The sequence below is a fragment of the Crinia signifera genome, chromosome 5 (genome assembly GCF_055691185.1).
Source record: "Crinia signifera chromosome 5, ASM5569118v1, whole genome shotgun sequence".
In the NCBI taxonomy this organism is placed as follows: Eukaryota; Metazoa; Chordata; class Amphibia; order Anura; family Myobatrachidae; genus Crinia; species Crinia signifera.
The window spans coordinates 228610586-228866720 of NC_139221.1; the positions used below are offsets into that span (position 1 = coordinate 228610586).

The 256135-nt window shown below is 43.3% G+C and overlaps 1 protein-coding gene across 1 annotated transcript; it reads right to left on the reverse strand.

Annotated features, from left to right (window-relative positions):
- Positions 1-25062: 25062 nt before the first annotated feature.
- Positions 25063-237291, reverse strand: LOC146080913 (collagen alpha-4(VI) chain-like). The gene is made up of 42 exons (XM_083188615.1): positions 237188-237291; positions 201414-201502; positions 183721-184329; positions 178854-179441; positions 175535-176131; positions 172204-172821; positions 168658-169218; positions 162399-162956; positions 159353-159928; positions 157662-158237; positions 150840-151189; positions 147829-147907; positions 145783-145928; positions 144825-144917; positions 141701-141754; positions 139565-139636; positions 138592-138618; positions 135962-136006; positions 133904-133957; positions 131338-131400; positions 110980-111045; positions 109590-109643; positions 104805-104840; positions 100257-100319; positions 92595-92657; positions 91473-91535; positions 80511-80573; positions 79250-79300; positions 77356-77391; positions 75681-75743; positions 70401-70463; positions 70265-70300; positions 67808-67844; positions 67710-67721; positions 67131-67624; positions 64416-64506; positions 62943-63614; positions 60816-60897; positions 59219-59379; positions 35198-35374; positions 27042-27080; positions 25063-26316 (listed from the first exon to the last, which is right to left on the reverse strand). Exons 2-42 carry the CDS (start codon positions 201487-201489, stop codon positions 26144-26146), a joined length of 8337 nt encoding a protein of 2778 aa, XP_083044741.1. The 5' UTR covers positions 201490-201502; positions 237188-237291; the 3' UTR covers positions 25063-26143.
- Between the last annotated feature and the right edge of the window lie 18844 nt (positions 237292-256135).

The following is a 256135-nucleotide window of genomic DNA, read 5'->3' on the forward strand; positions in this document are numbered from 1 at the left end:
GGGGGGGGGAACAATATTGAACAAAACTTCAATTAATTGACTTGGCTGTATTTGTATTTATTTATACTAAACGAACAGTCGCTATGAGCGATACTGGCTTTTAAGTGGATATTTTGTCGCTCGCTCACAGCAACCGTGGTACTTAAAGGGTGAACAAAAAAACACAAACATCTTTAAATAAAATTACCACATAGGCTTATTGGTAATAACAGCTTGCAATATTGGTTCACTTTCTTAGAATTTTTCTTCTCAATACAGCAACATAACAAGTTACTAAAAAGACAATTACATGGAGTAGCATCTTATTTTTCCTTGTGATGTTAAGCTGGCCGTACATTAGGTGATTTACATACAATTTGTGCTGTTTTCATGAGATAGCGGCAATCAATCACATAAAAAGCATCCAAATTGCCATGTTATTAACAGCAGGTCTGATGCGATGCATGGTCCCATGGGCAACGCACCATAGCCTGGGAGTTACAGTGGCTGCAGGAGCGATCTTTTGGATTGCATCTGAGACAGGCAGGCTTAGCTGGGATCGCATACGATATAACGTATGCCAAAGGACTGCATATGATATATTGCATGTGTCCTGCCCCCTGGGAAGGTCCCAGATGGCTCAAGGATGGGGGGGAGGGAGGTTGCGTTTGACTTCTCCGAGAGAAGTCGCACAAGTGTATAAAGGCCTTAAAAGTTCTTTAGAAAATCTTTATTCAAAGGAATCATCAATGACAGCAGCATTGATGTCCTGAAACAGGGCAGTTGAGTTTATTGATAAGGCTGATGGGGTGGAAATACTATGTATGGGTGACTTCAATAATGTCCTAGACCCTAGTATAGATAGATGGAATAGAGGTGGAACACAGAGAATATTAGGAAACAGAGGTATTGATAAATTCTTTCAGGATATAGGGTGGAAGGATTGTTGGAGGGAGAGGAACCCTGGGATACAGGCATTTTCTTGTTATTCAAATTCATGTGAATCTTCATCTCGGATTGATATGGCATTGGTGGATGAGAAATGATTCAACCTTTTCTATTCTGGGTGATACAAGAAAAGAGAGAAAAAAGTATGTCCCTTGATATGGTGCACCTGAATTTTATTAAAATTTTAATTTTATTAGATAACGGTAAAATAGGCTGCGAAATATAAAAAGAAGAAAACACATGCAACATCAAGTGAAATAAAGACAAGGACAATAAAGTGTTTAAAATAAGGTGGCAAGCAGGTGGCACACTGTGATAACCACTTTTTATTTTCAATGATTTTAATCAGTTGTGAGTATGCTTAACTGTGATGTATATACAACTTTGTTCAGACGTATTCCCTTTAATAAAGGCTACATAGCCTGCGATTTGTCTGCAATACTTCGAAGCATTTTATTTCATATTTGGAGATTTGTAACAATTTGTTGGAGGTGCTAGATTGCGAGAATGTCTGTTCAATTAGGTTAATAATGGAATTGTCTCCAACTTTTGCTTAAATTGGTGAGAGGTGGACTGGTTATAACATATGGGGTTCCCCTTCACCCACTAGCTTCACCCACAAACTACACTTACAGTACTGCCGTGTGAAATGCAGCTATTATACCGGCTTATAGTATGTGCTGTGGATAATAGTGAGTTTTTAAACCTGAAGCCAAAGCTGCTACATATCACAGTTTGCAGCCAAAATAATTATGGGCATCCCATTCAATAATGGGTCCCTATTATGGTAGTGTTAGCCATTTACTACTGTTTATTACAGGGATTTATAGGGATTTTTACCACCAAACAGTGGCAGGCAAATGGCAAACGGCACTTAATCAGTGCAGATCTGTCCTTGTATTAGTTATATGCTACAGTATGTCGCCCTGGTCGGTTCAGTATGACCAAATCACTCTCAGTATACTAGAGCCGGGATAGTTGCAAGCCGCAGTAGTTTACACGGTCTTGCCGCCGGTGAATGTGTACAGACACACTGTGTTGGGAACACAGCTCTCCACGCTGTCCGCACACTATCTATCACACTATATGCAAGCACGGTGCTGAACACTTGCACTAGATGCAGCTTTCGCCACTCAGGTCACGTGCCTGTCTCCTCTGAAGTATTCTGTCACAGATAACGCAATTTATCACAACATTTAACACATTTAACACATAAATAGGTTTACAGTGTCCACCCTGCAAGCACACTGCTAGCCGGCGTACGCTTAGCAGAGTAGCTTTTTCAAAGGCCTTTGAAAAAGCGACTCTGCGAAGCGTATGCTGGCTAGCGGTGTGCTTCCCCGCTCAAAAGGAGGAAGGTTTCAACCATCTGAAATGGTTGAAACCAGATGTAGCAGTGCTACAAGAAACGCATTGGCGGGAAAGCGATATTAGCACTTTAAGGGATAACTGGTTTATGGAATTCTATGCAGCCTCCTACTCAAATAATCAAAGAGGAGTCCTAATTATTATTATTAATAAATCCTTAAGATACGAGGTGATGGATACCTTAAAGGATCCTGAAGGGCGTTACCTATTTTTAAAACTTAAACTAGGTGGTGAGCTATTTACGCTCGCAACACTGTATGCTCCTAATCAGGGGCGGGCTGGGCCGGGGGGCAGGGTGCCATGTGCCCCCCGGGCCGCTCTATCAAGTACTGTGCGGGCCGCCCGGTGGACCAGCTTATTGTTCAATCACCTCCTCCTCCTCCTGGCTCCTGTAGGTGGCATCGGCCGCGGCTTTCAGTATATGGGACTACAAGAATATGGCCGCCGTCCTCCTGCATGAGGACATGTCCAGGGACCGGGTAAATATGGGAGGGCCTCCTGGCAGTGACTATCTGATGCCGCATGAAGTGGCGTGGGGGAAGAGCCGGCGAGCGGAGGAGGGAGCATGCCGCTGTTATATGTCTTCCGGCCCCTCAGGCACAGTTCTGCTTCTGACGCAAGCAGCTGCCAGCAGCACAAGCTCAGTGTGTAGAGAGTGGGATGCACCGCAGGGCATGCTGTGCGCCGGAGCTTCCACCCACCTGACTGCGTGCTGAAAGAGCAGCCGCGAGACGAGCACCACAGGCACCGGACCTGTCATCAATCCAGCAACTGTAAGTAGTTGTTCAGAGTAGTGGGTGGGTGGAGGCTCCGGCACACAGCAAGCCCTGCAGTGCTTTCCTCTATCTACACTAAGCTTGTGCTGGCAGTGGCTTGCGTGCAGCAGCAGCACTGCCTGAGGAGCCGGAAGTCACATAACAGTGGCACTGCAGCACCAGAAGGAACATAATTCCCTAGAGTAACCCCCAAGCTTACATATCTTACCTCCCTATATTTAACATGTTGGCATAAAATATAGGGAGGTGGGCAGAAATTATATAGGGAGGGGGTGGGGTCAAGTGTGATGGGCATAATATATAGACGGAGTGAGGGTGTTGATGGGCACACATGTAGGGGGTAGTGAAGGTGATGATATAAATGCATAAAGGTTGGGGGTGATAAAATATAAAAGGGGTCTACACAGCGGCGGGAGCATCACTTCAAAATAAAAAAAAAAGCCCATAGAAATGAATAGGAAGCCATTATTGGCTGAGAACTCTCTCAGCCAATCGATGGCTTCCTATTAGTTTTGTATGGGCTTTTTTATTTATTGAAGTGCTCTGCTCTCGCTGCCGCGTCTTCTCCTTCCCGGCTCCCTGCGTCGCCACCCCCCCCCCCCTGCTGACAGCAGCGGCTTACTCCTGCCCGGCTCCCTGCTGTCCCCCCTGCTTCCTCCTGGTAGGTTCCCGGCCAGCTGCAGTCCCCCGCACGGCTCCAAGCAGCACATAAGATTTAGCAAATCTTATGTGCAGCCTGTCCTTCTGACTCCGATCCGATGTGCACGGGACCGTGCATCGGGTCGGAGGGGATGTCAACATATGCGATTTAGGCCAATTTCATGGCCCGACTCGGGTGAATCGTGCCCAAATCGCACAGTGTATGGTGGCCTTATCATAGACATGAAACTTGCTTGAGCGAGTGACAGCTGAGCTCAATCAAGTATCTATGGTATAATCAACTCCAGGCCTAATCTTTTTTTTTTAATATTACATATTTATTAAACAAAAAAACCTTCATTTAACGATGCGCTGTTACTTATGGGCCAGTGCTCTGGACTTGCCCTCCAGGCTAAAAGTTGCCAGCCAGCCCCTGCTCCTAATGGCCCTAACACTACATTCTTTACAGATCTGTTTGTGCAACTACAAAGTTGGGCAGAGGGCCATGTAGTCCTGGGTGGTGATTTTAATGCAACCCAAAAACAGTCTCTGGATAGAAGTAATAATGCAAACAGAGACACGCCACCTCCTGCCCTGGGCTTACTGATAAGCTCTTTAGGCCTTTCAGGTCCCTGGCGTCACATGCACCCGGTTGAGAGGGATTACACCTTTTACTCCCACCCCCATCACACCTCATCGAGGATAGATTTTCGGCTTCTCCCCCGCAATTACCTAACAGAGTCAAAAGGCCAAAAATTGAATCCATAATGATTTCGGACCATGCTCCCACATGGTTCGAGCTAGCACTGCCCATTCCCCTGCAACATTCATATAATTGGAGGTTTCCATCCTACCTAGCAGACTCCCCAGACTTTCATCTAGAATTAAAACAGCACTTTTTAAATTATGTCGATGATAACTTTCAGCATATAGACAATATTAACTTATTTTGGGCCGCATCCAAACCTGTCGTGCGTGGACACGTAATCGCATACACCGTGACGAAAAAGATGAATTCACGGTTTCTAGAACTAAGCGTGGCAGTCTCAGACTCCTATGCAGCCATGCTAAGAAATGATACCCCCAACTACTAGACAATGCTACTTGGATACTAAAGCATTGATGATACTCTATGCACAGAAAAAGCGCAATGTTCTATAGATTTTCAAAAACAACGATACTTTAAGTGGGGAAATAAATCCGGAAAATTGTTAGCCTCCATTGCCCGAGGGCAATGCCCACAACCTCATGTAAATAGGATAATTGTAGACCAGGAACAACGCACTACTACGGCAGACATTGCCGATTCCTTTCTAAGTTATTACACATACCTTTATTCCTCTCCTCATGACAACCCAGCATTGGGGATGGAGTTTCTCCGGCGAGCTGCACTCTCCACAATAACTCAATCAGAAAGAGAAGCTTTAACTACGCCCAACAGAGTCAGAACTAAAGCTAGCTGTAAAAGGCCTCCCTAAAGGAAAATCACCGGGGCCAGATGGACTAGGGGCAGATTATTATAAAATATTATTGCCACACCTTAAATTGCATTTACTGTCTCTATATAACTTCATCCTTGCTGGTAATGCTTCACCCCCCCCCCCGATTTCAACCATGCCAGGATCATAATACTACCAAAACCAGGCAAGGATCCTAATTTGGTTAGCTCCTACCGTCCAATTTCCTTGTTAAACCGAGACCTAAAAATACCAACCACTATAATAGCCCATAGATTACAAGTACAGTGGTATTGCCAAAATCATCCATCCATCTCAGACTGGCTTTGTAAAAGGCAGGTCCTCGGTGCATAATATTAGACAAGTGGTAGCAGCTATAACTAAGTCTCTGTCATTGAAAAATGGGAATTCCTTATTAGTGAGCTGTGACGCCGAAAAGGCTTTTGATAGGGTGTCCTGGTCTCACCTCTTACGGGTATTAAACACTCAACAATTTGGGGTAGGATTCATTACTCTTTTTCGCAGACTCTATGATAGTCCTACAGCAATCCTTACTATAAATGGCCTAAACACCACCAGCTTTGCACTGGCTCGAGGCACCAGACAGGGATGCCCACTTTCCCCATTACTGTTCGACTTGGCCATTGACCCATTGATTAGATTATTCCACATGCAGGGAGACTGGCATGGAATACAATATGGAGAGACAGAGCTAAAGGTCTCGGCGTATGCTGACGACTTGTTACTCTACTTTACCAACCCACAGGAAGCATTTCCTGGCTTCCTAAATACGTTACAAGAATTTGAAGACATATCAGGTTTTTTGATAAATAAATTAAAAACCAAAGCCTTGGCACTACACAGAGGGGCTGCGACTGGATGGCATGCAGGGTTCCCATTTATATGGGCAATTGGCTCTGTGACATACTTGGGCCTTACAATACCAGTAGATCCGACCCAATTGTATGCAGTGAACTACCCACCACTAATAGCAAAATTGCTGGCAGATCTTCGCTCGTGGCGATCCCTACCTCTGTCATATCTGGGAGGATGTCACATGATCAAAATGATCTCCTTCCCACGAATATTGTATGCCATCCAGATGGTCCCTCTTTTAATAGCTGAAACTGACCTGCGCACTATGAATACAGCACTTAGCAAATTTATATGGGATGGGAAGAAACCCAGGATTTCCATGTTTAAATTGTCACAACACCAACACTGGGAGGTATCAACCTACCATGCATCAAGAGCTATATGTTAGCGGCTAATTTCCGATACGCGATTGATTGGATACATTCCACCAACTATTATGCTAACACAGTGCTTGAGCAAGCAACATGCCCGGGTGTCCCATTATCGAGTCTCCTTCATATAAGGCCAATGGACTATCCCCCTGAAGTTGCAGGGAATTTATGAATAACTACGACGTGCAAAGCATGGCAGATAACACGTTCTAGACTTAAATTATCCACACATGATGCGTTATTCAGTTCAATTCATTATAATACTAACACTAATGGGCAGATAATCCAAAATAACAGATTGATCAAGCACTGTGAAGCAAAGGGTCTTAGATTGCTGCACCATTTCATGGGTGATGGAAACAATCCAATATTGTCTTATCAACAGATCTGTGATATGTACCCAGATGTGAATATACCCATATATGTGTATTATCAACTGAAAAGCTATGTATCCAGTCAGATTAAACAGATTCCGGTAGCTGATATGTCTGCAGGCATGGATGTCATGATCAAACATGCTCAGAATAGACTGTGTACTACCTCCCTACTATCCCTACACATAAAGAGACGTATTGACATAGACACCTTAGACTCTGGTATGGCAAAGTGGACCGTGGACCTGCCCAATATATCATTACCTTCTTTTTTATCGGCTTTTGTACGATTGAACAAAACAATGATATCTGCCTCATATATGGAAATGCAGTACAAACTGTTACATCGAACATACTATACCCCGAAAAGAATGTTACTTATTGGTACTGCTGAAGATTCTTGCTCTTTTAAATGCAAGGCACCTGATGCAGATATACTGCACTGTATGTGGAGCTGTCCAGAGGTAAAGGCCTTCTGGGATATAATGTGTACCTATGTTAAATCGCAATATAACATCACATTCACTGCCACTCCTGAGTGGGCATTATGGGATATATACCCAAACCCTAACACGATTCGTCAATCAGCAGGGCAAAGAATATTTCTGTCAAAAATAGCTGCTGCGACACGAAAAACCACTTTATCACAATGGATAAAGTCCAACACATTGTCTATTTCTTTATTAATACCCTGGGTTTCACATCTCTTCCAAATGGACTGGCTGGAGATGTCACTTAATAAAGATGCAAAGGCAAAAAAGTTTTTTGCAATCTGGCTACCATATGTGAAGTCCCTGCCAGAATCCACAAAAACTAACCTTAGAAAGGCTGTCCAGCTAACGTCCTGTTATAACCTAATGCTTTTGCAGAATAATACACCCCCCTTTTGACGGAAACCCTCAATTACTTGCCAGAATGTGTATCTAAGTGTTCATATAATTGTAATCTTGTTTAAGAAAACATGTGACACGACCCACTATAAAGAGTATTATCTGTGTTATAATAAGAATCAATTGCTAATTTTTGAAATTTTTTATTAATCACCTTTTTGTTTCATGTATAATGAGTACAAAGTTGATTTATGTACAACTAGATACTACAGATACTGTATGTCTTGAGTTTTGTATTGTACAGTTCTTCAATAAAAGTTATAAAAAAAAAGAAGGTTCAATGGGAATATCCAAAATGTACAAGAAACAGAGGATAGGGCTGCTGTTGCATCATTAGATGCAGCCAAAGCATACGAATGGATGTATTTGTGGACAGTACTAAGTAAATTTGGGTTTGGACCCCAGTTTATAAAGTGGATTCAAATGTTATATCATGCCCCTAGAGATACATGTGAAGGGATATACCACAGCAGCATTTGAGTTGGCAAGGGGAACAAGGCAGGGATGCCCGCTGTCCCCTGCCTTGTTTAGCCTCGCAATAGAACCGCTTGCATGTATCCTGAGGGCATGTAAGGGACTTTGGGCCAGATTCTCTAAGCTTCAAAAGTGATAAAATGGAGAGTGATAAACAGCCAGCCAATCAGCTCCTACCTGCCATGTCACAGACTGTGTTTGAAAAATGTCAGACAGGAGCTGATTGGCTGGCTGTTTATCACTCTCTATTTTATCACTTATAAAGCTTAGAGAATCTGTCCCTTAGGGAGATAGGCCAGGTAAATAGTAATAAACAATTAATATCCATGTATGCTGATATACTTGGCAGATTATGAAGAGGAACTTCCAAGAATGTGGCAATTATAGAATAATTTGGAAGCCATTCGGGGGAAAATTAAATATTATAAAGGCAAGAGGGAAGTGTCCCAGTAACAGGGATAATGAAGTAGTATTGAAATGGGTGGATAACATGAAGTATTTCAGTGGCAAACGCAGGATTTTCAGAAGGGGGTTTCCAGAGGGGCGGAGCAAAGCACGGAGATGGACACTTAGGTGACCTAGTATATGCCGTGTCAGTTAAAGTATTATAGATAGACCAAATGTATATAAATAATAAAATATATATATATATACACACACATATATATATATATATATACATATATACATACATACATACATATACATACAGGGGCGTCAACAGCAGTGTAGACCCCTGGGCATAACACTGTATTGGGACATCTACCGATCCTCCAGCAGTAGGGGTGGGGGAAGCTTTGATGTCCCGCAGGTGGTAGGGGCTATTATATCAACCGCTCAACATGTGGGGCCTGGATCAGTAATTTCCACTAATTACACCTTTACTGCACAGATGCTGGGAGATGGGGTGGGAGAAGGGGGCATTGAGCTGAATGAAGGGGCCCTGATACATAACTTCCAGGGTGGTAGAGGATGTTTAATATGCAGAGGAGGGGTGTATAGTGGAGTGGGCTTATTATTCATCATTTTCCGGTGGGAGGACAGCTTGCTTGACTGCAGATATCTCCAGTTCCCAGAAATAGATTTCTTAGATTTTAATGGAATTAAAAACTAGAGAGTCCCACCTACCAAATGGTATTGGGGACTAGGGGATCAGAGTTCAGGAGGCAGAGCAATCTGCCAAGGAGTATATAAAAGTACATACCAGGTGTGTGGAGCTGGAGCAGTAACCAGCTGCTGGAAGGCTGATATCTCTGGTTCTGGGAAATGTAGAGACAAGCTACTAGTGTCTATCAAAGGGGGAGAATCTCAGCTTTTATAATATACCCTCAGAAAAACTCTAAGTCAGACAGAACCTGAAATATCTGACTGGAAAAAGCAATTAACAGGCTTGGATGGGGACCACTGCTTTGAAGTCAGATATCTCCGGTTCCCAAGGGCCGATTTTTAAAATTCTTGTACCCATGGAAAGAGAGGATCCTCAGCTTTCAGCCTATGGCCTTTATACTCCTGGGGGGTTTCTGGGTACTCAGAAACCCCCCCTGCGTGCGCTACTGTATTTAGGGATAAAGATTTCAAACCAGCCCAGTGAGTTTATAAAATTAAATATAGAACCCTTAATAAAGTTATATCAGGACAAAAACTAAAACCTGGATAAAATTCCCACTAACAGTCACGGGAAGAATTAATCTAATAAAAATGGTTATCCTTCCAAAATTTTTGTATGCTTTTCATCAATCTCCTATGTATATTCCAAATAGGATCTTTAAAAAAAAATAGATGGCAAAAAGCCCATTAATTAAACAAATTCAAAACATATGGGGTAACGCAAACCAAGTAATGGAATACAAAGGAGTGGACCCAGAAACTCCCATATGGGTAACATCTAATAAAAAAAGAAAAGAAAGACAGGAAGGGTAAATATAAAGAAATAAAGTCAACTTGGGGAAGGTTCGGTATTGAAAATATAGGACAAATATATGCAGAGGGAAATTTAAAAACTTTCGGGCAGTTAGAGGGTGAATATGGGATACCAAGAACAATGTTTTTCCAATATTTGCAATCAAGAAGTGGCCTCAATGAAACACATGGGCAAAATGATGTGAACATACTGTTGAAGAATCCCCATTGAAACAAATTCTGGGAGTAGACGGGAGGGTATCCAGTATTTATAAAGCATTGATGGGAGAATTAAAATACCCACAGATAAATAAGATTAAAGATAAGTGGATGCAAGATGTGGGGGAGATATCCGATCAGGGATGGAAAAGGGCAATTGCATACCCATCCAGAGCAACGCATGCTATAAGATACCAACAAATACAACTGTATATACTACATAGAGTGTATGTAACACCAGAAAAATTACGTAAATTTGACAAAAATAAAAACGACTTGTGCCCAAATTGTAGTATGACCCAAGGTACCTATATCCACATGATATGGCAATGTTATAAAATAAAAAAGTTGTGGGGTAAGATTGGTAAAGTGATAAGAGAAATGGGGTTGAGAGTAAATATAGATGGGAAAATGTGCCTGCTGGGAATCATGCCCTATGGAGAAGCAAATAAATATGATATATGTCTGTTGCAGAACCTGGTAACAATGGCTAAAGTAATTATAGTAAGAAAGTGGCTGGCACACAAAAGCCCAGACATAAAACAGTGGACTAATCAATAAAACACGAAAGATATATGTATAGTAAACACCAAAATATGAGTAAATTTCACCAGATATGGAAAAAATGGATGGAATCCAAGAATTCTGAGTGTGAAAGGACATAGGACATAGGAGAAGATAGGGAGGCACTGAATAAAAAGTAAGGAAAGGAAAAATAATAGACACTAAGATAAAATAGCACAGAATAAAAAAGTAGGATAAGCACAAACAAGCACAGACAAGCACAGAAAGAATGAGTCACACAAGCATAGAAAGCACAGTCCATTAGGGGCAGGTGGAAAGGATTGAAAAAAACAACAACAAAGAAAGGATAGGAATAAACCTTAAAGAGAGTAATAACAGTATACCTTGGGGTGGGGAGGGTGGGCAGGGGGGAGGGGGGTCAGGGATGGAGTGAAATAGATATAAATATGAATATATGTGTTGCACTATGAATTAAGTTGTAATAGGCACAATATGAAATATTTAGAAAGGGAAGGGGGATGGATGGAAACCCGCGCACAAGTTTAACCACTTGGATAAAGGATGATAAGCTTTAAATATAAGTATACAGTCTAGTATCCACAATATGAAAAATTGATGGTAAAGTAACTCTTGTGGAGGTGCACCCCTGAGAGTAAAAAACGTACAAATTCAGGAAAAAAGTGAAAAAAGAGAAAAGAGAAAAGAGAAAAAAGTACTCTCCTAGGAGAGTACTTTTTTCTCTTTTTTCCTGAATTTGTACAATATGAAATATGTAAGTGTAAAAAAACTGTTTTTTGATATGAATAAAAAAAGGACTGAATAAAAAAAAATGACAGCAGCAATGGACATTATTTTTATACTAACTCACACTGACGAAGCCAACAGGCGAAATGGTCCGTCTTTCGGAGTCCCTGCTGTGCACGGCAGGGCTTCTTATTCCACCCTACCACACTCCTACCGTGGGAATTGATTACTATCAGGTACACCTTATCCATTTTTCTCCTTCTGGCCCTCTTATTTATCTATCCCAATCTATACCTGCATTTCAGAGTGATACCAGGGTTAGGGGGGTATCGCTCACTTCCCATCAATTTTATAATAACATATGAGGGACAGCAGCATACACTCCCAATATATCTGACACTCAATAATTATATATTCTATTTTCTATACTCACCCCTCAGGATACTCTCATCCTACTGGAGCCCACACTGAGATATTCCTGCAATTGTAAGCCTACAAACAGGAACTAAGGTGTGGGGGACCAGGACAGCAGATGGGTGTGGTATATTTGCCCGACAGTCGGGATTCCGACAGTCATTAGTCAGACGTCGGAATCCCGACTGCACAGCGTGGGGAGCACAATGAAGCCCCTTGCGGACTCGCTGCCACGCTGCGGGCACGGTGGCGAGCGCAGCTCGCCACCTATTTTATTCTCCCTCTATTGGGGTCATGGACCCCCACGAGGGAGCATTCGGGATTCCGACGTTGGAGGAATGACTGTCGGAATCCCGACTGTCGGGGAGCCGTCCGGCACCCCAGCAGATATCCTCTATGTCCACCATATAAACAGTGGATAGCTGAGCCACGCTCACTCCCCCAACAACATCCACCTATAGGTAAAACCATCACTCCATTGTGAGGTGCTGGGGAAGAAGCAGCTGCCTCACACATTGTTTGGTGACCTGCCACAGCTATCCTTATCTTATATTTGGTGTACTTGTATATCAAGCACACCTGTGCTCAATCCTTACTTAAAGGGATACTCACTATATACATCCAACACTACTTACATTCTCCAATATTTCTCAATATCTTCAAGTAGGTAGTGATATATAAATATAATTGTGTTATTAAAACCAATATAGGATGATGTAACCTATGTCAGTTATTAGGAGATAATTGTTGCAAGAATTCATTGTATATACCTATTGTGAATCCTATAAATTATTGATGCATATTTTTCACAGGCTTCTAATTATTGTGGCATTAATCAATTTCCCAATATTAAATTAAATGGAAACTATTATACACATGGGCCTTTTCCCATATACTGTATATATTGAATGTCAATTTATGTATGTGTCTGTCTGTTTGGTATGGTTTTTCAGGTTTTCAATGTATAATATATAAAAATTAGTTTTATATATATATGAGTGCCCCCCAAAAAATAGAGTGCCTTTCTATCTTATTTTTTTTTTTACTGTAGCATTGATTTTTGAAAATAGTTATTGCAGGTCTGAGGGTAAGACTTAGGGGGATATTCAATCCTCCCGTAGCCATTCCCGATAGGTAAGATGGCTGCGGGGCCCTTTTCAATGCTGTCTTTCCCGACAGCATTGAACGGGGATCTCGGCAGAACGAGCCCGACTTCACAAGCAGTCTGTCTTGTTCTGCCGAGAACGGTCGGGAATTGACGAGCTCCCAGCCACAGCTTATGGCCACGCCCCCTTCTCGTCCCGCGGCAGGCAGGACATTGAATCCCACCTGCAAATCCCACCACGGCTGTCGGGCCAGCCTGACAGCCATGACCCAACACTGAATACCCCCTTAAAGATAGGCCTGCAGGAATGTGGGGGGTATTCAATGTCTGTCGAGCTCGTTATTTTTGGCGAGCTTTGCCGTTTTCTCGACGAGAGGTTGGTTTTTCATGGGGTTGGCTATTCATTACTAGCTTTCTCGACTGTCGAGTTAAACATTTCTTGAATTGTTGAGTTATTATGGGTAAAATCTGTCATTCCTGCAGCCTATTCAATGTCAAAGAGTACATCTGACCTTGACTGTTTGAAATCACTCTTCCCTCAATTTTAACTTGACAATTCTTTCTGTCGTGACAAGGGAGTTTCTGTGTGGAATTTTAATAAATCCTTTCTTCACTGAGGCTATGTGTTTAAAGAAACCGCTACTGTACTCGAGATTGAACAATAAAGTAAGTTATTTTTCTACTGATTCCGTTTGCTGACATTTCAATTGGGATTTTAAAGATACCTTTTGATGTATGCGAGTTAGAAAAATGAAGTAAGTGTTGGTCTTTTACTGATAAGCCCATCTGTTTTTTTTCACCAAGGATTTAAAGAAATTTCTATGTGTACGTGAGAGTGAACTAGAAAGTAAGTGTGGTTCCAATTACTTATCACCACATGTTTCACTACTCTGAATCACAAGCAAGTTTCAGAGCTGCGCTGGTTATTCCCCAAAAAAACCTGTGTTTCCAGTATTGTCTTTGTTCAGAGGTTAGATGGTCTCTGTGGGATTTACCAGCTGAAATTGTTTATTAGATTAAGCGCTTGTTATACAGTATATCAATTTCTCTGTGTATATCAAGTGTATATGCAGGATTCCCTAATGTTTGTAGTGCTTATCTTGACCTCTCTTTGTGATATTTTGCTATATATTCCTCTTTTGTTTAATTTTCCATTGGCTGCATGTTTATATGGTATGCTTTATTCCATTATTCCATTGTCAGCATCAGCTTTCAACAAGTATTATTATGCATTTGTTTACATTATTCTATTTGCCATATAAGAATTTTTCACTTTTGTTCACTGTGCTGGATTTTGCCCATTGAAAGTCTTCTTTATACATGTCTATTTGTGTCTACTTCTGGTTTGACCAAACACCTATGTTTAGGTCCCTTGTATCCATGCAGGGGCACAATTACCCAGAATTCAATGTTTGTTGTTGCCATTTTTTTTGTTTACTTCTCCCACAGTGCACTCTGTTTACCTCAGGGCTCTCACTCCTGTACTGAGACTTCAGGGAGATACAAGCATTGTGCAGTCTGCTGATTTGGAAATGGTTTTTATAGGAGAATTTGCATTTTTAACAAGATATCTACTTTCAAATCATTGACTACAAAAATGGAGCCTATCTCTGACACAATTGCCATTTTTTTTTAACTTCTTTGGTCAGACGTCGTCATCAACAATAGGGGAAAACTCGACTTGTCGAGCTAAATTTTCATTTCAAGCAAAATCAGAAAAACAAATGCTCAACAATTCTGACTGTTACTGGTGGGATTAAAATTACAGTTTGAATAGGCGAGAACTCGCCTTGTCAAGCTAAATTTTCATGTCAAGCAAAACGAGAAAAACAAATGCTCGACAATTCAGACTGTTACTGGATACCCCCCTGTGATGGCAAAAGTCATGCCAGGCTATGCAAACATGTGAAATTGAAAGAACAATTTATGACATGGATTAATCGCACGTTCGGGGCTTAATGCATGCTGCACTCCCTGTCACGAAAACATGTACCACTCCTCGCCCTGCCACTCGTTCGAATGCCGAATTGTGCACATGTACCGATCGCCGGAGCAATGTTGCCCACACATTAAAGCTACATTGTTCTATAATGTTCACCTTATTGTTTCAGGTGGTGCGTCATCGAGTTTCAGACAAATTTCCCCATAACTTGTAGCACTTTGAATCTTTTGCGCGCCATTGCTCCGAAACTACAAGTGCCATTGAATCTTTTGCGCGCCATTGCTCCGAAACTACAAGTGCCACGGATGCGAGTGATAGCTCATTCGAAAGGGCTTAAAAGGGTTCTCCCTTTAATGCAACACTATTGATCTACTTTGAAAATGTAAGAAGCAGCTGCACTTTGAACTCGTGAAACAGCGTCATGCCACAAAAGAAGAGCAAGGATCTGAGTCGAAATCCACCACAAAACCAACAGAAGAGTGTCCTAGTTTTGCGTGTACCTTCCAAATTATTAGATGGTTGGCAAAACATCCATTAGCAGCCATGCAGGGAACTCGGCTAGCAAGCGGGGGGTGGCTGTGCGAGCAGCGGCCAGCATTTAATCCACATGCAACGTTGCAAATTTTGCACCATTGCGTGTGGACCAGAATACGGTCCAAAGTGGGCTGGAATGGGATAGCCGGTGCGAATTTCGCACCATTGTGTGTAGACCGGAATAAGGTCCAAAGGGGCGGCAGGCGTTTAATCCTCACGCAACGCTGCAAATTTCGCAGCATTGCATGTGTACCAGAATAAGGACCCACAACTGGTGGAACTGCGTTCCGGCAGTTGTAATATGAGGCAGAACCAGTTCTGCCTCCGCCCATCCTCCTTGGCCAGCTGCAGAAGCTGCACCATGCACTGCTCATAGCCTGATCTGCAGGCTTCTCTATGATGGCTGCCCTGCCTCCATCTGCCCACCTTGTCTAATCGCTATTCCCTTAGCAGCGGTGGCTCAGCAGGCTCCTTCAACTTCCCGTACTTGTGCTGGGTGGGGCAGCTGTGATGAGTGACAGTCTGGCTTTGAGTCTTAATGATGGCTTCCTAGGTCTTGCTGTGTGCTGCTTATCACGATTGTGCACAGCGACAGGACAGAGTGACCTGGCCTTCCCTCCACCCAGCGCTCTTCTAGTTCCTCTCCACGGCAGGCAGCGGAGGCGGGATGAGCATACTGATGTCATTGCCCGCCTGTCTAATGCTGCAACCTGTATGTTTGAAGAGGAGCTTTCCAGAGGAGACTCACATTGACACAGATAAGAGAAACTTGCAGTGGGGCTGGAGGGAAGAAGGGGGGATTCAAGGGTGTGTGTATGTGTACTCTGTGAGGGGGGATGTGAACTGTGTGTGTGTGTGTGTGTGTGTGTGGGTGGGTGGGTGAGGAGGCACATGTACTGTGTGGGTGGGAAAATGGGGGGAATGTGTCCTGTTAATGAGGGTTTGTTAGGGGGTAAATGTGTACTGTGTTTCAGCAATGCACTGTGTTGTGGAAGACCTGCATGAGGGATAACATGAAATGGGAGGAGGGCTGTGTGAGCTGTAAACTGTGTAGGGGTAGAGCTATGTATAGGTGGCACTTCTTTGGGCATAACATGTAGGCAGCATTACAGTGGCATTAAGGGAAATTCAATTGTTAGCACCAACAGCTGCCACCCTCAGGCACCCAATGTAGCTTTTCAATTGTAGCTCCTGTCATGCACTATTGTCTGCTGGCACTAGCAATCCAGCTTGCCCCCCTGGCACTGTGCATGTAACCCCTGGCACTGAGCATGTAACCCATGGCACTGTGCCTGTAACCCATGGCACTGAGAATGTAACCCCTGGCACTGTGCCTGTAATCCCTGGCACTGAGCATGAAACCCTGGCATTGAGCATGTAGGTAAACAGCACTTATGTGGCATAATATGTAATGGGCATCACTATGTGTGGCACATTGTGTAATGGGCATTATGGTGTGTGGCATAACGTGTAATGGACATTACGGTGTGTGGCATAATGTGTATTGGGCATTACGGTTTGAATAATCCCCATCCCACAAAACCATGCCTCAAATTTGTGCTGCATGCCCTTGGTGCGTACTGTTCCTTTTTTTTAGGTGTTGGGTTGTTTTGCATCATTTGACTTATAGGTGGTTTTATGTGGGGGGAAGTCAGCTCCACCACCTCTCCAGGACCTGTTTAAACACTGGGTATATGTTGATAGCCGGGTAATGACAAATCAATAAAAAAGGTGAGATTAGCCCATTTTGTTTATCTGAAATATTGTTGCTAATACATGTGTCCTCATACATTGTTGCTGCTGAAGGCTGTGTACCGTGGAGTTGCCATGATGCATATACATAGTACAATCTCCTGCAACATGTTATTTCCCCAATTTAAAACACTGTTCACTGCCATTTATGTTTCCACAGTACAGGTACATGTGCAGGCTGACCGATGCCTAAAAATAAAGTTACGCGAATGCATGCAGGGGACACGTATATCGTATAAATGCTTCCTGCTGCATTTGAATTTGAACCGCACGGAATTGCAAAGACTCTTCCATGTGCATCTCCATGAATTAGGCCCTCTGCGCACTCTTTACATAAGACCTATATTTGATGCCAATTTCAGCGGAATAAAGTATTTTTCTTTGTCTGTAAAGCAGATTTTTTTCCAGTAGCGTGTTATAAAGTTCTATTAACACATTTGTTTAATTTTGGTTATACTTTAACAATTATAAAGTCATGATAACTTAGCGACCATTCCCAAGTTGTGTCTGTAGCATCTGTCTTCTATCTGCAGACACTTCACTGAATGAAAAGTTAAACCACTTTCAAGTTTTATCCTCAGATGTTCTCCAGGATATATAAATCTAAAAACAATTATGCCAAAATACTTTTTTTAAATCAAATTTTTCTTTATTGATGCATGACATATACTTATAAATCATCACTAATAGAAACGGTACTTGTTTCCTAGCACGGCCACAACGATTTGGATCTCGGGCATCACAAGTAAAAAAATCGCGTCGGTCGCATCGCATGCGTGCAAAAAATCGAATTCGATGCGACCGACGCGATGCCCGTGATTTTACATAGGGAACAATGTAAAATGCCTCAATTTACCCAAATAAACATAGGGAACAATGTTAAATGGCCCACAGACCCCCCAAAAAAACCCTGAAGTGTGTGTGAGGTGTGGCCCCCCCCAAAAATTGATAACGCCACCCCACGATCAACGTGAACCCGAAGCGTGGCGAGCGCAGCGAGGCCGCGAGGGGCGGCGGTATGCGTCCTCCGACCTTTTCATACCCCTACTATCCACGTCGGCGTGGAGTTGAGAATAGAAAGTGTGGCGAGCGCAGCGAGCCACCGAGCCCGAAGCGTGGCAAGCCCGAAGCGTGGCGAGCGCAGCGAGCCCCGCGAGGGGACGCGGATACCTGTGAAGCCCGCGAGGGGATGCGTATACCTGTGAAGGTATCCGCGTCCGCTCGCCACGCTTCGGGCTCGGTGGCTCGCTGCGCTCGCCACACTTTCTATTCTCAACTCCACGCCGACGTGGATAGTAGGGGTATGAAAAGGTCGGAGGACGCGTACCGCCGCCCCTCGCGGGCTCGCTGCACTCGCCACGCTTCGGGTTCACGTTGATCGTGGGGTGGTGTTATCAATTTTTGGGGGGGCCATTTCACACTTCAGGGATTTTTTTGGGGGTCTGTGGCCCATTTAACATTGTTCCTTATGTTTAATTGGGTCAATTGAGGCATTTTACATTGTTCCCTATGTAAAATCGCGGTCATCGCGTCGGTAGCATCACATGCTTTTTTTGGCCGCATGCGATGCGACCGACGCGATTCTAACATTTTCAATGGGAAATCGCGGGCATCGCGTCGGTCGCATCGCATACCATTAAAAATGACCCGCGATGCCCGCGATTGTGGCCGTGCTAGGAAACAAGTACCATAGAAACATTTCCACTTGTGTAATGGTGTGTACACACGGTGAGATTCCTTTGCTATTCGACTTGCTATACAATCTTTGCTAACTCATGTACTATTTACATACAATTCATGCTATCTGCTTTAGATTTGCACTATATAGTCATTGCTGCCCTGTCTATCTGGGTTTTGATTTGTGCTGTCACGGGAGCGCGCATCAGGATTGCAAGGTAAAAAACCTGTGCGATCTGCATGCGATCTGTATGCGATTTTGACTATATAGTCAAAATCTCATGCTGGATTGTACCGTGTGTACACACCATATGTTACATGACAGAATAAAAACATTTGTTCTATCAAAACAATGTTAGCGTATCATTATGTTCACATACTGATGTGAATCCGGATCTTCCAACCTCTGCCACTCTCCTTTTGGTGTGTATTTGTTTTATAGTAAAGAGAAAAGATTACATCCACCATATCACCCTTCTACTCTGATCTAATTCTCTTCAAAAGATTGGGGGTCTTAAGTACTGTACAGTATGTACTGGTTTAATTTTTAAAGCACTTCCAAACCTGTTCTTTAATGGGATGGGATAGGGTCTCTGTGTAGCTTTCCCATATTTAAAAAAAATTCTCAGTGTACTTCTACTTTTGTATTGATCCTGCCAACCATTCCATTCTAAAATGAGAAAACTGAGTAGAATGTATCCAGAGTTGCAGGATACATTTTTTAGCTGCTGCTGAAATGAAATATCAATAATTTCCATACCCCTTGTTGTCAGGGCTGCCAAGAGAAATCCTGTGCCCGGGTACAACAGTGTCACAGGGCCCCCATGGAGTGGCGAGCTACAGAAAAGAGGTGTGGCCATTCAAAGGATATAGGGGTGTGTACCACACCATATACCCTTTATGCAACACAATAGTAAACTCCTTATCCTCAGCCTCCCTGCCTGCCTCATTAGACGCATGCAGTGTCTAATTCCCGCAGGACCGTCCCAAAAAAAATGGGATGTCACACAAAAGTCGATACACACTGACTATGCCACACCACATTGCCCCCCACAGTAAGGCTTCTAATAAATTATAAATTATCTGCTAGTTGCCAAGGGGGTTAATGTCCGTTGCCAAGGGGGTTAATGTCCGTTGCCAAGGTGGTTAATGTCCGTTGCCAAGGGGGGTTAATGTCCGTTGCCAGGGGTTCTTGCTCGTTGCCAGCGGTTATTGCTTGTTGCCAACGGGTTTATATTTGTTCCCAGGGGTTAATGCTCATTGCCAAGGGGGTTTATTGTCCATTGCCAGGGGTTCTTGCTCATTGCCAAGGGGTTAATATGCGTTGCAAGGGGTTATTGGATGTTGCCAAGGGGTTAATATTTTTTGCCAGGGGTTAATGCTCGTTGCCAAGGGGGATTTCCGTTGCCAAGGGGGATTTCCGTTGCCAGGGGTTCTAGCTCGTTGCCAAGGGGTTAATATGTGCCCGTGTGTCCGGCCACCCACCCATCAGCTGCAGCTGCCCCTGCTTTATCCTGCCTTCCCCTGCGCACAGAGACAGATGCTAGAAGTCATTTTTCACTTCCAGCGTCTCTGACAGGGAGCACAGCCCGGCAGCGTTACCAGGAAGTGCAGAGCTGTGCTTCCTGTCAGACGCTAGAGCTGAACTATGACTTCTAGCGTCTGTCTCTCTGTGTGCAGGGGAAGGAGAGACAGGAGAAGGCAGGGGCAGCCGCAGCGGACGGGCGGGTGGCCGGACACATGGGCGGGTGGCCGGACACATGGGCGTGCGGGTCCTTGTCATCCCGGCGCACCCGCAGCCCAATAAATATTTTTTTTACAGTGTGTGTCCGCCGGACCCGGGCCCCCCTGGCAGGCCCGGGCCCAGGTAAAATGTACCCGCCCCCCCTGCCTCTCGGCGCCCCTGCTTGTTGTACTCGGGTACCTTCAGGGAGAATACCAACTATTGCTCATTCAGGGGTTAAAGGCAAACAATGAACTACTTAACGATTAGTCTAATTCCATACTTGAATCCAGAATCTCCTTATTATTGGGCACAACCACAAATGTTGCATCAAATCCGCAATTTGAGATCCACATCTAGGGCAAAAGTGATTATCCGTCTTCCCCATACAGTGTCTATGATGGGATGTCAGATACTGTATATCTTATGAGATATGTTCAAAAATAATTCTACGTAAGATGCTTCAGGTAATAGTTTAGAATTCCCCAGGGTTAAAATTGTGGCAAAATACTTTTATCAATGCAGCTATGTTATGTCATATTGGAATACGGATAGCTATAATGGATGTATGAGTGGCTATAGCGTTATCTCTGTAATCATGGTATACTGTCCATATAAGTAAGGTGGCTCAATATAAATTTAAATAAATAATGTACTGGGCATTGTGGAATATAATGTAAAATTAAATTTTGGTATGGTCACTTTCATTATATGCACTTGGATTGAAACCCATTGTATTCTATGGTTCTCTATATATTCATTCTAGCAGGTTTGTATTTCCTGATGTTGTCTAAGAAATTGTGTAATTTTCTATGGGTTTAGTATGATTTCCCGACATTCAAAACACAGACGGTCAGAATGCTGATAATTTAAATGTCATGGCGCTTGTGATTAAGGAATATGTACAAAAAACAACACTGATTGACTATAGAAGAGAACTAAATGTATCCACGCATGACATTTGCATCTAGCAAGGACACCTGGGGCAAAATGTAATAGGGTCCGATTTTTTAGACTTAAAAAAAATCGCACCAAATCGCACCTTTAAAAATCGCATTTTTTGCCGCGAATTCGCATATGTAATGAGATGCGAATTTGCGGCAAAAAATGCGATTTGCCGCGATTTCGGGCGATTTTTTGTCATGAAAATGTGCGCATTTTCATAAATGCGATTTTGTGCTAAAAAAAAAAAGTAAAAAAAAAAACGGCGTGGGGTCCCTCCTCCTAAGCATAACCAGCCCCGGGCTCATTGAGCCGGACCTGGTTCCAAAAATACGGGGGACAAAAAGCATAGGGGTCCCCCGTATTTCTGAAACCAGCCCCGGACTCTTGGACCGGTCCTGGTTCCAAAAATACGGGGGACAAAAAATCTGGGGGTCCCCCGTATTTTGAAACCAGCACCGGGCTCCAACAGCCCGCGATGTCATGCCACAGCCGGGTGACACTTTTTATACAAGGTCCGCCGGCCAAAACATGAGCACCGTGGCTGGTCAGCCTTGGATGGGGTACCTGGAGGAGTGGGGACCCCCCCAATAAAGGGGTCCCCCCCCAAGGCTTCACCCGTCCAGGGCTGAAGCCCGGGGCTGTCACCGGCGTCCGTGGCCAGTGGACGCCGACCTGATAGGGTTAAATCGATCATACGTTACATTGCTTTATACCGGAGAACTACAAGTGCCAGCAGACCTCCCCCGCATGCTGGGACTTGGAGAACCACAAGTCCCAGCATGCGGGGCATTAATGGGCCCGCTGGGACTTGTAGTCCACCTGTAAAAAGAATGTTTATAAAAAACACACACACAGAGAAGTAAAAGTTTATTACACACACACCTCACTTTTACACCAGCATTACTTACCATTCCTGGATCCAGCGCTGGTCTGGCTGCTTCACAGCCAGCTCCCCCCGCACTGACAGGACAGCGGGGAGAACTGGCTTTCTCCGTTGCCTCTAACAGCTTCTGTAGTGCTGTCCCAGTGCTACAGAGGCTGAGAGCGCGATTGGCTGAGCTATGCGTCTCCATGAAGACGCATAGCTCAGCCAATCAGGACTGAGCTATGCTACTGCGATTTTCAACCTATTAAATGTGCGATTTTCGGAAAATGTGCGATTTCGGACGTTTTTGACCAAAAATCGCACATGTCTAAAAATCGCACCCTATGACATTTCGCCCATGGTTTACATCCAAAACACGATTGTTTGTGTTGTCTACATTGTATGACACGCAGAAGCATGTGAGTGCAATAGCGCACGCACGGGGGAGGCGTTCTGATTTCCCAGAATCTCCCCTGACATGTAAAAACTGTTCTAGTATCACTAGTTTTTGCTATGGTGTTACAAAGAAGATTTTTTATCTAAAATGTTGTTTGGCTGTGGCTAGGAAAATATACCCAGGCCCCACCTGTGCTCCACAGGGGGCACCATTGTAATCCAGGAGGGGCAGAATGCGGGCATGTACCTTGCTTGCATGAAGTAGGTCCCTCCTCCTCGGTCAGTATAATCTTCCCGTGATATTTTGGAAGATGGCGCATTACACAAGAGACAACATCAAAACAAATAAATCACCGGGCCCAGGTGGGATTCATCCTAGGGTTTTAATGTAACTAACTGAGGAGATAGTAAAGCCACTACATTTTTATCTAATCAATTTCATCTGGTATGCTGCCAAGGGGCTGGAGATTAGCGGAAGTACAGTAGTACCAATATTCAAAAAAGGAAAAAAAGATGACCCAGCAAACTTTACACTGGTAAGCTTCACATTAATCGTGAAGAATTTATTTGAGAGATTTTAAGATATAAGATCCAGGACTATTTTGGAAAGGCATAGTATATTAAGTGGAAACCAGCATGCATTTGTGCTAATCCAACCTCATAAGCTTTTACAAGGAGGTCAGCAAGAATTTAGATATTGGGAATGCATTAGACATAGTCTTCCTGGATTTTGCTAAGGCCTTTGATACTGTACCATACAAGAACTTGTTTAATAAAATGGAGGCGGTGAGACTAGGGGTAATAATCTGTAGCTGGGTGAGGAGATAGCTGCAGGATAGCGAACAGAGAGCGGTGGTTAACGGATAGTTTTCCGTTTGGAAAAGTACTAAGTGCGTTACCAATGGAATCAGTGCTTGGGCCGCTTCTATTTAACTTATTAATTAATGATATAGAGGAGGGAATACTCGGCAACTTATCCATCTTTGCAGATGACACAAAACTGTGTTGGATAATTAGTATGGATAAAACTGTCTCCATGTTACAAAGGGATCTAAATAAACTAGATGAGTGGGCAAAAAAATGGAAAATGTGGTTCAATGTGGACTAATGTAAGGTTATGCATCTTAGGAGACATAACCAAGGTGCCATGTATAACTTTAACAGTGTGTAATTGGGTAAATCAGAATTGGAAAAGGACCTAGGATTCCAAAATGACAATAAACTGGGGTGCAGTACTCAGTGTCAGGTAGCAGCAAACAAAGCAGATAAAATACTAGCCTGTATAAAAAGGGGCACGGAATCTAGGGACATCAAAAAATACATTGTAGAACTGGAAAAAGTCCAGGAAAGGGCGACCAAACTGATAAAAGGGATGGAGAACTATGAGGAAAGACTAGCCAAATTGGGAATGTTCACAGTAGAAAAGAGATGCCCAAGGGGTGACATGCTTAACATGAACAAATATATTAAGGGCAATTACAATGATCTGTCAGGCAGCCTATTTACTTTCAAATCAGTTACTGCAATAGGACACGAGTGCATACACTTAGACTGGAGGAGAGAAGGTCTAGAACATGGGTCCTCAAACTGCGGCCCTCCAGATGTTGTGAAACTACAAATCCCAGCATGTCCTGCCACAGTTTTGCTATAAGGGAGTGTTAAAAGTATGGCAAGGCATTCTGGGATTTGTAGCTTCACAACATCTGGAGGGCCGCAGTTTGAGGACCCATGGTCTAGAACACTTAAAAGGAAGGGCTTTTTTTAAGGTCAGGGCAGTAAAATGATGGAACTCTCTTCCATGTGAGGTGGTGTCGGCTGACACAATAACATAATTTAAATTAAGGCTAGACACTCATTTATTACTACTATTACTATGTAACTATGTGCTCTAAACAGCAAAGGCTCTAGCACAGTGCCAGAGTCTTTGGTTTTAGTGTGCGGGCACCATATTTTCGAACATATGTACACTTAAATATATGTATATTCAGGGGAGGGGGGAAGATAGAGGTGCAGCCAGCCCCCTTCAGCAGCCCAGGCCCAGGTAATTAGTGCCAGCTCCCCTCCCACCTCTTGGTGCCACTGTCTGTGGCTTTGTAACTACAGTATGTGCTTTGCTGTGTGTTTTTTCCACCCTTTATGATAAATACTGTTTGATAAATGAATAAAAAAATCACATAATAGAATTTTATTCACGTCCGAATGAAGTAACAAATCTCAAATTTCCTGATTGTATGATATACAGTACACTTAGTAGTTTGGAGCACCAATGCTTGTAAGCCAAAAGAAAACTACAGTTTTTAACAGCACAAATACATTTCCCAAAATACCAGCTTAATTTAAATTTTTTTTGTCTTATGTACTTTAATATTTGGGAAGTAACTGTTAGAGCTTCTATATTGACAATGAGATTATAGTAGCAGAAAGAGGAACAAATACTTGCAATACTGATACTTCTTAAACTTTGTTTGCTCCATTGGGCTGACAGCTACAGACTTGTATCAGTCGCTGAGCTAAAATATGCTAATGTCACAGACGCTGGTGGTGTCTCTGAACCATCACTTGTGCACAGAGGTGCAACCAATGAACGTACATCAAGGTCAGACATCAACTTTCTTAGTGCAGCATAGCTGCCTTGTTAACTGCATACGGTTAGGGGATCAGTCACGGGCAGTTAAACTGGTTAAAATGGTCTCAAAACCCCTGTGCTTTAGTAGCCCCCCCCCCCTCGGCCCCATTACCACCGGGACAAGCAATGCCTGACTTTGCAAATTAATCCTCACTGGGACTGATATCACAGGACCATCATGGCAAAATAATCCCTGTGCTGCGTTCATCGACATTGCCTCCATCTTTGAATCAGGCCCTAAGTGTGGAAATATTATGCCTGTATTTTTGAATATTAAAACATTTTATTTCAAGCAACATATAAAAATTCCCATTTTAGTTTTCCTTGAACCTACAGACACTCTATGCTTTGAGAATAACACCTAATGTTTTGAGGTATCACAATAACAAATAAGTGCAGTTTAATACGACTCAAGTTTTCTCCAACTGCATAACTATAAAAACATTTAATAAAAAATGTTATCCAAAAATATGTAGATTTGGTATTTTTCTGAATAAATATTCTACAAAAGGTTCAAATTTCCTGTGAGTTTTTCAGCAGTGATTTAGGCTGGTTCTCCTAAGATTCTGAATATGATAGGTTGCCATGGCAGCTCTGATCCCATGGTTCACAGCAATCTAACCATTTAAGATGGGGACAGGCAGGTATCTTCACATTGTTCTTGAGTTCCAAACTGATTTTTATTTCCTCCGCAGCCACCATACCAGAACTGTACACATTCATTTTGATCTGCGTTGTACCACCACTTTAGTATGTAATCTTGACAAGCTCCTTCCTCTGGCTTCAATGTGCAGATATCTGGAAACAAGAACAGTCCACATGTTAAGTATTCCATAAATATGAACAGTTGAGGTCTAGTTTGCAAAGACCATGGTAACAGAAAGTGAAGGCTTTTATTTTTGCAATTCTGTTATTGTTCAAGTTTATTGTCATTCTTCCAATACATGGCCACAAGTTATAAATAAAGTAATGTAAGATGTATTGGATTTGAATTCTGGCTTTTGCTTTTTCAAATATTCACAGCTGGTTCCCATTCTTTAAAAGAAGAACCAGCGATCTGCGGTACTAGCTAATATGGTGATTTACCAGTTTTCAAATTGTTCTTTACAACTGAAATGTCAATAGTTATATTGTCTAGATCAGTGGTTCCCAAACGTCTTTCAATCACGGCACCCTTGAGTATCTGGATTGTTTTAATGGCACCCAGGTGAGAACACTCTTATAAAAAAAAAAAAATAGAAGCAAAATATAAAATTAAGTAAATTGTGTTTATATGTCAACATTAGGTTCAATTATGTAGTGTGGGATAGGATTCACTTATGTTTGTCTACATATTTTATAATTGATAGCCACCAGCACTGGTTTTGCCTATTATATTAAATGTAAACCATTTAAATTGGTCTTGGACCACCAATCCAATGCACCCCTTCAAGTGTTCAGAGGCACCCCACTCTTTTCCATCAATATGTTTAAGTAAAAGTTCCCCTTTCTACTGACATTTTAGTGCAAAAGTTCCAACGTACCTTTATTGAGAACTTGTGATCCCTCATTTGTACCTTGACCTGGTTATGGAAGAAAAAGTAGGTATCAGTACCACAGTCAGGCAATGAGATCCTGCACAACGGAGACATTATTCACATGCAAAAATCATTAATATTACATTATTAAACAATCTAACTGAAGCCACATAATATGCAATTGTATTAACGATCCTGAACTTCAAACTAAATAATCAAATGGGCAATATAATTAAATCAGTACAAATCGTCTTATGTAGGGCAAGGTATGATAAGGAATGCATTAAACAAAATCCCAGAGCAAATTCACCCAGTTTTAGATCCTGATTCAGGATTTGGCTGCAAAACTGTAAGTCCCAGTAGTAGTTTGTGGGGGGCTGCCAGCGCAGGGCAAGGCAGCACCACTCGCCAGGTCCCTCCTCATGTTGTGGCTGTAAAACTTTGCAGGCACCTTGCTAAAGTGCGACTACTTCACTCTACAGAGTAGAGCTTGCACATGACCGGCAGCCCCCTGGCTTCCAAGCCAGACACAGGATAACCATATGGGAGCCGGACGGCTCCCCGACAGTCGGGATTCCGACAGTCATTACTCCGACGTCGGAATCCCGACTGCTCCCTCATGGGGCTCCACGACCCCCATAGAGGGAGAATAAAATATGTGGCGAACGCAGCGAGCCCGCAAGTGGCTTCATTGCGCCCCCCCCCCTGTGCTGTCGGGATTCCGATGTCTGACTAATGACTGTCTGGGATTTATACCACACCCAACCATATATATCGGCATGGACACGCCTGTTGTTTTACAGGCTGCTCTGAGAAAATGTGCACATGCTGCGCCATGTCATCACCGCCACTGTAGGAATTTAAACTGTAACTGCGTGCGCACATGCACAGATGTCCGAAAATCAATATCTGCGTTTTTCGGACATCTGTGAATCAGGCCCTTAATGCAAACAGCATGGATTTGACTAGATCAAGTGTGCCTTGTTGTAATCATTTTTTTTTTAATGAAGGGAATAGGGAGGTGCATTGACAGACACTGCTTTGTGTGAAGACACATAGATTTTTTATCCCTGCAAAAATACCTGAATTCTCAAACATCTCATAAGTGCCATAGAATAGATCTTGGGGGTCATTCTAATGGATTCGCACCATGTGGTTTTATTTTGAGTTTCAGAAACAGTAACATTTTACCATCTATCAAGCAGTGCACAAAGGAAAGTACTGTACATATAGAGAGGTGGTGGGATAACTATTGGCAGCGGCTCTGTAACCCACAAATCTTGTTTTGTTGTATTGTCTTTGTTTGGGTCATTGGTGTAAACCCTAGTGTGTCACAGGCAGCAGCCGGAAGGTTGCGGAATTTTTTTTCACAAACTTAGAAAAAACATTTTGATCAGATTGATCATGCCAGTAATCGTGAGAGGAAGCTTCCCCCAAACAGCTATACGGGACTGCAAGTATTCCAGCTGAGGCATGATATTAAGACTGACATAGCGAGTTGGGTCATTGGAGGCCCAGATACCCAGATATTTAAAGGAATAAACCCACCATAATGGGAGCCTTATGTGGGGGCTGCACATGCACAGACCCCCCCACGGGGACAAAATCGCCCCTTTACGATTCCAGCTGATTCACCCCCCAAATGCACAATAGTATCATAACAACATATATCATAAATGTTAGCATCAATCCGGCAGACCATATGATATAGTCCTGATCTTAGATGAGAAAATAACCTCAGAGTAGGAATGATATCTTGCAACGTAGAAAAGGGAAAGTATAGTTACTCATCAGTGTCACCTGCCATAGCTTGTCTGGCCTGTCTGCTAGAATCCAGCCATGCAGTCGCCTCCCTAGGATTTGAGAAAATCTTGGTTTCCCCATCCACAACCACTCTAAGCCTAAAGGGGAAAAACATGGTGTAGGGCACATTCTATTCCCACAATTGACTTTTGTACTTCCATGGCGTAATCAGGGAACACTAAGATCTTAGAACCATTAAGCATCAGAGGCCCCTTTGTACAAGACAGGTGAAGAATAATATCTCTGTCAAGGTAGTTGAGGATTTTGGCTATGTAAGTGCAAGGTGGCACACCAGGGGGTATATGTCTTAAGGGAACCCAGTGTGCTCTCTCCACTGGAAAAGACAAGGAAAGGAATCCACACAGTATGAATCCAAAAGCCATTTTTCCAAGTATTTCTCAGAGTCAGAACCCTCCTCTCGCTCTGGCAAACCAACCATCCGTATATTGTTCCGTCACAAATGCCTATCCATATCTAACAGCTTACTCTGGGCAGCCATTAATGTAGCATCCATGGTATTCACTTTAACAGATAATGGGAAAATGTTGTCCCAGTGTCGATGTGCGTGTTTCCTCCTCTCCAACTCTCTCCCTGACTCTCTGAAGATCATTGCGGATGATTGACAAATGCGACTGCACTATACCAATCTCATTTGCGAGTTTAGATTCCCTCGCTGCCAATGCCTCCAGGACCTTTTGCAACATGGGATCAAGAGCTACAGCAGGAGCCAGGTCCAGGGTGAGAAAAGAGCACACTCAATATGCCGCAGAAAAATATTGCTCAATATGCAGCTTAGTGCCAGTAGTAATATTTATAAATAATATATAAGTAATGGGGGAAATTTACTAATATGAAAAACCTAGTTTTTCGTATTAGTATTTTCCCTACGACTGTTTCAGTCGTATGCAATGTCGTGTTCCGGAGGGGGATTTACAAAGCAGTCATATACGACTGCTTTGTAACCCTCCGATGTTGTAATGATTCGTATTAGCTGGCCATATATATGGCCACTAATACGAATTCCTACAGGCAGTCTGCACGGATCAGTCAGATCCGTGCAGGCTGCAAGGTGTAAAAAAAATTAGAAAAAATAAATAAATTAAAAAACGGCGTGGGGTCCCCCCCACAGCTGTAACCAGCACCAGGCTGAAAGAGCCGGGCCGGTAATTAAAAATCAGGGAACCCGACAAATAGGGGTTCCCCGATTTTTAACAACCAGCTCCAGGTCCAGGGCTGGTTCCCAAAATACAGGGGACAAAATGACTGGCTGGTTTGGCCTGGGGCTGGTTCTTAAAATACGGGGGACCCCTATTCATTTTGTCCACCATATTTTGGGAACCAGCCCCGGACCTGGAGCCTGGGGCTGGTTGTTAAAAATCGGGAAACCCCTATTTGTCGGGTTCCCTGATTTTTAATTACCGGCCCCGGCTCTTTCAGCCTGGTGCTGGTTATGGCTGTGGGGGGGACCCCACGCCGTTTTTATTTATTTATTGTTCTATTTTTTTACACTAAAGCCTGCACGGATCTGACTGATCCGTGCAGGCTTAAAGCAAATTATTTTCGTGCCTGTTTTACCAATTGCTTAGTAAATCAGGAACCAATAGAAAAAATACAGACACCTAGGTGTCTGTGTGGGGCGCCCGTATGGGTTGTTAGGCCTGCAGCAATCAATAACAGGGATTGTCAGTCCCTAAATGGCAAAAGAAGAGGTGAGGGGAGATTGCGCAATTGAAGACAGAACAAGGAATTATAAAAAAATGTAACAATAACAATTTATTTAAACATTTGATATGCTAAAAAATGGTGCAATGCATCAAAGTTAAAATCTGAATAATTGAAAAAGGGGGGGGCTGTATCCAGTGGTAAAAGGTGTCACCTTATTATCTGGCAGAAGGAATAAGGGAGAAGGGGACGGTGGGATTGTCCTCCAGACCTTTGGGCAGGGATTCCTTTACAGAGTGTCCTCCAAATCGGACTGTGGTGGTAATGTCCCAGATATGGATTCTCTGTATAATTGAATTTTCCACTTAGGACCGTGTGTGGGTACCTTAGATGGGTGGCGTTCCCTCAGATTGTGGTACCTGGAACAGTGGTTTGATGAATAAAGGTCCCGGTCTGGTTCTCCAGATATTGAATGTATTCCTGTAGGTGGCTTTGGCCAGGTAGGTGTCTGGAACAGCAGTATTACCAAAGGGGGTGGCTGGGTTGCCTGTGCCAACGCGTTTCACTGCTTAGGAGCAGCTTTTTCAAGGTAGCCTTGAAAAAGCTGCTCCTAAGCAGTGAAACGCGTTGGCACAGGCAACCCAGCCACCCCCTTTGGTAATACTGCTGTTCCAGACACCTACCTGGCCAAAGCCACCTACAGGAATACATTCAATATCTGGAGAACCAGACCGGGACCTTTATTCATCAAACCACTGTTCCAGGTACCACAATCTGAGGGAACGCCACCCATCTAAGGTACCCACACACGGTCCTAAGTGGAAAATTCAATTATACAGAGAATCCATATCTGGGACATTACCACCACAGTCCGATTTGGAGGACACTCTGTAAAGGAATCCCTGCCCAAAGGTCTGGAGGACAATCCCACCGTCCCCTTCTCCCTTATTCCTTCTGCCAGATAATAAGGTGACACCTTTTACCACTGGATACAGCCCCCCCCCCTTTTTCAATTATTCAGATTTTAACTTTGATGCATTGCACCATTTTTTAGCATATCAAATGTTTAAATAAATTGTTATTGTTACATTTTTTTATAATTCCTTGTTCTGTCTTCAATTGCGCAATCTCCCCTCACCTCTTCTTAAATCAGGAACCACCATTCTTTTGAATGGTGATTCCTGTCGTATCCTATCGATGGTGTAGACATTCGTATTTGTAAATACAAATACGAATGTCCCATCTTTAGGAATACAAATTGCTGTATTTTTGGGATAGTAAATCCCGAAAATACAAATGTGTATAAAATAGGTGTATTTCTGCCTACGAATACACCTATTTTTTACGAATTCATATTAGTAAATTTCCCCCAATATGTCAAGTGAGGACAGTGTGGTTGAAAGTAAGTATCTGGCACAGGCAACACTCAGCACTCAGCTACACAGTGCATACACTGCCCTGTAGTAGGAGGCAGGAAGTGAGTCTTAAAATGGTGGACCCTGACACTTGAAGATCGTCAGCTGTGTTTGTGCATCAGGCTGCTGAAATGGCACGATGCACCCTCAGATAAGCCTCCCCGGCTGTCAATGAAAGCTGAGCCATTCCAGCTGCCAAGAAGGAGAGAGAGGTGCCCGGAACAGCATACACAGAAGTGAGTCCTATGGCAGTGTTCCAAGTGGTCAACAGTTTCTTCACTCAATGATCAGCAGTCGCATGCCCACTCTCCCCGGAGGAAGCCTCAGTGGCAGGTACCCAGAACCGTCAGCTGCAGGTGCGTCAGTTTGTGGGCAGTGACAGGATGTATAATACATAGAGGGAAGCTCTGGCTACTCCATGTCTGTTGTTGCCTCGCCCCTGGATATGTATTTTTAGATGTATGTAACAAGATTTCCCTATAGACTGTGAGCAGGGCCCTCCTGCTCTATGTCAGTCTGTTATTACCCAATTTGGTTTATCACGGTTGTTTCCAATTGTAAAGTGTAACAGAATATCCTGTTCTATATAAGAAACTGTAAATAAATTATAATAAATACAGGATTTTGAAACTGATTAAATGTGGGGAACAAAAGGACACTTCAGAGTCAATGATGACAGACAGGCAGCAATCTTGCAGGATAGGATTGGTGGATGTGTTCTCAACAGTGATGGAGACATCAGGTTGGTAAGTGCTATTAGCTGGTGGAAATATAATTAATTAATTAATTCTGTTTTTTAAATATTCCGTTTTAGGTGCGGGAAGACATCCATAGTAAAACAGCAGAAAGGCATTCAGTGACACTGCCCAATACAGATGGTGATAATGTATGTGTGTGCAGGTTGGGTCGTAGTACTGGAATGACTAAAGGATGTTGGGAAGGGGGAATGGATGGTAAAGTGAGTTAATACTTCCTTTTTAATTGGATGATGTATTTCCTACTGGTGAGGCCTGAACAGGGAGTCGTTTCTCTTAGATGAGCCTTGTCTTGTTTCCGGTGTGTTGGTTCATATGAAAAGTTAAAAAGAAGGAAATACTATGTGTTTGTTTATGGACAAAGAATGGTTAAGTACGTCTACAATTAAGGCATACCTAAATCACATGAGTCGTGAATAAAAAAATTGTATAAAGGTTTCTTTTTGGGATATCAAAGTGGGTGGCATACCCGTACTCACGGTGTCATTAGTTGTGAGACTCTTATATTGATATCTTTGATCCCTCCCGATGTGGTCAGTTCATTGAAGTGGAGAAGGATTCTTTCACTCGTTTTCATAGAAAGGTTTTATATATGTGAAAACATTGTACAGAGACAATGTGTATATCTGTGTATCATGTCCAAAATGATGGTCAGGTACGTTTACTGACAAAACGTACCTAACTTATATTTCTGGGCATGTGCAGGGTGCGTGTGGCCAAGGCGAAAAGAGTGTTCACTGGGCGCACGCACCCAAGTGTGTGGGCGGGGGGCGGCAGGGCATTCTCGTGCAAATGCCCCGCTGATGCGGGTGCGTTAAGGGGCCAGCTGACATCACCGAATGACAGCTGCCCGCACACTTCCTCCAGAGCAGGGGTGTCAAACTCAAATTCATCGGGGGCCGCATCAGCAGTTTGGTCACCCTCAAAGGGACGGTTGTATCTGTAGGTCCCCCTGTATAATTATAATGCCATGACACCACAGGCTGCTCCCCCTGTATAATAATAATGCCACGACACCACAGACTGCTCCCCCTGTATAATATAATAAAAGTAATGCCATGACACATAAATGATTATACAGGAGGAGCAGCCTGTGGTGTCATGGCATTATTATTATTATACACGGGGACACCTCAGGAAACAGCAGATCTATATATATTTTTTATTGTGAGTGTGATCCTCATCCTCACTTACTGTTTCTCCGTCTGTCCTGCAGCTGCTGCGGCTTCCAGCTTTTCTTCACTGCTTGCTGCGGCCACACTGTCTCCGACTCCCGGTCCAGCTTCCCTGCCTGCTCCTACTTCTCTACAGACGCATGGGCGGGCGGCGTCATCGTCATGACGTCCCCACCCAGTGTCTGTCACTGCCGGGCATCAGAGGGAACAGGCGGCCGGGCCCTCCTCCACATAGCCGTCGAGGCCGGCGGCCATGTTTCTGTAGCCGCATACATATACAGGAACATGGCCGCCGACAGTGGAGGAACAGGTAAGGCGGCCGCGGACGTGGCCTGCAGCACTCCTGTTTTAGACACACTGCCCCTGCGTGCTATCTCCTCGCGCGGGCCACATGACGAGGTCTGGCGGGCCTTGTGTTTGACACCCGTGCTCCAGAGCATCCACGCATATGTCAGTGACTTGAGAATCACTTTTATATGCATGCACCTTCGCCATCAATCGATGGTCGCCCCCCATTGAGTTATGTGGTGGATCCCACTAGCCTGCAAATGGATGTTACTGTGTAACATCCATTTGCACTCCCTGCGAGGGAATCGCCCTTGCGAATGGGTGGCAGCCAGGCCACCATTCGCAAGGCAAGGCTTGGTGGATTCGCAAGGCTGCGAATTCGCAGCCTTGCGAATCAACTAGAATAACCCCCACTATCTCATAGTAGGTACCAGCTTAAGTCTGTGGACTGCCAGAGTTAATCTGCTATAGGTAGAAAAAGGATAATACTGTACTCCTTGATATACAATTAATGCCAGAAAAGATAGACTATATTTTACAAAGATCACAGGGAATATAAGACTCCACTTAAAGCACAAAGTGCTACACCACAAAAAACGCCAAACAAACAGACCTAAATAATTAAAAAGGTTTCCAAATGATCTAAACTTCAGAGAAAATGATGCAATTAAATACGGAAATCCAAATATTCAGCTGGAAAAAATGAACTTTCAATAAATTTTCCCCTTACAGAGATTACTTTTAGCCTGGCTTCAGTTGTTTTCCCTTCTCGGATTTGAACCTGGAGTTAGTTCAATGTGTTTTTGGCCCTATTTTCAACAGACCCTGATTTTTTCATGTATTATGCCTTTTTCCAAAGAAATCCAAAAGGCAATTTTTCTGTGGAATTATGAAACTTCTAAAAATCATATTCACAGAAGTGTATTTAGTATCTTTCTTACTAGTAACGCAGACTTCACAGTACAAATAACCTCACTCAATGGGAATAAAATACACATGATGCTCTACATGGTTTTCTAGGAATTTATTTAATGCCTTTTGCTTTGTGGCTAAAGAACACTTACGTTTGGAAGAGCAAGCTTGTAGACACTCATTCTCTGTAACAAATCTGTTTCCATTCCCATCACAACCTCCATACCAGAACTGGGAGCATGCATCAACCTCCTTAATATAGAACCACATGCGCTGGAAGTTCCCGCATGTTGTGCCATGGTTCACATCCAATAAGCACTTCTCTGCAACTAAAACAATTAGGATTACAAATAAATTCCCCTCTTTCTCTGTAGTGTGTCAACTTCAAAAGCATTAAATGAAGCAAAAGAATACACCAAACTTAATAACAGTAGTATTTAACATGTGGTCCCCTAGCTGCTGTGGAACTACACATCCCAGCATGGGTCGTGCCCATGGGAATGGCCAGCGTTTCATGGGTGTTCCCATGCTGATGGCGGAGTGTCGCGGGTGTCAGGGGTGGGCAGTGAACGTCACCGGATGTCAGTTGCCCGCCCTGTTCACGTAGGTGGGTGCCGCAAATCTGAGTCACCAGAGAGTGACTTAGATTTGCGAACACTTAAGAAATCATTAAATGGTCGGCAAAAATTGCCAGCTGTGAGAGTCAATTAGAATGACCCCCAAAATGTGTTGCAGATTAATAAATAAGCAACCTCAATTTTTCTCACAATTGATATTATGTAGTGGTGAAAAGCTTACATGTCAAAGCAATCAACAATAATTATATTGCAAGGAAAGAACAGCATCTTTAGATAATACAGCATAGGAAGTACTGGGGAAACAGGGTGGTTAGAGGTAATTTGTAATAAACACCTTTAAATTAAAATATACTATGCCAACACGTTATAACACATGATTCTAACAAAATGCTTGGTGTGCCGAGTTGTCACCTGTGATTAACAATATTCAGCAATAAGCACCAAAACAAATAAATAATCTCATAGAAACACAATCAGAACGTATTGAGTATATTTTACAGAAGCCACACTACAATTAACTGCATAGTGATAATATTATATTTACCACTTTCTAAGCTACGATGATGCCACTGACAATGTCTAGTGCTGGGATACCACAGCACTTCTGTCACCTACGATCCAAAGTCTTCATTGCTGCCTGGGATGCTGAGCACCACACCGGGCTGTGCTCTTTGTCCAATGGTCCTGGTCCCTGTGCGATGAATTAGTCGCCGCTGGGATCTTCACTGCTGTAGCCAGGTCTTCCTCACCTCTCAGCACCATCTGTCTTCTGTAGGGAGTCTCTGAGGGGTTCTTGCCAGGGTCTCCTTACTCTGGGTTTGCAATCGTTCTCAGTGGTGCCTGCTCCTACCGTCCTTTGTCATCCGCTGTAATTCCTCTGGCTCTCTCTCCTGAGTAATGCTGGTGCTCTAATCCAGCGATTCTCAAACTGTAGGTCCAGACCCCAAAGTGGGTCACAACCTTCTTAGCATATACCAATTTCCTCGTTAGGGGATATAACAAGCAGGACTTAATTAGAGCAAAATCCAAAGCATTTAATACACCAAGGGAACAGGCCCTGATATCCCACAATCGTGAACAAGCAGAGGATACTCAGAAAATCCCTCTTGTACAAAATTATAACTCCTGTAGCAATAAAGTTGTGAAAGCAGCAAGGAATTTATGGCCCATGATTCAATCCGAACCTAATTTAAAACCATTTACACATAGGGAAATTTTTACCAAGTTTCCATAGAAATCGCAATCTGATATTTCCTAACAAAAAAGCGTTATAAGTGTATCAATGGAGATGGGTTCTTTTTTTGCGCACCCCAATTTAGGGATAAAATTCCCCATTAGGCAAATTCTGACATGCACCAGCATGTACATTGTGTACATTATCCGCTGTCCCTGCAGTTTGGTTTATGTGGTTAAAACTTCACGTCATTTAAAGAACGGATGGGAGTACACCACTTTACCATTAGACAAGCCATTGAGGGAAAGATTGTTCCTAATGAATGTAGCGTCTGGGGAAGAGACCGCAGCCAGGGGAGTGAGGACGCAGGCCTGCGCAGACCCAAATGGGACACCACCCTAATTACTAACCGTGAATTAACTTTTAAACACAGCCACACTACAAGTGGGACGCCGCTATGGAACTTCTATTCTCCCATTAAGCACACAGCTGCTCACAGTGAACTTAGCAGAGTAAGGAGAGGACATAGACTGTATCTACAGCCTATGAGATTGTAAAGGGGTTCAATTAGAATCGCCTTAAGCCCAACAAACTCCCTCCTACTCTGCCACGTATAAAGACGAAACCTGCCCAATTGGACAATTTTCACTGCAAATCACCAAGGGAGACTGTGGGCCCCAAACAAAAGTGACCCACGGAGTGACCACAGGACCACCTGAACTACAGTCTGGGGATCTCCCTGAAGTGAAAATTCCCCACTGAGTGGGGACCCCAAATAGGTGTACAGAAACCCCAAGTAAGTCTTATATCCACCACAAGACAATCACCCAAGACTCAGACCCCAGTGGTCACTTACCGCTTACACTAACATTTTTTGTATTAATAAATCAAGATAAGCATTCACAATCTGTATCTTGACCTCATTTTTTCTATACTAATCATCCCCACTAATCACAACACCACACAGGCAGCACTTCAGCCCATCCCAGATTTTCCATATATGACTAACAGGGGGTTTGGGACACCCCTAAGGCTAAGCAGCGCCTAAAACCATACAGACAAGGTGAGCGCAGTATATCCACCTTTTACACATGCCAGCATGCCTGTATGTAATTTCTGTTCCTGTATGCTTTTATATTTATCTTTTTATGTTATTGCACTTAGTTGTTTAAGGGGTTGCCATGGGTGTAGTATCCTGTTGGTCAGGACCGGCCAGTGCTTGTCACTCTTACTATGACATCATTCTACAGTGACAGGAGATGTCAGCATGGCGGCCTCTTCACGGTGGTGTCTATATAGGTAAGTTCATGTTTTGTATGATTTGAGCCTGATGATGAGCAATTAAAGCTTGAAACATTGCTGCAAATAAGAGTTGTGTCCGTAATATTATTTCATTAATAAGTCTGTGGAATGCCTTTCCCTGAGCAGATATATATATATATATATATATATATATATTTATTTATATATATATATATATATATATATATATATATATATATATATATATTTTTTTTTTTTTTTTTTTTAAACATGTATTTATTGGGTTTTTTAGCAAGTATTACATAGATTTACTACGCACAAGGTGTCTATCTGGAATACATGACAATAACAACATCAGGATGAACAACGTCCTTAGAGACCATATCAATAATAATAATAACAAGACATAGTCAATGGTCTCCACTTAGAGAGAAAGCAGGAGGGGGTGGATATCTTCTGGGTCGCTCGTTCCCGACATCGTCCCGCCCGCACTCCAGTATCTTTATGAATCTGAACTTGCTTTTTCCTTAGCTTAACTTAACACATTAATTGACATGATATATCAATATGTAAATATATATGGGATGGGGGGAGGGCGGAGAGACAGAGGGTAAAAGGGGGGGGGGGGGGGGGAGGAGAACCTTCTTTTCTATTTGTCTATATTAGACAATTGATGTTGCAGGAATTGCACCTTATCTTGGTGCGGTATCCCTTCATGGTAGCAGGGTTAAAGAACTTGTTAGGAGGAATTACCAGGTTGGGAGTACTGTTACTTGTGGATAGTGTTACTAGGTGTTATCCATGCCCTTGTTATAACATTCAAACCGTGGTGTTTGGGGTTCCTTCAGCCGTCATCGCCTCCCAGAGTGGTCCCCATCTATTGGGTAGTGTAGGTCGTGTATCATTTTGTAATTGAGCGTCATATCTTTCATAGTTCATTGTGCGTGTTAGAAAAGTAGTAAGGGATTCTAGCGTAGGTGATGATTTGCTCAACCAGTTTTTCATTATAAGCTTTTTTGCAGCTGTGACTGTCAACGTCAAAAAGGGGATGAGTTTAGTATCTATGGTTTGCAGCTCCCATACTTCAAAGTTGGCAAACAATAAGGGAAATGGGTGAATGTATATTTTCGTGTTTAGTATCGATGAGACATAATTAATTACTTTGTGCCAAAACTTTTTTATCTTTCCACAGGCCCAGACATTGTGGAAGAAGGTGGCCGGAGACATTCCACATTTCTTGCAGGCTCCTGTCTCCTCAGGGGCGAAATGCTTCCTTTGGGCAGGAGATATATATGCTCTTTGCAGGATTTTCACATGTGTTTCCTGGAGTAAAGCTGATTTTAATATACGTAAAGTGGAGTTATAGTATTTAAAAAGCGTTTCGTATGACAATAAAAAGGGAATGTCTCCAAGCCACTGCCTCCTTGTCTTTTCTGCTATCTTGGGGGCTTGTATTTTTATGAGTTCTCTGTAAAGAGTTTTAATTTTGTAATTTGGCCTTTCAAATCTGAGTGTAAGTTGGTGTAATGTGTTGGTTTGCGGGGTTAGATAAGACCTATCTGGGAGGGATGTTGCGTAATGTGACAATTGGATTAGTGGGAATGTGCTGAATGTGGATAAATTATACTGTTGTCTTAACTGAGCTGAAGTGAGCTGTGTGCCTCCCGGGTCAAACACTTGTGACACTAGCTTCAGGCCTCTATTGAAGAAGTGTTTGAAAACTGGGTTATCCATACCGGGGGAAAACATAGGGTTTCCCCATATAGGCAGCCATTTAGATGTATGTGTGGGCGTTTTTAGGGATTTACAGATGGTTTTCCATGCCAAGTTGGTGTCTTTAAAGAGTAGGTGTTGAGCAATATTTTTGGGGATTTTAGTGGATGGTGTATGGAGGAGGGCTCCTGGGGAGAAAGGGTAGAATAAAGCACAGTCCAGCTCATATACAGTAAATTTGCTGGTCTCGTGAAGCCAATCCATGGCATATCTGGAATGAAGTGCTCTGGAGTATTGTGGCAGGTTAGGGAGACCCAGTCCGCCCTCCAATCTAGGTAGTTGTAATTTTGCCATTGATATTCTTGGCTTCCCCGATTTCCAGACAAACTTGGTACATGATTGCATGAATTGGTGAGTATCCTGGGTGGTAAGCTTCAGGGGTAGTAATTGCAGCATATATTGTAATCTGGGTAAAATGATGGTTTTGATTACTTCTATTCTTCCTAGAAAAGATAGGGGGAGATCATTCCATGTCTCTAATGTTTGTTTGGCTTTTTGAATGTTTGGGTGGATGTTCAGTTTATATAGCATGTGTGGAGTGTGGGGGATTTGTATGCCCAAGTATTTAATGTGTGAGTGTTGAAATTTGATAGTGTTTAAGTCTGGGTTTAAGGTAAAGGAGGGCTTTTTCCCTTTTAGCATAAGAAGTTCAGACTTTGTTACATTGACCCTATATCCTGAAAAGCTGCCAAATTGTTTTATAATGTTCATGGCTATTGGTAAGGAATGTTCTGGGTGTGACAGAAATAGCAGCATATCGTCTGCGAAGAGGGCTATTCTCAGGTCAATGCCTCTAATATTAATTCCTTGATAAAGGGGTGAATCGCGTAAAGTCACTGCCAGTGGTTCTAATGCAAGGGCAAATAGGAGTGGTGACATTGGACATCCCTGCCTCGTGCCTCGTAATATTGGAAAGGGATCTGATATATTACCATTACACAGAATCCTGGATGAGGAGTCAGCATAGAGTGTCCGTAGCCAGTCTACAAAGGTGGCTGGGAAGCCGAATTTTTCTAGTGTAAGGAAGAGGTGATCCCAATGCACCATGTCGAAGGCCTTTTCTGCGTCTAGTGATAAGATTGCTTTTGTGGTGTTCGACACAGTGCATTGGGAATCACAAATTGCTGCAAGCACTCTCCTAATATTTGTCACTGGCTGTCGTTCCATGACGAAGCCTGTCTGGTCCTTGTGTACCAGTTTAGGAACTATCAGTTTGAGTCTTTCAGCCAGGATCTTGGTAAGTAGTTTATAGTCTATATTTAAAAGGGATATGGGTCTGTAAGATGCGGGATCAGTTAAGTCTCTGCCTGGTTTGGGCAAGACTCTGATATTGGCTAGGTTGAAATATGGTGGAGTTGCAGGGGCGCGAAGTATTGAGTTGAACACTGACGTCAGACATGGGGCAATTTTGTTTTGCAACAATTTGTAGTATTCTGATGTGAGGCCATCAGGTCCCGGTGCTTTGTTGGGTTTTAAGGAAGAGATCGCCTCTTGTACCTCTTTTTGGGTAATGTCTGAGGTCAGTGTAGCCCCCATCTCTGTTTGTAGTTGGGGAAGATGTATGTCTTCCCAAAAAGTTTTTGATTGCTGTGCATCTGACATTGGTTGGGAGTATAGTTGTGAGTAAAATTTTTGCAGTTCTTGGGCTATTTCTGTATTTGATGAAGTCATAGTGCCATTTGATTTTTTAAGAGGATGAATAACCGCTGGGGGTCTTTGTCCTTTTAATAGATTGGAAAGAAGGCGGCTGGATTTATTTCCATATTTATGATAGCGTGCCTCTTTTTTGAAAGAATACCAAGCCTCTATTTGTGACACTATGGCTTCATGGTTGGTGCGGGCTTTAGTATACTGAGTTTTGGTCGTGGGGTTAGGAGATGTTGTGTAGTTTTGGTACGCTTCTGTAAGTAGTTGTTGTGATTTTACATAATTATTAGTGAGGCCCCGTTTTTGGGATAGGGAAAAGGAGATTATCTCACCTCTAATTGTGGCTTTTGATGCTTGCCAAAATAGCACTGGATCTATTGTAATAGTGGCTTTATTGTCATCGTGATAAGTGTCCCATGAGGCTATAATTTTTTCTTTTAATTTTGTAGAGGTGGAGAGGGCAGATGGGCATCGCCATGAGATGTACGTGGATTTTTCCTGTGTTAGTTTTAATGTGAAGCGTAGTACTGCATGGTCTGAGATCGTGATCGGTTCTATTTTAACATTTTCGACCCGTGGAAGGAGTGTATGTGACAACAAAATATAATCTATCCTAGACAGTTGTCCTGTGGAAGCAGATAAGCAGGTGAATTCCCTCTCTGTAGGGTTAAGGACTCTCCATAGGTCAATTAACTGTAGCTGAGTTGCTAAGGCCTGTACTCCCAACTTCGGCAGTTTTTGTCTGTTTTTATTGGGGATTTGTCTGTCTAACACTGGGGATGAAATGAGGTTTAGGTCCCCACCCAGTATCACTGATCCATTAAGGTAAGGTGTTAGCATTGAGATTATTTTTGTGAAGAATAGTTTAGAATATATGTTGGGTGCATATACATTCATGCATATAAAGGATTGGGAGCCCTGTTCCATTTTGCACATTAAGTATCGGCCTTCTGGATCTGCTATCACATTTGTTATTTGTATGGGTATATTAGCTTTAGCTAAGATTACCAAACCCCTAGCTTTTGATGTGTAGGGAGCTGCAGCCACCACTTTCCAGCCCATTGCGTTTAGTTTGAGAGTTTCTGATTCTGTCAGGTGGGTCTCTTGCAAAAGAGCTATATCTAAACGTAGTTTGTTTAAATAAACCAGTACATTTTTACGTTTTTTGGGGGAATTGATTCCCCCAATGTTCCAGCTACCTAAGGATAATGTCATCTGTCATGTCTGTATAGTCGTAGTCTGTCAACATGAAATGATAATCATAGTATACTATACCTCTTAAGTTCAAGCAGTTTCTATAACCTGTGGGTGCTTTTCCTGTATATAGGCTTAAAATAGGTTGGGGGGGTTTAGGTAAGGCAGAGGGTAAGGGGGGAGGGGGAGAAAAGAACAAATATAACAGTGATATTAACTTCCGAATTATAAAAATTCTGTTGGTAAACATAAAGTTTAGTCCTTATGGGAAAGGTCTGGCTCCTAGAGTCAGCCGCCCTTATATTACTATATAATGTAGTAGAAAGATAGTATACATCTAACAATGGTGCAGTTGCGAGCTCAGCTAACTCGCTTGGCATCAACTTAAACATAAACAAATGTAACACAATGCGAATATTATAAGGCAAACGGTGCTTATATATCTGTCCATTCCCTTATGGCTCTTCCCTTTTAACTTTCAGGTAATAGAGATAAAGATCCTAGCATCCCTATTTGCAGCCTTGGACCAGTCCTGGGGTCCAGCCCCGAGTTCTAGTAAAAGGGTGGGTTTGCTAGCGGTGCCATTTTAGGGATTAGTTGTTAGAGTTACTACTCTGGTTATCTTAATGGAATAAGGGAATGATGGTGGAGGGGGTCCCTCTTGTGGGGAAATCTTGAATTGCGAGGATCAGTCTCTATTCAGCATACACTGGTGGATAGAATAGAAAAAGCCCTGATATGGGCCATATCTAGTCACAATCTGACATATTTCTGGAGCTGTGCTGTTGGAAATTGGCTTCTTTCAGATACTCCTCGGCATCACCAACATTCATAAAGTCCTTATATGAGGAACCATCGAAAATTCTAAGGCGTGCTGGGTACAGTAGTGCAAATTTGCGGCCATCGCGGATCAGGGCAGAGCAGACTGGTGAGAAATCTTTTCTTGCCTTACTTAGCTCCGCTGAATAGTCCTGAAATAACAGGATTTTGTTTCCCTCCCATGTTATATCTTTAAGTTTGCGGGATGCTGACCAAAATAGTTCTTTGTGCAGATAATTTAATGTCTTAAAGATGACTGCGCGTGGTCTGGCTCCTTCTTGCTGTCTCTGAGGCCCCAGTCTATGTGCGCGCTCAATCACCAGGTCTCCACATCTATCATTGATTTTAAACATGGAAGGGAGTGTGAGCCTAATGAAATCGTATAGTTCCTGGCCTTTTACTGCTTCTGGAAGGCCTATTATGCGGAGGTTATTCCGACGCGACCTGTTTTCAAGGTCTTGGACCTTATTCTGTAATTGCTGGATGGTTTTTGTATGGTCTGCCGTTACTTGTTTTAGCTCACACACTTCCCCAAAGGTCTCCCCCGCCCTCTGCTCCGTTTCCAGCATTTTCTGCTGTAATTGGGCTAACTGCTTATTGATGTCTGCAGTTTGAGCTAATAATAGGGGCTTCATAGCTGTGCGCATTGCCTCCACTAATTCCCCGTATAGTACTGGGGCGTTGGGGTCTGGCGATTTGCGGGGTTTGGAAGTTTGAGTGAGGGGGGACCTAGAGCCTGGGGGTACCTGTGTGTCCTCGCCGGTGTCCTCGTCTGAGGCATATGTGCTGTGTGAGGGCGATTCTGGCAGGAGCACGCTGGAGTCTCCGGACGGCGCCATCTTGGACGCGCGGTCTCCTCTGCTTTTGTCCCGCTGGCTGCGTGGTTTAGCGCCGGGCATGTCGGGGCGCTTCGCTTCTCGCGGTCTGGGTATGCCGCTGAGGGTCTGCTGAGGTGCTGGGGTCTTTCTGTGAGGCTTGGTGCCTTGTAAAGGTGATAAGGGCGGATGATCGAGCGGAGCCAGCTCTCCTAGCTGCTGCTCATCAAGCCGCCGGAACCGGAAGTCGGGCATATATATATATATATATATATATAGTCCAAAAGAGGCTGGCACACAGGATTTAAGAGTGGATGCCCAGGGGTACTTGCTCTGGTGCTCTCACAAGAGGGGGTGGGTCCTCTGGGTATATGTAGAGTAGAAATAAGCGGCACTCGGAGGCTGGAGTAACAGGTGAATTAGCATGGAAATTTATTCCATGTGCAATAAGAAAACGTTTTGGAGCTCGGGGGCTCCGTCATCAGTTCAGGGAAAGCATATATATATATATATATATATATATATATATATATATATATATATATATATAGATGTATGGGACAGTGGCAAGCACTCGGATTTGCACATTTCGGAGTTTAATCCATTTAAAGGGTTCTCTCCTTGAAAACGGATTAAACTCCGAAACGTTGGATACTACTGCTGTAGCCTGACTGTGTTTGTGCAAATCCGAGTGCGTGCCACTGTCCCATACATCTATCTACTTTTCTGTGTGTGCACCCCGGTCATCATCTATGTTACATGGAATGCCATTCAATGTATATCTATCTATCTATCTATCTATCTATCTATCTATCTAGATAGAGATATATATATATATATATATATATATATATATATATATATACAGGAAGGTTCAGAGTGCGCTAGGAATCACACAACAATTAAAAAATTGACATTTAATTTAAGATATGTCTTAAAAAGACTTCAATGATAAAACATGACAGGTCATTTGATGGTTCCAATAAAGTTGCAGGCCCTGCAACTTCATTGGAACCATCAAATGACCTGTCATGTTTTATCATTGAAGACTTTTTAAGACATATCTTATATTAAATGTAAATTTTTTAATTGTTGTGTGATTCCTAGCGCACTCTGAACCTTCCTGTATTTCTATCCACATTTTCGGTCCCGGCTAACAGGGGACTATTAGAGTCGCTGCTATTCCTTTCTTAGGGTGCAGTTAGGTACTTTTTCTGTGTTTTCATATATATATATATATATATATATATTTCTGGAAAAATGAGACCGGGAGCTGATAGTGGATGAAACTGTTCAAAACAAGGATTTTATTCCAACATAAAAGCACAGAAAGATAGTGAATCACGTAACCACACTGGCGGCTGTAATCACTGCAGTAACACAGCGTAGTACTGGTGCCGAAGCACTGTGGTGTTGGTGCCGGTTACACTCTCTCCACGGTTCCCAGACCCTGGACGATGATCCTGATGCTAGGCCACACCCTACGCGTTTCGTAATCAACTTCATCAGTGAGCCCTCATCAAGTATCAATCTCCTAATATACTTTATTGCAAAAGACTCATATTGTGGCAATGAAAGAACTTTCACTTGGCTGATAAATATTGCACATTGCTTTGGATACAAGTCACTAATTATTGGCAGCTTATGCTAAGTTCTAATGAGTTGTGCTTTTGTATATGGACAGCTGCTGAAGGCAAAACTAACAGCAGTGCCTTCAGCAGCTATTAACCTGTCTTGTGCTGAAACTAATTAAGTAATTCATCGCACATGTGCACTAATTCGCACATTTTCAAGCAAGACTAAAATTTGTACTTTATCGCATCACATCGTATTTTTCATACCTCAATTCACGTTCCATTAAATTGTCAATTTCTTCAAAAAAATCCGCTATTTGAAAACATGCGATATGGTGCGATTTCAGAACCTTACTAAAAATCTCATCTTATTAAATGTCACCCCCAATATTAATTTCTCGTATAACAAATTTTTAAACTAGAAGAAACCGAACCCACTCCTCTTTCAGCTGGCCTGAAAATTTACAGCTGTGCGATCAGGTCTGGATTACCCCTATAGTTCAGACATAACCTTCGATTGAATAATGCAGAGCTAGGCTGCTCCGGAAATACTGGCATCATCCCAGCCATGTGGCTGCCTTGTTTGAGTGACACTGAAGCCTCTCCAGACCCACAACTTTCTACAAGTTCGCCCAGGGTCCAAATTATATGCTTCATTCTGTTTGAAGCCACAGGATCTAAATTCTGTCCATACCAAGCCAGTTTATGGCTGTTTGTCAGGAAGGATAGTGGCCTGGCCAGTAGCTCCTCTTGAAAATCTTATAACCTCTAGGCCCGGGTTCGCCAGGTGATTACCGGTAGCTCGGCTGAGCTCCGACATGTTTTCTGGCAGGAGCTCAAATGCGCGGCTATAGTGACCTCCTGCCACTTGCTTGGTGGCAGGAGGTCAAAGGCAATAAATAGAAAGTGACCTCCTGCCGCTCCGTCGTTGTGTAGCGGTTCTCGCTTGGCGGCAGGATGTCAACGCCGCAAGAAAGTGACCTCCGGCTGTAAAGTGACTCTCTTTGCATCCGGAGGTCACTTTCTTGCAGCGTGAGGTGACGTCCAGCACGAGATTTTGCGCCTTCTCATGCTGTGCTCCTTTGTCGCTGCTCCACTTGGGCCTGCCCTATGCCTATCCGGATCTGGTAAATGTGACTTTGCTTTTTTTTTAAAGCACTGTCTGGGTATGCTGGCTATTTGAGGCACAGGCTTTGTGCAGTGCGCATCCATACTTCAATATGAAGTATGGATGCGCACTGATATGCATATGTATAATGGAGCATCACGGTGTGGGCATATGTATACGTGTCGGGGCATTAATAATGCAGAACTAGGCTGCTCCGGAAAGAGGGAGGAAGATTCAGGGGAAATGTGAGGAAGAATTACTTCACAGAAAGAGTAGTAGATAAATGGAATAGCCTACCATCAGAGGTGGTAGACGCAAATACAGTAGTACAATTTAAACATGCTTGGGATAAGCATATTGATATCCTTACAAAAAAATAAGGATCAAATATGGTTGGAGGTAACATGTTTAAAAAAGGGGCAGACTAGATGGGCCAAGTGGTTCTTATCTGCCGTCAAATTCTATGTTTCTATTACAGTGTGTGGCATAATGTGTAAAGGGCATTATTTGGTTATTAGGCAGATTTTTTGTTTTAGTAGCTCTTCGGGTGGTTTATTTTTCCGCGAGTAGCTCACATCCCAAAAAAGGTTGGAGAGTCTCTAGGCCAATGGAGACCACTGCTCTAGGCAGATACAATGTATGAATACTAGGTACTTGGTACAAGAATAACCATTCACTTTATACACAATAACAGAGAAGAGTTGGGGCAATTACAGAATGGCATGCAATTTGAGAAATTACATCCTATAGAAAATAGAGTGGTACCACACACAATTTGAATAATAATGTAGTAATGTGCCCCTGTACTGGGACAGCATCCATGCTCCCAGCACTGGAGCACCAGCGGCAGACAGGGGAGATGGCGCTGACAGTCCAGGTGGGGGAGAGGCGGCTGTTTGTAATTGGCGCCTTTTTGGCCGCCAATGAAAGCTGCCGCCCCTGGCATTTGAACAATGGCGCCATTCGGGAGCCAATCACGGCTCCCGAATCTGCAGCCAATCGGAAACGGCCGCAATGAGCCATTCAGCGATCGCCGCTCCTTACTCCACCTCGGCGTCTGATGTCAGACGCCGCTGGGAGGCGAAAGAGGAAGAGGAGCCCATGCCGGAGGAGCGCAGGTGCGCGCCGGCTGAATAAAGCAGAGGACTCCGCTGGAGGAAGAAGACAGCGGCGAAGAGGAGAAGGACAGGCGAAGAAACAGGTGTGGACACTGGGATCAAGCAAGAAGATCTCTGGCATCATCTGGCTGCAGAGAAGAAGCGGCGCCGCCGCTGGCCAGGATGGGCCAGCGGCAGAAGTAAAGAAGATGGCGGGGGGAATGCAAAAGAGCTAACGAAGCTTTCCCCTGCAGCCTCTCCCAACACCCTCTGGCCACCAGGTGATCGGACACTAGGCCAGTGGGTACAGATCAGGCCCCTCTGGCCTGTGGGCATTTTAGTCTGGCCCTCTTGGCCCGTGGGCATATAGCTGTTGGGCCCTCCTGGCCCAGGGTTTTAGCTGTGGCCCCTACCACTAGGCATTAGGCCCTGTTATAGTTAATCGGGCCTTCATGGCCCCTGGTGTCCAGTATTAGTCGGGCATTAGGCCCGTGGGTGTTTTAAGTGGGCCCTCCAGACCCAAGGTTTCCCCTGAATTTGCTGGGCGCTAGGCCCGTGGCACAATAGCCGGGTGTGAGGCCCGAGGCCCAGTAGGACAGGCTCTAGGCCTGGGGGCTATTGATTCAGGCACTAGGCCTGTGGCCATTGAAAGGCATTAGGCCTTTGAGCAGCTAGGAGGGTGGTAAGTGACTCTGGCACTATGCCAGAGTCACTTGTGTAATTGATTAGTCAGGCTCTAGGCCTGCACAACCGCTAAAAAGGCCTGTCAGTCAATTTAGGCCTCTTGAAGGGAAGGGGTGATTTTCATCCTCTTCTGAGAGGTCCTGCCCCTGGGAACAGTGGACTCCACGGTGGATCTTCTTCCCAGGGCCCAGACCTAGTAAAGAAAGGGGGCTGTTCCCCTCACATCACCGCGAACGGCTGTTCATGAGTAGGGCCGGTTCTAGGTTCTAGGAAGGTGATAAGTAAATTCCCACTGATTGTATTCTCTGTTGCTTCATGTTATTGTATGTGTGTTTTTGACATGTACTGTTAGTTAATTGTTTGAGCGATTAGATACCTGCAGCTTTAATATAACATTGTTAAGGGAGCATAAGTCAGTTAGCCCTGTGTTAGGGAAAGTTATAGGATAGGGAGGTTGTGTTTCCCCTACAGGTGCTGGTGCCCGTCAAGGTGACAAGAGCCCTCGGAGTGAGTAGTCTTTATGTTTGTCTGTCTCCCCTTCCCTTACAGACCGGCTTGTGGACTGCACACGGACGTGTGAGTCCCTTAACTAAACACCTAGGTGCGTCAGTGCCAATAGGTGAAACTGGGTGACTGAGGCTCCGGCCAATAATGACCATTCACCCAGCTGGTGATGGTCGCGGCCACCCATAACTCCCTCCACATTCAACCCTCTGTGAGTTGAATTGTGGAGCCTTCTTAACCACCCTTTTGTTCCTGACGGAGAATACCGGGAGGGGAATCCATCGGGAGGAGTCTATCGTGTCCAGGACCGTGGTTTGGCACGGCCTGAAGGTAAGAGGGTGCGGCGCCAGGTAAGTGGTCCGAAGATACCTGCACGGCAGCAGGCACCACACCGCACCGCCCCAACACCCCTCTCACACTAACATTATTTGGGATTGGATCGTATGATGGGTCACAATACTGTGCATCACTTTTTCCTTGTAAATTAATTGACAGTTTCCAACAAAGGAAAACCACTACATGGACCGCAACCTTAAGAGTTGTCTTCATTTGCAGAGGCAAGGTCTGAACTTAAGGGAGCCATATAGTAAATAAAAATGCACCTTTTCTGGGCAGCAGAAGAGTGATGCTAAATATCCACTGGGAATATTTTTTTTTTTTGGTGGGGGGAGGGGGGGATACCTATCTTTGCTAGGAGCAATTAGCATCACCATGTAAGTGGGTGAAGGGTTGGAAGAGTGTAACTTCCATAATGGACTTTTTTCAAGATCCTGCTTTTTGCTGTAGAGAAGTTCAGTCTCTGATTGTAGACATTGAAACCAACCGGAGGTGGGATGCAGCCCCAATAAGAACCCTCAGTCTAGGAGATAAACATTAATGATGTAGCAAGTAATAGTATAGTAAAATGGCAAGTAATGGAATAGTAAAAGATCCTGGGAATCCAGTTTACTCAGGACTGTACTATGTAATCTAAAATAACATGTAAAAAAGGCAGCAGCCCATACAGCCGTCACCCCCATGTGGACTGTGACTGGCTCGAACAGCTTTGGTGAGTTACACACACGCCGGGCCATTTGCTGTAGGGAGGGAAGGCTGGGGGCAGACACAGGAGAAGGCCCGGTGTTTTATGGGCGTCCCTATAAAAACACTAGGCGTTCCCCTGGGGATGCCGGAAGGTCAATGCTTGCCGGGGGCTGACAATACAGCTCGTCAGCCGCATGCCCTGTCTATATCCTAGCGCTCGTAAATGAAAGTCAGTTCATTATTTGTGAAGGCAGGAGAAATCATTTGATGGTAGACGACCATCAAATGATTTCTCCTGCTAGCGGCTCCTGCTAATGCCGCCCACCACCTCGGTACCCTTGCAAGGTACCAAGGTGGTGGGCGGTGATGAGCAATAGCTTAGCAATCGGTAATGAATTACCCTGAATTACCCCCAATGTTTGTAATTCAGAATGTGTGCAAGGTAGTAATGCAGATGGATCTACAAACTGATATCATTAGTTACAGTGTGCTCCCTCATCTGTACATGTGCAGATGAAGTTCATTGATGGTGGGGTACACCCTGGGCGATATAACGAACAATATTGCTCAAAAGGACCAAAATGAGTGAACTCGCCCAGAAACCCTACTCTCCTACATATAATGCCCCTGTAATTCCTCGCACTTCCCGGGGATAGCACAGCTGAAAAATGATCCATTTCTGTGTTCAAATGGACTTTTCGCATGGTGCAAATTAGTTAAGTTGGGTTTAGCTTCTTTATGCATATAAACCTGTAGGAAGGAGGTCAGGGCAGAGACGTCACAAAATGCCAATTCAGGTTGCTGCACTGTGACATTACATGGCCACCGGGTGTCATAGAGGCTAGTGACACGTTTCCCTGGGTGGATCCCTCCGTCAACATCCTCACTGCGACACTGGCAGAGATGTGCACGCATGAATTTAGTCGGCTAGCTCCGGTGGGGTAACTATCGCTGCTCACAATATGGATAGGGAGACAGCTCCTTTTCAGAGTAACTGTCCCAGCACTGGAGCAATAATGCTCAGGTGCTTAGGCCACTGCTGTCAATGCTTGAAGCCCATACCAGCTATGCATCTACTGTCTATTCTTAGTTGTTAATGTTGAAAATGTATCTTTTCTTTGGGGGTTATTCTGGTTTACACGCTCACATACAAAATCACATACGAGCACGTTTGTCAAATGCACATTTCTGTGCATGTGCATGCGCCAGGCACACACACCCAAGACTGCGGGCGTTCAGCGGCAGCCCGGGGGATTAGCCCATGGGAACGCCCAGTGTGTCATGTGTATTCCCATGAAAATGCTGGGCGTTCGCATGGAAATCACCCGGTGATGCAGGTGCAGGGGCCGGGCAGCTGACATCCAGTGAGTGTGCATGCAAATCTAAGTTATTGACCTGAGAGTCACTTAGATATGCGTGCATCCTCCACATTATGTAACGGCCAATGACAAATTTAAAGATGGTCGCGGGAGGGCTGCTGCGCATGTGCGCCCGCATGCAGCTCCTCCCGCGGTTCAGTGCAGACTCAGATGTGGCCGGATCGTCCATCGCGGGTGACGTCACACCCGCACACCAGCCTGCGGCCACTATAAAAACACAGGCTGCGGCGTGGGAAGGCTGAGCGGCTGGCGACCAGACTTTAGAGAGGCATGAAAATGAAAGTTTATTTTGTGTTTAGTCGATATGGAGGTGGAAGGGGGTCTCTTCATTAGTTTACGTGCATGGAAGTTGCTTCCTGGGATGAAGTTTTGTGCCCCCCCCCCCCCCTTTAATGGGTATCATGGTGTGTGTGGTATATGTATAATTGGCATCACGGTGTGTGGCATACTGTATGTATAATGGGCATTATGGTGTGTGGCATATGTATAATGGGCATCACAGTGTGTGGCATATGTATAATGGGCATCACGGTGTGTGGCATATGTATAATGGGCATCACGGTGTGTGGCATATGTATAATGGGCATCACGGTGTGTGGCATATGTATAATGGTCATCACTGTCTGTCCTCCCTGCACCCTCCACCCCTCCTACCCTGCATCCTGTGCCACCATGCCCCCTCACACTCTGAATCCTGTGCCACCCTGCGTAAGTCCTCCCTTCATTCTCAGCCACCCTGCATCTCCCCTCCCAGCATTCTACGCCACCCTCCGTCCCCCCTCCCTCCCTGGATCCTTTTCCACCCTGTCACTCTACTCTCACCCCTTGTCACCCCCTTCTCACCCTTCATTACCAACCCCTCTCACCCTGCACCAACCCCCTCTCACTCTGGGGTAGATTTATTAAGCTCGGTGAAGTGATAATGTGTCTGGTTTTTATCACCGGCCAATCAGATCCTACCTGTTATTTTTCAAACCAGGCCTGTAACTACACAGGTAGGAGCTGATTGGCCGGTGATAAAAATCAGACACTTTATTACTTCACCTAGCTTAATAAATCATGAGAATCTTCTCATTCCGTTGCATAATGTGAACTTTAGCTTTTTTTTTAAACTCATTCTGTGTGGCATTTTGTGAATTTTGGATCATTCCATGTGTCATAATGTGAATATTGGCTCATACTGTGTGGCATAAGGTGTACAGGTTTTTCGATAGTAAAAAGGGCCCTCTTGTTATGGTGTATAATGTGTTCAAGGGAGGTGGCCCATACTCTCCCACGGCATGGGGGGGGGGGCAGTTGGGAGCCCCCCTGTCACCCCCCTGTCTCTATCTCCCCAACCCCACAGGCTGCAGAATAGACGCTGTATGCAGCCTGAGGGGCTGGGGACATAGCCAGCAGCTTAGAGAGCCACTAGTCTTGCCCCCACAGCGGCAAAAATTGGGCATGGCCTCGTTGAAATAGGCCACACACCCATATTGATAGTCCACGGCCCCCCCCAAAAAATCATGCAACAACACATATATATAAATATATATATACAGTGGTCGAAGTGGGCCGGTATGCGGTGGTATGGCATACTGGCACTTCTTCCCACTGACCCGGAAATAAGGCAGGGGACTGCATGCTGCTCTGCATATGCAGTCACAATGCAGGTGCTGGTACTCTCCCTGCCCAGCTCGCCTCTCATCCCTGCACCGCTGTCCTCTCCCTACCGTTGATCCCCTCCCCTCCAGGTTGATTCCCGCCACCACTTCCATCGCTGATGCACTCTCTGTGCCGGGCGCCTGCTTATCTTCTGTGAGCTGCTGGTCCTCTCCATACATGTGCCGGACGCACGGCTATCTTCTCTGCACGGCTATCTTCTCTGCACCGCTGGTTCCCTCTCTGCCTGTGCCGCTGGTCCTCTCATTTATAGGCAGCCACCAGCGCTACACTGCCAGCGGCTGTTACCGTAAGTAGGATTTGGGCAGACGGAAGACGATGGGCAGACTACAGTCTGTCTCTCTGCTTAACCCCCTCTTTCTACAAGACCCCCTCTCAACCCTGCACTGCTTGTCCTCTTCCTGCCTGTGCAGACTGCCCAGCTCTCATCTCTGCACCAGTGGACCTCACCCTACACTGATCCCCTCCAGTCAATATCGCTCCTCGACCAGTGATTTTTTTTCTTCTCTGCGGTGATGGCTGCAGCAGCCAGATGGGGAGCAGGCATCCCGGCGGCAGCGGCGAGCTGGAGAGGAGACCCGGCTGCGGTGTTGAATGGGGGAGCAGAAGTCCCGGCGGCAGCGGCCACTGTAGGGAGGTCACTGTACGGCCCGGGCATCAACATGTAGGTAAGCAGTACTTATGTGGCATAATATGTAATGGGCATCACAATGTGTGACACAATGTGTAATGGGAATCACGGTGTGTGGCACAATGTGTAATGGGCATCATGGTGTGTGGTGCAATGTGTAATGGGCATTATGGTGTGTGGCCTCGTGTAATGGGTTGTAATAGTGGTTGTAATAATATGTAATGGGCATTACAGCTTGCAGTATAATGTATAACATTCAATATATCATGTGGAATGGGCATTATGGCATGTGGAATGGGCATTACTGCATTTGGTATAATATGTAATGGGCATTACGGTGTGTTGCATCATGTGTAATGGGCATTCCGTTGTGTTCTATAATGTGTAATAGGAATTACGGTGTGTTGCGTCATGTGTAATTGGCATTACAGTGTGTGGTATAATATGTAATGGGCATTACGGTGTGTTGCGTCATGTATAGTGGGCATTCTGTTGTGTGGTATAATGTGTAATGGGCATCATGGTGTGTTGCGTCATGTGTAATGGGCATTATGGTGTGTGGCGTCATGTGTAATGGGCATTATGGTGTGTGGCATCATGTGCATCAGGTATTATAATATGTGGCATTCATGGCCACACCCCCATTGTGATGAAGCCACTCCTCTAGCTTTGTGTGACCACGCCCCTTTTACATGACCACGCCCCCTTTTCTGGAGCACGCTGAGCAACTTTCTTAATTTTTCCATTCCCCCCACTTTAAAATTTCCACTTCAACCACTGTGTATATATATATATATATATATATATATATATATATATATATATATATATATATATATATATATACATATGCAGAGAGAAGTGTAGGAACTCAGCGGACTTATAATGGAAGATAAATAAACTGACACTTATGTCATACAGTATATTCAGCAAAGTTTCGAGCATTTATCGCTCGTTATCAGGCTCAATCAGAATACATTACAGAACTTACTTATATACCACCCCCCACCACCGTGAAGGAGCTGCCATGCTGCTGGACTGTGTCACTGAAAAGTGACGTCATGGAATGTGCGACCCGCACCGGCCGGTGCCCCTGGGCCTAACATATGCTGTCATGGCAACTCCTGAAACATAAACAATGTGCACAAACAGTTAAACTAAGATAAAATACAAAGCGGCACCAAACAGTATTATATGGCTGCATGAATATCGGCAACAGTGTATGCCGGTATGCCTGTACTTAATGAATGACTTAATCAACATTATAAATATAACGGAAGTCATGTCGTGTTTAGTCGGTGTATCCACTTGATCTCCTTTTGTAATAGAAGTTTGTTACGATCTCCCCCTCTTATGTTGTCCGGGACTTGATCGATTATTTTATAGCGGAGGGTGGCTAACCCATGTCCTTTTTTCCTAAAGTGCCTAGGTACTGGTTGTTCATTTTGTACAATTTTGCCCTCTATGGCGTCTGATGGTAGAATGGTGGGTTGCCATCCGTTCTTTGAACGGACGTGTGGTTTTGCCCACATACAGCAAACCACATGGGCAACGAATAATGTAAATTACAAAGGAGCTAGTGCAAGTCAGGATTTGTCTGATTGGTATTTTAATGCCAGAGTGTGGATGAGAAAAATAGTTGCCAACTTCTAGATAGCTGCACGTTGTGCAATTTATACATCTATAGCAGCCAGGTTTTTTGTCAAAAATGTGTCAGTGTTAGTTTTGTTTTTACCAAAATTTGTTATACCATTCTTTACCAAAATGTCCTCGAGGTTACGTTTTCTACGGAAGCTTGGTAAGTTTGAGCTATGGGAGAAAGCTTTGAGGCTAGTATCGGTCTGTAACATTGGACACAAGTTCCTGGCTTCCCTCACAATCTCATTGCTGCATGGATTGAAATACTGAACAAAAGGGATTTTTTCTTTCATGGTACCCTCTTTAGCATTTTTAGGTACCAATGTTAGGGGCCTCGAGGTGGCCAGAGCTTTAATCTTGGCCTTTTCTAAGTCAATTTTGTTAGCTATAAAGTTATCTATCATGATGTCAATTTCCTTTACAGTCTCACTCTCATCTTCATATATCCTACTCACTCTCAGGAATTGGGAGAATGGTAATCCCTTCTTTGTGGATGTGGAATGTTGGCTGCTATAAAGTCCACTTACACAAGAAGAAATGATGGTACTAAGTAAAGGTTTAACCTTTGTGCCTTCATCGGAATTTGAAAACTTCCAGTGGCTGATGGATTCATACAAATTTAACTGAAAATTAAGATTAAAAGAACATTTTTCTAAGACTGAACCAATCATGCCCGAACATATCGATTTAAAACTTCCACTTAAATTTGAGTCAGCATATGATCCTCCAACGAATAACCTTTCATTAAAGTGCTTCAACAAAACGTTAGATCATAAAGCCATGATGTTGGGAAAGAGCATTAACAAAGGTTTCCCCAACCTGACACCAAATGACGATCAGCTATAAAAATCCTCAGCTCGGATGAATCGATAGTAATCAGAGCTGCAGATAATTGTGGGGGCATAGTTGTACAAGATCTGGACCAATATAAGAATGAACTTTACCGACAACTACAGGATTCTAAAGTTTACAGGCTGCTCCCCGGAGACCCGACTTCACGATTTAATCAAGAACTGCACAATTTGTTACAAAAAGCAGTAGACAATAACATCATTTCCCTTGATACTGCCAAACAACTTGATGAGCCCAATCCATTAGCTCCTGTTCTATACTTAATCCCTAATTTACATAGGATGCCGGGTTGGCGAATAAAATCGGCCAGAAATTCTGTGTACTATAAAATCTCCAAATATCTGGACTCATATTTCCAACCAGTAATACAGTCTCAGAAAAATTATCTTAAAGACTCTACATCTTTAATTTTGAAACTGCTATCTTTACCTGTATTACCGGACAATTGTATGATCTGCACACTAGATGTAGCCAGCCTCTACACCAGCATCCTGCAGATGGCTGGTGTGGAGGCGGCCCGCAGGTTACTTTCAACTAGTCCTTTGTACACTGGCCCGGAGGTATAATATTTTCTGGATTTGCTTACTTTAACATTAACCAATAACTATTTTCTTTTTGATGGCAGCTGGTAACTGCAGTGCCGGGGTTGCGCAATGGGATCTTTCGTAGCCCCGGCGTTTACTAAGTGCTTCATGTTTGAAATGTAAAATTATTTATTATTTGCTGATGTTGAGGTTGTGTCTATAATCCTGTTTTTTACAAGATACAGTATATAGATGACCTCCTGTTGGTCTGGACGGGCAAGAGAACAGAACTTGATGATTTGATGCAGCGCATCAATTCAGCAGATTGTACCATCAAATTTACTTATGAGGCAAGCACCTCTTCCATACATTACCTAGATGTCTTATTGACAATTGCCAATGGTAAAATTAAAACTGGTTTGTATAAGAAGCCCACAGACAGAAATACTGTTTTACATTACAGCAGCCAACATCCCACATCCACAAAGAAGGGATTATCATTCTCCCAATTCCTGAGAGTGCGTAGGATATGTGAAGATGAGAGTGAGACTGTAAAGGAAATTGACATCATGATAGATAACTTTATAGCTAGAGGTTACAACAAAATGACTTAGAAAAGGCCAAGTGTAAAGCTCTGGCCACCCCGAGGCCCCTAAAATTGGTACCTAAAAATGCTAAAGAGGGTACCATGAAAGAAAAAATCCCTTTCATTCAGGATTTCAATCCATGCAGCAATGAGATTGTGAGGGAAGCCAGGAACTTGTGTCCAATGTTACAGACCAATACTAGCCTCAAAGCTTTCTCCCATAGCTCAATATTACCCAGCTTCCATAGAAAACATAACCTCAAGGACATTTTGGTAAAGAATGATATACCAAATTTAGGTAAAAACAAAACTGACACATTTTTGACAAAAAAACCTGGCTGCTATAGATGTATAAATTGCACAACGTGCAGCTATCTAGAAGTTGGCAGCTATTTTTCACATCCACACTTTGGCATTAAAATACCGATCAGACAAATCCTGACTTGCACTAGCTCCTTTGTAATTTACATTATTCGTTGCCCCTGTGGTTTGCTGTATGTGGGCAAAACCACACGTCCGTTCAAAGAACGGATGGGAACCCACCGTTCTACCATCAGATGCCATAGAGGGCAAAATTGTACAAAATAAACAACCAGTACCTAGGCACTTTAGGGAAAAAAGACATGAGTTAGCCACCCTCCGCTATAAAATAATAGATCAAGTCCCGGCCAACATAAGAGGAGGAGATCGTAACAAACTTCTATTACAAAAGGAGACCAAGTGGATACACCGACTAAACACGGTGCATCCTTTTGGTCTATATAAACAGTGTAACTTTAACTGTTTTTTTGTAGTTGAGGTACAGCCTTTTCATGTAGAGTTATTCTCTGCACCATACCATATCTGGCTTGCCATTTTTTGTTGTTTGTGCCTAGGATGATATTTCTTTCAATATCTTAGGCAGTACTGCTTTATTCACTTGTTGTCATCCAGTATTTTTCCTATTATGATTGTACATGACTTCGTTATATTTATGTTGATGAAGTCATTCATTAAGCGCAGGCATACGGGCATACACTGTTGCCGATATTCATGCAGCAGTATCATACTGTTTGGTGCCACTTTGTATTTTATCTTAGTTTAACTGTTTGTGCACATTGTTTATGTTTCAGGAGTTGCCATGACAGCATATGTTACACCCAGGGGCACCGGCCGGTGTGGGTCACACATTCCATGACGTCACTTTTCAGTGACACAGTCCAGCAGCATGGCAGCTCCTTCACGGTGGTGAGGGTTGGTATATAAGTAAGTTCTGTAATGTATTCTGATTGAGCCTGATAACGAGCAATAAATGCTCGAAACGTTGCTGAATATATGACTTACAGTAAGTGTCAGTTTATTTATCTTCCATTATAAGTCCGCTGAGTGCCTATACTTCTCTCTGCATATAATAGTGGATGTCCTCCAAGGTACAGTGCACCACGGCTACAACTGAAATTGCTCACAGCACTCTGAGTGCCGATCTCTGGATACTATATATATATATATATATATATATATATATATATATATATATATCCAAAGAATGACCCCAAGTGCGCCCTTGTGGCAGTTTGCATTAGTGTAATCATAACATTGTCTAATGTATGTACATTGTATAATGTATGTACTTCTCAAAAATACCAAGAACAATATTTGAAATACATACCAGGCCCTACAATCTCAGCATTCTCATCAACAGCCTCCTCTGAAGTTTCCAGGTCACCATTTTCCTCTGTTTCTTCCTCATAGATGTATTCTTCCACCTCTCTTTCCACATACTCTGCATTTATATCTGTTGCTTCACCATCGGGGTTTTCATAAGTAACACTAACGGAAAATGAAATCACATAGATTCATTATTATTGCCAGGTTGTAACAATGAGAAAAAAAATCTCAAAATTTTGCCTAGCGCACAAACCCGAGAAAGGTGCCACTATATGATTTGGGCCATGTTTGTCCTATCTGAGATGAACTCTGAAACCAGGATACGGTCATTGTGTCGACAGTCATTAGGTCGACATGCATTTAGGTCAACATGAGTCTAGGTCGACATGCATGAAGGTCGACATGAGTCTAGGTTCATTAGGTCGACATGGGTTAGGTCAATGAAAGTACTGTCTGTCTAGAGAGGTGGTGGGATTACTATTGGCAGCGCCAATATAACACACACATTTTGTTTTTGTTGTATTGAGTTTGTTTTGGGTTATTGGTGTAAACCCTAGTGTGTTACGGGCAGAAGCCAGAAGGTTTGCGCAAAATCTTGTCACAAATCCAGAAATAACATAGCGAGGCACCGTGCCTGAAGCATGGCGAGCGCAGAGAGCCATGCCAGGGGAAGCGGTGTTATGTTTTAGTGTCCAAGTCAACTGTGCCAACATTCTGGACAAATTTTTTTTGAAAAAAACCCCTATGTCGACCCTTTGACTGTCGACCTACCCCCATTTTGACCTAATGACCCTGTCGACCTAATGACCCCGTCGACCTAACCCATGTCGACCTTCCTGCATGTGGACTTAGAGACTCATGTTGACCTAAATGCATGTCGACCTAATGACTGTCGACCAACATGCTGGTGACCTAATGATCCATTCCTGAGACCACTGAACCGTTTGTGATGCAGTTTCATTATTGTGTAGGTAATTTACACAGGGAGCCTTTAGGCTAAGTATCATCACAATTGACGATTTATACAATCCCATCACGGAGCCACAGCTGTATTACTCTACAACTGTAAACACTATCTTCTACCCCAGAGACACTACTCACAGAAAAGCAGCATATCCCTTCCTCACTGACAGCAGCACATCACTGTCTCACAGGCAGCAGCATATCCTTTTATTCTCCAACATTAAGGGGGTATTCAATGTTGGGTCACGGCTGTCGGGCTGTCTGCTCGACCGAGAATTTGCAGGTGGGATTCAAAGTCCCGCCTGCTGCGGGACAAGAAGGGGGTGTGGTCACGAGCTGTGGCCAGGAATCAGCGAGCTGCGGCCGGGAGCTTGTCAATTCCTGGCCGTTCTCGGCAGAATGAGACCTACTGCTTGTGAAGTCGGGCTCGATCTGCCAAGATCCCCTGGTCAATGCTGTCGGGGAAGACAGCATTGTATAGGGCCCCGCAGCCATCTCCCCTGTCGGGACTGCGCAGCCATCTCCCCCGTCGGGAATGGAGGATTTAATACCCCCTTCAGTATGTTATTCATAGAAGCGAATATAAACAGCACAACACAATATACTGATTCTATTAGTGTTACTGCACCACTGACCTTTCTCGGAAAGACACCAGAGAGTCCCCACGACCTTCACATTGTGCTTGCAAGGCTTGTGTTGGATAACTGTTAATATCATCTGGAAACAAGACTCACCGGTTAATAACAACAAACTAAAATGAACATTTGTTTGGCTGAAGGAGGAGTCACAATATATAATGAGATTAATAATTACTAGGACGTGCTGTACAGTCACTTCCTTCTGTGATTAAATCATTCAACTTAGAGCTAGCAGATATCTGCACTTATATTAAGCAGAGTTGTCTTATCTGCAATAACTCAATATGTAATATGGGCCTGGCATCACTCTGCTGCAACTAAACTAAGCACTGGGGCTTTACGTACATTAGCACATAGGGCCTTATTCTGGTTTACTACTTCTGGCAAATTCCTTCTTAGATGTACAAAACTATGTGCACTGCAGGGGAGCATATGTAAAATGTGCAGAGAGAATTAGATTTGGGTGAGTTATTTTGTTACTGTGCAGGGTAAATACTGGCTGCTTTATTTTTACACTGCAATATAGATCTCACTTTGAAGTAAAACGCCACCCAAATCTAATTCTCTCTGCACAAGTAACATCTACCCCACCTGCAGTGCACATGGTTTTGTCCATCTAAGAAGGAATTTGCCAGAAGGAGTGAACCAGAATAATGCCATAATGCTCTAAATACAGTATGTTAAAAATGTATTCATGGTTTACATGGCACTCTTTAGATTATTTTAATTTAGTCTACATAAAGTGCATTATCCAAATACAAGGATAGTAAACCCAGTACACTGCTACATCTCTATTTTACAGATAAGCAATAACAAAACAAACTCCCAAAAAATAGTGACCCAAAAAATCTTTGAAATTCATCATACAGGGATCATTACCTGTGATTTACTGACAGGTGTAAGTGTGGCTATATGCTGTACTAATAGTACTGCTTGAACTTGGGGATTTTTGCAGCCCCTTAGGCCAGGAATTAGTGCCAATGCCATTTCAAGATTTGACATGCCTTTTCTCCCATTTTACATGCATAGGGATACGGCTCATTGGACTGACCCCATTGTGGATCAATTAGAGGTTAGCACTTTTATAAAAACATAGAGAAAAGAGGCATTCATCAGTAGATGATAAAAAAAAGATCTATACAGTATATATATATATATATAATATATATATATATATATATATACACTGTATATATTATAATGAAGAATCATTTACAAAGAGAACAGTTGTTTAACAGTGTTGTTAGTAAATGAGCGTTGCATTTTCAGTATAAAAAAATTAAAACAAATTAATTGAATTAAAAAGACCGCTAGAGATGTGCAGGCTCTGATTTGCTCTGATTTACTCTGATTTCAAAGCAGGATCTTATTGGCTATCAACTGTCAACAACTGTCATGTGATTTGGGATAACTAATAAGATCCTGCTTTGAAATCAGAGTAAATCAGAGTCAATCAGAACCTGCACATCTCTAGTTTTGACTTTTAAATTACAAAGGGAATATTCACTCCTGATTGTAACATTGATTAAGCGATATGTATAGACAGATATGGTGTTATATAACATAGCTATTAATGATTCCATTTCTGTTGGAGAGATCACTTTGCAAACAGCTAATCAGGAGCAGATAGCTTTTATGGCAGATAATCCTGCATTATTGCAACTGCCCTCCAGCACTTGTAGGTGATATGGGGGCAGATGTACTAAGCCTGGTGAAAAGATAAAGTGGAGATAAAGTGGAAGGTGAAAACGCACCAGCCAATCAATGCCTAATGGTTATTTTTAAAACATAGCTGGTGCTTAATACATCTGCCCCATGATCCCTAAAGGTGTACGTATCTGCAGTTGCAGCCACAGCTAGTTATGTAGTGCTGTGCCCAATCTATGCTATACCTCCGCTTCCAACTCTTATTCATTCTCTTATGGCATGGCATGAGCTGCAAGTTAACAATATGGTAAAAAATATTCCTGCATGTGTGTGTGCATTTATGGTGTGTAGGTGTAGTACACAAATATGTATTTTACACCAGAAACAGGTGTACATACCCCATGCTCTCTGACAATCAATATACAGTAAGATCATAAGCCATCCATCTTCCTATAAAAGGATGCATTTACTACTTACTGTTTAAGAGACTTAGGAAGGCATGGATGAATCTCTCCGCATACACTACCTCGGATTCTGACACAGTGAGCAAATGTAGTGCATGCTGGCTTTGCGGAAGGCTAGAAAGTTCAAGCAACTCATTGTGGCTTATGTCTTTTCCGAAAGCCAAGACAAATAGTGTGAATTTCTCGCACTTAGCTTTTTGGGACACTTCCTTCAATTTTTCTCTGTCCCAGGAACTGGTTCTACTGCCGAGAATTGTGAAAATGACTTTGTGCTTCCTTGCACTAGGAGTTTTCCTGAATATATTTTCTATGGCCCACTGAAGAGAATATCCCAGTGCAGATGGCCCCTCCAGCTGTGTCACAGCTTCCTGGATGTGTCGTTTCATTACATTTCTGTCATTGTAAGCAACAAGGTCAAACTCTGTTTTAACAGGGCTTATATTTCTATTAGGCATGAACCTGGGAGAGGCCTGTTGGAGCAAAGCAACTCTGGCTCCCGCCTCCGATGTTCTTGGCTGCTCTGATATATAGACATGATCGAGAACTCTGCTGACAAAGTCTTTTGCTCGCACAAAGTCATCACTTCTCACATTGCGAGAACTATCCAGAATGAAGACAACGTCCATGTCTATCTCAGTGGGAGGAATGGGGTCCAGCTCACACTCTTCATCAGGTTTACACTTGTCTGAAACACATTTGTTGTGAGACACTCATTACTTTATTAGACTAGTATAAAATTGTTAAAACCATAAAACATAACCAAGAATATGTTTCTTTGAACTTCATAGTTCTGAAACGAACATCTATTATTTTCTTGAGAAGACTGGTGACATACTAGAACTATTCCAGAGCAACATTATCCAATCAGAAACAATCAGTACCTGAAACACAGAATTCTAAGGTTTTAGCACCACTAAAGCAGTGTTTGTGTAAAACAGATCTTTGCGATAACTATTGCATTTTGTCTATTTACTATTGTCATATCACCAAATGTCATTGGCTATAAAAAAATTGCTCCAATATGCAATTTTGACTCCAGTCTAAAAGAGTACTTTCCAATAATATTCTAAATGTTATTCGACCACAGCATGTGTGAGGATAACCAAAACTAATGCCATGGAATCAGAATGTGAACCACAACCTCTCATATATATATATATATATATATATATATATATATATATATATATATATATATATATATATATATATATATGAATGAATTATGCTGTACATAATAATGTTACATGAAGGTTGTGTTGGGATACAGTATAACACAAAAACATTTGAATAAGTCTTTAGCTTGCAATTTATTTCTTTAACTGACAGTTTGTTTTATTAAATCACTCATACTGTATTATTGTAAAAGTGATTTATTATATTTTAACATGAGAATATAATTATAATGTTATCTTAAGGGTTATTAATAATGATCTAATTATAAATATAAATGAATACATGTGTTTTCCATGGAAGTAACTCTTACCATAGCACAAAGTGCAGTGAGATAATATATTTAACTTCTGATCTTCTGGTGTCTTCCAAACAAACACTTGGAATACATTACTTTCATCCACCTAATTAACAACAGTATATAGAAGCTTTTATGATTTCAAGCAATTATTATTTGTAGTGCAATCATAAACAGGCCTAAAAGAACAATACATAGTAATCGAGAAACTTTCAGACAATAATTCATTCAAAAACATTTAAATAAGAATTTCCAAAAAGTTACAGGACATGCAATCTCTACAGCAGCCCTGGTAGATCATTTATTACCCAGGGGGTATTTAGAGCATGACACAGGGCATTCACATTGGTTTATCTACTCTTATTCTATATTGTTGTCTTGCTATCCCTGCATTTATAATGGATGCAGGGTGCATGGTGCACAAGGGGCCCATTCATCTGGGGGGGGGGGGGGGGGGCATACAGCACACTTCCCACCCGTATATAGTTTTACTTACCTTTCCTGCCATCAGAGCAGCAGAAACCATAGAGGAAATGTCAAGGCTGAGGGAACAAGGCACGGACACCATGTTCCTGAAAACCTGCACACATGCTGGTAGAGGAGAGGGGGCTTGCATGGACCCTGCCAAAGGACCCTCTCTTCTCTTAAACCAGCCCTGCTGCATCTTGCCTTTCATCCTGTCTTCCTTTTTATACATTCTTTTTATTCTAGCCTCAATGGGCTATTTACTTTTGCCTTTTTCACATATGCTTCTATACCTGAGTATCAGAAATGTTTTCTGATGGCACCCAGCCTTTATAGCTCTCTGCAAGCAGTAGAACAATATAGATAATTTTTGGAGCTAAATATGAGTTGGGGGAAAACACTAGTACTCGGTCTGCTTAAATGACCTTGGTTTTGACATCTTTCTTCAAGTATCCAAGTTATTACTATCACTGGATACTAGAAGGATTTTATAAACTAAACAATACACTAGTAATGGACTGGTTTAAGAGCAAGACTGATCACAAGTGGCGTCTCTTCCACTAACCTTGCCAGGCAGTGTAAGCGTAATTAAAATCATATAATTTCTCAGCTCCTATACTTTGGGGTGTATTCCATGGTGTATTCCATGCGGCCGGCGAAAACAAGCAATCCTTGCTGTTTAACCCCCCCACGCCGGCAGTTCACCCTATTCAATGTGGCAGGGAAATCCTCGCTGTCAGAGGACAGCGAGGATTCCCCCAAACAACGAGGCTCGCAGCTAATGCAGGGAGCCTGCTGCATTTAGCTGTGAGACACGCTGTTTTAGCAGCCGCACACACCCAAAAACCTAGTGGTAAGTGAAGGGGGACAGTTGAATACTGACTTTGCGAGCTGTGACAGTGAGCAGGCAGCCCTGCTCGCTGTCACAGCTCGCAGAAAGCATTGAATCACCCCTTTATATGCCCCTACCACCATTGGTTGACATATCTACTGATTTACCAAATATATTCTCTATTTGCTTTTTTATATTTATTTGTTCCCACCCAGCTTGTTTTAAACATGCATAGTTTGAGATCCAACTTAAACACCTGGCAACCATTGAAGGGAAGTAGTGTTTAGCACAGCCCTGCTGAGGAATGTACAGTGAATTGTATCTTTCTTCAAACACTTATAAGGGGTACCCATGGTGAGATATGCACTATTTTTCTATTTGATTTTGCTTATAGAAGCAAAATCGAATCAAAATCAAATGGTTTTTCCACATTCGATGCAGATTCGATCCCAATGCGCGTTCAAGTTTAGTGGAAATCAAAAAGAAAAATAGCCTTGCCACACAAGACTATATAGTAGAAATCGAATCGAAATCAAATCGAATGCCAGATTGAATCGAAACTGCATATCAAATCAAAGTAGAAATGAATTCAACATAGAACCATGTGTATCCACTATTAGTCAAATCATCTACTCTGGGCATTTCACCAACTCTACTCCTTAAACACAAGTCTTGAACACTGTTGGTGTCTTACACCACTGGTATTATCAAATCTTTGTTTACAAGATGATCAGTCAATGCCCTTTTTAATAGGCAATTAATGCAGTAGCCCTTTTCTTGCTATGCAAAACCTTACCCTTGTACTTAATTGCTTGTTTGTGCTTTTGTAGCTGAAAGAAAACCTAATAAAATATTAAGAGTTAAGGGCCCCATACATCAGCAATTAATTGTGACAATTTTCAGATATAGAGATGATTGCCACAATTAATTTGAGATGTGTGGGCTCCCCCTTTTGGCAATCCCAATCAGAATCGCCAATCGATTGCTTAATCAGGTTTTTAAACATGTTTAATAATCTGGTATTATCTGCAGATCTTTTTTAGATGTGTGGGCATTCCCAATTCCTCTTCTTCATCTATTTACATTATGAACAGCTGAAATGACAATCGATTGGGGCAATTTCCAGATATGAAGATGCAATCTTTAGATGGAAAAATCTGCCTATCACTGAAATAAATCTGTAATGTGTGGGCAAAGTCGGATAGATCTGAAAATCCATTTATCTGGCCAAAATATCCCAATGTCTGAAAATCCATAAATTGTGATTGCTGATGTATGGGGCCCATTAGCCAAACATGGGAACATAGTTAGGAAAGGAACAATATCATTAGTCAAATGAAAACAAAGAGGACACACATATAAGAAAGTACATCAGACAAGATGAGGCAGTAATAATACCAGGATGGGTGAAGACAGGACAAATTTTAACTCACCGCAAAAGCTTTCTCAACATTGGGGACATCACGGAAAGCGATGACTGCAGGTATAATTTTTGAAGCCCGTAATTCCAATACAGCTGTGTTAATGGAGGTGGCATCTTGGGATGGTCCATTTGCAAAAAAAACAGCAATATACCTCATGAGAACTCCATGACGTACACGCTTGAAGACATTTCTAGCCACAAACCTCATGGCTGCCCCAATGTTTCTTGAAGAGGTTCTTCTTTCAGATGAGATGTTTTGGATTGCTTCTAGTAGTAGATTCTTGTTCTTGTAGTCAGTGAAACGAATGAGGTACTTAACATTATTGCTGTACGTCACTACTGCTATCCGAGCCCCTCTGGGGCAATTACTGTCACTAATTTCCATTTGTTTCACAAGAGAGATGATAATGTCCTTCATTCTTTGAAAGGCAACTTGTGAAACGTCTTCTGATACATCAAGAGCAAACACGACTTCACTTGGATAAACTGGACATTTAGGAGCACCTGAAATGAAAAGATGAATGCCTTCAGATCTTATTCATTCTGATAATAATGATACTGTAAATATATAGTAACAATTTTTTTTTACCTGAGAAGCAAGCTGTAAATAAAGAAATATCAGTATGTTAAAATTATGTATTTGTTTTGGAAAGACAGATATTCTAGATGGAAAATGAATTTACTTACGGCAATTATCTCGAGTAAAATTTACAAGGTCACAAGTCTGTAAAAACATTGCAATAAACATATAATTATATAAAAAAGCTGTAGTCCAAGTATGTACCATATATACTCGAGTATAAGCCTACTTTTTCAGAACATTTTTTATGCTAAAAAGCCCCCCTCGGCTTATACTCGAGTGAGGGTCCCACTTGAGTCAATAAGTTCTCCCAGTTTTTTTTGTAAAATTAGGTGCCTCGGCTTATATTCGGGTCGACTTATACTCGAGTATATACGGTAAGTAGTATTGTCTAATTCATTTACATACAGTATAATACAATGTCTTGTAAATATTCTAACAGAGTTTAATTAATTATTTTGCCTATGTGCACATTGGCACATGCATGGAATAGATGTAGGCCAAGCCATATTTCCAAGCAGATCACTCATCCCGTAAAGATACAATGGTTATTTGGGGAATTCAGGGTGTGTGTGTATATATATATATATATATATATATATATATATGCAGTGAAATGGGGTCCCTTGGCGATGGGCTGCAAGCTTAAATGCATTGATCAATTCATGAACTAAAAGCCCATTATTTATTTGATTAATTATATACTAAGGTGAGTTAGTTCATTATGGAGAGTGTTGAGTCCCTGTATTTGTATTTATTAGAGCATGTGGTCACAGGCCACTTCACCCCAACCTGGGAATGGCGAGTGCTGCTGGCACCCCATTCGCAGGGATGGCGAGTGTTGTGGTACTCTGTATGTGTATATATGTGGGTTAATTTTTAATTAACCCTTGTTACTGTGATCATAGCTTTCTCTTTCACCCCAGATGAGCTAATTTATCTGTAACCTGTGACAGCTGCCCCTTTAATTCTAAGTCAGGTGTTGTGTTAGGTGACTGCCTCATCTTTAAAAGCCATAAGGCACTTGGCAGGTGAGCTTTAAACCAAGAAAAAACACATGTCCACTTTAGCTATGATGTGTCAGCAGTTGGCAGGCTCTTGAGAGACAATTGTTAGTGTAGGACTTGCAGTGAAATGGGGTCCCTTGGCGATGGGCTGCAAGCTTAAATGCATTGATCAATTCATGAACAAAAACCCCATTATTTATTTGATTAATTATATACTAAGGTGAGTTAGTTCATTATGGAGAGTGTTGAGTCCCTGTATTTGTATTTATTAGAGCATGTGGTCACAGGCCACTTCACCCCAACCTGGGAATGGCAAGTGCTGCTGGCACCCCATTCGCAGGGATGGCGAGTGTTGTGGTACTCTGTATGTGTATATATATATATATATATATATATGATTTGTTTCTGTCTATGCTGTTACGGGGATATCCTATGATCCCCAATGGCCCTTATCGGGCAAAAAATACATAAGATCATGAATGTGTCCCCAGTCCCATGTGTTATCGCAGGTCCCTGGTAGTTTTGGTGATTATGCTTTGCGTACCTCAGGCCTTCTGGAAATACTGTACTCTGAGACTAACACAAGTTCTATAGGAAAAACACTACGGTCGCATAGAACGGCAGTGGAATCTGAGATGCTGGTGTCATTTTTTCTACATTACAATATTCAGTATTCATGGACTACCTATGACGGTCAGGGGCTCTCCGTTTTTGCACTTTACTTCGGTACTTATGTAGTATCTGGGCTGCCGATTTCTAAATCGGGTACATCGCATCGCATCGCATGCGACCATCGGATGCGATGCGATGCGATGCGATGACCCGATTTTTCCATAGGAATCAATGTTAAAATGGACTGAGTCCATTTTAACATGGAATTCAATGGGAAAAAGGGGTCCTTTTCATACCCCTACTATCCAAGTGGGCATGGAGATGGATATAAACCTGTGGCGAGCGTAGCGAGCCACCGAGCCCGAAGCGTGGCGAGCGTAGCGAGCCCCGCGAGGGGACACAGAATACCGTCCCCTCGCGGGGCTCGCTTCGCTCGCCACGCTTCGGGCTCGGTGGCTCGCTGCGCTCGCCACAGGTTTATATCCAACTCCATGCCCACTTGGATAGTAGGGGTATGAAAAGGACCCCTTTTTCCCATTGAATTCCATGTTAAAATGGACTCAGTCCATTTTAACATTGATTCCTATGGAAAAATCGGGTCATCGCATCCGATGGTCGCATGCGATGCGATGCGATATCGCATCGCATCGCATCTGATTGTATGCCTTAACTTAAGGCATACAATCAAAAAATCGGCAGCCCAGATACTACATAAGTACCTTTACTTCTTTATAACCTTAATACCAATTAGGCTAGTTATCAGGAAGAGCCCAGTGCTACTCTGCTTTAAATTGACAGCATGCGGCTTGGGGTAGGTTGTCTGTGATGAATAAAATATCTGTTGTCTGTGAAGATTAAAGTGCTTACAAAAATATGCTGAATATCAGAAATAACATTTGAATTAAAGTTGTATGAAATAATGATAAATGAAAGTAGGTTTCCTACCGTGAAAGATGCTGCTCCCTGTGGCCCTTTTTTACCCTAAAGAAATAGAGAAAAATAGAGTTGAAATATTTGAAGGATAGAATATGTAAAAAAAAAACGTATTTTTTATTGTTGACCTAATTAACATGCTTCTTACCCTAGGACCAGGTGGTCCAATGTCTCCTGGGCCACCTTGTACTCCTGAAAGGCCAGGACTGGCCTGAAATAAAAATGTAAATATAAATATGTAAAAATATAGTATTCCATAAAACAATCAATGCATCAGTGAGCAATGCAGCCAAAATTACTTTAAAAGTTGCAAAAGCTGCGTACAGCATATGAATTCGAAGCAGAGCAAACAGGCCACTAGTTAAATAATTCTTCCACCTGACCAGTGAGTAAGGAACTGCTTATGTGCCTTATTTATTAACCTTGTTTTTTTCTCTCAAAAATGTACTAGCTAAATTACTGTGTACATGCCTACTTGTTTATAACTGTATATTTCTTTGCTTGTCATGCTAATTATTTCCTTGGACATTATTTTCCTCTGAAGAAACTGCATTAAGTGAAAGTGCAGCAATGCCTCAGACTTTATTGTTACCTGATGAAGTGATGGCCCACATATATAATCTGGATGTTATGGGCCAAATGTAATAAGGTGTGAGAATCAGAAAGTGAGTTTTCCCCCCTTTTTTTAAAGCAGCAATCCTTTACACTGAATAAACAGGTAGATTTTGCCATATAAATGATTGCCGTTTTAAAAAAAAAACGGCCAAACTCTCCCAAAATTCCTTTCTTTTTGATTCTCACACCATATTACATTTGTCCCAATATGTGCCTTACATTGGTGATCCTTCTATTCTGAAGTAATTATTGCCTTTATGAGCTCAGTATATACTATAGAAAGATCGGATTACATAGAAAGGAGTCCATTTAGTAAAATCAACTATTTACAGTGAACATTTTAGGCAATTTGAAACATTAGTTTTGTACCATATTTATATGAAACTACCAGTCTATGGAAAAAGATGTTTTTTCTTACATATAAATTGTGATCATGTAACCAAAGAGCTCACACCTGTTCATTAAAATGGCTCAAGATGAATGAAGCTTGGAGCTATAATTCTGAGAATCTAAAGTCCAGTGGATCCAGGGTTGGGTGCCCACTGGGTCCACTGCTTGGGTGCCCATCTCCTCTACAGATCGGATTCCAGACTATGCACTTGAATTATACATTATACATACTGCAGCTAGAAATGAAACTAGCAGTAGATACAATATATATTGATCAAGTTGCCCAGACCATGCACTCTGTAATGGTTAGCCAAATCTCTGTAGAAGCTGGCCACACCCATAAATATGGGCTCCTATCACTGCATTCCCCCAGTGAGACCTTTATCCTACCCACCAACATCTGAAGAGCAAAAACCAGTACAAATTCGTAAAGGGGCGTTGCCATGAGTAAAGGGGGTTGTAGATACGCCCCCATTCCTTTACTTACAATGGGCAGTTGGAGACCCAAAAAAAACCTATTCTATAATAGCAACACAGGTTCCGCAAACAACTTCATTTTAGAACTGACCTAAATTCTAATCTTCATTAATCAGTAAACATAGTCTATTTTGAATCTAATTTAAATGTGATCAAATGCATATATTGTATTTATAAATATAATTGCAGTCACTTGTGTGCACTCTTATTGAAGGGCAATTTCTCCACAGTAGGGAAAATAACCAGTAGACAAGGGTGTCTTGTCACTGATGCATCTTCATAAAGAAAGAAAAGGCCCATACACACTGGGTGAATTTGAAAAGCAGCTCAATTTTGTTGTTTGAACTGCTGTCAGCTCAAAAGCTGCCCAGTGTGTATGGACAGGCGATGAGCAATGATGTGCGCTTCCTCATCGTCGCCGGTGGCCACCATTCGTCTGTGGGTTTACCATAGCGTTCTGCCATGGAAAGCCTTCACAGTGGCGGAAATCGCTGGGCTGTTGAAAAATCGCGTACTGAGCGATTTACAGCCCAGTGATTTCAGCGATTATACACGCTGGACAAACATGTCCCGAGTGTGTGCACCTTAAGATTTATTCAACCAAGCGAAAGAGAACAAAGTTGCAAAACATCTATCTTTATATCCTTAAACTTAAACTTAGCATCCAGCCACCTCAGTCATTTCCTAATTCCCCAGAAATCCAAGTTTACTCAGTATTTAATGAAAATTCCAAATGATTATTTCACTGTCTACGTGTGTAAGGTGTGGCTGCTGTCATTTTGTCTAGCTGTCATGTAATTAGGAACACTGTTATTAGACACTGACAGTAACATTACATCACATTGAAAGAAAGGGTTCCTGATGTAAAAACAGAAAGGTAACATGTATTGCATGTGCTAGCATATTCATAAAGCTTTTTCAATATCTTGTATGCAGTGCGCCCCCCCCCCCCCCCCCCGCGCTACCACCGGACCCCTACACGGGGCCAGTGCATGTGCAGTAACTTCATACATACTGTGCATGCACTGGCCCAAGTCTCCATGGGCTGCTTTTGCAGCAGCCCCCTGTGGCTTAATCAGTTTCCCAGGGCCAGCGCATGCACAGTATCGTCCGCGGTGCTGTGCATGCGCAAAACCAGTTTTGGGGACTGCCCCGCATTTGCGCACAGAGAGGCATACTGGAGGGAGGGAACATCTCCCAATGGGACTGCCTAAAGTGACTGGCAGGTCAAATTCCAATAGGAAGTCACTGCCGGTCACATTGAAGCCAGAGCATTCTCACAGACTGCATCTGGCTTCACGGGCAGAGACAGTGGCAGATTTTGCCTGGGGGGGCTGCAGCCCTGCTTCCCATAGGTAAAAACCGACACTGCTTGTATGTCTTTAGTGTTCAATTTTACAGTAGCAAGTAAAATGCTGTATTTAGCCTGTAACAATAATTATAACTAGAAAGGTGCATTACCATTGTCTGTATACAGTCTAATAGTTCCTTCATTCAAGTTCTTTAGATCATGCTAAACTACTGGTACAATTTTATACTACTTATCGCCAGACCATCAAAATGCTAGAGCTGCTGGCTCTATCATGCTGAGGTGTGTAAGCGTAGGTTTGTGTGTATGTTTGTTACATAGAACATACTTTCCTACCCTCCTGGAATGGCCGGAAAGGTGGGCAAGCCTCCTGCATTCTCCTGGATCAACGCATCATCCCCTTGTAGCCCCCTCCTCTGCAGGTCAAATACCAGCATGCGTGGCTATTTGGGGAGGGAGCGAGGCTTAAATGATGCAAATCATATCATTTTGGTCCTACCCCCTTCCCGGAAGATCTGTGAATCACAACATTTTCTGTAATGGGGTGGGGCTTAATGATGTCAAGCTCCGTCCCCACCACTGGAAATGCTGTAGAGCAGTGGTGGCCAAGTCATGGCTCTGGCTCTTGAGCCGCATGTGGCTCTTTCTTTGTTATAATGCGGCTCTGACAGGTGCGCAGCGGTTCAGAGAAGGCTTCACTATCTGCTCCATGTGCAAGGTGATACCATGAGGTCACATTGCCTGATGAGAGGTGGCACTCAAGGCATCCACATGGAGGATGCGTTTGTGAATGCAGTCTCAATGTGTGAATTGCTTCTGCCGGAGAGGAGACTTAAAAAGTAGGCAAGTACAATATACAGTAGGATAATGTAAAAATATTTAGCTACTCTCTGTCTGAGATGATTTATGTATACTTACATGTTGTCTACTTATCACATTAAATTAATTAATTGCAGATTACACTGTTCATTTGACTCTGAACCAGAATACACAACTTTCAAAACTACTGGAATGAAGATGATTGAAGTTTTCCAACGAAGACTCCAAGTCAAAGGGAAAAAAATGACCTGTTGATTCTGGGATCCTTTGCAATAGGGCGTAAACCCCTCCATGTTAACTATGTGGAATTCAAGAATTGTTTATTTTACCACTTTCAGGCAGCCTAAAATTCTAACTTTAGGTCTATATTTCCATCACTGTTACACAATAAGGACAGCATTTAGTTTATATAACTGGTCAACATTTTCATATACCCTATTTTCTAAATGACATCAGCTGCAGCATGCCACATTATGATAAGCTACAGTTGTGCTTGTGCACAATATTAATATTCTTTATCAAATTGTATGTCTTTACAATTATCCTGAGGAAACAGCTGAACATTTGGAGTTGGAGAAACGCGTTGACAGAGATGTCTTGTGGACGTGGGTCTGGTTCCCTGCTTAACTAATTTGTGATCATCCTGTGGGCGGATCCAGATAAGGCAAAACACTGGAGTGCTGACCAGACCAAGCCAGGAACCCATTAAAGCCATTAACATCAGGTGGCCACCTGAACATCTTTTGTTCACATCTAGCTGAGGCCAATATTCAGAACTGTCACTGAGAATTGGTAACTATATCATATCATCCTTGTCAATCCATTGCTGCAATATTGCTGTAACCTCTTTACTAACAAATGCATCACTAACCTCTGCTTCTTAATGGGACTAATCAAATACACTAACCAAACTTATATAATTGAGACTTGTTATCCTATATGCTGGGAACTAACTCTAGATTCCTCAACTAATCAGGCTGAAATGTTCATAAAGTGTGTTGTCCATTAAGCTGTGTTTATGTTTTTTAATATTACGTTTGTTTCATTATTATTCATTTTCATTTTGATTGATAATTTAGTAAAGTTTTTTTCTATTTAAACGCAGTGTCTTTTGGCTATATATGTTTCTAGACAAAAACAGGGGGACCACTAGGAACTAGTGTTATATTAGGCGTTATATTATTTTTATATTATTAAAAATAATACTTAAACAGTGTATGTTTTTTTTTTTAAATCAAAAATGAACAGCAAACCTCTAGATGTGCAAGTGTATGCACAACAAGCTGTCCTTTACCTGAATCGCAATGAGCAGATTCAGGGTGGGAACAAACACAGACTGAAATTGACCAAGGGTGGAGACACTGCGCTAATTAATTGTATTTAAAGCACTATGGATGAATAAAATAGTATATTCAAAATTGTAGCATTCATTTCTGCAAAAGCAGATTAGGCTTTTCAATTAGCCGGGACTACAGATGCAAATCTGCATAGTCAAATCCTATTATTTCTGAATATTGGAAATAATCGGAAACATTGAATACCTCTATATGGTTAAATGTAACAGGAAGTGATTTTGAAAATAGTGTGAATTTTTGGGTTAAATTATCAGCCAATCGTATGTTTTTTTCACAAATCACGCAATTTGCTGTAAATATCGTTCGTTATGCCGTAACCAACATTGCACTTCAAAAATTGCATCCAGACGTTTTCACATACAAATGTAGTAGTGTGCAATTTTTTTAAATCGCACACCTAACATGACTAAAAAAACGCACCTTATTACATTTACCCCATAGTCAGTAACTAATATATTCTCACCTGTCTGCCTTTTACACCTTTAGGACCAACATCTCCAGACCCGCCAGGCTCTCCATCTTCTCCCTGTATTTTCAGATAGATATGAATGCATAGTTTAGATAGCTCAACAACCACAGGTCTTACATGATCAAAATTGAATCTTGGGCATATTGCTGTATTTGAAATCTTTGGAATTTAGGGACATTATTGAAATTGTTTTAAAAATAACTGTTTTACTTTTTTTAAATTATGATATACTGTACAGTATACAAGCATTGACTTGATGATTAACATCCTTAATCGTAATCCTTGTACTAATGTAGACATTTTCACTATGCTGACACGTGATATATCAGCATCATGTCTATATCTACATTTCCCATGCCTACATGCCAGCAAAAGTTAACAGATAAGGGGGCAGATGTATTAAGCCTTAACAAGAGATAAATGCAAGGGTGCTAAAGAGAGATAAACATCCAGCCAATCACATCTTAACTGCCATGTTACAGGCTGTGTTTGAAAAAAGTCAGTAAGGAGCTGATTGGCTGGACGTTTATCTCTCCTTATCACCCTTGCATTTATCTCTTGTTAAGGCTTAAAACATCTGCCCCATTGAATGGTGATGCAACAGTGTCCACTTTATGGGGTTGCCTAAGAAGGAGGATGTGAATCCTAAATGGTTTCTGGATCTTGGGTGTTGTCTATGTGTAGCAAAAACAAGTTCACTTCACAGTTTGCCCTCCAACCTAGGGCACCTCCATGGACTTTCATTGCCAAGGTTCGCCATTATAAGCATCATGAAGCTATTCTTCGGCTAGTCAGAACCACTGGAAAATAATGGTCAGATGGTTTTAGTTTTCCATAAGTGGAAAATAATGGTCAGATGGTTTCAGTTCTCCATAACTTTTCCACTGACATTAAGAAATCACTCTTCCACTTTCCACAAGTGAAAAGATGTATGTGGACCTCAACTACCAGTTTCTGTGTTATTTCCTTTACGTCTACTGGTGGTGGCCACTTATTTTGACTCATCTTAGGAGGCTGCAGTGTGGATTGACTTGCAGACACTGAATCACACTGCTCCACCCTAGTGGGCTCTGTTGTACTGTACTTGAGTATTGTGTTTCTATTTCTCTTGGTATCATATCACTGCTGTTTCTTTATATGTGATCATAATACTGTACTTGTATTCATACTGTACCTACAGTAGCTTTCCTATACCTCCATTGATTTTTTAAAGGTCCTGTTCTCCTTATATTATATTTTTTAGAGTTCTGAAATGGACTTGAATTGGATGCGTGAGGGTGTATTATTATTATTTTTTTTTTTCTATATTTCTCTTGTTTTTTTGTAAATTTTATATAAAAACACTTTTTTTAAAATAAAAAGACTGCTACATTTGTAAACAGTGAATTCAAAGCACACAAGAAAAGAGTAAAAAGAAAGAACTTTACTGTTATCCAGCCTGAAAGCTCAGTAAATGGAAAATGTAATAATTTTACATTAAGTTATATTTAAATATGTTCCTTTTCCACATTTATTCACTGTTTATTTTTTTGGGCCAGAACAGTAAACTGAAATTTCTAAACATTGGAATATATTTTGGAAATAGCATTGTATTTTTCTTTCTCTACTTTCACATACCTGCTAATCATTGTTGAAACAAAGAAGTTGTGAAACAGAATGTATTTCATACCTGAGGACCAGGATAGCCAGGGAACCCTGTATGACCCTGCAGCAGAAAGGGTTGGATTAGCAATAAAATATTAAAATATACTACTGCCTACTGTTGTACTGTTCTTTCCTTTCTATCAAAACAGAAAAAAATTGCGTCAACTACAATTAAAAATAAGCAAAAAACAAACACATCAACAAAATTAAAGGATTGTGTTGTGTGTTGTGTGTGTGTGTGTGTGTACTTGGTGTGTAGTGTAGTAACATACCTCCCACCTATTACATTTTTGGTGGGATAATTGGCTATACCTCCTCACATAATGTCCTGACTCCCCAACTTTTGTCTTGAACGGAAAAAAAATATCTTGTATATTTTGACACCAATCAAAATAATTTTCCTGTGCACTTTACAAAGAGTGATTTAGAAAGAATATTATGTGACTTAATTGTGCAATGGAAGCTTTAGGTATATTGTAATCTTTGTTCTGTGTGACTATGTATTTCCTTGAGCTCTGTCATGCCTTCAGCATCATTTATACATATTGTACACTTAAGTACGCTCCACCTAGTGGTGAGACTGATATAAACTTAGTTTGAACCTCATAGGCTTCCATCAAAGCTCACCAATGCACCCTAGGTACAGTATATGATAGCACAGACATAACATTTTACTTTATATACTTAATAAAACAGGTGCAACTGTATTCTCCCCTTTGTAACAGCAATGATGGTAGGACATTTCAGTTACATGTTCTAGCAGTAGATCTGCTGACAGCAGAACTATGGGCCTTATTCTAGTTCACTCTTTTTGAAAAAATCCTTCTTAGATGGACAAAACCATGTGCACTGCAGGGGGGAAGATGTAACTTGTGCAGAGGGAATTAGATTTAGTTGGGGTTTTACTTCAAAGCGAGATCTATATTGCAGTGTAAATATAAAGCGGCCAGTATTAACCCTGCGCAGAAACAAAATAACTCACCCAAATCTAATTCTCTCTGCACATTTTACATCTGCCCCCTGCAGTGCACATGGTTTTGTCCATCTAAGAAGGATTTTGTCAGAAAGAGTGAACTAGAATAAGGCCCTTAGTTTTGTCTGTGTGATAAGTCAGTACAAATATCATTACTACAATTAAACCCCATTCTTCAGACTTTCCCATCAATAAATGTGCCAACATACATCTATGAAATATAATTCTCGCTATACATAACGGTAGCTCACAGTGTAACTTAGCATTTTGTATGCCGATAAGGGGCAGTCACACAGAATATAGACATGTCGCAAATATTTTTAATCAGCAAAAGCTGTTTGTGCATCTTATTCACTCTGTTTTGCTATTTAATGGAAAAAGGACGCATTTCAAGGTGCGACTAGAAAGGCTTTTTAATGCAAAAGAAGACTAGATGTATGTGGACACATCTATTATTTGGATTTATTCAAAAGCAGGAGTGGCTATGCTGTCTGTCAACTTACACACAGGCCATAGGGAAGTTTATAGAAAAGACACCCAGCTCTTTATGGGACGCAAAAGGATGAGATTCAACAGAGATGAAACTTTAATGTTTAAAGCTATCGATTTGTTGACTCAAGTAATAAAATAACAGAGAGCTAAGCAGAAGCAAATGTAAAAATATCATCTAAATATAATTCATAACATTTTATATTATATAACAATGTAATAATGTGTAGAGGTGTTGGTGCTGAGATAATAGTCCATTATCAAACTCTAAATTGGTGTGAATATCTTAAATGAATTGCTCTCTGTTGCCGTAATAATTAAAGACAAATAATTGCAACACTGATATATAAAAATACTTAATATTGTACTGGTCAGCAGAAACACGTGTTAAAATTATTATATAAATATGATACAATAATTATTTATGACATTTTGATATTATATAACACATGTTTACCTTCTGTCCCTTTATACCTGTAGAGCCATAACCATCAGCACCATTTATACCCTGACAACGACAAAGCACATATTACTGATTACTTGATCCTAATTGCACTTTACGAATACCCCTTTTGCATCAAAATCCCAGATCCGACCAGGTATTTGGAACACGGTTCCAAGGCAGGTCAAATCTGGAATTTTGGTCCGTTTACAATGCGGTGCTGACCCGCAGTGTAAACAGGGGTGGCACATGGATATGACATCATCTCCAAGAGCCTGAACCGCTGATCGCTGGCTGGCTGGGGGCAAGCCCAGCACCAAGGTAAGCTGCCCCAGCCCCCGTGCACCCCCCCAGCCCCTGTCCGCGAGGTGAAGGTATGTGTCGCACACAGGTATCCGTTCACCTCCTCCCTGCCTCCGCTGCTGTCTGCACAGCACAGCAGGCAGCAGTGGAGGCTGTGTGCCCCCCCACCCAACCTCCATGTTGACTGCAGAATGCTGTGGTCTAGTGGTTGGGATTCCCCCATTGCAATAAATGGGAGCTGAGTCGGATAACCGGGCATATCTGTTTACACTGACCACACTACCTGTGTTCAAGACCTGGGTAGAAGTCCTGTGTAATGGGACACGGGTTAACACCTTTTACACTGCCACTAACCCGGGTCCAAGAGGGAAAAACACGGGTTTTCGTGTGGGTGTAAAAGGGGTATTATTGTCATAAATTTCTGAAGGAATTAGTCAAATTTTTGTCAGCCAATATACTTGAAAATGCTACTTTATTAGGAGCATATAAGATGGGATGATTCCACACATGATCTGAGTAAGATTGTAATACTATAAAAGCTATAGAAATTACAGACAATTGCCACAGAATCTGCCTCAATCATATCATAGGGGTTAGCAAAGTTTATCATTGTCTTATATATTTATGAAATCCCAAAAATGATGGCAATAATATGCATACTTCAATTTATTTCTCTTAAAAAAGTGATAAGGTGCCCATACAAGGTACAATTTAATGTGTGCGATGTACGTTCCCAGGCACATCACATCGCACAGTAACTGCACAAACTTTTTGTACTAGATCTCATTGCATTGCAAAACGTATGCAATGCGATCTAGTCCAAATTGCATACAATAATTGTACCATGTATGGGCACCTTTACACAATATGCAAACAAACATTTACAATCAAAAAAGACCCCTAAAATACATTAGACAAACAATTCAGAAACTGCAATATAAAAAGTAAAGGGAATGGGAATATTAATACGTACTGGCAAACCTCTACGTCCTGGAATTCCTGCCTCACCTTTCTCTCCAGAGTCTCCTGGTTCTCCCTACATTCAAAAGGCATAAACCGTCAGCAGAACATCAGTAAGAAAAAAATACAAAAACAAAGTAAACTTTAAAAAAAAAGTTGAGAAGAAATCAAAGTATCCTATAGTAAAAAATATTACACTGAAATGTAGCACCTGTGTCCAACAGAGCAAAGCATACACTTGTCTGCTAATATGCCTCATTGGTGATATTACGTGTCCTTTAACCACTAAACTGGGGGAGGGGGGGAATTCTTAAAAACTGCGCAGAAATGTAAACGAATAAAAAATTATAAAAAATAAATAAAATTATATATATATGGCCAATGGCCCACTGTCATGCACAAGAGCACTTTAATATTGGTTGGTATGGAGGATTGAATCCTTAAATACTTCTTTTTGCAAACAAGTCCAGTGAGTGACCTCATTTATTTCGCTGTATATATATATACTAGGTGATTCATCGCGCCCTACGGGCGCTCTTCACACCGGCGTAAGGGGCTACGCCCCTTAATTTGTGAACATTTGTATTGTGAGAAATATGGTTAGAATTGTATGAAAGATGCCCTGTATTGCAGCTTCTGGCAGTGGGTGAGGGTCCAGCGTGGCAGCACAGGAGTACCGGACGGTGGCCCTGAGTCAGTGTCTCCTCCTACTGGGAGGGAGTTAGGGTGCATGAGAGCAGGAGGCTGGGATATGAGGCATGATAGGGGTATGTGGGCAACACAGCGTCAGCGATTACCCAGTGGTGGAAGTTACGGTTCAGGAGAGCAGGAAGCTGGGTAGTGATAGGGGTGTGTGGGCATACGGGGGACTAAAGAGGGTGGTGGACACTGTGCAGCTTCTGCCAGTGGGTGAGGGTCCAGCGTGGCAGCACAGAAATACAGGAGTCAGTGTCTCCTCCGACTGGGTGGGAGTTAGGGTGCATGAGAGCAGGAGGCTGGGCGGTAAAGCATGATAGGGGAATGTGGGCAACACAGGGTGAGCGGGTCTCCACTGGCGGAAGTTACGGGGCAGGAGAACAGGAGGCAGGGCAGTGTCCTCCCACATTGATGGCAAAAGTATTTAACATCGGCCATAAACCATCGATTATTTGAAAATCATTGATGGTCGATGGGCATCCCTAGAACTGGAGGAGGGTGGGGGACAGTATGCAGCTCCCGGCAGTGGGTGAGCGTCTCCTCCCACTGGGAGGGAGTGAGCGTGCATGAGAGCAGGAGGCTGTATAATAGTGGTATATGGGCAAGACATTGATAAAAGTTGGGGCGCTGGTGCAGAGGGCAGTGGGGAAACCTGCAGTGCGGCAGACAGGGCCGGATTTCCCACCTAGGGGCGGTACCTGCTTGTGGTGGTACAGGATCCCCCATTGTCACGGGGTTACGTGAAATGCGGGAGCGGGGGCCGCGGTGGTCCGCTGGGGGGTGGAATTGCCGGAAGGGGGTCTGCAAATTGCGGGAGGGGGGGTGGTGTGTGGGGATCCGCGGTTAGCGGGAGGGGGCGGGGGTCCGCAAATCATGGGCGGGGGCGCGGGGGGGCTTGAAGGGGGGTCCGCAAATTGCGGGAGGGGGGTTGTCGGGGTTAGTGAATTGCGGGAGGGGGGGTTGCGGAGGTCCGTGAATTACGGGAGGGGCGCGTGGGGTGCCGTGAGTCAAGGGGGGGTGGTGCGGGGGTCCGTGAATCACGGGAGGGGTCATGAATCGCAGGAGGGGGGGGTCATGGGGGGGCTGCGAATCGCAGGAGGGGGGGTGTGGGGGGTTGCCGTGAATTGCATGAGGGGGGCGTGAATCAAGGGAGGGTGGGCGCAGGGGGTGGTGCGGGGGTCCGTGAATCACGGGAGGGGGCATGAATCGCGGGAGGGGGGGTCGTGGGGGGTTCCGAATCGCAGGAAGGGGGGTATGGGGGGTGCCGTGAATTGCGTGAGGGGGGCATGGGCCCTTTTAATGCCGGGAGGGGGGGTCGCAGGGGTCCTGCGAATCGCAGGAGGGGAGGATGCAGGGGTCCTGCGAATCGCGGGAGGGGTCTGGCGGGAGGGAGGGGTCGCTGGGGTCCCGCGATTTGCGGGAGGGTCGCGGGGGTCCCGCGTTTCGCGGGAGGGGGTGGTCGCGGAGGTCCAGCGAATCGCGGGAGGGGGTGGTCGGGTCTGGGACGGATATTAGACAGCCATTACATCGACACCATTAGTTCGACAGCTCAATAGGTCGACATGGTTTTAGGTCGACAAACCATTAGGTCGACATGTCATTATGTCGACAGCTCATTAGGTCGACAGCTCATTAGGTCGACAGCTCATTAGGTCGACATGTTTTTAGGTCGACACTGCCATTAGGTCGACAGAGTCTATGTCGACAGTCAAAAGGTCGACATGGGTTTTTTCACTGTTTTTTTTGGCCGAAATGTCGACACAGTCGACATGAACACAGTTTGAAGTGTACCGCAGCCGCTCGCTATGCTTCGGGCACGGTGCCTTGCTGCGCTCGGCACACTATTTTATTCTCCCACCACGCCCTAGTGGATAGTAGGGAAGGAAATACCACCTGTCGGCACATGTCGGCTCAATAAACAGTGAAAAAACCCATGTCGACCTTTTGACTGTCGACATAGACACTGTCGACCTAATGGCAGTGTCGACCTAAAAACATGTCGACCTAATGAGCTGTCGACCTAATGAGCTGTCGACCTAATGAGCTGTCGACCTAATGGTATGTCGACCTAAAACCATGTCGACCTATTGAGCTGTTGAACTAATGGTGTCGATGTAATGGCTGTCGATGTAAGTGCTGTCTATCAATAGTCCGGATACCGAGGTGGTCGCGGGGGTCCCGCGAATCGCGGGAGGGGGGTCGCGGGGGTCCCGCGAATCGCGGGAGGGGGGGTTTGCGGGGGTCCCACGAATCACGGGAGGGGGGGTCGCGGGGTTCCCGCGACTCGCGGGAGGGTGGAAAGCGGGGGTCCCGCGAATCGCGGGAGGGGGGGTGCGCGAATGGCGGGAGGGGGGGTCACGGGGGTTCCGCAAATGGCGGGAGGGGGGGTCACGGGGGTCCCGCAAATCGCGGGAGGGGGGGTCGCGGGGGTCCCGCGAATCGCGGGAGGGGGGTCGCGGGGGTCCCGCGATTCGCGGGAGGGGGGGCGGGGGTCCCGCGATTCGCGGGAGGGGGGGTCGCGGGGGTCCCGCGATTCGCGGGAGTCGCGGGGGTCCCGCGATTCGCGGGAGTCGCGGGGGGTCCCGCGAATCGCGGGAGGGGGGGTCGCGGGGGGTCCCGCGAATCGCTGGGAGGGGGGTCGCCGGGGTCCTGGCAGAGGGTAGGGATGTGCAGGAGTAATGGTGGATGGTGGCTGTGGAGTAATGGTGGATGGTGGGCGTGTACTGTAGCCCTGGCTGGGCGGGGGGAGGTGATGTCAAGGGGGTGGAACGTCAGACACATGAAAGTGAAACTGTTTTACACAGGAACGTTCTCCACAGGGGTTGAGTGACAGATCTGGCTAAATATATAAGAGATATATATATATATATATATATATTATACTAGCTGACCCGCCCGGCGTTGCCCGGGAAAACCTTGGGGTTTCTTTATTTCCAAAATTGCTGAAAAATGTCATTTTACAGTATGCTGTGACAAAGACCTAAGATTGTAATTTGTTATAGATTCCACCATAATGTTAGAATGTGTTTGCATTGATACTCAATGATGGCAATGAAATCAGGTGTGGTGTTGTTGTTTGAAACACAACGCTCCTGAGTTGAAAACTTGTATGTGTAGATGAATTCCACATCCACTCCTGAGATTTAGCAATGTACAATTTACTCAATAAATCGTGAAAAAAATAGAAGTACAATCAAGAAATAAAAGTAGGATTAAAAAATAATTTAATCTATAGGTGGGGGTATGGATATTGTGGGCATAATTGGTGTTTGTTACACCTACAGGGGGCCCTCAATTGATGGGATTTTCACTACAGTGTCACGGTCACAGTGTCACCATAGGGGGATTCCCAATTGGGGTCCAGGTGGTCTTTTAGGGACCCTTTACAATCCTGTAGGTCTCTTCTCCTTGAGCTTACAGTCTCCCTTAATGATATTCAATCACTGAGGGAGACCGTAGGCTCCAGGAGAAGAGACCAACAGGATTGTAAAGGGGTCCCTAAAAGACCACCTGAACCCCAATTGGAAATCCCCCTACGGTGACACTGTAGTGAGAATTTCTCATCAACTGGGGACCCCCTGTAGGTGTACCAAACACCAATTATGCCCACAATATCCATACCCCCTCCACCTATAGATTTGTTTCGCAACCCACCGCCATTCAAACAATTATCAGTTTGAATCAGAATTTATTTTTTAATCCTACTTTCATTTCTTGATTGTACTGTACTTCTATGTACGCATATTTTTTTCACGATTTATTGAGTAAATTGTACACTATAACGTGACAAATCTTCATCTCAGTCTTATTCTTCAACTTCTTACACTCATAACATTTAAACAAATGCATGCAGCGCTCATGCCCATCGACCAAACATTATCTATGAACCAAAAGAGTCTGGGAAACCCTTAAGGCAGAGCAGTGCCTGATATCCAACTGACTAACAGGGTGAGTGCAGTGTACCCACTTTGTATTGATCAATGGGTGCATTGGCCAGGACAAAGATTTCTCAGTGCAACTGGCCGGGGAGCGCAGTGACAGGCTCGAGGACTGGAGAGACGGATATGGGGAACAAAGTAGAAACGGTACATTAGGTACAGTTTTTATTTGCCGGTACAGACGGTTAAATAAACGGCAAATTATTTTTTCTGTGTTCTGTGTGTTTGTGTGTGTTGTACTGTTTTTGTGTGTGTGTTGTAGTGTATGTGGTTGTGTGTGTTGTAGTGTATGTATCTGTCCAATGCGTAAGTGTGTGAGGTGTGCTACGTATATACAGTCTGTGTGTGTTGTGTCTTTGTGTATCTGTGCAATGTTTAAGTGTGTGTTTTGTGTGTGTCGTACTGTTTTTTGGGTGTGTGTGGTGAATGTGGGTTTGTGTTGTGCTGTTAGAGGTATGTTATGTGTGTGTGTTGTGTGTATTTGTCCTATGTGTAAGTGCGTAAGGTGTGCTATGTATAAATCTGTGTGTGTGTAGTGTGCTGTGTGTATCTATGCAATGTTTAAGTGTGTGTTTTGTGTATTGTACTGTTTTTGGGTGTGTGTTGTAGCGAATGTGGGCGTGTGTTGTACTGTGAGTGTTGTGTTGTGTGTATCTGCCGAATGTGTAAGTTTGTGATGTGTGCTACGTATATATGTGTGTGTAGTGTGCTTTGCGTATCCTGGCAATGTTTAAGTGTGTGTGTTCTGTGTGTTTGTTGTACTGTTTTTGGGTGTGTGTTGTAGTGTGTATGGATTTGTATTGTACTGCATGTGGTGTGTTTTGTGTGTGTGTATCTGTCCAATGTGTAAGTGTGTGAGGTGCTCTACGTATAAATGTGTGTGTTGTGTGCTATGTGTGCGTATGTGGTGTTGTGTGTGTGTGTGTGTGTGCGTGTGTACAATGTGTATGTGTGTGTGTGTGTTGTGTGGTCTATGTATATCCTCAATTCTTTCCTAATTGTTTAAAGCCTTCACCATAATGTTAGAATGTGTCATTCATACTCAATGACAGCAATGAAATCAGTGTGGAGTTGTTCCTTCGCAAACGGTTTCCCAGATCATCAATCTTTTCCCCAGAACATGAATGAAGGAAAATTACAACTTGGTGTTTTTTAAATTTCTAAGTGAAATTTCCCAAAAACGGCTTAGAGGTGCACACCACCGGGTTCAGAGGTATCTTGTTGCTGAATTTGGTGTCTCTGAGTGCCACGGTGTGTCCGCAATGCGACGGACACGCACACACACACACACGCACACACACACGCACACAGACTCTTCAACTTATTATATAGATATACACACACTGGATGTGTCAGCCCGGCACTCCCGTAGTGCTGGTACAGCTGCCGTGGGCGCCGTCTGGAAGGGGGAAATGCAGGTCTCGGCTGTGGAACAATCGACGGCACTGACCGACGTTTCGGGGCTTACACTCCCCGTTTTCAAGGTTAGCCCCGAAAGGTTGGTCACCATTGTAAAACTTTCTGTCACAAGCCCATTGGAGTGCCGCTGATTGTTCCACAGCCGAGACCTATATATAAATATATATATATATTGGAGGAAAAGGGCCCTTTTCCTCCAATATATGCTTTGATGTTCAGTCATCTGTAGGAGCACCCCCCATTCAACCGGAAACCTACTAGAGTGCGGACTTTACATAAAAATTATATATAGATATAGATACATTTAACACTCAACATAGTATACAAACTCACCTTAATATACAAATAATGTATATACAGTGTATATGCAGTCTCCCTGAAGTATCCCCAATGTCTACTTGCTTGGTACTCCACATTAGACAATAACATCCTTGGAGGCTTTCACATACAGTACATAGAATTTACAAGCACAAACTTGGTGGCACTAGGTTTTGAATCAATACGTACATGACTACGAGTGCCACCAAGTTTGTGCTTGTAAATTCTATGTACTGTATGTGAAAGCCTCCAAGGATGTTATTGTCTAATGTGGAGTACCAAGCAAGTAGACATTGGGGAGACTACAGGGAGACAGAGGGTCCAGGAGGTCACTCTATGAATGGAGTCTGGTAGAAGATACTTTTCCGGCAGCCGGACTGGTCAAATTGTTTGCGACCGGATCAGATAACGCAATGTCTTGTCTGGTCGCAAACAGTACGACCATACCAGGCAAGTGGCTAATGGCAAATGCTGTCAACAAGCCTTAACCAAACAATTTGGGGCCTGCAGTGATACCAGGCAGCCGAACATATACTGCAGTTTGAATGGTCCAAAAAAGACCACATTAACAGTTATGTAAGTGGAGGGTGGATCCGCACAGACTATGGTTCATATCAAGTAATTATGTTAGACTAATTTGAAAGACCAATATTTGAAACTATTGACGAAAAATCTCCTAGTCATCAATTGGTGGTGCGCCCAAACATTCAGAGAATACAACTGAATAGAAGGGGATTGACTTGCAAAGACGCAGGTCACAAAAAAGCAAAATGTGCTTTTTGGGCGCACTCTTTGTATATGATTATGTAATGTAGTATTGATTCATTAAAACGTAACTTTTATTAAGACTTTACCTAAAAGAAGGATGACTATCTAACTCTTCTTTGAAAAGAAAAATTCTCACTTGAAAGAGAAAAAGATTAAAATGTCTGCAAATGCCAGTTTTTGCTCTGCTATGAATGAGTCAGAGCATAAATTGGTCAGGCATGCAGTTAACGTTACTGGTCATAGGCATTCCTTTTGTAACGCTGCCTATTGATTGAGGCGTTGTGTAACCGTGATTACTCACTCCCTCTGATTTTTTTTTCAGGGCAAGTGCTGACAATTTTATTGTGACTAATAGTGGAATATATGTCCTATTGTGGTCACTGTCAGGTTGCTCCTTGTGTTCAACGCTTGTGGTTATGTATTGATGGTCTAATAGGTCTAAGTATTTGAACCATTAGTTTAATTATTCGCTGTGCAACGGACAATCAAAATAGCCATGTGGGAGTCTTGGCTCGCATTCATTAAAGGAATCTCACACACAGATGGAAATATTCCCCTGCAGTAGGTTTCTCCTTGGCATCATGTCATGACCAACCATGCGTGTACCATACCAGGTGTTCACCAGGGACTTGGCCTCTGATTACTTGTCTGGCCCCCTATATATTCTATTGTTATATAGAAGTATTTAGGGGTATACAGGTACACTGTGTGTTGTAGTCACCGTTATACGATGTCAGGTTGACTGCTGTGGGGAAAAAATAAAACACTTCTGCTGTCGGGTCAGATATATGTCATCCCTGATGCGTCTAGCAGTGCAGGGAAACTATTCATATAACCTGGCCGGATGAGAGAGTGTTGAAGAGATCACAGTTTACTGGAGTATAGTCGGGTTGCTTGTGTACCAAGGCTTCTGCTTTTGAGGATCTGTATTAATACATCGAATCCCCAATGAGAGAGCCTGTTGCTGGTCACCTGCTGATCCCGGGAATTATTAGATACTCTCAAACAGTGCACATACATACATGGGTAATTTTTTGGGGTATATTCCCAGTGTGCACATAGATTTTTTAGTAAACTTAATCGTTTGTCATAACAGTCTTTTACCACAATAATACGTATTCCTTATTTGAAGCTGCCTTATAACTCCTCTGTGCACATAAAAAGATGATTAGTTCGATGTCATGGCGCTGGACTGACGAAGCCTACCGGCGAAACATGTTTCCGCGTCCTCCGCAGGCTTAACTCCCTCCGTTTGTCCTGAACTCCGGCTGCCAGGCTTAGAGTGACATGCCAGTAGCGTATAACAGACGCTACACCTCTTGATGTGAACTGAACAGCCGGCTACCTCGGACCCCCTCCCGACACGGCTATCCAGCCTGCCGGGTCAGGTACCACGCAACTGATCTCTGATTACAGAGTCAGTAGACATTCTGAGGCAGGAATCGTTTATATGCTTGTGGTTAGATAATAGCCTGGTGGTATATGCACACCATATCCATGTGTACACAGCACCTTTTTCGCTCTGTAGATAATTAGTTTTTTTATGTGAATTTGCCACAAACAGCTGATGTCAAACAGCGATATTTGATAGGAGACTACAGGTTGTAGCCTGAATACAGCGATGCTAACTGTTTTATGTGACAGCCCAGTGGTGGATATCTGTATATGGCACAGGTGGCTGTATGGTTATAGCACCATTTCTGTGCAAATTGACATATACAGAGTATTTGACTTCTGGTGCTGCTTTATTTCTTAAAGTGGCAATATTGATCCAATCATCTCGTGATGTGTATGCGCTGTAAGTAACCAACCTTGTATGTTAAATCTACCCTAACAGCTGCAATCAAATAGCAGTAGTTGGTAGGGGATCACAGGCTGTAGCCTGACACAGTGGAGCTATCTGTGTAGTGTGATAGCCCAGCAGTGAATAGATGTATATGATACAGGTGGCTATAAGGCTATAGCACTAATCAGTACAACGTATGTATGCAGAGCGTTTTATTACAGGTGCTGTTTGATCTCCAAAAGGTGGTGACATCGATCTAATCATCTTTTTATGTGCACAGAGGAGTTATAAGGCAGCTTCAAATAAGGAATACGTATTATTGTGGTAAAAGACTGTTATGACAAACGATTAAGTTTACTAAAAAATCTATGTGCACACTGGGAATATACCCCAAAAAATTACCCATGTATGTATGTGCACTGTTTGAGAGTATCTAATAATTCCCGGGATCAGCAGGTGACCAGCAACAGGCTCTCTCATTGGGGATTCGATGTATTAATACAGATCCTCAAAAGCAGAAGCCTTGGTACACAAGCAACCCGACTATACTCCAGTAAACTGTGATCTCTTCAACACTCTCTCATCCGGCCAGGTTATATGAATAGTTTCCCTGCACTGCTAGACGCATCAGGGATGACATATATCTGACCCGACAGCAGAAGTGTTTTATTTTTTCCCCACAGCAGTCAACCTGACATCGTATAACGGTGACTACAACACACAGTGTACCTGTATACCCCTAAATACTTCTATATAACAATAGAATATATAGGGGGCCAGACAAGTAATCAGAGGCCAAGTCCCTGGTGAACACCTGGTATGGTACACGCATGGTTGGTCATGACATGATGCCAAGGAGAAACCTACTGCAGGGGAATATTTCCATCTGTGTGTGAGATTCCTTTAATGAATGCGAGCCAAGACTCCCACATGGCTATTTTGATTGTCCGTTGCACAGCGAATAATTAAACTAATGGTTCAAATACTTAGACCTATTAGACCATCAATACATAACCACAAGCGTTGAACACAAGGAGCAACTTGACAGTGACCACAATAGGACATATATTCCACTATTAGTCACAATAAAATTGTCAGCACTTGCCCTGAAAAAAAATCAGAGGGAGTGAGTAATCACGGTTACACAACGCCTCAATAAATAGGCAGCGTTACAAAAGGAATGCCTATGACCAGTAACGTTAACTGCATGCCTGACCAATTTATGCTCTGACTCATTCATAGCAGAGCAAAAACTGGCATTTGCGGACATTTTAATCTTTTTCTCTTTCAAGTGAGAATTTTTCTTTTCAAAGAAGAGTTAGATAGTCATCCTTCTTTTAGGTAAAGTCTTAATAAAAGTTACGTTTTAATGAATCAATACTACATTACATAATCATATACAAAGAGTGCGCCCAAAAAGCACATTTTGCTTTTTTGTGACCTGCGTCTTTGCAAGTCAATCCCCTTCTATTTACATTAACAGTTAGTAAGTTGATGAGAATGAATTGAATAATTATTGGACTTCCTGGCAAATTTAAGCAGATAACTGCCATTGGCTATTGGTGTGTATATGTTGTCATCTTCATAGGTTGTCATCTTCTGGCCATAACTATTGCGCCTTGTGTCTAAATTGAATTAAATATACAGTATACATAAACAAATAAAAAAAGATATAAGACAGATAAGGTGTGCATACATTAAACAATAAAATAAATGTTATACATGATAATATCAACATGATATTTTCATGCTTATTGTCATATGTGTATGCACTATATCGTTCGCGCACTCCCGTCTGTACATGCCGGACGATGGAGGAAATCCCAAGTGAGAGCCATGCTGTGGAATTCCCAGTCCCTGGTATTGAGGCTGCTGATGCTGGCATCCTGCTTCTCCCCGTCTCCAATGAGGTCACACATTATTGTCTAATGTTTACCCAGTTTCATGGTCCTTTTTTCCCCTCTGCTAACAGCTGTAGTACGTAATAATTGAATAGTGAGTTGAGATAAATACTTCAACTGATTAGGCTGTAATCTACTTCATCACCTACCTTTGGTCCTCTGTGCCCCACATTGCCGGATGGACCAGGAGAACCAATAGCACCAGGCGCTCCCTACAATGACACACACAAAAAAAAAAAAAAAGATTCAGAAAGCCCAGAAAGCAGATGTCTGATTATTGCCCATGCACCTGACAGTTATGAGACCTTTGGTTGTTTGAGCCAGAGATGTAGTACCGGCAAGTGAAGGCGGCATTCCCATACCACACCTACAGAATGGACTATTCTTGGGTCCAATTTTCCCATCTCCCAGTCCACGCCCAAGTACACCCATCACGCTCCCACAACATTTCTGATACCATCTGTCCCCACTGCAACAGAACCTTTGTGTGTGCACTCAGGGTAACACATGCACCATAGTTTTCAAATAGGTTTGTACTTGGGCAGCTGCAAATAATCAATACCTTTGTCATAAAGAACATGTGTGGCTCTCAATCTGGCCCTAAGAATGTATTTGTAGGAACAATGAAGCAGATGTTTAAGAATGGTAAAGTGATAAAGTGGAAGGTGATGACGCACCAGCCAATCAACTCCTGTCATTTTTCAAACACAGCTGAATAACTTTATCAGCACTTTATCATCTTATTAGGGTTAATATATCTGCCCCAATGTCATTTCTGGTAAAGGGTTCCCGCCATTTGAATTGTCAGTATCAATTCTTTGGAATAAATAGCTTATGAATGGCATCAATACAAATGGGTCTTGAACATCTGGTACACCATGTGATATGCTGCATAAACTTTGTTACACATTTCATTGGACTGTTGGCCACTTCTTCAGTTTCTATTTCCTTTTTATGATCCTTCTGCTGGAATCAGAATAAATGCTCTTTTATCCTTGCAGCATGCCAGTATCTAGCTTATGATGTGCAGAGTGAGTGTGTTTTGCTTCCTAGAGGACAATTGGTTCTGTTTGAGTTTTGGAGACATTTAACTAGCAGATAAATCTCATTGGGTACATCGCTTTAGGTTTCTCTACTCTAACTGAGACTATTGGTTAAGTAGTGTGTTATTCATTCCTTCTGAAAAAAATATTTGTAAAAATATTTTTACACCTATTTTAAGATTTATAGTACTTATTTTAGATAACAATAAAACAAAATAATGTACAAACCTGGGGTCCTGGTAATCCTTGCTGACCCCGCTGTCCAGGAACTCCAGGTAATCCTCTAGAACCCTAGAAATATACATACATAATAGTGAAATAAAGTTCACAAGCTTAATTATTACAAAAAAAAATGAATGCTGGTTCTTTCAGAGTCCGGATGGAGTTGGTGAGTGTGTTATATTTTATGAATCACTCCTGGTACAGATGGAGCCACACTCATCTAGCCTGCCTATGGCAGTTGGCGCGCCACTCGCTACAGCGCGCCTCATCACGCCGGATTGTTGGGCAAGAACTACTTTGCTACTACTTTACTGTAGTGCTCAGTAAGTTGGATAGACACTTTTAGTAGAAAAATACAATTGCATGGACATGCATCTCATTGCACTATTTTATAACTGGCTATGGCATAGGCGCCGATTCTGTGGGTGCTCAAGGGCTTGAGCACCCACGGAAATCCTTGGGCACCCACTGGCGGCCGCCGCCCCAGACCCCCCTCTCCGAGTACCGCTGCGCCTGCCGCACTGCTGAGCGGTCAGCAGCTGGCGGCTGCGGTTATAAAATAAATCATACCCCTCCGCCGCGGCCGCCTTCAATAGGAGTCGGACACTTCCGCCCTTTCTCCACGCCCCCCGCGCTGCCGCGCACACTTGTTACGCGGCGTCACGCACCTGCCCGTCTGGCGCCAGCCATAGGCGAGGGGGTAAACAGCTTTCCCCTCCCTCTCTCCTCCGCCGGCCGCCCTCAAACACTGCAGTGTCTGTCTGCATGACCTAATTCATGCCCCCCGGCCCAGTGCACACGCAAAGGAAAAAACACCTCCCCCTCCCTCTCTTCCGTGCGCCATTTTGCACTGCAGGAGTGCAGGACAGCCTCAGGACAGGTAGGACTCGGAGCACTTTTATTGCTATGATTTCATCATAATTTATTTGTGGCATTTGATATAGTTGCATTATTATACTTATTTATACAACCATTTCACTCAGGAGCAGTTTCAGAAAGGAGGGGGCCTTTGTGCATACTCCCTGTGTGCCCCTCATCTCTGCGATACTTTTAACTCTGCGAATGCGCAGTACTCGAGAAATATGGTTTTCAATGACTAGGCGGGGCTTGGGTGGGGCTTGGGCTGGTCAAGGGGCGGGGCTTTGGGTGGGTCAAGGGGCGGGAATCTCAAGCACCCCCCCAGCAAAACGATGAATCGGCACCTACGGCTATGGGGACAAGTAAGCGAATACTGACCACATATTTTACCGCATAATACTTCACATAGAATATGGTACGTGTGAGACACTCATGCGTCCTCTCCCAGCAAATGACGAGCCGAGTCGGGTAGGATGCAGCATTAAAGATAACATACTGTACAGTATGTACAGTATGAAGCTACAATACAGTACTTGTAGTATAGGTATAGGATCCACAGATATACAATATGCTACAGCAGGAATGTCATACAGTATGAGCTGGACAGACTCCTGGATAGAAGGGGTTAACAAAATGTTAGCCAGGGTTCCACGGGAGCCATATCTATGGATGCTTCAATGGTGTAGATTCCACCTGTGTAAGGGCTCAGCTGTCTGTGTGTTATATTATGCTATTTCAAGGGGTATGGGGACAAGTGATCGAATATACGGTACTGGGGGGGAGGAGTGGATATGGTGAACACATACTGTATCCAGAATGGGACACTTTCTTCCTTGGCGAATGGCACTATGGCTCCATTCGAATGGCAGACTCATGAGAACCGATTGCAATTACCAGGAAGCGTAGTCATGCTGGAGAACAGGGTTCAATTCTTAGAGTTTGATTTTTTTTTCTTTCATTTTTTTGGGGGGTTTATTGAAACATTTAAGAAAAATATATTTATTATAACTCGGCACACACAAAAAATCCTGTTTTCCTAAAAACCTTTCCATGAGACTCCATGTGCACAATCGACAGAGCATGCTGTGTAATTTACAGTACTTCGCATCACTCATGCTTTCCATATTGTGAACACATATCCAGAATGACATTCCTGATATGGGATACAATCAGAGTAAAGAGTGCTGTTATTCACCAAGAATGAGTCGAGCAAGCGTCTCATCACAAGAGCGTCCCATTATGGGACGCTCTTGTGATGAGACGCTTGCTCGACTCATTCTTGGTGAATAACAGCACTCTTTACTCTGATTGTATCCCATATCAGGATGTCATACAGTATGAGCAGGACAGACTGGAACACAGAGGGTTAACAAAATGGCTACCAGTTGTTAGCCAGGGCTTCATGGAAAACCACAACTATGGAGATACTGAAGCAACAGGCAACGGTATACAGTAGGTTCCACATGTGTAAGGGAACTGCTGTTCAACCTCCTTATTTGTGAAAAGTGAAGTCTACCAGGGAATGGATGTGAGGGGCAGGGTGGTCTGAATATTTTGAACAAAAATCCAGAATGGTACGCTCTTGCCTGTGGGGCACTCGCAAGCCTCGTTCTTTGCTACGGCTGCATCTGATTAAGATCACTCTTTACATAGACTCCTAAGCACTGGTTGGCGTAGGCTAGTGGATAACTGCGCTGCTCTCCAGAGACAAGAGTTCGATTCATAGAGGGATACCTATATAACACCTTTAGGTAATTTATTATTAATATAACTAGGCACACACAAAAAAAATCTTGCTTTCCTAAAAAGCTTTCCGTGCATCTCAATGTGCACGGTTGACAGAATACTGATTAATGTACATTACTACTGTACACATTACTCATGGTGTCTCTGGGGGGGTGGGCTGAATACTGTGAACACACATCCAGAACGGGACACTCTTGTGTCTGAGATGCTGGAGTATCTCATTCTCGGTGAATGGCATTACTGCACTGTCTGCATGGGATCACTCTTTACATAGACTCATGAGCACTGGCTGCTATCACCAGGTGGCTGCACCACTCTCCATGCTGAAGACCTGAGTTTGATTCTTAGATGGAGACTATTATAATTTTTGTTTGGCAAGCACGCACTGTTTTCAGTGCATCATGGCGGGTAGAAGCAGGTTGGGATAGTCATACCGCCGTGGTGTGCTGAAACTCCTGGTGTGCTGGTGGTACAGACCTCTTGCCACCAACCAGGAAAAAGTGCTTGAGTACCAGAGGGAAACAGGGCACTAAGGGAGTGGTTCCAGATGCTGTGGGTTATGAGGTCCTTTCAGAGGTGCTGGAGAGACCTTGTCCGTAGAGACCCCGGGCTCTATCCGAGACTGTAAGCACGGTACAGTACCATAGATTATTACTGTACTTCTAGTTACTTTACTGTGTTAAACATTGTCTGCTAACCACCATTATCCATGAGTACATAAACTCGTCTAAGCGTGGCTAAACTTGCGCCCGAGCATGTGAACACACCCAAACATCTGAATTCCTGAGTGACTTAACTCAACGGCGTGCGTGAACGTGTCTGAGACACCGAATATCCAAGTATACCCAACCCAAGCACATGAACATACCCGAACACCCGAGCAACTGAGCGCCCCAACAACCAATACCATAACGTGCAAGAATCCAAATACCCGAGTCCCACAGATCTTTAGCTGCATTTTCTTATTTTCCCTGCAGCAGGTACCATCCAAAGTTCCAGCTAAAAACAGTGGGAGCGAGCGATCGTTCGTGACTGCTAACGATTTGAGGCAAAAATGATCCGAGATCGGTTGAAAATCGGCAGATTGGCCAAAAAAATCACTGTAGTGCATTATTGTGACAGATTATACTGTATACTGTACTACTGTAGTTGCACGAAAATGGTTTTATGGAAACAGGTTTTTTTGTGTGCCTACTTAGTATATAAAATATAACTTTGAGATGTTCAAGCTTCTCAGACACATTCTGGATTTGTGTTCACAGTATTCAGAGCACCCCCGTCTCCCTTCCCCCTGCCCTGGGAGACTTTTCACAGAGAAGGAGGTTGGCGTGAATGCAATGGAAGGGCTGATACAGCATTCAGTCGATCTGGCTGGAGGAAGGCGATATACATTAAAGACAACAGGAGTAATGCATAGTACTAAACATTACACAACATGCTCTGTCAATCATGTGCATGGAGTTGCACGAAAAGGATTTCACGAAAACAGTTTTTTTGTGTGTGTGCCTACTTAGTATATAAAATAAGACTTTCCTAAATGTTTCAATTAAAAAATAAATAAATAAATAGATCTCACTTCAAGAATCGAACCTGGGTTTCCAACATGGAGAGCGGTAATCTTATCCTACACCTCCTGGTGACAGCAACCTCTGCTCATGAGTGTAAAGAGTGCTCCTATTCAGATGGCACCGTCTCAGACTGAAGAGCATCCAATTCTGGATATGTGTTCACAGTATTCAGCCCACCCCACCCCCGCCTCCCTTCCCCCTTCCTTGGGAGACTTTTCACAGAGAAGGAAGTTGGCATGAATGCGATGGAAGGGCCGATACAGCATTTAGTCGGTCTGGCTGGAGGAAGGCGATATAGAGACAGCATGAGTAATGCGTAGTTCTAAACATTAAACAGTCAGATGCTGATAGTGCGCATGGAGATGCACAGAAAGATTTTCAGGAAAGCCGGATTAACTATAAGTATAACTTTCATAAATGTTTAAATAAACCCCGCAGTTATTATTTGCCTAGGGGACTCGGACATTACATGGTCTATTTGCCTTAGCTTGCATTGTACTGTATAGATGGAGCCACAGCGATGTTCACAGGAATGTGGCTCACCAGCATCTCACACGTAAGCACGTACCATTCTTGGTAAAGGGTACGGTTCCATCTGTATATCAATCTGCCGCTGGATTGGTGGAGCATTATCCACCCAGCGGAGGCAATATGTATTGCATGGATATTGTATGAAATGCATCAACGCCCCTGGCTCGCCTGAGCGCAGAACAAATGTGGCGAGGGAAAAACGTTGTCATGGCACGCTGGGACAACTGATGAGTCTGGCTCCATCTGTATATATTTCTATCGATTTGAATGTATGCAGTCTTTAGTTTTGACTAGATAGATACATAGATCGACACATTGGCTTCCCCCTTGATGAAGTCCAGCAAAGTTTAGGCAAACAAAACACCTTGAGGCTGCCCTATTGGACCTTTCCATCACTCTAATATAGTACTTGGGAGAGTGACCTTTTATTTAAAGGTACGTATGTATATTTACAGTACTGTATGTTGAAAGTGTATTGCACTATATAATTAATTGTCCACATTTCTAGTCACAAGAGCTTGCTGAAGGCTGACTGCTGCAGTTTAAAATTGATTTGTAGAAAGAAAATCTGGTGTTCTGCTATTGAAACTGGGTGTTGGTAAATTAATTATACTAAGTTGATGAGCTTTATTTTAAGTATTATCCTATGAAAATATTCAACACCCATCTTGAGTATAAGAGAACTCTATGCATTTATCGTTTTTTTTATAAAAATTACAGTATGTGTGCTCTTGGAAACTAAAATTGTTTTGAAGCCTCACTGTAATATAATATACTATATGGTGCCATTTGGCAATGGGAGGCAGAGGGTGACACTGTGGCCGGAAGCAGGACATAGTGGCAGCACAGCCTCCCTCCCCCTAGCCCTCCCACCCACCTTCCCAAGTTAAGTTAAACACCCCCCTTACCCCTCCACATGCTGCCGCATTCAGGGTCCCACATCGCAGATCTTCTCCTGGCTCCGTCTCCACCTGCAGTTCTAATGAAAAATGACCATCACAAAATGGCTGCCCCTAATAGCAGACAGTTTTTAAGGATGCTAGAGAAGGCCAACGCCTGCTGTATGGGGGCGGCCATTTTGTGATAGTTATTTTTCATTAGAACTGCAGGAGGAGACTGAGCCAGGCGAAAATCTGCGCAACGGGACCCTGAATGCGGCGACGGCATGCGGAGGGGTAAGGGAGGTGTTTAACTTTACTTGGGCGGGCAGGTGGGAGGCCTAGGGGGAGGGGGGCTGTGCTGCCACTATGTCCCGCTCCCGGCCACACAGATGCATACTATGAGTTATGATGGTGTACTCCATTTTGATGCAGTAAAGCCCAGCTGTCTGCATTACTATAGCCCCGCAGCCCCCGCTTGGTGGGGAAGGATTGTGGGAGCCGGTCTGCGGGGCTATGGTTAACCATAGCCCCGCAGACCAGCTCCCACAATCCTTCCCCACCAAGCGGGGGCTGCGGGGCTATAGTAATGCAGACAGCTGGGCTTTACTGCATCAAAATGGAGTACACCATCATAACTCATAACATAACACAATGTTTCGGTGCAATGCAGTGAACCTTTTTTCAAGGTAAGTATAATGTATAAATAACAATAAAAGAGTGATTGGGGGGAATTTACTAAAGGAAATTTGTAAAAAATAGGTGTATTTGTATCCAGAAATACACTTATTTTTGACATTTACTATCCCGAAAATACGGCAGTTCGTATTCGTATTGATGTGCTATCAATACGAATACGAATTGCCGTATTTTCGGGATAGTAAATGTCAAAAATAAGTGTATTTCTAAGTACAAATACACCTATTTTTTTTTACAAATTTCCTTTAGTAAATTTCCCACATTGAGTCTTACCTAAATAGGTGCCAGAGCCCATCTGAGGGCAGGAGTCAGAGTTTTGCCAGACTTCCCTTACAGGTTGAGTATCCCTTATCCAAAATGCTGTAGACCAGAAGCATTTTGGATAATGTATTATTCCGTATTTCGGAATATATTTTTCAATGAGACATTTTAAGGATGGGACAAAATGCATTTATGTTGAAACACATGAAATGCACACAAATATTTTATTTGTGCATGAAACAGCATTAAACAAGGTTTCAAAACATGAAACAAAGTTTGTGTCCTATCTCAGGAACTGAAGTTGAATGCTAAGCAATCATCTTGCCAGTTACATATCATGTCCCCAGTAGTGCCAGTTACATATCATGTCCCCAGTAGTGCCAGTTACAGATGTCACCAGTAGTGCCAGTTACAAATATCCCCAGTAGTGCCAGTCACATAGCATGTCCCCAGTAGTGCCAGTCACATAGCATGTCCCCAGTAGTGCCAGTTACATAAAGTATCATGTCCCCAGTAATGCTATTAGAAAAAAAATAGTTATATACTGTGTATCAGGTATATAAGGGATACTCAACCTGTATATATATATATATATATATATATATATATATATATATATATATATATATATATATATATATATATATATAATAAATCTTGCATAACACAATTATAAAATATTGTAATGGTGTAAAATCTGTTACAGCTGATAATATTGTTGGGTTACATGGGTAACTAAGCAAATATTTGCTCTACAAGACATACAGTAACTTGTACGCAGAAGGAAATATGCCATGATTTTTTGCCAAGATAATTCATAATATTATTCTTTCATTGCTTCACATATCATCACATATATCCACTGAGAAATTACAAGCTCTCAAGGGATAAGTATTCAAAAGTGAGCGTAAGCTCTATGTAAGGCAGACACATGTGCATGATGTCATCTATTTCTTGTCAATTACTAACTCCACTACAGCATACAGCACATGAAGTTAAAGCTTTGCCATTACATACTGTGACTGTCAACACAACACAAGAGCCTGAGCATGGGATTACTAAAACTTTTGAAAATGAATGTGATGGGACAAGTTCTTTGGGTAAAAAAAACATCTGTAATATAAAACCTGTATGCCTTGAATTCCACCGTCTCCTGGGTTGCCTGGTTTACAAAATTCTCCAGTCACACCCTACAATTAGAAGGAGACAAGATTGTAAGAATTTTTTACTTTCGTGACATTTACTTTATCACTGTGTGGAATCAGTTAGATATTAGCATCTGTGGATCTGGGGCCTGATTCAGCTTGAGTTGTAGTTTTGCTTGGATTAGGGCCCCTGACGCTGAATAAGGCCCCTGACGCTGAATAAGGCCCCTGATGCTGAGCTGTACATAGCATAAAAGTAGCCAATTCTTTTTTCTGCATGCAGACAAAAAATGTACATGTGCAGAATGCAGTTTTAAGGGCATCTGACAATAAAGGGCTGTCTCACAGTACATTCTTCACTGATTGTGCACATATCACATGATTTTGTGGGCATATTTGAAAAATATACTGTGGGCATTTTGTGGGCATATTTGAAAAATACACGCGTTTCGCCAGGTCTCTGGCTTTATCAAGGTGTGACACACCTTGATAAAGCCAGAGACCTGGCGAAACACGTTGGTGGATTAAGAGGAATACCCCATCCAGTTCTAACCCCCCACATTTACCAATGTTTGGATCCAGACCAGTCTCTCCCCCCCATTTCTGCCACATTTCCACTGTGCCTGTGAGCAAACGATTGGATGCCTTCCATCTGAGGCCTTTATTTGCCCTACCCAGGCCAGAGGTGTTACACCAGGAGATTGCCACTCCACAAATGTACCTGCTATCGTTACCACATCTGGGCACATTGGATACAAAATACCAGCTACTACCCGAGAGACATTCTAGGAACGGACCCATCCATTTGAAGTTTTGGTACTTATGTACTAACTGGGCTGCCGATTTTGAAATCGGGTCCATCGCATCGCATCCGACCATATCGCATGCGATGCGATGCGATGGACCCGATTTTTCCATAGGATTCAATTTTAAGATGGAATTCAATGGGAAAAGGGGTCCTTTTCATACCTCTACTATCCAAGTGGGCATGGAGTTGGATATAAACCTGTGGCGAGCCACCGAGCCCGAAACGTGGCGAGTGTAGCGAGCCCCGCGAGGGGACACAGAATACCGTTCGCTCGCCATGCTTCGGGCTCGGTGGCTCGCTACGCTCGCCACAGGTTTGTATCCAACTCCATGCCCACTTGGATAGTAGGGGTATGAAAAGGACCCCTTTTTCCCATTGAATTCCATGTTAAAATGGACTCAGTCCATTTTAACATTGAATCCTATGGAAAAATCGGGTCATCGCATCGCATGCGATATGGTCGTATGCGATGCGATATCGCATCGCATCTGATTGTATGCCTTAAGTTAAGGCATACAATCAAAAAATCGGCAGCCCAGATAATACATAAGTACCGAAGTTTTTCATCTATACAGTACCGTATGAACTGGACTTTTACTATCCCTCCTATTTTTTCACATTCCTCTTTTCGCAATACCCCTCCCCCCCCCCCCCCCCCCCTCTGCTACTGAGGCAAAGGGGAGTTAATTGTTTTATGGTATACATTAACTAAGCATTTTTTACATCTTTGGCACATTATTGCTCTTATTCATTGTTACTTGACTTTTTAAGCGCAGTGTATTTTTGTGTTCTTTCTTTCTATACGGCGGCCTACTACCCCCTTTCCCACACTGCAGCTTGGCAGAACAACCTATATTTATCGCGCCCCCTACACCAGTGGATATTCCTTTACCCACTACCTTTCCAGGGTAGGCAAGTTAGTCTGACAGCTGTTGCTTGTGTGTTATGTGCATCCCTGCAACTTCATGAAGTTATTAAGGGGGAATTCCACTCCCGGCTCTGCTGATTGGTGCTTATATCTCTTATAAGGCAGTCAGTCCAGCAATGCCCTGCTGGTTATAATTTATCCATTGGTGTAAGCTGCTGGTCCGTGTCTCAGGTTATAATATGTAGTACCTGTCCGCAGATACTCTACATATTTAGACACTCTCCTTGCCTTGCCTGAACCCTTGCCATCTGTTAACCCCTTGTGTCTCCCTCAGTACATTCACCAGTGCTCAGCCTGCAAGTTTATACCAGCTGAACAGTGCTTCTTAACTTCTCACTGTGTTTTATCTGCATAAGCTGAGGTCTTGACCCTGACTGGCTTTAAACCTTTGTGTCTCAGTTGGACCACACTTACTTTGTATATTACTCCAGCCAATAATCCTGTGGTCGCCAGACAATTGAGTAAACCCTTAATGCTATAGGTGTAAGTCCAACTTAAGTAACAGTGTGTAGATCAAACACTAAGGGAACAACTGCTGGCTGCTATAAGCAGAAGACCCTCTCACTAGCTCTAGGGGTCTTACACAATTTTTCACCACAGCTCCTCTTGAGGCTGCAGGAAAAATTGCGATAAGTGCACTCTCCGGAGCGTAACACAAAAAGAAGTGAGCCTTGGGCTCTGGGCTGACAATTACCCAATTCACCTTAAATTTGAGCAAGCTTTCCCAGAAATTCCATAGCCCAAAATAATAGCTATAATTCAGAGGGTTTTGACTAAAAAAAATTCTATAGTCTTTGGGTTCCATGTAATCTCTCTAGTGATGCCAGAAGAAGAAGGATGGGTCTTATGGGAAACATAGTTTAAAACTGCATTAGCTATAAATAAAACTGTCAGTTTTGGAAACTCTATCAATTGTTTGGCTGTGGTCTATTCTAGTGCATAAGCTATGTAACTGAAATGTAGTAAAATACTGTTTTATGTGTTTTGTTCAAAACATTTGCAATCTATTACAGCTTATTTCTTTATCTGAAGCATTGCTATTACTCTATGTCATATTAAACATATTAATCCATTATGTTGCAGTGTGAAATATATTCATGGACTAAAGAACACTTTTTTGTTTTGCCAATGGTACATTTTATGTTGTTAGTCTAACAATATAAATGAACTGATTAAAGTAAGATGAGATAATTTTGGGATAACTAAAAACAGATCAGCCAGACTTAGCTTTGAGAAAATCTTAGTGTTGGCACACGTAGCCATATGTGTATGGGCGATCTGTGCTAACTAAATGTTCTTTATGCACATGCAGGCGATCTTTCTAGATTTTGACTGCATGTGCTAAAGATCTGAGCGGGTGATAGCGACGCGTGGGGCATACGTGTGCTTATTTTCAAAGCAATCTAGACAGTCCCATGTTTATGCTCCCTAAGTTGAGATGACTACTTTTAATACGTCTTGTGAGATAGTACCTGCATAAAACATCAAACATGAACTGAATAAATTATAACAGAACAATGACACTAGGAATGCCCTCATTAAATGTCACATATGTAATGGGCCCCATACATCAGCAATCACAATTTATGGATTTTCAGATATAGGGATATTTTGGCCAGAAAAATGGATTTTACAATCTATCTGACTTTGCCCACACATTACAGATTTATTTCAGTGATCGGCAGATTTTTCCATCTAAACAATGCATCTTCATATCTGGAAATTGCCCAATCGATTGCTGTTCATAATGTAAATAGATGAAGTAGACGAATTGGGAATGCCCACACATATAAAAAAGATCTGCAGATAATACCAGATTATTAAACATGTTTAAAAACCTGATTAAGCAATCGATTGGCGATTTTGATTGGGATTGCCAAAAGGGGGAGCCCACACATCTAAAATTAATTGTGGCAATCATCTCCATATCTGAAAATTGTCACAATTAATTGCTGATGTATGGGGCCCTTAACTTTATTAGTAGAAGGGCACTTATCCTGTACATGTGCAATGTCAATTACAGCTTATGGATGGTACAAAACTTATCACAACAATAGGCAGATATCTGAGGATTCATCAGACACCGGTCCTACTATTGCCCTCCAATGTCAGTAATCATTAGCTCATGAAGACAATGTAAACTACACATCTCACACCTGCACCAAGCATAGCTGTCTATCTCACCTAGACAGCCGTTTTGCATACTACTAATTTTCCTACATGTATATGGGAGCATTTCTGCAACAATTATTGCGTGATGCCACAAAACTACATTTGCTCTGACTGATTAGCTTTACATGACTGTATAACAACAAAAATCAAGAGTGTGCATCCTTGACATATATGTTAGCAATAAATATTTACATATATCTTGGCAATATATAATACATATGAGTACTGATTTCATGATTGTTGTATGCATTTGGTTGAGAAGCATAAAAGTGAATTAGGGATTACGTTCCACTACTCTCCCTGGTTTCCCAGCACCTCATCTGTACAGCGGCAGTGAGGTGATTGATTTGTGCCAGACGTGGGCACAAAACCTCAACAGTGATCTTAGAGTGCCAAGCAAAGCAAAATAAAACATTGAGTGCCTATTTTATGGCAAACATGCTTAAAGTCAAAACCAAAGTAAGCACAGGAATAAAAAAAAGCACTAATAGCAACATTAAAGTTACTAGCTAAAATGCGCTATTAGGTATAATTATACTAACCTCTTGTGGTTTATTCTATAGAAATGCCACTGAAAAAGAGCTCTTTCAACTTTTACATACTGTACGTAAGAACCACTCACCTTAAATCCAGGAGATCCTCTACGGCCTTGTGGACCCTTTGTATAAAATAATGGAAATAAATATAATTCAATTCAAGCTAATAATGCCTAAAATTTAAAGTGGTTTAACGCTTTGCTGTTTTGTTCCAATACTGGAAACATAAAATGTTGCTAAGCTTTTATAGTTTTCCAAAACACAATACAGTATTTGCTTATTTTGTGTATTTTTCAATTGTATTACAATTATGTTATGAAAAATCAACGAAAGTTAGAACTCTAGGTTTGAAGTTAAAATATGTTGTGCAATATACATCCATTATTACAATATCAGAGAACTATTAGAATACAACAACCTAATTAAGAATTATACAATATGGGATGCATAGGCAGGAGTGCCTGATTCTTAATGAGTTGTACAGTACATTATGCCAATATTGATGGAAGTGAGCAATTATCAGCAGACTGCGCATGTGCCAAGATTGCACTGCACATGCGTCAAGGTGATCCTGCGATCCCCATTGCAATAAAGATTTCATTGCAAAGTCATTAAGAGGAAGTGACCAAGATATGTTAATGGGGAGTAGTTTAACGAATTGTAGGTGTGTCATGGCCATTTTTCGGGCGTGTATCTGTCATCAGCTGCAAGCTTGTACATATAAAAACATGGTGCCTGCTTTACTACTGCTGCGATTGTGTAAGCAATTGAGAATAAGCTGGGCCGCTGCTTACATTTGCAGTTCCATAGTCTAGAAAATAACAATTGCATTAGCCGAAAGTTATTAGTTAATATTAATGTAATTTTCAAACACTGCTGAATCTAATTTATACAGTACCACTTACTATGTTCTTCTGCCTTTCTCATGAACACGGGCTTACAGTATGGAGGTTATTCTGGTCCCTACTCTCTGTTATGAATCGCAACACTGAGCAATGTTTTGCAACAGCGGTGTGTGTGCGGTGAGCGGACGTTTGTGCGAGCAGCGCTTGGTTGACGCGCAAAGCTGCGAGTTTTGCTGATGATTGGTATAGTAACTAGTTACACCACATTGTTGGTGTAGTCAGGATGCATGGACACTAAAGCTTCAGAGAACCCAACTGAACTGCAATGCAGCACTCACAAACCATTTACCTCTCTGGAGGCTGGAATAAAAGTGCCAAATAGTGGAGCAACTACTACTAAGATCAGTACTGTTGTGTTACAATTGGGTCAGATGGGAGAAATGCAGAAAGTGATATACTTTATACAGAAGGTTTATTTGCCAACTGAAAGATGGCAGCGAGCCAAGTCACAGCTGGCAAGATCCCCGGCGCTTGAGTTTCAGTCAAATAAGCCACAGACACATAATATGAACAGTTCAATATATATCAGCTGCTGCAGATAGCACCTGTGAGGTTGCCTTTACCCACAATGGAATTTGCAAAGGAAAAAGAGAGAAAATGGTGTAAATTGCGCTGCTGACTATATGATTTTCTTTTAAAGTACTCAGAATAAAGAACTGCTTTGCAAAAAATGGATGAATCAGGACACACTGCTTGAGTAATACAAATTTTATATTTTAAAAGGTATCATAAAAACACAATATACAATACACAGAAAAATAAAAAATGCAAAATTATATTTTATATATAAATAAATAAACAAAGAAATGTATATATCTATAATGGCTGGTTCTAAATAGAACTAGGGCTGGACGTATGGTTTAGGGAGCTCCGCTCTTAGTAAATAACAAGAAAGGGTGTAGCCAATGTTATAAATAAGCGCATAACAAATGATGGTGTCCAGAAATTGTTATTAGTTGTTAATAGTTCAGAAAGTCCGTAATAGGATATTGGTTAGTAGGTGGACAAAATGCATAAATGAACCGGCAGTCAATTAGCATGTAGGAAAACACGCATTCAGAATTGGATTTAGCCGAGCAACAGAGGTAAACACAAGGCTTAATTGCTGTGTTTTAGAGCGGGGCTATAAGGTTATCTCACCCCTTTCATTAGCAGCCTGTAGCGTTGCTTGGTCTGCTGGTTGCTCCGGTCGGAGGGGGCGGCTGATGATTTTCTTGTGTGGGGCACCTCTCCTGGGCGCCGGCAGCCAGCACTTCCTCCACATGCGGCAGGAGCGTCCTGATTGAGCAGACTGCAAAGATTGTATCTGGGCGAGAGCCCTAGTGAGACGCCAGAAGCTGTGATTACAGCAATCTCGCGGACAGCAGCGGACAGGCCAAACATCCAGTAGTGATGACGTCAACGCGTTTCGTCTCCTAGGTTATGTGGAGACTTTCTCAAGATGGATTCCGACTGTTGATCAGAATTCTATTTATAGGTTGGAGTGTGTCTTGTTAAGCCACTTAATCCATTAGCCCAGTTCATCAAACAATATATACATAAAATAGCACTTAAAAAAGAAGGAATATAGGTATATATATATAATTACACAATAGTATAACTTATATAAAAAGCAAGCAGTGTGTCCAATGTACATATACAGTCCAAATTTCATATCTACCTTAAAAGTATAATCCTAATAGATAGCAATCAAGGAATAATTAGGGCATAATTGTCCCTTAAGAATACAGATCTTTATATCTGCGATTTATAATCCATATGACCACCATTCCTTCATTTTACCGGCAGGATCTTTCCATAGGAGGTGGTTATTTTTTAAATACATATATAGCAACAGAGAGAAGAAAAGAAAAAGAAAAAAATATGAATAATAACAATACTAATACTAAAAAATAATAATAATAATAAAAAAGAATATACAGATATATTCTATTCTATTTAGGTATATATATATATGAGAGAACTATAGTAAACAGGGGGTCCGCCATCCAATAGAATTACATCATTATTCCTCTATGCAGATCAAATATTCTCAACAATGTACCACAATGATGTTTTTAATAATAGTATTTATAGCAATCAATTATTTATTTTTATAAGAGAGAAAGAAAACAATTAAAACTTTTATAGGGCTAGTTTGAAATTGCCCAAATATATAATAATTAGTCCCAGATGTACACAGATAACAAGATCCAGCTTCTGGCGTCTCACTAGGGCTCTCGCCCAGATACAATCTTTGCCGTCTCCTCAATCAGGACGCTCCTGCCGCATGTGGAGGAAGTGCTGGCTGCCTGCGCCCAGGAGAGGTGACCGGAGCAACCAGCAGACCAAGCAACGCTACAGGCTGCTAATGAAAGGGGTGAGATAACCTTATAGCCCCGCTCTAAAACACCGCAATTAAGCCTTGTGTTTACCTCTGTTGCTCGGCTAAATCCAATTCTGAATGCGTGTTTTCCTACATGCTAATTGACTGCCGATTCATTTATGCATTTTGTCCAACTACTAACCAATATCCTATTACGGACTTTCTGAACTATTAACAACTACTAACAATTTCTGGACACCATCATTTGTTATGCACTTATTTATAACATTGGCTACACCCTTTCTTGTTATTTACTAACAGCGGAGCTCCCTAAACCATACGTCAAGCCCTAGTTCTATTTAGAACCAGCCATTATAGATATATACATTTCTTTGTTTATTTATTTATATATAATTTTTTTCATATAATTTAGCATTTTTTTATTGTGTATTGTATATTGTGTTTTTATGATACCTTTTAAAATATAAAAGGTACTTCTTTACTTTCACGGCGCCAGCATGGCGCCGCGCGTCAGAGTCCCCTTGCGGGGCTCGCTTCGCTCGCCCACGCTGCGGGCTCGGTGGCTCGCTACGCTCGCCACGCTAATTAAAATCAACTCCATGCCAACATGGATAGTGAAGGTATGAACTATCCATGTTGGCATGGCGTTAACTCCGTTTATTTAACTTAATTAGTGGCGAGCGTAACCCGGAAGTACGCGCGGCGCCATGCTGGCGCCGTGAAAGTAAAGAAGTACCATATAAAATTTGTATTACTCAAGCAGTGTGTCCTGATTCATCCATTTTTTGCACAGCAGTTCTTTATTCGGAGTACTTTAAAAGAAAAACTTTATACAGACCAAAGATTCCATATTAAATCATATATTACACGTTATTTTAATTTTTTCTAAATACATTTGTGTAAAGTGTTTTTCAACTTTACAAACTATATCCGATAACAATATGGGGGAAGATGTACTAAGCTTTGAAGGGTAAGAAAGGGGAGAGAGATAAAGTACCAGCCAATCGCTACTAACTACCATTTCAAAGGCCACATTTGAAAGATGACAGGAGCTGGATGGTAGTTTGTGATACATACAGATGATCGGCACTTAGGATGCCGGCGGTCAGAATACCGGACCAGCATACCATTGGAGGGAATCTGGCCTCTGCTGCCCCTAACCTTAACCCACTCTTCAAGCAGCATAACCCTAATCCTCCTCCGCACAGCCCAACCCTAACATTCCCAGTAGTGCCTAACCCCTGCACACCGCTGCCTAAACCTAACCCTACCAGACAGCAGCCAAACTCTTACCCTCCCTTTTAAGGGCCTAAACTCCCCGCAGGCAAAGCCTAACACTCCCCCCCCCCCTTCTGCAGCCTATACCGTTTGCCATATTAGCAGTTGGAATTGGGGCACCAGCATCCTAATTGATGTTTGGATTCCTGTCCCTGTCTCCTGGTGATAGTTGGGATGCCGAAGTCAGTATAGTAAACGCTGGCATCCTGGCCGTTTTTCTCTCTATACTTTATCAATCTCCAAGGCTTAGTATATCTGCCCCATGTCCGGGAGTGCAATTTAGAAGTTTGCTAAATGGGCATTCTCTGTTGTGGCAACAAACAGTGGATAATGAACATTTCATAGAACAGAATTAAGTTTACTTCTGGGCCATTATCTCCTGGCTCCCCTTCAATGCCATCATTTCCTGGTTCACCCTGTAAATAAACACATTTAAACAATCAGATTTAATTTTAAAGCATTATATTAATACATACAGTACATACATAGGGGGTTATTCTGGTTGAATCGCTAGCATGCATATTCGCATCCTTGCAAGCCAACCTAACCCCGCCTTGCGAATGTTGGTATGCCGGCCCAACATTCTCAAGGCACATTCCTTTGCACAGCATGCGAATATATGTTTCACATAAACATCCCTTCGCAGCATGCAAGGTAACACCCACATTATTCGATGGTCGGCAACCATCGAATGATGTGGAAGGTGCACGCATATGTAAGGTTTTTCTGAGGCACCCGCACATATGCGTGCACGTTCAGAAGGAATTGGAAGGGCAGCTGACATCCGGTTATGTCAGCAGCATGCCCCGGCGCCCACATCACAACCTCATTAGCATGAGAACGCCCATCGTTCTCATGGGAATGCCCATAAAACGCTGGGCGTTCACATATGCTAATGTAGCCGCCCACCGCCCCTCTCTGCCCCCCCGTGCTGTCCAGCAAGCCAATTATTCGCAGTGGATGCACACACCCTGCGTATGCACATGCACAGAAATGCGCATGCCCAGTAACAAAACATCAGTCCCCATGAGAACAAACGCCCTTTGCGAATGGACCGGAATAAGGTCCATACACACACACACACACACACATGTATATTTCAAGTTGAGTAATAAGTTGGTGTCAGTGATCAGAATACAAAACTGTTATATCCATAGGAATCTTAAAAAATTGCACCCAGTGAAGTGTAAACGATTCATAAGTGGGGCCTAGTCATATATAACAATGTCTTAAATGTTCCCAAAGCAGAGAAAATATTGAACACAATCTACATTCACTTATGACATTTTCAGGATATGTATTGCCATGTCAAAGACATTTTATGGCTTGCCCACAAAAAATTATATATATATAAAAAAGTGACCATACACTGAGCGCAGGCCCTCAGAACCCCCTTTTTCATATAGTTACTACAAGAGGGTGGCCCCCCTCTTCCTGAGACCGTCACACCGGTCCCCACTGGGCAAGCGCCACTTCCACCCCCCTTTTTTCGAATTAAAAAAAAGAGTATAAAAAAATAAAATACATTTTAAAAAACGTAAAACAGGGACATTTCTGAGGACATCTTTCTCTGTGTCTGCAAATCAGAGACAATTGTTAACTTTAAGCTTTTTCATATGATTGATTAAATATATGTACAATTCATGGCTTAACATTTTTTATATATAATAAATAGACATTACACTTAGCACTTCATAAGGCATTGTATCGCACAGTGTTTTACACTAGTATAACATCCATATACTGATTTACCTGTCGTCCTGGGTTTCCCTTCAGACCTTTAAGTCCAAGAATATTATTATTTATTCCAAGATCACCCTAAAAGCAAATTAAAATGTATAATATATTATATTCCCATATAGACAATTTTACAATGACATGTACAATATATGTTTGTGCGCATAGAAACAGGCAGTTACAGAGGAAATACATCACATTTCCTTAAATAGAAACTTACATAACTGAAATTCTAATGTTACCCTCATATTGTATAATAAAGCATGGTTGCCTACTCTCCCGGATTTTGTGGGAGTCTCCCGGTTTTTGCCCCATTCTCCCGGTCTCACAGAAATACCCAGGATCCTCCCGGGTATTCAGCCTGCAAGCTGAAAAGTTAGACTGCGCAAGTCATGAAGCGCTGGGTCATAGAAGCGCGATGTCATGACCTATTATGTAAATGAAAGCCACAGCGGGGCTCTGTGAATAGCGCTGGACGCAGCATACAGCAGCTACTCATTACACAGGGGCCTGAAGTATGGAGAGCAGGTGCAGCGGAAGCGGGAGAAGTGGCACAAGCAGCGGTGAGCGTATTCTGCTGAAATTACAGGGTTTTTTTTAGATCTGGCTATGCTACTTTTTCATCACATTGGTCAGCCCAACCCCCTACCTCCTGGTGCTGGCTACCCTCTCACGGAGAGGGCAGCCCAAAAGTCGGCAACCCTGTAATAAAGTCATAACTACAATATACAATTTGTACTATTCCCAATGCAGAGGGTATGTACATAATTGCATAACTCTCCAACAGAAATCACCTATGGTTTACTGTAGATCAAACTTTAAGGCATAACCAGATGTAAAACAACTGGCTTATCCCTTACCACTTATGGTTTTGTAGAAGCTCAGTGTTCCCTAGCATCTGGTCTTATCTACAAGAGGGGCCAGAAAAAAATATCCGATCTCCTCACCTAGAAAATACTGGTCCAATAGAACTGGCAGATGGTTATTGGGATAATAATGTGAACATAATAGAACAAGCGCTTTTAGCAGAAAAAGAACAAGGTGCACTGACAGACCTTGACAATTCTTTATTGCTGACACTTACAGAACTACAATCACCAGCATTCACATGGGCAGCAGTATGTTTAGGATGGCTGTAAACAGTGGCAGAGTATACATGGGACGACAGGGGCGGTCGCCCCGGGGCCACACACATACGGGGCCCCAACCCCAGTACCCCGTCCCCTGGTACCTGGCCAGCGCAGGGATCTGGGCAGCGGGGTCCAGGCAGCACTGGGGATGCAGCAGGGACCCTGCGGCAGATGGGAAGTCAGCGGCGGAGTCTCTGCAGTAGATGAGAAGTCAGCGGCGGGGTCCCTGCGGTAGATGGGAACTAGTAGCGCTACTAGTTCCCATCTGCCACAGGGACCCCACCGTTGATTGCCCATCTGCCGCAGGGACCCTGCTGCCTCCCCAGTGTCTAATGGACCCCCGTTGCCCGGATCGGCCAGGTACCAGGGGAGGTGGTGGACCTGCCCCTGTCCAGGTAGGCAGACCTGCCTCCGTCGGGGGGACACCTTTTGTTGTCCAGGGCCCCCAAAGACCTTAATCCGGTCCTGGCTGTAACATTCATGACTTTTTTCCCCATGTGTATGCACTGCCTGTAACATTCTCTACCTGTCGCCACAAAATACATTCTTTCTCACGCACCCCATATATATATAATTCTCTCTCTACTTTTGGTTTTAATAGCTGGAATCACCCCCACATACCCCACACACATACAGATGAGTCACAGCAGTATAGATATCCAATTAATCTCATAAAAAGCACCTATCCCATCACCATTTTAATCACTTAAATGTGTCTATGGAATGCATGCAATGTATGTAATAAATTAATCTGTTCGCCTCTTTATCTCTAACAAGTCATACATCTTTACTGCAGTCCTGATACGCAGGCCCTCTCGGAAAACCAGATTCCGTGAGACTCAGCTAGTGTTGACCATGTGTTATATATCTTTTTTTGCCAAAAATGTGTCTTAGTCACAGCATTATGTAGCTAGGATGTACCATGGGATTGTGCTGATTAATTGATATGTGACACGTATATCTTTGCGCAACTTAAGGTGCCCATACACTGTGCGATGATCACACCCGTTATGGGCTGGATCGCATTGCATGCAAATCGCATGCAAAACGCATGCAAAACGCATGCGATCAGAAGGCAATACAAAAAGTATGTACAGCACATACTTTTTGTACTGTACGATGAGATGCGCGCTCGCACAGTGCAAACATACCGTGTATGGCAGCCATGTCCAAACTATGGCCCTCCAGATGCTGTGAAACTACAAGTCCCATCATGCCTTGCCACAATTTTGCTATTAGAGAATGCTAAAACTATGGCAAGGTATGCTGGGATGTGTAGTTTCACAACAGCTGGAGGGCCACAGTTTGGACATGCCTGGTGTATGGGCACCTTCAATCTGTATACGAAATTATACAATGTGGAAGCTGTAGTTTTTTCCAATACAAGTTCTGTTGTGCTCTATATAAAGTCACAATAAACAGGTATGGGTCATAGGGTTGACAAGAGGAAGGTCGACATGCATTGGGTCGATTACTGAATGTCAACATGGGTCAATGTTGACACCTCACAAGGTCGACATGGGGTTAGGTCGACACAAGCATTAGGTTGACACATGCATTAGGTCAACATGGCCAAGGTCGACAGTCAAAAGGTCAACATGGGATTTTCACAGGTTTTTTCATGGAATGTGGACACAGTCGACAAGGACACCGTAACGTTGCACTTGCTGCTCTCCCCATGCTTCGGGCACACTATTTTATTCTCCCACCACACCCTAGTGGATGGTAGGGCATGAAATTCCACCTTGTCTCAGTAAAAATTGAAAAACCCCATGTCGACCTTTTAACTGTCAACCTTGGCCATTTCAACCTAATGCATATGTCGAACTAATGACTCTGTCAACCTAACCCCATATTGACCTTTGTGAAGTGTCAACCTTGACCCATGTTGACCTTCAATGGTTGAACCAATGCATGTCAACATTCTTTCTGTCGACCTAACAACCGTATACCCAATAAACAAGTCACATATCATATTAATCAGCGCAGTCTCCTGTTAGGTCCTAGTCATATTTTGCTGTGATTAAGACATGTACATTTATGTTTTGCTTATATATTTTGTCCATCATTTGTAATTCCTTGTTGTTCACTATGAAATCATTGGATTTTTTATGAATGTATCAAACCCTTTGTACTTAATATTGAATTCCTATATCTTGTCTTATGATTTCACAGATGCTAATCTATGATTTTATAGAATGACCCCCTGATGAGGTCGCCATGTAGACAAAATGCGTTGGATTCTTCTCTACATTGATGTTATCTCATCTATCTCTACAATTGAAAAGATTATGCAAAAGGTTCTGCATTGTGTGAAGTTTTATCCACTTTTATAAATCAAAGACTTTCCATCTGCATACTCATTCTGGGGAAGACCAGATCCTGAACCATTACAACATTCAAGGTATTCACCTCCCACCATAGGTGTCGATTTATGTTTTCGCTGGTGGGTGGTCAAGCCAAAAATATAGGGGAGTGGCTTCATTGGGAAGGGGCGTGGCCACAAAATAATATCAATTTATATTACGCAGCACAGTTGTCTCCAATATTCAAATTAGACTGTGAATGTCAGCGCATGGCCAGACCCAGGCAGGCACCCCAAGAAAACAGAAGCTGACAAGCCTGACAGGACTGGAGTCAGATGCTGTTGTGGAACTACATGTCCCAGCTTGCCCTGTCACAGTTTTAGCAATCCATTATATAAAATCTATGGCAGGGCATGCTGGGACATGTAGTTCCACAACAGGTGGAGGGCTGGGGGCATGAGTTTGACACCAACCACTGATCTAAACACTCCTCCTTTCCTTTATTCCCTGGCTGCTGTAATATGAGCTCTGGTTATTATAAATGTCCTGCCCAGTGCCCTGCTATTATCTTGGGTCCAGCAGAGGCGAGCAGCGTGCACTGGGTTTACTTAAACTTTTATGGCCTCACACATCACATGAGCCAGAATGGAAATTAGAAAAGCTGACAAGCCTCACAGGACTCACTGGACTGGAGTCAGATGCCGGGCGGTCCCAATCCTGACAGCCTTCTCCGCTATGCTTGTTGGGGTGAGTAAGGTGCAATCTGCTGCAGCAGCTGCCCCAGCACCAGGCTGTGATGGAGGCGACGCGCTGTGCGATCGCGCATGGTGGAGGGAGGTTTACTCCGGTGCCTGGTGGGTGTGTGTGTGTGTGAGGACGCGCTGGAAATGGTGGACCGGGGCGGGGCATGCACTTCAGGGCGGAAGTGTACTGTATATACCGCAGGTATGATGACTCGAGCAGCAATACGGCGGCCCAGCGGCGTGATTCAGGCTGCCCGTGGGTGCTCATGGATTTCTGTGGGTGCTCAAGCTCTTGAGCACCCACAGGATCGGCGCCTATGCCTCCCACCCCAATACTACAAGGTGAGGCCCACCAGGACTGGTGGTGGGGTAGAATCAACCTAAGCCATGTATTGTAGGGGAGAGTATCTGAAGCTTCCAAGGCAGATAGTGACTGCAATCATTCTTTCCAACCACAAGGAAAGCCAAAACCAACTAAACCATAACAACAAAAAATGGAGGAAACTGTACATTTGTCAAGATCTTAAAATGGCTTAAAGCACAATCACTCGCAAACTGGCCCTGAAACATCCACCCCTGGTTGAACACTATAATCTGACCACTCGTGAACCACGGATGCATTTGCCATGCTGGCAGTTGAAATCTCAAGTGGTAGAATCCCGAACAGCAGCCACAATACCAATGCTGGACTTCCGACATCACTGGAGATGCCAACAATGGAATCTCAAAAGCCGGCATCAGGGGCAAACGCAGGATTTTCATAAGGGGGTTTCCAGAGGGGCGGAGCAAAGCACGGAGATGGACACTTAGGTGACCCAGTATATGCCGGGTCAGTTAAAGTATCATAGATAGACCAAATGTATATAAATAATAATAATAATAAAAATATATATATATTTATACACACACACACACATAAATATAACAGCGGTGTAGACCCCTTGGCATAGCAATGTATTGGGGCCCCTACCGATCCTCTAGCGGTAGGAGTGGGGGAAGCTTTGGTGTCCCGCGAGTGGTAGGAGGTATTATATTAACCGCTCAGCATGTAGGGCCTGGATCAATAATTTCCACTTATTACCCCTTTATTGTACAGATGGTGGGAGATGGGGTGGGAGAAGGGGGCATTGGGCTGAATGAAGGGGCCCTGATACATAACTTCCAGGGTGATAGAGGATGTTTAATATGCAGAGGAGGGGTGTATAGTGGAGTGGGCTTATTATTCATAATTGTCTGGTGGGAGGACAGCTTGCTTGACTGCAGATATCTCCAGTTCCCGGAAAAAGATTTCTTAGATTTTAATGGAATTAAAAACTAGAGAATCCCACCTACCAAATGCTATTGGGGACTAGGGGATCAGAGTTCAGAAGGCAGAGCAATCTGCCAACGAGGATATAAAACTACATACCAGGTGTGTGGAGCTGGAGCAGTAACCAGCTGCTGGAAGACTGATATCTCTGGTTCTGGGAACAGTAGAGACAAGCTACTAGTGTCAAAAGAACATGAAGGGCGAAATGTAATAGGGTGCGATTTTTGGACGAGTTCCAAACTCGCCAGAAATCGCACCTTTAAAAATCGCGTTTTTTGCCGCGAATTCGCATATGTAATGAGATGCGAATTAGCGGCAAAAAATGCGATTTGCCGTGATTTGCCGCGATTTTTAGTCATGAAAATGTGCGCATTTTCAGTCATGAAAATGTGCGCATTTTCATAAATGCGATTTTGTGCAAAAAAAAAAACGGCGTGGGGTCCCCCCTCCTAAGCATAACCAGCCCCGGGCTCATTGAGCCGGACCTGGTTCCAAAAATACGGGGGGACAAAAAGCATAGGGGTCCCCCGTATTTCTGAAACCAGCCCCGGACTCTTGGACCGGTCCTGGTTCCAAAAATACGGGGGACAAAAAATCTGGGGTCCCCCGTATTTTGAAACCAGCACCGGGCTCCAACAGCCCGCGGTGTCATGCCACAGCCGGGGGACACTTTTTATACAAGGTCCCCCGGCCATAACATGAGCACCGTGGCTGGTCAGCCTTGGACGGGGTACCTGGAGGAGTGGGGACCCCCCCAATAAAGGGGTCCCCCCAGGCTTCACCCGTCCAGGGCTGAAGCCCGGGGCTGTCACCGGCGTCCGTGGCCAGTGGACGCCGGCCTGATAGGGTTAAATCCATCATACATATCATTACATTGCTTTTTACCGGCGAACTACAAGTGCCAGCAGACCTCCCCCGCATGCTGGGACTTGGAGAACCACAAGTCCCAGCATGCGGGGCATTAATGGGCCCACTGGGACTTGTAGTCCACCTGTAAAAAGAATGTTTATTAAAAACACACACACAGAGAAGTAAAAGTTTATTACACACACACACCTCACTTTTACACCAGCGTTACTTACCATTCCTGGATCCAGCGCTGGTCTGGCTGCTTTACAGCCGGCTCCCCCCGAACTGACAGGCAGCGGGGAGAACCGGCTTTCTCCGTTGCTTCTAACAGCTTCTGTAGCGCTGTCCGAGTGCTACAGAGGCTGAGAGCGTGATTGGCTGAGCTACAGTATGCGTCTCCATGGAGACGCATAGCTCAGCCAATCAGGACCGTATTTTTGGAACCAGGACCGGTCCAAGAGTCCGGGGCTGGTTTCAGAAATACGGGGGACCCCTATGCTTTTTGTCCCCCCGTATTTTTGGAACCAGGTCCGGCTCAATGAGCCCGGGGCTGGTTATGCTTAGGAGGGGGGACCCCACGCCGTTTTTTTTTGATAAAAACACTTTTACACATTTTTATTAACAGAACCATGCACAGATCTCAATGATCTGTGCATGGTTCTGTCAAATTCGCCTGTCAGAACCTGGGGTGAGATTTAATAGGATGAGAGATTCAGAAAGTGAGAGATTTTGTAAGAAATCTCCAGTTTTTTTTAAAGCGGCAATCATTTACACTGCAAAACCAGTTTGATTTTTAAGTGTAAATGATTGCCGCTTTATAAAAACTGGAGATTTCTTACAAAATCTCTCACTTTCTGAATCTCTCATCCTATTAAATCTCACCCCTGGTCTATTTTTTTTGCGATTTTTGGTAACATTTACCAAAAATCGCACCCTATTACATTTGCGAGTTGTATACTTTATAATGGGAAAACATCTGGATGCGAATTGAAATGTGACTAAAAATCGCACTTCTTTTCAACCTATTAAATGTGCGATTTTCGGAAAATGTGCGATTTCGGCCGTTTTTGACCAAAAATCGCACATGTCTAAAAAATCGCACCCTATTACATTTCGCCCGAAATATCTGACTGGGAAGAGCAATTAACAGGCTTTGATGGGGACCACTACTTTGAAGTCAGATATCTCTGGTTCCCAAGGGCCGATTTTTTAATTTCTTGTACCCATGGCAAGAGGGGACCCTCAGCTTTAAGCCTAGGGTCCTGTGTGTGTGGGGGGGGGGTTTCTGGGTACTCAGAAACCCCCCTGCGTGCGCTACTGGGCATCCCGAATGCAATTGGTATGCCTGAAACCTTAAGCATTAGGCCATGGGGAGGGGGTAGTTTGGTTTAAACACTAGAGGAAAATGGGTTGGGTTAGGCTTTGCGCAGGGAGGGTTAGAGTTAGGAACTTAAATTGGTTGTTTGAGTTAGAAACTAAGTAGAAAACATAAAAATTGCAAATGTAAAATGGTGCAATTTATCAAATTGCACCCTGTACATTACCAAAAATAACAAAAAATAATATACCAGGACCAGACTGGTAAGTTTGACAGCACCATGCACAGATCTGTGCAAGGTTCTGTCCAAAAAAGTGTGTAAATGTGAAAAAAAAATTAAATACCCCCAACCCCCCCCCCGCGGACAAAAAGCTTCATTAGCCAGTGTTGTCATGCCACAGCCAGGTCACGCTTTTTACACAAGGTCCCCTAGCTGAAACATGAAACCCTGGCCGGTCAGCCCTGGACGGGGTACCTGGGGGACTGGGGATCCCCCCAATAAAGGGAACCCCAGGCTTAACCCTTCCAGGGCTAGAGCTCAGAGCTGTCCCTGGCACCCCTGGGTGGTGGATACCTGGCTTATTATTTTGTGGTTAAAAATGGAAATAAAAGTTAACATTGGTTTGTTCTGTGAAACAACAAGTCCCAGCAAGCCTCAACAGCATGCAGGAACTTGGAGAACTACAAGTCCCAGCATGCGGAGCATTAAAGGTCCCACTGGCACAACCCAATGTTAAATTGTATTTCTATTTTTAGCCACAAAATAATCAGCCCGCATCCACTGCCCACGGGTGGCAGGGACAGCTACAGGCTTTAGGCCTGGAAGAGTTAAGCCTGGGGGGAATACTTCCCTGGGGGAACCCCATTCCTCCAGGTACCCTATCCAAGGTCCATAGTGTTCATGTTTTGGACAGGGGACCATGTATAAAAAATGTCCCCTGTCTGTGGCATGACAACGCTAGCTGTTGGAGCCTGATTATGGTTCTAAAATATGGAGGGACCCCATCACTTTTTCCCTCAGTATTTCGGAAACCAGGACCAACCTGGAGCTGGTTATGCGCAGGGGGAGGGGTGGGGCTGCGACACTCCATGCTGTTTTTTATTTTATTTTACCAAAAAAATGTACACTCCCATTACTATAAATTTGCACATTCCAGTTACTAAAAAATCGCACCTTTATGTTACTAAAAAAATCGCAAGTGATTTCTGATTTTGTATAAAAATTCAGTCCGACACTGGTTATGAGCCCAGCAAATCAGAGCCGAGTGAATTGATATTAACCCCTTCCTGACAGAGCCTGTTTTTGCCTTCCTGACAGAGCCCTTTTTTTCAATTCTGACATGTCTCACTTAAGTGGGGATAACTTTTTTTTGCTTTTACTTATCCCAGTGATTTTGAGATTGTTTTTTCGTGACACATTGTACTTCAAGTTAGTGGTAAATTTTCGTCGATACAGTCTGTGTTTTTTTGTGAAAAATACCAAAATATCGTGAAAAAATGGAAAATTTTGCGATTTGCAAAATGTTAAATTTTCTGCTTGTGAGACAAATAATCTTACCACTCAAAATAGTGAATAACTAACATAGACCATATGTCTACTTTATGTTGACATCATTATTTCAACTTCCTTTTAATTTTTTGGGACACTAGGAGGCTTACAATATGAATAGCAAATTCTCAAATTTTCAAGAAAATTTCAAACACTGATTTTTTTAGGGACCAGTTCAGTTCTGATGTGACTTTGAGGGACTTGTATGTGAGACACCCCCATAAATGATGCCATTTCAAAAACTGCACCCCTCACAGTATTCAAAACAGCATTTTGGAAGTTTGTTAACCCTTTAGGTGTTTCACAGGAATTAAAACAAAGTGTAGGTGAAATTTCAAAATTTCTTTTTTTTTGCAGATTTGCAATTTTAATACATTTTTCTAAGGAACACAGTACATTTTACTAGAGAAATGTGACTAAAAATTGATTCCCCCAATTCTTTTGTTTTCATAAATATCCTATATGTGGCCCTAGTGTGCACGGTGACCAAACCACAGGCTTCATAATAGAAGGAGCACCTACTTGATTTTGGAGCCTCCTTTTTATGAGATTATTTTTTAGGCACCATGTAGGTTTCTAGGCACCATAACATGCTAAAAGTTAGGAACCCCCCCACAAGTGACCCCATTTTGCAAACTACACCCCTCAGGGAATTCAGCTAGGGGTATAGTGTACATTTCAAACCCCCAGAAGTTTCACCAATTGTGGTACAACTGGGCAGTGAAAATGAAAAATTATTTTTTTTACACAAAAATGCAGTTCTGGCTCCAAATTTGTCATTTTCAGAAGGTATGAAGGAGAAAAAGCACCCCAAAATCTGTGCCCCAATTTCTCCCGAGTACGGCAATGCCTCACATGTGACCAAAAAATACCAGTTGGGTGCATGGCAGGACTCAAAAGGGAAGGAGTGATTTTTGGATTTTGCAGCTCAGATTCTGGTGGAATTTTGGTGGGTGCTATGTCGCATTAGCAAGACCCCCCAAGCACCAATACAGTGGAACCCCCCCACAAGTCACCCCATTTTGCAAACTACACCCCTCAGGGAATTCATCTAGGGGTATAGTGTACATTTCAAACCCCCAGGGGTTTCACCAATTTTGATACAAGTGGGCAGTGAAAATGAAAAATTACATTTTTTTACACAAAAATGCAGTTCTGGCTCAAAATTTTTCATTTTCAGAAGGTATGAAGGAGAAAAAGCACCCCAAAATCTGTGCCCCAATTTCTCCCGAGTACGGCAATGCCTCACATGTGACCAAAAAATACCAGTTGGGTGCATGGCAGGACTCAGAAGGGAAGGAGTGATTTTTGGATTTTGCAGCACAGATTCTGGTGGAATGAATGGTGGGTGCTATGTTGCACCAATACAGTGGAACCCCCCCACAAGTCACCCCATTTTGCAAACTACACCCCTCAGGGAATTCATCTAGGGGTATAGTGTACATTTCAAACCCCCAGGGGTTTCACCAATTTTGATACAAGTGGGCAGTGAAAATGAAAAATTACATTTTTTTACACAAAAATGCAGTTCTGGCTCACAATTTTTCATTTTCAGAAGGTATGAAGGAGAAAAAGCACCCCAAAATATGTGCCCCAATTTCTTCCGAGTACGGCAATGCCTCACATGTGACCAAAAAATACCAGTTGGGTGCATGGCAGGACTCAGAACGGAAGGAGTGATTTTTGGATTTTGCGGCTCAGATTCTGGTGGAATTTTGGTGGGTGCTATGTCGCATTAGCAAGACCCCCCAAGCACCAATACAGTGGAACCCCCCCACAAGTCACCCCATTTTGAAAACTACACCCCTCAGGGAATTCATCTAGGGGTATAGTGTACATTTAAAACCCCCAGGGGTTTCACCAATTTTGATACAAGTGGGCAGTGAAAAAGAAAAATTACATTTTTTACACAAAAATGCAGTTCTGGCTCAAAATTTTTCATTTTCAGAAGGTATGAAGGAGAAAAAGCACCCCAAAATCTGTGCCCCAATTTCTCCCGAGTACGGCAATGCCTCACATGTGACCAAAAAATACCAGTTGGGTGCATGGCAGGACTCAGAAGGGAAGGAGTGATTTTTGGATTTTGCAGCTCAGATTCTGGTGGAATTTTGGTGGGTGCTATGTCGCATTAGCAAGACCCCCCAAGCACCAATACAGTGGAACCCCCCCACAAGTCACCCCATTTTGAAAACTACACCCCTCAGGGAATTCATCTAGGGGTATAGTGTACATTTCAAACCCCCAGGGGTTTCACCAATTTTGATACAAGTGGGCAGTGAAAATGAAAAATTACATTTTTTTACACAAAAATGCAGTTCTGGCTCAAAATTTTTCATTTTCAGAAGGTATGAAGGAGAAAAAGCACCCCAAAATCTGTGCCCCAATATCTCCCGAGTACGGCAATGCCTCACATGTGACCAAAAAATACCAGTTGGGTGCATGGCAGGACTCAGAACGGAAGGAGTGATTTTTGGATTTTGCAGCACACATTCTGGTGGAATGAATGGTGGGTGCTATGTTGCACCAATACAGTGGAACCCCCCCACAAGTCACCCCATTTTGCAAAGTACACCCCTCAGGGAATTCATCTAGGGGTATAGTGTACATTTCAAACCCCCAGGGGTTTCACCAATTTTGATACAAGTGGGCAGTGAAAATGAAAAATTACATTTTTTTACACAAAAATGCAGTTCTGGCTCACAATTTTTCATTTTCAGAAGGTATGAAGGAGAAAAAGCACCCCAAAATCTGTGCCCCAATTTCTCCCGAGTACGGCAATGCCTCACATGTGACCAAAAAATACCAGTTGGGTGCATGGCAGGACTCAAAAGGGAAGGAGTGATTTTTGGATTTTGCAGCTCAGATTCTGGTGGAATTTTGGTGGGTGCTATGTCGCATTAGCAAGACCCCCCAAGCACCAATACAGTGGAACCCCCCCACAAGTCACCCCATTTTGCAAACTACACCCCTCAGGGAATTCATCTAGGGGTATAGTGTACATTTCAAACCCCCAGGGGTTTCACCAATTTTGATACAAGTGGGCAGTGAACATGAAAAATTACATTTTTTACACAAAAATGCAGTTCTGGCTCAAAATTTTTCATTTTCAGAAGATATGAAGGAGAAAAAGCACCCCAAAATCTGTGCCCCAATTTCTCCCGAGTACGGCAATGCCTCACATGTGACCAAAAAATACCAGTTGGGTGCATGGCAGGACTCAAAAGGGAAGGAGTGATTTTTGGATTTTGCAGCTCAGATTCTGGTGGAATTTTGGTGGGTGCTATGTCGCATTAGCAAGACCCCCCAAGCACCAATACAGTAGAACCCCCCCACAAGTGACCCCATTTTGCAAACTACACCCCTCAGGGAATTCATCTAGGGGTATAGTGTACATTTAAAACCCCCAGGGGTTTCACCAATTTTGATACAAGTGGGCAGTGAAAAAGAAAAATTACATTTTTTACACAAAAATGCAGTTCTGGCTCAAAATTTTTCATTTTCAGAAGGTATGAAGGAGAAAAAGCACCCCAAAATCTGTGCCCCAATTTCTCCCGAGTACGGCAATGCCTCACATGTGACCAAAAAATACCAGTTGGGTGCATGGCAGGACTCAGAAGGGAAGGAGTGATTTTTGGATTTTGCAGCACAGATTCTGGTGGAATGAATGGTGGGTGCTATGTTGCACCAATACAGTGGAACCCCCCCACAAGTCACCCCATTTTGCAAAGTACACCCCTCAGGGAATTCATCTAGGGGTATAGTGTACATTTCAAACCCCCAGGGGTTTCACCAATTTTGATACAAGTGGGCAGTGAAAATGAAAAATTACATTTTTTTACACAAAAATGCAGTTCTGGCTCAAAATATTTCATTTTCACAAGGAATGAAGGAGACAAAGCACCCCAAAATCTGTGCCCCAATTTCTCCCGAGTACGGCAATGCCTCATGTGTGACCAAAAAGTGGCAGGACTCAGAAGGGAAGGAGTGATATTTGGAGTTTGCAGCACAAATTCTGGTGGAATTTTGGTGGGTGCTATGTCGCATTAGCAAGACCCCCCAAGCACCAATACAGTGGAACCCCCCCACAAGTCACCCCATTTTGAAAACTACACCCCTCAGGGAATTCATCTAGGGGTATAGTGTACATTTAAAACCCCCAGGGGTTTCACCAATTTTGATACAAGTGGGCAGTGAAAAAGAAAAATTACATTTTTTACACAAAAATGCAGTTCTGGCTCAAAATTTTTCATTTTCAGAAGGTATGAAGGAGAAAAAGCACCCCAAAATCTGTGCCCCAATATCTCCCGAGTACGGCAATGCCTCACATGTGACCAAAAAATACCAGTTGGGTGCATGGCAGGACTCAGAAGGGAAGGAGTGATTTTTGGATTTTGCGGCTCAGATTCTGGTGGAATGAATGGTGGGTGCTATGTGGCATTAGCAAGACCCCCGAAGCACGGTGAAATTATGAACCTAATATTCCATAGATGTGTGGTATAATTTAAAACACTCCTTTATACATAGGCCGGGTTTGTCGGGGCAAGTGTCACACTGGAAAATAGTTTGCTTTCTTATTCCCTTTTTATAGCAAACTTTGCACCTTTTTTGTGTCCTGCCCTTTTTTCCAGTGGAGGGGATTTCATCAGGAAAATGCTGCCCTGGTACAATACGGGGGCCAGTACTAGAAGTACTGGGGCCCTCTGCCTGCTGGTTCCCAAATATTAGGCCCTTTATGACTTCCTCTTGAAAGTGCATAAATGTCCCCCTCTGGCCGGTAGAACGGAATAGCACGTAAGCGTTATACAGTGCCATCTGGATGATATACACGGCCACCTTCTTGTACCAGATTTTTGTTTTCCGCAGGGCACTGTACGGCTTCAGTACCTGATCTGAAAGATCCACTCCGCCCATGTACCTATTGTAATCCAGGATACAATTAGGTTTTGAGGTGTGGGTACTGGTACCTCGTACAGGGACGGAGGTGGTACTGTCTCCGTGAATTGTTGTCAGTATAAGGACATCCCTCTTGTCCTTATATTTGACCAACAACATATTTTCGGTGCATATTCCCCTGCTTTCACCCCTTCTCATTACTTGGGCAATGTGCGTTTTTGGGAGGCCTCTTTGGTTCTTGCGCACAGTACCGCAAGCTGCTGTACCTCTTGAACCAAGGGCCTTAAACAGGGGGATGCTAGTGTAAAAGTTATCCACATAGAGGTGATAACCTTTATCCAGGAAGGGGTGCACTAAATCCCAGACAATTTTCCCACTAACACCTACGAGGGAGGGGGGGCATTCTGGCGGTTGAATTCTTGAATCCTTCCCTTCATAAACCCTAAACCTGTGGGTGTACCCTGAGGTGCTTTCACACAGCTTATACATTTTTATGCCATACCTTGCCCTCTTACTGGGAAGGTACTGGCGGAATTTAACCCTTCCTTTAAAATGTATAAGGGACTCGTCGATACAAATAAATTTTTCAGGGATGTACACCTCTTCAAATTTGGCACTGAAATGATCAATGACCGGCCTGACTTTGAATAGCCGGTCAAAGGTGGGATCATCTCTGGGTGGGCACTGTGCATTATCGGTGTAATGTATGAATTTAAGAATTGTCTCAAATCGAGTCCGGGGCATGGCCATACGGTAAAATGGAGTACTGTACAGAACATCTGTACTCCAATATTGCCTAATTTCTGGCTTTTTTACTATGCCCATATGAAACACCAGACCCCAAAACGTCATCATCTCTACTGCATCTACAGGGGTCCACCTAGCAAATGATGACGTGGGGTTTTGAGCAATAAACTGCTGGGCATATAAATTAGTTTGGTCCACCATTAAATTTATAAAATCATCAGAGAAAAATAATTTGAAAAAGTCAATTTCTCTGAGACCTGTGGAATCAAATTGGATTCCTGGCATGCCCAAAAACTCAGGAACCTGGGGCTCAAAATTGTCTGGTGGTGGGGTCCATACTAGATCAATTATTGGGGGGGGGAATCTCAGCTGATCTACGGGGGCGTCTTTGAGGGGGTCCCTCATCAGCAGAGGAGGAAGAGGAGCTTAAGGCAAATCCTTCAAATTCCCCGCTTGCATCACTGCCTGTGTCAGAGTCAGAAGCAAGCATGGCATATGCCTCCTCCACTGAATACATTCTCCTGGATGATTGGGAGGACATTTGGGAGGACATTTGGGAGGACATTTGGGATGCCATTTTTATTTTTGTGTTACCGGTAGTGAAATGTTTCAACACGTGTATAGTGTAGGGGGGGGGCACAAACTTTATTTCAATCCGGGTGGTATGTATTGTGTAGTGTGTATGTGGTGCAGAAAAAAAAAAAAATGCTTTATACCAATAAAAAAAAAAAAATGAAGGGGTTAAAAAAAAAAAAAATGAAGGGGTTAAAAAAAAAAAAAAAGGGGTTAAAAAAAAAAAAGGTCCTGCGCCAAAAATTGAGCACAGATGTTGGTCAGTAACGTCTGTCACTGAACAGCGCTCAAAGGCAACAGGAATTTGATCAAAAAAAAAAAAAAAATAGATCAACCCTGTGCCGAAAAAGATGATCAGTGATGTACGTCACTGATCAGCGCACAGCGGCCACAGGACACCCACAAAATCACAGTGTGTGTAAAAAAAAAAATTAAAAAAATACCCCACAGCACACACACAAAAAAAAAAGGTGATCAGTGATGCGACACTGATTACCAGTGAGGTGCAGCAGGTGCACAACCTTTGGTGCAACTGACAGGTATATATAAAAAAAAAAAAACCTCTGTACCCCCAAAAAAGTTGCTGATCACCTCAGATATAGTGATCAGCACAAAAGGCGGGGACAGCAGACACAAAATTTAGCACTCTCTATCACTATCTCTCTCTATCTCTCTATCTCTCACTATCTAACACTCTATGACACTGCAGCAGCAGCACTCACAGGTATATCTATATATAAAAAAAAACCTGCGCCCCCAAAAAGTTACTGATCAGTTAATTTATACTGATCAGCACAAAAGGAGGGGGCAGCAGTCAGTTATATAAAAAATATATAGCACAATCTGTCACTATCTCTCTCTATCTCTCTCTATCTCTCTCTCTCTATCTCTCTCTATCTCTCTATAACTATCACACTGCAGCAGCACAAAATATAGCACTCTGTCAGTAGGCCTCTCTCTCTATCTCTCTCTCTCTATCTCTCTCTCTCTATCTATAACTATATCACACTGCAGCAGCACAAAATATAGCACTCTCTGACACTATCTCTCTCTCTATCTCTCTCTATCTCTCTCTATCTCTCTCTATCTCTCTCTCTCTATCTCTCTCTATCTCTCTCTATCTATCTCTATCTATCTCTCTATCTATCTCTATCTATCTCTCTATCTATCTAGCTAATACCTAATACAGTGCAGCAGCACAATATCACAGTATGGCACAATTATTGCACAGGATCCAGGAAGTAATCAGCAGCGATCAGGTAAGTATTGCAGCAAGTATTTCTGGTCAGTATGGCGGCAGGGGGGTACGGTGACCGCACTGCACGCTTTCCAGACCGGAATGGCGTCTGCAGTGCAGTCACCGTTAGTTTAAATCTCCCTCCTTGGCTGTGATTGGTCCGTCGGTCCGACGGACCAATCACGGCCTTTGGGGGCGGGCGGGGTGAGGTGGGGTGACACCAGTGTCACCCTTACACCCCGCGGTGATTGGTGCTGTACTTTACAGCACCAATCACCTCTGATCCCGTGTCACCGGCGAACGTTATTCGCCGGTGACACAGGAAAACGCTGTGAATGGCTGTTCACACTGAACAGCCAATCACAGCGATCGCCGACGGGGGGGCGGCATCGCAGCCCCCCCGGGGCATGCACGGACATGTCTGCTGTCAGGGACAGCAGACATGTTGAAACTGTCACCGCGTCTATAGACGCGGTGACAGTTTAAATCCATGACGTACATTTACGCCATGTGTCGGGAAGTGCTTCCCGACCATGACGTAAATGTACGTCAAATGTCGGGAAGGGGTTAATATGCATAGCTGCAAGGAGCAGGCAATGGGGGAACTTACAGATCATGGTGATGGCGGTGTGTATTATGGTACAATTTCTATTTATTTTGGTTGTTACATAAAACTGACTAATATTTAATCATCGTAAACATAATGAAAGCAGTAGTGAGCATCCACATTTATTATAGTACAGCTTTCATTGTTTAGACTGAACTGGATAAATTTTACATGTTTCTTTTTTATTGCATTAACTAATTTATTACTGGTACACTACTTACATCCTAGAAAAATACAGTTACCGCTAACTCAGGATTGTTATGGAATAACATTGTACAATTTCTGTTACCAATGTGTGATTTATATTTCCAATTGTAAATTTCTAAAATGCATTTTATTTCCACCAGTTTTTAAGTGTGATTTTTTACTTTTATTTCTTTAGTCATAAAAGCAAACCTATGTACAATTACTTTCTGTTGTTTTCTTAATAATCCAAGCAGAAACCTCAGGCAACCATAGGCGTGCGCACGGGGGGTACCAGGGGTGCACAGGCACCCCCTAATGACCCCCCACACGATTGCTGACGTTGCCGTCCTTATTCTTTTTTTTAAAACTAAAGTCCAGCGCTTACCGCTGGTGCAGTGCACCGGGCCCAAGGGGTTGAAGGGACCCGGTGCTGCCGTCCGCCCGGCATGCCGAAATTCCTTTTTTTTTTATGTGCGCTGCCGCCACTGAGCAACCCGCCGGTGGTAGCGCCGGAGCGGGTGATTTGTAAAGATACTCGGCTCCGGCACCGGTGGGCTGCCGCTGTATCACTGCCCCTAAGGAAAATGGCCGCTGGCTGGGAGGAGGGCTGCTGCGCATGCCCAGCCACAGCAGCTTCTCCTCCCATGGGCCTTTGCGGAGTCTGTCTGACTCCAGGAATTAAGTCACACCACCCTCCTTCTCCCGTCCCACCATTGCAGAGCTAGGGGCACTTCTTGAAAAGTAAGTACATGCATGCACATGGCATGTATTAATACTGTACACTATATGTACACCATGTTTATATATATATATATATATATATATATATGATATATATACATATATCATATATATATATATAGTATACACATACATGTGTGCGTATATATAAGTATTAATATATATATATGAAGAAAGAAATGGGAGGAGGCGCGCATGTGAGTATAAAATATGACAAGTTTTACTAATCCATAAAAGCTCACGTACACAGAAGTTTAAGATAAACAGCTTATTCGTCACCAGCGTCCAAAAATTTCGGTACACTCAGGTTCCCCAGCATGGATATAGCAGCATACAGAGCAGCGTGGATATCAGCTCAACTTCACCGCGGGATCAGACCACCGGTTCACGTCAGACAGGAACACCCTCAACGCGTTTCGTCACGCTGGACTTCGTCAGGAGGCGACAAAGTCCAGCGTGACGAAACGCGTTGAGGGTGTTCCTGTCTGACGAATAAGCTGTTTATCTTAAACTTCTGTGTACGTGAGCTTTTATGGATTAGTAAAACTTGTCATATTTTATACTCATATGCGCGCCTCCTCCCATTTCTTTCTTCACATGTGCACAAATCTTTGAGGTTGGAGATAGCCTCTACTGTGGAAGAAAGGCAGCGCCACAAGTAGGAATTTCCAAAAAAAGTGACCACTCACTTTAAAAGAGTGACCGAGCGCTCTTCAGATTATTGGTTGTATTAATATATATATATGTTACATTAAGGGGAGGGGGGCATGGCTGAAGCATCTTCAATTATAATAGGGGGGGGGGCGCATATAAAACTTCAGGGACTGCAGGTTACAGAAACATTTAATGTTAATAATGTGTAGTGGCCATTAAGGTGTGCAGCATAAAGTGTACTGAGCATTAAAGTGTGCAACATAATATGTTATGGGCATTACGGTGAGTGACATAATATGTAATGGGCAATACTGTGTGTGGCATAATATATCATGGGCATTATGGTGTGCGGTATAATGTGTCATTTACATTACGGTGTCTGACAATGTGTAATGGGCATCATGTGTGTCAAAGAATGTGTAATGAGCATCATGGTGTGTGACAAAATGTGTAGTGAGCATCACGATGAGAGGCATAATTTGTGTGAAGTGTAATGGGCATCATGGTGTGAGGCGTAATGGGCATCACAGTGTGCGGTGTAATGTGTAATGGGCATCAAAGTGTGAGGCGCAATGTGTAATGGGCATCACAGTGTGAGGCATAACGGTTAGTGGTCATCACGGTGTGTGGTGTAATGTGTAATGGGCATTATGGTGTGTGGCGCAATGTGTAATGGGAATTACAGTGTACATATTTGCAGTGCTTTCGGCACGCATTGTCCCTGTTTCTAATGTGTGTGTGTGTGTGTGTGTGGGGGGGGGGGGGATTTATAAATAAGTCACCTTCTATTTACAGTAGTTTGCATTGATGTCCAGTAGGCAGTGATGGACACGCCCAGTAGGCAGTGATGGACACGCCCAGTAGTCGGAGATGGACACGCCCCTCCAATGGTGCACCCCCTAAGAAAATGGGCTGCGCACGCCTATGCAGGCAACAATATAGCGCATTAAACTTTTCTGACCGACAGTAATAATACTAAAGCCGGGTACACGCTGGCCAATAATGTATACCGGACATTCAACTGAACTGTACAGGTGTCTGTACTGCCCAAAATACTTAAAGACAGAGAATCTCTATTAGAAAACTAAGATTTTTACACATGGCAGCTGTCAGCAGAGGCTGACATACATCTTGCTGTAAAGGTACCAATTACAAGGTAAATCTATTCCAGAAAAACTACTGTAAGTAAAACATAGGATTGAGATACAGTACATATTGGGCCAAATTTGTCTTGAGTTGTAGTGTAGCGAAGTTTCGCAAAAACGGCAACTCTTGGCAGACATGCCTGCGTTGTCCTGACCACACCCACAAAATGTTTCGCTGCCCCCAAAATGCTGCATCACTAACCACTGCCACTGCGGTGGCATTTTAGGAATTTCAGGGATCGTGCACACATGCTCCGTTGTGTGCACATGTGCAGATAAGCACAAAATCGACGATTAACGATTTTTGGTAATTTTCGCATGAAGCAGAATCAGGCTTAATGTACTAAGATTTGCTTACTCTATTGGAAAAATATTAAAATACTTACATGGTCTCCTCTAAGGCCGAGTTCACCCTTTTCACCTGATTCCCCACGAGGTCCTTTTTGCCCCTAATATTGTGTGAAACAAATGACTAAAGTTAAAACATACAGAACCAAAAAGAGTCACAGTTATATAAACTTATATAGCTCATGTGTTATATGTGAACCAGTTTTTCTCCATCATATTTCTGTGTTATGTTGCTGTAATGCTGATTCTGTATACACAAACTACATCTGAGTTCTTGTCCAAAGAATCCTCAGTGGCCTACTTATGATGTGAAAAAAAGTCAACTCCCAGGGTGAGATTTAATAGGATGAGAGATTCAGAAAGTGAGAGATTTTGTGAGAATTCTCCAGTTTTTTTAAAGCCGCAATCATTTGCACTTCAAAATCAGACTGGTTTTGCCATGTAAATGATTGCCGCTTTAAAAAAACTGGAGATTTCTTACCAAATCTCTCACTTTCTGAATCTCTCATCCTATTAAATCTCACCCCCAGTGTTTAAGGTGGAGATTTGGCTCATCTCCACATCCCTCAATTTAAGGAGAGATCAAGGATGAAATTTAATAGGATGAGAGATTCAGAAAGTGAGAGATTTGGCAAGAAATCTCCAGGTTTTTTAAATCATTTACACTCCAAAATCAAACTGGTTTTGCCGTGTAAAGGATTGCCGCTTTAAAAAAACTAGAGATATTTTACCAAATCTCTCACTTTATGAATCTCTCATCCTATTACATTTCACCCCATACATTAATTTGAAGGTAAAATATTTTGGGACCTAAGGAAATAGTAATATTGTTCAAGTTATGCTTCTAACTATTTCCACCAGGGTCTAATAAACATTTGCATGTGTGGACAATAACGATTCATTGTAATGGTACCATACATCTGGCAAGTCTTGCAGAAATTCCCCACTCTGTCTATGCCTTGGTCAGGGAAATCATACATCCTGGAAATCCTCAATACACTGATGTTGACCAACAAATACACAGAATCGTCAGGTTTGAGATATTTAACATGTATGAATCTGTATGCAGCGAGAAGGTAGAAAACGCATCCAATTATAACTGACACTATAGCTGATCTTCAGCAACTCAAAGGTAGGAGAAACCTCACATATTTTGTTGGGAAACAAAGGCTTAATAAGGTGCCATTATGGGGTGGTAGGACATATGTAATGCCTGGTGATTACTTTATTAATTAATGGAAAGCAGGATGGCAGAGCTCTTCCCCAATACTTTACTCCTTGATATTTATGTAATGTAGAGGTTGCTGCCTGGTGATCACACTAATCAACAGGCAATAACTTCTATAACAGCATACGTCTCAAATGATGTGCCCACCTCTCCAACTGGCCCATCCTCTATATTACTTTATCTCTTCTCTGTCATAGCACAGGCACTGGCAGTCCCAGTTTTTCTCACACATCATCCATAGTGAAGGGGTTAAAGGAGGAAGATAATCACAAATATCACCTGCATAAATGAAAGATATGCAGAACAGCACTGTTCCCATGGACCGTTGTTAGAGTGGCAATATTACCCAGCTTTGATAACTTCCACTTTTTGGGTACTGGTCCTGATAACTAATACCATTGTCAGATATATTCTATTATATACAGGTACGGTATCCCGTATCCGTACATCCCGTATCCGAATTATTCCAAAAACCCTGTTTTTTTGGAACAATTAAAAAAAAAATTTGTCACCCCCCTAACCCTTTTTTTATACTTACTGAGTCCCCCGGCATCCATAGCAGGCCTTCAGCATCCTCTCCGGCGTCTCCAGCGGTCCCAGGAGTGTATTGCGCCAATGCGTCACCGGCCCGCCTGGGAACTCGCGCAGTGCACTCCTCGGACCACTGGAGATGCCGGAGATGGTGCTGAAGGCCTACTGTGGATGCAGGGGGACAACGTGGGAGCCGAGAGACCATCGGGGCACCACCAGGGGATAGGTAAGTATGCCTAAAAAAATGTATTCCAAAAAACTGAAAAATCCCTTATCCGGAATGCTCGTGGTTCCGAGCATTTCGGATAAGGGATACTCAACATGTACTATCTTTCCAGCAGAGATGGCTCCCTCTACTGCAGGCCCTAATGCATGTGCAGCTTGTGACTGTGCAGTAGGCAAACTGGTACTGAACACTGCAGTACAGTGATAGCAATGCCAAAGTCCTAGCAAAAGAATTTTAATAAATAGCACATCTATTATTTCTGAGAAGAACTGTGATAAAACATGAAACATCAGGTCTAAATGGTGTTCTATCATAAAAAAGCTAAGTTAATGATACTTAGCTTGTAGGAAGATATAATAATACTTAAATATTGAAAATCGACCTTGGAGTTATATCCAAACGTTCCTGTTAGTCTGTATTAGGAATGAGAGCTATGCTGTGTGACTTCACTTTAATAAAAAAAAACTGAATCCTATTTTCTTCTGTTGAAAATCATTATCGGTTTACACGTATCATCAAGTATCCCTGGAAAAAAGAGCAATTCAGACTACAAACTGTCACCTGACATTTATGGTCTGGAATACAATTCCTTTGTAGACAATGTATTTCATTGTTTTACCTGTAGCCCAGTGCTCCCAGTTTCCCCTTTTGATCCAGGTGATCCACGTTCTCCCTGTACAATAAAAACAATGAACTGTATATTATATTTTGCAATTCAAAACACACTAATGTGATCTTTTTCACTGGTAATGTACTTCAGACCTCTCCATTGTATTTTAAATTCTCATTCCGTCTTAACTAAATATAGGACCTTATTCAAGTCCACACGCATTGCTGCGAATTAAGTAGCATTGCATATAAACTAAACACCGGCAGCCGCTTGCACAGCTGCCTGCCCCCCCCCCCCCCCCCCCCCTCCCCCGTTGCACACCACGCTCCCCCACACGGCTGCAAATGGATATTTTACATAAACATCCATTCGCAGAAATCATTGTTCTCCAACGCTCGCAGATCTGAGACACCTCTGTGGTGTCTCAGATCTCCAAGCGCCCAGTGCCGGAAGCTTGCGGACATCTGCTGACGTCAGCTGCCCGCCCCCCGCACCCGCGTTCCCGGCGCATTAGCAATGGAACACCCAGCATTTTTATGGGGGCACCCATGAAACGCTGGGTGTTCCCATGGGCGCTAACCCTCGCTGCCACCCCAGGCCATGAGGGTTAGCGGCCCCGCCCGCATTGCTAGTTGCAAACAGGCTGCCAAATAAGCAATTTGCCACGCCCGCTCGCACAATGCGGCTGCACATGTGCATAAATGTTTATGCACTCCCCTGTGGAGTGAGGACCCATGTGTGTTAATACAGTACAGACCAGTAAGTATTGTGTACTGCATTCCCTGGGTCCCATCTTAATGTAAGTGGTCCTTTAAAAGGTTTGCAATATATGATTCTTAAAATTAGAATTATATTGTAACTATTTGCACTTTATTTTTATTTTGGTACTCTTTACCTAGAACGGCGCCCATCGGGGTGATCGCGGGATCGCGGGCAGTACATAAACGGCCGCGACGCGATGCCCGCGATCACCGCGATTTTCCCATAGGGAACAATGTTAAAAAGCCAGATTGACCGCGATTTTGCATTCAATGGCTCAATGCCCGCGATTTTACCATAGGAATCAATGTTAAATGGGCTACAGAGCCCAAATAGACCCAATTAACCCTTAAATGTCACCCCAATTTTTTTACGCCACCCCACGATCCACGCCAACCCGAAGCGTGGCGAGCGCAGCGAGCCCGCGAGGGGCGGCGGTACGCGTCCTCCGACCTTTTCATGCCCTACTATCCACGTCGGCGTGGAGTTGAGAATAGAATAGTGTGGCGAGCGCAGCGAGCCACCGAGCCCGAAGCGTGGCGAGCGCAGCGAGCCCCGCGAGGGGACGCGGATACCTTCACAGTTATACGCGTCCCCTCGCGGACTTCACAGGTGTCCGTGGCGACGCCGACACCTGTGAAGCCCGCGAAGGGACGCGTTTACCTGTGAAGGTATCCGCGTCCCCTCGCGGGGCTCGCTGCGCTCGCCACGCTTCGGGCTCGGTGGCTCGCTGCGCTCGCCACACTATTCTATTCTCAACTCCACGCCGACGTGGATAGTAGGGCATGAAAAGGTCGGAGGACGCGTACCGCCGCCCCTCGCGGGCTCGCTGCGCTCGCCACGCTTCGGGTTGACGTGGATCGTGGGGTGGCGTAAAAAAATTGGGGTGACATTTAAGGGTTAATTGGGTCTATTTGGGCTCTGTAGCCCATTTAACATTGATTCCTATGGGAAAATCGCGGGCATTGAGGCATTTTACATTAAAATCGCGGTCAATTAGGCTTTTTAACATTGTTCCCTATGGGAAAATCGCGGTCATCGCGGGTACACGATTTTGATGTACCCGCGATTTACCCGCGATGACCGCGATTTTTTACCCCCGACGCCCGCGATTCTGATCGCGGGCGCCGTTCTAGGTAAAGAGTACCTTTATTTTTCTATTATTTAAATGTTGCATCAATTCATGTTATCCACCATTATTTCTTAATAAGTGTCTTGTTGTTTCTCTAATGGAAATATAGGAAAATATATAACTAGATTGTTATACACTTAACTCATTTTATATGTTATTATAACAATTAGACGTACGTGCTCGCCTGGTACTCCATCAATTCCATTGTCACCATCATCTCCCTAAAAATATTTAAGCCAACATTAGGTTTACAGAACTCAAATGCAGTATATAACTATTACAATGTACAGTATAACATTGCAAGTAACAAATACAGAATACAGCAAATATACTCTAGTTATATGCATATGCACTATAATATAACACCCAACCCTAATTAGCATATTCTCAGCCACAGTAAAAATATAGTCAAGTGACTAGAACTCAATGGTCCCAATTGTATTAAAACCTTTAGCATTTACACTTACATTACATTCATGTTTTCCTGATGCTGCCTTCTCAATTTACTTGCATTTACCACAAGAAAGCACATGATTGGGCCAAATGTAGTAGGGTGTAAGAATCAGAATGTAAGAGATTTTGGGAGAGTATTCTCATTTCATTTTTTTCACTGAAAAAAACAGGTTGAATGATTGAATTTGCTATATAATTGATTGCCGCTTTAAAAAAAAAAAAAAAAGGGGGAAACCAAAATCTCTCACTTTCTGATTCTATTACATTTGGCCCATTGGGCCAGTGATGGACACTCTATTGACATTCCCTGTCTGCATATGCAAGCCCTTGTTAGCCATGTTATGCTAAATGAATCATATTAGACATGCCGTGTCACTGGCATTTAATGCAATGGGTAATGAGGGGATGAGGCAATGAAAGCCATATTACACATTTTACTTTCTTTCAAGGAGACACGTTTGTGACACCCCAGTCTTGTATTGTGAACACCCTCCTTATTGTATAGGAACCACCGCTTTGGCACACCTCACACTACACAAAATCGATCTCTTGAACAGTGACATAATCTCTTTGTCCATAATATTCACACGTATGACTGTGAAGATTCATAGGTAAGTGATGCCACTCTGATCTAGGAATAATTAGGGGACACCTACTGTAATTACTGGAATTATATTTATTGGACTTGCAACCCTTCCTAGCTATAGTCAAATATGAGAGAGGGGATCACATCACAGTGGTGTGGAAGGTACCATGTTTGGTACTGCCAAGGGATTCCACTGTGACAAGTCCAGTTACACTTGCTTTCAGTCATAGTTGCATCAACTCAATGCAAACATCCCAAATCATTTATTTATAGAAATTAATATAAGAAGATCTTGCATCAAAGAGGTATATTCAATGCCGTTGGCGAGCCCCTGACAGCGAGCTATATGGCGAGCAGTGCTGATAGATCACTGTCAGAGTATTCAACACCCTCCCCTTCATTCGCCATTTCCAACTCGCTGGTTCATTTCATTTCAGCAAGGTAGAAACGGCTAGTGTGGCCATCAAAACAGAGGGGCTCACCAACAGATGCAGCAGGCTTGCTGCATTTGCTGCAAAACCTCGCCGTTTAAAGGATCCTCGGAGGGCGACGATTTCTCCCAAACACTGAATATGGCGGGGGTGGTTGGACGGCAAGCATGGCTTTTCCTCGACAAAAATAAGCCATCCTTGCTGTACAAACCCCACTCCCCGCCGCCGCATTGAATACACCCCAAAGTATTTAAATGCTGATGGTATTCTTTCTTTTTTTAAATCTATATATTGTACAGAAAAACATACAATGCAAATGACAAGAAAAAAACACGTAGAAAACAAGTAGGGTGCTGTCATTTTTTTTATTACATTCGTCACAAAAAAAAATTATCAAAAGGATATATAAATTTAAAGAGAATACTCATCAGTAATTAAGAGTGATATGAAACCACATACATGCAGAATAGTGTGTCAAAGTTATACAGGTCTTATTATATCCTATATGATACAATTGTACAATACAATTTCAACAATTATGTGTGTGTGGTGGGGGGTGGAGGAGACTAAGAACCATACAGTTCTGAAGTATGTATCTTGCAGACCTAACAGGACAGTTGATGTAAAGCAGCAGGGTCAGCAGAGGGTAAGAATAAATATGTTATGTAATCTGCCGCAATAGCAACCATTCTGTGTGTTTAGACACTTTCCAGCACTGAAGTTTTCCACTCCCCTAAAGCGGGAAATGATCGTGAGATTCAGTGCTGAGATTCATTGTTTAGCCATTGTAACCATAAATATCACAATGGGCTTCCATGGCTCCAATGAAAAAAAGCTGAAGGCTTTCTAATAGTAATCTCTGCTTGCTGTATATGAATTTTATCTCCTAGATTTTGGCTTCATCGTAAAACAGTGTCAACAAAAATCCAGCAGCTATCTGAAAATTTGATTTGCTAAATGGAATGTAGCTTTTCCTCGGGTTTATTTGTCCTATTTGTCCTGTGGGAATTGCTATGTAAAATATGGTAACCTAAGAAAATAGTAAACCAGTGGTGTTGGTCTATAATGGAATGTAAGATCCTCAGATTCTTCATAACTTTCAATATATTCACATTTTAAATCAGGATAAAATGATCCCTTTCCTCAATAAGCCTCCGGCCCCCATCCCACCACCAGATACAGTGAAACATTACAGGTAATTGTGATGGATTGGGAAGGGATAGGCAATTACTGGGTTGATGTGTGGCTTGTACACTAGGTAGGCAAGACTGTATCTTTCATAAAGTATTAGTATAAGTAAATACCACACTACATCATAAATATATTACAAACTCACCCTATTACCTCGAAGGCCTCGTCCACCCTAAAAAGATATAATGCAAAAGTTTATCAAGAATACTGTAGATGCCTTTCTGTGGTCTGCAGCTTTGAGATTGGAACTGGGAATATTTTATGTTTTCAGGGAAAACTCTGAACAACAAAGATACTGAACTCTAAAAATTGGTAATCAACCAACATGACAAATTAAATAATACTGTTATTCACCAAATTCAAATGTATAGACATATGTTAAACAAAATGTATTCATCCCTATGTCATTCTTATTGTCAAGTTTAGAATTAGCACTTACTGTTGTTTAACATATAGCAAGACAGTATTCAATGACAATATCTATCTTGATAAAGAAAAAAGGAACGGCAAACAGACACCATCTACAATGCCTGCAAACTCACTTTGTGCTTCCGGTACTTATGTAATATCTGGACTCCCGTTTTTATTATGAGACCGCATCCCCTCGCGGGGCTCGCTGCGCTCACCACGCTTCGGGCGCGGTGGCTCGCCACAGTATATAAAATCAACTCCATGCGTAGTTGGATAGAAGGGGTATGAAAAAATGGGGTGCATTTAACCTGGGAGTCCAGATAATACATAAGTATTGTAATGCTTCCTTACTCCTCAACGTATAATTAAATAAATACAGGTAGTTGCCTCTTTATAACTCAGACATAACTATGTCAGAATCGTAACAGTAAGGGGATGACAATTTAACAATGCATGCTTTTAGATCAGTTACAATAATATAATATTCAGCAATATAAAAAGGCTGTAGCTCAGCACATCTAATGATAAGTAGGGACTTGCTGAGTGAATATCTCCAACCCTAGCTGTAAATGTTCATATGTACATTATACAGTATGCTGTATTAATATTTTGTTGCAATATCTCCTAACAAACCTATGTATTTACTCAATGAAGGTGATATAAATATGAACATTAAGCCACAGAATATATTATACTGTGTAACTTACCTTTAGTCCTCTAGGCCCTTGGCATCCATCTTCTCCCCGTGTCCCATTCACTCCACGTGGCCCTCTCTCACCCTAAAAAGAAAGGTAGAAATTTCCCATTTTTCAGTATTAATGTTTCTGCAATATAAGTTGCTTATTTACTGGACTACATTTCTTTGTTCTCTACATAAAATTAGAACAAATTTAATCTTAGTACTTTATGAAAGAATAATGGTCAAACTAGGACTATGGGATCAATGCCTTGTAGAAGGATGATCCCATCTGTAATCTTTGTACTGGGAAATTATTGGGTTAAGATTATATCAATTTTTGCTAGAATAATGTTATGAATATTTTGGCGAACAATTACTGTAAAAAATGAAAGAACATGCTTTGTAATTCCCATCAAGGAGAAGGCTAAAACCACAGTGACGGCTGGCCTGACACTGGCCTGTAACCAGGCCTGACACTTCCAAAGTGTTTCTGATTTTGGTGTTGCTGTTAGGCTTTGTGTGTTTGATGATCTGACCTATGTAATTGCCCAATGGTGTATACCAGGCATGTCCAGCATGCCTTGATATTGTTTTATCCTTCCCTACTAGCAAAACTGTGGCAAGGCATGATGGGACTTGTAGTTTCACAACAGCTGAAGGGTCATAGTTTGGACATGCCTGGTGTACTGTATACTATGCCTATGCAAAATGTTTGTGTTTTAATGCATCAAGATTACACTTTTCAGATGTTGCTAGTTTCCTGTATGATCTCACACAACACAACAGTAGAATTATATGTTTCACTGAATAATTGGAAAGAGGAAAACTGCACTTTACCATTATCGCTGAATGCATTGTGATAACAATTAACCTGCCAAAATTAGAATTTCAACTGCATGTAAATAATACCTACCCTTTACATTTTTCCTTCTTGCCATTTATTCTTGAAATGGTAACTTATTATTATTAGTTATTTTAATATGTTACCCTAGCCTTCACCATGCAAATAACAGATACCGGTCTCACACATGCACCACAGGAAGAATTGTCTGGGCCCTTTGACACATAACTATATAGGAAATGCTGATAGCACATGCATTATAATGTATCACATTGATGACGGCAATGCACTCTAAAAAATCCACCATAATCTCAAAATGAGATGCCCTCCCCAGGCAGTGTGGCCCACTGGAGGCTTCCATTGTACCCATGTGGGCAAGTCCAACCCTGTGCATACATATCTGAATAAATATGCAACTTTTATAAACCTACAAAAGAGATTAAGAGTCAATGGGAATTATGCAACGTGCCTCCGCTATTTCCGACGTGGGAAAAAGTGGCGGCTCCGTACTGTCATTAATGAAAGCATTGATGCGGGATCACGGCAGCACGTGCCCGACTTCAGAAGCCATTTTCACGGTCACGCTCCCTTTGCGCCCATCAGCAGGCTGGACATTAAATCCTGTCCTGTAAACGGTCCTCGGTGGGGATTGACAGCCGGGATCCCAGATTGCATACCCCCATTGCCTTTAGAATATTTAAAATGGCTGCGCAACTACGTTCTTATGTTTAAACATTGTTAATAGTGTAGAGATTGTTTCCCTGATGTCTCTAATCCCTTTCTGCGCTGACACAGTAAGGGCTCCATAATACTATACTGTACATTAGGGAGAAGATAAAAGAGGTATTTGCTATTGTTTTTTTCCATGTTTAATAATTGGCTTCTTGTGGAAATTGGAGTTTTATGTGGGTGTGAGTGAAAAACTGTACTTTGAATTTCAGCACTGTGATAAATTATCTGCCACTTTTAACACAAAACTATAAATGAAACAATAGAGTATGTTTTTAATCCTAAAATGTTTCTGTATCTTATTCTGGAGACTTGGCATTGTTGAGCTTTCCTCTTTAGCTCTGCAGTATTGGCAATGTGTCCCAATGGATGATGTCACTTTTTTTTAAGCTAACTTGCTTTGCTTTATGCTCTTTCACCTTATACAGAGATTTTGCAGAAGGAATATGAACACACAAACATTTCACTTTTCATAACATACAATTACAGAGCAAAGTCAAATTAAATTATTTAAAATTAGTTTTAATTATACGAGACAAAATGTTCTTTACTAAAGTACTTTAAAAACTCCTACATTGTGCTTATTGTACTTACAATACCGCCTTCATCTCCAGGATGTCCTTGAGAACCTTTTGCACCAACTTTTCCCTAGAGACAAAGAACAGCACAGTATGCATCATTTATAATTAAACAGACACTGGGAATTCTTAGAGAATCTGCTGATTTCTCGGTTGTGGGTGCCCTTTGGCCAACACATGCAATATCCTGGAGATGGATCCCCTGAAACAGACCCTTTATTGTCTACCCATCACGGAGATACATGTAGACCATATGGGCACACACCCAAAAAGCAATTTTCAATGTGTTTCCAAAATGCTTTGGAAGCAGTTTTACATTTTTTAAAAAGCAGACATGCTTAATATTATAAGACATATTTAGTGTAACATCATTACTCCTCGACACTACTTGCATCACAATGCCCAGCTCAGGTGTAGATTTACTAAAGCTTTGAAAGTAGACAGATGGTGGTGTTGCCCATAACTAAAAATCAAATTCTGCATATTGTTTCTTGAATGCAACAGAAAAAGGATAGCTAGAATCAACAACTCTACTTGTCTGCTTTAGGAAGCTTTAATAAATCTACCCTTGGTCAACATAGTCTTCTTTGAAAGTAGCTTTCAAAAACAAAAATATACGGGGTCAACTATGTTCAAAAAGTCCATAACGGACTTTGGGGGTGGTATTCAATCCAGGGTCACGACTGTCGGTCCGTCCCGACAGCCTTGACCCTGGCCCGTTTTCATTTTTCTCGACTGCATACCGGGAGATTCTAGACTGCAGTGTCCCGATCCCAAAAAGAGATATTGGGCCCGGAAGCTTTTTTTTAAAAAGGGGGGTGTACCAGCACAGGCCTACAATAATAGTATACAATAAAAGGTGAACGGTTTCTTCCACTGTAAATAAAATAAAATTAAACAATAAAACAAAAAGCAATAATACAATATTAATGAAAAATAATGATATAACAATATTCTTTTTAAAAGTGTGGAATTCCATATATTAGACTAAATTCAGGTAGATGAATTGATACGGCACATAACCACTGGATGTATATGAAGAATATATTGATGAATTAGGACTTTCTCCAGTACCGACAACAGCTTTTAAAGTCGGGCTGATTCTGACAAGATGCCTGTTCAATGATGTCAAGAAAGACAGCATTGAATAGGCGCCAGCTGCTATTTCGTCCGCCGGAAATAGCGGCAGGGATTGAATATCCCCCATACACTGGGAAACAGTGCTTCAAGGGAAGAACACTGAAGACATGTGGCAGGCATTTAAACATTTGCTGATGAACACTCAAACTTAACTCCCATGGGAAATAAAGGCAAGAGTACTGCATTAAAACCAATGTGGCTAAATAAGAAGGTAAGGGCTACAATTGAAATAAGAGGCGTGCGTTTAAAAGGTTTAAATCTGGCAATACTCCAACCTTTTATAAATAAAAGAAATCAGATTAGCAAAATGGAAAATTAAAAGCTATGTAATTGCTATGGAAAACAAATCAAATCTTACAAAGTTTTTTTAATATATCAATGATAAAAGGTTAAAAAAGAAAATGTACATCCCCTAAGGAGCAAGAAAGGCAGATTGATTAGTGATAAGGAAAAGGCAGAGGTACTAAGGAGGTTATTCTGATTTGTTCGCACAAGGGAGCAATGTTTAGCGACTGCGCATGCGCATAAGCATTTATGCGCACGCGCAGTCGCTTGGTGTGAGTGGGCGTTCCCATTAAAACGCTGGGGGTTTCCATGTAAATGCGCCCATGACGCGGGTGCTTGGGGTGGGCGGCTGACGTCAGTGGATGTCAGCTGCCCGCCCGCTTCCTGTACAGGGCGCTCACTTCCTGTACAAGGCAGCTGACGTCTTGGAGCGGGCAGCTGTAGCAGAATAAGGAACATACGGTGAAAGCATTACAAAACAAAAATGTATATATTGTTCTGATACTTAATATTTGTTTAACTGAGGAAGAAGTCTGTAAACGTCTATGCAAATTAAAATAATTAAGGGCCTGATAGCATACACCCATAGGTTCTAATGGAACTAAGCTCAGAAAAGGCTAGGCCATTATATTAATTTTAAATTATTCCATTTCATCAGGCTCGGTGCCTATGGACTGGTGAATTGCTGATGTAGTGCAATTATTTCAAAATGGTAAGAAAACACATACTGGAAATTATAGACCCGGAAGTCAAACATCAATAGTGGGGAGGGTATTATAAGGGATAGCATTCAGAATTATTTGATAGTAAATAAGATTATTAGTGGAAACCAGCATGGATTCTTCAGGGATAGGTCACATAAATCTAACTTTGTTAGATTCTATGAGGAAGTGAGTGGGAACCTACAGGAAAAACATCTCATGATTAGGTATCACAACTCATGATAAAGTTTCACAAGAAAAGATTTTAGATTTCTATTGCTTGTTAGACTATATATATTATCATGAGTTGTGATACCTTATTACAAGACTTTTTTTTCATTATCATATCAATCAAAGAAGCTCTATTCAATTCCACCCAGAAGGATAAGTAATGAGGACCTGGTTGAGCTCTGACGCTGCCCATCGGTGGTGGCTCTTACCAATCCTTGGGTGCCTGCCAGTGGCTTTATCTGCTCTGCGGCCAGAGTACATGCGCTCAAGCCACAGTCAGTTTTGAGGAGGAAAAAATCCCTGGCAGTGGATGCATGCATGCGCACTAACTTCTATGGACTGCATGCTGTGCAGCCCATAGAGGAACATTACGTCCAGTGGGGGGGGGGGGGGGGTTACGCATGCCCAGCCCCCCCCCCCCCCTTCACCCTTCGTTCTTCTCTGCATCTTCTACAGACTGCATTGGCTGAAGTCCTAGAAGCATAACAGTGCTGGCAGAAAGCTGTATATGCCGATCACAGTATAGCAGGTGATGAGCATAGTGCTTCCAATAGCCACTGTAATCACGATTCTTATTGATGATGGCAGATTTTTACTGGAGGGCTGCAGCCCCTAGGTAAACCGCCACTGCTGACAATTCTGTTTCAATCAAGAGATAGAAGTTTTCCCTCAAAAACTTAGCACTACAAATGTTAAAAAGCATGTTTTAAAATAAAATTGCTAATTACCTGTAGGGATATCAAAGGTTTAGTCGAAATGTCTCTTCACGGTATATTTATTTACCTTCAATCCTGGAGGACCAGGGGGACCACGATGACCATCTTGTCCCAGACATTTGCAAAAAATATTACAACATTTTCTTTCAACAACTGTGTCCTGTAAAAAAAATAGGAAAGTTTTTAATTGAATCCAAAATCAAGTTGGATGAACAGTTCCGGATGATTCCTATTAAGCTTCCATAAATGGAAATCCTTATGTGAGCCACACGGAATTGTGAATGAATCTAAAAACAAAGGGTGACATGTACTTTGCCTCGAAAAGTAATAAAGTGGATAGAGATGGATGACCAACCAACCATCATCTAACTGTCATTTTTCAAACACAGCCTATAGCATAGCAGATAGAAGCGGATTGGCTGGTGGTTAATCCCTATCTATTTATCACTTTTCAAGTTTAGTAAATCTGGCCAAAAGTGAGACATCTTCTAGTGTGACACAATTGGATCATCCACAATGGAATCCAGAGTAAAAGTGAACTGGCTCCATGGCAAATAATATAAATATTCAGCTTATCAACAATATATGAAGTAATGTCTGAACATCAGAAAATCCAGACTATATTATTTTCTTCTTTTATTCAAGATGTATACTCAATGTAGCATGCTACATAGCAATAGGCTGCCTTTATCAGATAAGTACATACAGTACATGCTTTTATCTTGCACATGCATTTATTTACTCTGTGTAATTCTGAAAATTCTGTTGTGTTTTTATCACCTAATATTGAGTATATACCTTGAATAAAAGTAGAAAATTATATAGTCTGGATTTTCTAAAGTGTGGACATCTAGTTCAGATCAGGGGCACCATGTTCCCAGAGACTTGCACATGTAAATATAGTACTTAGAACCAAAATACTGTATATATTTTTATATATATATATATATATATATATATATATATATATATATATATATAAAAAATTTAAATAAAATGTCCATTTGTTTATTTTTCCAACTTACAATTTCTTTTAGCATTACACTTGGTAAGTCGTAAATGCCAACGCTCAGTGGTTGTTGGTAGGAAAATCCTCTGCCAAACTCTATTTCTTGGAACTCTTTTAAATTCTGCGCACCTTCCAGACCAATCAGTAATAAACCATCCAAGCCTATATAACAAGATAAAATATTGTTTTAGATTGTAATTAATTAACTTAATTCTTTTTTCATGATGTTTTGTAAACACAATATAAATAAATAAAAAATACAAATATAAAATAATAATGTGATAAGTCTTCTAGACTAGATATATATAAAAGAATTAAAAGCTAAGTTTTAGTACTACCACTTATCAAATGAAAGGGATTTTGGTACTTGTTTCCTAGAACGGCCACAATCGCGGGCATCGTGTACCTTAAAGTTAAGGTACACGATGCCCGCGATGGACCCGATTTCCTTTGAAATCAGGTCCATTTTACCGTCAAAGGCAAAATCGGGGGCATCGCGACGGTCGCGGCCATTAACTTGGCCCCCGACGCGACTGACGCGATGCCCGCGATTTTGCCATAGGCTTCAATGTTAAAATATTTTTGTAACATTGAAATCGGGAGCATCGCGTCGGTCTTGTGCCATTATAATGGCACAAGATGAGATGGACTTGATTAAGTCCATCTCACATAGGAAACAATGTGAAATGGGCCAATATGACCCATTTCACATTGTATATGGCCCCGACGTCACCCCACGATTGACGCCAACCCGAAGCGTGGCGAGCGCAGCGAGCCCGCGAGGGGCGGCGGTGCGCGTCCTCCGACCTTTTCCTACCCATACTATCCACGTCGGCGTGGAGTTGAGAATATAAAGTGTGGCGAGCGCAGCAAGCCACTGAGCCCGAAGTTATACGCGTGCGCTCGCCACGCTTCGGGCTCGGTGGCTCGCTGTGCTCGCCACACTTTATATTCTCAACTCCACGCCGACGTGGATAGTAGGGGTATGAAAAGGTCGGAGGACGCGCACCGCCGCCCCTCGCGGGCTCGCTGCGCTCGCCACGCTTCGGGTTGACGTCAATCGTGGGGTGGCGGCGTTGAGGGGGTATAATTGGGGGTCTGGGGAATATTTTACATTGAATCCAATGTAAAATAGGGTCCCAGGGACCCTATTCACATTTGATTCCATGTAAAAATCGGGTCGATCGCATCGCATGCGATTTGGTCGCATGCAATGCGACCGACGCGATTTTTCCGACACGACCACCCCGATGCAAATCGGAGTGGCCGTGCTAGGAAACAAGTACCGGGATTTTTTCTACTCAACAAGTAACCTGCCATATATTTGAGGTTCTGCCACATTTTTGGATGTATGTCATTGTGTATAGACATCTATACTGTATTATAAATCTATATCTGCTTTGAATACAGGATATATATCTTCATCCATTAACCCAGTCTTCTAGACAACATGCTCCTGCAGAACATGTTGAGTTGCCAATAACACAATAAAGGATATTTCCATTTTTAAATAACATCTTTAAAAAGGTAATATTTGTTATTACTGTGACTCACTGAAAATGGTTTTAGTATAAATGGTCAGCAGTCAGTAGAGTCGCTAGGAATTCACTGGCACACAGCTACACCACTAAGGATTGTGTTATGAGTGGGGAATTAGCAACCAAAACACTGATTCATAAACACGTAAGCATCTGCCCCACAAAAAACACATGAGAAAGAACACAGTACTGTCACTATGGGCCTTATTCTGATTGACTCTTTGGAAATGCGCGTTCGTTCGGAAATGCCCGAACGTAAAACTAAGTATTTCAACACCTCAAATCTGTTACTGTTAATTGTTTATCTGATGTCAATGTTTTATAATACTGAAAGTGATAGTACCAAGCATATTTTATACTAATTATACTCGAAGCACAAGCTTAGAAAGCTAGTCTGCTACCTTCTGTGTTTGTGCATGTGTGAGAAAGAGATGTAGTTTCACTCTCTGCCAGCAGATGGCAGTGTTTTGGAGATTCACGGACACTAGACATATATACATAATCATGAGTTACACTCTACAGACCTTGCCTTCGAAGGGACTCAGATTTCATCTTGAGTGTCTGTACGGTATCATCCAGTCCATCAGTAAAGACTATAATGACCTAGAGAAACACAGTAATATTAATTATGAAGAGATAAATAGTTATATTCCAATAACAGAGAAAAGGGGGACATGTTACTGTAAAGAATGCAAGATCAATTATATTATATAATACATTTATCAAAATAAAAAACGACCTATTGCTATGGACTGTACATGGACTCTGCCCCAAGAAGCTATATTATGGTCCCTCATATATTTGCAATTGTCTTGTATATTTTGATGTGGCTCAATAGTACATGGTTAGCAAATGTTTTGAAAAACTCAACTCAAAACATCTTGCATTTACCATTGACCATGATTCATTTTAGCGTTTCATATATTCTCACAATGTGCTGCTTATTTAATCTTCATTTATGTATTAACACATCAATAAAAAATCAAGTATTGCTAGCTTCATAGTATTATAGGTTTAAAACACATGTCTGTTTGAACCAGTGGTTCCCGAACTTTTTGGAATCATGGCACCCTAGAGTATCGGAATTTTTTTCACAGCAACATTTTCTTATTGAGAACTTTATAAAAAAATATTTAATTAACGAAATTTTGTTTATACAGTATGTTATCCTTAGATTCAGTTAGGTGGTGAAGGACAAGACTGGCAGCTACCATCTCTGGATTTGCCAATTAAATTGACCATAAATAATTTGAATTGGTCCTAGACCACCGATCCAAGGCACCCTTGTAAGTGTCCCGAGGCACCCCAGGGTGCCACGGAATACAGTTTGTGAACCTCTGATGTACAGATGGAGCGGGTCTCTTCCTTGCAGGGGATGGCGATCCCAGCCGACCATCCCCCTCCACCCGTATCTGCAAAATGGGACGCGCGCGCACGAGATGCGCGCACGTCCCCTTCCGATGGCTTCCCCCGGGTCCCCGCCGGCTTGTCGGCGGTCACCCAGGGTCCCCACTGCCTCCCCGCACCCCCCCCCTAACCCTGTCCATCTCCCTGAAGCGGAGACGGACAGGTTCCCGCCGCACGGACACTGAGACGCGCGTGCGCGTGAGACGTGCGCACGTCTCAGTCAGATGGAGAGCCGGGCTGCTGGTGGATCGCCAGCAGTGACGTTCTGGCGATTCGCCAGCAAGAGGGAGCCCGGCTCCATCTGTAAGCATAGAAATATTTAACCTTTATAAGATATACATATTGACCCTAGTTCCAAGTTGGATGTATCTTTGAAAATGGATGCATTTTCCATTTTTGAGCAAGCAGGCGTCAGAATTGCAAAAACCTAAGGTGCCCATATGCTTCATGATGTGTATAAAGTCTCAGGTAGTTTTGTCTTGTGCATACAGTAGGTCCAACATGAAATAGGTGTTCCTGGGTGGCAACTAGGTGGAGAATGGAGCATCTATTTCTGATGGGAGTGTCATGGGATTGTTGCTGGTCTTGTACGATTCGGAGTCCTGTATGGGGAAGGGATACGTGTTCTGGTGGATCTTTTACATATTGGCTGGGACTGGGTCAAATGCAGACACTAATAGTCAAAGTTACATTTTGCTGATACTAGAACTGTGATATGTTTGCACTTTCACATGCACAGATTTGCTACTTATATTGGCCCATTATTGCATTAAAATAGGAAAGTAACTACAATGCCAGAGTCATAGGGAAAAGTGGCTGTTTGTTGAAGCAGGTGACTCAGAATCAAGCCACGACTGAGTAAATACCATTTCTGAATTGGCTTAGATGGCTTTTTATCAGCCTTATGTACCCAATAGAAGTAGAGGCCAATTTCTAAATTTGCTATTTTGATTGGTGTATTCATGTTTATGTGCATACCTGAGTACAAATAATAAAAGTTTGGTATCTGAAACTTCTGTCCACCTCCCAGCTCTGTTATTAACTAGTATGCTCAGACCCTTGGCACTACTACCCAAATGTAATAGGGTAAGAGAATCAGAAAGTGAGAGAGTTTTCCCACTTTATTAGAGCGGCAATAAATGACATGGCAAAATCAACCTGGTTTTTCAATGTGAGAATGGAAAAACTTGCAAAATCTCTCACATTCTGTTACTCACACTGTCACAAACCTGACTTGGTTTACATTTGTTTTCTGATTTCCAATGTTTCCGTGCTTGTCTGTGTCCATGCTGCTGCTGCTGCTGCTGCTGCTCTATTCATTTTCCATATGGATCTCTTTAGAAAGAGACCCATGCAAAAATAATGGTTTTCAACCGGAGAGCATTTCAAAGAGGTTCTGCTAATTTCTATCAAAGCAGCTATAACTCAATATTTTCATAACTTTGTGGTATGAGACCCATATTTTCCTTAATGACCCTCCATTTTCTATTTGACCTTATATTTTGTTAAACTCGGATTCAAATCTCTTTTTTACTAAATTGATTCTATTGTTATCCAGTTTTTTCTTTTCTTTATTTTAACTTTCCAGGGGCAGACGTATTAAGCTTTAAAAAGAGATAAACGCAATAGTGATAAAGAAGTTAAGCGCCCAGCCATTTTCACACCCACCCTGTAACCTGACAGTTGGAGGCTGACTGGCTGGACATTTATCACTCTTTCTCTCCCTCGAGTTTATCTCTTTTTAAGGCTTAATACATCTGCCGCTCAGTTTGATTATGGACTTTGAGATATACAGTATATTCATATACTGTAATTTTGAAATGTAAAATATTTTATTGTCACATGATGAAGCTTCAATAAAAGAAAAGTTTAAAAATGTTTAAATTTAAATATTTATTGTAATAAATTAACTTTCACCTAGAAACTCTGCCTGCCTGGAAAAAGTACCACTCAGTGATCCAAGGCTGACAGTAGTGTTGTTTATATTTAAACTCAAGGTTGCGAGCATCTTAATACTGAAGGCATCCATAAAATAGCATTAGAATTTAGAGTTTTGGGATTGCCTACATTAGATTTACTAGATTACCAAGAGTATACATTGAAAATGGTCTAGTAATACTTTTCTCACCTTTACTCTCTGTGCTGGCAAATTTTTAAATTTTGTCCAAAGTGATTCAAGGAATTTAGGATTTAAGAATGTATCAACAGCTGATTGTTCATTTATATATTTCCTGAGGACTTCCTCGCTATATTTTTCAAAGTCAGAATCAAAATGAAATGTGTCATCTTGTCGGGGAATGGCATATCTGAAGCGGATGTTCATCTGTGTTTTGGAGGCACAGCTAATGTTACTCAATGTAGACACATGCTGCAACACTGGGGGAAGCAAGAGATTTAGCTTTTGCAGCAGAACAGATGTAGTAGATGGTCTAATTCTTCTTGAATAGTCAACAGATACTGTAATATCTAAATTGCAATCTGTTGAATGAAAAAAACAGGATAAGCTTCAGTGGTTAATTAATACAAGACAATTAAATGTAAGGATCTTTTTTAAATCTGAGTATCCCTATTAACCAGCCCTTATGATCATTCTAAAATAACACATTTCTAATATCTTCAAATGCGATTGGTATGAAATCCCGACCGCCAAAATCCCGACAGGGGGGGATGTAGATCGCCCCCCCCTTGCAGGCTCGCAGTGCTCACCACGGAGCGGACCCGGTGCCTCGCTACGCTTGGCACACTCATTTATTCTCCCTCTATGGGTGTCGTAGACACCCATAGAGGGAGAAAGTGTCGGGATTTCGGCATTCGGGATTCCAGCGTAGGGATTTTGACAGCCGGGATTCTGACTGCCGGGATTCTAACTGCATCCCCTTCAAACAACATGAATTGTCCAGAGCACTGCAGTAATTCAAAGAGGAGGTGAAAACTTAAAGTTCCCAGCTGCTTCCTGCTATTTGGAATCAGAGAGGGGAACCGATGACCCATCCTGCCATGGATGAAAACACATCAATATTTCCCACTTCTGCCAGCCAATACACTGCAAACAATTAGTAAAGGTAATGGATGTGTTAGGGCACTAAAGTCATCAAAACTTCTCCATACTGGAACATAAAGATCCTGTGGCATTACATTTACATTTGCAAGATGGGAGTATCCTCCGTCAAACTATGTAATATATACATAGTATAGCATAGTATATAATTTACATTAATCAAAACCATATGCCCAGAATCTATTTTTAGCTATATTCCTCCTTACTGGGAATTTTCTGGGCTCTATTCCACCGCCCAACTTACTGGTAATTTTCTGGGCTCTAGTCCACCGCCCAACGCATGGACCATTGTTTCCAAAGGGGAGGGGGGTCTGAGTTCGGAGGAATTCCTGGTTATAAAACCTGATTGACTTAACTGCATGGGGATAATAGTGATCCCAATGTGATAGTGACATCAGTAACTGAACCGGTTAAGTGTACATTATACTATTTACTATTTTGGGTCTTGCTCACTGTGAGGCAGGTATAGTACATTCGGAAAGTATTCACAGCGCTTCACTTTTTCCACATTTTGTTATGTTACAGCCTAATTCCAAAATGGAATAAATAAATTTTCCCTCAAAATTCTACAAACAATACCCCATAATGACAACATGAAAAAAGTTTTTGGAAGATTTGGAGATCATCTGTAAATGGAAGAAGTTTGGAACCACTAGGACTTTTTCTAGAGCTGGCCAGCTGTCTAAACTGAGAGAAGGGTCTTAGTCAAAGAGGTGACTAAGAACCCCATGGTCACGCTGTCAAAGCTACAGCATTCCTCTGTGGAGAGAGGAGAACCTTCCAGAAGGTCAACCATCTCTGCAGAAAGCCACCATTTAGGCCTGTATGGTAGAGTGGCCAGACAAAAGCCACTCCTTAGTAAAAAGCACATGGCAGCCAGCCTGGATTTTGCCAAAATTAAGAAAGAAAATTATATTGTCTGATGAGACAAATATTGAACTCTTTGGAATGAATGCCAACCACCATGTTTGGAGGAAGCCAGGCACCACTCATCACCAGGCCAATACCATCCCTCCAGTGAAGGATGGTGGTGGCAGCACCATGCTGTAGGGATGTTTTTCAGTGTCAGGAACTGGTAGAGTAGTCATGATAGCAAGAAAGATGAATGCACTAATGTACAGAGACATCATGCTCCAGAGCACTATTCACCTTAGACTGGGGCGGCGATTCATCTTTCAGCAGAACAACGACCCTAAGCACACAGCCAAGATATCAAAGGAGTGACTTCAAGACAACTCTGTGAATGTCCTAGAGTGGTGGAGCTTGAGTGGTCTGGCAAAGAGGAATGGCCCAAAATGCCCAAAGATGGGTGTGTAAGCCTGTGGCACCATATTCAAAAAGACTTGAGGTTGTAATTGCTGCAAAAGGTGCATCAACAAAGTACTGAGCAAATGGGGTGTGAATACTTATGTATATGTGATTTCTTAGTTTTTTATTTTTAATAGACTTGCACAAAATCTCCAAATAACGTTTTTCATTTTGTTATTGTGTGTAGAATTTTGAGGGGAAAAAATGAGGAAAAAGTAAAGAACTGTGAATATTTTTGGGATGCACTGTATTAAGCATGGTAAGGTGATTGAACTATGATAAAGTGAAAGCTGATAATACACCAGCCTATCAGCTCCTAACTGCCATTTTTCAAACACAGCTGGCTGGCTGGGGCAATCACTTCCACATTATCATGGAACCATCTCATCTCCTATTTTACAGGTACATGAATCCAATTTTTAACATCTGATGTTTCTCATTTAAAGAACAGTCTGCATTGTGAATTGTTTTGTTACTGGGAGCCTGCATCTTCCCCCTCCATTAATTAGCTGGCTGAGCAATTTGTTCAAACAACAGCCCCACCCCCTGTACCAGCTGACCCAAATTTTATTTTAAAATTGGAAATATTTGGAAGCCTGCTCAAGGCTTGCCTGCCATCTTAGCCTGCATCGAAAGCATGTCAGCTGAAGCATGACTTGACTGGAGTTTGGACTGGATTTGGACTTACACCCGCACATTGCATCATTTTATTTTTATTTTTCACCACTTGTCATCTCTCCCAGCCTCTAAGCTGATGAAAGCTATGTATTACTTATTTTGTTTACTGTTTCTTTATCATGATTTGTACCATGTACCTCCACCCCCACTGTATGCAAAGCCTGTATGCTGTACCATTACTGGTTGCACACCCTGCCAGCAACAAGCTGGCAGGGTGTGCCAGCTATGGAAAAAAAGTGCTATATAAATAAAATTATTATTATTACTGCTGCCTTTGAGCAGCATGATCAAGATGGCGCCGCAAATGGCTGCCTAGGAACTGTGCCACCCAGCCATATGTACCCCTGTATCTCCCCTGTCTTACGCTGTGCAGCTCAGCAAATATATGTTACCAGCGTCTACAATCCCCAGGGCATATCAAGCTTATATCTGTATGTGTTATGTATATCTGTACTGTCACTGTTTAACTGTTACCTAAATGGCTGTTGCACAGCAATCCAAATCAAATGCCTAGTATTTGCAAGTATGCTTGGCCAATAAAGCTGATTCTGATTCTGATCACTGCTTTATCACCACTTTATCACTTTACCAGGCTTAATACATCTGTCCCTATGTGCTTAGCATGATAAAATGTTAAAGTCACATTAAAGGAAAAACATATTTTTAACTACTGTACATTACACAGACAGAAACTGGCAAGCAATACTAAGTACTTACACATTTTATATAACTGTATTTGAACATTAAGTTGACGAATGTTGGACCTTGGAAGCCACTGTTATATAACTTGATAACTATTGCGTGCTAAATGGAATATAAAGCATTATACAAAACAAATGTCTGAACTCAAATGATACTCTAGCACCATCTGCAGTATATTTAAATATTGCAAGTATAAATACACATGGTGAATTAAAGCATTCAGTAGTTACACATTGCTTATTTTGGAGGTAGAAGACTAAGCAATGTTCTACCCACTAAGCAATGTTCTACCCACTATAATACCTGCAAGTGGGGGCAGTTGCACACTGCACAAGGCTATAAGTGAAGCTAATAAGAGCTACATTTGCAGCTCATGCTTTTGTAATTTGTACCCCATTCTTTTACACATACAGTATATTTTTGGAATTTTATTATTATTATTTATTTCTTTTATTTTATTTTTCATTTAAGTTGAATTGAATGCTAGAGTATTTTTAGGAGGATATTCAATTTTGCACGATATTTCCGACAGGCCATTCCCTGCGCATATTCAACTTTGTTCAAATTTGAATTTGCATTGTCGAAAATATCAGTTGGATTGTCAAATCCGTAGCCATTTTCAACTATTGGCAGAAGTTTTTGCCGATCCACGGACATTCCGACTGTCAGAATGTATCCCAACAGTCGGAAAAACTGCCCGACATTGTAATGGTCGAATGTCAATTTGATCTAATCTTGTTGGAAACGGCCAGTTGGAAAATCGTCCGGGATTGAACACCCCCCTAACTGGTAATATATATCAAACATAGGTGATGGTAAAATACAGATAATCCCTTTAACCTTTTGTAATTTATGAGTTTTTCACGCTTATGCTCTTCACATAATAAATTCAATATCAATGATTTTTTATGCAGTGCCCACATAAATAATACTTTATTTTTTACCAGAAGACTTTGGTAAGAATTCAATTGATCGCACTAAAAACAGGCAATTTATATAAAAAGCCTGGTTGTGGTAAAAATGTACCCACTATCATTCAAAAATACACAGGATCCAGGATGAGTTCTATGATCCATGGTGTTTTTTCGTGATCGAAAACATGGCATGTATCAAGGATTTTGTTTCTCTTGCCTCCAGCCTTCCCTTGAGAATCAATTAGCTGTAGTAATTTACTGTGGCTAATTGAATTCACTCCCTTTGCATATTGTCTAAATACTGTTAGACAAAATGCAAATTTTAGAATGTTTGAGTACACGCACATAAAAACAGCTCGAGCAGCTCTTTAATCACAAGTTAGAGAAAAACACCAATTCACAAAAAAATGTTGCACCGTTATTCAACTAGGAAGAACCCAAAGACTGTGCTGGTTAACATGATATGCAACATTGTAAATGTGTGTGCGACTGAGCCACTGAATATGTGTATGTGCTACAATAGAGCAGCCAATACCTTTTTCCAATACAAGTTTTGCTGTGCTCTGTATACAGACTTAGGGGTGTATTCTATGGGCAAAAACTGATGCAAAAATGGGCGAAAAAGGACACGAATTCCAAAACCATGTGAATTGTTGGCAATTTAGTTGATTTACGCAGGTGACAAATTGGCACAGGGATTGAATAGGGTAAGTTGAATTTGCACTAATGAAGGGGCAAAAATTGCAGATTTTTCGCCTGGTGAAAATTTTGCCCAGGATTGAATACCCCCCTTAGTCAGCACAATCTTGTGGTGTGCTGTAGTCCTATCAAAGTGCCACTCAGATACATACTGTATTCAGCAGGAAAAGATACAAAACATTGTAACATAGCATTTTGTATGCTTGTGTGCGTCCTATAAGCTCCGTTTTGCAAATACAATGCTATTTAATATTAAGTCGCAAAAAAGAAGTCCGGCGCTTCCAAAAAGAAGGGCTGTTTAAAGTGAAAGGAGCCTTAAAGTACATGGGAACATCGGTAAAGGGGGCATTACTACCTAAAATGATGCTAATATATAATATATCATACTAATATTAGCTGTAAAATATATTCCTGCTTATTATCTGTGACTACCAATGTATTGCTGGAGTCAGGAGTCATCTGATATTTCCATGACCTGTTCTAAATCACTGTAGTCAGGATTGAGATGCATGTACAGACCGCAGAAACATGCGTCGTTAACGATTTAGTGTGTACACACTAGACGATATGCATGAAAATTTCGTTAGCAATGGTCACTTTCATGTAATATATCGTCTAGTGCAGCGGTTCTAAAACTGTGGGTCCTGACCCCAAAATGGGTCCTGACCTTCTCAGCATGGGGTCATGACTCCATGTTACTGACCATCAGGCTGATGACTTTTCTAATCTCAGTCAGTGATTCAATGAGTCAGAAAAATCGGTTGCATAATTGTCTGTTATTTTAGACTCCTTCCATCATTTTGTGCCTCCACAATGCTGCCATGTATGTGCGGTCTGCTGAGTACACATGTGATGTGACCTGCTGCAGTAACTAGCTGGGGTCCGGTCATCATTTTTATTGTCTGATGGGGTCCCAGAGCAAAATAGTTTGAGGACCCCTGGTCTAGTGTATATGCAGCTGGGTCCTGAATGAAATTGGTGACTTGTAATTTCCATAAGAGTGAGCACATCTCCATATTGCAGCTAAACCACTATTGTACATAACACACATTTAATAATTGAAAAAAAAAATTATGAGACCACAAAATATAGCAATTTAATACAGATTATTCACGCCATATTTTATCTTCTATAAACTTTTCATTCTCTAAGAACAAACACCTTTCCATCTTTTATGGAACTATAAATCTCAACATGCATTATCATAACTACCGTACTATGGGCCCATGTCAGAGTTGATCCCTGATGTGCGAATTCACAATCCGTTCAATTATAGAATGGCTTTGCATCATTAGGGATAATAGCACGCATGCGCAAGCTCATAAAACGAAAGAAATAGTGAAAATATCTCAGCGCGATCCCCCTCTCAATCTGACAGCATTTAAGTGTGGTATCCTGCGGTTTTCTGGGAGTGTTCCAAAAAATGCAGGCATGTGCGGCGCCAGCATGTCTCTGTGACAGACTGGTGGAAGGGTCAGACTGACGCACATTTGCACAGAATCATTAGATGCCAAGTGACATGCGTATGTACTGTATGTGCCCCAGCATACTGCATTGCTAAATTTTCCCAATTCATTTGTATATTACTAACCTTTATCAGGCTCATCGACTGGTATACACATTTGATATACAATCTGTCTCTTGATTGTATCCAGCATTTCAAAGGTTTCCACTGTAAACGTGTTCTGTGGGTTCCCTGCAATTTGAACTAGCTCAAAACTGTTTTTGAAACCAATGCCAATAGAGAAGATTGTGATTCCACTGCTCCTCAGTTCTTCAGCCTCTTCAGCCACTATATCATGAGACTCCCCATCCGTCATAACTATTAGGTACTGATAAACGCCTTGGTTTTTACGGCTCCCGTTGGCAGGATCGAAAAACTGCTTAACAAATTTCAGGCCTTTCCCTGTGTAAGTATTCTCATTTAGCTGGACAATTTCATCTATGTGTCGTTTCATATCAGAGCTGGTCGAGTGCTGGTTCAAGAAGAATTCTTTCTGTGGATTTGTACTGTACTGGGCCACCCCAATACGTACTTTGTCTTGTGCGATACTGAAACTGTCTACGATTTCCTTCATGAATGCTTTTGAAATGTCAAAGTCACTTGGGCTGATGCTTGCAGATCCGTCAATCAGGAACACAAGATCAAGCTGTTCATTGGAGCAAGCTGAAAGAATAGAGTAAGATCATATAGGATCTTGCAGTTAATACAAATGATGTAGTACATTTTATTTATGTTTATTGTATATGTACATTTAATATACGCTTACTGGAATGTATGATTTTTATTAACAATTGAAATGTCGTTTTCATGTTTTAGATTGTTACCCTCTGAATAACAAACCTTTATCTCATTTGTTGTCCTCTCAAAACAAAACCTTATTTCTTTCCCTTACAGATGGGGCAGGTCCCATCTTGGCAGGGGATGGCGCTGGCGTCGCCAGCCGCCATCCCCCGCCAGCGCCATGGCGATGGTGAGAAGGGGACGCGCGCGCACGAGAGGCGCGCACGTCCCCTTCCGACGGCGCTTCCATTCGTTCCCCCGGGTCCTTGCTGGCGGTAACCCGGGGTCCCCGCCGCCTGCCCGCATCCCCCCCTAACCCCCCCTAACCCTGTCCGTCTCCCTGAGGCGGAGACGGACAGGGTTTCCGTCGCGCTGGCGACGGAGACTGAGACGCGCGTGCGCGTGAGACGCACGCGCGTCTCAGTGTATTCGCTGGCGCTGCTGCTGGCGGGCCGCCAGCGCAGACGTTCTGGCGATCTGCCAGCCAAGATGGGACCTGCCCCATCTGTATGTTAATAAAAGGAACTGCATTGTAACCGATGCAGCCCGGGCACTTGGCGATGAGATCATCTCCTAAGGCTGGCTGTCCCCATGCTGTAAATGGGTCTAGGTCACATTGACTCGGCTTAGCCGTTTACACTGCACAAGGACTTGTCTCTTGCCCTGCTAGCTAGTCGGGTTGGATTCCTGGGTTAACTCTTCTCCACTGAACCCCTCCAGGGTTATTTTACTTTCAGTGGAAGTGGAAAAGGGGGATGGATAAGTCAAAATACAAATATGTAAGAGTAATTGTGCCAATGTATATTTTCCCAAATACAAAACCAAACATGTATCTTTACCATTAACTCTATATCAGGCCCCAGCTGACCTAAACTCCTCTTGTGAAGTTTATCCACACTTTAAAACAGATTTCTAACATCACTGAAGATTCCACTGAACTATGTAGTCACTAACCTCATCTCTATTTGCTGCACTCATTGTAACTCAAGGATGCTTACCTGGTTTAGACTCATCACAAACAATGTGGGTTATATTTGAATGTAAACTCTCCAGAGATGTGTAATTCTGTACAAGGAACCATCTATCTGGCTGGCCAGCAATCTTTTCAAGCTCTTCTGCTTTGGCACTACCAACTCCCACAGCAAAGATGATGATATTATTGTTCCTCAAAGATTGAGCTACTGTATCCAATTTGGGTCTATCTTGAATACTTGTTGCCCCATCAGTGATGAGAACTATAATGTGAGAAACTCCTGGACGACCACCGTAACTTGGGCCAAACCTTTCTTGGGTGTACTCCAAAGCAGTTGCAGTATAAGTCAATCCCTTGGTGCGTTTTAAAGCGAAAATAGCCTTTCGAACATCAAGTTTGTTGGAATAAGCGTTTAAAGGGAACTGTTGTTCTGGGATTGTGCTGTAAGTGACAACACCAAACTGAACATTTTCTTTTCCAACCGTGGAATCATTTACCACAGCCTCCATGAACTTCTGCATAATTTTATACTGGGAAACCGTGATGCTGGAAGACGAATCCACTAAAAATATGATGTCTGCAACTTCTGACCTTTTACAAGCTGTAATAAAAAACAGAATATACTGTATAATTTCAGTAAATGTAACAAAATAATATTATAAGGTGTTTACTGATCTCAATATTCTTAGGGATTTATTTACTAAGATGGGATTTCTATTGAAGGTGGGATCTTGCCCATAGCAACAAATCAGAATCTACTGTACTTCGTATTTATTTACCAACTTCTAGAAGATAACAGAAAGAATCTGATAGGTTGCCCATAGCAACATCCCATCTTCGACAGAATTCCCAGCTTAGTAAATAAACCACTATCTATACACTCTGTCACGTTTGGCCCTGCTTAGCTATACACTCTGTCACACAACACACTAGGTCATTAATGTCCAGGTTTTCCTTAGGCTTGATATGTTAAGAGAACATTCACTTACCAACACCATAATGTTGATATAGGATTGTATATATAAAGCTGATCACAGCAGCTTATGGAATGCGATCAGGGTTGGCAACCTGTAAGGCTACACGTAATAAAAGGCCTTTGTGACTACACACAACACATTGAACCACACAACGCACAATGCTGCACACTCCTATCTACCTTTCCCTGTTCTGTCCCTGCAGGGAGATGCTTTGGTAAAAGTGACAGTGAAAGTGCTGTCACTCACTCGGTCTCATTTCTAAACATGCAGTTTTTATTAAACAACCCCCCCCCCGCCTCAATTATTAAATATTCAATATGCAATGTAAATTTAATATCAAAGCTATTGTGTCCCACTGTAATCAGCAGTAGTGTAGCAGATTTTTTTATACTGCATAAGGAATATATATATTTTTTTTTGTAATCACAGCCAGAGATATCAGTGTACTGGGCCCCAAGACTTCTGTTGATGGCCCTGTATGTGATCCTTAGCAATGCAAATGCATTCGTGACTTCTAAAAACTGCAATGCATTCGTAGTTCTAAAGGAACCTCATGGCCATCGGTCACAGTAATCAGCCTGAGTAAGTCTGACCTTGCAGTCACATGGGGCACTGTGAGGCCAAGGAAACTTTATTTGCATTGCAGTACTTAGGAAACATGGCAAGCAAATTGACCCCCCCATCTCCCTTCCCATCCATGATGGTATGACTAATTCTTCATATGCCAAACAGTCCTGCATGGGGTTTTAGTATGTCTAGAAATGTGGTAGAAATCCTGTGTTTTTACCATATTTCTGCCATTGTACATCCTGCCCACATAGAAACCAACATAAATGCACAGCACTTAACTCCCATAGGTGAGACCAAATACCTCTGTTATAGCCACTGCTGTGCTACTACTGGAACTACTGTGAACCCCTGAATTTCCTGTGTACCTCTATATAGCAATTAACTGGCAACCTGGTGAGAGGAGTCTCTGAGTAGTCTGTCACTTTCACATCCACTCTTCAGCTATTGTGAACAACCAAAAATTGTCTATATTAATCAATCAGAAAAAAAAAGATAATCTTTTACCCCTTTCACACAGAAAATGAAATTCCCGGGTGAAGCAGTTCCACCCAGGAATTTCATTAAATACACAGGTCCTTTTTCTGTGTGAAAGGGTTGATTTGAATTTTAAACTCCGGGTCTCCAACCCTGCAAATGACCAAACCCCGTGTAATTGAGCAAATCTCTGGGTCTAAGTTTTAGACCTGGAGATTTGCTCTCCTGTGTGATGGTGGGGACTGACAGCGGCGGCCGGATGACCCAGCGCTTCAAATGCCGGGTAATTGCCGGTAAATGCCGGGTAATTTGACAGCCGCTGTCTGAAATGGGTATTATTTTACGCAAACAACGAGGTATATCAGGAGGTATAAAAATCAGCAGCTAAAAATATTACATCTCAATTGTAAATGCTTACATTTTCTTAGTGGGTTATATTTAAAGAAATCTAGTATAATGTAAATGCTGCATTCCACTGCCTATTAAGCATCTCCCCTTTCAGTTTAATAACTCACGCCAGTTACAATTTCTCATACAATTAATAAGCAGTAATTAATTGTTATTTTAAGAAATGAGATACTTTCCTCATATAATAAGCAATATCCAGCAAAATTACTAATGGTATAATAACAGACAGTCACCACACTTCCAGCAGAATGAATTAAACATTTGGGGGGTTATTCTGGTTCAATCGCAATGGCAAATTTCTTCTCAAATGGAAAAAACCATGTGCACTGCAGGTGGGGCAGATGTAACATGTGCAGAGAGAGTTAGATTTGGGTGAGTTATTTTGTTTATGTGCAGGGTAAATACTGACTGCTTTATTTTTACTCTGCAATATAGATCTCACTTTGAAGTAAAACCCCACCCAAATCTTACTCTCTCTGCACCAGTTACATCTGCCCCATCTACAGTGCACAAGGTTTTGTCCATTTGAGAAGGAATTTGCCTTTGCGAGTGAACCAGAATAACCCCCTTGATATGACAGAAACACACACACACACACAAAATGTGCTTTTTGTTTACGGCTATAGATTAAGGATAACTCACTTTCTTCTGGATTACAGATCTCGAATATGATTTGATTGTTCAAGAAGGCCAGGGCGTCAAAACTGTCCTCAAAGAAGACTTGGTCTTGCTTTCCAGCTATCTCCAGAAGCTGTGTATTGTTGGCACTGAGTACTCCTATAGCATAAATATTAACACCCTTGTTTCTAATAGCAGCAGCCGGCTGTGCTACCTCATCCTGAGCTTCCCCATCTGTGATTACAACAAGATATTGCCTTGTATTTGGTCTTCCTCCCCTGGAGGTGCTGAAATATGGCAATGCGTCTTGTAAAGCAGCCCCTGTCATCGTGCCTTGCTTCATCTGCTGGATGCCTAGTATAGCTGCTTGTATTTCATTCTTTTTTTTATACCTATTAAGTGGAAACTCTTCTTTTGTTTCATAACTAAACTGGATCAAACCAACTTGGACTGCGTCGGGACCGATTTGAGCCATCTTCACCATCGACTCCATAAAATCCTTCATCTTTGTATAATCCTCATCGCGGATACTTCCAGAACTGTCAACCAGAAATAGGATATCTGCTTTCATGTTTTTACAGGCTAGGGGAAAGAGAAAAAATGGATTCAAATTCAGATCAAAAGATAAATAAACTATTCATGTATGGCATGCTTGTGACCTATCAGAAAGATGCAATACGATTCTTAAAAATAATGTAATTCAAACAATGGTTCCCAAACTTTTTTGAATCACGTCTCCCTAGAGCAGGGGTACTCAACCTCAGTCCTCAAGACCCCCACACAGTTCACGTTTACTAGGTCACTCAGCATGTGCAAAGGTGCACTCATTACTCAAGCTAATTATTTCACTTGTGATTCTGTGTGGAGACCTGAAAAACGTGCACTGTGTGGGGGTCCTGAGGACCGAGGTTGAGAACCACTGCCCTAGAGTATCGGAATAGTTTCATGGCAACTGTACACCAAAAGGGGTTGAGAAGAAAAAGATTGTCTCTTTGGCCCTTATTCTGATCGGTGCGGCCCGATCAGAATATGCGGCCAGGACCGTGCAGGCGAATCCCCGCCTTCCATACGGATCGCCACCTCTGTCCGTACGCGGATATGTGGCGGTCCGCATGAAAGTGGACGGGGATACGCCTCCTCCATCTTGGGAGCAGCCCCTGCATTCGATGGTCGCCGAACATCGAATGCAGGGCCGCACGCTCCACCAGCGCCCGCCACCCTAGACCACCCTAGACCACACGGACACTTGTCCGTATGAAATCATGTATGGGGGCGGGCAGCTGACATCCGGCGATGTCAGATGCCCGCCCCCTACACATGCGTCACGGCTTCATTACCATGCATACGCCCTGCGTTTGCATGGGAACGCCCATGAAACGCGGGGCGTATGCATAGGGTAATGAGGCTAAGTAGCCCTTCACGCCCCTCTCCGCCCCCTGTGCGGCGTCGAAAGAATCCGTTCGGCGAAACCGCTTGCACATGCGCAGAGTACCATCGGCGGTACGACCGCATGCGGAAAAATCCGCACCGATCAGAATAAGGGCCTTTGTTGGTGCACTGAAGAGAAGAAGATATTATTTAAAATATACTTTTTATTATTTTGTATTAAAAAGGAAAAGTATTTGCGTGAAATATTCCCAAAAGTAGTCAGTAAAATAAGTATTAAATAGTGTCTGCTGTGTGTGTTTTATTGTGTCTATATTTTTCTCCTTGATGGTCTCATCTGACAGTGTAGATATCTGTATAGTGGTATATACAGAGAGCTTCTGAGAGCGTATGCCTCCTGTTAGCATATCCTCTTTTATAGTACAAAACATACAGGTCCTTCTATCTGTGTTTTGCAGTAGAGACGTAGGGTGACATTCTATGGGGTGAGATAAATAGACTATTGCGAATTTTTTCGCAAAAACGGCCGAAATCGCATTTTCCAAGGCCCCGGAACCGGACTCTTCAGCCCTGGAGCCCCGGAACCCCAGGACCAGCCCCGGAACCAGGACCAAAGCCCCGGAACCGGACTCATTAGCCCTGGGGCCCCGGAGCCCGGACCCAGGATCCAGGGACCGACCTACGGGCTCAAGGTAGGTAAGTATCAGTGTGTTTGTGTTATGTGTGTATTAAACTTTTATTTTTCGGGGTGTCAGTGTGTTTTATTTAACTATTTTTTGTACTGTAGAACTACAAGTGCCAGCGGGCCCTTTAATGCCCCGCATGCTGGGACTTGTGGTTCTCCAAGTCCCAGCATGCGGGGTAGGCTTGCTGGGACTCATAGTTCGCCAGTAGAAAACAATAGTTTATCTTCTTTTTTTTACACAATCCATCAGCCCGATGCCCACCGCCCAGGGGCATCGGGGACAGCCCCGGACTTTCAGCATGGGCTGGTAAGTCCTGGAGGGGTAGGACCCCTTCATTGGGGGGGTCCCCACTTCCCCAGGACCCCTGCCCATGCTGACCAGCCACGGGGATAATGCTTTGGCCGCGGGACCTTATATAATAAGTGTCCCCCGGCTGTGACATTACCCTGCTGGCTGGTTGGGTCCGGTGCTGGTTCTTAAAATACGGGGGACCCCTAGTCATTTTGTCCCCCGTATTTTGGGAACCAGCGCCGGACCTTGAGCCTGGTACTGGTTTCATTAAATCAAGGGGACCCCTATTTGTCGGGGACCCTGATTTTATGTCACCAGCACCGGCTCAATGAGCCCGGGGCTGGTTATGCTCTGGCGGGGGACCCCGTGCTCGGTATTTTTTTTTTTAATTTGCGCTTTCCTGCAAACGTGCGATTTTCAGACATGAAAATCGCACATTTTCAGGACTAAAGACATCGCACCACCTCGCACCTATTCGCACTATTTGGCCCGTTTTTCGCATCTCATTAAATATGCGAAAAAGCCCCAATCTTGCGATTTGAAAAAGGGCGAAGTGGTGCGATAAAAAAAACGCGCATTTATCTCATCCCATAGAATGTCACCCATAATTTCTGAATGTTGTAACAATTTATAGAAGGATGATGTTTTGTAACTGTTGCCAATAGGGAGTAGTGGAGTGTTTATTCATTCCTCTTCACTTCTCATATCATTGGTAATGCTCCTCATACATTTATACTGTCCTCAATATTTTCATTTTCCTTTAATAAGGACTGTAACAGTGCCGTAGAGCCTATTGATAATTGTGATATTGGTTGATCTTCAGCAGGTAATTGGTTTTAGCTGTTTTTACAAATAAGGCAGAGATACCGTTTGGCTTTATTGCGTATCACTCCTGTCGGTTGTGCATACACTGGTTAACCCAGATTGTCTGTTGTGGCGATAGAGCAGATGCGATTTATGAGCTGCTCTTTGCCAATCAGGCAGTATGTCAGTTGCAATTGCTGCTTGTTAATTAAGTGGCGTATCTATAATGGTAGTTGCTGTTAATGATCTGGTGGTGTGTAGCTTGTTCACCACCAATCAAAGAATTGCCCAGCTGTGTGGATAGTATTATGCAATTGGGCATATAACAATATATGGCTGGCTAGGGTGCCTGTATACTAGGCAAATGCGTAACAATTGCCACTTATATAAGGAGTGTATCACAATATTAATATTATATTTGCTTTTTAGGCTAAGTTGCCCATGTAATGGTCAAATATGCAATGGCAACCCCGTTGTGCGGCTTAGCGGTTTGTAAATTAGCCGCTCTTGCCGGTCAGGCAGTGTTTAATCATACGCAGTAGAGATTTAAACGTTGCTTACAATCTGGCAGTGTGCAGTTTATTAACTGTCAATCCAATATCTGCTGACTACGTAAGGAGTATATCACAATCCGAAATAGGTGTTTAATATATACTTTTGCTGGCTGTGATGCCTATATAGTAATTAGATACGCAGAAACAGTCACCTGCATAGGGAGTGTGTCACAATCCGATGATATATGCTTGCTGTGATGCCCATATAATAATTAAATACGCAGAAACAGCCACCTGCATAGGGAGTGTGTACAATCCGATATTGGTATTGTGTATACACTTTTGCTGGCTAGGGTGCCTGTACAATAGGCAAATGTGTAACAGTAGCCGCTTATATAAGGAGTGTATCATAATATTGATATTATATTTGCTTTTTAGGCTGAGTTGCCTGTGTAATGGTCAAATATGCAATGGCAACCCCGTTGTCCGGCTTAGCGGTTTGTAAATTAGCCGCTCTTGCCGGTCAGGCAGTGTTTAATCATACGCAGCAGCGTATGATTTGAACAAACTGCTGCGTGAGTAACGGTTGCCACTTGCTATTCAATCTTATCTGCGTCCCCGCAAGGGGCTAGGGAGATCACTCACTATGCTAAATTGGTTCTACGGTACGGTATTTTCTCTCTAAAGACACATCATATAAACATTTGTATTAGGAGTTTAAACACACACAGCGCCGTTGCCGACGCGCGTTTCATGGGTTTTTCCTCAGGGCAGAAAAAAAACTGTACACCACAAGTTTCTAATTGAGAAATTTAGAAAAAAATACTAATACTTACAGTATTTTCTCGCCAGAAGGCTACAGAAAAGCTAACAGTAGCTTGCATCTTATTATCACCTAAAGTATATGTAATGAATGTAAAAACAAATATGTCCCCTTCTAATCTACAAATGCTGGATATGGCATATAAAACATATGGTAAATAAATATTGTGTCCAGAAAAAATGTGTATGTATCCCACTACCTGAAGAAAAATTCCAGTCATTTTGACAGTATCTGTAACCTAAATAAATGGCCTTGTTGCCATGAGAGCCAATGATTGTATTCATTTAAAATGGCTTTATTGCTAATTTTTTGCTCCACTTTAGTGTACAGCAATTTTATTATATAAAGAGAATCAAATACCGGCCTGAACCCACTGCCAATTGAAATATTCTTATGGTTCAGATCTACTAAGCCATGGAGAGTGATAAAGTGGAGAGAGAGATAAACTACCAACAAATCAGCTCCTGTCATTTTTAAACACATCGTGAATATGGAGCTTAAGATTTCGCACTGGACTATTGCCAAGTAGTGTATTTTATACTCAGAAGGATATTTAATTGGCAAAGGGTACTGCAATTCCCAAATTTAATGAGCTAATAAGTGGCTATGTTAAGAGAGTTGGAGGTGCTCCCCTAAGTCAAACAAAATTTATATACTGTATGAGAATGGATGTATTTGGTTTAAAACGTAACTTTTTAATAAATTATCTTAGAAAATTATCCTATATTACCCATTAAGTTATTAACTGAACTGGGGCGTAGGAAAAAAGGACAAATATTGGTAAGGTGTTTTAACACTTACACAAAACAGAACAAAACTAACATCCATTTTACGCACACTGACAATATTTTCTTAATAAGGCAATTAGCTGTGGTAATTAAAGGAAATTGATCCTGGTTTATAGCTTAGCTTAATCTCAGTATTGTATATGAACTGTTATAACAATTCCCTCAGAATACAAAGTATCCATAGTGACAGAGATGGATACTGTTGCAAAAAGTAGAACGCTCTAATCAAAATTCTCCTTGAATTTCTACTTTCTCTCTATCATGAACCAGAGGACAGAAAGATGAGAGTTTAAAGGACATGCTTTCGCTCGGAATAGAGAGAAGGTCCCTTCTGCTGCTCACTTTTGTGTAGACAGTAATACTGATATTATTATAATATTGCAGTACCACTGGCCATCAGTCAGTAGAGTGAGAGAGGAACTAAATTGAAACAGTTTGTGTATGTAATTAAAAGTTACTTTATACAATAAGCTCATTTGACCCCTAAACAAAATTATATTTTTACGGCTTCTCAATGAATTTAGGGGGTTATTCTAGTTCACTCTTTCTGACAAAATCCTTCTTAGATGGACAAAACCATGTGCACTGCAGGTGGGGCAGATGTTACTTGTGCAGAGAGATTTAGATTTGGTGGGGTTTAACTTCAAAGTGAGATCTATATTGCAGTGTAAAAATAAAGCTGCCAGTATTTACCCTGCACAGAAACAAAATAACTCACCCAAATCGAATTCTCTCTGCACATTTTACATCTGCCCCCCTGCAGAGCACATGGTTTTGTCCAACTAGAATAAGGCCCTTAATGCACAATTTGATAGATCAGGCAAGAAAACAATAATCAAAGCTGTCAAGATCCGTGTCAAATAATCAACCTGCTGTTTAATATAGTGCAGCAATGAGCTTAATTACCAATCAATTAGATTATCACATTGAACATTTCTGAATTGAAAAGAAAGTAAGGTAAAGAGATAGAGATCTCTGACAAAAATATTTGTCCCATATCTGAAAACTTACCTTCTGGTGTACATAGGTCACGGACCAATTCATGCTTGATGAAATCAAGTGAATCAAAATTATTGACAAAGAACATCTTGTCTTTGCCTCCGGCAATATCCTCCAGCTGCTCCTCTACAGCATTCTTGACCCCAATGGCATATATGGTGATGCCATCACCTCTAATGTCTGCAGCTGCTTCAGTAACCCGGTCTTGTGACTCTCCATCTGTAATGACGATCAAGTACTGGGGAACATCATCAGGTCGTTCAGCTTTTGCATTAGCAAAAAGACTTTTCATCGATTTTAGAGCATCCCCCGTTTGGGTGCCTCCTCCCAGTTGATCAATTAGCTTTATAGCTTTCTTTAAACTGTTTTGACTGGTATATTTACTGATGGTGAATTCAACCCTTGGAACATCAGAATATTGCACCACTCCAAAGCGCACACTTTTTGCACCAATCTGGAACATGCCTACCAATTCAGTCATGAAGTTTTTCATATCTATGAAGTCTTCTGGATAAATGCTGCCAGAGCCATCAATCAGAAAGTAAATATCAGCTTGTTCTGTATCAACACAGCCTAAAACAAACAAAAAAACTTTAATGTATACACAAAGGGACCCAATTTTATAGATTTACCAAAGCAAATTGTTGCATTTATGTTCATAACTGGATCCTATTGGACTTATAAGTGCATTCATGTCACGCTTATGCTCGAATTTGTGGAACCGGATTTGTCACAGGCTCAAATGGAGTCTACTACTGGGGACAGTAAACTTGGTGGCAGTGAGTAACTTCTGTTTACATTCGTGGGTACTCTGTGTTGTGCTGAACGGTGCTCAGTGCTGCTGTAACTGGACACTGTAGAATCAGTGGTGCATTGACCAGGCTTTGGGATGAAGTAGAATGCTGTGAAAGCAGTGGTACTACAGTTAGGCAATCGACTGACACCAGTGATTCTGGACACTGTAGTGGCAGCGGGTCTGTGGTAGGACAGCGGCTGATATTGTTGGACTAAACCAGACAGGCTGCAACTGAACCAGGCTAGATCTGGGCTGTGACTGGATCTGTCTGGATCCAGGCTGCAACTGGAACGGACTGGATGTGGACTATGGCTTGAACAGACTGGAACTGGACTTGCTCTGAACTAGACCTGCTCTGAACTGGGCTGGAACTGGACTTGCTCTGAACTAGACTGGAACAAGAATTACAATGCAGCTTGGAAGTTAACTACACTGATATGTACTTGATACACAGTGTAGCACTATGAAAAACATATTACAGAATACAGTGAGAACTGTTTTAGACTTTACTCTGACTAGATATAGTTTGAATATAAAAAAGAGCTGGCGTAGTCTCAGTATACTGAAGGACAGATGCTGATACTATGGCTGGAATCAGGGCGGCCAACAGGGGGGTGATATGGGTACAACTGTCCCAGATCTGGACACTCCAACAGAGGGTAGGGCCCGGGCAGCAGCCCACCAGCACTCCCATCCCCAGCAGTGGGGATGGGAGTGCTGGTGATCTGCAGCGGGCCGCAGGTCCTCCACAGCCCGCCGCACATAGACAGTCCCCAGGCCCGGCCGGATCCTCCTGCTGCCCGGGGACATACACAGGCAGTGCAGTGGGCAGCAGGAACGCTGGGTACCTGCACTGTAAGATGCGTGTGGTGTTAAGTCATTGCGCGGCTTACAGTGTGGGAGCCCAGCATGCCAGATGCCGGAGGACTTGGGAGGACCTGAGAAGCTGCTGCCACCACTGCAGCCGCAGGTATAAGTATTTTGTCAGTCCCGGGCCCCACAGTTTCTAACGGCAGCCCTGGCTGGAATAGAGGTAATGTGCACACAAAAGCATAAGCTTGCTGACTGAGGAGTCAGGGGTTACCAGCACAACTGGAATACAGGATCTCATAAATAGATTGGGACAACTAACAAAGAGGCTCAAGTAGCTATAGTTACAATAGTACCAATGCACTCTGGAGTCAGGAATAGCTGAAAGGCTTGCTGCAAGCAAGAGCTTGAATAGCAGGATATCTCTTATGGAAGAGACTAGTTGCTTCATCATTGGACTGAGGGCCAGGGAGGCCTTATATACTGTAGGAATTTCACGTCACTAATTAGCTGATGATCAGCAGAGGTAAGAAGCACTCTAACTGGAGGAATGCAGTCAGCTGACATGCTATAAGATGGTGATGCCCATGCATCTGTTTCTTAAGCAAGAATAAGCAGGAACACTGACCTACAGGACAGGTTGCAAATGTAAGCCAAAAGACAAGTTACTTAGAACTTGAGTGACGTAACATAGTAACATAGTTGATGAGGTTGAAAAAAGTTCAACCTATATACAGTATGATTGATTGAGATGCACAGATTATCATTTTTAAAATGTTAAAATACAATTTTAAAAGAGACTCAGATGAAGTTACCATCTATCTGTTTTAAGCTAGAATTTTAATGACCCAAAAATGGCAGCTATTATTTCTTTCTGGTCCACTATTATACATTATAATTAATGGTTATATCCTTGGATACTTTTTCTGCTAAAAAAAATTGTGTAACCCTTTCTTAAATATATGACTTGAGTCTGCCATCACAGCCTTTTCCTCCAGTGTTCCATATTTTACCTGCCCTTATGATAAAGAATCCCTTCCTTTGCATGGTATGAAACTTTCTCTACTCTAAACTTAGGTAGTGCCCTTGTGCTGGGGCGGCAACAGCACCGACAGGCCCCGGAAAAAAAACAGGGCATGGCCAATGGGAGGAGCATGTTCACACAAATTTTTTAAAAGTTAGCAGGCAGTTCGGTGGGTGAGAGAACAGGCTGCTTCTGCCTCTCTCCCAAGCTCTGCACACGGCATTGAGCAGCGGGTGCTGAGCTGGGGAGAGAGGCTGTGCTGCAGTGTCAGCCTGTCCTCTCTACTCCCACGCTCTATGCAGCGGGAGAGGGGGTTGCTCCATCAGACCTGGGTAAAATGTACCCCACCCCCCTCTTGATGTGACTGGTGGCTTATCATATTTTTATAATGAGGTGTACCTGAGTCCCATGCATTTTATTATTAGGTAGGAAGAATGTAGCTTTTGCCTTGCCTTTTGTATATTGTAGTGTACTGTGGGATAATTTATTTGCATGCCTCTATTGCAGTTGTTCTCAAAGTCGGTCCTAAGGACCCCACACAGTTCACATTTTCAAGGTGCATTCATTACTAACTGACTAATTTTAAAAAGATCCACAGGTGGAGATAATGACTCTACTTGATTCTGTAAGGAGACCTGCAAAACATGCACTGTGTGGGGTCCTGAGGACCGAGTTTGAGAACCTGTGCTCTATTATGCAAGGAACATGTTGGATGTTACATCATTTTAGCTTTTTTGTAAAACGATACTTAATTGACCATAATAAATCATAATTTTGATGTCTTATACAGCGATACAGTAATACAAATGTATCTGTCTGTTTAGTCAACAGAATGAATACTCCCTTCTGATTAATTTTATACTACTGTTTTCTTAGTACATTATCTATTGGTTTGACTCCCGATAATCATGAAAAAGTCATATCTTACCTTCCTTCAGTGTGCGTAGAAGAGGAGGCGCAAACGACTTTGTAACAATTTCATTACAAAGATGCTTTTTTAACCTAAGTTCAATATTCGAAAGTTGTAAAAAAGACTCCGCATTGGTGACATGTTTGCGTGGCGGATGTGATGCCATGCTCTCCAGTTCTGTGATGTTGGCATTGTGAGAGCCAACTACAAAAACCTCTACCCCCGACCGTCTGAGTTTTGCAGCAGGCTTAGTGAAGGCATCCACTGATTGGCCGTTAGTCATAACCACTGCAATCTGTTTCACTCCCTGGCGCTTTCTGCCACCATTTTGCTTTGAGAAAAGTTCTTTCCGCAAAAAATCAAGGGCAGCTCCTGTGTGTGGCTGTCCTCCTCTGTATGGAAGCTTGGTTATGTAGTCCAAAATTTCATACTTTTCTTTAAAAGTATTCAGTTTAAATTCCAACCTGGGTATGTCACTGTACAGAACCAAGCCCACCCGTACATTTTTTGAACCAATTTCCAATGCATTGATGACCTTGTGCAGAAACACTCTTGTCAACTGGAAGTTGGTATCACCAATGCTGCTGGACTCATCAATCAAAAAAACAATATCAGCAACTGAAGCGCTTGAACAAACTGCAGGCAAAATCAGAAAAATATTGTAAATACAAAAAGTTAAAACACTAAGATACTTTACTAGCATCCCTATCTTTTAGAGCCGTTTGTGTCATTTGTTTATGTGGTTCTCAGGAGACCCTTTTCTTTATTATTCTCCTTAGCTTTTGAGTCTTTTTGAAGCAACATGTCTCTGTGGTATCCGGTTACGATGCCGGCAATCGTGATGCTGGCGGGCAAAATGCCAACACTGTAATCCTGCTAACACCAAAGGAGATGTTGACGCCGGAATCCGGACAGCCAATAAAGGGGGTTAGGGTTGGGGGTAAGGTTAGGGATAAGCTGCAGGAGGGATGGAGGGAGAGAGTTAGGGTTAGGCACAAAAAAGGGGGGTTAGGATTACTCACTAAGGAGGGATGTATAGGCTTAGACTACCAGAGGAGGGTTGGGGTTAGACATGGGGAGGAAAGAGGTGGAACTACCATTGGTGCTCACGGTGCATTGCACCAAGACCCCGGAGGAGTTTGAGGCCCACTTATACACAGACCAGCAATGAGTTATCCCCTGGCCATTTTTAGCAATGCCAGTACAGAGAGCAGGGTGGGACCTGCCTGAGGGACCTTAGGGCTGACCTTTTATGTGCCAACTAATAGAAAAGTCCTGCCACCTATCAACATAATGATCACATCCATATGTTGATAGACTGCTGTACATTTTTACCCATTCACCGTTGTCTGTGAATTAAAGGCAGCGCACATCCAGAAAACACAAAGGACGGGGGCCCCTGTCACAGACAGAGTTGAGACCACTGTGTTCCTGCCCCCACCAAGGTACATGACCCCTGTGTTCCACATCATGCAGGACATTGTGCTTGTACCCCTGTTACCCACTGCCTCTCCTTGTCAGCCTCTCCATGTAACCCCCTGCTTCCCATCTCCCTTTACCTCCCCTTGCTTGCCACTGTCACCCACTGCCTCCCCTTTTGCCTTTTATTGTCACTGTTTCCCTCTATATGTCAACCTCTCCCTGCAACATGCTGTCAGCCTCTGCCTCTCCCTTTCCCCTACCTTTCTACTGTCAACCTCTGCCTCCCACTGCCTTATGCTATCACCCTCTGCCTCTCCCTGTCACCGACTGCTGTGTAGCATATTGAGAACTGGGGTTCATGGGGAGGAGGAGGATGGCCCAAATAATATTTTTTCACCTGGTCACTCACAAGTTCCGCCACTGAGGGAGGATAAAGCTGCGGGGGGAGTAAAGGAGGGAGAGATAGGCTGCAGGAAGGAAGGGTTAGGATAGAGCAAGCATACATACACAGTCCCTGTCAGGATTATCTTCAGCCGGCATCCCTTCCACCAATCACAAATACCGAATCCCCCCAATGCAGAAGGCAAAAAGAAGTCTCTTATAGGGTGACACCATCAAAAGCTGGCATTACCACTGCATCCAAGCCTCGGAATGCATTACATTACGGAGATTGGTACATATGGAAAATGCTACATATTGGTACATATGGAATTTTCTGAGTTTTTTAGATGTATTTTCCCTAGAACCGCCCATCCAGAAGATGAGGTCTGCTTTGTACCATTTCTCCTACAGCTGCTATTCTCTGCAGCCGTGGAATGAGAAGTGCTGCTGGGCTGCCCGATCAGTAGTGATCAGCAGCACAGCATGCACTGAGAGGAGAGAACCAGGAAACAGAAGAACCTTGCAGTCCCTCTGATAACAGCGGCTGCTGGAAATATGTCTTCCAGCAGCCGTGCAGTGGGCATTTCTAACTGGTTAAAGACACAATGTCAACATTTTGACCGTACAAACATTTCATCACTGCCGACATGGTAAATGATGACAATATTAACATGTCAACATGTTCACTGTCCACATTATTACCATGTTGGGATTCTCATGTCGACATTATGAGGGTTGGCATGGTAAATGTTGGTATAATATGCTGAACCCCAATAAAACAACACCATTGTCATGGTTAGAAAATTACATCTTTGTTAATACTGAACAGGTTGTTGAGGGTTATAGGAAAGCACATTCTAAAGACATGGGGTCAGATGTACTAAGCTTAAAAAAGTGATAAAATGGAGTGATAAACAACCAGCTAATTAGCTCCTACCTGACATTTTTCACACACAGTCTGTGACATGGCAGGTAGGAGTTGATTGGCTGGTTGTTTATTGCTCTCAATTTTATCACTTTTGAAGCTTAGTGCATCTGGCCCATTATGAGCTTTAAACTGTCATTTCCATTGGGTAATTTACCTATGGCATGTCAGAGGAAGCCTATTGTACTGTACTAACTGCACTAACTGCCCCACTAATAATGTCACAGTACTATAACTACAGTACCACTTACTCTTATTGTAACTTTATGTAAATACAACTGAGCTCCCCCCCCGCCACATTCCCCCACCTACCCGCTCCCCCCCTAACCCTGCCCATCTCCCTGAAGCGGAGACGGGAGATGGCCAGGGTTCCCGTGTTCCCTGAAGCAGAGACGGGCAGGGTTCCCGTGTTCTGCCAAGGGAAACTGGGACGCACGTGCGTGGCGGATGCTCACGCGTCCAAGTCAGATGTAGTGTCCCCTCGCCAGCGGGGGCGTTCTGACGGGCCCCGGCGCTGGATGAGCGGCGTTACATCTGTATATATAAGTGTATTTTCTTTATATTTTAAAACTACTATACTTTATTTTTAGTTTACAAATTATTTTGATATATTTATATTACCTGCAGGAACAGTTGTCTTCAAAGTGAATTTCAGCATTTCCTGCGTGGCAATAACATTGACAACATCTTTTTGTATATTCCTTATGCCTTTCAAATCTTTTAACTGGAAAACAAAGGGATCTGTTGCTATTTTTATTAATTCTTCCCTATCTGAATTCTGAATTCCAATGGAAATGGTGGTAACACCAATACTCTTCAGCTCTTGAGCAAATGTAGTGACAACATCTTCGGACTTTGCTGATGTTATGATCACTGCAAATTGGGGTATTCCTTGGTTAATCCGGCTCCCGGCCTTTTCCACAAAGAAGTTTGTGCGCAAGTAATCCAAAGCACTTCCTGTGTTCAGACGGCCACCTTTAAAAGCAATTATCTTAACATGGTCCAATACTTGCTGTTTGATCTCATATGTGTTCAGTAGAAACTCCCTGAAAGCAGCCTCGCTGTACTGTGCAAGTCCAACACGATATCTATTAATACCTATGTCAAGTTGCTCGATGATACTTGTAATTAGGAGCTTAATTTGCTCAAACACAGAACTTCCAATGCTGGAAGAAGAATCAATGAGGAAAACAACATCGGCATAACGCCTTGAAAAAGCTGGAAGAAAGAACAATTACATATCAATAAAAGGACTGGAACATCATTATTGTATATTTATTAGTATTATTTATTTATTTATTATTTCTTTATTATTGTTTCTATTTAGATTAATAGTTACTATTAATATTATATATACAGCACCAGTATATTCCATTGCTTCTTAAAGTTGAGAATAAAACAGTAATAAAACCAGCCTTCTGAATCACAGTACCTCCTCGTAAACTGCAGCAGAGGATGAATAATCACTGGGAGTGATCCAGATATTGTTCATGTTTAGATTCCTTCTATGAACAAGCCAGTAATAAGGGATTTCAATGCTCCAAAGGAGTGATTTAAATGGAAGAATTCATAATATACTGTATGCACAGGTGGAACAGATTACATTATGCTATGAGTTTTGAACACACTATTGGCTAGCTGCATCATTCCTTTTTATCTTCTATATAAAACATAAGCAAAATACAGTAGACTAGAGATCATTGCACATTGATTGCACATTGATTGCAAACTTAATACATTTTTATTTTTGAACATTATTGCCTTTCATAATTGCTTATATATATATATAGAAGGTGTCCAGGGGCTTCGTTTTGAAACCTAAATCCGTGAGTGCCGGCTTATTGCCAGGAGCCCCTGGACACCTTCTACACTAATTGCGAAGGAAGGCACCGCGGTTTATTCATCATCGTCCGGAGTGCCGAACAAATGTACTGCTATATATATATATATATATATTATCATATTACATATATTACATGAGACTGATGCTGTAAGTTACATTTAATTATATTAAATACAATTTAATTCTGTTTCCCTTCTATGTATTCCCCTCTTGCTTTCACACACTGCTGCATTCTTGAGCACCATACACACACTTGGTGAAAGGGTTTTCTGAGTGATATTGTGAACAATATTGCCCAGTGTGTACACCCTGTTTTTAAGGACCCCCTTCCTCGTTCAGCATATCCGGACGAGGAAGGTCCTCGTTAACGATGGCCATGCTGCAGCGGAAGCAAGTAAAAAGGTGCTATTAATAGTGCAGCTGCCCAACTATGGAAATAATGCAGAGCAGGATCCATTCACCTCCACCACTTCTGACTCTTAACAGTGCACATGGGCGACCAAAGGTTCTGGTATTATAAATAATGTCATTAGTGGAGAAAATTTAGCTTTTAGAAATCACCCAGGGGCATTAATAGATAGCCATAAAATCCATTTCCAATTTGCAGTTAATAATAGGAATGGGAGATGGCCACAGTGTCCTGCAGGTGGGGGGACATTTGGGGGAGCTGTTGATCGCCAGTGATCACTGAATAGATAATAATAATTTTATTTATATAATGCTCTTTCTACAATAGGACTGAATGCTCTTACAGATGCTGTTCACAAGCGCATTCCATCTGTCAGGAACGAGGGCTGCCCAGCTGCTTAGGGAGTGCCTGGCACATCCCCAAAATGACAAAAATGGGGTCGCGGGAATAGGCCATGCCCCTCCCATAGAAGCCACGCCTATCCCACTCATGGCCTTATTACCTTTTTTTGGTGGGTTGCACCTCTGCAGCGACAGTGTCCCACAGAAACTACAAGTTGGGATGTATGTTTGCAGAAAAGGTGTCTCCTAAGCAGGGGAGTAGGGAGGGCAGAGCACAAGCTTATGACGCCTAAGGAGATGCAGGGCGCCACACACCACATTCCCTGTCTGCCTGTCCACCAAATGCTGTCTGCCCATCCGCCACCGAGGCGCAGAGTCTCTGACAGCATTACAGAGACCCTGTGTCCTTCCAAAAATGGCCGCCGCCACAGAGGAGACATGCTAGAGGTACTCCTGCACTTCTAGCATCTGTCTCATTTTTGGAGGAGAGCAGGGCCGCTGTAATGCCGTCAGAGACCCTGTGCCTCCATGTCTCTTCCCCCCCGCAATAAAAACATTTAACTCCCCCTGGGCAACCAGCATTTAACTCCCCCCTGGGAAATGAGCATGTAACCCCCTATGGCAATGAGCATGCAATCCCCCTTGGCGACAAGCATATAATCCACACTGGCAATGAGCATGGAACCCCTGGAAACAAGCATGTAGGTAAGCGGCACGTCAGGGGGCGTTATGTGTTTAAGCGGCACAAGTGGGGGAATTATGTGTGTAAGGTAGCGGAGCTACAGGGGGCATTATATTTGTAAGCAACAATAGTGGGGGCATTATGTGTTTGAGGCAGTGGCACAACAGGGGGAATTATATGCGCAAGCGGCACTACTGGGACCATTATGTTTGTAATGGGGCACTGCTGGTGGCCATAAAATGTGTAAGCCACACTACAGGCGGCATGCATGTACAGGGTGCCTTATGTGTAAGTGGCACTAACATGCCAAGGAGGGTGCAAAATTTATAATTTCGCCATTGCGTGTGTAACGTTACCCTGAAGCATTATGGTGTGTTGCATAATGTGTAATGGGCATTATGGTGTGGCATAAAAGTGAATTGAGCATAATGGTGTGTAGCATGTGCAATGGGCATTAAGGTGTGTGGAATAAATTATTTAAGCATTACCGTGTGTGATATAATGTCTACTGGGCATTGCGATGTGGGTCATAATGTGTAACAGGCATTATGGTGTGTGGCATAATGGGTAATGGACATTACAGATTGTGTGGCATACTCTGTAATGAGCATTACAGTACATTTTTAAATTGTTGGCTGTGGTCTGTAGATAAACAAATGACATACCTTGAATGTTTGTGACAATTCCAGAACAGATATTTTTCAGGAGAATTTTAGTCACATCATTTGGGACATCAAGTGTATCCAGATGGTGTATGAACTTTCGGCTTGGTTTGTTTGCCACCTCTTGTAGCTCAGCAATGTCTTTGATATTGGGCCCAGTGACATAAACGGAGATACCTCTGGATTTGAGATCTCTAGCTGGCTCTGCTACATCATCTTCAGATCTGCCATTAGTAACCACAACCAGTATCTGGGCTATGCTCTCTGAGGCTCTGCTGCCTGCTGACTTGGTGAAGAAATTGCTGTTGATCACTTGCAGAGCCCTTCCTGTGTAAGCATCACCACTTCTATATGATAAACTCTGTATCTTCTCTAGAATTTCACTCTTCAGAGAATAGCCACTCAGAAGAAAGATTGTATTGGTCTCATCACTGTACTGAGCAAGGCCTATGCGGACTTTATTGATGCCAACATCAAGGCTGGACACTAAGTCATAGACAAAATCTTTTACTTTTTGAAAAGCCACTTCCCCAATCCGGGTGGAACTCTCTACAAGAAACACAATGTCTGCCTGATTGGCATTTCTGCAAACTAAAAAAAGGAAGAATAAATTATTACTTTGATAAAAGATAAAAGATTACCATGATAAAAGATGACCAAAGGCCAGCTAGACAACATTACTGAAAATAGGTTCCGCCTCCATCTTAAGGGTGTATTCAATTGGTGAGAATGTTTAAAAAAAAAAAAACTTTTTGCCATTTTAGGTCAAATTTCGATTTGAACTATTCAATTAAATTGCCAATTTTCACCTACAGTAGTTAGAAAATCCAGCACAGGCGAAAAACACGTGGATCTTCAAATCCACATGTTCTTGCCTATTTTGGGGTGAAATTACAGGCATTTTCACTGTTTTTAGTAATTTTTCATCCATGCTTTTTCAATCAATAACAAAGTGAAAAGGCATCAGCAAAAAATTATCAAAAATAGAGCGGTCACGGGTCAAAAAAACAGGGCCAGTTCAATATCATAATCTGGGAATACAATGTACAATTGTCTAAGTCAGGGGTGGGGAACCTTTTTTGTGCCAAGTGCCGTTTGTATGGGGAAAAAATCCTTCAGGGGCCATATGTAAAAAAAGTTTTAAAAATTGTCCTGCTGCAGCCGTCCCAGGCGGCTCAGGCGGCTGCTGCTGAATAGGACTGACAGTCTCCCGCTGCTGTTGATTAAGAGAAATCTTGCGAGAACTAACGACCTCTCGCAAGAAAAATAAGTGATCTGCCAAGTAGTGATGGATCACCTAGATAATTGTACAGTGTACGCGGGCAACTTATCCGAAAATATCAATTGGCTGGGCATGCCGGATTGTGCAGCAGGTCTGTTAGAATCAATATTTCTAAGTTAAAATCACACTGTATAAGGCAGCTATGGACATGACACTATGGGGGAAATTTACTAAGAATACGAATGCAAAAAGTTGCATTCGTATTCTTAATATGAATGAATGACTGCATACATCGTATGCCAAGTCGTGTTCCAGAGGGGGATTTACAAAGCAGTCAAATACGACTGCTTTGTAACCCTCCGATGTCGTATTAATTCGTATTAACGGCCGTATATATGGCCACTAATACGAATTAGTGTAGGCAGTCTGCACGGATCAGTCAGATCCGTGCAGGCTGCAAGGTGTAAAAAAAAATTGTAAAATAAATATATATCTTTTTTTAAAACGGCGTGGGGTCCCTCCCACAGCTGTAACCAGCACCAGGCTGACAGAGCCGGGGCGGTAATTAAAAATCAGGGAACCCGACAAATAGGGGTTCCCCGATTTTTAACAACCAGCCCCAGGCTCCAGGTCTGGGGCTGGTTCCCAAAATACGAGGGACAAAATGACTAGGGGTCCCCCGTATTTCAAGAACCAGCCGCAGGCCAAACCAGCCAGCAGGGTAATGCCACAGCCGGGGGGAGACTTTTTATACAAGTCCCCCCGGCCAAAGCATTCAGCCCTCTGACCGGTCAGCCTGGCCAGGGCCCTGGGAGAGTGGGGACCCCCCCCAATAAAGAAATGGATTTCTTCAGACCCCGGACCGGACGTCGACACGGACGCCGCCGACATGGACAGCGACATGGAGAAGAATGCCGACATGGATCCGGAACCAGGACAAGGCACCGGATCAAGACCCTGGGACCTACCTACGGGATCAAGATAGGTAAGTATCAGTATGTGTGTAATGCAGGGGTTCCCAATCTTTTTTGAATCACGGCACCCTAGAGTATCAAACATTTTTCACGGCACCCCTAGGCCAAAAATAAATTTATTAGATTGGGTTTATATGTGATTCTTTGGGTCAGGTATGTGGTAAAGGACAGGATTTGCTTCGTTTGTACACATTTTATTAATGGCAGCCACCAGCATTGCTTTTGCTCATAAATAATTAACCATTAATAATTTGAGTTGGTCCTGGACTACCAACCCAGGGCACCCCTGCATGTGTCCCGAGGCACCCCAGGGAGCCACGGCACACAGTTTGGGAACCACTGGTGTAATGTATGTATTAAAGTTTTATTTTTCTTATGTGTCAGTGTGTGTTTATTTAACTATTTTTTTAACTGTGGAACTACAAGACCCAGCGGGCCCTTTAATGCCCTGCAGGCTGGGACTTGTGGTTCTCCAAGTCCCAGCTTGCAGGGCAGGCTTGCTGGGACTCATAGTTCCACAGTTAAAAACAATAGTTTATTCTATTTTTTACACTCAAATCAGCTAGATGCCCACCGCCCAGGGGCATCAAGGACATCACCAGGCTTCAGCCTGGTCAGGTAAGTCCTGGAGGGGGGGGACACCTTTATTGGGGGGGTCCCCACTCCCCCAGGGTCCCTGGCCAGGCTGACTGGTCAGAGGGTTAATGCTTTGGCCGGGGGGACTTGTATAAAAAGTCTCCCCCTGGCTGTGGCATTACCCTGCTGGCTGGTTTGGCCTGGGGCTGGTTCTTAAAATACGGGGAACCCCTAGTCATTTTGTCCCCCGTATTTTGGGAACCAGCCCCGGACCTGGAGCCTGGGGCTGCGGGGAACCCCTATTTGTCGGGTTCCCTGATTTTTAATTACCGGCCCCGGCTCTTTCAGCCTGGTGCTGGTTGCGGCTGTGGGGGAGACCCCATGCTGTTTTTTTTAAAATGTATTTGTTTTTCTATTTCTTACACACTGAAGCCTGCACGGATCTGACTGATCCGTGCAGGTTTCTGCCAAATATGACAGGAAATTAAGGTGTATTTTCCTGCTGTATTTTCGTTGCTGTTTCACGCCAATTAGCAGCTGTATTATCAATACGGCGGCTTAGTAAATCAGGAACCACCATTCTTTTGATTTTATGCACTGTGCCTGTCTACAGTAGGTTCGGATCCCACTCAGGATTAGCTCATGTTTTGGAATTCCACTGTTTGATTATTTTCTCGGTCCGCCACTATTTTGTACACTACAGTATGCTACGTAGTCATACATATAGCCCCTGGGACTCGATGGGAAATATATGCCTAGCACACCTCCGTAAGGTTAGGCTGAGCTCCTCATAATTATTCCCCAATGAGTTCTTGGGGCTGATACCAAATAGCAGATCAACAAAGTGGAGGCTGTTACCCATCTTACAGCAGTATTTACAGTACAATGAATAGTTTATTTTGATACAATACTATATCTACCGGCCACCTACAGTATAATTACATCATTACATCATACTAAGTTGTGTCTCTGCGCATGGCATGCTGTGGACTTAACCACTCGGTCATTACGGCTCCTGTACTGCAAGTTGGTCAGCTCATTGACACCCGATGCAAATGAGCTGCTGCATTGTATTAAAAACTGTATCCAATGTACAGTAAATGCTGTTACAGTAAGTCTAGTAGTCTCGCCCGCCACCCTTTTTATTAATGCTACATAGACGCAATTTCAGCTAGCGAGACATGTGGGGAAATGTTTACCGAACTTAGCCCGTCCTTACAGAGCTGATCTCAGCATACCTTTCCCCACCGAGTCCCTGGGGCTGATTGAGGGACTACATAGCATTATTAATAAAAAACTGGAAGCAAAGGTGGATGTTTAATAGCGATGGCGCTTCACATACTGTAGAGTATCTATCCGCGGCACTGTACTGTACTATTCATTAGTGGAGCAATCGCCGCCCAGCTGTGAGGTAATGAGATGACATGCTTTCACAATTGTGCGCCATCACAGGACATTTCTCATGGCCCCACAGTGAAGGCAGGATGGCGGGAAAACAGGATAGATGAGCGTGGCTACATCTGTACATTTACAACACTTTGGTACAGTAGGTCCATTATTTTGTATGTCACAATTTTACTGTCACTCTTTTTAAACTTTGGTATACTAAATTAATAATACAGATGTTGATGATTTTAGTTCTAATAAAGGTGTAAGATATATTTTATTTGATTAGATTTTAGCATGGCCTAGAGTTTCCTTAAATATATACTGTAAGTGCATGATAGCACACATATGTACAGATAATTGGTAAAAGGAAGCACGTAAATATTGTCTTATACCTGTATATCATTTCCTGAATCATAAAAAAACAATATCCATGCTACACTGTGATGTATGCTATTCTTATGGAAACCTACTGTAATGTTATATCCTTTTATTATAGTGAGCGCTGTTATTTCTAGTCCCTTTGTACCGAATATACCATAAATAGAGCCCTTGGTGTATTTTTGCCAGATGTTACATTTTCAGTCATTTCCTTCCAGATGTTTAGAATCAAGCAGTATAAACGAGAGAAATGAAAGCGTGATGTGAGCCGTATCAGGAATTTCCCCCTTCAGGCTATAGATTATGATGAATTAAGGAAAAGAGATCGTACCTTGAGCAATCTGACCAATCTGTCTAGTGGCTTCTTCTACTGTAGTACAGAGAACCTGAAGCATGTTTTGGGAAATGCCCTGTAAAGCCGCAAAGTCGGCCACATTGTAAACGTGTTTCTCATCTGGATCACTGGCTATCTCATTGAGCTCAGTCAAAAGAGCATCTTTGATACCAACAGCATATAAGGTGATTCCTGCATTTTTCACGCTTGTGGCTGGCTCCTTGATGTTGTCCTGAGATTGACCATCAGTTATAACAACGGCAATCTGAGGGATGCCTTCTTGTACTCTGGCTCCGGCTCTTTCTGTAAAGTGATTTTCCAGCATGAACTGAAGGCTTTCCCCAGTTTTTGTACCCCCACCTTTGTACTTTAAGGTCTCTATGTACCGTAATACGTCGTCCTTCTTACTATAAGCATTTAAGTAAAATTCTGTACGTGGGTTATCACTGTACTGGATTAAACCAATGCGGATGTTATCTTGACTAACATCAAAGCCATTTATCATGGTGTACAAAAAGTTTCTCATGATCTCAAAGTTCTCTGTTCCAATGCTCCAAGATCCATCCACCAGGAATACAATGTCCGCAATACTTGCCTCCGTGCACACTGAAATATGAAACACAAGCAATTAAACAAGGCATATTGTTTTAGACAGTGTGCACCATAAAAGTGAATACAATTTGGCAGTAAAAGTTTTTTGTTAATATATTGTTTTTGAAACTTTTTAAAATACAAACATAACTAATGAAATACAAAATAGCTATTCCTAAAGGTGCCCATACACTGCCTGCAATGTCTCGCAGCAGTGTACCGACACCCGACAGCCTGCGAGCCGCCGATACCTTCACATGCGTCCCAGCTTCCCGCCCGCCTCACCGCCACCAAGGGAGGTCCCAGACGGGTGGTCGGACGGCCAGTCGGTCTGACCACCTAGTCGGGTCCGATGCGCACACGACCGCGCATCGGACCCGACTGCATGTCAGGGAGAGGCGATTTGGTCCGATTTAACAGGCCGATTGGTCACAATTGGCCGAAATTGGCCGAAATTGGACCAAATTGCCTCAGCACCTTAAAGTAATACCAGCAACATTGTAGCTTTTAACCTCTAAACTATGTAAATGCAATAATCCTTTCATGATTACCATTATGAACGTTCCTATTTTTGGTACTATTAGTAGCTGGAGACATATGGTAAAGTGGGATATGTACAAAATCTTGAAGAGAGATAAAGAGGAGAGTGATAAAGTACCAGCCAATCAGCTCCTAATTGCCATGTTACAGGCAGGGTAGAAGCTTACAGATTGATAACATGAATGGGTACTTGTTTCCTAGCACGGCCACAACGATCATAATCACGGTCATCGGGGGTAAAATCGGGGCCATCGCGGCCGCTAAAAAATCGGGTGCGATGGGCCAGACGCGATGCCCGCGATTTCCCCATAGAGAACAATGTTAAATGGCTCAATTTACCCGCGATGACCCCGATTTCCCATAGGAAACAATGTGAAATGGATCAATTTACCCAAATTATCATAGGGAACAATGGTAAATGGCCCAAAAACACCCCTGAACATAAAAATGTCCCCCCAAAAGTACTATACGCCACCCCGCGATCAACGTGAAGCCGAAGCGTGGCGAGCGCAGCGAGCCCGCGAGGGGCGGCGGTACGCGTCCTCCGACCTTTTCATGCCCTACTATCCACGTTGGCGTGGAGTTGAGAATAAAATAGTGTGGCGAGCGCAGCGAGCCACCGAGCCCGAAGCGTGGCGAGCGGACACGGATACCTTCACAGTTATACGCGTCCCCTCGCGGGCTTTCCAGGTGTCCATGGCGACGCGGACACCTGGGAAGCCCGCGAAGGGACGCGTTTACCTGTGAAGGTATCCGCATCCCCTCGCGGGGCTCGCTACGCTCACCACGCTTTGGGCTCGGTGGCTCGCTGCGCTCGCCACACTATTCTATTCTCATACTCACGCCGACGTGGATAGTAGGGCATGAAAAGGTCGGAGGACGCGTACCGCCGCCCCGCGCGGGCTCGCTGCGCTCGTCACGCTTCGGGTTCACGTTGATGGCGGGGTGGCGTCAACTACTTTTGGGGGGACATTCCACTGCTCTGTGGGTTTTTTTGGGGTTTCTGGCCCATTTACCATTCTTCCCTATGCTGATTTGGGTAAATTGATCCATTTAACATTGTTTCCTATGGGAAATCGTGGTCATCGCGGGTAAATTGAGGCATTTAACATTGTTCCCTATGGGGAAATCGGGGGCATCGCGTCTGGACCATTTAAGCATTTTTAGGTGCACACGACGCGACCGACCCGATTTTTCACTGTTTTCAATGCATTTTAATGGAAAAATCGGGGGCATCGCGTCGGTCGCGTCGCAGGCCACTCAAATTACCCCCGATGGCCAAGATTTGTGGCCGTGCTAGGAAACAAGTACCCATGAATGTTTAAGACAATCGAAAAAAAAAAGAAAATGTATTGTCTCTTTTGCTGGTGCACTGATAGTATGAAGTCTATAAGAATAACTCTGGATAAAATATACCTTTTAATTATAATCATTTAAAGGTATATTTTATCCTGAGTTATTCTTACATATTTCTTACTATCAGTGCGCCAGCAGAAGAGACAATACTTTTTCTTTCTCTTGTATAAACCCATTGTCTATGGCAGCACCCCCACTCTGGTTTAATAGTATTTAACACAGAAATTGCAATTGGGGCTAAACAGCTAAAAATTCAACAAATAAAGCTAGTGCAGAAGTGTTCCAAGTTCCCCTTTCCCATTTCAACACTGTTTGATACAATCCCCAGGGCCTGATTCAAGATTCCAGGTGTCCTAGGTTAGTACATATGTAACTCCCCTTTTAATGCTGCTAAACACACGTGTATGAGCACTCAGGGACTCGCCAGTCATACTGGCCATGTGCATATAACAAAGGTTATACAACTGGCATGTGGGGATCTGATGTCTGTGCCGTGGGAAGGAGACTTTGCCTTTAGGCTGCCCAGCTGGTGCTGTAGCACAATGTACATACTGTAATGGTTGCATCAGTAAGATACATACCTGGCATTCACCTTAAGAACTTTACACCCCCACAGTACATTGGGATGGGTGATAGCTAGGTTGCGGATTATTAGATAGACAGTCAGTCAGTAGGTATACCCCAAAAGGTCGACATGCAGTAGGTCGACAGGGTCAAAAGGCCAACATATAATAGGTCGACAGGGTCAAAAGTTGGCATGGTCAAAATGTCGATATGAAAAAGGTGGACACATAAACATTAGTCTGTATCATTTGCAGAGTTGTGGAAGGGTCAGACTTTCTCACATTTGCACAAACTGGTGGAAATCATTTGATGAGTGAATTGCATATTGTGTCCCCACAGATTTACACAGGGCAGGTTTTTACTCTGTCTGGGCAGCAGTAAAATACTTACAGTGACCTGCAAATTTGCAGATGAACAATCAATTCTGAATCAGGCCTAATGTTTGTACAATTGAGCACGGAAGTCAGCCAACCCTTCCACACCGCTCTCATGACACGTCCAAAAGAGGTGTTCTGTGCGATCGCATAGTTGCCATCCAGTTAGCTCCTGGAAACAACCACTTTACAGAAAGCATGGTCCACCAAAGGATGGCTCAATCTATACACACTAGCAGTGCTGAAATCTGCAACATGTGTGTGCATTGCAACCGGTTAATTAGTATGGACCTCTCGGCAGAAGTAGAGTGATATTATGAAACTATTTAGGGATGCATGAAGATTTTCATATTTCTGTAGAAGTTTTCTTACTTTGTGAATTTGTATATAGATATAATGTGTCAGAGGTAATAGCGTATGAGTTCAGCAACCGCATGGGAGGACGACCACACTAGGACATTTTTAAAAAGCGGCAATTACTTCCAAGGCAAAATGATGCCTTATTAATGATAGCTCCTTGAAAAAACACTGAGTTCGTCCAGCATCCTAAATGGCCGCTGATGCTATTACATCTGGATCAATGTGTTTAACTAAACTGCCTCTTTTAGGACCTGAGCAGACACCCCTTAATACCAGTAGGGGGAACAGTTTTTTGATTAGGCACCCAGCTCCGCTCTCACCTGTTGTAATACTTGGCGCTGACTTTCCCTTCTCTCTTGTACCTAAACTGTAGAATAGTTTTACTGTATAATCTATAATCTCTTCAAAGCCGAATCCATTACCATATGACACTTGCTTCTAAAGTATTTTATCAAACAGACATGGATAAAGTCATGTTATGACAATAAAGTACAAATATGTAGTATTTTCATGCCCCAATAAAGGCAACGTAAGCTCTACTTACAGTGTTATATTATTAAACTAAGGTGAATACTAATAAAAATACTGTTTTATAAGAATTATGACTTTCCTCTGAGGCCTTGGACGAAGATGTGTTACATACAACTATTTCTCATTTTTTTTTAAAACATTTTAGGATAAGTTTTTCATGCAGGGAGACAATGTGGTCTTTATGTCATTGAGCAATCAGATGTATAGCAATATGGTCACATGTGCCTGTGGCGTAACTTCATTCCAGTTGCCCGGAGGCAAGATAAATGTTGGTGCCCCCCAATGCCAACTCTTCATCTTCGTACATCCATGCATGAGGTGGCAGCATGGGTCTCCCAGCCCCGTATACCAGCTCGAGCTGCCAGAAGACGGTTGTGCAATTCTGGCTTCAAAACATACTTACAGTACATGAGGCTCGCTGCCATGTTTCCTCACACTGTACACAGGCTGAGCAAGACTTCTATACAGGGCTTAGTAAAGGAGCATGGGAGAGTTACCTAGAAGAAGGCCCACCCAAAGGCCGAAACGCGTTGGAGAGAAGCAGACACCACAAGCAAAAATCTTTTCACAAAACCAGCAGAGCGAGACGGCGCATCCCGTCGAACCCGCTGAACCCAGAAACCAACAGCCTGAGAAGACGCGGGAGAACCCATCAAGCGCCGCAGATGGAAAACAACGCTGATGGGGCGAGGCGACCAGGAGTGGAGCCAGACGCCCCGGGCATCGGAGCGGGGCAAGGTGAGTATTGCGGCACCGTCGGCAAAGGCAGCGAGCGGCCAGGTGCTCCAGAGCACCTCCCGCTGAGCACCCCTTATGTCAGAGGAACCACGCACGCACCCCCAGCGGTAGGCAACCGGCAATTTAGAAGGCCACCAAAGGAGGTGTGGCACACGGTTTCCTCCGGTCCCAAGCACTGAACCCCCACCCGCCAACAACAGCCCAGCACCTGGTCACACCTGCACACGCAATTGGGGACACAAGGAACATCCTCCTACCAGCAACATCCGCCCGCACAGCTCCCGTGGACCCTAGCCCGGCAACATCAAAACGGGCATAGCACTAGGGAGAGGCATTGAGAGGATCACCGGCCGCATCTTCACCCCACAAGAGGACCGCCTTCAACCCAACCCCCCACCCCGAACCCAAAGGACCCCCTTACCTCCCAAACTTATCCACCCCATTCACACACCCAATATACCCACCTGCTATTGTGCACAACTGTATTCATTTATGTATTTCTATGCGGCCAGCATTTTTATGGGTAATTGATACAATTCAGTGACTACAATCGCGTGCTAGTTTTTGTAATTGTAGCTAAGCCTAGAATATCATCTGTATACAATTGTATCCAATTATATTGTTGATTTATCCACAGTAAAGCAATTATTTGTTCACATTAATACCAAGCCTCTGTCATTTATCGTCCACACCACATATGAAAAAGGAGCGGAGTGCAGCACAAATACCAATGTAAGAATTTGTCCACTACAAGCCGTATAGGTCAAAACGGCAAGTGCTGCAGCTAGCACCAACCGAGTACAGTGCGCGGATAAACCCCTATTCTCTGTAAAAAAAATACCTCTTAGATATTTTTCTGTACCTTTTACTGCTTTACCAGACACCTTTTCTGGGGGGGCTGCTCACATTGTCATGCACTCCCCTCCCACAATGAATTTAATTGCCATTTCTAATTGGAGCTTGCATATAACAGGGTGTGCGCATTCATGTGATGTATGTTGCATCATGACACAAACCTCACTTCTGCAAACACAGACCCTTTAGAATAGTTCCTTTTCTAATAAAACATTTTTTTTTAGAACCACTGTACCATATATTGTATTTAAAGTAAATTTTCTTATTATTATTTATTAATATTTTATAAATTATGTATTTAAACTACTTTATATATATTTAACCCTGGAATATTGTGCATTATATAATATGCATGGTAGCATTGACAACAGGTGTTGGGGATTGCAACGGGTTGACTTGTAAAATGTAAACACTTGAAAAGGTTGACAGAGCAATAAAAACGACATGGCCAACACAAAAAAGGTTGACACAAAGTGGGGTGATCTGAAGCAAAACTATGATATTTTGCTGCTGGGAAGCCATAATCAGAGTAATGATTTAGCAGCATCCTTTTCTTACACGTGTGACAGTGAGGAATGTAAGTCATAAATCAGAATAGATGATTTGGAAAGTGCCCAAGGCACTGAAATCTGACGACTAGGAAAATACATGAAATAGACAAAAATGTTCTGATCATTTTGCTCATAATCTGGCAAAGGTTTTATCACCTTCTCAGTTCATTCAATACAAGGCTGTAATTATACACAACTGATCCAACTCAAGGACTATGTGATTTGCAGAGCAGAGAACAGCTGTGTAAGAGTGCAGAAGGAGCATTAAATCTGCTTAGTGTAGGGCCCGGTTCAGATATCAGTTACCCTCCTCCCCGCCAGAGTAAAAACCCACCCCCGTGCATGGCTTTGAATGTGATTGTAGCCATGTGACTAGGGGGAAATCCATTCGCAATCACTCACCATCAAATTGATCGCCCCCCCCTCCCCTGTGCATACCTCCCAACATGACCCTCTCCAGGAGGGACACAATGCTCTGCTCCTGCACTTTCCCCTGAATGTATGATTGCCATCATCTATGTTGAACCTGGTTGATTGATGTGAAAGGTGTTTCACCACAGGTGATGGCAATCATAAATTAAGGGGGAAGTCCAGGAACAGAGCATTCTGTCCCTCCTGGAGAGGGTCGTGTTGGGAGGTATGCCTGTGTGCAGCGGCCGCATAGCCAAATACTTAGTCAATGATCCTGGGGAGTTTGGGCCAGGGGATGCAGTCAAAATCCCGACGGTCATACAACCATTGACCGACGGTCAAAATCCCGACAAGGTCAAAATACCGACATTTAAAATCCCGACAAGGTAAAAATACCGACAAGGTCAAACTACCGACATTAAAAAACCCGACAAGGTCAAAATCCCGACAAGGTCAAAATAACGACATTTAAAATCCCGACAAGGTCAAAATACCGACATATAGAATGTAGACAGGTGAAAAAGTCAACATGACTTTCGGTCGACAGATCGCGGGGTAGACATGGCTTTTATCAGTTTTTTGGGTACTTGTGTACTAGCACGGCGCCCCGATAATTAGTCGCCCGATTTTTTAATCGCATCGCATGCATTTGCACATGCTTTTTAAACTGTTTTATGCTTATTTTGTTATCTTTTTTTGTGTATATTTTGTGTCTAATTAGTTTTAATTAATTAATGTTTGTATGATACATTTATAATAAATTGTTCTACTTGTGTGCAAGAGGCGCCCACTGGTATCTTTTTTCTTTTTGTAAACCCTTCTTTGGGGGCGGCAACCCCCTCCTAGAGGGCAGCCATTTGCACACAGCACGTACACACTAACCCATAGCGCTCAGAACATACTGTTTTCCATTTTGGGGATTACATATTTGACTGCTTTGTAAATTTCCCTCCGGAATACGAATTTGCATACAGCTAAAACAGCCGTATGCAGTCGTATTAATTTGTATTAAGAATATGAATACGAAAAATCGTATTCGTATTCTTAGTAAATTTCCCCCTAAAGCTTTAATTATGCATTTTATTGATGCATTCATGCATTCACATGGAAGACAGTAACCATGTTGATATTCAAAATATCAACACCACAATGGGCGGTATTCAATGAGGCTGATTCGCCAGGTTTTTATGGCGATTTTGTGCTGTAAGGCAAATTTTTGACAAAAACGGTGAATCACCCTATTTAATGACCAGATGGCGAATACATTTCAAGGTTTTTTTCGCCATGATTCACCGAGTAGCAATCGCTATCTTTTTATGGTGAAGTGGAATGTGAACTTCTAAAATAAAGTGTTTTGTTTTTTTACATTTGGTGTCAAAAAATCAGGAATTTTATTCTGAGGAGGGGCATGCTATTTTTATTCATGTGCTGTAAGCACATGAATATATATTTAATAAAAAAATATATATATATATATATTTTTACACTGACCAGCCAGCAGGGGGCGCCGGAGTCGAACCGCTCATTAGATATTCATATATTCACTGCACCCGATCGTTACATATGCATGATCGGGTGTAGTGAATATACCCAGTCCCCTGCTGGCACCCCCGGGGGACAGCCTGTGCTGCCTGGCACCTGGGGAGCCCACCTCCCCCCCACATACGCTCTGGGGCAGGCAGGGAGACTTCCATCTCCCTGCCTGCCACCGTCCTCAGGCTTCCTGCGGCGTTCGCCGCAGGAGCTCAGATTCGCCGGTCAGGGGCAGCGAGCCCCTGACTCGTTGAATACCGGAGCCGGCGAGGCTCCAGAACACGGCGACCAGTGTCGAATGTGCAGCAAATCCTAAACAGGATTCGCTGCACGTCGCCGGTATTCACATTGAATACCGCCCAGAGTTCATCATTCAACATGTTCAACATTGTGGTAACTATCTACCATGGATACCATAAAGAATCATTAAAGCTGTGTACACACAGTGCAATATATTACCCAGTGTCCAGTTGTCATCAGCGACCAGAGATTGAGAATCTGCCAGGGGAGCTGCAGAGGGAAACAGCTGATTGCAGGAGCTTGCAACCATTAGGAGGCTGAACACAGGAGTGTGCACCCGGCAATTTATCGCTGCAGCACTAAAACATCACTGGCAATATGGTCGCTCAGCGACCATATTTCCTGCGATATTGCACTGTGTGTACACAGCTTTATTTCACAATACTGACATCTGAAATATTGTCATGTGCGTTTCTGTATGATAGGTCAAAAATGTCTAGGTCGAAGGTCAATAGGTCAACACCAAAAGATGTCTCATGTACAAGGTACAATGCAGCATGGCCTCAGTTCCCCCTTGTGCCGTCTCTCCCTCCCAGCCAATGCCGGCTGCGTGTATTGATACCGGCGACCGATGATTTGAACTGTGTATACACACCAATACCGTGACTCACCACCTAGTTGGAGCCCTGCCAATTCACTGTGTGTTCCTGTCCCTGTAGTGCTATCTATATATAATTTTGTAAGTCGTTTTCTTGTTTTAGTCATTTATGTACGCTGTTAGGTGCTGCGGAATCCTTGTGATGCCATATTAATAAAAATCAATAATAATAATAAAATATATACACGCACACATTTGCACACTCCATATTTGTTTTCCCTTTTTTTAAGGAGGGGCACCAAACTTTACTATAACTCTGAGCAGGGCCGGATTATAATGGGGGCACAAGGGGTCAGTGCCCCTGGGCCCCTCTCTAGCTAGGGCCCCCTGTGGTTGGCATGTATTTAAAAAAAAAAAGCTATAGATAAAGGTTTTGTGCATGGGAGTGGGGTAGTGCTGCAGCTTCACCTATCTGCCAATGTGACAATGATTAATGGTGCTGAGCATAGGGAGCCAAGTGTGCAGTGCATTACTGGGAGTTGACTAAGTCCCATGACACTTTGCACCAGAGGCTGAGACGTTTGTGCTGAGCTCTGATTGGTGGAGCTCATTACATGCTTCTCAGGCCCATGGATAACAGCAGCAGCAGCCTAGTCATGGGAGGGTTTTTAATCAGAGGCAGCACTGGGACTGTGAGGTCTCCTACAGAGTAAGGTGCAGAGGGACAAACACAGGCTTTTCATGTGGTATGTATGTATGTATGTATGTGTGTGTGTATGTGTGTGTGTGTGTGTGTGTGTGTGTGTGTGTGTGTGTGTGTGTGTGTGTGTGTGTGTGTGTGTATATATATATATATATATATATATATACAAATACAGGGACTCAACACTCTCCATAATGAACTAACTCACCTTAGTATACAATTAATCCAATAAATAATGGGGTTTTAGTTCATGAATTGATCAATGCATTTAAGCTTGCAGCCCATCGCCAAAGGACCCCATTTCACTCTAAGTCAGGTGTTGTGTTAGGTGACTGCCTCATCTTTAAAAGCCATAAGGCACTTGGCAGGTGAGCTTTAAACCAAGAAAAAACACATGTCTACTTTAGCTATGATGTGTCAGCAGTTGGCAGGCTCTTGATAGACTATTGTTAGTGTAGGACTTGCAGTGAAATGGGGTCCCTTGGCGATGGGCTGCAAGCTTAAATGCATTGATCAATTCATGAACTAAAACCCCATTATTTATTTGATTAATTGTATACTAAGGTGAGTTAGTTCATTATGGAGAGTGTTGAGTCCCTGTATTTGTATTTATTATAGCATGTGGTCACAGGCCACTTCACCCCAACCTGGGAATGGCGAGTGCTGCTTGCACCCCATTCGCAGGGATGGCGAGTGTTGTGGTACTCTGTATGTGAATATATATATATATACTGTATATATTATATCTATATAATAAGTTGAAGAGTCTGTGTGCGTGTGTGTGTGTGTGTGTGTGTGCGTGTCCGTCGCATTGCGGACACACCGTGGCACTCAGAGACACCAAATTTGGCAACAAGATACCTCTGGACCCGGTGGTGTGCACCTCGAAGCCGTTTTTGGGAAATTTCACTTAGAATTTTAAAAAACACCAAGTTTTAATTTTCCTTCATTGATGATCTGGGGAAAAGATCGCCGATCTGGGAAACCGTGGAGGAAGGAACAACTCCACACCTGATTTCATTGCTGTCATTGAGTATGACAGAGACATTCTAACATTATGGTGAAGGCTTTAAACAATTAGGAAATAATTGAGGATATACATAGACCACACATAACACACACACACGTACACATTGTACACACACACACACACAGTACACCACATACGCACACATAGCACACAACACACACATTTATACGTAGAGCACCTCACACACTTAAGCTGTGTACACACGGGGGAGATAGGGGCTGAAATCGGTGGAAACACACCGCATGCAGTACAATACAAATCCATACACACTACAACACACACCCAAAAACAGTACAACAAACACACAACTCCTGGCTTCAATCAATTCTATGGAGACGGACCACGATAAAACGATTAACGGCGGGGGGGGGGGCGCCCCAAACCAAGCTACGCCACTGAGAACACACACACACTTAAACATTGCCAGGATATGCACAGCACACTACACACACAGATATACGTAGCGCACCTCACAAACTTACACATTCGGCAGATATACACACAACACAACACACACACACACATAACACACAACTCACAGTACAACACACACCAACATTCACTACAACACACACCCAAAAACAGTACAATACACAGAACACACACTTAAACATTGCACAGATACACACACATAACATACCTCTAACAGCACAACACACACCCACATTCACCACACACACCCAAAAAACAGTACAACACACACAAAACACACATTTAAACTTTGCACAGATACACAAAGACACAACACACACATACTGTATATACATAGCCCACCTCACACACTTACGCATTGGACAGATACATACAATATAACACACAAAACCACATACATTACAACACACACACACAAAAACAGTACAACACACACAAACACACAGAACACATAAAAAATTATTTGCCGTTTATTTAACAGTCTGTACCGGCAAATAAAAACTGTACCTAATGTACCATTTCTACTTTGTTCCCCATATCCGACTCTCCAGTCCTCCAGTTGCACTGAGAAATCTTTGACCTGGCCAATGCACCCATTGATCAATACAAAGTGGGTACACTGCACTCACCCTGTTAGTCAGTTGGATATCAGGCACTGCTCTGCCTTAAGGGTTTCCCAGACTCTTTTGGTTCATAGATAATGTTTGGTCGATGGGCATGAGCGCTGCATGCATTTGTTTGAATGTTATGAGTGTAAGAAGTTGAAGAATAAGACTGAGATGAAGATTTGTCATGTTATAGTGTACAATTTACTAAATAAATCGTGAAAAAAATATGTGTACATAGAAGTACAATCAAGAAATGAAAGTAGGATTAAAAAATAAATTATGATTCAAACTGATAATTGTTTGGATGGCGGTGGGTTGCGAAACAAATCTATAGGTGGAGGGGGTATGGATATTGTGGGCATAATTGGTGTTTGGTACACCTACAGGGGGTACCCAGATGATGAAAAATTTTCACTACAGTGTCACCGTAGGGGGATTTCCAATTGGGGTTCAGGTGGTCTTTTTAGAGACCCCTTTACAATTCCGTTGGTCTCTTCTCCTGGAGCCTATAGTCTCCCTCAGTGATTGACTATCATTAAGGGAGACCGTAAGCTCAAGGAGAAGCAGGGGCTGGCTGGCAACTTTTAGCCTGGGGGGCAAGTCAAGAGCACTGGCCCATAAGTAGCGCATAAGTGGCCCATAAGTAGCGCATTGTTAAATGCAGGTTTTTAATTAAAACACCACAGGCAGCTCTCCTGCATAAATAAATAAATAACAGGACACCACAGGCTGCTCTCCTGCATATGCAAAGAACAGGACACCACAGTCTGCTCTCCTGCATAAATAAATAATAGGACACCACAGGCTGCTCTCCTGCATATATAAAGAACAGGACACCAGAGGCTGCACCCCTGCGTAAAAGACAGGACACCACAGGCTGCACCCCTGCGTAAAAGACAGGACACCACAGGCTGCTCCACCTGTATAATAATAATGCCATGATGCCACAGGCTGCTCCCCCTGTATAATAATAATGCAATGACACCACAGGCTGCTCCCGCTGTATAATATAATAATAGTAATACCATGACACAAATTATTATACAGAGGGAGCAGCCTGTGGTGCCATGGCATTACTTTTATATTATACAGGGGGAGCAGCCTGTGCTGTCATGGCATTATTATTATTATACAGAGGGAGCAGCCTGTGGTGTCATGCCATTATTATTATACAGATGGAGCAGCCTGTGGTGTCATGGCATAATGCCATGACACCACAGGCTTCTCCCCTGTACAATAATAATTATGACACCACAGGTTCCTCCCACTGTATAATATAAAAGTAATGCCATGACACCACAGGCTGCTCCCTCTGTATAATAATAATGCAATGACACCACATGCTGCTCCCGCTGTATAATAATAATGCAATGATACCACAGGCTGCTCCCGCTGTATACTGTAATATAACAATAGTAATGCCATGACACAAATTATTATACAGGGGGAGCAGCCTGTGGTGCCATGGCATTACTTTTATATTATACAGGGGGAGCAGCCTGTGGTGTCATGCCATTATTATTATACAGAGGGAGCAGCCTGTGGCGTCATGGCATAATGCCATGACACCACAGGCTTCTCCCCCTGTACAATAATAATTATGACACCACAGGTTCCTCCCACTGTATAATATAAAAGTAATGCCATGACACCACAGGCTGCTCCCTCTGTATAATAATAATGCAATGACACCACATGCTGCTCCCGCTGTATAATAATAATGCAATGATACCACAGGCTGCTCCCGCTGTATACTGTAATATAACAATAGTAATGCCATGACACAAATTATTATACAGGGGGAGCAGCCTGTGGTGCCATGGCATTACTTTTATATTATACAGGGGGAGCAGCCTGTGGTGTCATGCCATTATTATTATACAGAGGGAGCAGCCTGTGGCGTCATGGCATAATGCCATGACACCACAGGCTGCTCCCCCTGTGCAATAATAATTATGACACCACAGGTTGCTCCCCCTGTATAATATAAAAGTAATGCCATGACACCACTGGCTGCTCCCTCTGTATAATAATAATGCAATGACACCACATGCTGCTCCCGCTGTATAATAATAATAATAATAATGCAATGACACCACAGGCTGCTCCCGCTGTATAATAATAATGCAATGACACCACAGGCTGCTCCCGCTGTATAATATAATAATAGTAATACCATGACACAAATTATTATACAGGGGGATCAGCCTGTGGTGTCATGGCATTATTATTATACAGCGGGAGCAGCCTGTGGTGTCATTGCATTATTATTATACAGCGGGAGCAGCATGTGGTGTCATTGCATTATTATTATACAGAGGGAGCAGCCTGTGGTGTCATGGCGTTATTATTATACAGCGGGAGCAGCCTGTGGTGTCATGGCATAATGCAATGACACCACAGGCTGCTCCCGCTGTATAATAATAATGCAATGACACCACTGGCTGCTTCCTCTGTATAATAATTATGCAATGACACCACAGGCTGCTCCCGCTGTATAATATAACAATTGTAATGCCATGACACAAATTATTATACAGGGGGAGCAGCCTGTGGCGTCATTGCATTATTATTATACAGAGGGAGCAGCCTGTGGTGTCATGGCATTACTTTTATATTATACAGGGGGAGCAGCCTGTGGTGTCATGGCATTATTATTATGCAGAGGGAGCAGCCTGTGGTGTCATGGCATAATGCCATGACACCACAGGCTGCTCCCCCTGTACAATAATAATTATGACACACCACAGGTTGCTCCCCCTGTATAATATAAAAGTAATGCCATGACACCACTGGCTGCTCCCTCTGTATAATAATAATGCAATGACACCACATGCTGCTCCCGCTGTATAATAATAATGCAATGACACCACAGGCTGCTCCCGCTGTATAATAATAATGCAATGACACCACAGGCTGCTCCCGCTGTATAATATAATAATAGTAATGCCATGACACAAATTATTATACAGGGGGAGCAGCCTGTGGTGTCATTGCATTATTATTATACAGAGGGAGCAGCCTGTGGTGTCATGGCATTACTTTTATATTATACAGGGGGAGCAGCCTGTGGTGTCATGGCGTTATTATTATACAGAGGGAGCAGCCTGTGGTGTCATGGCATAATGCAATGACACCACAGGCTGCTCCCGCTGTATAATAATAATGCAATGACACCACAGGCTGCTCCAGCTGTATAATAATAATGCAATGACACCACAGGCTGCTCCCGCTGTATAATATAATAATAGTAATGCCATGACACAAATTATTATACAGGGGGAGCAGCCTGTGGCGTCATTGCATTATTATTATACAGAGGGAGCAGCCTGTGGTGTCATGGCATTACTTTACTATTATACAGGGGGAGCAGCCTTTGGTGTCATGGTATTATTATTATGCAGAGGGAGCAGCCTGTGGTGTCATGGCATAATGCCATGACACCACAGGCTGCTCCCCCTGTACAATAATAATGACACCACAGGCTGCTCCCCCAGTATAATATAAAAGTAATGCCATGACACCACAGGCTGCTCCCCCTGTATAATAATTTGTGTCATGGCATTACTATTATTAATAGTAATGCCATGACACAAATTATTATACAGGTGGAGCAGCCTGTGGTGTCATGGCATTATTATTAATATACATGAAACTGAACAGCACAGCAGATATGTAGTTTTTTATGTTAACTTACTACTGTGTCTGTCACTGTCTGTAAAATTTCAGTTCCCCTCTCTGCGTCTCTGCGGCGGCGGCCTCCTGAAGTGTCCCCCACGCCACGAGTAGTTTAACGGGTGGCCCCAGCCTTCCTCCAGTCCAGTGCAGACGCGTGGGTGGGAGGCGTCAACGTCATGACGTCCCCACCGCACCTAGCGTCTGCCGACTGCCACTGCCGCCCGCCGGGGACAAGAGGGAACAGGCTGCCGGCCGGAGCCCTCCTCCACGTAGCCGTGGAGGCCGGCGGCCATGTTCCTGTGGCCGCAGCCCGCAGATATCATATAAAAAACCACAGGAACATGGCCGCCGGCAAAAAAAAAAAAAAAGCAAAGCGGCCGCGGACACGGCCGCGGCGGCGCGGCCCGCAGCACAGCAGCCAGAGCGGCCTGGGGGGCAGATGGCACCCTGCCCCCCGGCCCAGCCCGCCCCTGAGGAGAAGAGACCTACAGGATTGTCAAGGGTCCCTAAAAGACCACCAGGACCCCAATTGGGAATCCCCCTATGGTGACAATGTGACCGTGACACTGTAGTGAAAATCCCATCAATTGAGGGCCCCATGTAGGTGTAACAAACACCAATTATGCCCACAATATCCATACCCCCACCTATAGATTTGTTTCACAACCCACCCCATCCAAACAATTATCACTTTGAATCAGAACTTATTTTTTAATCCTACTTTCATTTCTTGATTGTACACTTACATTTTTCTCACGATTTATTGAGTAAATTGTACACTTTGTAACATGGCAATTCTTTTTCTCAGTCTTATTCTTCAACTTCTTACACTCAAACCTTATCAATCCACCCATTGATGATTGTGATGGCTGGATCAGTGGATTGGCTCGGCGGGTGTAGGGAAGAATTTGGCCCATTGCACCCATTCCCAGTGGGGCATTACAGTGGTGCGGGTAGCGTGCGTTGCGTCATGACATCATGTGGCCAGGCCCGTGGACCTGCTCCCACACTCAGGGGCTGCCCCACTGTTTGGTAGAGATGCCCGGTGCATATGCTTTACAGATCCCCAGACCTCAAAGACTGCTGCAGGTTCGGTGAGGGGAGTGGCAGTGGCAGGGAGCAGTGAATTTTTAATTAATTATGGCGGGGTAAGTAACGCCCACCCCGGTCCCTTCGCACTCAGCGCCTGTAATTACACACCCTAGAAACTGTACAATTTGAAAGTATAGAAATGGAGGTGTGGCCACGTTCCTTTCTGATTTTGTACCGATTTCTGACCCTCAGATGTTGGAGGATATGTCATACAGTAGGTGCTAAATTTCAGGAGTGGATGTGGAATTCATCAACACATACAAGTTATCAACTCAGGAGCGTTGTGTTTCAAACAACAACACCACACCTGATTTCATTGCCGTCATTGAGTATCAATGCAAACACATTCTAACATTATGGTGGAATCTATAACAAATTACAATCTTAGGTCTTTGGCACAGCATATTGTAAGATGACATTTTTCAGCAATTTTGGAAATAAAGAAACCCCAAGGGTTTCCCGGGCAACGCCGGGCGGGTCAGCTAGTATATATATATATCCCCTGAAGTTACCCATTATACTGCCTTTACTCTGTGTTTTGACAGTGTAATATTCCCCCATGCAGTTTGCGGCCAGTAATGACAAGTGCAAGGGGGCCCCCCTGTCTAAAGTGCCCCGGGCCCCCCGAAGGCTTAATCTGGCACTGACTCTGAGCGATTGGGATGAACTTATGCTTCTTAGCATAAGGATGAAGGCAATTTTAAATATGGCATTAACATTTGACAGACATTATTCAATATGTCCTGATTATACTATTCTGTTTTTTAGACATTTATGAAATGTGGGAAAGTACAAAAAAGAAGACAGGTGTAAACAAGCCAGTCTCCATCTTGTGGTCTATGCCTATCAGCAGCACAGTGACAACACAATTCACCCTGCTACACAATGTAATATACAATACTAACCTGTTTTCTGTGAGTGTGTGCCACAGATTGTGTAACCTAAATGTAGAAAGAACAGGAATGTTCTCCAGACTCCCATTTTGTCAAGATACCTAGAAATAATAAAGAAAAACAAGCAAAATATAAATAAAAGTGCTGAATTTGTGCTACAGAAAAGCATACATTTACCTTTAACCAAGTGTCTGATTCAAAGACGGACAAAAAAATGCAATAATGCATGCAAGCAGCATTGTAGCTTACTCAGCATGCCAACTTGTGATGTTGGTCAGATGCCAGGATCGCAACAACATGCAAGAGGCATCTCCTCTATTAAAAAGCTCCCATGTCGCCGCTGCCCCAGCCGCCTGTCAGACATCACACTGGCGGCAGGCTCGGGGATGTTTTGCAGCGGCTCAGGAGGACTCGGGCGCCTGAGTGCTCCAGAGTCCCCCAGAGCCGCCCCAAACATCCCCGAGCCTGCCGCATACGTCACTGCTGCAAAATGAATGGCGGCAGGCGGTTAGAGGCTGGGGGAGCGGCAGGGGTTAGAAGAGCTCCGGTATACGATCACAGGTGATTGGAGGGGCTGGGGGATGTAACGGGGGGCTCAAGAGGTGGTGCGCCAGTGGTGCACACCTGGACACCACTGGCGCACACCTATTTCATATTTGTGGTATGCCCGGAAATTTTCCGGGACAGCCGGCTGCGGCAGCGCAGCTGAGCCTGGAAAATTTCCGGGCATGCCACTCAAGGGGTTAATAGAAAAGATGCGTCTTGCATTTTTCGGTGATTCCAGCACTCTGACCGGGAGACACTCTCAAGATGGCCAGCTGAGTAAGCACCATCTTACTCAGCTGACCAACAGAAGCAAGGGTTGTTAGGCCAAGAAGTCTATGTGATAAAAGCAGACCCCGGGCTCCCAATCCCAGAAAACAGGGGCAGATTCCCAATAGTTGGGAATTTGTGTAAGACGCAGGAGCTGCGCTGAACTCTGAATCAGACCCTAAGTATACAGTATTTTATCAATCTTGGAAACATATTAGCAGCATACAAACATTGTTAAACAACTTTAGTTACATTCTTTAAACAAATATATGAATACTGTATACTCTGTGCAATCTCAGCTTAGGTCTTTTAACTAGTTTCTCCTTTTATCAAAGTGTGGGGCTTGCAATGTGCTCTAGTTTCTAGGATGCTGTCACATGAAAGCGAGTTTTACCAGACACTTTCGTGGAAACATGTCAGTCTATGCAGTGGCGGAACTCCCGGAGGCAATGGAGTCATTTGCCGCCGGGCGCCAGCCTTAAAGGGGGCACTGACTCCATTGCCCCCCTATGTCAAATATGCTCATTTATTGAGGTGCTGCCCGGCAGTATGCAGCGCCACGCGCCCCCCCCCCTTTGTAACCTGATTGTTGGCTGCCGTCTGAGCAAGTGGCAGCAAGTAACAGCCCGCCAACAGGAGCCGATCAGGAGACTCCTCTGCGCGAAGTGCCACGAAGGGATACGAAGGGGATGAAACCCCCCCCCCCAGAAGAAAAGTATAGCTCCGCCCCAGAGCGCACCCCGCGTGGTGTCAGCGCCGCGGCCGGGTGTCAGCCTGGACAACCTCCCATCACCAGCAGCCGTTGAAGACCCCCCCCCCCCCCAGGGAGAAGCATACTCAGAAGCGCCACCGTCCGTGGGGAAGCCCCAGCCTGCCGAGGTCGCTCCAAGCTCCTGCTCAGCCGGACCGCAGCAGCGCAATCAGCAAAATCCCGGGGAGCTGCAGCGTAACTAGCAAGCTGAGGTGAAGGTACCTGTCAGCCCCTCATCCCCCCGTCACCTCACACCCAAACAGCCTGCGTTGTGGGGCCTTGTGCCGGTCACATCGCATTGGTGCTGCCCACCTCACACTGTGGTTCTGGGTGCCTGCATCCGGACTGTAGCAGCACCCGGCTGGTACCCACCAATCTTATTTCTCTGCCTGACCCCCACCCCCCCTCGCTCTCTGCCTGACCTCCCCCCCTCGCTCTCTGCCTGACCCCCCCCCCTCGCTCTCTGCCTGACACCTCTATCTCTCTCCCTCTCTTCTCTCTCTCTCTGCCTGACACCCCTCTCTCTCTGCCTGACACCCCTCTCTTAACTGCCCACCTCTCTCTCTGCCTGACCCCCTCTCTCTCTGCCTGACCCCCCTCTCTCTCTCTGCCTGACACCCCCCCTCTTTGCCTGCCCCCCCTTTCTCTGCCTGACACCTCCCTCTCTTTCTCTCTGACCCCCCTCTCCCTCTCTGCCTTACAGCTCCCACTCTCTCTCTGCCTGACACCCCTCTCTCTCACTGCCTGACACCTCTCTGTCGCTCTCTCTGCCTGACACCCCTCTCTCTAACAGCCCCCCCTCTCTCTGACTGACCCCCCCTCTCTCTCTGCCTGACACCCCTCTCTTTCTCTGCCTGTCCCCCCCTCTCTGCATGATGCCCCTCTCTCTGCCTGACCCCCCTCTCTCTCTCTGCCTGACCCCCCTCTCTCTCTCTGCCTGACCCCCCCTCTCTCTCTCTCTGCCTGACAGCACCCTCTCTCTCTTTGCCTGACAGCTCCCTCTCTCTCTCTGCCTGACACCCCTTTCTCTCTGCCTGACACCTCTCTGTCTCTCTCTCTGCCTGACACCTCTCTGTCTCTCTCTCTGCCTGATCCCACCCCTCTCTCTCTGCCTGACCCCCCCCTCTCTCTCTCTCTCTCTCTGCCTGACACTTCCCTCTTTCTCTCTGCCTGACACCCCTCTCTCTCTCTCTCTGCCTGACACCTCTCTATCTCTCTGTCTGCCTTACCCCCCTCTTTCTTTCTGCCTGACCCCACTCCCAACCATTTCTCTTTGCCTGACCCCACTAACTCTGCTTGACTTCTGCTCTCATCCATAGGCGAATCTAGGGGGTGGTCCGGGGGTGCACAGGGAACCGGAGATACGGCCAGGCAAACCTGGAATGTTTTCCCTATAGGATAACATGGGACCCGCTAATTCCGACCCCCACCCAGTTCAACGGTTGCCAGTTCCCCCTTCGTCATCACTGAAGCTCGAGGTTGATCTCAGTCGAACCCAAATCGCTGGGCCTTCAATCTGATACCAGGCTGGATCCATATGGGTTAATTGGTTCCAGGGATATTGAGGTTAAACCATTTTTTTTTTCCATTTCTTAAATGTAATTTCATGACTGTTTATGTTCTTTGAGGGCAGATTTCTCTGGAACCAAACAGCCCAGTTTCACAGGACCAAAATCATTCGAAGCCCACTCAAAAGTTCTTCAATATGATACTGGTCTCATGTAAATGGGTCAGTTGGTTCCGAAGATATAGCTGGTTGGTTAAAGTGGGGTAGGGAGAGGGGAGTGGTTGTCTCTCCCCCTCACACCAGAAAATGCAGGGACTATGCTGGTGTATAAGGGGTCAGCCTGGGAATGTCTCTGCACGATCCTGGGACCATATTCCCGGGTAAATCCCTGCATTTTCTGTTGTGAAAGGGGTATTGTTTCAAACAGCCGTGACCTGCAGTGCTCTGAATACAGCCGGGCAGCCCCCTGCTCTCTGCCCAGCTGTCAATGACTGTCATCCCTGCAGCTTCTGCTCCAATTCTTCTCCCCGCTTTCACCTCAGCCCGCCCCCCCCTTTAATCACGTGGTGCCGGCGCCCGGCGTGCTCCCCCGATGTCACGCACAATAACAGCGCGCACAATATTTAAAATGTCCACTCGGCTAGAGGGGACACCAGAAGGGGAGTGGGAGCATGCTCTTCGCTGCGCTCTGCTCCTCTCCCCATAGAAGCAGCTGCACCACTCTCCTTCTCTCCCTGCAGCAGCAGCGAAGGCTCATATAAAAATTTACAGTAAGTGGCACTTTTGGGGGCATTGCTTAAGGGACGCTACAAGTGGCGGTATGTGGGGGCATTACGCATAATGTGTGGCTTAATGTGTAAGGGGCATTACGGTGTGCAGCATCATGTGTAAGTGGCATTATGTGTGCAGCATCATGTGTAAGGGACATTATGTGGGCAGCATCATGTGTAATGGGTACTATGGTGTGCGGCATCATGTGTAATGGGTACTATGGTGTGCGGCATCATGTGTAATGGGTACTATGGTGTGCGGCATCATGTGTAATGGGTACTATGGTGTGCGCCATCATGTGTAATGGGTACTATGGTGCCATCAAGCAAGAACCCCCTAGCAATGAGCACGTAGGTAAGCAGCACTTATGTGGCAAATATGTAATGGGCATTACGGTTTGTTATATAGTATGTAATGGGCATCATGATGTGTGGCACAATGTGTAATGGGCATTATGGCGTGTGGCCTTATGTGTAATTGGCATTACAGCTTGTGGCTTTATGTGTAATGGGTATTACGGAGTTTGCTAAAATGTGTAATGGGCATTACTGTGTATGGTCTAAAGTGTAATACCACACCCCTTTTGTGATGACACGCCTCCTTTCCATGAGGCCACGCCCCCTTTTTTGCTGCGCGGCTACGCCGCGCAAAGGTCCCCCTGCTGTTATGTCTACATCTGGGACCACCCATTACCATAATTCTAGATTCGCCTATGCTCTCATCCCCTTTCTCTTTGTACCTGACCCCTCTCTCTTACCACTCTCTCTATTCCTGACACTCTCGCTTTCCCCACACTTTCTATCCCTGACATTATATCTATCCTTGACACTATCTCGCTCTCCCCTCTCATTTCCTCACTTTCCTGATGCCCCCCCCCCCCCCCCCGTCATTCTTTCTCTCTAGCTATCTATCTATGGGGGGCACCAACTTTTTTCTTGCCTCCGGGCATCATGGATGAACTTACGCCACTGAGTCTATGCACCCTGTAATCTCCATTACACATCTGATAAACATATTATTCTAGCTATAACATTTTTCAAAAACCTAGGAATGATCAGGTATGTACAATGGGGGTTATTCAGACCTGATTGCACAGCTACGAATTCGCAAGCCAGGCAATAATATAACGACTGCACATGCGTGCCGCGCCCAGTACGCATGGCAAGGCCATCCAGCTATAAAATCCAGCATCTTTATTTAATCAAACTACAAACCCAAGTAGATTACAGGAAGCCAGCGTTTTTATGGTAGTGTCAGGGAAAAAGCCTTTGTGACCAAACGTTTTCAAAGAAGGGTGTGTGACATCCACTCTGGCCCCGATAAGCACTGTATGAGTAAGTCCTGAGCTATGCACAGATTGCACACACTGGAAAAATCATTCAATGATGAGTGAGTTGTGCACGGATGGGGGGGGTGTGCAGCGGCTATCTGATCACATGGCTCTGCAAATTAGCAGAGAACCAATCAGCTCTGAATAACCCAAAATGTGCAGTATACTTCTACTGAATTATATTAAGTAGAGTACATATTTAATTTGTTATTAAAAATATACAATGTAATCAAAGTGTTATAATGATATCATAGCCAGTCCCCAGAGGCGGAACTACCATTGGTGCAGCAGGTGCATTGCACCGGGGCCCCTGACAACTAAGGGGCCCACTGCTGCTCAAACCAGCAATGAAGTATTGTGAACTTTGGTTGGGGTGGAGGAGGGGGGCCCTAAACTATATATTTGCACCTAAGCCCACAACCCACAAGTTCCGCCACTGCCAGTCCCACTTGTTAAATTAGCCCCTATCGCAGCACATTTTTTAAATTTTGACAAATTGGGGCCTACTGTATTACATTTGGCTCAAAGGGCCTTATTCTAGTTCACTCTTTCTGACAAAATCCTTCTTAGATGGACAAAACCATGGACACTGCTGGGGGGGGGGGGGCAGATGTAAAATGTGCAGAGAAAATTAGATTTGGGTGAGTTATTTTGTTTCTGTGCAGGGTAAATACTGACTGCTTTATTTTTACACTGCAATATAGATCTCACTTTGAAGTAAAACCCCACCCAAATCTAATTCTCTCTGTACAAGTAACATCTGCCCCACCTGCAGTGCACATGGTTTTGTCCATCATGAAGGATTTTGTCAGAAAGACTAGAATAAGGCCCTTTGAGCCAAATGTAATACAGTAGGCCCAAATTTGTCATAATTTCAAAATGTGCCACGATAGGGGCTAATTTAACAAGTGGGACTGGCTATGATATCATTATAACACTTTGATTACATTGTATATTTGTAATATGGAATTAAATATGTACTCTACTTAATATAATTCAGCAGAAGTATACTGCATATTACGGGTTATTCAGAGCTGATTGGTTCTCTGCTAATTTGCAGAGCCATGTGATCAGATAGCCGCTGCATTACATTTGCGCATAGCTAATGAGTTGCTAATTAAATATGTGCATATTTAATGAACGGCTCCTCTATTTCCCATTGGCAGCAGGGACCCCTGCCGATGAAATTACAATCTCCTAATGGACCCACTGCTTCCTCCTCCTGAGCACGGACCGCGCTTCCCGGATCCCCAGTGCCCCCACTGTCTGTGCACCAGCTGCAGCCTCCTCCTGCATCAAACTCCTGAATGATGCTTTTATGCATACTGCTGCCCGGATGGATCGCTGCCAGATACCAGGGGAGAGGGGGGTACCAGCTGCTGGTTACCAGGGGAGAGGGGGGGTACCAGCTGCCGGGTACCAGGAGGGGCCGGGACAGATACCAGGGGAGGGGGAGTCTAGTGTGGGATCTTAAATACCGTTTCAGAGCCATTCTCACTGCATTAAAAAGGGCTCTGAAACATGTAGGACTCTGCTTTTTAAACGTTATCTTTAACCTGTAAATCAACTCTGGCACTTTCCCACTGCAGCCTTAAACGTTTTGAAATGTGAAAAAAACGGCAATATACTGTTTAACAATTGCAGTGTGAAATGGGTACTAGTGGATGAATTTGCCCAATTTTAACAACACACTGTTGTATATTATATCATTAATATAATAAGTGCTTGTTTGATGTTAATGTTCGGTATCTTGGGGTGCAAGATGTCATAAACAAAATGCAGTTTAATAAAATTTAATTACATTTTTTGTAATTTTTGAGAAAGGACTTGGATTCTCTGTTTATTGTTGCCAACTCCTGGTCTGTTCCCTCTATAAGATAACAGCCAGGCAGGCTACATGGGAGATGCTACAGAAATAAGCACGGTATGGGCATGATGGCATGATGAATGTGTTATAATGGCTGCACCGCAACTACCAGCATTGTAAAGCAAGGAAAGAGCCACTATGAGACAATTTGCAACAACTCCCGTCACCATCTACCCTAGACCATCCACTGCAGACATACATGCCTACATTTATTACAGCATTGCCACCCAAGATTAGTGATCTTCACAGATATGTCGGTAGAGTAGGCAAGAGCATACTTAGGCCAGTCACCTACTGGCATTCTGTTACTTGCCTATTTATTGTGCTAGATAAGCTTTTATCTGGCGGAACGGACAACCTCTGGAATAATTGAACTATTGACTCACATTTAAAAATAGTCCCAGAGACAAAACTGCTGGTGGTTTCCTGATCTCTGTGATATTTGTTATGTCTGGGGGATTGTATGAAGGTATGATTCATGTTTATTTCACATAGAAATTCCGGTTGCCACTAATTGCATTATTATTTCATATTAAATGCTGCTTCTTAGAATAGCCACCCACACTCTCCCCCACCCACACTCTCCCACACCCACACTATTATGACGCTACCTTCTATATAATGTTACCCCACTTCTTAGACTGTAAGTTCATTTGGCCAGAGCAGTCTCTTCCTTCTGGCTTCTGTCATTATATGTCATTGATGCCAAAGGTCACACATAAAAATGTAATAATGCTACTTATGTATGACACAGATGTTGTCTCTATAGCAATTTACATTTCTGTGTCCATTAACATCAGCCAGGTTACTTTTGACCTGAAGGGTTCACTATTGTTCTCAAACACTGATTCACAGCCAAGTCTCTAGTATGTGTAGCTTGTAACAACACAAATGTCTTCCCTCATTGTAAACTTGCTAGTAATAGAATACATTAATTGCCATCAACTAAGCCTCTTGTTTCAAGGAATTCCTCTACACAGTGACTTTTAACATGTACAAGGTTTCTAGTAATTGCTGATGATGTGTGGTCCACCGCTCTGCCTACACACAAGTGCTGTGCTTTAATGATTGCAGATTTATGTTTGATAAAGTGAGTTGTTTCAGTATTTATATAGCTCCTTACAGAAGGGAAGTGATGTGTCCAGCCAAAAACATTATAAGACACAGCTGCTAAGCAGCTGCTTAGAAATAGTGTGACTTTAAATGTGCACATCCCTCTTGTCTTATGATTTGAGGCTAACATCTGTATCATTGGGTACTGGTATGCGAATGGCTGACAGACAATGGGCTGGCATCGAATTACTACAGTTAGTGGTAACTTCTGCTACACCTACTGGCTCTACATTCAATGTTTCATTGTTAAACCTGCTTTAACAATGGAACTATACAGTATAGGAAGACTCCATCTTGCCATGCTTACTATGAAAATGGTAGACTAACTCATTAGTACCAGTAAGTAGCGAGTACTGCTTACCTGATTAAAAACAAAAAAAAATAATGAACAAATAATCAACTGACAATACTAATGCATCCAATGCCAAAGAAGACAATTTAATCTACAGCAATTACTATTCCTGGCGCATACCAGGCGCATATGCTATTCTCTTCATGTTAAGGCCCCCTTGCATCCTAAGGACAAGTCGGCCAGACTTCCCCTGAGCTCCCCCAGCAGCTCCCCGGGAGAGCTCACTAGATCTGGCACTTGATGTGCCATTTTTTTACATGTGATAAATTGCATGCAATTTATCACAAGTAAGCTGGGGAGCTGCTGGTGGGGGCAGCAGAAATGAAAATTCCTATTCAAAAGACTGGGAGACCGCTGATTGGCTGAGAGAGCTCTCTCAGCCAATCAGTGTCAGCCCAGTTTTTTTAATAGGATTTTTAAATTCTAATGAACATCTAGTTAATTACACCCCACTTACTCCAGAATGGGCCATGTTTGGCCTTCTCCATGAGGGAATAAGAGCCCCCAAAGCAGTTAAAATGTCTGCTGGCAATCTCAACTGCTGTCCGTAAGACCATTTTGCAAGTATGGATTTAAAACACCCCTCCAACCTTGAAAATCTTTAGTGATAAGTTATTCTTCATCTTTCATAGGGACTGGCTGGAAGCCTCTCTTCGAAAAGAAGCTTGCACCAAAAAACTCTTTGATACCTGGGGCAGCTATATAGAGACATTACCAATGTCCACCAAACAAGCCATTAATCAATGCTTTCAAGGAACTCTTTGGTATGAAGAACGTGTTCAACTGAATGACCCTCCAATACTTTTAGAATAATTTCCTTTTGGATATGTTACACTAGCACAATATTTTATTACATCTTTAAGAACTCTTTGAATTTGTAGATCCTACTATTCTTCCATACATATATGATGTGTATTGTATTGTATCTGCGATTTTGTATTGCTTTGAAGCTTTGACCACATAAAAAAGCTTTAAAAAAAAAAATTCTTCTGCCGCACCGTCAGGTGCTTAGCATCCATGATGTGCCTCTGACAGCTGCACAGCCTGTCCGACCTGTCGATGGGCATGGGACTGTGCATCAGATACAAACGGATGTCATACACTAGCTATTTGGGCCAATTTCACCCGATTTCTCAGCCACTGTAGTATATGGGGGCCTTTGGAATCATCAGGCTACTGGGTAAACTCACTCTGGCTATGCAGAATTGCCCATGTGAGAAGAAATTCTCCCTCAAGTCAATCTTTTCCAACTTCAGTAACTGCCCTTAGGTTTTGTTGATGGTCATACTAAAGCAAACCTTTGGGATGAACTACAACCTCTTGAACTTTAAGGGGGTGCTCTCAGGGCCGCCGATAGGGAACAACTGTCCCGGGCCCAGACCTCTGGAAGGGCCCGGGCAGCTAATTTTGCCCACGGCAATCCCCTCCCCCCCCCCTGACTGCCTCCGCTGTGCTACTTGCGCTGTGCTCGGTGCACTGAATGGAGCACAGGCTTTGTCAATGCAGGATGCCGGCAGCCAATTAAAAAGCTGCACCGGCTTTTGAGTCTATCAGAGCTCGTGTACCGTTAGCCAATCAGAGCGGATGCCGGTGCTGCATTTTAACTGGCCGCAGGTGTACTGCATTGAAGAAGCCTGGGCGTCGGGTCAGCAGGAGGGGATGAGGGAGCAGGAGTCGGGTGGTAAGTGAAGGGGGGGAGGGGATCAGTCCCAGGCCCAAAATTCCTAGTGGCAGCCCTGGGTGCTCTGGTTGTATGAGTGGTATGTGGGGTATGAACACCAACTCCCCACAAGCACAGCTGGTGAAGACTGTAGCTTTGAAAACATTCCTGTGGAGGGCCTTCACTTGCACAGAAAAAAAGATTTAACAATAGACTAGCGCTATAAGAAAACCAAATAAATGTATCTGGAATATGAAGCAGGATTCTGCAACAGAATTCTTCCTGGTGTTATAAATGATAAGAACTTACAATGAAATTCTATCAGGTGTTCACGTAATGGTTTCTTTAGTAATAGCTTCAGGGTAGCAGGGAATGGACGGCATGAAATCAACTTACATTTGCGTTCTGTCTCGCGTTCATAACAAAGGTTTCTTTTACCAATGGACGCCAGATGACAGGTAACAGGAAAATTTATTCACAAGAAGTAATCCACATGGATCCATACGATAAAAAGTAGAAGTTTAAAAAAAGTCCAAAGAAGCAGTCAGTAGCTGGAACAGACGTGCGGCGGCTTCTCCCGTAGTGACAGGCGTGCTGCAGAAACGCCGGCAGGGGAGATCCGTGTGATGCCGCTGTGTGGAGTCCGGCTTGCTGATGCTGCTGAGCGGTCTAATCAACGCGTTTCGGATATTACCATATATCCTTTTTCAAGATGTGCCGCTGTGGAGACCGGAGGTGCTTTTAAGGAGGATCTGTCAGGTCACATGTTCTCAGATCCAGCCTCTATATTCGAACCTAGCCCGGCTTCAAACTTTAGAGCATATTTCTATCTATCTAAAGTGCATGATGAATTTAAAATACATATATCAAATGCATATTAAAATACATATTAAAAATTACATATTAAAAAAGGGGACATAAAATTCATACAGGTGGCTAAAATGTATAAAAACAATCATATTTATACAAAGTGAAAAAAGGAACAATTTGCACAATAAAAACTAGCAGCATATATACATTATAGCAGAGTTTATAATTGCACTTGTAATTGTTACAGTCTGACTGATATAGTGACTCATATAAAGCCGGACATTTGTAAGAGAAAAAGACACAAATAAAGGGGGACATGGTTAGTATTGTACAAAAATTACCATATCCCACCACCCACCATACATGGTGTTTATATAAGCCATTTATACTCATAGTCAGCATTTAATCCTTTTGGGACCATAGTATTTAATGTAAAAATGCATTTCATTTCTGTCTTGGCTAGACGTTCTTCAATGTCATTTTTTCTCCAGTCAGATTTGCACAGTTTAATGCCACAGAAAGATTTGAGACCCCTGATGTCACAATTGTGCTTCTCCTTGAAGTGTAATGAAACGCTATGTAGTTCATAGCCCTTCTTGACATTGCGGGCATGTTCTGCTAGGCGGTCCTTAAGATGTCTACTGGTCCGCCCAACATACTGCTCCCCGCAATGACATTCTAGAAGGTACACAACGTTTTTGGAGTTGCACGTGATGAAGTCGTTTATAGTAAACTTCTCATTGCTAGTATTGGACATATACTCCATGATTTTTGGTGGAGTTTTACACCCTTTACACATAGAGCAAGAGCCGCAGCGGTAGAAACCCTTAGACAATACCCTGGTAGTTCTTTTGGGTACAGTTTGAGCACTCCTAACCAGGATATTGCTAAGGTTATCCGCCCTGCGGTACACAAACTTAGGCCGACATCCTATATATTCTTTCAAAATAGGATCCCTAGTAAGGACTCCCCAGTGTTTAACAATGAGTTTCTCAAGCTGTTTGTGCTGAGAAGTGTACTTGGTGATAAAACGTACTTCTTTGCTTTCTGGCTTAATGATTTTGTCGGTTGGGACAGCATCATGGTTTTTGTTATATGCTTCATCAATCCAAATGGGGTTATAGCCTTTCTGACAAAAATTTCCTTTCATAATTTCAGCTTGGGTCTCATAATCACTGGTATTGGTGCAATTCCTTCTAAGTCTATAGAACTGACTAGAAGGAATGCTCTTTATCCAGTTGGCATGGTGATTACTCCTGATACTTATATATGAGCAGCAGTCAGTAGGCTTAGTATAGTTTTTTGTGCAAATTTTTAAATTATCAACAAAAATAGTAAGGTCAAGGAAATTAACAGTGAGGGGGCTAATGGTATAAGTTAGATCGATATTTTGATCATTATTATTTAAATACAGACAAAAGTCATTCAAGGCCTCTTGACCCCCCCTCCAGACGAACAGGAGGTCATCTATGTATCTGACCCATAGCACCAGGCTGGCACTCCAGGGGTGGTTGGACCAAACTTGTTGGTCCTCCCACCTTGCCATGAATAAATTAGCATAGCTGGGTGCCAGCCTGGTGCCCATAGCAGTTCCTGCCGTCTGGAGGTAAAAGTCACCCTCGTACCAAAAGAAATTGTTATTCAAAATCATGGCGATACCTTCTAGAATGAAATCCTTTTTTATGCCATCTATATTTGCTTTTGTTAGATGATGTTCCGTGGCAGCAATGCCATGATGATGCTGGATGATAGTGTAAAGGGCTCTAACATCGGCAGTGACAAGAAGGTCACCTTCCTCCCATGCCAGCCCTGATAATTTTTCTATAACAGCCGCAGTGTCCTTTGTATACGATCTGGTGTTTTTGACCAATGGCTGTATTTTGTGGTCTATGAAGTGGGACAAGTTAGAAGTAATAGACCCCACCCCTGCCACGATAGGACGGCCTGGGGGGTTGACAATACTTTTGTGAACTTTGGGTAAAATATATATTACCGGCACTGAAGGGCTCTCTATTTTAAGATATTTAGCCTCCTCCTCTGTAATGATATTTTGCGCCAAATAAAGATTAATGAAAACATCCATCTTTTTTTGGATTTGGGCGGTGGGGTCTCCTCTCAATTTTTTGTAGGTGTCTTTATCTGCCAATTGGTTGGCAATTTCTCTGTGATAATCTACCTTATTGAGGATTACAACCCCACCGCCCTTATCCGCCGGTTTTATTACTATGTTTTCATTGTTTTTTAAGGTTTTTATGGCCTTTCTTTGGCCTAACGTTAAATTGTTCCTTTCTTTACTTTTAAAAGACATTTTGTGTAGATCTTCTTTAACTAAATTAAGCCAGAAAGCAAAGAAGTACGTTTTATCACCAAGTACACTTCTCAGCACAAACAGCTTGAGAAACTCATTGTTAAACACTGGGGAGTCCTTACTAGGGATCCTATTTTGAAAGAATATATAGGATGTCGGCCTAAGTTTGTGTACCGCAGGGCGGATAACCTTAGCAATATCCTGGTTAGGAGTGCTCAAACTGTACCCAAAAGAACTACCAGGGTATTGTCTAAGGGTTTCTACCGCTGCGGCTCTTGCTCTATGTGTAAAGGGTGTAAAACTCCACCAAAAATCATGGAGTATATGTCCAATACTAGCAATGAGAAGTTTACTATAAACGACTTCATCACGTGCAACTCCAAAAACGTTGTGTACCTTCTAGAATGTCATTGCGGGGAGCAGTATGTTGGGCGGACCAGTAGACATCTTAAGGACCGCCTAGCAGAACATGCCCGCAATGTCAAGAAGGGCTATGAACTACATAGCGTTTCATTACACTTCAAGGAGAAGCACAATTGTGACATCAGGGGTCTCAAATCTTTCTGTGGCATTAAACTGTGCAAATCTGACTGGAGAAAAAATGACATTGAAGAACGTCTAGCCAAGACAGAAATGAAATGCATTTTTACATTAAATACTATGGTCCCAAAAGGATTAAATGCTGACTATGAGTATAAATGGCTTATATAAACACCATGTATGGTGGGTGGTGGGATATGGTAATTTTTGTACAATACTAACCATGTCCCCCTTTATTTGTGTCTTTTTCTCTTACAAATGTCCGGCTTCATATGAGTCACTATATCAGTCAGACTGTAACAATTACAAGTGCAATTATAAACTCTGCTATAATGTATATATGCTGCTAGTTTTTATTGTGCAAATTGTTCCTTTTTTCACTTTGTATAAATATGATTGTTTTTATACATTTTAGCCACCTGTATGAATTTTATGTCCCCTTTTTTAATATGTAATTTTTAATATGTATTTTAATATGCATTTGATATATGTATTTTAAATTCATCATGCACTTTAGATAGATAGAAATATGCTCTAAAGTTTGAAGCCGGGCTAGGTTCGAATATAGAGGCTGGATCTGAGAACATGTGACCTGACAGATCCTCCTTAAAAGCACCTCCGGTCTCCACAGCGGCACATCTTGAAAAAGGATATATGGTAATATCCGAAACGCGTTGATTAGACCGCTCAGCAGCATCAGCAAGCCGGACTCCACACAGCGGCATCACACGGATCTCCCCTGCCGGCGTTTCTGCAGCACGCCTGTCACTACGGGAGAAGCCGCCGCACGTCTGTTCCAGCTACTGACTGCTTCTTTGGACTTTTTTTAAACTTCTACTTTTTATCGTATGGATCCATGTGGATTACTTCTTGTGAATAAATTTTCCTGTTACCTGTCATCTGGCGTCCATTGGTAAAAGAAACCTTTGTTATGAACGCGAGACAGAACGCAAATGTAAGTTGATTTCATGCCGTCCATTCCCTGCTACCCTGAAGCTATTACTAAAGAAACCATTACGTGAACACCTGATAGAATTTCATTGTAAGTTCTTATCATTTATAACACCAGGAAGAATTCTGTTGCAGAATCCTGCTTCATATTCCAGATACATTTATTTGGTTTTCTTATAGCGCTAGTCTATTGTTAAATCTTTTTTTCTGTGCATTGTATATTTGGGTTTTCTGGGCGTTAACCCGTCACAATAGACCAGCAGCTCCATTAGTCCAGCGCTGGGTACACATACAAATCTTTGGCCTTCACTTGCAGCCTGGACGGGTTGAGGAGTCGCAGTATCATCTCTGGAGTCTACAGACCTACAGTATACTAAATTTCTGTCCCTGAGTGTGACTAATGACTGTAGCCATATCATTTTTGGGGTCAGAATGGCACCCCTGAATTCACATTTGACACTTTTGGGGTTTATTAGTACAAAATCCTGAATTTGATTTTTAGGTATTCGTGTTTGAAACCTTTGTACGTCACAAATAAATCAATATCTTACAAGCCATAAGAGATATTGAGAAATACGTGAAAACACATTTTACCCCTTTTCACCCCCCTAGGGGGTCAAATTTACATAACACTCCCAAAATGTTTATGTTTCTAGGTCCAGGTTTTTTGGATGGGCATTGATCAGTCAGTCAGTACATTTGTTATTATACATTAAGATAAATCTGTGGCTAGCTTGCTTGGATATGCTGTTAAACTACTTTCAGGTACAAATAAATCTTGCTGGAGTAAATGTAAGCTTCAACAAATTATCACTGTCAGTATAGTATATCTTAAATAATAACAGATCTGCCAGCTATTATAAACAGCGCACAGCTGTGCGCACATGGGCCCCAAATCTCTGCAGTCATACACAATGCAGAGAGTAATTAATGAATGAGATGCATATTCCAATCTGTACTTTTATGTTTGCTGGCAGAGAATCAAGCAAATTAGGCTGACACATTGCATGACAAATATGCTTGTAAAAACATAAAACAGAATACACAAAGCATAAGAACCAGGTGTAGTGTACAGTTGGTCCTTAAACTTATTTTATTTTCTGCCTTACTATTACATTTTCTTCTTGCATTAACTAAATGTACTGACCTGTGAACCTTTGCTAAACTTTGGGTGCATACACCCTGGGAATTTTTGGCCAGCGTATATACAGAGCAATGATGGGGAAAATCGCTGGGCTGAAAATCGCTCATTGCACACACACACACTGAGCGATTTCCGCCCATCCAAAATATTGTCGCGGGTGTGGAAGGCTTTCCATAGTGGGATGCTGTGGAAAGACATTCGCCCCATGGCTCAGCTGCTGGTAATAACAGCAGATGAGTGGCAGTGGCCGGCAATAATGGGAGAGTGTGCATCAGCGCTCATCGCCCGGGCCGTACACACTGGGTGGCTGAAAGCAGCTCAAACAGTAAAACTGAGCTGCTTTCAGCTCACAATCGCCCACTTTTGCAGATCATCCACATCCAATTGTTGCCCTTCCTTGGCTGGTCACTCCAAGAAAACAAGGCCAGACACATTAACACAGAAATTGTACAGCTAAAGATGAATGGACAGATTGCTATACTGTATGCAACCAATTCAGAGCTGGGTCTTTTAAATGCAGAAGCTGTGTGAAATTATGCAAAAGATGCCGACTGTAAGCTTCTGTGATCAGTGTATGAAGATGCAGAATCGGATCATCTGCGTGACCATCGGGCATCTGAGGAACCCTCAGGTTACTTAGGATGTCTGATTAAATCACACTGCCAGGGTTAGTGAAGCACTCCCAGAAAACAGGGCAGCTGCAACGCGATATTAAAATTGTACAGTGCGAGTCTTACAAACCGAAAATCGGGTCCCATCGGGCATCTGAGGAACCCTCAGGTTACTTAGGATGTCTGATTAAATCACACTGCCAGGGTTAGTGAAGCACTCCCAGAAAACAGGGCAGCTGCAACGCGATATTAAAATTGTACAGTGCGAGTCTTACAAAACGAAAATCGGGTCCCATCGCATCCCATTGCATACCTTAATTAGTGGTATGCAATGGCATACGATGGGCGCCATGCTAGGAAACAAGTACCAATTATCCTATGAATATTGATGTGGTATAACAAATGGAAAATAGAGAGATTTGAATACTTTTGAACATACAAAAATTAGAACATGCACTTCCCCACCACAAAATCCCTAATTACCAATATAGAAAATTTTTCCATATATATCCATTCTCCATATTGTGGCTTGAATGGATAGGATCTAGATTTTTACATAGCACTGGACGAAAGTATTGCATACTGCAGTGGTTCCCAAACTGTGTGCCATGGCTCCCTGGGGTGCCTTGGAACAGTTGCAGGGGAGCCCTGGGCTGGTGGTCCAGGACCAATTCAAATTAATTATGGTTAATTATTTATGTGCAAAACCAGTGCTGGTGGCTGCCAATAATAAAATATGTACAAACAGAAGCGAATCCTGTCTTTAACACATAACTGACCCTGGGAATCACATATAAACCCAATATAATAAAATTTTGTGTGGTCTAGGGGTGCCGTGAAAAAATGTTGATACCCTTAGGGTGATTCAAAAAAGATTGGGAACCACTGGCATACTGTATAAATTCTTCATATCCCTCAGATGACACCTCTAAGTACAATAACATGCGTTGGTTATAGTCCTTTGATGTGGGGCCACAGTTGCAATGCATGCTACTCTACCCTTTAACACTGCAGCTCTTAACCGGTTAATTGCCGTTTTTATCCTTTTAAAACTGTCAGAGCTGCAGTGTGAAAGCACCAGTCTGCATTTACCGGTTACAAATAACCGGTATTTGCAAAGGGGTAAAAAGCAGAGTCCTAAATGGTTCAGAGTAGTTTTTTTATGCAGTGTGAACGGCTCTGAACCGGTATATATGACTCAGGGGGAGATTCTCTATGCAAGAAATGCGGTAAAAACCCTGTTATCGGGTTTTTACCGCATTTTGGGATGCTGTAAGCATCCCCTGCCGGGTCAACGCGGCGGGGGGCATCGCCAGAAAAATCTGGCGATGCCCCATAGAAGCCGATGGGCTTCTACTGCATCCCGCCGCCGCCCCGCACGGACCCCCGCCGCCCCGCATCGCCCCCTCCTCCCTCACCTGTGTCCGGGCAGCACAGCGCAGTGCTGCCCGGACCTTTGACTTCCTCCCTGCACTGATCCTCTTCCGGGTGCAGGGAGGAGGAGAGCCCGGCGCAGCGCCGGGGTGTGTGAGGGAGGGGGGAGCCGCCAGGACCTGCTGGGACCCGGCGACTCTCACTGCAAAGGACAGCTCTTAACGCAAGAGCTGTCCTTTGCTATAATTATCGCATATGTTAGAACATATGCGATAATTATAAATGCGATGGGGGGCGGAGATTCTTAGAGAATCTCCCCCTCAGGCAGTAGCTATGAGAGCGCAGTGCATATGTAATGAGCCACTCATTACATATGCGCATATATAATAAGAGGCTCATTCATATGCACTGTGCTCATTACATATGCACTATGCTGTCTTAAAGCTACTGTCTGTCCTGCTTTCACACTGCAAATCTGCTTGAGACCCGGTATTCATGTGCGGCGTGAAAGGGGTTTAAAACGGGTTTTAAATACGTTTCAAAATACTTATTTCTATTTGTTGTAAAATACATAGACATATAATTCAGGGTTGCCGACTCTCCCGGAATGTCAGTGAGACTCCCGGAATCCTGGGACATCTCACGGACTCCCGGAAGAGGGCCCCTTTCTCCCGCAGCTGCTGGTGTCCTGGTGTTTTTCCGCAATCTGTGCTGTAATGTCCCCAAAACACCCGTGCCCGGCATACAGCGGCAGTATACAATCTCTGCTGCCACTTGCTGGTGGTGCGGGGACCAAGCCGACCAGCAGAGTGCAGCACGTCCCGGAGATAGACCGCTGCCTTGGCTGCAGGGTGGATGGAGATGCCACGGGTTGCTGCTGTGCTGCCGTCGGGGTGTAGCAGGAAACGGTTGTTGGGCTGCCACTACACCGCCAAACAGTACCCGGCTGTTATCAGGAGACCCCGATCAGCTGCAGCCTGGAGGCCTTCAAAAGGTAGCTTCCCGGGGGGGGTACATGTGCTGTGCATAGGGATGCCCGGGAATGTCCACACACTGCTCTGCCGTGTATAACAGCACATGTGTGGAAGGTGCTCACTCTAAACATAATGTGCTCACTCTATACACCTATATAATGTGCCCAGGCACACTATACCATGGTTGCTGACTCTTCCTTAATCCTGTGACATCTCACAAATTCCTGGAAGAGAACTCCTTTCTCCCGCAGCTGCCACTTCGCTTCCTTGATGTGTACTGCGCATTCGCTAGATAACTGCGATGCCGCTGCCAACACCCCCTGGCAATGCAAGGCCCGCCCCCTGGCTTTGACTTTTCTCCCTGAAATTATTTTTTGAAAGTAGGCAACCCTGATATAATTGCACATAAGCAGGGCCATTAATATATCAATGGGGCCCAGATACTGTGCAGCATGTGGTCAAATCTGGGAGGTGTGGCCACAAGAAAACATAATAGCTCAATGCGATGTTGCAAACCCCCACTGTGTCCCTCCAACAGGCCTTGTCTTGGTATTTCAATTTACCCCTATCTGCACTCCTCCACAGATGCCCTTTTGCAGATAACTCTCCATTTACTACAAATTTGAGTATCTCATGAGATACAGTACAATTCAGTCTGAGTAATCTGGTTCTCCCCCACTGGTTATAATTTCTTCATACTTTTGGGCAGTGAGAAAATTGGTCCTGCACAGAAAACATATTGGATATAATATGGGTGAAACATGATTTACCATTTGTGCTATAAAGTTTGACCAAATGAGGATGGGCATTGGGCCTGATTCAAAGATGGATGCAGTGATGCTCAAATATGCTAATGCTATAGGATGTGTCTGCATGCAAGGCAGATTCAAGTGCTGAGTTTGAATACACAGCCTCAGATAGCCATTGTGACCTTCTGAGACCTTGAGGCATCAGCTTACTCAGATTGGCCACCAGAATTGCTTAAGCCAGGAAGTCTGTGTCCAAAGGTGCAGACCCTGGGCTCAGCACGTCTATAAAATGTAGACGACACATCCCTGTTGTGCATACTGGTCCCCGTTGCAGCACCCAAATGCTGCTGCATATTAATCATGCTGCATATAAGGGGGACTGCGAGTGATCTACATATCCTGTGCATGTGACAGTCTCCATAAATAAACAACCAGTTTGCGTACATCACTAATACCCCTTTCACATTGCAGCTTTAACACAGTATATTGCCGTTTTTTACCATTTTAAAACCTGGACAGCTGCAATGTGAAAGTTCCATTGTCAATTTACCGGTTACAGAATACCGGTATTTTGAAACGTGTTAAAAGCAGGATCCTACACGTTTAAAAAAGTGATGGGAAAAAACGGCATTGAAACGGTAATACCCCTTTCAGACAGCACTTAAACGGGTAATATACAATTTAAGCTATGTGGTGTGAAAGGGGTTAAGGCTGTCTGACCCATTTTTTTTTTTAAACGTTTCAAAGTACCGGGTCAATGCCGTTTATGCGATGTGAAAGCAGTTTAACTCATGAACATTGGGTTTAAACACTTTAGTTTTGTGCCCAGGATGCAGTTTATTCATTTTATTGCTGGATCAACTGTTCAATTGATTCTCCAGGATGAAAAAACAAACACTGTTCAATTGATTACAATTTGAGTGTATTAATATTATGGTAGCAATTTTACATTTGTATCGTTGTTGATGAGGTTTTTTATAACAAATGTATAATCACATAAAACCAGATTACATATTTAACCCTTTGAGTGCCATCGTTGCTGTGAGAGATCCTCAAAATAAATGCCAGCATTGCTCACAGCAACTGTTCTTTTTTTGGGTACAATATCTAACTAAACTTCAATTAATTGACTTGGCTGTATTTGGATTTATTTAAAAAAAGAACAGTCACTATCAGCAATGCTGGCATTTTTAGGGGATATTTCGAAGATCTCTCACAGCAGCATTGGCACTCAAAGGGTTAATAATCAGAGTCACATGTCACTTAGCCTATAGTTCTGTGTTTTGATTTTTTTTTGTCCTTTTGTGGTTTGCTGCCTTGCTCTAACAGCTTAGACATGTGGAGATTATACTGATTTTATTTTTATTTTTTTCAAATGTATTGTATTTCCTATTTAAGCTTTCATAAACTGATTTCTCTAATTTCCTTATACAACTGTTATTTGCTGATGAAAAAATAACTTTTTGCCATACATGTTGTGCAAGCGAGACCTCATCTCTCACTCTGTGTTGCACCTAAACAGAGGTATGGACCACTCTACACCGTTATAAGACCTTACATGTAGCAATTGGATATCAACTGAATTTACGTGTTCCTTAGAAGATGCATCCATCGCTATGGTATGATTATTCTGTTTTTCTTTCAATTATCCTGGTGACACAGCTTCACATTGGGATGTAGGAGGGTCCGAAGGAACCAGGCACCTATGCTAAAGCTTTGAGAGGTAGTCTCCTCCCTTCTGCATCCCAGAATCCCCAGTTCGTATTAGGTGCCCACCGGAGTGGGTGCTTTGCTGAAGCTGGGCTGCAAAAGCAGCCAGAAGAAGCTAGGTGTTTGTTATTTTATTAATTTTACACTTAGGTAGGAAACAGTGTGAGGATTCTAGGAGGGGGGGGGGGGGGGGGGGTCATGGGGAATGTGCGCTCCGTGATGGCGGCCGCCATTTTATACAGGGTTAACAAGCTGAAACTCTGCGGAGAAAGCAGCTTGTCACAGGAGCCTGCGGGCGAGTCCAAGTGATCCCGGCTTGAGGGGAGAAACTAGGATGAGGAGAATATGCATAATAGGAGCAGCTACAGGAGGTAGTTCGCGCCAGTGAGCAACAGACCCCGCTGTAGCAGGGACAAGTTGGTCTCTTCCTGCTACTCTGTTTTTTGGCGCCTTTGGAAATGCTGACTGCGGAGCTGAAGGGATTCCTGCAGAGTATTGCATTTCTCCTGGGCATCGCCATCCCCGCTGACCAGATAAGGGTCTTAAAGCTGCAGACAGAAAAGTATTCTGGCATATATTGACTTTGTACTATACGCCTGACATTTTGCACTGTGTGTTTTGAACAGAAGGGCATTCTGCAGTTGTGGGGGAGGGAGCCCTTTCCACATTGAGTAACTGTAGAGTATGTGATTTGCAATTAACCCATGAACAGATGACTCAAGGGGATATTTGCCCTGTATGTGCTGCTGTCTCCAGGAGAGCACTTGCTCAGAGGGTGGAACAGCCAGAACCAGCGTGGGCTGCGGCCCTGGGCAGGTCAGTTACTGCTTTGGTACAGGTATTTAATAGGCAGAGGGATGAGCTGGTGAAGTCTCCTAGACCAGCAATCTTCTGGCTCCTTTCCCTTAACTCAAGGGGATCCAGCTTTTCTGCAGGTGGTGCAGAACACGGCTCAGGGTATTAGCAAGTGTAATGCACTTATGTATAGGTTTGCTAAGGATCCTGATGTTACATCGAGAAATTCTGTTTCTTCTCCTGTTTTGGATGATTCAGAGGAGGAGGAAGAGTGCAGGGCTGAAATGCCCTGAGAGCAGGGGGAGGAATTGGACAATTCTGGTGTAGAAGATTTGATTATAGCTGTTAAACAGACTTTTAATGTTTCTGATGACAGTAAGACCCCAGCAATGTTTTTTTTTTAAAAGACAGCATAGAGAGGCTGTTACCTTTCCTTCAGATGAAGGTTTGAGAGAACTGCTGGAGGGGGCTTGGAAAACCCCCGCTAATAGAGACTCCAGATGCCAAAAAGGTTTTTGAACCTATATCCTATGCCACAAGACCATGTTAATCTGTGGGAACAGGTTCCCTTGGTAGATGCACCGGTTGCTTGATTGTCAAAGGCTACCGTGCTGCCTGTGCAAGGAGGAACTGCATTTAAGGATCCGGTGGAGAAGAAATTAGAAGGCAGTCTCAAAGCAGTTTTGGAGGGTGTGGGGTTTACCCTTAGACCTATTATTGCTTCTGCATGGGTGTCCAAGGCTATGATGGTGTGGGCAAATTCCATGTGTGCGTTGCTGCAATCAGATTCAGAGGCCTTGGTTCTGGCTGAAAAGTTGAAAGCGTCAGCGAGTATAATTTGGAGGCTGGAGAGGAGGCTCTCAAAATGGCGTCCAGAGTGTCAGCTGTCTCTATTAATGCAAGGAGAGTCTTGTGGCTCAAGGCCTCGGATGCTGACAATGAGTCCAAAAGTCTTTAGAGGCTTTGGCCTTTAAGGGTGATTTATTATTTGGATCGGAATTGGAATCCATTATTAAACAGGCTACAGGTGGGGAAAGTACCTTTCTGCCCACACCTGCCGCAAAACAGAACTCTAGGTTCTCTACCTTTCAGTCGTCCTTTCGTCCCTCCTCCAGAGGAGGTGGGTCCATTAAGGGGCAGTCCAGCAGAGGAAAGTTTCAGGTTGGGAAAGGAAAAGCCCCAAAATCCCATTTTGGTGCCTTCAATAAGAAACAGGATGCCAAGACTGAGGAGAAACCCTCAGTACCGGGACACCTGGGCATTATTAGATCAGGATCCTTGGGTCCTGAATGTGGTGTCTCACGGTTACAGGATAAACCTGAAAGGGATTCAGCCAAGCAGGTTCTTACCTACACCAGTGCCCAGAGAGACACGTCTCAGAAGGGCCCTTGTGGGGGCGGCACAGTCTCTTCAAGAGAAGGGCGTGGTAGTTCCGGTACCTCAGGGGGACAAAAAGAAGGGGTTCTTCTCCATTCTTTTCCTAGTGCCCAAACCAGATGGGTCATTCAGACCAATTCTAAATCTAAAATCTTTAAATCTCCACTTATGGGTGGATCATTTCAAAATGAAATCCTTGAGGTCGGTTCTGTTGAGCCTGGACCAAGGAGAGTTCCTGATGTCCATGGATATTCAGGAAGCATATTTACACGTACATATTTGTGCAGAACATCAGTCTTTACTGAGTTTTGCAATAGGGGACTTACACCTCCAGTTTCAAGCGTTACCTTTCGGGCTGGCAACAGCTCCGAGGGTATTTACAAAAATGATGTCAGTAATGACGGCAGTTCTCTGATTCATAGGAATAGTGGCTATTCCTTATTTGGACGATCTTTTGTTCAAAGGGGAGTCTGCAGAGAGGTTACAACAAGACTTGACAGAGGCTATTCAGTTTTTGCAGGATCTCGGCTGGGTGCTAAACTTTCAAAAGTCTCACCTGTGCCCCACCCAGAGACTTCAGTTCCTGGGAGTCATACTGGACACACACTTGCATCGAGTGTTCCTTCCAGAGTCAAAGGCCAGGGACATATGTCAACTAGTTTGGAATGTGTTGGAGTTACCAGAACCGTCAGTTTGGCAATGCCTGAAGTTGCTAGGCAAGATGGTGGCGACATTCAAGACTCTTCAGTACGCCAGATTACATTCTCGAGCCTTTCAGTGGAACATATTGGCAGGCTGGTCGGGGAATCCCAAAACCATGAAGACGGAGTTAGTGATTTTGTCTCCAGAGACAAGGGAATCTTTATGGTGGTGGACGAATGTCGACTCTCTCCAATGGGGCCGGTCCCTGCAGAGTTGGGAATGGCTGGTGGTTATCACCGATGCCAGTCTCAGGGGATGGGTAGCTGTAGTGATGGATTTGAGACTTCAAGCCCTATGGTCCAGGGAAGAGTCTGTTCTCCCAATACATGTCTTGGAACTATAAGCGGTCTGGAAGACATTGTCCCAAGCGGAAGAAAGGATAAAGGATTTGCCTATCCGAAATCAGTTGGACAATGCCACAACTGTGGTATATTTGAACCATCAAGGGGGCACACGCAGCAAGATGGCAGGAGGTGTCTCAAATTCTTCTGTGGGCAGAGATCAATGTTCAGGCCCTATGTGTGGTGTTCATCCCTGGAGTAAAGAATGTGGAAGCCGATTTCCTGAGCAGTGAGGAGCTTCTGGAAGGGGAATGGGCGTTACACCCGCAGGTGTTCCAGGAGATTGTGGCGCTTTGGGGCCTTCCGGAAGTAGATTTGATGGCGTCCAGATTCAATCGTCAAGTACCCAGGTTCTTTTCCAGGACCAGGGATCCTCTAGCTTGGGCAGTAGACGCAATGACGGTGCCTTGGACAGGGAAGTTAGTTTACGTCTTCCCTCCCTTCCCTATGATTGCTCGAGTACTGAAAAAAGTGAAATCTCAGGGGATTTGTGTCATAATTATAGCACCAGATTGGCCAAGGAGGTCTTGGTACTCCAGCATTCAAAGTTTGTCAATAGCGTCGTGGCATCTGCCTCTACGTCCAGATCTGCTAAGGCAGGGCCCGTTTTTTCACCGGGACCTAGTTCGACTAACTTTGACGGCCTGGTTATTGAAACCGCCATCTTGAGGAAGAAGTTAGTAATAAATACCATGATTAAGGCTAGGAAGCCGGTCTCTTCAGCAAACTATTATAGAGTTTGGAACATATACATTCAGTGGTGTGAGCGTCAGAGAGATGTCTAGATTTAAGTTGTCTAGGTTGCTTGAATTTTTGCAAGATGGTTTTTCATCTGATTTGAGTCTTCAATCTTTAAAGGTTCAGGTTTCAGCCTTGTCTATTTTCTTTCAGAAAAGAGTGGCTTTAATTCCAGAGGTACAGACTTTTCTGCAGGGAGTTACAAGATTGAAACCTCCTTACAAACAACCTGTAGCACCTTGGGATTTATCCTTGGTGTTGGCAGTTCTTCAAAAATCTCCCTTTGAACCATTAAGGTCGGCTGACCTAAAATTTCTTACATGGAAATGAACCTTTTTGTTAGCCATTTCTTCCGCTAAGCGGGATTCTGAGTTAGGAGCACTATCTTGTAAGCCTCCGTTTTTGATTTTTCATGATGATAGGGCTGTGCTGAGAACAGTGAAAGAAAACTACAATGGTGAATCATGCGCTGTTGGGTAAGGTATATCAATTTATATTCTGAATAACACTGCTGGTATAAAATGAAGGTCGGACACACTGTTTGTATTTACTAACAATTTATCAGAAAATGTAGCATAAAAAATGTAGCATATAAAATGAAACACATTTATAAGACACAAGACATAACAATTATAAGGTACAATTAAATTTAAAAGTAAGTTTAAAAAACGTATTTAGTAGCAATGGACGTTTTGGGGTCTCCTCCAATTAAATAAAGCTTGATTTTTGTATCCAATTTTATTATATGTATCAACAGGCTGTTAATCCATAGCATCAGGGTCCAATGACCAGTGAGCAAGTGAGCTGCGGAATATGCACAATGAATGGCAGTCTATTTAGCATGTAGGCAAATACGCAATTTTGAAAGTATTCAGCCGTTTTAGAAAGGTGCAGGAACAAATAAATCTGCAGTAATATGAGCAAGGTTCCTTTTGCTCATTTAGAGCGCACACTGGTAAGTTTAGTTCAGAGTCATATAGAAAGATGGGAATCGGTACATGTTTAGGTCGACAGTCATTAGGTCGACATGAGTTTTTCACTGTTTTTATACCCGAATGTCTACACAGTCGACATGGACACAGTTGGAGTTGAACCGCAGCCCCTCGCATCGCTCGCTTCACTCGCAATGCTTCGGACATGGTGCCTTGCTACACTCGGCACACTATTTTATTCTCCCACCATGCCCTAGTGCACGGGTGTCAAACACAAGGCCCGCGGGCCAAATCCAGCCCGCCAGACCTCGTGATGTGGCCCGCGCGAGGAGATAGCACGCAGGGCAGTATGTCCCAGCTCCTGCCTAGGCCACCTCCTCTCACCCACCCCACCGCGGCCGCCTTACCTGTTCCTCCACTGTCGGCGGCCATGTTCCTGTAGGCACATATGTATGCGGCTACAGAAACATGGCCGCCGGCCTCCACGGCTACGTGGAGGAGGGCCCGGCCGCCTGTTCCCTCTGATGCCCGGCAGTGACAGACACTGGGTGGAAACGTCATGACGACGCCGCCCGCCCATGCGTCTGTAGAGAAGTAGGAGCAGGCAGTGAAGCTGGACCGGGAGTAGGGGACAGTGTGGCCGCAGCAAGCAGTGAAGAAAAGCTGGAAGCTGCAGCAGCTGCAGGACAGACGGAGAAACAGTAAGTGAGGATGAGGATCACACTCACAATAAAAAAAATATATATATATCTGCTGTTTCCTGAGGTGTCCCCGTGTATAATAATAATAATAATGCCATGACACCACAGGCTGCTCCTCCTGTATAATCATTTATGTGTCATGGCATTACTTTTATTATATTATACAGGGGGAGCAGTCTGTGGTGTCATGGCATTATTATTATACAGGGGGAGCAGCCTGTGGTGTCATGGCATTCATTTTATATTATATAGGGGGAGCAGCCTGTGGTGTCATGGCATTATAATTATACAGGGGGACCTACAGATACAACCGGCCCTTTGAGGGTGACCTCTGCTGATGCGGCCCCCGATGAATTTGAGTTTGACACCCCTGCCCTAGTGGATGGTAGGGCATGAAATATCACCTGTCGGCAAATGTCGGCTCAAAAAACAGTGAAAAACTCATGTCGACCTAATGACTGTCAACCTAAATCCATGTCGACATTGGCCCATGCCGACCTTAAGGCATGTCGACCTTGACCCATGTCGACCTTTAACCCGGTCGAACTTGGGGCCAGTCGACCTTCCGGGGTCAACCTAATGACTGTCGACCTAAGTGTGGTCTGACAGATGACCGTTTCCCGTTGATACATATAATAAAATTATCCATATAAATACCTATTTGATACAAAAATCAAGCTTCATTTAATTGGAGGAGACCCCAAAACGTCCATAGCTACTAAATACGTTTTTTAAACTTACTTTTAAATTTAATTGTACCTTATAATTGTTATGTCTTGTGTCTTATAAATGTGTTTCATTTTTTATGCTACATTTTCTGATAAATTGTTACTAAATACAAACGGTGTGTCCGACCTTCATTTTATACCAGCAGTGTTATTCAGAGTATAAATTGACCAACAGCGCATGATTCAGCATTGTAGTTTTCCTTCTCTGTGTGTTTTTAACGTGGGCATGGCATAACCCACAGGTGATATCTGCAGCAGTGGGTAATTGAGATACTAATAAACACCCTTTTTTTATATACAACCTCACTGAAGCGCCAGGTCTTTTTTGCAATCTGGAGTTAAGATTCTATATCTGACTCCAGTGACCAAAAAAATCTTTTTTTCTTGTGCTGAGAACAGTGCCTAAATTTTTACCTAAAGTGGTTTCTGCTTTTCATTTAAACCATGGGTCTTCAAACTGTGGCCCTCCAGATGTTGTGAAACTACAAATCCCAGCATGCCTTGCCACAGTTTTAACACTCCCTTATAGCAAAACTGTGGCAAGGCATGCTGGGATTTGTAGTTTCACAACATCTGGAGGGCCACAGTTTGAAGACCCATGATTTAAACCAAGAGATTGTTCTTCCAGTGTTCAATCCCCCAGAGGTGACTGGAAAGAGGGACAAATTAAAAAATGTGTATGTTGTTCACGCTTTGCGCATTTACAGTATGTGGACAGAGTAAAGGGTATCCGTAAGACAGATTCCTTATTGGTCTTGTATGATGTACACAAGAAAGGTTGGCCTGCTTCAAAACAGACCATTGCTAGGTGGTTGAGGTCAGTTATTGCTTTGGCCCATACTTGCCGACTTTGGCATACTCCTTTCCGGGAGAAGCCCGGAGAGAAGTGAAAGGGGGCGGGTAGAGGCTTCGTTTTGGGGGTGGGGCGCGGGTGATGTAATCAAGCCCCGCCCCCATGACGGGCTGAAGCCTCAATTTGCGGGTCCGTGGGTGGGGGGAGGGGCTAAAAATGACGCGAAATGATGCAAATTGCGTCATTTAGCCCCGCCCCCTCCCCGCAGACCCGCGAAAGTCATAGTTTTTAGACCGCGGGGAGAGGGGGAGCCGGGGCTGTAGGGAAATGCGGGAGACGCCCCCCTTCCCGGGGGACCCGATTTGCGGGACCCTCCCGGCCATTCCAAGAGGGTAGGCAAGTATGCTTTGGCCTATACTAAAGTTGGCAGACCAGTGCCTTCAAGGATAAATGCTCATACCACCAGGTCGGTTGCTGCCTCTTGGGTAGTGCGCCATGGGGCTACGGCTGAGCAAGTATGCAGGGCTGCCACTTGGTCATCTGTTCACACTTTCACCAAATTTTACAGATTCCAGGAGTTTGCATCGGAGGACGCATCATTCGTGCAAACAGTAATGAGAACTGCAAACCTGAGCATACCCTTCCAAAGGACCGGCTCTTGAATGTCCCAATGTGAAGCTGTGTCACCAGGATAATTGAAAGAGAAAAAGGGATTTTTGTAAGAACTTACCGTTCTAATCCCTTTCTTTGATATTATCCTGGTGACACAGCGATCCCTCCCTTACGCTCAGTAAGTATTGCCGCTTTCATGAATGGTCATGTTGTAATGGTTTGGTTAAAATTAATTGTGCATGTAATATATTCAGGCATTGTACTGAGTTAATGTATCCTAGTGTGCTTTTGAAGTTGAACTGAGGATTCTGGGATGCAGAAGGGGGGGCTGGCTGGCAACTTTTAGCCTAGGGGGCAAGTCCAGAGCACTGGCCCATACCCCCCATCATGCTGGAAAGCTGAATGCTTGTGCGCGCCGGTGGCGCGCAGAAAAATTAGGCGTGTGGCCTACCATAAGGGGGCGTGGCCTGTACCTTGATTGTATTGTGTACCTGCAGATTGCACATTGTGATGCTAATTACACATTATGCCGCACACCTTGATGCCCATTGCACCCCATACTGTGATGGCAATTACCCAATGCTCCCCACACCGTAATGCCCATTACGCCCCATACCATGATGCCCATTACACCGCACAATGTGATGTCCACAGTGCCAGATTTGCCGCCACAGTGCCAGATATTCCGCCACAGTGCCAAATACACATATGCCCCCACAGTGCCAGATATGCCCCCACAGTGCCAGAGACACATATGACCCCACAGTGCCAGAGACACATATGCCCCCACAGTGCCAGAGACACATATGCCCCCACAGTGCCAGATATTCTCCCCACAGTGCCAGATACACATATGCCCCCACAGTGCCAGATATGCCCCCACAGTGCCAGAGACACATATGCCCCCACAGTGCCAGAGACACATATGCCCGCACAGTGCCAGAGGAACATAATATGCCCCCACAGTGCCAGATACACATATGCCCCCACAGTGCCAGATATGCCCCCACAGTGCCAGAGACACATATGCCCCACAGTGCCAGATATGCCCCCACAGTGCCAGATATTCCCCTACAGTGCCAGATACACATATGCCCCCACAGTGCCAGAGATGCCCCCACAGTGCCAGAGATGCCCCCACAGTGCCAGGGGGCGACACACATGCCCCCACAGTGCCAGAGATGCCCCCACAGTGCCAGAGACGACACACATGCCCCCACAGTGCCAGAGACGACACACATGCCCCCACAGTGCCAGAGACGACACACATGCCCCCACAGTGCCAGAGACGACACACATGTCCCCACAGTGCCAGAGACGACACACATGCCCCCACCAGCAACTCACCATTGTTGCTGGGCTGGGGGGTCTGGGACATACAGTCCTCCTGCTCCCCCGGGCCGCTTAGCCAGTCACTGGCTGCTGGACGCGCTGGATCACCATCCACCTCCTCCAGGCCGCCCTCCTGCGCTGGCCGCAGCTTCCAGAGCACGGCCGCGGCTACAGGAAGATGGCCGCCGGCCTCCTGCACTGAGGACATGTCCTCAGTGCAGGGGGCCGGCGGCCATTTTCCTGTAGCCGCGGCCGTGTTCTGCAAGCCGCGGCCAGCGCAGGAGGGCTGCCTGTGCCTGGAGGAGGTGGATGGTGACCAGCGTGGCCCGCAGCCAGTGACTGGCTAAGCGGCCCGGGGGGCACATGGCACCCTGCCCTCCGGCCCAGCCCGCCCCTGAGAAGGGAGGAGCTTACCTCTCAAAGCTTTAGCATAGGTGCCTGGCTCCTTCGGACCCTCCTACATCCCAATGTGAAGCTGCGTCACCAGGATAATATCAGCGAAAGGGATTCGAACGGTAAGTTCTTACAAAAATCCCTTTTTTGAAAGCTATAGTTTCCAACTTTTCTTAATCAAAGTCCAGTTATATTTCTGTTCTCTTTTATCCTAATGATTTCTTTTTTCTTCTGCATGTTTTAAAATTGGCCATAAATCTTGTCAACAATTGGGCAAAGATTATTTTTTACATAATAAGGAATGGTAACAATCAGTGAATTACAGCTTATCCCTATAGAATAAGGAAAACAGCTGTATTTATACTGAGTGAGGAAAAAGCACACTGAATTCACCCTATCACAGAAAGTTAATGCTATACTTGTATATGTACAAGTCCGAGAAATGTTTATCTAAAATTACACAGTATAAAGAGATCAGGGTTTCCAGGAAATCGGCTCATGCAGACTATAATAAAAATGATTGTTAGCAAGGCATTTATGCCCCTTTCAGACCGCACTTTAAAAACGGTATATTGCCGTTTTTTTACCGTTTTAAAACGGTAATGTGTGCGGTCTGAAAGGTGCAGGACCACTTAACCGGTTAGAAAAAAACTGTTTTTTCTAACCGGTTAAAATGCAGGGTCCTACCCGTTTCAGAACCGGTATTTTAGGCTCAAAATCGGTTCTGAAACGGTATTTAGGACCCAGCCAATGAGCTGGGTCCTAAATTCAGCACAGTGAATACTTAATGAGCGCTCATTAAGTATTCACAGCACTGGAGCCCCCCGCGCGCGTGTCGACGCCCCCCCCCGTGCGTGTCGACGCCCCCCCCCCCGTGTGTCGGCGCCCCCCGTGTCGACTTACCCCGTGCCGGTACCTCCGTTGTGGATCCCGGCACTGCAGCTCAGTATGCTCGGAAAGCACTTATGAAAAAAGTGTCTTTCAGAAAATGGCTGCCCCCATACGAAAGACAGTTTTTTTAAACAGGGTTTCCTATGGGGCAGCCATTTTCTGGAAGACACTTTTTTCATAAGTGCTTTCCGAGCATACTGAGCTGCAGTGCCGGGATCCACAACGGAGGTACCGGCACGGGGTAAGTCGACACGGGGGGGGGGGGGTTGCGCCGACACGCGGGGGGCGTCGACACGCGCGGGGGGCGTCGACATGCGCGGGGGGCGTCGACATGCGCGGGGGGCGTCGACATGCTCTCGGTCGACACCCGCGAGGGGGGGGGAGCTGCATGGAGGGGAGGGCTGAAGGCTGCACTGGCTTTGACCCTGTATTTGGAAAGTTTCCAAAAACGGGTCTGCCAGTGTCAAAAAATCGGCACTTAAACGGTAATATACCGTTTAAGTGCTGCGGTGTGAAAGGGGTTTTATCTGGCAGACCCGTTTTTGGAAACGTTTCCAAATACAGGGTCAAAGCCAGTTATGCGGTCTGAAAGCAGCATTACTGTATGCTCTGTTTATAGATAATAAATGTGTGCATGTACAGTATCTGCATTTATCCCTCACTTTGGGGCATATTTATTAAACAATATTTGCAGGCAATCCCAAGAAAGCAGACATTTTAGTGGGTTAGCTACAAATATTAAGGGATTTGCCATGGAGGGACAGCAGCATATGTCTTTGGAGTCTGCTGTGACCTTGCCATTTCTAAGCCCAAAGGTTTCCATGGGAGATGCTATGCAGTCAGCAATATCAAGCTCCAGAATGCAAAGCAAGCCAGAGCTTGGCCCCGGTAACTAATGGCAGAGAGGGATCCTCTGGACAGACCATCTTAACAGCATTATGGGTCCCCAGGCAAAGCAGTGCAGTGGGCCCTTACCTACACAACCACTCACCGGAATAAAAATGTAAAAATGTCAACATTACTGCAGAGATTAATCCACATAAACATTTGGACAATATAGCAAGACTTGAATTTGAAAAACAAGAAATCCACCATGAAAATGTTCCCCTTGGCCACTCTGTGACCTCCATCCTGCAACTTTAGCTGCCCATCACTTTCTATGGCCTTATTTCTTCTGATTTATTTTCTGTCTTCTGTATTGTCTGTCACGGAGGTGGCTCCTCCCTCAGAGCTCCTCACTGGTGACATCGGGCATGATGATGTCACACCCGACATTCAGTGCGACCACTGAAGGAGGGATGCTGACCACACTAACGGTATTGCCGTGAGCAACATTTTTTTTTTTTTATTTGCTCTGCCTTAGGGTGCTCTGGGGCCCCTATGCTTGTGGGGCCCCCAGATTGTAGCCCATCCAGCCCAGTGGGAAAGATGGGCCTGCCTCTGGATCACCCCAAACTGATGCATGTGCTGGTCATCAGCTGCACATGGGCAGTCTGCACAAAGACACGGAACCAGGAAACAGTCATATCTTACTTAGCTCTTAGTACTGACTTTTATAGAGTCCAGGGCTGTAGAGAGTTGTGCTGTGTAATTTTGAGGGAGTTGCATAATCGAGGGAGGCTGGCTGCAGGAAAACAATAGGAAAGAGGGGGGGGGGGGGGGGGTGTTGTGAGCTCCTCAGGCAGGGGCAAACATATGGAAGGGGGACCAGTGTAATAGCTATACCCCCAAGACAGGACAGAGAATATGGCTGTTGCCTCCCTGACCCCACTGAAGCCCAGCACGCAGCAGCGTGTGCTAAACTGTGGAGACTCATCATGTTGGCCCTGTTGGAGCCTGTCTTGTAGCAAGAGTGTTCTCACTTCACTTTTACTTTCAAATATGACCCAGTGGGGCAGATCTATTAAGCCTGGTAAAGTGATAAAGTGGTGATAAAGCAGTGATAAAGTGGAAAGTGATAACGCAGCAGCCAAAAAGCTCCTGTCATTTTTCTAACACAGCTGATTGGTGCATTATCATCACCTTTCACTTTATCACCGCTTTGTCATATCATATCTCTGAAAAATTTTACGGGCTATGCTAAAGTGCCCAGACTGTCAAACCCGGAGAATTCTTGGGATTGCCACTGTCTGTCTCTTAGGGCCTAATTCTAGTTCACCCTTTCTGCCAAAATCCTTCTTAGATGGACAAAACCATGTGCACTGCAGGGAGGCAGATGTAAAATGTGCAGAGAGAATTAGATTTGGGTGAGTTATTTTGTTTCTGTGCAGGGTAAATACTGGCTGCATTATTTTCACACTGCAATATAGATCTCACTTTGAAGTATAACCCAACCCAAATCTAATTCGGTACTTATTTCCTAGCATGACGCCCGCGATTTTGAATGTATTGATCGGGTCAGAAAAATCGCGTCGATCGCATCGCATGCAAACCAAATCGCATGCGATGCGATCGACGCGATCAACCCGATCTTTACATTGGAATCAATGTAAAAATGGTCCCTGAGACCCGATTTTACATTGATTTCAATGTAAAAAGCCCCAAAACCCCCCATTTTAATAGAAAACCACCCTCATGTTTTAAATGCCCCCCCAATGTTAATGCCACCCCACTATTGACGTCAACCCGAAGCGTGGCGAGCGCAGCGAGTCCGCGAGGGGCGGCGGTACGCGTCCTCCGACCTTTTCATACCCCCACTATCCACGTCGGCGTGGAGTTGATTTTATAAAGTGAGGCGAGCGCAGCGAGCCACCGAGCCCGAAGCGTGGCGAGCGCAGCAAGCCCTGCGAGGGGACGCGCATAACTTCACAGGTCTACGCGTCCCCTCGCACTGTAAAGTGCATAATAAATTGGTAAAGGCATATGCGGAAGGTTTTTTTCTCTTTTGTGTTGATTTTGACAGCTGAGCAAGTGCACCCCCAAATAGTGTGCTGTGTTCTCTCACTACACTGCCGCTGCTCTCGGCACACTTTACCATTCCAAATCGGAGTCCACGTGGATGGTAAAGTATGATAACTTTTTTTTTAAATGTGTCAACCATTGGCCCGTCAACCTTTTGGCAATGTAGACCATGTGCATGTCAACCTTTTGTAAGTGATTGTCGACCTAAACATTGTCAGTCAGCCATCCGCATACCATTGTGGGCTGTGTGAAAAATTTGACAGGATCAGATTGGTTGCTACAGTATCTCTCTCCACTGTATCTCTCCAAGACTTAGCACCCTTCCCTAGGGTGGTCAATAACGATGGTGAACATTTGTCACAATAACTAATAAACCTAATTTCACCAAAGCCGAATTTGAGCACATCTCTATAACTAGTTCAGCATCCCTTGGTATAGTCACAGTCTCTTTCTCCAAAGGAAATATTTCCACATGCAAAAGTATAACACCTTAGCCATAGTTTTACTATCCAAATGCACATCTAATGGGAACAGTAACATGCGGCAAGTGAAGTGAGCCCGCTAGGGTATGCGTTCAATGTTCTGGACAGGTTTAATGATGGTCTGAAGCAGCTTAGTCATGTAATTCCAGGGTTTCTCATGTTCTGAACTTGAAGAATATATATATATATATATATATATATATATATATATATATATATATATATAAAAACACACACACAGTATATGATTCCATAGCGTGTCACAACACATACTACAGACAATTACATAACCCCCTTACCTTTTATCTCCCATAACAACAGAAAGAATTTGCTGCAGGTGATATTGGTTGGACCATGGGGCACCTGTCAGAGTATAAGCCTAGGTTTGCACATACAGTACATAGAGTAAAGCACATACACACATGGCTGACAACCACCTGGACACCTACTGTATATGAAAGCCCCTGAGCACATCACCTAAGCAGCGTGCAGCTGCTGTATGAGCCCAGCCTGACAGCTCTGACACATCAAAAAAATGCATTTAGAGAATCATTTATGCAGTGCGCCCAAAGACACGCTAGTGTGCAGGATTAACCCTTCTTGTGCCGGGTAACATAAACTTAGAGAAAAGCAATAAACCAATTGCAATCCTACTGATGCTTACGTGCACAGCGGAAGAAAGATGCGCAGTTACTGTAAAGAACGCAACAAGTAGCCAATGGCAGGGACTGACCTGGCGTAATATGGCTGTGAGGATCCGTGACCAAGCCCGGAGCCGGCATGCACTGTGCTGTGCTACACAGAGACTACTGCAGCCGCCGGGAGCGCCGAGTACAGTGCTGACTGAGGAGGAGAGCGCTGTACATTGTGTGGGCGGGTCCTTGTGAGTTAGGGACTGAGTACTGACTGACTGGCTGACCATAATGAATGAAAAATTATTATTTCATCATCAAAGCAGAGTGTTTCCCATGCTATGGTCTTTTTTATGGTTGGTAAGTAATATAAATGAAAGTTAAAAATCAGTATTACAGTATATCTATAGTTAATCTATATTAATTGTGTAATCTGGAATTATGTCATTATAGTCACCATCTAATTACTGTATTTGCTGAGATATATACTGATTAGATTATTGCATATGAATTCACTAATTAATTAATACAAATTTGAACAGAAAACGAGTGACATAGGAGATAACTCTTATCAGACATAGATTAAAAAATCAGACATAGATTAAACCCTGGAACGCTGGAACGTAGAGGAGTAGCGAGGGCGGAGTCGGTGGAGCACACGCTCCAGGCGCCGGAAGATAGCATGGCTCCGGAGCTGTTCCGGCACCAGTAGCCTGCTCACCAGCCTGCTCGCTCCCCCGCTCCCCTGCCCGCTGTGTCCGGACTCCAGGAGAGAGACGTGCTGCTATGTAACATTCACGTCTCACACACTGGACCGCTAGCCAATGGGCGCTTGCGGTCCAGCAGCCAATCAACTGGTGGCTGCTGGACCGCGAGAGCCTATTGGCTAGCGGTCCAGCGGGCAATATGAATTTTACATAGCAGCACGTCTCTCTCCTGGAGTCTGGACACAGCGGGCAGGGGAGTGGGGAACAGCCCAGCACAGCCCAGGACAGGACACAGCACAGGCAGGGGAGGGGGGGGACTCAGATGCACACTGGCAAGGGGGAGGTGGGAGGTGAGCGGCAAACCGGCGGCTGGTTGGCTGGCTAAGTAAGGTGTACTCCCTCCCTGCTGCACACCACTGCACCCACCCTCCCACCCTGCTGCACACTACTGCAACCCACCCTGCAGCACACTACTGCAACCCACCCTGCTGCACCCACCCTGCTGCACCCTACTGCAGCTGCACCCTACTGCACCCACCCTCCCGCACCCTACTGCCATCACCCTGCTGCACCCTACTGCACCCACCCTGCTGCACCCTAGTGCACCCACCCACCCTGCTGCAACACTACTGCACCACCTACCCTGCTGCACACTACCACTCCCACCCTCTCTCCCTGCTGCACACTACCACTCCCACCCTCCCTTCCTGCTGTACACTACTGGCGGTTCATTGAATTGAATTGAAAATAGCGGCGGGGAGCAAATTCAGTCCCCCTTGGCATCGAACATGAAGCCCCTTGGCATTGAGCATGAAGCCCCTGGCATTGAGCATGTAGGTAAGTGGCACTTTTGTGTCAAATGTGTAATGGGCATTATGGTGTGTTATATAGTATGTAATGGGCATTGCAGAGTATTATATAGTATGTAATGGGCATTGCAGAGTGTTATATAGTATGTAATGGGCATTCCGGTGTGTTATATAGTATGTCATGGGCATTGCGGTGTGTTATATAGTATGTCATGGGCAGTATGATGTGTTATATAGTATGTCATGGGCATTATGGTGTGTTATATAGTATGTAATCGGCATTACGGTGTGTTATATAGTATGTAATGGGCATTCCGGTGTGTTATATAGTATGTCATGGGCATTGCGGTGTGTTATATAGTATGTCATGGGCAGTATGGTGTGTTATATAGTATGTCATGGGCATTATGGTGTGTTATATAGTATGTAATCGGCATTACGGTGTGTTATATAGTATGTAATGGGCATTGCGGAATGTTATATAGTATGTCATGGGCATTGCGGAGTGTTATATAGTATGTCATGGGCATTGCGGAGTGTTATATAGTATGTCATGGGCATTGCAGAGTGTTATATAGTATGTAATGGGCATTGCAGAGTGTTATATAGTATGTCATGGGCATTGCGGAGTGTTATATAGTATGTAATGGGCATTATGGTGTGTTATATAGTATGTAATCGGCATTACGGTGTGTTATATAGTATGTAATGGGCATTGCGGAGTGTTATATAGTATGTCATGGGCATTGCAGTGTTATATAGTATGTCATGGGCATTGCGGTGTGTTATATAGTATGTAATCGGCATTACGGTGTGTTATATAGTATGTAATGGGCATTACGGTGTGTTATATAGTATGTCATGGGCATTGCGGTGTGTTATATAGTATGTCATGGGCATTGCGTAGTGTTGTATAGTATGTAATGGGCATTGCAGAGTGTTATATAGTATGTCATGGGCATTGCAGAGTGTTATATAGTATGTCATGGGCATTGCAGAGTGTTATATAGTATGTAATGGGCATTGCGGAGTGTTATATAGTATGTCATGGGCATTGCGGAGTGTTATATAGTATGTCATGGGCATTGCAGAGTGTTATATAGTATGTCATGGGCATTGCAGAGTGTTATATAGTATGTAATGGGCATTGCAGAGTGTTATATAGTATGTCATGGGCTTTGCAGAGTGTAATATAGTATGTCATGGGCATTGCGGAGTGTTATATAGTATGTAATGGGCATTATGGTGTGTTATATAGTATGTAATCGGCATTACGGTGTGTTATATAGTATGTAATGGGCATTGCGGTATGTTATATAGTATGTCATGGGCATTGCGGTGTGTTATATAGTATGTCATGGGCATTGCGGTGTGTTATATAGTATGTCATGGGTATTGCAGAGTGTTATATAGTATGTCATGGGCATTGCGGAGTGTTATATAGTATGTCATGGGCATTGCGGTGTATTATATAGTATGTCATGGGCATTGCGGTGTGTTATATAGTATGTCATGGGCATTGCGGTGTGTTATATAGTATGTCATGGGCATTGCGGAGTGTTATATAGTATGTCATGGGCATTGCAGAGTGTTATATAGTACGTAATGGGCATTGCAGAGTGTTATATAGTACGTCATGGGCAGTGCGGAGTGTTATATAGTATGTAATGGGCATTGAAGAGTGTTATATAGTATGTAATGGGCATTGCAGAGTGTTATATAGTATGTCATGGGCATTGCAGAGTGTTATATAGTATGTCATGGGCATTGCGGAGTGTTATATAGTATGTAATGGGCATTGAAGAGTGTTATATAGTATGCAATGGGCATTGCAGAGTGTTATATAGTATGTCATGGGCATTGCAGAGTGTTATATAGTATGTCATGGGCATTGCAGAGTGTTATATAGTATGTCATGGGCATCATGTGTGGGTTTATGTGTAATTGGAATTACAAAGTTCACTAAAATGTGCAATGGGCATTACGGTGTGTGGTATAATGTTGGTCTGTGCCCACTTTTCACTGCGTAGGAGCCTCACCTACTACAAATTGGGGGGGTAAGAAACATGCCCTTGCTCAGGGCGCCGTGGCACCTAGCTATACCACTGCTGGAACGGACATCAAAGGTTAACTAATAAGAAAGGTTTTTCACCACAGCTGATGGCAATCTTAAATCAAGAGGAAAGTCCAGGAGCAGAGTGCCCACTTCACCGGGAATTATTGCCAGGGCCCTATCACTCACAGGGCCCGGGCGCTAATTGCCGTTGAATCTATAACAAATGATTGCAGCAGATTATAAAATGTGGGGGGCTATATTTAATTACTGCAATGGATTATATTTGCTGGAGATCAGGAGGGGTCTGTAATGATTGCAGCAACCTATATATTTTGTGGTGCATATGTGTGGGAGGCAGCATTTACACATGCATATGAACGTGCATGTGCAATCCCCAAACATCGGGGAATGGGCTGAATTCGACCTGCTATGAGCGGGACTTAATTGGCCCCTAAATCAGTATTTTTTTATTGAACTCTCAGATACATAGGGTTAATTATCTTCAAAGTATGACTCTTGAACAGTGATACACCATTGCTATAGTGTCTGCCAAGCTTGGTATGCCTTCTGGAAGGCATTAACCGGTACGTCCTTTCAGGCTGAATTTGATCAGGTTGGACAAAAATAAGTCAGGCGGGGCCAGATCCGGACTGTAGGGTGGATGAGGCAGGGTTGTCATGTTGTACTTGGCCAAAAACTCCCTCACTTGCACCGATGTGTGACTTGGTGCATTATCGTGATGGCAGTCTCTTTGTGGACACGGAGGACCTTGTTTCTCAAGGTACTGAGCATTCCTGTGTAAAATGCACTGTTGACAGCTTGGCTGGTAGGTAGAAATTCGAAAAAAAATCATAATGGATTTGGTCTTTGGTTTGCTCATTCGGTCCTTTTTGGGGCAAGGTGACGATGGTGTATACCACTTTGCACTTTGCCTTTTGGTTTTTGGATCATACTCAAAGATCTAAGTTTCGTCACCTATTTTCAGTCATTAGGGTCACTTTGCACATACTCCAAAAGTTTGCGGGAAATAGTGTCTTTTTGAACATGAGTCAAAACTCTGGGAACCAATTGGGCAATCACCTTTCACATCACTAATTCAATTATCACAATTTCTTTTTATTTTACAGTAGTTTTTAGAAGTTCCAACCTTTCTTCTACCATTCTAACACTCAAACAACAGTGAATGTTCAAAACATTGCGCACTTTGACCACATTTTGCTCTTTACGGCTTGTTGAAGGTCGTCCAGAGTGTGTTACACCCTTAATGTCTTCTCTGTCCTCCTTGAAGAATTTAAGCCAGCAGTAAACTTGCGCCTTGGACAAGGATTAATTCCTGAAGGCCTTTTGGAGCATTGCAACCCAATTTCCCGGGTTTAAACACAAAACTTCATCGCATATCATTGCTCGAAGGTACGCTCCATCTAACACCTCAGTTAAAAAAGGACACTTCGTTTAAGGTGCCCACAGACGCATCAATTATCGAATGCGTTTTGTACTTTTTAAGCACAAATTGCATCTTATGTACAATTATTGGATGGTGTTTATGGGCTTGTGCGATGCGATGCGCGTTCCCGGGAGCCCGATATTGTATGCCTAAAAAAGTACATGCTGCACGTACTTTTTAGACTACATCTGAAATTTAACATTACAAACATGGGTTCATCACATCACATGGCATGCATCCAAGTGCACATTGCATCGCAAGCTGGAAGAAAAATTGTATAGAACCATTGTACAGACAAAAACGCATAGCACAGTACAATTGTAGCATCTGTGGGCACCTTTACAGCTCAATTCGCACACTATAAACTCTCACAAGCAACTGCCGCTGATGGAAATATGTTGCTAAGACACCCCTCCTCCCAGTGCCATACAGTGCCGCCATGCACCTGTTCTGCATGGTGTAAAAAAAATCTCATTACTTTCTGGACATTACTTTCCTGTAGTCTTTTAGTGTGTGTCCAACGTAAGATGATAGAATAACTTGACAATTGGTAAGTGCATACACACTTACCGCTGCTGGTGCTGGGTTGTTCGGCACCCCTCCTGCAAACTGTATTGTGCCCTTTACAAAGAGACAGCACATGCCGAAAGCGGACACTGAAAAAAAGGTGTATACACCTGTAGTAATAGTGCCCCTTATACACATGATGTGCCCAATAGCAGCAGTGCTGTAACTAGATATTTTGGTGCCCTGTGTCAGAAAAGGAATTGATGCCACACACACACACACACACAGTAGTGTCCATTATTGGCTATAGTAGTGTCACTTATACACAACACTCCAGCTAGAGTTCCTTAGGCACTGCGCAAGGTAGAGTCCCTTAGACACGCTGCGCAAGTTAAAACCCATTAGACAAACTGCGCCAGGTAGAGCCCCTTTGACACACTGTGCCAGGATTACTCTCACCATAATGCCATTACACATTATGCAGCACACCGTAATGGCCATTAGACATTATGCTGCACACCGTATTGTTTATTACCAGGGGCGTGCAGTGAGGTAAATGGCTGTGGAGGCACTGATACTACAACTCACATTACATTTTTTAACACAAAAATGCAGATCTGGCTCAAAATTTTTCATTTTCGCAAGGAATGAAGGAGACAAAGCACCCCAAAATCTGTGCCCCAATTTCTCCCGAGTATGGCAATGCCTCACATGTGACCAAAAAATACCAGTTGGGTGCATGGCAGGACTCAGAAGGGAAGGAGTGATATTTGGATTTTGCAGCACAGATTCTGGTTGAATGACCCCTGAAGCACCCATACAGTGGAACCCCCCCACAAGTGACCCCATTTTGCAAACTACACCCTTCAGGGAATTCATCAGGGGGTATAGTGTACATTTCAAACCCCCAGGGGTTTCACCAATTTTGATACAACTGAGCTGTGAAAATGAAAAATTAAATTTTTTCATTTTCACAGCCCAGTTGTATCAAAATTGGTGAAACCCCTGGGGGTTTGAAATGTACACTATACCCCTAAATGAATTCCCTGAAGGGTGTAGTTTGCAAAATGGGGTCACTTGTGGGGGGTTCCTAAATTTTAGCATCTTATGGTGCCTAGAAACCTACATGGTGCCTAAAAAATAATCTCATAAAAAGGAGGCTCCAAAATCAAGTAGGTGCTCCTTCTATTATGAAGCCTGTGGTTTGGTCAACGTGCACACTAGGGCCACATATAGGATATTTATGAAAACAAAAGAATTGGGGGAATCAATTTTTAGTCACATTTCTCTAGTAAAATCTACTGTGTTCCTTAGAAAAATGTATTAAAATTGCAAATCTGCAAAAAAAATGAAATTTTGAAATTTCACCTACACTTTGTTTTAATTCCTGTGAAACACCTAAAGGGTTAACAAACTTCCAAAATGCTGTTTTGAATACTGTGAGGGGTGCAGTTTTTGAAATGGCATCATTTATGGGGGGGTCTCACATACAAGTCCCTCAAAGTCACATCAGAACTGAACTGGTCCCTAAAAAAATCAGTGTTTGAAATTTTCTTGAAAATTTGAAAATTTGCTATTCATATTGTAAGCCTCCTAGTGTCCAAAAAAATTAAAAGGAAGTTGAAATAATGATGGAAACATAAAGTAGACATATGGTCTATGTTAGTTATTAACTATTTTGAGTGGTATGATTATTTGTCTCACAAGCAGAAAATTTAACATTTTGCAAATTGCTAAATTTTCCATTTTTTTACGACATTTTGGTATTTTTCACAAAAAAACACAGACTGTATCGACCCAAATTTACCACTAATTTGAAGTACAATGTGTCACGAGAAAACAATCTCAAAATCACTGGGATAAGTAAAAGCAAAAAAAAGTTATACCCACTTAAGTGATACATGTCAGATTTGAAAAAAATGGCTCTGTCAGGAACGCAAAAACTGGCTGTGTCAGGAAGGGGTTAATATTAGAGGAGTCCAGACAACTCATAGAGACTAATGATTCCCGGTTTTAATTTTTTGTTAAAATATAATTAGTTTCACAGTATTTATATATTTAGTGACAAGAGCAAAATAGTAATGATATGCTAGCACTAATACAAGCATAATGCTGTGCTTGTTCTTTGTCTAGTTTGCACTTTAATATGGTTTTCATTGTTTGTTGTTATATGGTTGTAATATGCATTGTTATATAACACATTATTAAGCAAGCATCTTTGCGTATGAGCCATGTTAAGGATGTTATGATTATACACAAGTAAACACTGTGGTTGCCAGGTAATGGAGGGATGCCCCGCAGCGTCATTTCCGCGACCCAGAGTCCAGCCGGGAAGCAGGAAGTGGAGCGAGGCGCGCAGAACCCCCAGCCTGGTACTACTTAAATGGTGAGTGTTTTTTTATCAATGTATGCCATTCTTGTGCAATGGCGCTGAAACGTTGAAATTCTAAGATGAAACAGTGAGTCTCTTTTTTGAAAGACCTGAGTGCTGCCAGATCACGCATCTCCAGGGGATTTTGAAAATATTTTTAGTAAATGCAATTAAACAACTGCAAGGTGGCGAAGAACACGATCATGATTGTCTTGATAAAAATGCCAGGAGCATTGAAGCGTTGACTGCATTTATGTTACCTGTTTGTTCCTAACAAGATTTACTAAAAATATTTACAAATACAGGGGTTCAACACTCACCATAATAAAACACCTTAATATACATATAATCAAATAAATAAATAATGGAGTTTTAGGTTATGAATTGATCAATACATTATAGGTTGCAGCCCACTAATTGTTACAGTAGGACTGGCAGTGAAATGGGGTCCCTTGGCGATGGGCTGCAAGCTTAAATGCATTGATCAAATCATGAACGAAAACCACATTATTTATTTATTTGATTATTTGTATATTAAGGTGAGTTAGTTTATTATGGTGAGATTTGGGCATACTAGAGCATGTGGTCACAGGACACTGCACACCAACCTGGGAATGGCGAGTGCTGTTTACAGGGCCACCGATAGGGGGGTGCTGTGGGTACAGCTGTCCCAGGCCCAGGCCTCTTGAAGGGCCTTAATTTTGCCCACCGCCAATCCCCCACCCCGACTGCCTCCGCTGTGCTGCCTACGCTGCTCTAGGTGCCCTGAATAAAGCACAGGCTTCTTCAATGCAGGACGCCGGCGGCCAATTAAAATGCTGCACCTTCTTTTGAGCCAATCAGAGCTTGTGTAGTGTGAGCCAATCAGAGCTCGTGTACCGTTAGCCAATCAGTGTGGCTGCCAGTACAGGAGCTCTGATATAATTGGCCGCCAGCATCCTGCATTGAAGCCTGTGCTTCAGGGACCTGCTGCGTTCAGCACGAGGGGATGAGGGAGCAGGAGGGGCCCAGACTGGAAATCAGTCTCTCTCTCTCTCTCTCTCTCTATCTATATATATATATATATATATATAGATATATACCAATAAATTTGGTCTCGGCACTCCAGCTTTTTGAATGAACAGCGTTGCGGTGCCCTCCAAGAACACAGCGTTCAAATAGAACTTGTTGTAGAACGGCGGCACTCGCTTTCAACAATAAAACTGAGACCACTCAGTCGCTGTATGTAAACGTTTTCGGTTTACTCAACCTTCATCAGACATATAACAGACAATGAGTTACTCACCAAATATATACAAGTGCCTTAACCCGTTCTCGTGTTCACACTGTGTGCGCCGTATCTCTTCCCTCCTCCTTCCGTTACAGGTTCTAGGAGGGGTGTCAAATCCGGCTTAGGACGTTACCATGGTAAACTATAAACAATTAGCGCTGTTAGAGACAGATCTCTGCTGTAGTGTTGGGGAATATTTTAGACTGCACACAGGAGGATTGCACGTATCTGGGTATGCGGGACTACAACAAATAAGCATGATATATGAACAATGCATGAATCAACATACTGAATATCGCATATGTCTAATCACAAAAAGCAATTTAGTGGTAATTGTTCATTAAGTCCTGCCGGTGCTACTGTATTCAATCTGAGTATCCAGTATGATTCTCGTTGTAACAGTCTAAGGTTGCGGTCTCCCCCTCTGCGGTCCAGTAGCGCACGCAGGGGGGGTTTCTGAGTACCCAGAACCCCCCCAGAAATCTGAGGGCCCAAGTCTGAAAGCTGAGGGTCCCCTCTTTCCAAGGGTACAAGAATTTTTAAAATCGGCCCTGGGGAACCGGAGATATCTGACTTCAAAGCAGTGGTCCCCATCCAAGCCTGTTAATTGCTGTCCCCAGTAAGATATTTCAGTTTCTATCTGACTTAGAGTTTTTCTGAGGGTATATTCCAAAAGCTGGGACTCTCCACCTTTGGGGGACACTAGAAGCTGGTCTCTACTATGCCCAGAATCAGAAATATCAGCCTTCAAGCAGCTGGTTACTGCTCCAGCTCCACACACCTGGTAGGTAGTTTTATATGCTCGTTGGCATATTGCTCTGCCTCCTGAACTCCCCTAGTCCCCAGTACCATTTGATAGGTGGGATTCTCTAGTTTTTAATTCCATTAAAATATAAGAAATCTAGTTACGGGAACTGGAGATATCTGCAGTCAAGCAAGCTGTCCTCCTACCAGAAAATTATGAATAATAAGCCCACTCCACTATACACCCCTCCTCTGCATATTAAACATCCTCTACCACCCTGGAAGTTATGTATTGGGACCCCTTCATTCAGCCCAATGCCCCCCTCTCCCACCTTATCTCCCACCATCTGTGCAGTAAAGGGATAATTAGTGGAAATTACTGATCCAGGCCCTACATGCTGAGCAGTTGATATAATACCCCCTACCACCTGCGGGACATCAAAGCTTCCGCTCATAGCACCCCCTACCGCTGGAGGATAGGTAGGGGCCCCAATACATTGCTATGCCCAGGGGTCTACACTGCTGTTATGTATATATAATTATTATTATTTATTTACATTTGGTCTATCTATAATACTTTAACTGACCCGGCATATACTGGGTCACCTATGTGTCCAACTCTGTGCTTTGCTCCGCCCCTCTGGAAACCCCCTTCTGAAAATCCTGCGTTTGCCCCTGCGGTCCACTGGAATGTGGTCAATCATGATATATTTTAAACTTGACAAACTATGCTGGTGTTGTTGGAAATGCTTAGCCACCGGTTGTTCCGCAGGTTTCCCTTCCAAAGCCGCCTTGATGGCACTTCTGTGCTGTGCCATCCTCGTTTTGAAGCTGCAGATCGTTTTGCCTATGTAATATTTACTGCATGGGCAGATTATGCAATAGACCACATAGTTGCTATGACATCCCAGCTTGTGTTTGGTGGAAATTCTGTATCCATCATGCGGGTGTTTTATGTAATCTGCTACAATCAAGTACATACACGTAGTGCAACCTGTGCATTTGAAGTTGCCAAGTTTTTTTCTTAGGAAATGCATTTCTTCTTTTTTATCAAAGTCAGAGATATCTGTTTTTACTATATGATCTCTTACATTTTTTCCCCTTGTGTAGCAAGGTAGCAATTTTCTCTTTCGAAAACCTTTCAGATCCGGATCGTTCTGTATAATCGGCCAGATGTGTTTGGCCAGTTTGGTTATTTTGACAGTCTCTGTAGTGTAATTGTTGACCCACACCATGCGATCATCTTGCGGTTCAGTGCTTTTGGTAGACGTTGAAGGGCATTGATTCAGCGCCGTTCTACAACAAGAACTATATTTGTTACAGCTCGGTGCCCTCCGATGGATACCCACTGCAGGGGCCTGAATATACAGTAGCTTTCGGCAGCACTCCAGTATATGAACAATCAGATGCATATGTATGCTAACGTTTCGTTATTTTATTATAATATCGTCATCAGGGTATAAAGCTATTAAAAACAGACTCAACTTATATTCCTGCTTATCACTTGAGTGAACGCCGATGGTGTCCGGGAAACTGGAAGTGCGTGTAACCTCCAAGCCCACTCTGGCTATTCTGTCTCCTAGGCAACGGATATACACATAACAACACAAACAAACAGAGCTCCGGCGGCACAGGTATCAATGACACTATAATATAGCATTTCTAATGATATTCATATATAGTTAACTATTATTCTAGCACAATATATACAGGTATAATCAAGGCATGTCCAAACTATGGCCCCCCAGCTGTTATGAAACTACAAGTCCCATCATGCCTTGCCTTAGTTTTGCTCTTACGGAATGCTAAAACTATTGCAAGGCATGCTGGGATGTGTAGTTTCACAACATCTGGAGGGCCATAGTTTGGACATTCCTGGTATCATCTATATGTTGGACTAATCTCAGCTCCTTATTCTTAATATGGATAATGTTATACACTAAGGGGGAAATTTACCAATATGAAAAACAGGTACTGTTTACCTAGCACGGCGCCCATCGCATTGATCGCATGTACATCGCATGCCATTATAGTGGCCTGCGATGCGATGGGTGCGATTGTAGCGATTTTACATTGGGAATGTTAAATTACCTTCCAATCAACCAGATCAACCCAATGGCCCCGATTTTACATAGGGAACAATGCTAAATTCCCTTCCAATCAACCAGATCAACCCAATGGCCCAGATTTTACATAGGGAACAATGTTAAATTACCTTCCAATTACCTACTCACCTGTCCCAGGGCGACGTAGTCCAGGTAAGGGGTCTTTGCAAAAAAACAAACCGCCACGCGACACCCCACGGTCAACTTCATCCCAAAGCGTGGCGAGCGCAGCGGTACGCGTCCTTCGACCTTTTCATACCCCCACTATCCACGTCGGCGTGGAGTTAAGAATAGAAATCGTGTCGAGCGCAGCTACACGCGAAACCAGACCGGACAGATGAGCCGCACGGTGTTTGTGTACATCGTGCGGCTCCGCCTCCCGAATGCCGCTATTGGCCGCCTTGCGGCCTAGCCGCTCCTGATAGGCCGCTAGGCCGCAAGGTGGCCAATAGCGGCATTCGGGAGGTGGAGCCACACGATGTACACAAACACCGTGCGGCTCATCTGTCCGGTCTGGTTTCGCGTGTCGGTTTGTTTTTTTGCAAAGACCCCTTACCTGGACTACGTCGCCCTGGGACATGTGAGTATGGTTTCCTTCCATAGGTTCCCACATGGATTTCGTCAGACTCCGGACGCCGACGCCATCGCCGACATGGACAGCGACATCGACATGGACCAGAAGACGACACAGGACATCAGGACCAGGGCTACCTACGGGAAGAAGATAGGTAAGTATCAGTATGTGTGGGCTTTGTATGTATTAAAGTTTTATTTTAAGTGTGTGTCAGTGTGTTTTATTTTACTATTTTTAATACTGTGGCACTACAAGACCCAGCGGGCCCTTTAATGCCCCGCAGGCTGGGACTTGTGGTTCTTGTGGGGGAGGCTTGCTGGGACTCATAGTGCCCCAGTATTAGACACCAGATTATTCTATTTTTTACACCACTATCAGCTCGATGCCCACCGCCCAGGGGCATTGAGGACAGCACCAGGCTTCAGCCTGGTCAGGTAAGTCCTGGAGGGGGGGGACCCCTTTATTGGGGGGGTCCCTACTCCCCCAGGGCCCCTGGCCAGGCTGACTGGTCAGGGGGTTAATGCTTTGGCCGGGGGGACTTGTATAAAAAGTCTCCCCCCGGCTGTGGCATTACCCTGCTGGCTGGTTTGGCCTGGGGCTGGTTCTTAAAATACGCGGGACCCCTAGTCATTTTGTCCCCCCGTATTTTGGGAACCAGCCCCGGACCTGGAGCCTGGGGCTGGTTGTTAAAAATCGGGGAACCCCTATTTGTCAGGTTCCCTGATTTTTAATTAACGGCCCCGGCTCCGTCAGCCTGGTGCTGGTTATGGCTGTGGGGGGGACCCCACGCTGTTTTTTTTTTTTATATTTATTTATTTTTCTATTTTTTTACACTAAAGCCTGCACGGATCTGACTTATCCGTGCAGGCTTAAAGCAAATACGACAGGGAAAGCAAGGTGTATTTTCCTGTCGTATTTGCGTGGGTGTTTCACACCACTTAGCAGCCGTATTATCAGTACGGCTGCTTAGTACATCAGGAACCACCATTCTTTTGAATGGTGATTTCTGTCGTATTCTATCAATGGTGTAGACATTCGTATTTGTAAATACAAATACGAATGTTCCATCTTTAGGAATACGAATTGTTGTATTTTCGGGATTGAAAATCCCGAAAATACAAATGTGTAAAAAATAGGTGTATTTCTGCCTACGAATACACCTATTTTTTTATGAATCCATTTTGGTAAATTTCTCCCTAATAGTCTGTTACACAGTAACAATATCTGTACCATAATAACAATGTAACAAATATAACATTCGATCTTAATCAAGTTATTATACAGTAGTTACATATCTCTGAAATTGGAAGCATACTGTATCAATTAAAAGGGGCACTACAAAACACAATGGAGACCAAAAGGCTTTCATTTAAGCCTCGTGGTGCCAGGGTGCCTAAGCTATGTATTCAACTAGTTAATGATCACCAACACGTATCATTGGTAGTATACGGTCAATAATAATATATCTTAATCAAGCAAGATTGTATCCAGCCTTCACAAATTGGGCATTAAAGTAGATACACTATAAATGTAATAGTACATGTTACTGTATGTGTAATTGTGCTATATAACATTTAACTGTACTGTATAACCTGAAAAATGGTGAGAGAATATATCACCCACATTCAAGAAAAGACAAGGCAATTCATACATCAAAAACACAATTTATTGCTCTGCATAAAGTGTGAAGATGTCTCTTTATCCATATCGGTAACATTCATCCAGACTACCCAGTTACAAATATTACTGCCCTGGTGTAACACGACATAAGGTTAGCATCTTCCCGATTCTATCATGCTGAAATATTGGCCTATATATTGGCCCATTCGCAAGATGCATTTGCATGCAAGACTTGCAAGCAGATGTTACACAGTAACAGCCGATGGCATCATTGTGGTATCCACCCCCAACACTTGATGGTCGCGACCATCAAATGATGGCGAAGGCACACGCAATATAAAAGTGACTCTAAAGTCAGTTATTAAATGTGTGGACGCTCGGGGGGAAATGGGCAGACAGCTGACATCTGGTGATGTCAGCTGACCGCTCCCCCCCCCCACACACACACACACACAAACACACACCCACGTCATCGGTTATTAGCATAGGAGCGGCCAGCGTTCTCATGGGAATGCCCAAGACACGCTGGGCATTCGCAAAAGGCTAATGGGCCATCTGTTCGCCGTGGCCACACGCACCCAGTACATGCTAATGTGCACAAATGTACATACATTTTTCAAGCCATTTTCTTATGACCATTTGCGTACACTGATACTTCCCGTCCTTCTTCACACAGGAAGGAGGATGCTGCTGGGACCAGAAAGCCTCTGTTAGGTGCCAGTAACCGGAACTGCTACTTTATTTAAGCACTATTTGAGAGCTGTTTATTCCACCTCAGTTCTCCAGTTATTGCCTCCTATTTTGGACTTGTTGCTTTTATTCACACCTCAGGGGAAATTTACTAAGAATACGAATACAAAAAATTAATACGAATCAATACGACTGCATGTTTCAGCCGTATGCAAAGTCGTGTTCCGGAGGGGAATTTACAAAGCAGTCAAATACTACTGCTTTGTAATCCTCCGATGTAACCCTCCGACCCTGGAGCACCGGACCCCCGGACCTTGACCATGGAGGCCCGGACCCAGGGACCTACCGACGGGCTCAAGATAGGTAAGTATCAGTATGTGTGGGCTTTGGATGTATTAAAGTTTTATTTTTCATGTGTCAGTGTACAGTATGTGTTTATTTTACTATTTTTCATACTGTGGAACTACAAGTGCCAGCGGGCCCTTTAATGCCCCGCATGCTGGGACTTGTGGTTCACCAAGTACCAGCTTGCAGGGGAGCCTTGCTGGGACTCATAGTTCCACAGTATTAAACAATAGATAAATCTTTTTTTTACACTGAATCAGCTCGATGCCCACCGCCCAGGGGCATCAAGGACAGCACCAGGCTTCAGCCTGTCAGGTAAGTCCTGGAGGGGGGGGGCTTCTGGCCCCCAGGGCCCCTGGCCAGGCTGACTGGTCGGTAGGGTTAATACTTTGGCCATGGGACCTTATATAATAAGTGTCCCCCGGCTGTGGCATTACCCTGCTGGCTGGTTTGACCTGGGGCTGGTTCTTAAAATACGGGGGACCCCTATTCATTTTGTCCCCCGTATTTTGGGAATCAGCCCCGGACCTGGAGCCTGGGGCTGGTTTTAAAAAATCGGGGAACCCCTATTTACCGGGTTCCCTGATTTTTTATTACCAGCCCCGGCTCTTTCAGCCTGGTGCTGGTTACGGCTGTGGGGGGGACCCCACGCCGTTTTTTTTAATTTATTTATTTATTTTTCTATTTTTTATACACTGAAGCTTCTGCCAAATACAACAGGAAAATAAAGTGTATTTTTTTTGCCGTATTTGGCCGGCCATTCGTGGCCGTTTTACGCTAATTAAATTAGTAATTCAGAAACCACCATTCTTTTGAATGGTGATTTCTGTCGTATTGTATCGATGGTGTATTCATTCGTATTTGTAAATACAAATACGAATGTCCCATCAATACGAATACGAAAATTCGTATTTTTGGCATAGTAAATGCCAAAACTATGTATACGCCTCCCAAAAAATCGTAAGAAAATACGATTTTTTTTTCCACTAATTTTTCTTAGTAAATTCCCCCCCTCATGTTTTATATGCTTTATATTGATTAAATAGTATTACACTTTATTCTGCCAGCGATGTATGATACCTCCTCTTTTTTAGCACCGGTGGCGGAAACACACCCTTGTGTATTTGTAATACACTACCTTGTGTCCAATTAATTAATGTCTGATATTCCCCTTATGGTGATAATGTCTAGGTCAACCCCAAAAAATCAACATGCACAAAGTTGACACCAGGAAATGGGCGACATGAAAAAGGTTGACACATTAAAAATGTAAAACAAAGTTTTTACGTTTTATTTGTGGAGTATGTGGACCCGCAACAAGTGTACTGTGGCCCCTCACATGACTCGCCTCCCTCGCCTTGCTGGGAGGGAGACCAGGTGACTTGCTTGTCTGCACTCAGCAAACTTTCCTGTTCCCACTCCTGGTGGATGCTAAAGTATGAAAATGTCAAAATATGGGAAAAACTCATAACCTTTCCCTGTGTCGACCGTTGCCATGTCGACCTATTAATTGTGCCAGCTTTTTGACCATGTCAACCATACAGATGGAACCGTGGTCATCTTTGCGGCTCTCGGCGAATAGCTGGGCGCACCATGGTGCAAATGAGGCGTGTGCATGTGAGACGCTCACGCACCCCATTCGCACCAATGAGTGTGCAAGCATGTGAGACGCTCGCGCGTCCCTGACAGGTCATCTCGGCCCGCCACCTCTGACAATGACCACGGCTCCATCTTTATGTTGTCAACCTTTTTATTATAAACTAACAGCCATCCGGATACTGGGATTTAAACTATTATATTGTGACAGATTCAGTATATAACAGCCACTTAATATTGTTGTCACTTATGGCATCTAAGCTGATATACTGTATAATATATTAAACCAGTTCATGTTGTTCAAAGTGATGTTTTTAGCTATGGCATTGTATAGAGGGCACTAGGAGTTTGTAATCAGTATTTTAAATATTAACTTTGAGAAATTCATATAAAATAGTTTAGCATTACCAGGACCTATAAACAGTACTTGCTGAATGCCATTCAACATTAGCACTGTTGTATTCACATGTACTGTAGCTTAAGGGGAGGAGTTACAATCATGTTCTATGCCCTAAGGTGAAAAATACCTGTGTGTGTTACAGCCCTGCGTCTTGCAGCTTGTGTACAGATCACATAGCCTCACATATACAAGGTAAGAATTATAAAGTCTGCTATTGTTTGCCAACTGTACCTGGCAGCCTTACAGTATAGTTCTCCGTTTTGGCAGTATCCATTGATCTAAACTTCTTAAACTGTAATATGATTGCAAATTGTTCTGTATGAAATTGGAAAGCTTTATTTTTAGACGAAAATATCACATAAGTGTAATAATTTTTTGTTTTTATAAAGTAAGCAATGGTAACTAATTAGGCACTTTGAGACCTAAGAAAAGTGCCTGATATTTCTGGGCATATTATGGGATGCCATGATGAATTCTAAGCCCTATTCTAGGTGCAGAATCAATATATGAATTGGTCTCTACACTTTAGCCACACTGAAATAATATGCACTGATTGTATGGCTATCAATAATTAGTATATATGGGATGGTTGCACCTTTTCAAATGTTCTACAAAAGTTCTTATTTGAAAAATAACAAATGTAACATGGATTGTGGATGGATGATCTCTTTTGTCTCTATTGTAGCCCTAAACATATCTGATAGTATTATCATAACAGTAAAAGTCAGATTTCTAATGCATCTAATACCAAGTGGAGGTTTATAATGGTAAGGGAAGATCTTACCCTTATTATGACCCAAATACAGCACTGATCTTCACATCGTAATTCCTCCTTAACCCCAAGTGCCAAGTGACAGCGACTGTTCTTTTAGTATATAAGTAGAAATACAGCCAAGCCAATTACTTCAAGTTTAGGTAAATATTGCACTAAAAAAAAAAAAGAACGGTCGCTGTAATCAGCGATGGCTTTTTTTATGGATATTTTGAGGATCTCTCACAGCAATGCTGGCACTCAGCGAGTTAATAACTAATGGTGTGTACACATGTTAGATGTGCCTTAAGATCCTATCCACGATCTGATCAGATAGGATCGTGGATAGGATCTTAAGGCACATCCGATTTGCATCCTATCTTGACTATATAGTGCAGATCTGCACTATATAGACAAGGCAGCCAAGACTTTCTGGCTACCGATACGTGAACGCGCATCGGGAGCGGATCGGGATCGGGATCGCAAGGGTTAAAACCCTTGCGATCTGCATCCGATGTTGATCCGATGTCGATCCGATGTTGACTACAGTAGGAGCAAGTTTCATCTTTGCTCCTTTGGTCATGGCTAGCCATGGCTAGCCATGGCTATTCTATTGTTCTCAGCTGCAATACAATACGTATTGCAGCTGAGAACAATAGAATAGCCATGGCTAGCCATGGCCAAAGGAGCAAAGATGAAACTTGCTCCTACTGTATATCGTCAACATCGGAAAGGAAATCGAACCATGTGTACACAGCATAAGCTTTACCGATGTGAACCTTATAGCGCATTATCGCAAGACCTCGAATTTCATGTTTGCATAAAATTATTTTGTGGGTTGTATTATCCAAGTTGTTAATATTTCCATGGTTATAATGTGCTGAATTCCAGAGTACTAATTGTTCTATAACCTTTTAGTATCTTGTCATATTAAATTCAGGTTTAGTTAATAAATGTACAGTATCCATTTCATAGTCACTGAAAAAATCCTGACCCATTAAATGTACAACGTGTGTTGGTTACGTAATATATCAGATAAATGTCAAACTGATTTAGGATT

Bases quoted from the DNA above. Each gene is read 5' to 3' on its own strand.
- LOC146080913 (XM_083188615.1), bottom strand. From the start codon at position 201,489: ATGGGAGTCTGGAGAACATTCCTGTTCTTTCTACATTTAGGTTACACA. The intron at 179,442-183,720 runs GTACGATCTCTT...TCCTTTTTTTAG, and splicing joins GATTGGTCAGATTGCTCAAG to TTTGCAGAAATGCCAATCAG. The intron at 172,822-175,534 runs GTAATATAAATA...TTTTGCCTGCAG, and splicing joins GAAGACAACTGTTCCTGCAG to TTTGTTCAAGCGCTTCAGTT.